The 241,807-nt window shown below is 43.6% G+C and overlaps 2 protein-coding genes and 2 long non-coding RNA genes across 8 annotated transcripts; 1 reads left to right on the plus strand and 3 right to left on the minus strand.

Annotated features, from left to right (window-relative positions):
• The first annotated feature begins 4,428 nt into the window (after positions 1-4,428).
• Positions 4,429-237,065, plus strand: MOB3B (MOB kinase activator 3B). Of its 4 annotated transcripts, none has more exons than XM_033437752.2 (4): positions 4,429-4,642; positions 81,459-82,075; positions 175,590-175,792; positions 236,957-237,065. In XM_033437752.2, exons 2-4 carry the CDS (start codon positions 81,658-81,660, stop codon positions 236,966-236,968), a joined length of 633 nt encoding a protein of 210 aa, XP_033293643.1. In that variant the 5' UTR covers positions 4,429-4,642; positions 81,459-81,657; the 3' UTR covers positions 236,969-237,065. The 4 variants fall into 4 exon arrangements, with proteins under 4 accessions (XP_033293643.1, XP_004275110.1, XP_049566990.1 ...); XM_004275062.3 differs by lacking the exon at positions 236,957-237,065 and adding an exon at positions 207,915-210,241 and having other exon boundaries at positions 4,432-4,642; XM_049711033.1 differs by lacking the exon at positions 236,957-237,065 and adding an exon at positions 207,915-210,241 and having other exon boundaries at positions 4,491-4,628.
• Positions 6,933-10,185, minus strand: IFNK (interferon kappa). Its single transcript, XM_049711035.1, has one exon. It carries the CDS (start codon positions 9,908-9,910, stop codon positions 9,287-9,289), a length of 624 nt encoding a protein of 207 aa, XP_049566992.1. The 5' UTR covers positions 9,911-10,185; the 3' UTR covers positions 6,933-9,286.
• Positions 19,830-100,055, minus strand: LOC125964692 (uncharacterized). Of its 2 annotated transcripts, none has more exons than XR_007477932.1 (2): positions 98,438-100,055; positions 19,830-19,878 (listed from the first exon to the last, which is right to left on the minus strand). It is a non-coding gene; the product is annotated as an uncharacterized LOC125964692 (long non-coding RNA). The 2 variants fall into 2 exon arrangements; XR_007477933.1 differs by lacking the exon at positions 19,830-19,878 and adding an exon at positions 62,679-62,725.
• LOC117203378 (uncharacterized) lies at positions 147,854-157,664 on the minus strand. The gene is made up of 3 exons (XR_004486113.2): positions 152,557-157,664; positions 150,627-150,818; positions 147,854-149,736 (listed from the first exon to the last, which is right to left on the minus strand). It is a non-coding gene; the product is annotated as an uncharacterized LOC117203378 (long non-coding RNA).
• Positions 237,066-241,807: the final 4,742 nt, after the last annotated feature.

The following is a 241,807-nucleotide window of genomic DNA, read 5'->3' on the forward strand; positions in this document are numbered from 1 at the left end:
TTAATAGATATTAAGTATTTGCAATGCCTACAGTGAGGTATTTTCATTAATTATTTCAATATATATTTATTGAGTGCTGTATTAGTCTGTTCAGGCTCTTGCAACAAAATACCATACCACTGAATGACTTAAAGAATAGACGTTTACTTCTCACAGTTCTGTAGGCGGAGAAGTCAAAGATTACAGTGCCAGACAATTTGATTCCTGGTGAGGAATCTCTTCTTGTCCTGCAGATGGCCCCTGCTCACTGATGTCCTCACATGGCAGAGAGACAGCAATCTCTGTCTTTTCTTTTTTCTTCATGTAAGCCACTAATCTCACTATGAGGGCTCATCTAACACTAATTATCTCCCAAAGACCACATCCTCAAATACCATCACACTGAGGATTAGGCCTTCAACATATGAATTGGGCGGTAGGTTGTGGGGGGGATGGAGATGGGCACAGAGTGGGTGACAACAATTCAGTCCATAGCAAGTATCTATACATTTTCTATACTTTTATTGAGCTGGTCTAGGGATAGAGCAATAAACCAAACAGAATAAAAACCTTTGTCTCATGGAGTTTATATTCTGCTGGAAAGAGTAAGGCAGTGTGTAGAGGGAATAATTGCTGTCATAGATGTCCACTTCCTTATCTCCCTAACCTGTGAATATGTTAAGCTACAAAGGGGAATTAGGTTGCAGGTGGAATTAACATTGCTAATCAGCTGACTTTAACATAAGAAGATAATCCTGGATTATCGGGATGGGTTCAGTGTCATTTCCCCATCAGTAGAAGAAAGGAAGCAGAAATACAAGAGTGATGCAATATGAGAAGGATTTGACCTGCCTGTGCTGGTTTTGAAGGAGAAGAGGGGCTATGAGACAAGGAATGCGGGTGGCCTCTAGAAGCTAGTAAAAACAAGGAAACTGATTTTCCCCTATAGATTTAAAAGAGGATTGCAGCCCTGCTGCCACCTTGATTTTAGTCCAATGAGACCTAAGTTTGGACTTCTAAGTTCCAGAACTGTAAGATAAATTTGTATTAGTTTAAGCCACCAAGTTTGTGGTAATTAGTTGCAGCAGCCGTAGAAAATGAAAACAGGCAGTGTATATATTGTATATCGCATGGCGATAAATTCTATGGAGAAAATTGGAGCGGGGAATGTGGAGAGGGAGTGTTGAGGGTGGCAGTTGACTGTAATTTTAAATAGAGCAGAAAGGGGGGCCCTCTGGTGACTTCTGACCAAGACCTGAAGGAAGTGAGGTAGTAAGCCTTGAAGTATCCGAGTAAAGAGTGTTCCTGGCAGAAGGCACAGCAAGTATAAAGGTAGGAGCTTACCTGGCATTGGTGGGAATCAAAGAGGGCAGTGTGGATGGAGCGGAACTTGTGATGGGGAAGGTAATGGGAGACAAAGTCAGAGATAAAGGGGCACTTCTTTGTGCTGCTTTTACTCGGAGTAAGAAAGGAAGGCCCAGGAGGATTTTGAGTAGCAGAGTGACGAAAGGCAACATACATTTTAAGGGAATTACACTGGCGGCTGTATTGAGAATAAAACAAACGCAGGGCAGGGAGGAAGCATGGGGACCAGGTAGGAAGCTATTGCAGTATTCCAGGCTGCAGGTATTTGTGGCTGGACCAGGATGGTAACTGTGGAGGTGGTGGACGGACGTCTGCTTCTGGATATCTTCTTTTTTTCTTTTTAATTATTTATTTATTTTTGGCTGTGCTGGGTCTTAGTTGCTGCACGTGGCGAGCTCAGCAACTAAGAGTAGGGGATACTCTTCGTTGCGGTGCGTGGTGCATGGGCTTCTCACTGCGGTGGCTTCTCTTGTTGCAGAGCACGGGCTCTAGGCACGTGGGCTTCAGTAGTTGTGGTGCACCGGCTTAGCTGCTCCGCGGCATGTGGGATCTTCCCGGACCAGGGCTTGAATACATGCCCCCTGCATTTGGCAGGCGGATTCTTAATCACTGCGCCACCAGGGAAGCCCCTGGATATCTTTTGAAGATAAAACCAATGAGTTTTTCTGATAGAGTAGAGGTGGAATAGAAAAGGAGAAAAGTCAAAGAAGATTCCACGGGGCCTTAAGCAACTGAAAGGTTGGACTGGCCCTTCCCTGAGTTGGGGGAAGACAGCAGTGTGAGCAAGTCTGACAGAATCCATTCAGTGTGGGTGAACTTTTGATATCTGAATCCTCTCCCTCCCCCATTCTTTTCCTTCAGAGTACTTTTCCAGACGAGCAGACACATACACATAAGGAATAATAGCCGATGGGAAACAATATCTACTTCACATCATGATGGGGCCAGTTTGCTGTACAATACAGGGCTCTGATAAAAGCCAGATTGGAGAAGAGATGTAGCCCAAGATGCTATAGATTGAATGTTTGTGTCCCCCCAAACACAATTCGTTTGTTGAATTCTAACCCCCAAGGTGATGGCATTGGGAGGTGGGGCCTTTGGGAGGTGATTAGGTCACAAGGGCAGAGCCCTTATGAATGGGATTAGTGCCCTTATAAAAGAGGCCTGGGAAAGCTTCCTTGTTCCTTTCTGCCATGTGAAGACACAGAGAAAAGATGTCTATGAGGAAACGGCCCATCATCAAACACTGAATCTGCCAGTGCCCTGATCCTGGACTTCCTAGCCTCCAGAACTGTGAGAAGTAATTTCTACTTATAAGCCACCCAGTCTATGGCATTTTGTTTTCGTAGCCTGAATAGACTAAGAAACAGGACCAAAGAAGGCTTGAATTTAAAATGCTGGCCCTTCAGAGCAGATTCTGAAGGTTGAGCCATCTTCTTCCAGCCACCAGGTCACAGGCAGGGAAGCTAGATCAAGGGTGGGTGAGAGATAGGATGTGATTCATTATATTGACCCCACTCACTGGTTAAAGTTACCGAGGAAATAACGAAGGCTTCCTCCCAACCACCAGGTTCACCATTTCTCCCCACTGAACGGGCCACTAAGGGGATGAAGTGGGATGAAAGTTCTCTTTTCCCTACAGGCAAGGCTGAAACCCAAAGAGAGAGGCAGAGACCCTTCCATTCATGCTTATTGATTAGAATCCAATTCCTTATTGGCCCTGCACATGCCCTGCTCATCTGCGCGCTGGAGCTTGAACCCTATCTTCGAGGGCAGAAGTTGGATCTCAATGTTCGACTTTAATTTCTGAGACAGGAAGCCTTATTTTTCCTCTCTTCTTGACAGAACAGAAAAGACCACGTAATGAGAATTCTGGGGCAGGCAACAGCCTCTTCCTAATTAGAGACAAGTGAGTACGAGAGGAGGACTATTAAAGGTAAACTAGAGTAATTAAGAGACACTTCTACCCTGATTGTTATGGATGATGAAGTGCTGTCTGATTGCCATGGAGCCCAGGAACAAAAGGAACTTGAAAGCAGTGAATGGGGTTTGAGACAATTTGGAAACGAGATTGCATGACTCAACAATGAACAGAAACATTGCTTAGTGGCTGGGTTTTTGTATCTGACCATTTTTTCTTCTCTTGTTTGAGTTTTATATTCACAATATTCATTATCTTTGCATTGCCAAATGACACAGAATTAAATCATTCAATCCAGGGTTGATATCATTAGACCATGACTATTTATTAAATATTTCTTATAATATCAGAATTGACTTGATATTGCAAAGGATGGGTGTGATTTTAGAGGGTCTCACTTGGTGGTTGTGGAAACAACTTTTGCGGGAGGGATGTTTTCTCTGTGTATTCTAGTTTCTACTCAATATATTTCCATACTTCTTTAAAGTGTGTAGTAAGAACTGTAAAATGCAATACTTAGTCATTTGGTACTTCTCATTCAATGTGCACTAAGATGCTATCATACGGGGAATTAAAAGATGTGGAAGACTCATTCTTTTCCTCAGGAAGCTTATATTTAATGACTCCTACTATGAACTAGGAATACTTTCTATGTTTACTTTACCCTTTACTACCACCCTGCAAGGTAGATACTACAAGGTAGAGGTCATAGACCAAGATCACACAAATAGAAAGTGGCAGGCTGTGGGTTGGGCTTCAAAGTCCATGCTCTTTCCATTACTCCCAGCTTGCTCTAGCAAATTGCTAGAATCTCAAAGTATTTTCCAACGACTAATGCTCTCCTCAGTCGGGCAGTCCACAGCATTTTTCAACAAGTCAGAAAATCCTGGAGAAGGTAAGCAATTTCCTCCTCTCTAGGTGCCTTGGATGTGGCCCTGGTGGACCCAGAACGCACCCGTTCTGATCTGATATCCGACTCCCCGCCCTGGCCACAGGGTCAATGTCTTTTCCGCAAGGCCGGGAGCCCTGCTCAGACTGTCCATTCCCCACCTCTTTCCGGAGGGAAGACGTCCCGTTCCGACGGAGCTGCCATTCCGCGGGCGACCGCCAGGGGGTCCCCGCACGCGCCTCCGCATGGTAGCCGCGCGCCGGGTGCCGGTGGGGGCTGCTTTGGAGCGGCGGCGTCTGCAGCTGGAGTCCCGCGCTCGCTCGCCCGCGCGCTCGTTGAGACCGCGCGCGCTGGCCCGGGAGCCCCTCGCTGGATTCGCGAGCGTCGCCCCTCCTGCCCGGAGCTCATCCTCTTCCTCTCGCGCCGCCTGCAGCTGCCCCGGCGCGGGGAGCCGACAGGGCCCCGGGGCAGAAGGTAAAAACCCCACGGTGAGTGAGAGCTCGCTTCAAGTGAGGGGAGGTGGCGCAGCCCGCGGCCGCTCGCGCCGGGTCGCGCTGAGGAGGGTAGAGGTGCGGGGCGCACCTGGGGGCGGGTGCAACAGGAGGGCGGAAGGCGGCGGACCCCGTTTCCCCGCCAGCCCTTCGCTGGCTTCCGGGGCTGGAATCCGCGTCAGACCCCTGCCCGCGTCTTGGCTTCTGGCCGGCTCCTCCCGCGCCCTTCCCGGGTGTGAACAAGAGTCCACCCCGGGCTCCGGGGCCTTGATTTTAAAAGATCTGTCAAAAATATCGATCTTCTTCGGGGTACAAGTCTGTCCCCGAATCCATCCCGGGTTGCAGATGACTGCAGGGTGCGTGCGGGGCAGTGGGTGGCGGGAAGACAAACTTTTGCAAAAGTGCGCCTGGGCAGGGGGACCACGTTTAGGGCGTCTTGATATTGAAGGAGGAGGCTCGGCTCGGGTCTGCGAAGGGGGACTCCGCTCCATCGGCGAGGTCGCCCCGGGGACTGTGGATGCTTCTTGGAGGGAGAGGGTGTGAAAAGGACGTACAAATCCTGCCGAACCCCTGGGCCAACAACTGTCAAATATCTGGAATCCCAGCCCCTCCCTTTCCCTGCACTGAGGAAGAAGGTGGAAACCCTTCAACTTTCCTTTAATTGCCCCTCCCTGCCTTTGGACCCCCCTGGAAGTGTAAAGGGCCGACTCCCGGCGCCTGGCAAGTAAGTACCAGAGACCCCAAACTCCTCAAGATCCCCCTTCACCCACCTTCCTGACCCCTCCCAGACGTCCTCCCCGCAGGGACCACGCGACAAAGCCGATTGAGATCGTGGCGAATTGCCTTTTGTTTCTCCGCGTTTCCCCTATTGTTTGCCTTTCTCACATCTGGCGGGGCTCGGGAGACAAGGAAGCCCCTCGGGTCCTCCTCCCCCCGCCTCCACACCAGCCACCCGGCCAGCTCGCGCCCGGGAGCCCGCCTGGGGAAGGAGAGGAGCCCGACCCCAGCGGGGCCGCCCCACCCGGGCCTTGCGGTTAGAGGGCGGAGGGAAAGTTGTTCCTTCCCCGCCTCCTCGGGTGCCTGTGGCCCTGGGCGCATTTCTCAGGTCTTATCCCCAGCGCGCCGAAGAGCGCAGGTCGGGATGGGTGCCTCTTTCGGCAGAGAGTGGAAGCGAGGTTCCGCCCCAATCTGGGTGTCCTTTGCTGGGTTCCAGTGGATTCCGATCTCCGCCTAAAGGCGTGTGGCCGGCCCGCTGCCAGGCGGCGGGACGGGATCAGGGCACTTCTGGTAGGCAGACAGCTTTAAGGCTCTGAGGTCTGCGAGTTTCCAAGGGTTGAAGGGCAGGCGAGTCGCTTTAAAGAGAATGGAGATATGCAAATAACCTAGGAAGCCTCGAGACTTTGTCTAGAAACAGGAGTGAAGTGGCTCCCTCCAGAATGAACCTGGAGTTCTGTCTTCGCACAGGGCTCCAAGTGTAAAGTCCCGGTCCCCTCTCGGCATTTAGGAAAAGCGGACCCGGAGGACCCAGTGCAGACGCTGCCAGGGCCGAGTTCACGATACCCAGGCCTTGTGAATCGGTGTCTGGAGACAGAGTTCTCCTGTGAGGGCGCCTGTGAGATTATAGTGGCCCTGTTTCTCTGCCTTTCCTATCAAGTTGTTTGCTTACACATGGTTCTTATTCTTAATGACTGTGGATTATTAAAGAACTAGGACTTACCACCTGAAACTAATATAATATTGTAAATCAACTATACCTCGGGGGCGGGGTCGGGGTGGGGGAAGAGCTAGGGCCGAAGCACAGTAGCCACTCTGAGAGGGCAGGGCCCCCAGCTGGTGCCCCTAGAGTCGGTTAGACTGTGAGAGGAGACTGTGTCTGTACACCTGTTGGAATCTATACCTGCACATAGTCTTACATATACTGGTGTTGTCAGCCTTTTCTGTCTGACTGACACCCCATCAGTCCCCTTCCAAGGAGACTCAACTACACCCTTTTTTTATCCTCCACCATTTGATCCCTGCCCCAAGACAGGGGAGGGAGGAAGCTTCCATCTGAACACTCGTGACCGATGTACCCACTCAAGCATTTTAAGTAGAAACTGCACACTGGCCTCTGCCCAGTTCCAGAAGTTTTCCCTGTACTGGACTTAGAACTTTTGAGCTTCCATTTAATAAAGAAGAACAAAAGGAGACTAAGTCAGGAGAGTGGACACATAGAGCACTTTCTCCAGTGACTTCTGAATATTACCAGTGGGACCAACAAAAGAAAGCAAGCAAAATCTTTGAAGCACCAGAAGGCACTTTACAAAGATTTCATTATGAAAGTGATCCCCAAGGAAGGATTCCTTTGAAACTAGCAGCAGCAGCAGCAGCAGGAGAAAAACAAGAAGGACCTGAGTTGCTCAAGAAGTGTCTAAGGGCGTCATTAACAAAGTGAAAGGGCAGTGTCTGTCCCAGTCTACTCCAGTAAGGAAAACAGGGTAATTGCAGTGAAAGATAAGCTTGTACAGTTTCTTTAATTTTAGAATTAAAAGAAAACCCTCCCCAGCATTGTAGAAAAAACCAGAAAATACAGAGAGGTGAAAATTAAAACAGAGGAAGGAGGGATATTATAAACAAGGCTCCATTAAACAATCTTATCCAGGTATTTCCTGGAGATAGGATAGCCAGGTCTAAGGAGTTAATGTACTTTTTAAGGATATTTAAGATGCCATATTGTCCCGTAGGAAACTTTTGCCAGTTTAACCTCTCCCCATCAATACACAGGAGTTTTTTTTCCCTATACCCTATACCCCACTGATAGTCTATATTATCACTCTTTTTTATCTCTGCCAGAATGGTGGGAGGGGAGTATCTTATTGTCTTCTTTTGAATTTATTTAATCATAAATGGGATTAAACATTTTTTCATATCGCCTGTTAGTATTTCTTTGTGATGGTGCCAGTTTGTGTCCTTACCTATTTTTCAGTGAGAGTGTTCTCCTTTTTCTGACTAATGGTGCTCGTAATTAAAGCATCCTGTCTGACTCCTGCCCCTGCCAGTACAATCAGACAATCTTTATTGACTGGAAGTGCCAATTCTCTTCCTTCTTGCATTGCAAGCATTTAGCAAGACTGCAACCATAACTTGCTGAAGTAACTGACACGGTCCCAGTGGAGTTACAAGGGAGACCATGCAAAGGCATTATTAGAGAAATTCATGGAAAATATTAAGTGTATACTTTCTGCTCAGTAGCTTGCATGCCCTAATTCCTTTGTAGCTTATAATGCTTTTTTAAAATTTAGAACTACTACTGATGAGTTGTTTTTTCTAAATGGATTATACTAACTCATTTTATTGTCTGATCCTTCCACTGATAACCAGTATCTAGTTCTTGTGCCTTTAAACATTTCTTCTAACTTTTGGACTGAATTTGCCTCAATTTTATCATAAGACTTTCTCAGTTTGACTACATTGTTGGAGCCCTGTACTTGGATGAATCTTGAATCTAAACAGTTTAGCAGCGTGCTGTTAAAGTAATAGCAGGAGAAGCCTTCCAAGAGCTGAACCGGGTACATTTCACCCTCTTTGATGCATATGGGTAGCCACAGTCTCTGTTAATTCTTGCTTGAAGGTAGATGGTTCTGAAATGGGGTAGAGGAGAGAGAGGAAGTGAAGATTCATTTCAGCTAGAAGATGAATTAATACAGATGAAGGACCACACAAGAAAATTTAAGTAAACAATCTGGGTAATCTAGGTACAAAATAACTTTCAAAAAGATAAAGTCTATTAAAGTGTCATGTATTATTAAATTGATTTAACAGATAGAAAGTGGCTTTCTAATTGGGAAAATCCAATCTGAAATTCTTCCATAGTCTGACTGTAGACATTTCATTCCAGGCAGAAAACAAACAAAAAACAATGAAAGGCAGATATTAAACTTTTCTGTAGCATTTTCCATGCCTTTAGATATAAAAATCACACTGTATGCATTAGGAATGAACAATGCTCTCTGCATTAAATCATAGGCATCTAATTCAACCATCCAATATCACCATGGATCTTCACTCTCTTAAAATAATAAAATACCAAGCCACAAACTTTGTATCATTTTAACTAAGCCAAGTTGAGAAGCAAATGGGCCAGAAATTTCAATTTTTTTTTTTTTTTGTTTTAACAGTAGGAAGACAGGAAGGGTTTTAACTCTATGGGAGCATGTATAAGCTCTTTTAACGTGCTGAACTTTCCTAGAATAAACAACCTTGGCAGCAAGAGGCTTAAGTCATTGAGGTGTTCCATTTTTCAATATTCTCTGATCCGTGTCCTCTAGCCATTGTTTTGGTGGAGTTCAAAGGTGAGAGACAGAGCAAAGCAAGTACGAAAGAGCAAAAGGAAAGAGGAACAGAGAGTAGAAGGTGGAGGGGGAATCCTCCTTTAAAACTGTCTTCAGGACTTCCTAACAAGACTCTTGGTCACCCAGGAGGTGGTTAGCATCACTTTCTTTCCGCCAAACTTCAGAAACAGTGAACATTACCTAAACCACCACCAATCCAACCGAGGGGAGCCTTGGAATAGCACGGTAATCCTTAAACAGAGGATGAAGGAGGAAGAGAAGGAAAAGGAGATTTTGGGGAGAAATGGAATTTGAATTCTAAGAATATACCTTATTTCCTCCTGAGTAGTGCTGTGAATTTATTAAAGAAGTAGAAGCATCTTCTGATTTCCACTCGGACGATCTCCCAGGCGCAGTGACTGTATTTCTTATCTTTGAGGAACCTGTCTATCCTGTTGAAATACCTCCTCAGCTCTAGGTTGCTCAGCTGGGGGACTGGAGTTCCTGACTGTGTCCGCTCATCCTCTGCCACCTCTCTCATGTCTTCGTTTTCCTCCTCTTCTTCCAAGCATTGTTCCAGGTATTGCAGCTGTTGATCAAGTCCGATTTGGACTTGTCTCAGGTGTTTCTCTTCCCAAGTGGATTTGAAGGTGTCTTGAATGAAGATGTGGAAGGCCTGTCTGGACATTTCATAGAAGGCCTCCTTAATGTCCCTCGTCAGAGGCTGGGTGTGTGAGAGGATCTCTTGGGGCAACTCAAAAGCTTTGCTTTCTCTTAGACACTCTATAGGAAATGACTTGCTCATCCTTCTCAGAAGGCTCAGATTTTTCCAGGTGACTCTCCTCAGGTGAACATTTAGCAAGTTACAGTCCAGAGAGAGGATGCCGGTGACAAACAGACCCATGAGGCACACCGGCCACATACACTTTCTAATCACATCGGGCTCGGCGCTCATTGTTTTTCCTCACCCCCTTAGCTGAAAAATCCACAAGACTCAAGGTTGACAGTGAGTGAGGTTTTAGGTCTTAAGTATTACTTCGTGTGCCTTTTATACACCTGGGTATCTTCAGTGGGGAGGAGTTTTCTCATTCGTCATTTTATGGTACTCAGGGTTTCAGCCCCTTTGCCTCTGAGGCTTTTTTGACTTTGGGTGACTACATTGACTTTGGAAATGCAATCTTTTTTTTTTTTTTTTTTTTTCAGAGAAGTGAGCAAAGCATTATCATTGTGTTATCTTAGGCGCCTGGGTGATCCATCCCAGTACTATAGAATCATCAGAACTAGCCTGATGCAGACTGTTTCAGAAAGAACTGAAAACAGGGACTCTATACACTTACTTAGCTAACACTATTACATAAGAGAGAGCAATCCTCCAAGGAAATATTTTTACCTGACCCTGTAGCCGAACATCTTCTCTCATTGAGTTAATCATAGACGTTGACAAAATAACTATGATTATTTGATTGCAAGACCACTAGAACATAACATAGGTTAGGTTGTTTCTAATCTTGATAAATTAAGCTTTTTAAAAAATAATTAATTAATTAATTTTTATTTTTGGCCACATTGGATCTTCGTTGCAGTACCTGGGCTTCTCCTTGCGGTGGCTTCTCTTGTTGCGGAGCATGGGCTCTAGACGTGCAGGCTTCAGTAGTTGCGGCACATGGGCTCAGTAGTTGTGGCTTGCAGGCTCTAGAGCGCAGGATCAGTAGTTGTGGCGCAAGGGCTTAGCTGCTTCGCGGCCTGTGGGATCTTTCCGGACCAGAGCTCGAACCCCTGTCCCCTGCATTGGCAGGCGGATTCTTATCCCCTGCGCTACCAGGGAAGTCCTTAAATTAAACTTCTATGTTTGGATATTTTCTCTTTTTATTTGACTTTTCTGGGCCTCAAAAAAGATGAAAAACAGAGTGGGTCGTTGAGCATGGCACTTATCACAGAACAGACTAGGCCAGCTTAGTTTTCTGTTGCCATTAGGAAATGTTGAAACTCTCCAACTGTCCTGTCCTTTAGTTAAACCTGAACCAGTGCTTACCACCCCCACATAGCATTTTGTATGATCTGATCTCTTTCTTAGAAGTTCTCCAGAGGGTTGTATATTGGAGAATATTTTTCTGCCTCATTAACTTCTCTCTTGTAGTATCATGCATTTTTTTTTTTAACTTTTAGATATGGTTTAGACAGTATTTTAGAACTTTAACTTAGCTGTCTTTCCTTCTTGTTTAGAGGTTCTGCATGCTGGAAAATTTTTTTTTGTTTGTTCCTGTTTGTTTTTGAGGAGGTATATGAGTAGGTGATCACCCATTTTAGCCAAGCTAATTCCCACCTGGATCAGTATTACTGTGGTAATAATGGCTGTCCACCACTTATGGTTTTCACCCTGTTTGACCAGATAACCTTCTTCTGGTTATGGCCAAAGAAAATTTCTTTCTCCAGGAATGTGAAATGGGATGTCATTAAATAAGGTTAGCTTTAATTACCACCTTAAAAAAAGAAATGCATTAATTTTCAATAAAATCATTTTAGAATGGTAAGCAACCACCGTTCCATAAATATGGCAGACTTGGACTGCAAAATTGCTTAAAATGTTTGTGTTTAAACTAGCTGGCTACACCAAAGGCTAATTGTAGACAAGTGAGACTTCTTAAAATCCTGGCTTTTTGGACTGGTTTACTATGAGAAGAAAACCTGCTACATAATGTTACTCTATGTGTTCTCTCTGTATAAATTCTGATTTCACAGAGATATTTTGTGGGATGACTAACTTAGAAAAATAATTAGGAGAATGGGCCCTTTTACACAGGAATATAAATTGACACAAACTTCCTGGATAGCAAGGTGGTGCCGTGTATCAAAAGCCTTAAAAACGTACATAATCTTTGACTCAGCAATTCTCCCTCTAGGAGTTTATCTCCAAGAAATAATGGTGGATGTCTTTTAAGGACTTAGCTGTCAGGAAGTTCATCACAGCAAAAAACTGAAAACAATTTAAATGTTCAGCAGTAGGTACTTGGTTAAGTAAACCATCTGTAGAAGACATCTGTGCAAGCATTAAAAATTATGTTGTGGGAATATATTTGGTTACTCGGATGGATACACTTCGTAGCTTAAAAACAAGTTTACGTGGTAGTATATAGTCTTATTTGTTAAATATAAACATATGCATATATGTACAGAAGAAATCTAGAAGTATATATGCTACAAATATTGAGTCATTATCTCTGACTAGAAAAATAATGGGTGATTTTTAGTTTTGTATTTTTATTTACCTAGACTTTTAAAGTTTTCTATAGGCAGCAAGTATTTCTTATTTAATAAGGCAAACTATTTTTCAAACAAAATATATTGAAAAAAAGAGATATTATACATCTGCAGTAGGATCAATACTACTTTATTTATGTAAACATTTCCGTTCTAGGGTACTTTAAAAAGGAGATGTGAATTTTCTCTGAGATTCAGTTGTAATTCAGTTGATATGAATAATATAGACTACGTGGGAGTTCAGTGTAGTATTGTTACAACTTTGCATATAAAGAATATAGGTTTATGTATATATATATAAAATACATATATTTATTATTGCACATACGTACACACACAGAGTTTATAAAATGCAAATCTCTTCTGAGGGCCAGACCTTCTTACATACCTCACTTAACTTCTTATACCTAAAGCTTTTTGAATTGTCACAGTCAGAACTGCTTGTTCCTCTTTGGGCTTCTACAGTACTTTGTCCTCCTTAATTCTGGCTTTGTAAAGTAAACAATTGTGTAAGTGTTGATCTCCCAGTTTTGTGTGCCCCCCACCTCCACCCGCCCAGGGTGCTTAGCATAGTTCGTGCTTGAGACAGTTCAAACGTACTAACCAAGCTAAGAGATTGTTCAGTTGACCTTCTGTGCTAAGGGGTTCTGCCCGTGGGTGATGGAGGTGGCTGGAGATTTGGCTGTTGTCAACTGTCTTGAAGGTCCCTGTATTTTCTGCCATGTACAGTTTTGTCATCTTATCCCCCTCACCCCATATTCCCTCCCTCTATTGTCATTCCATATTGTATCCTCATTTATTCAAAACTGTATTTTTAGCGTCTACCGCATGCCAATCCCTGGGCTAGGTCTTGAAGAAGGAGGGATAAGGTATAGTCCATGATCTCAAGGAGTCCGCGGTTGGAGAAGTAGGTATGTTCTGAGTGTCTTAGGTACAGGAGTAATTCATAGGTCCTCCCTATAGCGTGTACCTCATTCCTCATGTACCATATTCATGACGAAAAAGGAAAGATGATGGACATGCCTGTTGTCCCCTCTTCCACCATTAGAATTGCTTGATTTAGCAAACAACAATATGGAAGACCCATGCAATGTTTGGAATGCACCTTTACTAAATATCATTAATTTTTTAATCTAAAATTCCAACTTAATGGGGCGTCCTGTATTTTATCTGGCAACCCTGTCCACCATGCCGGCTCCCATTGACCTCTTAGAGCAGAACTCAGACATGAAGGCCTCTGCAGGAAGCTTTTCCTCTGCTAGCTGTCCACCTTATGCAGGGGGGCATTCGATTATGTTTCTCTGTGCTGGTTTTACTTGTGCACACATCCCTAACAACTGTGCACAGTCCGAAGAGGGTACCTGCCACACTGAGACAGAATAGCACACACACGTACTCTCTCACATAATTGTTGTGATCAGAAGCATTATTGCATGATCAGTATTGGTCACGCCTCTGTTCTGTAAAAGCCATGCCATCTGACTCTATCTCAAAATATAATTAGAAAGGTGAAAAGAATGGCAGTGTAAGGAATCGTTTTTATTCCAGAATTTGTCTGTCACAGCTGCCCAGTCTGAAACTGTGGGCTATATTTTCACATGCTAACATGGTACCTGGTCTCATTTCTCTCGATCATTTCTATGTGGTCAGACTTTCCTCAGGGGGAAAGCTGATTAGCAGGGGCTGCCCTGTTGTCAATGGAACTGTGTGAATTTGACATGTGGATGACATGGTTAACAGTAATGGGCAAGACGCAACTTGTTTGACAAAATGGAGATGAGACATTTCAGTCTAGACAAGATAGCCGTGACTCAGCTCACAGGCATTTGGCATCGTATGGTTAAGATTGATAGCTCTCCGGGAAAAGGCAAGTTTTGAACCAGGGTGAGAGTAACATGTGGGTCATCCATGTGACTAAGGGCATGAAAGTCAGTCATTCTGTTTGTGGGGTCAGAAGATGATTGAGCCCAGGAAGGAGCTCAGAGATGGGAAGCCTTGTGTCCATACCTGTCAGTGCTTTCCATATGGCGTGCAGACAGTGGTCACCACAAAGTCATGTGCAGCTCTTTTAGCCCAGACCAACCCTGAAGCTCTAATAACTGGGTGTTTCACTTATTCCCACTGCCTCCCATATTGGGGTCCCCTCTCCCCTGGTCCTCTAGTCCCTTTACTTGGTTGTTCTTCTCTTAATGACGTACCTGATATAGAAATTTATAGTGACTACACAAGTAATAGGTGGATATGTGTCCATACAGTAAAAATTTAAACATTTCAGGTAAAGTGAAAGCTTTGCTTGCCAGCTCTGCCTCCCGTCATGCCTCTCTCCTCCCCTGCGGTAACGACAGTTATCAGTTTGGTATATCCTTACTTGATATCTGTCTCCCCACTAAACACTAATTTCCGTGAGCGCATGTCCAACAACTGGCTTGTTTGCTGCTCGTTCTTGAATGCCCACAGGGCTCACAGAGATGCAGAGACATCTGGACCACTTCCATGGGTGATACGTGGCATGGGAGTAAGGGGACTTGTATGTATTTTTTAAAAATTGCCGAAACAGGATTATAAAAATTGTGATATGCTTTGAAGTTCAAGCCTGGAAGTGTATTCCTGTGACTGTATATATGATATCATTTGGATATCATTTGAAAAATCTATGTTATAAACCCTTTGTGAATGTGAAGCCCAGTATAAATGGCTCATCAGACCTGGATCATACAGATCCAGGTGACTTTCCCAACACCCTGCACATAGTAGGTGCTCAATAGTTATTTGTTGGATGATCAAGGGAAGATAATGAAGCCATGTCTCAGTGACAGGGAAGTTATTTGGTGGTTTAGTTCTTCTGGTGTAGAGATACGGGGAGGACAAATTCAGGTGCTGGGGAAACTTGAGAAGTTCACAGAATGGTAGATGGCAGCTCAAGCATTCGTTCAGTGTCCCCTCCTACTTCCATTGCTTTTGTCTTTGGGATTCCCCGAGGCTGGTTAGGTCATGAGCACCATCGTACCTCTACTCTGGTGGTATCGCGTAGTTCTAGTTGTTCTTTTAAAAATATGTATTTATTTTGACTGTGCTGGGTCTTAGTTGCGGCACGTGGCATCTTTGTTGCGGCATGTTTAGTTGCGGCATGTGGACTTCTTGGTGATCGCACGCGTGTGGAATATAGTTCGCCGACCAGGGATCGAACCTGCGCCCGCTGCAGTGGGAGCGTGGAGTCTTACCCACTGGACCTCCAGGGAAGTCCCAGGTCTGTGTTGATTGGTTAACTCATACATCCTCCCCTCCAGACAAGACGTGTGTCTTACTCAGTTTTGTATACTTGGCACCTCTTACATAAAGACATCAAATGTTTGTTGAATAAAAGAAGGCTGTGTGATTTGTTTTTTATGGTTCTCAAGTTCGGGTATTAACCTGTGCTGAAAAAACTGAGCGCTTCCAAAATCATCCCTTCCCCCGCTCCTCTGAATATTGCCCCTTCTCTGTATTAATTGCTCCCGGTAACTGTCATTTTATATCACCCTTTTGAAGGCTCAGTGGACAGACTTACCCCTGCTTCGCTTTTATAGCCCAGCTTCAGATTATGCACGTAGTAACTTCCTACACAGGAATAATTTTAGCTTTTAGAAAATGACCCCAGATAAATAGAGATTTAACGTGGTGGAATAAGTATGTAAGTGAATACATATGCACCATCAGTAAAACCTACCCTCAGTTTGGGGTTTATCAGAACGGCTTCCATCTGAATCCTATTCCACTGTTGTTTCTCTTGGTCCGTTTGAACCCTAATGGGGCTTTCACTTCTGAGATGGTGGTAAGCATTTCAGATGAGAGAGGTCACCTACCAGAATAACGCTCCCCTTTACCCACTGAGTAGATGTGGATTTCTTCCCAGACCATATCTGAGTGTGCCTGTAGTGTGGAAAAACAACAAGAGTGGAGTGAGTGATGGACAGAGATGTCCTCTTGTCTTGGATACATTTTTTTTTTTTTTTTTTTGCGGCACACGGGCCTCTCACTGTTGTGGCCTCTCCCGTTGCGGAGCACAGGCTCCGGACGCGCATGCTCAGCGGCCATGGCTCACGGGCGCAGCCGCTCCGCGGCATGTGGGATCCTCCCGGACCGGGGCACGAACCCGTGTCCCCTGCATCGGCAGGCGAACTCTCAACCACTGCGCCACCAGGGAAGCCCTTGGATAAATATTTTGAAAGGAATTGCCGTGGCAGAGATGAGGACTGTGGCTTCTTTTAGTAACTATCAGTTTTAATGTGGTCATAAGGTTTCCTGACATTTATGAAGAGCAAAGAAAGGTATTATTATGGAAAAATTTAAGTGGGCTTTTCTTTTTCTTTTTTAAATTTTTATTATTTATTTGGTTGCGCTGGGGCTTGGTTGCAGCAGGTGGGCTCCTTAGTTGCAGCATGTGGGCTCCTTAGTTGCAGCATGCACGTGGGATCTAGTTCCCTGAACAGGGATCGAACCCAGGCCCTGCATTGGGAGTGCAGAATCTTATCCACTGCGCCACCAGGGAAGTCCCGAGTGGGCTTTTCTTTGACTGACAGAAGATTCACATGCCCCAAATTTTAGGGTTTTTTTTTTTTTTGGTCTGAGCAATGCCTGGGTTTGAGGATAGTGTCTGGAATAATCTACTAGAGCTATGGGCAGTGGGGAGGGGCCTCTTTTCTTCCTGACAACACCCTTGCCCCTAGGTAGCCTGTGAAGTGCAGACTCTACATCGTAGAATGTAGGGTTGGAAGGACACTGAGAGATAGACTCTTGAGGTCAGAGGGGTAAAGTGACTTGCCCAAGGTCAGAGTGATACTTGGGGGCAAAGTCAGGCTGAGACCCAGGTCCTCTGGCCTCAAGGCCGTCACTGCAAGTCTTTCATCAGTAAGCAGAGAGCTCCCTTTGCTCTGCTTCCACTGAGAGGAGATGCCCTCCGGCAGCCATAAGAAAGGGGATTCTGGAGGCTTTCTCTGATTTGAAGTCAGACAAGGATGCTGTAACTCAAGCTCTTTCTGGTACTTCACAAGGGCTTTTTGGCTCTGTGAGGGAGGTATTAGTTAGCGAAGGAGGAAACCCTGAGTTGTCTGACACCCCTAATATTTCTACAAAGTTACTTAGAATTCTGCAAATAAAGACTGTTAGGCTTCCCAGATTCCTAGGTCAGTTCAGGACTAAAGTGGTTGCCCTAGAGAAACCTGGAATGGATTTCCTGAGAGGTTTCCCCCATGTCTGAAATTTATTTCTGGACTCATTTACTTATTTTCTTTGTTTTCCATCATATCTCCAGTGCTTACCACATAGCATATGCTTAATAAATATTTATTGAACAATTAAGTACGTGTGTCACTATTTTATCTTATGAGTATACTGTATGAGATCGGTTCAATAACTCTACCTCTTGGTAGAACTGTGTAACTTTGAGCAAGTCATTTAAACTTCCTGAACTTCGTATGTAAATAGGGATAATAAGGGTACCTACCCCAAAGGGTGGTTGTGGAGATGTAAATTGCTAATAACAGTGCCTGGTACATAGTAAGCGGTCAATATGATAGTTAGCATCATTATCATCATCATCATCATTATCTGTTGCCTAGAGTGTAAAGACAATGCTAAATTCCAGGAGTACAGGAGTAGAAAAGACATATATAGTCCCTGTCCTTGCAGAGATTCCTGGAGGCAGTGATATCTGAGCTGAGTCTTTTTTAAAACTTATTTTATTGAACTGTAGTTGATTTACAATGTTGTGTTAATTTCTACTGTACAGCAAAGTGCTTCCATTATACATATATATAGGCATTCTTTTTCATATTCTTTTCCATTATGGTTTATAATAGGATATTGAATATAGTTCCCTGTGCTGTACAGTAGGACCTTGTTGTTCTGAGCTGAGTCTTGAAGGGCAAAAGCTGGTGGGAGTTTGAATTAGCATGGTGATAGTTGGTATGGAGAGGAAGAGAATTATCTAGGAGGTAAGATCGGCAGGTCTTGGTGACTGATTTGGAGTGGGAGGGGGAGAAAGAGGAAATAGACCAGGGTGAAGCCCCGTTTTTTTAGCTAGGTATACAGTGGTACCACCAACTAAGAGGTAGCATATGGGAGAAAGAGCAGGCTTGCGGGGGAACAACTGGTGGGTTCTGTTATAGATGGGTTACTTTGAGTTGTCTATGGGATAGCCAAGTGGAGATGTCCATTCGGCAGTTGGATATATGGGACTGGATGAGGGCTGGAGACTGATCCAGATGGGAGAGAGAGATTTGAAAGTATCACTAGAAGCTGCAGGTGATAATTAAGACCATATGAATCAATGGGTCTGTCTGTCTAAAGAGAACACGTAGAGTGCAAAAAGAAGTGTGAGCCAATTTCAGAACCCTAAGCATAGCCTGCATTTAAAAGAGTGGGCAGTGGGAGGAGAAACTGAAGAGGATGGTCACAGAGGCATGAGGAGAATGAGGATGGAGTATTTTGACTCTATCTGCCTCTCTACCTAGATACTTCCTCATAATGGCTCTCTAAGACAGCCATTCTCAACTCAACTCTATTTGCCATCATTAATCTAGACCTAACCCCATCTTATAGATGAGATACTTGAAGCTCAGAGAGGGGAATTCATTCATTTAAGCCTGAAACCAAAGCCTCTCCCTCCCGCTTTCCCCCTTTGTTCTTTTCTAGCACGTGCCCCCATGGAGCTTGCCAGGTGTGTATCTGTAAGTTCTCGGCAGATGTCAACTGCACTGAAAGCTGGCTTGGTTATTTCACTTCTGCCGTCTGGGGCTACAGGAGTTGGAGAATGTGTTCGTTCCCTAGGACTGCTGTAGTAAATTTCCAGGAACAACGTGGCTGGGATGTCCCTGGCAGCCCAGTGGTTAAGACTCCACACTCCCACTGCAAGGAGCACAGGTTGGATCCCTGGTCAGGGAACTAAGATCCCACGTGCTGCGTGGCGTGGCCAAAAAAAACCCCCAAAACAAACAAACAAACAAACAAAACAACAACGTGCTTACAACACAGAAATTTATTCTCTAATAGTTCTGGAGTCTAGAAGTCCAAGATCAAAGTGTCATCAGGGCCGGGTTCCCTCCAAACATTCTAGGGACACATCTTTCCCTGCTTCTTCTAGCTTCTGGTTGTTGCTGGAAATCCTTGGTGTTCCATGTCTTGGAGAAGCATCACTCCAGTCTCTGCCTCCGTAGTCCCATGACATTCACCCATGTTTTTGTCTGTCCCTATGTCTTCCAGACGTTGCCTTTAGGTATTCTTCGGTAACAGTCTGCATAGTTATTAACAATAATAAAGGAAACTATTTATGTAGCAGTTACTAAGTACCAACTCTTTATATAAATTACCTTTAATTCTCATAGCCACTACACAATGTAGGTATTATTACCCTTATTTTAAAGAGGAGGAAATGGAAGCTTGGAAGTATTAGATGACTTGCCTGAGATCACATATCTAGAAATCCACAGAATTAGGTTTCAAACCCAGGTCTGTCTGAGGCCACACTGTATTTTTACGAGGTCTAGGGTTGTAAAAGTTTTGGTGTAAAATCCACAGTCTGTATGTATTTCATTCCCACAAGGATTTGAAGCAGCTTATAAATATATATAATACAAGAGAATAAAAATGGTTAGGGCTTCCCTGGTGGCGCAGTGGTTGAGAGTCCGCCTGCCGATGCAGGGGACGCGGGTTCGTGCCCCGGTTCGGGAAGATCCCACATGCTGCGGAGCGGCTGGGCCCGTGAGCCATGGCCGCTGAGTCTGCGTGTCCGGAGCCTGTGCTCCGCAACGGGAGAGGTCACAACAGTGAGAGGCCCGCGTACAGCAAAAGAAAAAAAAAAAAGAAAAATGGTTAAAGAAATTAGAGTTGAGAGAAAACAAGAGCAAGAAAACAAGATGAAATCAGGGGTACAGTCTGAACATAAGCATGCCTGTCTAGTGTCATTATGGCAGAGAGTTGCAAATCTGTCCCTGGACTTTCTAGAAGCAAAGGGGAAAGAAGACCTGTTAAAGTAACCACAGTATCCAAAAGATAAAACAAACTAGCAACAAAGCTAAATCCTCAGTAGAAGCAAAGCTTTTCTTGATACTGAGTCCTGGGGGGAAGTTGTCCTGCAGGCCTTCTGGAAGAGAGTGCTGTGGGACATCCTGGGCAAAGACCCCAGCAACTTCCTTACAGGAGTGACCATCACCACCATCACCACCACATGTATTGCAGGGCTGAGTCTTGTAACCTCCCTCCGTGTAGGCAGATGTCACATTGCCAGGCCACAGTTCTTGCAGGCTTTCTGCAGGGGCTTGTTGAGTTTTCTCATGTTGAGCTGCAGAAGGAGTTCATTAGTTCTGGATTGGGACAGTGTTTCTTCATCAGGGCTCAAAGGACGGAAAAGGATAGTCACACATGTTGGCATTCTCAGGGCATTCAGTGTGGAGAGACTGCCCTGACATTTCCTGCCCTGCCCAGATCCAATCCTGCATTTCCTATTATATGTACAGAGGAACTTTGGGGAAAACTATTTCCAGGCCTGACTCTCCTCCATTTAGTCAGAACTGGGAAAACAACTATTTTGTCAGATTGACCCAGTGCCATAAACAAAAGTGAAGTGTGCGCTGGGCTTCCACATGGTCGTGGGCTTGATTTGCTGCACTCCTCTAAGGGAGCTCGTCCTGGATATGGGAATCCAAGCAAGCAGCCTGTGGTTTTACTCTGCATTGAGGGGACTTTTTTCTCTCCTGAAAGAGCTTCCTCGTAAGTTGGATAGCTTAAAATTCAAAGTGAAGACAGCCTTGTGTCCCCAAATATTATAGATAATTAAATGTTAAGACATCCTCTTGGCACTATTAATTTTGCAAACTCAAGCATTTTTTAATTAAGAAAAGAACTCACATATGGGTGGTCTCAGAGCTAAAACTTTGTATTTCCAGGAGTGATGCAGTTAAGAGAGCAGAAATTGGCATTGCCCTATACCCATCCCCATTGGGAGAGTGCAGTAACGCTCATTGCCAAATGTGATAAAACAGTTTCTCGTGAATGGTCCATGGGACAAAGCATGCTGTAATCATCTATTGCCTATAATTTCATCCATCCATCCATTCATCCACCCATCCATCTATTCATCTTTGAGGATATGATGACTGAAACAAGATAGTAAAAAAGAAAAAGAGGTGAAGCGGTTCATGTCCTCATAGAGTGTCCAGATTTTCAGACAATAAAGAATAAAATTTCAGGATGTTATAAGTGTTATGAAGGAAATAAACAGGGTAAGAGGGTAATTGGGGAGGTGATGACTGAATTGAGACTTGAAGGGTGAGGAAAAATCAGCAATGTAAAGAGCTGGAGGGGAGAGCATTTCAGGCAGTGAGAACAGGAGGTTCAAAAGCTCTCATGGGAAAGAGCTTGGGATATTCAAGGAACACAGAGGAGACTGGTTGTGTTGGAGTGAAGGGAGTGGGGAGGTTGGTCCTAGGATATGTTGGGATTGGGTAGGACATGGCAGGCCATGATGGAGTTCCAATTTTATTCTAAGACTAGTGAAGACACATGAAAGAATTTTAAGCAAGAGAGTGGTGTCATATGACTTGTGCTTTAAAGAGATCACTCTGGGGCCTCCTTGTTGGGAGCAGTTTGGAGAAGGGGCAAGAATGGAAGCAGGGAACCCGGGTGGAGAGTAGATATTTTAGCAGGCTGGGTGAGAGTTGTGGTGGCCGAATAAGGGTAGAAGCAGTGGAGATGGAGAGAAAAGATGATTTGAGAGAAGCTGCTTATGAGGTATTTGGGTCCAGGCTAACATCTGTGATCACCAAAGGCCATTTTCCAGAAACGCCATTCATCTTTCCAGAGAATAAGATGATTTGAGAGAAGCTGCTTATGAGGTATTTGGGTCCAGGCTAACATCTGTGATCACCAAAGGCCATTTTCCAGAAACGCCATTCATCTTTCCAGAGAATAAGATGATTTGAGAGAAGCTGCTTATGAGGTATTTGGGTCCAGGCTAACATCTGTGATCACCAAAGGCCGTTTTCCAGAAACGCCATTATAAGGTCTTTACTGAAATAACACCAGTAGGTTTTTGATAACCAGTAAGTAATCTCATTTGGCATTACATCTTTAACTGGATGGCCTTAAACTAGGGTAAGTCCCTTATACTTCAGACAACAAAATAAATAATTTACTTAATTAGACCTGGGTTGGGATTGAAGCTTGAATTTCGCAGGTTTAGCTTGAGGCTTAAGTTTCTGAGTGTCCCTTGATACACAAAACAAATACATATCCCTGTACGTTTTAACATTTTTAGATAAAATCATGTGTTTCATGATCAATTTAAATCATGGATTACTATCTAGAGTCAAATCATAATGGAATATAATCAATATAATCATACAATTCTGAAGTTAAGAAAGAGATTCTAATCTGTTATTTACTAAATATAGATGAAAGCCTGTAGCTAACAACTCCAATTCTCTCCAATTTGGTTTTTCTAAAAAGTCTCAGAAGTGTCTAATTGTCAGAAATGCCAGTCCATACTGATGCTCTGACACAGACTATACTTCCATGAAACACAGGTGTTTGATAGGCTGGGTCAAGATGTTCTCATCACTAAAGTCAAGCAATGACAGATTTTTCTTGTGTCACAGAAACATTTTTTTTTTTTTAAGATTTATTATCTATTTATTTTTGGCTGCATCGGGTCTTAGTTGCGGCAGGCAGGGTCTTCATTGCGGCACGCGGGATCTTCGTTGCGGCATGAAGGATCTTTAGTTACGGTGCTCGGGCTTCTCTCTAGTTGTGGCGTGTGGGTTTTCTCTTCTCTAGTTGAGGCACGCAGGCTCCAGGGCACGTGGGCTCTGTAGTTTGCCACACACGGGATCTAGTTGAGGCGTGCGGGCTCCGTAGTTGTGGCGCGAGGGCTTAGTTGCCATGTGGCATGCGGGATCTTATTTCCCTGACCAGGGATCGAACCTGTGTCCCCTGCATTGTAAGGCGGATTCTTTACCACTGGACCACCAGGGAAGTCCCTTTCAAGGTTTTCAACAACATTTTTCTTAAACTTTTGGCACCTCTGATGGTTAACCTGGCGTAGAAGCTAGGCTACAGTGTTATCTTAGTTCTAGATTATTTAGTTATTTTATGAGCTAGCGCCTGATTTGGCACATAAGGATTAGATTCATTGTTTTACAAATAATTTATCAGTATTTCATAATTCTGCAAAAGATCCTAGGACTTCCAGATGCTCCAGAGACCAGCTACTGTAATAAACACATCCAAAAACATAAAATGGCTCAAACATGGTAGGAGTATTTCTCACTCATGTAAAGTTTGGAACAGAGGTACTTGAGCTGTGGTTGGCTTTTTTCCAAGCAATGATCAGGCACCAGACACCTTGCATCTTGTGGATCTGCCATCTTCCATGTGGCTTCCAAGGTTTCAGAGCTTATCTTCATCAAGCTGGAGTAAAATGGCAAGAGCTGGAGGGATATGCATGGGAGTGTTGTACGGGTTAGGCTTGGAGAGGCATACATCACTTCCAGTCACATCCCCTTGGCAGGAACTTAGTCACAGCTAAGTGAAAGGGATACTGGGAAATTCAGTCTACTCATGTGCCCAGGAAGAAGAGGGACTACTTTGATGAACAGCTACCCGTTTCTGCCATGCTGCTCATCCATTTGGAGAAAGTCTAGCATTCAGAATGTGTTGGCACTGGTATGAGTTGGCTTGGGGATTGGGCTGGCGTGATGGACACATTATAGAGACCCAGTAAAGATTTTTTTAAAATTCATTTGAAGAGAATTGGAGTGTCAGCCACAGGCAGCTTTCTAGTGAGGCTATTTATTTATTTATTTTATTATTTTTTTTTGCGGTACGCATGCCTCTCACTGTTGTGGCCTCTCCCGTTGCGGAGCACAGGCTCCGGACGCGCAGGCTCAGCGACCATGACTCATGGGCCCAGCCGCTCCGCGGCATGTGGGATCTTCCCAGACCGGGGCACGAACCCGTGTCCCCTGCATCGGCAGGCAGACTCTCAACCACTGCGCCACCAGGGAAGCCCTCTTTCTTTTTTTTAAATAGAGAAGAAAATTTGTCATAGCCTTAACGTCTTAAAGGCTTCTTTGAGAAAAGACTTTGCAAGGCTCCTGACTTGTGACAAAATAAGTCAAACACGCTCGGGTCCCTTTTCCTGCCTGTGGAGGGCAAGACCTTTTCCCTCTCCATGTGGTCAGTGTAGATTCTGGATGCTGTTTATGAGTCCCTGCAACTTGACTGGACGTGGAAGACCAGGCAAGTATGATTCTAGGGTGTGGCTGGAATGCACTTCTGGCTTCTGTGGCAGAGGGAGGGAAAAGCGCTGCTGGCCCTGTGAGAAGGGGAGAGAGCTGGGACCCAGCAGGGTCTCCGCAGAGAAGCAGACTATGACGAGTGTCCTGGGGCTGCACCAAGCAAGCTTGGCTCCTAGCTCAAGTCAGCTAGAGGGGTCCTGATGCAGAGACAGGCTCTGCGTCGGCCCAGAGCATCCTGCTGTTAGAAGACGGGCTGGAGCAATTTCAACACAGCATCTTCAGGTGCAGAAGGGACTCAAATCTGTTTTCCCAAAGTTGATTCCATGAAACACTAATTTTACAAGAAGTTCTGTGGTTCAAGAAATTTCGGAAACTTTGTATGTTCAATGTAGACTCACAGTGTACATGAGCATATTAAAAGTCTCTACAGTCTTACAGCAAGACACTGTTAAGCTTGTTTAACCCATGGTATAACAAACTTATTTGACCACGTACTTAAAAAAAATATGTCACACTTATTAATATCCTGAGGAGCCAGTGTTTAGGGGAATGTACTTTGTGATTTAAATTGGGCATAAAAAGAAGATAATACGGGCTTCCCTGGTGGCGCAGTGGTTGAGAGTCCGCCTGCCGATGCAGGGGACACGGGTTCGTGGCCCGGTTCGGGAAGATCCCACATGCTGCGGAGCGGCTGGGCCCGTGAGCCATGGCCGCTGAGCCTGCACGTCCAGAGCCTGTGCTCCGCAACGGGAGAGGCCACTACAGTGAGAGGCCCGCATACCGCAAAAAAAAAAAAAAAAAAAAAAAAAAGAAGATAATACTAGAAAATACGTAAATCTAATGCCCAAATTCCAGTGAAACATCGTATCTGTGGAGGATTATAAGATTACTCTTTTATTAGGCAACATAGACAGTGACAATGATCGCATCGTAACCCCAGTGGTTTCTTTCGTTTTAAACAGGAGTATGAAAAACTCATATCTTTTATATTGTAAAATGCTTTTTGCCCCTCTTTTTTTGTTTTCTTCTCCCTTTTCTTTTTCTATTACTACATAAACTTCTTGCTGTCCTCAAGTAAGTCACTTGAAATTTTCATGTTTATTCTTTTCACAAGATGTGTTAAAATCCCATTGAAGGGAGGATAAAGGTATTAATAAAGTACATATTGTCACTAAAAGGTGTTTCATAAATTTATTGGGCTGATAATTTTATTTGATGTTTCTTTAAATTGGGGGAACTGGAAATATATCCCCGCTTCCTTCCTTCCTTCCTGCCTGCCTGTGTGTAGCAAATATATATTGATATTAAGACTTGGCATTAGAACTACAAAACTCAATATCTCTTAGTGTGCGTGTATATGTATTTTTAATTGGATGAATAAATGTATCTTTTATGTGAATAATGAACATTAAGAAAACTGAAGGGCTTCCCTGGTGGCGCAGTGGTTGGGAATCCGCATGCCAATGCAGGGGACATGGATTCAAACCCTGGTCCAGGATGATCCCACATGTTGCAGAGCAGCTAAGCTTGTGAGCCACAACTACTGAGCCCACGTGCCGCAACTACTGAAGCCTGGGCACCAAGAGTCTGTGCTCCGCAAGAAGAGAAGCCACTGCAATGAGAAGCCCGTGCACCACAATGAAGAGTAGCCCCCGCTCACTGCAACCAGAGAAAAGCCTGCGTGCAGCAACGAAGACCCAACACAGCCAAAAATAAAATAAATAAAAAATTTAAAAAACCCCCAAAAACTAACGACATTTGTATTAGTCACTCGACAGTTTTGATTGTGTAGACTTAGATTTTTTTTTAATTTTTGAATTTTATTTATTTATTTATGGCTGTGTTGGGTCTTTGTTGCTGCGCATTGGCTTTCCCCTGTGGCGAGCGGGGGCTACTCTTCATTGCGGTGCATGGGCTTCTCACTGTGGTGGCTTCCCTTGTTGCGGAACACGGGCTCTAGGCATGTGGGCTTCAGTAGTTGCAGCACGCCAGCTCAGTAGTTGTGGCTTGCGGACTCTAGTGCACAGGCTCAGTAGTTGTGGTGCATGGGCTTAGTTGCTCCGCTTCATGTGGGATCTTCCCGGACCAGGGCTCGAACCTGTGTCCCCTGCATTGGCAGGCGGGTTCTTAACTACTGCGCCATGCTGTATGGTTTTAAGATTTATATTAGTATTATTCTTCTGCCTACAAAGAGCTATCCTGGTGGCAAATTCAATTTAAACTCAGCACAGTTTTCTGCCTGCTCATCTGAGACCCCATTTGATATCTTCTATGCATTTGTTAGGAGTATCTAATGCCTTATCTCTCTATTGTTTTCTGTATGTGTCAATAGTTTAATATATCTTTATTATTTATTTATTTTTAGAAAAATGGCCTTCAACATGAAATAATAAAAGTTTTGATTTCCTGCTCTTAATGATGCAGGCCCCCTCTATGAATTTACTCTTCTAGACGTGTCTAGGCCACATTCCCAGGGAACGTACCCCTTTAGTCTCCGCCACAGTCCTGCTAAGGCTTCTTGGTCAATCCTTACACTTGGATTCCTTAGCTTAATAGATGAAAAGGCTCAGTTTCTTTACCTGTAAAAGAGTAACCATAACTTCTACTCCTAGATGCGATAATAAAAATGTAAAGTGCTTGGCATTTCAGTGTCTGAAATACGGAGAACACTCAGTAAATAATATCAGTAAATACAGACACCCAGTAGATAGTTTGGTGCGTTTGTCTACAGAGTAGCAGTATTACATCATAGGACGGTGGTCAAGATGCAGTAGGATGACCCGGCACAGTGCGTACCATGCTGTAGGCGTGCAGTAAATGTCTCCTGTTATTATTATTGGAAAATGTGATAGATGAGAGAAGGCATCTCAGGCACATGGAGGAGGCACATAGCCTGGTCTGGGCTTGGCGAGTTACTCAGTCCTCTTGGACAGAAGATTTGTTCAGGTGAGTAATGGTTGAAAGGTAGATGCTGGTTGTAAAATACGTGACATTTAAAGGAAGAGTCTCTTAATTAGAGCTATTAAAGGAAGATTCCAGGATTCTGGGAGAAAATCAAATGGGTGATGGCCACGTTTCCTTCTGACTCTCCTTCTGTGATTCCCCCAAAAGTTCCAGTGATTCCTGAGACAGACCGCAGTGACTCAAACAGCCCAGGCAGTAGAGCTCCAGAACTACAGCCTGGAGCACACCAATAACAAGGCAATGACTACCCTTTTGTCTGCTTTGATGATAACAACCCATTTGCCAGAAGGAGAAAGTGTTGTAGTTTTCATGTGGCAATCTGCCCAAGTCTTTGATTTGACAGGTAACAGAGGGAAGCAAAGCTCATGAGTGTATTTGGTGACACGTTATTTCCTGGTCATTTTTCTTCCGTTCAGTTTTGAGAGCCAAGTCAAGGAGAGGGAAAGGAGAGGAAGGGGGAAAAGCCCCACAACAACTCAACTCTCCAGGAAATGAGTCTTCAGGCAGAACTGAGACACCTGAAGAATGTGTCCCTTCACAAACTTTGTACATGTGAGTCAGGAGACAGGTTCTGGGTTTGCCAACAGGCACCTGAGGGCTGGTGCAAGGGAAGAGCCTCTCCCTCGCAGCTGGAGGGCTTCAGCCTTAGGTTCCTAAGAGAAGCTGGAGGGATGTGCAGACTCCCTGCAGAGCTGTTTCCCTGGCATTGACCCGGGCCGGAGGACAATCTAGTGCGTCATTCCCAAAGTGTTCATGCAATGCTATGTGAAAAACAAATTGATAAAACTCATGGTTAAGCAAGTTAAATTGTTTTTTTTACTGCCGGGCTTCTCAAGACCTTTGATTATGCCAGTGTGAATTGTGGGCATCCAAGGAGGGAGAATATAAATGCAGTACTTCCCAAACTCCCTGGAAAGTGGTACCTTTTACTGAACTATAGGTATGGACAACGACATGCCTGAGTCTCAGAAACACTGCCCAGTCAAAGCAGTGAGACACAAAGAAATACATACTACATGAATCCATTTCTATGAAATTCTGGAACCGGCAAAAGCAGTCTGTATTTATAGAAAGCAGATCGGTGGTTGTCTGGGGCTTGGCATGGGATTAACAAAGGAATTTTTTTGAGTGGTGGAAATGTTCTATATCTTTTTTGTTGTTCTTCTTCTACAACTTGCTTTTTTATTCAACATTGTGCTTTCTAACCCCTTTCCATATTGATAAGAGTGGATCTAGATCTTTATTTTAACTCTGGTTTAGAATTCCATTGTATGAGATATACCATAGTTTATTTATCCATTTCTCTATCCTTGAACATTTTTGTGGTTTCTAATTTTTCTTTAATACCAACAATACTCCAGTATTCATCTATGCACCTAGAAGTAGAATTGCCCATTCATATAATTCACCGTTTTTGTGTTTTTAAAAAATTTTATTTTTTTATACTTATTTGAGGGAGTTATTTAAATTTCTTAAGACAGTCTGTTTTTTTTTAATTAATTGATATTGGAGTATAGTTGCTTTACAATGTTGTGTTAGTTTCTGCTGTACAGCAAAGTGAATCAGCTATACATATACATATATCCCCTCTTTTTTAGATTCCCTTCCCATCTACATCACCACAGAGCAATGAGTAGAGTTCCCCGTGCTATACAGTAAGTTCTCATTAGTTATCTATTTTATATGTAGTAATGTATATATGTCAATTCCAATCTCCCAATCCATCCTACCCGCCCCCCTTCTCCCCTTGGTAACCATAAGTTTGTTTTCTACATCTGTGACTATTTCTGCTTTGCAAATAAGTTCATCTGTACCATTTTTCTAGATTCCACATATAAGTGATATTATATGATATTTGTCTTTCTCTTTCTGACTTAACTTCACTCTGTATGACAGTCTCTAGGTCCATCCATGTTGCTGCAAATGGCATTATTTCATTTCTTTTTACAGCTAAGTAATATTCCACTGTATATATGTACCACATCTTCTTTATCCATTCCTCTGTCAATGGACATTTAGGTTGCTTCCATGTCCTGGCTATTGTAAATAGTGCTGCAGTGAACGTCAGGGTGCATGCATCCTTTCGAATTATGGTTTTCTCTGGATATATGCCCAGGAGTGGGATTGCTGGATCATATAGTAGCTCTGTTTTTAGTTTTTTAAGGAACCTCCATACTGTTCTCCATAGTGGCTCCACCAATTTACATTCCCACCAACAATGTAGGAGGGTTCCCTTTTCTCCACACCTTCTCTAACATTTATTATTTGTAGATTTTTTTGATAATGGCCATTCTGACCAGTGTGAGGTGATACCTCATTGTAGTTTTGATTTGTATTGCTCTAATAATTAGTGATGTTGAGCATCTTTTCATGTATTTTTTGGCCATCTGTATGTCTTCTTTGGAGTAATGTCTATTTAGATCTTCTGCCCATTTTTTGATTGGGTTGTTTGTTTTTTTGATATTGAGCTGCATGAGCTGTTTGTATATTTTGGAGATTAGCCCTTGTTGGTTGCTTCTTTTGGAAATATTTTCTCCCATTCTGAGGGTTGTCTTTTTGTTTTGTTTATGATTTTCTTTGCTGTGCAAAAGTTTAATTAGGTCCCATTTGTTTATTTTTGTTTTTATTTTCATTACTCTAGGTGGTGGATCAAAAAAGTTTTTGCTGCAATTTATATCAAAGAGTGTTCTGCCTATGTTTTCCTCAGAGAGTTTTATAGTGTCCAGCTTTACATTTAGGTCTTTAATCCATTTTGAGTTTATTTTTGTGTATGGTGTTAGGGAGTGTTCTAATTTCATTCTTTTACATGAAGCTGTCCAGTTTTACCAGCACCACTTATTGAAGAGATTATCTTTTCTCCATTGTATATTCTTGCCTCCTTTGTCATAGATTAGGTGGCCATAAGTGTGTGGGTTTATCTCTGGGCTTTCTATCCTGTTCCATTGATCTATATTTCTGTTTTTGTGCCAGTACCATACTGTCTTGATTACTGTAGCTTTGTGGTATAGTTTGAAGTCAGGGAGCCTGATTCCTCCAGCTCTATTCTTCTTTCTCAAGATTGCTTTGGCTATTTGGGGTCTTTTGTGTTTCCATACAAATTATAAAATGAAATGTTCTATATCTTGATGTGGAATGACTACATAGTGTATATAATTGTCCAAATACCCTTAACTATGCATTCTGAATGAGTATATTTTAAGTAAATTATACCTCAGGAAAAAAAAAGGGGGAACCTTTTGATGTAGAAGGTATCTAGGGACTAGTGGCTTGAGCAGGTCTTTGAGCAAAGCTGATTCAGGACCAAAATACCAGGCTAAATCATTTCTTTGTTCTTGCCCTCTCCCAGGGGGTCCAGCTCCAGACACAGATGTTTGCAGGCAGCTTTGCCTTTCCAGGAGCCAAATGGGGGTCACTGTTCATGAGAGCACCCATCATTTGGAAAAGCCTGATGGGGTGTGGTAGGCCACATAATGGTCCCCTAAGGTCTTTCACATTCTAATCCCTAGAACTGGTGAATATGTTACCTTACATGTCAGAAGGGACTTTGCACGTGTGGTTAAATTAAAGATATTGAGAAAGGCCATTATCCTGGATTTATCAGGATGGGCCCAAGGTAGTTACAGGAGGCTTTATAAGAGGGATGCAGGTGGGTGAGAGTCTGAGGAGATTCAAGGACAGAATCAGAAGTCAGGGTGATGTGGGGCAGTGAGTCAGGGAATGCAGGCAGTCTCTAGAAACTGGAAAAGACAAGGAAATGGATTCTCCCCTGGAGCCTTTGGAAGGAACACAGCCTTGCCGCCCATTTTAGATTTCTGACCTCCAAATTATAATATAATAAATTTGTGTTGTCTTAAGCAACTAGGTTTGTGGAAATTTGTTATAGCAACAATAGGACACTAATACTTGGGATTTGATATTGGGCCCACCCTTCCTGTGCTTGAAGGTGGATGGATTAACATACTGCCTTACGCTTCTCAGACCTTCAGGACACTAACACTCAAGGGAGAGGCCTGTAAGTAGCCACCCTCTGGCCAGGGGGCCCTGCTTTCTTGCTGTCCTTCCTCCACCTCCCCAACCCCCTGGGCCCAAACATCACTCCAGCTCTTGCTTGTCCTGCTTAGATGTCCAGTGACCAATCACCGACAAGCTTTGGATGAAATGATGTGATGGCTCACTGGTCATGATGTGCACCTGTTATTTACATTGTGATTTGTGGATGGAAAAACAAGCAGCCCTCTCTGTCCTTAATGCAATTACTGCTATAAGATACTGTGGTAACTGAAATCTGAACTGGGTTATTGTGGGACTGGTATTGTTTAACCAAACCGTAGTCATTGAAATGCATGCATATCAGAACTGTGCAAAAATGAGGACTGCATTTGTTGCTCTTATAGCACAAATTCTGCAGTGTAGTTGTTACAGCTGGACTGGCGGTCAGCCTGGCCGTGCCTTCATTCATCCACTGAATGTGGCTGATACAGGGTTAGGGCTGTCAGTAAACAATGTATGCATTTAAATTGCAGCAGAGGCTAGTGAGGAACTTTTTGTACCTCATTTCTGATGACCACAGGTCAGTTCTCCAGTAAACAGATTCTGAGACCTGCGATTTGCATGTAGGGGATTTATGGGGAACTGCTTATGACAACAACGCCTGGCAGAGAAGTGAGAACAGCAGAACTGGGCAGAGGGAGAGGTTGACTGAGATGCATGGGGGTTCTGGAACTGGGCTGCACGAAGGCAGGGGGCCAGGCCTTATGTCCCTCCGCCAACTAGCCACTGGATGTGCTCTGCTCAGACCCTAGCCAGCAACTCCCTCCAGCAAGGTGGCTCTAACTACCTGTAATTCCTGAAGAGGCTGAGAGCTGGCAGCCTCCAACACTCCCTGCAACTGTGGGAATAAATGCTCCTGCCCTAAAGGCATCTGGGCAGCACATTATAGGGGCCACTAAATGATTAGCCTACGATTCTGGTACCACCAGACGGCCAAACTCTAGAGGAGTCTGATCACTATTTTTAGCAATGCTCAAGTCGGAATCTGGGGCAAAGTAATCAGGAAGAAGAGCTCTCAGGCTGCTGAGCCAGGGTTGGGACTGCTGGAGGGGGCAGGCGGGGCCCCTTCTGAGCCAGGACCCCCCTTTTCCCAGAGTGAAGGGCAGCAGGCTGCTGGGCCCAGTTTGCCTCCACCTGCATGTTCATTTATGGTAACTTGCCAATTTGAGAGAAGTTGAAGTCTTGTTCTAGTCTTGCTTTGGCCTTTTAGGGCATTTGGACTCTGAATTGGAGCAGATGGAGAAAATGACAAAAACATGAAATAAAAAGTTGCTGGGTCTGACATTTTGTGGTAAGTTTTCCCTCTAGTAAAATGTAGGTACCTTGTAAAGAAAAGTGAAATTTGGTCAACTCCCTGCTCCTCCCCTGCCCTCCTTTTTCCTTTTGATTCTTAGGCCCCACACATACATCAGGTTCTCTCTCCAGTTTAGTCACCCCTAGCTCTTTATTCATAAACCATTAGATGCCTGGAGTCTGGCTCCCACTTCCCTGAATTGGGAAACAGTGGGGTCAGCACCTGTCATTCTCTGAAATAACTGATCAGCTCACACTTAGGGGCTTTGAGACGCCCCACCCCTTCCAAAAAAAAAAAAAAAAAGGTCGGCAGATCTCTGAGGGAGGCTGCTAAGAAATCAGCAGAGAGATGAACAGGATAATAGAGGACTTTGTCACAAAGGGCTGTCAGCATGTTTTATACTTGCTGATCTCAATGCTTAGGCTTAAATACTAGATTAAAAAAAGAAAAAGGGGCTTCCCTGATGGTGCAGTGGTTAAGAATCTGCCTGCCAATGCAGGGGAAACGGGTTCGATTCCTGGTCCGGGAAGATCCCACGTGCCGCGGAACAACTAAGTCCGTGAGCCACAACTACTGAGCCTGCGCTCTAGAGCCCACGTGCCTAGGGCCCATGCTCCGCCACAAGAGAAGCCATCACAATGAGAAGGCTGCACACCACAGCAAAGAGTAGCCACTGCTCACCTCAAATAGAGAAAAGCCCAAGTGCAGCAACAAAGACCCAGTGCAGCCAAAAATTAAATAAATTTTAAAAACCCAACATCACTCACTTTTAATAAAAGAAAGAGAGAAAGAAAAAGAAAAAGATCTGTGCTTACTTCCTTGTGATGTTCTCCTTAAAAGACTGAAGATGTTCCTGGCTGTAATGAGGATTTAGTTTTTGCATCCTGGTGGACTGAAGGTTTGGAGGCCACCTGACAAAGGCTTTTCATCCAGAGAACCAAGTCTGACCCATCAGGAGCAGTGACCTGGAGGTGCTGAGTTAGGGAAGATTCTGAAAGAGCCTCTGTCTGATTGGCTGATGGCTGTGCACCGGGGAAGGTGTGTGTTTGGCCATCTCTGGACTAGAGTTTCCACCAACAGCCCTCATTTGTCTGAAGGGTGGTTTTTGTTTGTTTGTTGTTTTTAGAAGATATTCAATAGTTACCTTTAATCCAGTGGGGTGTACTGAGTTATTCAGAGGTGAAATGCTGAATGTAGCATGGCAAGTTAAAGAGGTAATTGTCTGTCTAGACCCTATACTTCAGGAAGAAAATGAAGGACAGTTAAATCTCCAAACAAGCATATTCTTGAATGGGTAAGAGATGGTGGAATTAGAATGTGTAAATATTCTTTGGTTTTGATATCGTATAGGAGACACAGACCAGTGACTCCACCAAGGTAGGTCTAGGTCCTATATGGCTAGACCTGCTGATATAAAGGTTGTTTTGGGTTTGAAGTGGAGAATTCTCTCATTACCTCATTTGACCTGATGGCAGGCAGTGAAGTATGAAAGAAGAGCTTACAACAAAATGCTTAGCAAATGATTGGAAACCAGAGATCTACCGACTTGGTAGGGGAGGGATGGTGTATGTTTGGAAGAAACAAGAGAGCTGAACTGGTGGCAGACGAGTAGAAGGCAAACAGGGTTAGATTCCAGTCTTTGTCCTTTTGGTTGAGGGTGTGCATTTCCTGAAAGAGCCTTGGGGGCTAAAGGTAAAACTTGAACTGCAATTTTACAATTTCGTTTTGTCTAGCAGCATCTCTTTTTATAAAGCAAAAAATGAAAGGCTGCCCTAAAGCAATCAATTCTCTGACACTTTCCCTTGCTGGAAGTACATTACTTTGCTCAACGTGGAGTCCTCATCTCATAAATAGTGACTTTTTTTCTTTTTTAATAAATTTATTTATTTATTTATTTATGGCTGCATTGGGTCTTTGTTGCTACATGCGGGCTTTCTCTAGTTGCGGCGAGCGGGGGCTACTCTTTGTTGCAGTGTGCGGGCTTCTCATTGTGGTGGCTTCTCTTGTTGTGGAGCAGGGGCTCTAAGCACGTGGGTTTCAGTAGTTGTGGCACGTGGGCTCAGTAGCTGTGGCTCGCGGGCTCTAGAGCGCAGGCTCAGTAGCTGTGGGGCAGGGGCTTAGTTGCTCCGTGGCATGTGGGATCTTCCCGGACCAGGGCTCGAACCAGTGTCCCCTGCACTGGCAGGCGGATTCTTAACCACGGTACCACCAGGGAAGTCCCAATAGTGCCTTTTTAATAGAAAGGTCCTATTGCTGTAATTGGAGTTTTAAATGAGGACTCTTTCCATGTGTTCAGTAAGACTCCTGTTTGTGCTTTCTGTTATTTGGATTGCATAATAAGGCAGCTTTGCAAAGAACTTGGCATTCCTCGCAAGATACCTTATAGGTAAAAAGTCACAGTTTTGTTCCCAGTACAGAGAACTTGAGACACAGAAAGGCAGAAACTAAAGAAGGTGAACCAGACTCAGTTAAAGGGAATTGGCAACTCAGTGCTGGATGTCTGGTTTCTGGTATACTCCCTTTAATGGTGATTTTTCAATCATTGGAAGTTCTCCACAATCCTGAGGTCAGGTCAAGTATGCCACAGCATTTCAGAACAAGATGAAGTTAAGTTAGGTGTAAATAAACAGAAAGCTAACATGAGACTATCTTAAAAGCTTGACTTTCGATGAAAAATTCATCATCAACATTCAGTGATAGCTGTATGTTATGAATCACTTCATTATCAAACTTAAGGGCAAAATTATAATTCTGTCCAATATAAGATGGTTCTGAAAGTTGCAAACAATATTTAGAAAACAATGATGCCCCAATGTTGAGATCGTTCAGTATTAGAATACACGGTTTTCCTGTACTGACACCAACACACACACAGAAAGCCAATCGTTTCCTGCTTTGACTTGTCCCTCAGAAGGTGGGATAGTGGCCCAGTATGACTCATTTCCCTCACAGACCGGACGTCGCCTTTCTAATGAGAAATGGCATGAGTGGAAAGCAAATTTGTAAATAATAACGTGTCTGTCCTAGGAAACTGAGAATGTTTATTAAATTGGACAGTGTTTGAGTTACTCATCTTAATATGCACTTTGGATTAGATGTGATTAATATTCCAGTTATTAAAGAGATAAAAATGTCTTAACCTGACACATTTCCTTTCCATGTGTTTTAAGTAAGGACCTGAGTTTGTCTTGCCAAGACAATTTGAATAGTACTTGGTTGACATGATGACTTGCTTCATGAACCTAGAGGGTTAATAGGCTTGCTTTCTTACTCATCCCTTTAGAGAAGGTTCTTTTTTTTTTTAATTTTACCTTTTTTTAAAATTTATTTTATTTATTTATTTTTGTCTGCATTGGGTCTTCTTTGCTGTGCGCGGGCTTTCTCTAGTTGTGGCAAGCAGGGGCTACTCTTGGTTACGGTGCGCAGGCTTCTTATTGCGGTGGCTTCTCTCGTTGCGGAGCATGGGCTCTAGGCGCGCGGGCTTCAGTGGTTGTGGCATGTGGGCTCAGTAGTTGTGGCTCACGGGCTCAGTAGTTGTGGCGCATGGGCTTAGTTGCTCCACGGCATGTGGGATCTTCCTGGACTAGGGCTCGAACCCATGTCCCCTGCATTGGCAGGCGGATTCTTAACCACTGCGCCACCAGGGAAGCCCTAGAGAAGGTTCTTAATTGTTGAATTGTGAGGAGACAGAACTCCAGTCTCATCCCTTGGCTTCTATGTGATTTTCCTTTTTTCCTCCTTTTTTTTTTAAATACCCCAAAGAAATAAGTCATTAGTAGCTCTGAGGTGTAAAAATAAATGCATTTGCTCTTGTAAGTTCTCAGGTAAAATATTTAAATTGTAAAACCTTAGTACGTTACTCCTTTTTTTTTTTTTTTTTTTTGCGGTGCGCGGGCCTCTCACTGTTGTGGCCTCTCCCGTTGCGGAGCACAGGCTCCGGATGCGCAGGCTCAGCGGCCATGGCTCACGGGCCCAGCCGCTCCGCGGCATGTGGGGTCTTCCCGGACCAGGGCACGAACCCGCGTCCCCTGCATCGGCAGGCGGAGTCTCAGCCACTGCGCCACCAGGGAAACCCCATTACTCCTATTTTAATAAAAGGAGGAAAACACACACCAGAGGAATTTAGGAAGTTGATTAGGGTAAGTTGGTCAGGCAGTTTAGAATTTAAGTTCATGATTTTTTTTCATGATTTTTTTTTTTTAATTTTCTTTTTTTGGCCGCACTGCACAGCATGTGGGATCTTAGTTCTTGACCAGGGATCAAACCTGTGTCCCCTGCATTGGAAGCACAGAGTCTTAACCCCTGGACCACCAGGGAAGTTCCCTCTTGATTCTTTTCTAGTCTGTTCATCGGATGGTCATTTATACATATACAGAGAAATTTAGTCATATGCACTTTAAAAATCCTATGTTAAGATCTTGTTCTTTGGAATCAGAAATTGCAAACCGGCAGTCCACAGGCCTATTTTGATCCTCAGAGATGTTTTGTCTGTGCTTAGAAAGCATTGATTTTTCTTTTTAGTTGTCAACCTGTAAAAATACACAGATTTTCCATAAACATTTGAATTTCCAGTTACTCTTGGAAAATCAGAAGATCCAGCAATTCTAGGTCTTTATCCCCACATTAGCAACTGCTGCTGGTACTGAGTCCCTGACCACTTTTAACTGGCACATGAGCCCTGGCCCTGTTTGTCTTTTATCTGCCTGACAGCTAAAAGCATTTGAGTATGAGACCCTGCTCGTACAAATCACAGTTTTCTCTGTTGGCTTAGATGAGAAAATTCTGGCATTGAGAATAAATAATTTAAGCATCATTAAGTGGTATTTGTATTCAAAGAGATTGAGTACCAGAACAAAAACTTAGGGTACTGCTGCCTTCAACATTTTTTAGTAAGAAGCGAATTCTCCTAACTTCCTACTTTCTCTTAAGTTTGTCCAAAGGTGCGTTTGCAAATGGTTTCCCAAGACTGTGGCCTAATTCGCCCTCTCCTCCCCAACACACACATCACACAAATCACACAAATCACACACTTATTCCTACAACTCCACTAATTAATGGTCTAGCACAGCTCGTAAGATTCCCGAAGCTAATTAAACAGAGCTCACCCTTGTACCTCCCAGTAGGTTGGGGAGTAGCTTGGCAAATGCTGTGATTGATATGAAAAGTAGCAAGGTATTCTTAAGCACTTTTAGCACTGTTGTTACTCCCTGAAGCACAAGCTTTCAACACTGTGGCTTTTTATCCTCTGTGCTTTTGGAGTGTGAGAACGCCACAAAGGCTACAAGCACTGCAGCGTACTTATGGGCTGAGAATCAAGGCTGGGAGGAGACGGTGGGCAGCAGGGGAGTGACAGGCAGGGAGAGGGAGCTGGTAGCTGGCATCTGAATAGCATTTCCCTCCTCCCATTATCCTGTTGTCAGAAAGCTCCGTCCATTCATATTCATGGTTTCCACCCCTCTCCAGTTGTGCCAAGGCCAGCTTCCTTTGCACATTTTACTTCCTTGACTGTCTTGGATTTAGGAAGAATCCTTGAACTGCTTCAGAAAAAGGATGAGCTGTTAGAAATTGGAGCTAGTTGGTAGAGAATCTACAGGGAGAAATTTGTTTAAATATAAGAAGCGGTACATGACTCTTTTTGAATTATGGTTTTCTCAGGGTATATGCCCAATAGTGGGATTGCTGGGTCGTATGGTAGTTCTATTTTTAGTTTTTTAAGGAACCTCCATAATGTTCTCCATAGTGGCTGTATCAATTTACATTCCCACCAACAGTGCAAGAGGGTTCCCTTTTCTCCACACCCTCTCCAGCATTTATTGTTTGTGGATTTTTTGATGATGGCCATTCTGACTGGTGTGAGGTGATACCTCATTGCAGTTTTGATTTGCATTTCTCTAATGATTAATGATGTTGAGCATCCTTTCATGTGTGTGTTGGCAATGCAGCACTATTTACAATCGCCAGGACATGGAAGCAACCTAAGTGTCCATCAACAGATGAATGGATAAAGAAGATGTGGCACATATATACAATGGAATATTACTCAGCCATAAAAAGAAACGAAATTGAATTATTTGTAATGAGGTGGATGGACATAGAGTCTGTCGTACAGAATGAAGAAAGTCAGAAACAGAAAAACAAATACCGTATGCTAACACATATATATGGAATCTAAAAAAAAAAAAAAGGTTCTGAAGAACCTAGGGACAGGACAGGAATAAAGACAAAGAGGTAGAGAATGGACTTGAGGACACGGGAAGGGGGAAGGGTAAGCTGGGACGAAGTGAGAGAATGGCATGGACATATATACGCTACCAAATGTGAAATAGATAGCTAGTGGGAAGCAGCCACATAGCACAGGGAGATCAGCTCGGTGCTTTGTGTCCACCTAGAGGGGTGGGATAGGAAGGGTGGGAGCGAGACACAAGAGGGAGGAGATATGGAGATATATGTATATGTATAGCTGATTCACTTTGTTATAAAGCAGAAACTAACACACCATTGTAAAGCAATCATACTCCAATAAAGATGTTAAAAAAATAAAAAATAAATATAAGAAGCGAATGCCAAATCTATATAGTACATTAACTTCATTTCACTGACTTTTATTTATTCCCGTTTATTTCCTACGAATCTAGTGATTAATTTATTTCACATGTATGAAGGCTATAGTCATGCTGATAAGAGAACAAAATGAGGAAAACATTTTATATTTTAATTACAAAAGTATTATACAATAATACATATTTAGTGTAAATGTTGAACTACAAAAATTCATGAAAATACAAAGAAATTTAACATCACCCTACCTTACTGTTTAATTATTGTTAACGTTTGCATTTATTCCTTTTCAGTCATATACATATGTATATTTTTTTAGGAAATTGAGATAATTCTAGATATGCTATTTCATTATCTACTTGTTTATGTGTAATACTAAATCATACATATTTTCATATCACGTATTACATTAAAGCTTTTTAAAAGTCTTTATAGAATTACACTGTATGGATACCCTATGACTGATCTATTTTTGGAAAGATAGGTTTTTCCAAATTTGGGTGATAAACAGTGTTGTGATACAGACATTCATAAGCTGTCACATCCAAGCTCTCTGCACATCTATGATTTTTTCTGTGGAAAAATACCCAAAAGTGACTTGGGAGTCAAAGGGTATAGCTGGGCTTATGGTGACCTCCAGAAAGGTTGTAGGAATTTAATCTCCCAATGGCATTTTATGGGAGCCCTAAATAGGGAGCTTTTCTAAGGATGCCGTATGGGGAGGCTGCTCTGAATATCCTTTGACTGCTTTTACCTAGATATTTTTACCCCATGAAGAAGAATAACCACTTAGGTTTCTCGGCTTTCAGGAAAAGGAAAGGGGAATGCTGCCAACTATGAAAATGTTTGGAAAAAGTCTGGGACCTCTTAACCATCATGCTATTTAGCATTTGTTTTATATTGTGCATGGGAAACCAACTCTTCTGTAAGAAAAGATAGATGTCTGCTGGGGAGCATGTATTTGCTTTGAGAACTCTTGGGACCAAGAAAATCAAATGCTTAATAACAACAGCATAATGAGGTCACAGGGATGCTGAAAGCATTAATTAAAGAATGACTTAAAAGTTCTCCAGCTTAGGGAGAGTGTGTGCTGTAGGCTCCCCAGGAGAAAGATTCAGTTTAGAATAGGTGGATTCCTGTACTGACAAAAACTAGTACCTCTGACAACCTGGAGTGAGTTGATTACATCAGAGCTAAATTTTAAAGATGCACGTAATTACAGTTTTCCCTATTGTAAATGTAATGTACCATATTTATAGAAATCCCATTATTCTATTGAGAAGATGAGTCACAGCTTACCACACCCAATTTTTTGAACATTTTGGCTGTAGAACTAAAATTTTAAACATATCTGGAGACGTTTAGAAGTAGATATTGTACCGACTGTACACACCACACACAATGTCCCAATTTGCAACAAAAGAGCCATAAGAAGACAGGCCTGAGCTGACCAATTGAATTAGAACTTGAGGCTCTGATTTAAAAAAACACAAAAATCAGGGCTTCCCTGGTGGCCCAGTGGTTGGGAGTTCGCCTGCCGATGCACGGGACGCCGGTTTGTGCCCCGGTCCGGGAGGATCCCGCGTGCCGCGGAGCGGCTGGGCCCGTGAGCCATGGCCGCTGGGCCTGCGCGTCCGCAGCCTGTGCTCCGCAATGGGAGAGGCCACGGCAGTGAGAGGCCCACGTACCGCAAAACAAAAACAAAAACAAAAACAAAAATCAGTTATATAAATACATCAAATTTGGGCAAGTGCTTCCAAGTGTTGTCTAATGAAACTTAAATTTTTAGTGGTCCTTCTGGTTTAATGAGGTTTCTAACTCCTAGCAAGAAAACCAGATTTTGCTACAGTCGTTTCCTTGGCAAATCTAATCTCCAGTTATCTGTGCAGTAAGATAAACAATGTAAAGACTACATGACTTGATTGTACAAGCTGACACTGATGTGAAGCCCCAGTTGGAAAACTTGTTGTATTTTGTAATAAAAGCAATGCAGGGTTTTTGTTTGTTTTTAGTGATCCTTAATTACTTAGAAAACCTATAACCTAGAGTAGTAGAGGTATAAAGCTATCACATGACTTAAAAGAGAATCTAGGCTCATTATAATATAATGTGTTACCAGCATGATGGTTTTGTAAGAGATGTTGTCCCATTGAGGTACTTGGAATTGTAGTTACTGTTCCCGGAGGACAGGAGACTTCCCTTGAGAGAGGGGAGTTCTGGATTTTTCTTTTCTACCATAAAGGAAACTCTTTCAACTTTATATTTCTAGGGTGAATGCACAGGATTAACCTTTCCTGGTGGTTCTTTTGCATGACTATCAAACTAGATAAAGTACTTAATCCCAACAACATTAGTTTTAAGTGAAGTTAGCCCAGCAGTTAAGAAGTATGAAGTTCAGACTCATATAGACTTTTATATATTAACCAACAGCAATTTCCTTGAATTTCATTCATTCACCACATTCATGGATCCATTCACTTATTGATGCATAACTGGATTGAATATCTGAACTGAGTGCAGCAACACTTGAGGCCGTAAGGATGGGTGCTCTCGACCCATAGAGCAGACAGGAGAATCCCGATAGTGTGCTCAGTGCTACAGTGGAAGTGTGCTCAATGTGTACAGGCACATGGATAGAGTAGCTAATACTGCCTCAAAGTCTATCCCATCTCCCTCAGCTTAATTTATTTTATTTTAGTTTATAACTGCTTCACCCTAGAGCCTTGCTACTCCAATTGTGGTACCCAGACCAGCAGCATTCACATCACTAGCAGTTTGTTAGAAATGCAGCATCTCAGACCCCATCCAGACCTATTGAATAGTATTGGGTTGGCCAAAAATTTCATCTGGGTTTTTCCATAAGATGTTACGGAAACACATAACATCTTATGGAAATGTTCCATAACATCTTATGGAAAAACCCAAATGAACTTTTTGGCCAACCCAATATTTTGCATTTTAACAAGATCTCCAGGATCCAAATTTTGTCACATGATTTAAACTCGTATGTGAATGGGGAAGGGGAACCATTACAAATGTATATTCTTAAAAGTCTGAGCAGAGAGAGCCCACACGAGCTCAGTGAGTGATGAAATAATTTAGTAATATAGCTCCCTTTCTTTTGTGTCTGTGGCTTGCCAGTGTGACTGTTAAGTGACTTAAGTATACGATCTTACTTCTCTCTACAACCCACAAGAAAGGAATACTTATCCCTGTTTTGCACATTAGAAACAGAAGCTCATGAGGCCAAGGGATGTGTCCAAGGCCACGCAGCAAGTAGTAACGCAAACCAAGGACTGCTTGGTTCCAAAGGCTTGCTCCTTCCCTGGCAGGACCCACACAGACTCCCCAGTACTGTAGACACACCTCCCTGAAAGCTTGTGTTACACTTCGTTTTTTTAATCTGTCACTTCAGTTTCATAAGAGAAATTTGGTACACTTAACCCAAACAGTCTAAAACTGGAGTTAATACTCTTCCACTCCAAATACAATTAATAAGTACTCTAAACTTGCAGTTCTCAAATGCAGTTTGGGTCAGTGGTCGAACCCCACTGGTCTGCTTACTTACGGGGCTAGATAGTAGATGAACTATGTCTCCGAAAATCTTCTGGTAGGCTCCACCTTGGGGGTCATTTGGGTGGTATTTGGCTGGCAGATTACCTGTCAGATACCTGGGCCTTAAGAGACTGTTTGCTATGGGATACATTTTACTCAGGGAATGCTTAGTGAATCAACTTTTTAAAGACTTTTAAAAAAATCCATGGGCTCTATTTTTCTTTCCAGTTTTTTTCTATTCAATTAAAAGAAAAGTATGACATTTTATGACCATTGTAACAAGTGTGAACATTATGAGGATACAAGAAGAAAAGTTAATAATCTCTCCTCTAATTTTCTTTCCCACTTCCTTCCTCCCATTTCCTCCATGGACTGGCCCGAATTGTTCCACACCTTTCTCCTTCCTCATGCAAACATACACAAACAGATATGCGCACATGCAGTGTTTTCAGTTTTACAAAAAAATACTCTGCAATGTGCCTTTGATAGGTCATGGGCTTCCCTTCCTCCGCTCTCAAATCTCATTTGCAAAGTTCTTTTTTCTTCGCTGCAGGGATTCTCAATTTGAGTCGGGGTGGTGAGGGGCAGGGGGATGAGAAGACTATGTTCAGTTTAGGTATCTCAGACTGGAGTTTAAGGAGGTATGCCTATAAAAGTGATGATGTGAAATAAAAGGTACTTATAGGGGGTTCCCTTGGGGGCTTCCCTGGTGGCACAGTGGTTGAGAGTCAGCCTGCTGATGCAGGGGACGGGGGTTCGTGCCCCGGTCCAGGAAGATCCCACATGCCACGGAGCGGCTAGGCCCGTGAGCCATGGCCGCTGAGCCTGCGCGTCCAGAGCCTGTGCTCCGCAGCGGGAGAGGCCACAACAGTGAGAGGCCCGCGTACCGCAAAAAAACAAAACAAACAAACAAACAAAAAAAGATACTTATAAAATATAAAAATGCTTATATTGATCTTTAAGGAATTACCTTTCTAATCTGGCATATAGAAAAAGAATGGTTCATCCTGATACATATGTTTTCCCCCACTCTCCAAAAGCAGGTTGATGGGCAGTGACTATTCTTAGAAAGAAAATATGCCTTTTACTCTGGCAAAATTATAGTGGGACCTAAAGTGTCCTAAAAAGATGCTGCAGTTATTTTTCTGAGCCTGTTGCTGTGCTCTCTTGCACAACTTCATCATTTGAGAAGAAAACATTCTCTTCCTTAATAAAGAGCATAGATACACTTCTGTTTTCTGTTTTTCTAACCTTCTGGTTTACTTGGAGTTGGTGCCAAATCTCTCAGCATAAAGGCATCCGTTTTATATTTTCACAGCAGTGACAGCCTCAAATGAACAGTTACAAATAATATATCTAATATATCTTCTTTTTACATGGACCACATATTAATTTTGTTCATACTATATAATGAGCTTATTCTTGTGATGAAATAATATAGGTAAAAGAGGATTTTAAAAGTGTAAAGTACAAGGAATATTTGTTGCAATTATTATCATTATTATTATCATCTTCCTCTGCCCAGGTAATCTTAATTTTCTAAATTAAAAAAAATTGCTATATGATGTGCTATTTGGGGCTTCGATAAATAATCTTTTTGTGCTGGTTGTTGTCATTGTTGTTATAATCCTCCTCCTATTTCACTTTCTGTGCTTCCATCTGGCCTCCCCTTGAGCTTCCCATTGTGCCCACAGCATCTGATGGTATTTATTAAATATGACCGTAGTTTCAGATGGCTACATTTCATTGGCAGTAAAGGCCTCAAGGTCCAGTGAAAAGACCCCTAGAAGGAGAGTCAAGAAACCAGGTTAGGTGGGCCTTGGAGCTATTCTACTATGAAACCTTAGGGCCATAATGTAATCTCTCTAAACCTCCTCTCCCCACTCTGTACTGCCATCCGGTAAGTCCACTAGCTTCTCCCCCAGCAGATCAAGTGCTTTCACACTATGTCTTTGTCTATATGCTTTTTCTTCTGCCCTGAATGCCCTTTCTTTTCTCCTACCAAACTCCTACTCATCTTTAAATGACCAAGTTCAAATCTCATCGCCTTTGGGAAGCTTTTCTTGAGTCCTCTTAAATACTCTTAGTTGCTTCTTCCTCTTTGAGCAAACTCATAATTCTGCAAACACACAAGATAATACTTTCAATATGTCATTGTGATTGTGATTGTGCACGTGTGTGTATGTGTTTGTGTTTAAACCACCCTCACTAAACCACGCGCATCTTCAGGGCAGAGATTGTGTGTCTCATTCATCCTGTCTCCCTTGGGCCTAGAACGTCTCCTGACACATAGTAGGTCTTCTTTACCTGTTTATTCACTAAGACATGGGCCTCAGTTTCGTCACCTGCAGTAGGGGGATTGGACCAGATGGTGTCAAAGCAATGCCATGGAATTCTATGTTGGTCAGAGACCTTAAATAAGAGGACCCCGGTCTGCAGAGGCCCAGCCAGGTGATACTTTTTATGTACAGCACAGAGGGAAAGTGTGTCAGTGGCATAAGTTTGGCTGCATTCCTGTTTCATAATGGTGAGCACAAGACACACATTCCCTCTTTCGAGCTTTAGCTGTGCTGTTGGTCCTGATGTCTTGTTACATTACCGTAAAGAATTAATAGAGTAATCACTGGGAGGTTATTATTATAATAAATTTGTAAAATGTTATCTTATTCTTTGCCCCAATGTCTACCAGTTTTGAATAGCCTTTGCTTTGAATAATCCCGTGATAGCTTTTAATCTGGCCTGCGAGATTTGATGAACTAAAACGTGATCATTTTAAGAAAACAAAAAATGGTTGAAAGATTTTCACTAAGATTATTATGTTTGTCAGAAAATGAACCAATTATTGGGCCCTTTGACACTGGGTTGGAAGTGACTAGGAAAGCTAATTAGTCCCATTTCTAGATCCATTCATTCATCCAGTCACTCATGCACTCTCCCACTCACCGACAAATATTTACGGACAATTCCTGGGTGCCAGGCATTACGCCATGTGCGAGGCATACAGAGGACAGCAGAATACAGTCCCTGTTGAGGTGGAGCTCTCTCTCTAGTGGGAAAGGAGACCGCCAGGCAGTTGGCTTCCATCGTGATAAGAGTTATGATTTGGGAAGTACAGAATAAAGTTACCTAATTCAGATTTGGGGAGGCAGGGGTAGCTTCCCAGAAGTGGGTCTTATGTCAGAACCGAAGAGTGGGTGGGAGGCAGCCAAGGGCAGGGGTCAGGGAGTGCCAAAGGGGGACAGTGCTCAAGGCAGACAGAGGATGCTGCATGCTCAAACACCCAGGAATCAGACAGTGGTGCTCTGGGGGCACCTGAGAAGTATATTCTGACTGGGTGTTGAGTTCAAAGGAATGGATATGGTGGCATTGAGTTCAAGGAGGGGTGAGCAGGGTCCAGATCAGAAGAGGTCCTCTAGGCCATGGCGACATGCTTTGGAAGGCAATAGAGAGCCCTTGAGGACCCTGAGCATGGGATCCTGATCAGATCTGGGCTTGAGAAAGAGCACTCTGGGTACTCTGTGTGCAGGATGGCTCAGACCATTCCTAAATAATTTTTTTAAAAATAGATCTTTACTGGAGTATAATTGCTTCACAATACTGTGAAGCAATTATTAGTTTCTGTTGTACAACAATGTGAATCAGCCATATGCATACATATGTCCCCATATCCCCTCCCTCTTGGGCTTCCCTCCCATCCTCCCTATCCCACCCCTCTAGGTCATCACAAAGCACCGAGCTGATCTCCCTGTGCTATGCTGCTGCTTCCCACTAGCTAACTGTTTTACATTCGGTAGTGTATATAGGTGGATACTACTCTCATTTTGCCCCAGCTTCCCCCTCCCACCCCGTGTCCTCAAGTCCATTCTCTATGTCTATATCTTTACTCCTGCCCTGCAACTAGGTTCATCAGTACCATTTTTTTTTCTTTTTCTTTTTAGATTCCATATGTATGCGTTAGCATACGGTATTTGTTTTTCTCTTTCTGACTTACTTCACTCTGCATGACAGACTCTAGTTTGTTTGTTTTTATGGCTGAGTAATATTCCCTTGTATATATGAGCCACATCTTCTTTATCCACTCAGCTGTCGATGGATACTTAGGTTGCTTCCATGTCCTGGCTGTTGTAAATAGTGCTGCAGTGAACATTGTGGTACATGACTCTTTTTGAATTATGGGTTTCTCAGGGTATATGCCCAGTAGTGGGATTGCTGGATCATATGATAGTTTTATTTTTAGTTTTTTAAGGAACCTCCATAATGTTCTCCATAGTGGTTGTATCAATTTACATTCCCACCAACAGTGCAGGAGGGTTCCCTCTTCACCACACCCTTTCCAGCATTTATTTTTTGATAATGGCCATTCTGACCTGTGTGAGGTGATACCTCATTGTAATTTTGATTTGCATTTCTCTAATAATTAGTGATGTTGAGCATCTTTTCATGTGCCTATTGGCCATCTGTATGTCTTCCTTGGTGAAATGTCTATTTAGGTCTTCTGCCCATTTTTTAATTGGGTTGTTTGTTTTTTTAATATTGAGCTCCATAAAATAGACTTTAAAATAAAGCCTGTTACAAGAGATAAGGAGGGACACTACATAGTGATCAAAGGATAAATCCAAGAAGAAGATATAACAATTATAAATGTTTATGCACCCAACATAGGAGCACCTCACTACATAAGGCAAATGCAAACAGCCATGAAAGGAGAAACTGACAGTAACACAATAATAGTAGGGGACCTGAACACCCCACTTACACCAATGGACAGATCATCCAAGCAGAAAATAAATAAGGAAACACAAGCTTTAAATGACCCAATAGACCAGATAGATTTAATTGATATTTATAGGACATTCCATCCAAAAACAGCAGATTACACTTTGTTCTCAAGTGCACATGGAACATCTCCAGGATAGAACACATCTTGGGTCACAAATCAAACCTTGGTAAATTTAAGAAAATTGAAATTGTATCAAGCATCTTTTCTGACCACAGTGCTGTGAGATTGGAAATCAATTACAGGAAAAAAACTGTAAAAAACACAAATACTTGGAGGTTAAACAGTGCGCTACTAAATAACCAAGAGATCACTGAAGAAATCAAAGAAGAAGTAAAAAAAATACATAGAAACAAATGACAATGAAAACAGGACAACCCAAGACCTATGGGACACAGTTCCCAGCAAAAGCAGTTCTGAGAGGGAAGCTTATAGCAATTCAGTCTCACCTCAAGAAACAAGAAAAATCTCAAATAAACAATCTAACCCTATACTTAAAACAACTAGAGAAAGAAGAACAAAGAAAACCCAAAGTCAATAGAAGGAAAGAAATCATAAAAATCAGGGCAGAAATAAATGAAATAGAAATGAAGAAAACAATAGCAAAGATCAATAAAACTAAAAGCTGGTTCTTTGAGAAGATAAACAAAATTGGTAAACACTTAGCCAGACTCCTCAAGAAAAGATGGGAGAGGATGCAAATCAATAAAATTAGAAATGAAAAAGGAGGAATCACAACTGACACTGCAGAAACACAAAGGATTATAAGAGACTGCTACAAACAACTATATGCCAATAAAATGGACAACCACAAAGAAATGGACAAATTCTTGGAAAGGTAGAATTTTCCAAGACTGAACCAGGAAGAATTATAAAATATAAACAGACCTATCACAACTAATGAAATTGAAACTATAATTAAAAATCTACCAATAGACAGAAGTCCATGACAAGATGGCTTCACAGGCGAATTCTATCAAACATTTAGAGAAGAGTTAACACCAATCCTTCTCAGACTCTTCCAAAAATTTGCAGAGGGAGAAACACTCCCAAATTCATTCTATGAAGCCACCGTCACCCTGATACCAAAACCAAAAAAAGATATCACAAAAAAAGAAAATTATAGACCAATATCACCAATGAACATAGATGCAAAAATCCTGAACAAAATACTAGCAAACAGAATCCAACAACACATTAAAAGGATCATACACCATAATCAAGTGGGATTTATCCCAAGTATGCAAGGATTCTTCAATATATGCAAATCAATCAATGTGATACACCACATTAATAAATTAAGGAATAAAAATCATGTGATCATCTCAATAGAGGCAGAAAAAGCTTTTGACAAAATTCAACACCCATTTATGATAAAAATGCTCCATTTGTTTATTTTTGTTTTTATTTCCGTTACTCTAGGAGGTGGGTCAAAAAAGATCTTGCTGTGATTTATGTCAAAGAGTGTTTTTCTTATATTTTCCTCTAAGATTTTTATAGTATCTGGTCTTACATTTAAGTCTTTAATCCATTTGGAGTTTAGTTTTGTGTATGGTGTTAGGTAGTGTTCTAATTTCATTCTTCTACATGTAGCTGTCCAGTTTTCCCAGCACCACTATTGAAGAGGCTGTCTTTTCTCCATTGTATGTTCTTGCCTCCTTTGTCGTAAATTAGGTGCCCATATGTGCATGGGTTTATCTCTGGGCATTCTATCCTGTACCATTGATCTATATTTCTGTTTTTGTTTCAGTGCCATACTGTCTTGATTACTGTAGCTTTGTGGTATAGTTTGAAGTCAGGGAGCCTGATTCCTCCAACTTTGTTTTTCTTTCTCAAGATTGCTTTGCTATTCGGTGTCTTTTGTCTTTCCATACGAATTGTAAAATTTTTTGTTCTAATTCTGTGAAGAATGCCATTGGTAGTTTGATAGGGATTGCATTGAATCTGTGGATCCTAAATAATTTTTGAAACAGATGTGTGCCTACTTCTGTCTTTTGTTCTCTATTACATTTCAGTGAATGTGATTTCATGACTTTCTCTATCAGTCTCATCTTCCAGAACGTAACGGGAGGTGTGTAATTTGGGGAATGCCACTGTACAATCCTCGTTTCTCATGTTTTAATTATTTATGTCTTGAAATATTTCAAACAAACTGAAATATGCAGAAAATAATACGGTACACACCTAAATGCACAGAGCCTACATCTACAGACGTAAACAGTTTGCCGCAAAAGCTTAGATCTCTCTTTTTATTAAAGAAATGAACGATTACAGATACATCTAAAACTGCACCCCCATTCTTTATTACTCCTCTCCAGAGTAGCAACTCTTGCACTTGGTAAGCATCGATCCCCTGCATTTTTTTTTTTTTTTTTACTTTTACTGTATATATGAATGAGTCCATAAACAACATAAAATCAAGTTTTATATATTTTTTTTAATTTTCATGATTGTTTTGGAGATACATCTGTGTTGATAGTATAGAGAATCTAGTTTGTGTATTCTTTTACAGGTGGACATTACTCTTACGATATTGAGCCTTAATGCCTTCATGGACAAAGGGGAAATAGATTCTCATCTGGTGTGGCGTTGTTCCCTCTCCAGGGCCTGTTCCCAGCTAGGGAAATGTATGCTTTTACCTGCAGCTCTGGCACCCTGCAAAGAACCCTCCAACTCCCACCCCACCCACACATGCCCTTTGCATGTATCTGCTGATTAGGGAAATCCATGCCACCTCCAACGTAAGCAGTGTTCTGTACCAGCGGCATAGTCTTTCTCTCCTCCTGTGGTGAGAGAAATGAGCTTAGTGTTTTTGGAAAATTTCGAGGCAAGAGTGGCTTGAGTTCCAGATGAGAGAGTTAACCTCCAGCACACTTGGTTTTGACGGAAGTCCATTTTACTGCTTTTAAAAAAGAGTGAGAGCCCAGGATTAGCAGCTGCTGGGTATAGGTCTAAGGTCCAACCGAAGCCTCTGCAGGGGCACCTGTTGCTTTCAGAACTGCCTGGGAGGGAGGGAATCCCCACACACAAAAGGCTTCTGTTGGGTTTCTGTGCGTAGCTGAGAAAGCTTAAATGACAAGGGAGGAAACTCACACGTGAAAGAGGAGGACAGACCAGGAGGAGTAAAAGGGAATACTGTTGACAAAAGGCTGTGCTAGGGCAGAAAGATACATGTGAGTGTGAAACAGCAGAGAAAAACTGAAAAACACGCCCAAGATGGCTGGAAAGAAAACCTGGTGGCAGCATCTAAATTTTCCAAAATGAAGATGGGAATCAAAATTATCTGAAATCCCCACCAGACGTTTGAAACATCATGGCTCGCCCCTTTAGTCTGTGCAAGTTACCAGTCTTTCCAGAATAAGTAGGAATGATTTTGAGCCCCTGCCATAGGATGGCTACGACCCTAGGCCAGTCCTCCTCCTAACCCTGGCGCGAGTAAGCGGACACAGGCAGCCTTGAAACGTACGTTCTGTAAGCTGGGCTTCCCCCAGTGTGCCCACCACGATGTTATGCAGTTCTGCTGGGTATGCAAAAGAGCGCCCTGTGTGGTTAAGTCAGTGCCACTCAGTGGGTGTATTATGAACTCTCTGTAGATGTGACAGCAATCTTGAATCTCTGTGTAAAAAATCATGTTTGCACGGTACCCTGATAACTGCTGGGCTGAATGTTGAGCCGAGTTAGGTGGGATGGTTAGGATCCTGTAAGAACTAAATTCAGGAAGACTTTGTCTTTATTCTACCTGATGCTCTCCCTCCTCTCCTCCCATGTTTACAACATAATAGGAAACCAGTTGGTAAGGAACTTTGGGAAAGTCATTTGCAGACTTCCAGCCCCAGGGGTGATACAGAGCAAAGTAAAGGAGGGCGGTTGTGAGGCTGAAAGACAACAGATAAATAATCATCCCCTGACTCAAGGGGAGCCAGTTTGCATATTAACAGACCTATGGACTGGCCTGGCTTGAAAATCTCTGTCCCATCAGAGACAGGTTGGCGCAATAGGTTATTTTCCTCAGAAATTTGATATTGGAAATGAAGATTATCAGACAGCAGTGAAAGCTGAAAGGATGCACCTAAAAGGCCATAAGCAAACCAAATGAGAGAAGACAGAAACCGTGATTTGGCAGAAACCACGTTATAAGGCAGAGAAAAGATACACAGCATCGAAGTGAGAAAGATGTACATGGAGAACCTGTGGAAATAGTTGAGTCATCAACAGCAAACACAAGAGTGGAGATCTTCAAACTCGTGCTCCTAAGGGTCAAGAGACCAAGCAGTCCCTAAGTAGCAGGCTAGAGAGGGGAGCTACTAGAGCAGGAGCATCTAGGTAGTTTATGACTCGTGGTCCCTCAGGCAGTGTGAACTTCCTGTTCACATGAGTTCCCCTTGCCCCTCAAGTCCCATGGGGGTGATGCGGATGTGGGCCCAGGCGGGTGCTGGGCACACAGGGGCCTATTCCCCAGCTCAGCAGCACTGAACTTAGGAAACCCCCAATTTTATAGGGGGACCCACCCATCCTCCCCTCCAGAGACAGTGCCATTATCTCTATTACCCTGGAGTGTAGACAGATCTTCTCTGGGCTGGGGTTGTTCCCCGTCTTTACTCTGCTGATCAGGAAACAAATGTGCCCTCTGATCTGCAGGGGGACACTGTCTCTAGCTTCCTAGGTCGTTTGCTAAGGGGAACATTCCAGAAGAGATAGTCTGGGGATCAGACTTGCAGAAACAACATGGAGAATTGTCTCCCTACACTGAGGACTCTCAAGCTGCCTTGGCTCTCATTCCAATTCAAACAGACCAAGTGCTACGTTTTCCTTATTGCTGTTATATTCTTAAAAGCACCACTCTCCTCTTCCACTAGCCCCGTTGGCTTTCTACTCCTCGCCTTTACAACTGCAGAACCGGCACAAAGCTGGAAAACTAGGTTGTAGTCAGAATGTGGGACCTTGAAGGCCAGGTGAAAGGTATAATCAAACATGAAACCCTGATGCTTGGATGCCGCGGGACTAGCATCAATTATGCTTGATCCAGTTCTGCTTCTGTTCCTTTGGGACGTGACTGCCCATGATACAGGAAATTATTTCTCTTCATTGCTTCCAGGATGCTTAGTGGAGCATTGACTTGGAAACCAGAGTTCTAGGCCCAGCATCTAAACTAGCCCTTGCCCCACTGTACTCTCTTGTAACACTTGCTCTGTCATTCTTAGCACACAGCACAAGTTGTAATTATATATCGTGTGTGTGTGTGTGTGTGTGTGTGTGTGTGTGTGTTTAATGGCTTTTCCCTCACCAGATTATAAGCTCCATTAAGATAAGAATTATGTTTGTTTTGTTCACCCCAGCAAACCCAGCCTGACGTAGCAGGTGCTCAAGAAATACTGATTGGACAGATTAAGTGTAGGTTTTGGACCCTTTTATTGTAAAGAGGCTTGAATAACAGCTCAGGGAGTTTGTACTTTTATGGTTAACAATAGTTAATAATATAGAGTAAGTGATATATAGGAGTATTGACTATGGTCCTTATTGTTATTGGCATGTTATCAACATGTGGACTGGATGCCAACGAGACATCCCGCTGAAACTGTCCACTTGGCAATGGAAAATGCCAGTCTAGAGCTTGGATGAGTGGTCTGTCCAAAAAAACAGCAGCAAGGCTGACTTTCCAGGGTGGTTCATGTGTTGTTAAAGGCTGAGTCAGGTTTTCATGGGCTGAGGTGTATGGTCACTGTCACTGTATGTCTCAGAGTCCCAGGCTAGCCCTTCCAAGGTGGGCACCTGGACCTGGCTGTGTGGATGTATTGATAGGGGACCACCTGGCTGGTCCCCTCGTGAGCCCAATACCTGGATATGAGTGCCTGCAGACAAAGCCCCAGGATGCATGGGATCCTGAGGTCTGAGAGAGCAAGAGAAGAAATGTATGGAGGGGGCATAGGGGTTGATTTGTGCAGGTATCGAGCCCACAGGGCAGGTACAGGGCTCAGGAGGTGGGCAGGCCTGAAATGCAGCAGGAACAACCTCTGGACCAAACCAAAGGGAATCCTCCTGGGACTGCTGCAGGGGAGCCTTTAGGGTGGCCCTTTAATGTGGATGGGTTAGAGTGACTTCGAAGTTGGAGGCTAACAGCAAATAGTTTCCAAGTTCTTTATGTTTTTTATTTAAAGTAAAAATAAGCTCACAATAATGGACTTTAGTCTACTCTGTTTTCTGCTTCCCACCCATCAGCTTTGCACAGGGAGAAACATGCACTTCCTATGGTTTCCTGCCCCACCCAGGTTTTTTGTTCCACTTTGGTTTTAATATGGGTCCATTCTAACTGGAAACATGAACGCCGCCTCCTCAGCCCGCACCTGGTAGGCAGCAGGCCTCCGTGGAAGCCCTGGGAGACCTTGTTGGATCAAGAGCTTCTCTGCTGTCTAGCCCCTCCCCCTTCTCTCTTCATTAGCTTGACTCTGAAGGTGAGCCCTTATGAAGGAAGCCTGATCACTTTTATTTCCAATCTGTCTTTAGCACCAGACAATCTTGACTGGTGGCGCTTTTTCAGAAGAGCGTCCATCATGAAATGCAGGTAACATGTCTCATTGGAGCACTCCTGCCCCTCAAAGGCTTAGGGGGAACTTGGCCTGAACCCCAGTTCCTGGTACTGTGAGTTCAACATGGCCCTTCACCCCTGCTCTGGCCCCCCTTTTCCTTCTCTGCCCCCCCTCACCCCTCCTCTGCCCCCTCTTTTCCTTCTCTGCCCCCCTCACCCCTGCTCTGGCCCCCTTTTCCTTCTCTGCCCCCCTCACCCCTCCTCTGCCCCCCCTTTTCCTTCTCTGCCCCTGCTGCTGAATCATGCAGGCTCCTCTCTTTTACTCAGAATCCTACCTGGATTCTGAGCCTTACCCTTGTTCCATTTCTGCAAGAAATCCAATGGAAATCAGCATTTTCCTGGGCCTGTAGTTTTATTAATGATTTCATGAGAGGTGGGGGGCAGAGGAGGGACCCACCTCAGCCATGACCAGCCCTCTGCCATGCCCCCTGCCCTGCTTCATGTCCCATCAGGCCTCCGCGTCCCCTCCAACTGTGCACGGGACCAGGTCTTCATGGCCTTCTTTCTGAGGCCCTGAGTCCTCTTCTGCCCACACACATGCCGAACATTTCAACGTTTGCCCACAGCCCACGTTAAGTGTAGTTTCTGCTGCAAGAAATGAAAAGCGTTCTTATAATTTGGCTTTTAAAGCTGACTATAATTAACTCATTCAATTCATGATTGCTCTGATTTCTCAGGGGTTACGCATTCACGTGTTTTTAAAAAGTGAGACAATGGGGCTTCCCTGGTGGCGCAGTGGTTGAGAGTCCGCCTGCCGATGCAGGGGACACGGGTTCGTGCCCCGGTCCGGGAAGATCCCACATGCCGCGGAGTGGCTGGGCCTGTGAGCCATGGCCGCTGAGCCTGCGCGTCCGGAGCCTGTGCTCCACAACGGGAGAGGCCACAGCAGTGAGAGGCCCGCGTACCACAAAAAAAAAAAATAGCCATGCGATGTATTCCTCATACAGGGATTTCATCAGGCACCTCAAGCAACCTTTAGAGAATGCTTCACTTGGGAGTGGGTTTGGTCTGATGTGCGAACGGGGAGACTACAGGAATCCTGGCAGGGGCAGCAGCCTGGGCAGAGGTGTGGAGACAGGGGCTGCAATAAGCCAGGTCTGAAAGGCCTTGGAAGCCACGCTGGACATTTGGGCCCTTACCTCACAGGCCATGGGGAAGAACTGACATTCCAGGAACTGGTTCAAATAGTAGACTCAGAGTCACATAAGGTGAACATCCTTGATCTTCTTTTCCCTTCTCTGCTTCCTCCTCCATCCTTTCAGGTATCTTTTAACATCACTATTTTTATTAACAGATAGATGAGCCCAGGTATCCAGTAAGCCCCGGAGGAGACTTGGTGTAAGCAGAACTGATGGAATAAACATCTAGACATTATTTGGAGTTTTCAGTCACCACTGGTGCTCCGTGTACTTTATGTTTGGATTATTCAGTGTTTTTCCCATCCTTTAATGTTAGGTCTCTTCAGCCAAATGATAAGGTTGAACAGGATGGAAATTACAGGGTGTGGATCACAGTGGGTGTTTAGTAGAAGCCATCACTTCCATTTGTGCTGCAAAGGCTTCCAGAGGTGGCCCTTTTTTTCTTTTGTTTTATGTTTTTGTTTGTTCATTTTATTTATTGTGCTTTTTCTTTGCTTGGTTGCTTGTTTCATTTTATTTCCTTTTCTTCCATTCACTGAATTAATAGGATATTCTTTTTTTTTTTTCAAGGATTGCTTTGTTAAAAAAGTAATAGCCTATGTTTAAAAATCAGATTTCCCATAAAACTCAGAATTTCCAGCTTTGTTTGAAAGTTGACATACATAGCACTGGGCTATATTCCCACGTGGCAGCAATCCGGGAGAACAGCCTTCTTCAGACAGATATTCTCTCACCAGTTTACCGCAGGCCCTACTATACTCTGTTGTCTCCCCTGCCCTGAGGAGGTATCAGTTACCCTTTCATTTGAGCTGTGGCTTTCCTGTACCTGCTGTTTACTCATTTATGTGACTTCGCCTGCCCCAGGAGTTGTTCAAATTTACCATTTTTTTAACTGGAAAATGTAATGGCCTTGCATTTGTCGTCGTTACTGATATATTTTAATTCATGTCTGCCAGAGTCTTTTGTGCTTTCTGTTTGTCCCCCAAGTTCTATGTTTCTTTTCTCTTTTCCAGTCTTCTTTTGGGTTGACTGAGTTTGTTGTCTCACTCCACTTTTTTTTTTTTCTGTACCACTTTGAAAATTATACCATCTGTTTTTTATCCTTTTAGTGGTTAACCTAGTAATTATAGCTTGTATCTTTTACTTACCAAAATCTAAAGCGATCAGTACTCTGAACAACACCTTTCCCATTTCTGCCCCCTTGTATGCTAGTTGTTTTGTATATTTTGAGTCTATATATTTCTTTTCTTTTAAAAATCCCACAAGGTATTGCTTCTTTTATTCTTCTCTAGAGTCAATGCTTGTATCGATTTGCCTATATATTGACCACTTTCTGTCCTCTTAACTTCCTTATAGCTTGGGATCTTATATCTTGTATCTTCTTGTATCCGCTCAGTTCCTTCTTCTAGCTTCTTTTATATGTCTTTCATCTGTGATCAATTTCCTTGGCTTGAACTACAGTCTTTAAATTTCCTTTAATGAGGATCTGCCCATGGCAAATTCTTTCTGATTTTATGTATCTGTACACATCTCATATGAGTGTTCTTTTTTTTCCTTTTCCTCCCCACTTTTACTTTGGAAGTTATACATTACATTTCTTCTTCCCCATCCCCACTCTCATCTCCCCTAAAATTATAATATGATGCTTAGCTTTAAAAACTTTTATTCTTCAAAATTGCTATTCTTCTACCAAACACAAGGACCTTAAAATACTTTAAGGTAACCATACTTCCATATGATTGCTATCTAATATTTTAGTTCCAAGGTGTTTATAACTTCTCTCCTCCATTAATCTTTAAAAAATTTAAATAGTATGGATGTTTATAAATTTATTATTATTTTTATTATCTTCTTTGCTCATTGTTTATCTTACTTTGTTCTTAGTTTAATTTACTTTAAATTGAAATGTATTATTATTATTTAATATTTTCTTTCAGGGAGCCTCTGTGAATTGGATATTCTTTTCTTTGTATAGATATGTCTTTATTTCACCCCCATTTTTGAGCAGGAATTTAGTTATAGAATATTAGTTTGGTATTTATTTTCTTTTGCCACTTTGAGTATGTTATTCCAGTATCTTCTTGCTTCTGTGTCACTGATGAAAACTCCTGTGCTAATCTAATTGCCATTATTAGGTTGGTAACCTCTTTTTCTATCTGGCTGCTTTCATGACTTTCTCTTTGGTTCTGAGGTGTGTGTGTGTGTATGCATGTGTGTGTTTCTTTTGAATCCTACCTGGGACTTGTGATGGTTCCAATGAACATCACATGTATTACTTTTTCTATTAAATTCCCAGCCATTATCTTTTTAATATTGCCTATCCTACTTCTTCTTCCTGGAACTCCAATTAAAAGGATATTTTATTTCTCAAATAAAATGCTCTCCATGTCTTATACTCCCCATGTCTTATTACTCTCTTTCACATTTTTCTATTTCTTTTTTTTCTCTCTCTACTACATTATCAGTACTTTCCTCAGACCCATCTTCCATGATACTGGTTCTCTTTTTAGCTGTAACTAACATTCAACCTAGCACTGTATTTTTCATTTTAAAAATTCTATTTAGGGGCTTCCCTGGTGGCGCAGTGGCTGAGAGTCCGCCTACCGATGCAGGGGACGCAGGTTCGTGCCCCGGTCCGGGAAGATCCCACATGCTGCGGAGCGGCTGGGCCCGTGAGCCATGGCCGCTGAGCCTGCGTGTCTGGAGCCTGGGCTCCGCAACGGGAGGGGCCACAACAGTGAGAGGCCCGTGTACCGCAAAAAAAAAAAAAAAAAAAAATTCTATTTAGTTCTTTTTTTTCCCCAAAGCTGTCCTTTCTTTTTTCATAGAGGCTGGTTCTTTCAGTATAGTTTTTATTCCTTCTTTTACTTTAAAAATACCTTTAAACGTATTTAGTTTATAGTTCCATCAGATTATTCTATTACCATCAGTTCTTGAGGTGCTAATCATTCTGCTTGTTATGTATGTGGCCTCTCCCTCTGACTGGTTTGTTTCTTTGTCTGGTTTGTTCATCAGGACTTGTTTATTCTGAAGGAATCTTACGAGTCCTGAGTTATGAAAACATTTCTACAGGGCAATTTGAGTTTGCTCCTGCAAAGGTTTCTCTGGTCCTGGGAACATTTTTATCGTAATTTATCAGCGCAGGATTCTTGCACGATTTAAACAGTGTATATCTGGGTAGCACACTTGTACATGGCACACGCTTGATGTTTTGTTTTTTCATGAGATACGTTTTTTTCACCCTGAGACTAGGGCAGAATACACACTTACTGGCCTCTTTCCTGAGTTACTAGGGAGTGGTGGTAGTTTTTCTGGTCCTACTTTCATGTAGAGGCAGGTTTTCAAGAATTCTGACTGTATGCAGTTATGTCGGTTCCAGTCCCTTACCTTGCTCGGGCCCAGGCCACATTACCTGTCCTCACCTGAGCATTAAAATTCCAGCCCCAGGCCCCTATGCAGCTGTATCCAGATTCAGCCCCCCTGTGGGTGAGTGCAGCATTTGCTCTCATGCCTCCTGCTTTGGCTTCGGATTCTCTCTTCATTTATGGCCTGTGTTTTTAAAAAGTTATATTTTATAGGTCTGTGAAGTACATTCTCAAGATGGTCGCACTAGGTTATATTTTATATATGTTTGGAACTGAAAGAAGATCTAGGTGATTTTTATATGATTTTTAAACTATATTAATTTATCACAAACAATTTTGGCTACCTATTATGAGCCTGGCTTTGTTATAGGTGTTGGGGTACAACACTAAACAAAACAAGTCTTTGTGTGGTTTACATTCTCAAGGGGAAGACAAAACAAACAATAAATAAGAAGATGCAGTAAAATCAGAGGGAGCTATGAAGAAAAGAAAAACAGGATAATGAGAGAGAAAGAGAGACTGGGTTGGGTGGAGTGTGCTATATTTAGGACAGCAAAGGAAGCCTCTCTGAGGAGGTGACATTTGAGCAGAGGCTTACATGAAGTGGTAAAGAGTCATGCTGATATCTGGGGTGTCAGTCTGGGTCCTCCAAGAAGTAGACACTAACGCAGGATTAGCTGTGCAAGAGATTTATTAAAGCAACCCCTGTGAACAAGACCAGTGTCCAGTACAAAGTGCAAATGTGAGTCTTCTTTTTCAAAAACTAACTGATTAAGGATTTCAAGTCAGGTACAGCAAAGCATTCAGTCAAGTTCAGGGCCTTTCTGAGCGCTCTGTTCAGACTAGGAGGGAAAATGGGGAGAGCCCTGGCGAGAATCCGGGAGCGCTGTCAGATTATGATGCAAGTCTGAGACCAGGTGAAGAGGAGAGGGGAGGACAGAAGGTTGAGGGGAAGCCTCCTAGAGTTCTATGCTGTTCTGAGAGAGTTTGGCAAGGCTGGGGGAGAGCGCTTGAGCCAAAGTCCCCTATCAGGTGAATTTTTCATCTCCCAGGAATAGGCTTGCCTTGGCAATCTTGCCCTGCCCAGTCACTGACCAGGAGTAGCTTGTGGACAGTATGACTTTATCACAAATGCAGAGATGGATTTCAGAGCATGGTAGCCATGACTCCTGGTCAGTTATGCTCCTTGTAATTTGGATGGCTGTGAAGCACGTCCTCATGGCAACCACACTGAGTAAAGAGCTTTCCAGGAAAAGGGAACAGCGATTGCAAAGGCTCTTTGTTATGGGTTGAATTATATGCCCCCAAAACTCATATGTAGAAGTTCTAAGCCCCCAGCACCTCAGAATGTGTCCTACTTTGGAAATAAAGTCATTGCTGATACAGTTAGTTAAGATGAGGTCATACTGGACTAGGGTGGGCCCCTACTTCATTAAGACTGGTGTCCTCATAAAAAGAGGAAATTTGGAGACAGACACGCCCATGACAAGAACACCATGTGAAGGTGAAGGCAGAGATCGGAGTGATGGTGTCTGCAAGCCATGGACCACCAAAGATTGCCAGCAAACCATAGAAGAAAGGAGAGAGGCACAGATGAGACCCTTCCCTAGTGCCTTCAAAAGGAGCATGGCCCTGCCAAAGTCTGGATTTCAGACTTCTAGCCTCCAAACCCATGAGACAATAAATTTCTGTTATTTAAGCCATCCAGCTTGTGGTACTCTGTTATGGCAGCCCTAGCCAACTAATACAGCCCTGAAATGATAATGAACTTGGTGTGTTGTAGGAACATCAAGGATGCCAGTGGGGACCCAGCAGATAAGTGAGAGGGAGACTTGTAGAGGAAGGAGAAATATCCAGGGCCCAGATCTGTAGATCATGACTTTGTGAACCAACATAGCAACTCTGGTTTTTATTTTGACTGTGATAGGGAACTTTACGGGCTTCAGAGAGGGGAGTGGCCTAATGTCATTCATATTTTTTAAGTATCACTCTGGCTATTATCTGGAAATAGATTGCAGAAGAGCAAGGGCTATGAGTCAGGTCCATTGCAGCTGCCTGAGAAAGAGAGGATGGTGACTTGGATGGGAGAAGTCACTGCGGAGGTGGTGAGAAGTGTGGGAGGGGTGGAAATTTGAAGGTAAACTGTGTAATTTACTGATGGATTAGATGAGCAGTTAGAGGGAAAGAGAAGAGTCAAGAATGATCTCTCCTTTCTTTTTTGCTTTTGTTTGTTTGCCTATAGCGACTAGATAACTACAGTTGTTATTTTCTGAGATGGGAACACTGCATGAGGAGCTTGTCTGGAGATTCCAGGAATCAAAATCTAGATCTCTGCTATGTTTTAAAAGTTCCATGTTGTTTTGCAACTTGCTTTATCCTTTTCGTGGACTTCTTTCCATTTCAATACAGATATATTGCCTCATTACATTTTGAGGGCTGCCCAGTATTTCTTGTACGGATGTTTCATTCTTGATTGAACTAGCTCCCTCAGAATGGACTTTTGGGTTGTTTCCCTTTTTTGTGTGTGATTGTAAACGATGATGCTTAAAAGTCATATTATTTATCTCTTGCCGCGTAACGAGACACCCCATAACTTGGTGGCTTAAAAACAACTACGTATATTATCTCCCAGTATATCTGGGTCAGGAGTCGGAGCACAGCCTAGCTGAGCTCTCCAGTTCAAGATGTCTCTCAAGGCTGAAGGCAAGGTGTAGGCTGGGGCTAGTCATCTCAAGGATACACTGGGGAACGATCTGCTTCTCCGCTGACTCAGTGGTTGTGGGGAGGATTCAGTTCCTGATGGAATGTTGGCCTGAGGGCCTTCACTCCTCACTGGCTATTGACTGGAAGCCACGCTCAGTTCCTTGCCTTGTGGTCCTCTCCAAAAGAGAGCTCACAGCATGGCAGCTGGCTTCGTCAAGGTAAGCAGGCAGAAGAGAGTGGAAGAATTTGCAAGCAAGACGGAAGTCACAATCTTTTATAACCTAATCTCAGCAGCATTCCCCATCCCTTTTGCTGTATTCTATTCACTAGAAGTAAGTCAGTAGGTCCCTTACTCAGGCAAAGAGGATTATTCAAGTGCTGTCGATACCATGAGGCTTACTTAGATTGTTGGGGGCCACCTTAGAAGTCTGCCTACCGCAACAGCCCCCATATTTGTCTTTTGAAAGATTGTTAAAGGTGGGTTTGCTGAATGAAGAAGTATGCATATTTTAAAATTCCAAGTATAGGGAGTTCCCTGGTGACCTAGTGGTTAGGATTCCAGGCTTCCACTGCCGTGGCCGGGGTCGATCCCTGGTCGGGTAATGAGATTCCTGCAAGCCGCATGGCGTGGCCAAAAATAATAATAAAAATAAAATAAAATAAAATTCCAAAACACTATAAGATTTCTTTTCAAAAGTGTTACTCCAAAGTTCATTTTGATGGGACTATTTGCTATTGCCTGAGAGGGACAGGTTGTAAATCCTCAAAGAGCCTTTGCCAGATTTTGTCAGGAGTCTCTCTTCCCTTCCTGTCTTCCTTTTTCTCACCCCTCCAAAATTTCCCACAACAGGAAATAGCTGTGTGTCTTGTCACATAAATGATAGGAAGGTTCTAACCAGCAGATACATGCCATTCTCATCATCATGGCAACTAGTCTAGGGTATGCTGACCTGGGTATGCTGCCATTGAGAAACGTCATTGCCTTCACTTGTTTGCTGGCTTGAGTGAGGTTTTTTCAGCCAGTCTTGGTGAGAGAGATGAAAGAGTGATGATAGACCAGGGGAGGGTAGATGGGGCCAATGAGGACTACAGAAACTCCACTTGAATCATTTCTTCTAAATCCTCTGTCCTCAGGAGTTTCTGGTAGGCCATTGAATGATGATGTGTACATTTATTTCTTCATTAGTCCGAAAGCACCTTTACTTAAAAGGACCCTCGGGCTTCCCTGGTGGCGCAGTGGTTGAGAGTCCGCCTGCCGATGCAGGGGACGCGGGTTCGTGCCCTGGTCCGGGAGGATCCCACATGCCGCGGAGCGGCTGGACCCGTGAGCCAAGGCCGCTGAGCCTGCGCGTCCGGAGCCTGTGCTCCGCAATGGGAGAGGCCACGGCAGTGAGAGGCCCGCGTATTGCAAAAAAAAAAAAAAAAAAAAAAAGGCCCTCATGTTTACTTGGATAGGTTGGAGGGAAAGCTGATATCAGGAGAATTGCTTTATCTCCTTCCCACACAATTTTAGGTGGCTTTATAAAATTAAGTACATTCTAAATTGAGACCATTATAAAGACCAAACAAAGGTGTTCCAAGTGTGGATGGCTGCCATCAGGGCGGGTGCCCCCGTGGAAAGCTTAGGCTCTCTTGACAGCTTCCCAAATGCAGGCGCAGGTGCCTTCCTCCTGTGAGCAGGGTGGGCTCCGGTGCGGAGCTGGGGGGAGTACCAGACCTCTGATGATGTTAGGGAACATCTTGATGGGGCCGTCATTGACCTTCCCTATTTGTGGCTAGCCCCTTGGCTGGAGAAGGGACTGGAATTCCCCATGCTCCGGCCTGATTTTCCACTTTCAGGTCCCCACAAGCCACGAGGCCCTCTTTGGATGTAGAACAGTTTAGGGGCCTGGCTCTCAGGGCAGCAACTCCACCTCTGCTTGTGCTGTCCGCTTGGAAAGCTTCTCATACTGGACAAATTGAGAGCCAAGGCCCTGCCTCCTTCCTGTCTGGGCCCTCCTGCGAGCCCGGTGCTGCATGAGCAAAGCTTAACAAACTTGGAGTGATTCCTCGTGCTGGGGCAACACTGCCCTGCCCCTCTGCCCTCCCCTCAGGCGCCTGCGCGGGCTGTGATCACATTTCACAAGATCACTCCGCTAGATGAGAAAAACGTGTGGTTGATTCGGTACAGCGAGCCCAGTCCTGTGGATTGCACTCCCTGCAGAAATGAGAACCCGAGTGGAGCGGCCTTTCAAACTGCAGTAAATCAGGGCTCCTTGGCCATCCTTGCCCTGCTCTGTCAGGTTTTGTCTTTTTCTAGAAACCCTGCCGGGTTCAGGCAAATTAGGGGAGAGGAAATTCGGTCCGGCTCATTGCATAATCACTCTCAATTTCTAGGGTCTGGGACCAGCCATCTTGTGATTTAAAATATAAATACTTGCAAACGGTTTCTATCTTGATCAGTTATGTAAAAATCTGCGTTTAAGATGTGCTGAAGTGGCTATCAGATGTGTTTCCTTTTTTAATGTGACAGTCTTCTTTTTGTGGAACTCTGTTTTTCAGTCTTTGACTATATATATTTATATATATATATATTTAACATCTTTATTAGAGTATAATTGCTTTACAATGGTGTGTTACTTTCTGCTTTACAACAAAGTGAATCAGTTATACATATACATATATCCCCATATCTCTTCCCTCTTGTGTCTCCCTCCCACCCTCCCTATCCCACCCCTCTAGGTGGTCACAAAGCACCGAGCTGATCTCCCTGTGCTATGCAGCTGCTTCCCACTAGCTATCTGTTTTACATTTGGTAGTGTGTATATGTCCATGCCACTCTCTCACTTCATCCTAGCTTAACCTTCCACCTCCTCGTGTCCTCAAGTCCATTCTCTACGTCTTTGTCTGTATTCCTGTCCTGCCCCTAGGTTCATCAGAACCTTTTTTTTTTAGATTCCAGATATATGTGTTAGCATACGGTATTTATTTTTCTGTTTCTGACTTACTTCACTCTGTATGACAGACTCTATGTCCATCCACCTCACTACAAATAACTCAATTTCGTTTCTTTTTATGGCTGAGTAATATTCCATTGTCTATATGTGCCACATCTTCTTTATCCATTCATCTATGGATGGGCACTTAGGTTGCTTCCGCGTCCTGGCTATTGTAAATAGAGCTACAATGAAGATTGTGGTACGTGACTCTTTTTGAATTATGGTTTTCTCAGGGTATATGCCCAGTAGTGGGATTGCTGGGTCATATGGTAGTTCTATTTTTAGTTTTTTGAGGAACCTCCATACTGTTCTCCGTAGTGACTGTATCAATTTACATTCCTACCAACAGTGCAAGAGGGTTCCCTTTTCTCCACACCCTCTCCAGCATGTATTGTTTCTAAATTTTTTGATGATGGCCGTTCTGACCAGTGTGAGATGATATCTTATTGTCGTTTTGATTTGCATTTCTCTAATGATTAATGATGTTGAGCATTCTTTCATGTGTTTGTTGGCAATCTGTATGTCTTCTTCGGAGAAATGTCTATTTAGGTCTTCTGCCCATTTTTGGATTGAGTTTTTTGTTTTTTTGGTATTGAGCTGCTTGTAAATTTTGGAGATTAATCCTTTGTCAGTTGCTTTATTTGCAAATATTTTCTCCCATTCTGAGGGTTGTCTTTTCGTCTTGTTTTTGGTTTCCTTTGCTGTGCAAAAGCTTTGAAGTTTCATTAGGTCCCATTTGTTTATTATTATTTTTTTTATTTCCATTTCTCTAGGAGGTGGGTCAAAAAGGATCTTGCTGTGATTTATGTCATAGGGTATTCTGCCTATGTTTTCCTCTAAGAGTTTTATCGTGTCTGGCTTTATTTAGGTCTTTAATCCATTTTGAGTTTATTTTTGTGTAAGGTGTTAGGGAGTGTTCTAATTTCATTGTTTTACATGTAGCTGTCCAGTTTTCCCAGCACCACTTATTGAAGAGGATGCAAGACTTACTATATATTTTTTAATTGGTGGGAGAAATGTTTGTGGTTATGCTTATCAGGGTTTTTATAGATTGCTACATCACCTTCTTCCAAAAGGAATTTGAGTCATTTAGCTCTTATGTAAAATCAAAAACTGTTTAAACTCAGGGAGTTGCTTTCGGCTGCTTTTTCTTTTTTTTTTCCTGAAGTATAAAACGCAGTTTAAAGAAAATAAAATGCAGTCTAAGGCAATAGTATCAAACACCTGTTTTGGTCTCTTGCAGGGCGGTAGGCGGGTGCTGTTTTTCTAGGAGTGGTGGCTGTGTTTCTGTTTTTCCTCTTCTTTCTTTGAACAAATAGAGGAAATCTCTAATGGAGGGTTTCTCAACGAGACATACTGGTGAATGTAGAATCTTAAATGAAAAAGGAGTCAGTGGATGTGGCTTCTTGGCCTCTGTGCTTGGACCAGAAATAAAGCAAGTCCTCACCGCAGGCATTTGGCTGAAGGCCTTTGTTTTCCGCCGTTGGCCTGAGCAGCACACGTCTCAGAGCAAAAGTTCCCCACGCCTTTGGAGGTTTTTAAGGGCTTTTTTTTTTTTTTTTTAAATCTGCGCTTTCATTGTTTTTAAGAAGAGTGGTGTCACCCTCACTTGTCATTAAAGAATAGTGTGGGATAAATAAATAAACCTACCCAAAAAATAAAACCGGAAGAACAAAAACCACTCCCCTAAATGAATGAAAAAATTTATACCCGTCACCCTTTTGTGGGGTAAATGTTTCCATGCAAGTTGGTTTAGAAACTTCAAGAAGATTTTTTCTTTTGAGTTTTTTTTGGGTTGTCTTCTATTTTTATATTGTTGGCAAGTCTACACATTGTGGTTACATAAGAAAGTCAGAATTAAGATATTTGGTATTGAAACAGCACCCCTGGACTCAGGATGAGTTTTTCTGGTACTGCCCTGAGAGAGTTCGAATTCCTATCATAATAGGCATAAATGTCCAATCAACACAGGCTTTCTGGCCGCTTTCTCCATGTGGTCCCTGGAGAAGCCTCCTGAACAGGGCTCCTGCCCTCCTGAAAGGCTCCTGTGCCTAGTGAGTGGAAGGAGGTGTCAGAGCATCAGACCCGAGGAGGAAGTTCCTGCTGTTCCTCGCTTTCAGAACTGGTCGAGGTGGGTCAGCCTTTTCCATAGCCACTGCCATTACTGAGAGCCTACGGTGCGCTAGACCCACTGCAGACATCTTTTCACCTCCTGTCTTATTCCATTACCACCGCGATCCTTCGAGGTGTAATCTAGTAAGAGTGTGTTTATAAGAGAAGGAAGGTGGAAAGCCTATGGAGTTTGCTGTCCAGAAGTGGGGACACATGTCTATATGAATAAGGTCAAGAAAGCGTTATGTTAATGATAAGAATTAAAAGCTAGTGCTTATTACAAACTTACCTTGTTCCTGGTGCTGGGTCAAATGCTTTCTTTGGATAATGTCGTTTAGCTCTCATAGGGAACTAAAGTTTAGCAATGTTATATAATAAGTTCAAGAGCCCTGGGAGTCAAACCCAGCAGTCTGATCTCAGCCTCACTGACTTCACCACCATTCTGCACCATACGGGGGCCCACAGACACAGAACACAGGAGGTGGTGAATCTAACCAGGCTCGCCATCAGTGGTGTAGCTGGTGGACCAGTCAGGGGGAGGGCTGCACTCTCCATGCTCAGTGTGATTTCAGCTAGCCCTCCTTTCCCCTAAGGACTTTTTCTGTCGTTCTTATTGCTGGACCTTCAGTGCTTCAGGTGAACACATTTCTGTCCTACCCATTCTCCTCAATAAATGGCTGTTGACCCATGTGGACTCCATGGTAAGCCAGGCCTAGTGTGTGAAACTCTCCAGTTCAGGGAGTTCTCAAACACTGAAGTGCATCAGTCAGTATATGCAAAGTGAGGGGTGGGACCCCAGGGTCTGCATTTTAAACAAGCACCCAGGGTTATTTTGGTCTTCCTGTTTTTTTTTCCGAGGGTGCCCAGGAGGCCCAGGGAGAACTGAATAGTCAGTGGACAGATGGTTCTGGGCAAGTAGGGGTCGTATTTTCTTCTTCAGCAGTTACCCACCTCTACCAGAGTCCCCAGGGCTCAAGAGGGGAAAAATGAAAGAGAAAAAGAACAAATGGGAGGCAGTGCAGGGGAACAGTGGAGAATACAGAAAAGCCAGTCAAATCCATAAACATTTGTTGAGAATCAAGTGTTCAAAATGAGCGCAATAGAGGGGGAGGGGCAATACAGAGGGAGGGGAGTAAGAGGTACAAATTATTAGGTATAAAATAAGCTATAAGGATATATTGTACCATATGGGGAATATAGCCAATATTTTATAATAACTGTAAATGGAGTATAACCCTTAAAAATTGTGAATCCCTATATTATACATCTGTAACTTATGTAATATTGTACAGCAACTTTACTTCAATAAAAAATAAATACATAAATAAAGGGAAAAAAATTCCCACAGCAAAAGAAAAAGGATGAGCAGAAACAAAAGTCAGATCTGGGAAGGGTCAGGAGAGGCGGCAAAGGGGTGGGCTGAGCCTTCCCTGGCGTGGCAGCTTGGGTTTGAAACTTGTCTTGATGAACCTGCAGGGGCTGCCAGATGGATGGGTGGGCCCTCATGGTAGATGGGCGGGGAGGTGGGGGTGAGGTGTGAGAATAAAGAATGGTCCAGACTGTTTGGCACAGAGGAACAGTTACACATTCAAAGCTTTGGGAGCAAAGGAGTAACAACAGTCAGTTCTAACAGCATAGTCAGGAGAGGCTGCTTGGAGGGGTGACAGATGTCCGGACCTTGCAGGCTGAAGGCTGACTGCAGGTGGGCAAGCCTAGGAGAGGACTGGGGCAGAAATTTAGTCCCTGACAAGTGCGGTGGGCATTAGGGGTCAGGTGAGTCATCTGATTCATAGAGCCACACCTGAAGGTCCTTCAGTGCCTGTTGAGGGTGGGTAGACTAAGAGTGAGGGCCCTTTTCCCTGCTTCAGCTGAAGAAGAGAGAGTTTTTCTCTATTTTTATATAATTGTGTCCTGCATAAGACTTCATGTGGGGAAAAACGTCTATGTTGCTAAAGAGAACAAAAAAAGACTTAATAACTACCAGGGGAATTAAAAAAACTGTATGTATAATATATACATACACATGTATATATTATATATACACACATGTATATATACTATACATAAAAGCATATACACATGTGTGGGTATATATGTATATATAATATGTGTGTGTGTGTATATATATATATATATGTATATGGTTTGTGTTGAAGTGCTGAAAGAGATAGTTATTGTGAACTTGGGGGCAGTTTGGAAGGGCAGCTAGGTGTCAGGTCTGCATAAACATTTAAGAGATTCCTGCCTTAGTGGAAAGAACCCTGGCACCTTTCTGGGCATTAGGTGTGTTTGTTTCTGTTTTTGTGTTTAATACATTAAGAGGTTGAATTGAGTTAAGTGGTTTTCGAGACTTCTTCCCGCTATGAAACCTCCCAGCAGTGATCTCGCTCACAGGCCTCCCCAGCATATGCGTGGGGTGGGTGGCAGGGTCATGGCTTGAGGAGCGTGAGTTTAAGGTATTGTGCAGGATGATCTAAGGAGACAGTTTAGGGGCCAGGATGCCCGCTTCCACGTCCCGCTGGGAAGGGCAGCAAAGGGTGGATGCAGCAGAGGCAGAAGCTTGGGGATGGTCACCAAAGTCACAGAAGTAGAGTTGGCACTAAAGGAGGTGATGTGATACGTTTTCTTCTTATATTTAAAAAAAAAAAAATTCCCCAAGCTGCTTGTTCTCCTCTCTTCCCCATTATTTTTCCTTTGAGGTATATTTTTTAAACTTAGTTTTTAAACAAAGCACACAGGTAAAGGACTTTGCAGCACCATGCAAAGATGGTTACAGAGATCTACAATGAGTTTTGAAACATTCTTTTAAGGCTGGGCATCCTTCCAAAGGAGCTGACTTTTCAGTAGATGCTGGAAAATGAAAACGTGGGCACAGTTTAGATTGGCCTGGGGAACTGCACATCTGGTAGCTGCTATTGATCTTTGAATGAAGTATCTGTTTTCTGAAAAGGTTTCTCTTGTTGATATCCTCTCATCATGATTCTGGGAGCGTGGCCCTCTCACCTGGAGAAGGAACTGTTGTATCTGTGCACCATTCGATTAGCAATAATTTAGACACACAGTTCAACCACACAACTTACTGAGTTTCTGTTTGTGCCCCGTCCTGCGCTAGGTCCTCGTGCTGTGATGAAGTCTAGGGTGGGATCCCAGCCCTCCCAGACCGATGGAGGGGCCAGATGTGTGAGCACAGGGATACAGTGTAGTGTGAGGTTACCGTGTGAGTGGGAGAGAGAGGTGGGTACAAGATGTAGAAGTCACAGGACAGAGATGGTGAGCCATCTCTTTCTTCCTTCCTCTCTACCTCTTTCCCTTTACTATACCAGAGGTTGAAGTTAATCCAGAGAGAAGCTTGAGGCCATGAGGCTGGGCAAGGGAGAAGCCTTATCTGGGTGGAGGTGTTTAGAGTCCCCGTGGAGAAGGCTGGCCGTATACTGTTCCTGGATGGTAGCCACCTTCGACCTGGGGCTGTCACGCCCGGTACTCACTGACTGTTGTGGAATGTTTAGAAACACCTCACAGATGAGAGGTTCCTCTGTTAGCATTCTCACTGTCCATGGATGTGGCTGCACAGTATGTGGGAGAGATGATCCCTGGGATGGGTGGTCTCTCTTGTCTGAGTCAACCCTTGAGGAGACTGTGGATGCCTAGTGTGCAGACACAGACCTTCTGCAGATAAATAAGGTATGTCTTAAACAGGGCTGTCCTTGAATTGATGTCGTAGTGCAGCTCTACTAAAAACCAGCTACGTTTGCATAGGCAAGCCTGTGGGCACAACATGACATTGGGATCTCCATAAGGGCCCTCGAAACAAATAATACCAGTCTTCTCTAAATGGCTTCTGCAGAAATTGATTGAAGTGACAACAGATCAGCCTTACTGCTTATAGGACGTAGCTGTAGGTCTGTTAGTGAACTTTGTTTGCTCACATCAAAACCCTAGATTTACCTCCCTTTTCCCATGCAGCACTGGAGACAAGGGGCTTTGCGGAAGCAGCAAATAGCACACTCCCTGAGGGCAGGCATCTCTCAGGAGGGAAGGCTGAGCCAGCTGAGCATGTGGCTGGTTGATTCTTCTCAAATTCACCAGTTACATGAGTTAGTACCTCCACTTCCCCTGGGGTAACGTTAGAACAAGGACAGAGAAAGGCCAGTTGTATCCTTAGGGGAACTTCTTCCTGATAAAAACCAAGATGGGGAAATGGATCTCTCCTTCAAACTTTCCAAGATTTTGTACAGTTTTGAGGGTCACGTCTTATGGAGAAGATGTCAAAGAACAGCCCAGGTTATACTTGGGACCCCTATTGATCATGAAGCCACTTGAAATCCAATACTATGAGAAATCTGGGTTAATAAATGTAACATTTGAAATTTGTCTATCTTTACTCACACTGTCTCACTTATCCCCCAAACACACTGTGATATTGCGTTAGTACCCTCATTTAACCAAAGAAGAAATTGAAGCTCAAAGAGGGAGGGTTTAGCCCAGGAGAGTAACTCGTTAAGGGGCAGAGTCTGGACTCAAGCCCACCTCTTTCTGACTCTAAAGGTAGGGCTCTGTGCCGTCCTCCAGGTGGCCACATCGTTTACAATTACTTGTTTGATTCAGTTTTATTTCCAGCCTCTTTTTCAGCTGTGGATGTGTTCAAGAACGTAGAGAGGATAGCATCATTAATTATTTGTCTCAGTTTTATCGCAGCATTATCCTCCTGTCCATCTGTTTCCCCTCTCGAGTTGAAAAGCTCCCAGGTAGATGTTTGTCTTTTCCCTCTTGAGAGTTTCAGGGGATGCAGCCTAAATCCTCCAGCTGGATCACTGTTTGATAACAAGAGTAACGTTCTAATCAGTTGAGAAAGTTATTCTGTTACCAACACAGAGATGATAGCTGGGTTAAAACCAAATGTATTGTATTAAATGTAAAGCATTTAAAAATTTTAAATGAGAAACTTTTATATTCCATTCAAAACAAGTGTTTGAGAGATTACTGGGAGGGCATGCAGCATGTAATTTGCCCTGGTATATCAAAATTCATGAAATAATATTGCACTAAATTTTATTACATGCAGAAATACAAGAACTTCTTCACAATATTAAGCTAAGTGTGTTATAAGTATTAGGGAATCTTTTTTTAATGTTTTATTTGTTTTATTTTTGGCTGCGTCGGGTCTCCTTAGCTGTGCACGGCTTGCTTCTAGTTGCAGCGAGCGGGGGCTGCCCTTCGTTGCGGTGCACAGGCTTCTCATTGCAGTAGCTTTTCTTGTTGCAGAGCACGGGGTCTAGGTGCGCGGGCTTCAGTAGTTGTGGCTTGGGGGCTCTAGAGCGCAGGCTCAGTAGTTGTGGTGCACAACTTTATTTTTTTTAATTTATTTTATTTATTTACTTTTGGCTGCGTTGGGTCTTCGTTGCTGCGCGCCGGCTTTTTTTAGTTGCCACGAGCGGGGGCTACTCTTTGTTGCGGCTCGCGGGCTTCTCATTGCGGTGGCTTCTCTTGTTGCGGAGAACGGGTTCTAGGCGTGCGGGCTTCAGTAGGTGCAGCGTGTGGGCTCAGTAGTTGTGGCTTGAGGGCTCTAGAGCGCAGGATCCGTAGTTGTGGTGCACAGGCTTAGTTGCTCTGTGGCATGTGGGATCTTCCCAGACCAGGGCTCGAACCCATGTCCGCTGTATTGGCAGGCGGATTCTTAACCACTGCGCCACCAGGGAAGCCCTTACCTTTATTTTTAAAGAAAACAAAACTGAGGTTCCTAAAGGGTGTCTTGTCCAAAGATGTAGCCAGTCAGAGTCATTGCCAGGACCTGACTCCAGACCACAAAAGTTCAAGAAATATGTATCCTTGGGGGTGGCACATGACCGTTTACATAGGGCTAGGTCTGTGTTTCTCCCATCCTCTTCCCTAACCCCTTAGATGTGCCGTAGAAGTTCCTCTGGTCTTTTTTGTGAGCTACCTGTCTAGAGAGGCAGTCTAAATTAGGGTTGAGAGTTTTGGAGTCAGCTTGGCTACTTACTGTTTCTATGACCTGGGACAAGTTTTACTCTCACTGTATCTCAAGTTTCCCTGAGTATAAAATGGGGACAATAATACCTAACTCATAATTTTCTATTTAAATAAATTGCACAATAAATAAATGTTAGTTATTGTTACTATTACGTAATTAGGTTGAGTAGAATTTTAACCATTCTAACATTCTCATTGGCTGTTTGCTACCTCTAGAATCTGACTCTCTGTTAAAACTTGAGTCATAATATGATTCAAAGGATGATGACTATGATAGCAGCAACCACGTTACTCAGTGCCTGCTGTGTTCCAAACATTTAACCAATATGCCCTCTGGAATTCCCACAGCAACCCTGCAGATGCTATGTTCTTAGCTACTGGGCTATATTGCCTCCAAATTTTGCCTGCAGTTGGTGTTAGTTTTACCCATCCCACCAAGCTTAAAATAGTATTCTTTTGAAAATTAGAAATGGATTTTCCAATTTCCAGTCTTCTAGCGCATTTTGTGTTCTCTAACCCCCTTCAAAGATCTCTTGCAGTGGTTCCAGATGTCATACATAAATTTCCATAGTGCCAGGGATAAAAATTTTCCAGACCCTGAGACTCAAATTCACTTAGAGTGCCTAAAAGTAAATAAGTCTGTTGATAGTTACAGGAACCAACTTCCTTGAGTTTGAATGTTTTTCCTTTAAAGCAAGACTTTTCCAAGAAAGAATTGGCATATCCTGTCTCAAAGAGAAAGAAGGAAATGGTAATTGACAATGACCTTTATCCCAGTATCCAATGGAGGTTCTGAGTGACATCACACCAGCTGGTATACACCTTTGCTTTAAAAAGTAAAAATAAATTTTTTATCTGCCTTATTTTTTTACTTCAGCAATTAAATTAGCTCTATCTGTAGTTACCGCCTCATCCTCCATTTCTCTACTGCCACCTGCCTAAGTATTATGGTCTCAAATCATAAGATTTTTTTTCTAACCACAAAAGTATTCTCTAGCTAGCCGAAAGATTTGGAAATAATAGAGAGCAAGTGGTTACTAACTTGGAGAAGTTTTTTTCTTTAAAAATTATTAAAATAATTAGGATGCCTTTCATGAATATTAAATGGGTCAACTGAGCATTTATCTTGCAATAATTTTGCTTTCACTATTTATTTTTAAAACTGTGGTAAAATTGAATCAACCCTATGCAAGGTAGAACCAGAGATTTGCCATCTCCCTCATTACTGGGAATCTAAGCCAGTCTCTGCTGGGCTCAGGAAGGACTTTATTTAAGAGACCTTTATTCTCTTTAAGAAAATATATTTTTAAAAGTCTGTCTTTTCTTCAGCACAGTGTGAGTATATGGTAAATTTAACCACACCAAGTAAACCCCACCCTTTTCTTCTCTTTCTTTCTTTTTTTTTTTAAAAAACTGTGAACTAAGCAAATAGGTCTTTCTTTTTTCTTTTTTAGAAATTTATTTATTTTTGGCTGCGTTGGGTCTTAATTGCTGTGCACAGTCTTTCTCTAGCTGCAGCAAGCGGAGACTACTCTTTGTTGCAGTGCGCGGGCTTCTCATTGTGGTGGCTTCTCCTGTTGCAGCGCACGGGATCTAGGTACGCAGGCTTAAGTAGTTGTGGCGCACGGGCTTAGTTGCTCCTCAGCATGTGGGATCTTCCCAGACCAGGGCTCGAGCCCATGTCCCCTGCTTTGGCAGGTGAATTCTTAACCACTGCACCACCGGGAAATTCCCTAAATCCCACCCTTTTCTATCCTTCCACTCTTTTTACTCTTTCTTACCACCAAATGTCCTCTTCTGAATGGTGATGTTTCTGAGTCGGTGAAATGAAGAATCCTTGTGGGTCTCTGCTGTAAACACCTGTGCATTGATCAATCACTGTTGTTGCTGCCACTGCAGTATACCAGCTTGCATGCAATATTTTCATCTTTGGAATATTTACTACTATTTTTAATGCTAGACTGTCCACCCTGGTGACTAAAATATGCAAATGAAACAATGAGAATGCAACTTGAATGGATATTGAAGAGCTAGAAATTGATGGGGAGTGATGGTTATGCAACAGACTTCTGTAAGGCTGCACCTGTCTGTACTGATTTCATCTGTGTTCAGAAATAACCTGGGCATATTAAAGCTCTGAAATCATACATGCCTTTGAAGTTTAAAATGAGGCAGCGCTATCTCTCCCAACTAGTCTAAAATGCAACAGTACAGCAGCTCAAAGTTGAGGAAGTAGATTAGTTGGACCAAAAAAAAGAAAAAGGCAAGACGGCTTCTCAGGCAGGAATCTCTCCAATTTTTGGATTGTTTTGTGAGCAAAGACAGTACCTAATGACTAGGAAGGAGTAAAACACTACATAAAGGTTGATAGAGTCACTTTTTAGGCACAGTCCTTTTATTGGAGCCTGAGAAGTTTAGATGAGGTTGAATTTATTCTCTCACACACACACACTCCTCTAAAATAAAAACCTAATCTACTTTTATTCAATATTTGGAATGTGAGAGGAGGGTTCCATGGACTATTCTAGCCATAAAGAGAAAAAAATAGTGGGAAGATAATAAATCAGGTGAGTTATTCTTTAATTCTGAAGAGCTGGAATTTTAGGTAACACATGGGAAAGAACAGCCCATTTGAGAGAGAAGTTGGACAGATGTCTTGACTTTTCAGAACAGCCCAGCAGTTGGTAATATCTGACCTCAGTGCGTAGGCAGTGAACTTACAGTTTGAGGTGGAGTCCCCAAATAATGAAAGGTAGGAGGTCCAATGTGGTTTCACTTTTGTCCTTTCACTTTGATGCAAAGGGTTCTTCATTCACTGTCATTTATTCATTCATTCAGCAAACATTCAGTGAAGTCGGCTCTGTTCCAGGCACCATCCTAGCCCCTGGGACCCCAGCAATGACCGCAGCAATGAGTGCATGGACTGCCTCATGTGGGGTCCTTCTGGGGCCCCCATTTTCCTCATGGCCTTCCTGTAGTGAATTGCCCTGCCAGGAGGAGTACTTCATCCCACAGAGGAGACATTAAACCTCCTTTCCCCCACTAATATCTCTCTGGTCCCTCTACTTTCTGTCCTGCCTGCCCTTCTGTACCTCCAACGTCTCTAGAGGTGGTCACAGCTAAAGAGGACACATCTCTCAGGAGTGGATGGGAGAGCTGTTTCATTTCTTCCTTATCCTTGGTGAGGAGCCTTTGATTTTTCAACTAATAAGTCAGAAGACATCAGTAGGAAAAGAAAAATAAGAACTTTTCTTGCCAGTGTTGCTTAGTTACCTTGTCAACATTCCCTTGCAGCCCAGCTGAATGCTTTCTGCATATTTTTATAGTGCACATGTTTTATTGCTATAATTGATCTATTTAGCAGAAAATATGGAGAACACATGGAGCGCCTGTCAATTTTATGCTGTTTATTTGAATAAATGTATGCTGTTTACTTGAAATCTAAGAGAATTTTTCTCTTCACTGTCTTTTTCATTCCTAACCTGAGTAATACCGTGAAGGAATCCCATCATGATCCATGTTGGGGCATTTAATTTTGCAGCTAAAAAAGCAAAAGCCCATGAACTGACCTCAAAACTAGACAGCAAGCTGTGGACTTTTCAAAGGCAGGGCCAAGTTTTAATTAACTTTGTGTCCTTGGTGCCTGGCCCTTTAGTGAAGGTTTATTGGTTGAATGAGCAGTTAGCTTCAAACATTTCTTAAGAACCAGCATTGTAGTGGGTGTTACTCATAACATAGAATTTGCTATAGTTTTTAGCCACGGGGCAAAGCTGGTGACTTGTTCTTTTCTTTCTGGAGACTGGACAAAGACAGAGAATAACGACAGTGCCGTGGCTAGTCCCACATTTTCTTTAGCCAAAGCAGCTTTTGTGCCTGAGGCTGCCATGGCAGGAGCAGCAGCCACAGTTCACCTGGCATTTATGACAAGGTCTTCGCTGGGAAGCTCCTGGGTTCTGGGGCTGTGCTCTCCAAATCAATGCAGATCAAGAGACCTGGTCACTGTCACTATCTGTCAAGGCAATTGTATTCAAAACACTGAGTCTCTCATTGTTTTTGTCACATACACGCAGGCACACTCAGCTGATAACTAGGTTTATGAAGCAAACTGTTGACAAAACAACAAACGGAAGTTTATTTAGTCATCCCCTTTCCCAGCCAGTAGGGCAGCCCACTAACCCAGTACTCCTTAAAGCATATACTTCTGAGATTTTGTTGAAATTCAGGTTCAGATGTACTAGGTTTCGGGAGAGGCCTGAGAGTCTGCATTTCTAGCAAGCTCTCTTAGTTAGATCAGGCCTTGATACTTAAAGTGTCATCCGTGGGCCAATAGATTTGGCATCACTTGGGAACTTGTTAGGCCCGCAGACTCTTAGGCGCCACTCCAGACCTACTGGACCAGAACCTGCATTTTAACAAGATCCCATGTTCACATTTGAGAAGCACTGCTCTAACCATGTAATAAGCCTACAGTGTCAATTATGGGCAAGGGTCCTGCTGGGGCTCTGGGTTGAAAGTAAGGTTAGATGGATTTCTTTTTTTTTTTTAAACATCTTTATCGGAATATAATTGCTTTACAATGTTGTGTTAGTTTCTGTTGTATGACAAAGTGAATCAGCTATATGTATACGTATATATCCCCATATAGATGGATTTCTTGTTGCCTTTTTACTTCAAAACTCTTTTGTGTACCGGCCTCAGTAGAGCATCTGACGCTCAGATAAAGACACGGACAGATGCCTCTTTGTTCAGTCATTCAGTGGTGTGATGAATTTGTTTTTATCCATCCTGGAGTGCCATTGTCTTTAAACACAGGGGCCCACGGACCAACCTATCCCTTCTCCAGAAAACGTTATTCTAGACAGAAAAGTGTGACCGGGAGAGACGTGTCTGAGCATGTTAGAATGATGAACACATTTGGGACAGCGTTAGGAGATGGGAGTTTGTTTCCTCATCTGTAAAATGCAGATAATAATACCACCTGTTCTAGCTTCCTTTACAGGCTTGTGAGGGGCTTTGACATCTACCTGTGAAGGGGCTTTGAAAACATAAGGATGTTCATGAGATTTTAAAGCAACTTTAGTGAGAAAAAAATCGTATATATTTCAGTACTGGAGAGGTCTGGATTCAAAACTTAGCCTTACCATCTACTAATTTTGTGATTTCTGCAAAATTATTTCATATGATTGAACCTCAATTTCTTTTTGTATAAAACGGTCATAAAATCCTCCATCATGCAAAGTGGTAGTGAGGATTAAAATGTTAATAATATACGTAAAAATCCGGTGCATAGTAGAGTTTAATAAATGGTAGCCAAGAGCAGCACATTAAGGGACTTTGTTGAGAAATAATCTTACAAAGATGACTGTTCCCTCAGGTAAGCCTGTTATACAGGAGAAAAAAGGAAGAGTGACTTTAAAGCTGGTTAAAAGTTTGAATAAACACCCATCCATTTCAAGAGATTGATGTCTTGAAGTTTGTTTTCTAAGTATCTCTGGAAGAAAAATTCCCAAACCTCAAACAAGGTTTCTTTTACATTTAAATATTAGTGAGTACCAGCAGCCACTGGTGGGTTTTGGGATTAGGAGGATTTGCTATGATTATCTGTCTCATTCACACGCTCTCAACAGAGGTGCCAGAGGGACTTGGTAGTGTCCATGAGAGCCTGGCACTGGTACAGAGGAAGGTTTCCACTTTGGTGTCCGTGCACCCAGACATGCCAGGTCCCGGGGAAACAGCAGAATTAGTGATAACGAGGGTCATGTAAGGTGATGAGATTGCTCTGAGCACCGTGGGAATTGATTGATGGTACCCTCATTATCAGAATAACAGAACAGCAAGTCTTATTTACTGGAGACATGAGGGGGTGGCTGTTGGGTAATTAAACATTTGCGATACAGAGGGACTTGTCTCTTTTAAGAGAAAATAAACGTTCTCGTCCTCCTTTCCCTATCTTCCCAACCTCTAGCTTATATTTTTATTTTGGAAATGCTCTTTGAAGGCCCTCGGCTTTCTTAAGTCTCTTTTCAGGCAGGCTAAGCCTTTGGGATGGTATTCTTTTTTTTTTTTTTTTTTTTTTTTTTTTTTGCGGTACGCGGGCCTCTCACTGTTGTGGCCTCTCCCGTTGCGGAGCACAGGCTCCGGACGCGCAGGCTCAGTGGCCATGGCTCACGGGCCCAGCCGCTCCGCGGCATGTGGGATCTTCCCGGACCGGGGCACGAACCCGCATCCACTGCATCGGCAGGCGGACTCTCAACTACTGCGCCACCAGGGAAGCCCCTGGGATGGTATTCTTTTGAAGAAGAGATTGCTACAGTGTGCAGAGTTTGTGTGGTGATAACCTTCCTGGTGATCTTCTGAAGTACCATGAATGTGATTTCACAGACAGCCAAAGGCAGGGTGTCACATGACCCGCTTTTCCGATCTCTTTGAGAGGGTGTGTACACTTGAGGCCAGGTGAGGAGGGACAAGAACACCTCACTGATAATATGGCCTTGCAGTGAAAACCTAATAGGAAGAAGGGTGGGCTTAAGAGGGAGGGAGGGAGCCGACCAAGGCTGCAGGGAGTGGCCAGAAGAGGCATTCAACTGAATAATCAGCAGTTCTGAGTGAAGCGCAGAGCCTGTGAGAGGCAGTCGGAATGTCTTAGCTGGTTTTGGTTTTTGTTTTGCCGAAATAACTTAAGGTTGAATGCATCACTGAGCCGTGTCTGAGTGTGGCGTAGCAGAGGAGTGGATCAGTGGATCCTGCTTCAAGTCCGTTTTAACTGATGCCATGATGGACTCTTCTGACTCCGGCCACAGCTGTTGGCTCATTTTGCTAGGGTTTGACCCATGAATGGATCAGTGATCTCCTCTCTGTTTCCAGGCCACAGGACATCGTCTGCACTTCCAGCCAGTCGATACTTGTGGTCTTTGGGGAATACGTGGATGGAAGCTGTAGGTAAAGGGGCTTCATGAACCAGCAGGAGGGACAGGTTGAAGACCATCACTTTTTAGAACCTAAGGCTACGTGGAAAGAGCATTTGCTAGCAATTAAAAAGTGAATTTCGATCCTAGCCGTGTCCCTACTCACTATGGGACCTTGTTCAGCAAGTAATTTTATCTCTTGGAGACCCAGGGATAATGATACCTACTACAAATCTACTACACCTATTCTAAATCCGCTATAAATCACACCAGAATTTTAAAAGGGTCAAATGAGGTGATGGAGAAGAGAGCACTGAAGACTTCAAAGCTGCCCTGTCCAGTATAGTAGCCACTAGCTGCATGTGGCTTTTTGGATTATTAATTAATTAAGTCAATCAATTATTTAATTAGAATGAAATAAAATGAAAAATTCAGTTTCTCAGTCACACTAGCCACCCTTTAAGTACTCAGTAGCCACATGTGGCTAGTGGGTACCATACTGGACAAAAAAGATGCAGAACATTTGCGTTATCACAGAAAGTTTTATCAGATAGTGCCTCAAAGCACTATTTAGGATGTAAAGGATGGCATGTTGTAAGGGTGATAAGTGCTGTCATAGTTAGGGGTTCTTAGAAAGAAACAACCCACTCAAGTTAGCTGGAGTAAAATGAGATATTTGACTAATTCAAGAAAAATGTATGTGTCCCAAGGGTTGGAAACACAACTAGGCTTCAAGAGGAAATGGAACCAGTTCCTATAAGGCTATCAAGAACAAAAGAAGCTACTCTCTCCCCGCTGTCTCTCTTTCTCTTGTCTTCCTCTGCCTGTGGTCACTTGTGCCCTTGGCTCTGTTTCTCTGTCTGTGCATATGGCATCTTTCTTTCTCTCCTCTTCCTCCTTCACTTCTTCCCCCTCTTCTCCTCAACACCTCCCCCTTTCCTCCCTCCCCTCTCTGCAGACCAGCTTTCTCAACTGTACTACACATGGTCCAAATAGGGCTCAAGCAGACTCAATTTTGTAAAAAATTTGTTTAAGTATCATTGATTTACAATGTTGTATTAGTTTCTGGTGTACAGCAAAGTGATTCAGTTATACATGTATAATAGTTTGCATTTGTTAATCCCAAACTGCCAATCCCATCCCTCCTCCCCCTTGGCAACCACAAGTCTGCTGTCTATGTCTGTGAGTCTGTTTCTGTTTTGTAAATAAGTTCATTTGTGTCATATTTTAGATTCCACATATAAGTGATATCATATGGTATTTGTCTTTCTCTGTCTGACTGACTTCCGTTGGTACAATAAACTCCAGGTCCATCCATGTTGCTGCAAATGGCATTATTTCATTCTTTTTTATGGCTGAGTAATATTCCATTGTATATATGTGTATATGTATATATCACATTTTCTTTATCCATTCATCTGTCGATAGACATTTAGGTTGTTTCCGTGTCTCCATGTCTTGGCTATTGCAAATAGCATCAGGCAGACCCAATTTTCATCACTTCTCAGGGATAAAGCCTAACAAAGGCTGGATCCTGATTCGAAATTCCCGGGGAAGCCTGCTGGGTGTGATAGCCACCCCTGCTCCAATCAGCTGTATCCAGGAGGATGGGGGTAGTGTCCTTATGCTTACTCAATAGGGGCAAGTGGCAGGGTGGGGCAGATGCTCTAAAAAGGAGCATATGGGGATGTGTCATTGACTAACATGCTCATCCTTAACACCTTGGAGCAGTCCATTGAAACTATGATCACACAGGGAAGAGTTCCAGAGATTTGATCAAGGCCATGAAGAAAAAGGGTGTGATACTTTTCCTCCTTTGGCTATTTGGTCATATGATTTGATCACCAATCCGGATTCTCAGGGGTTTGGCTTCACTTCCATGTCCTTATACCTGGATGGAAGTGGGCACAGTCAGAAGTGAGATGGAAGTCAGGTCTAAGCCTTTGTCATTTCTTAAATGCAAACGGGACACTAATGAGACCCTTTTCTCTCCTGCCTTTAGGAAGAAACATGAGGTTCCCCTGGAAATCATTCAAGAGGAAGATGGAAGGGGCTGTCTAAAAAGAGATTGAAAGCTGCAGACCGCAAGACTGGGGCCAGAGGGCTGGCAGTGGAAAACCCTGTTGGGTTGTGATCTCTCATTGAAAAGTCCCAGTTGCCTTTTTGCTTCCTGCAGGGGGAAGGAAGAGAAGGAGAAGACCATGTCCATAGCCTTGAAGCAGGTGTTCAACAAGGACAAGACCTTCCGGCCGAAGAGGAAATTTGAACCTGGCACGCAGAGGTTTGAACTCCACAAACGGGCTCAGGCATCCCTCAACTCAGGCGTGGACCTGAGGGCAGCTGTGCAGCTACCCAGCGGGGAGGACCAGAACGACTGGGTGGCGGTGCACGTGGTGGACTTCTTCAATCGGATCAACCTCATCTACGGTACCATCTGTGAGTTCTGCACTGAGCGGACCTGCCCTGTGATGTCAGGGGGCCCCAAATACGAGTATCGGTGGCAGGATGACCTCAAGTACAAGAAGCCGACTGCACTGCCAGCCCCCCAGTACATGAACCTTCTCATGGATTGGATTGAAGTCCAGATCAACAATGAGGACATATTTCCAACGTGTGTGGGTAAGTCCATGACCAGCTTCCTGGTTATTTTGTCACTTCCCACCCAAGCTTGGAAGGTTTGCAGGGGCTTCTTCTGGGACTGCCTTTGAATGCCGGATAGCACCTATATCAGTGTTTCCCTAAATTCCATCACTCACATAGCAGCAATTTCCTTTTCCGGATCTAAGGACCTTATTGAAAAAAAAAAATCATTCGTAGACCACTTAGAATTATTTTGTAGACCTAAATAGTGGGAAACACTGGCTTGATGAAAAGTTGGATTTGATCTTATTGGCTTCATTAGGATTAGACTCCAAACCCACCCAGAGCTCCTGGTAAAATTTTTAATTTGGAGCTAATTAACTAGCTAGTTACATTAACTCTGGTGCAATTATTGGTACTCGTCTCTCAGGGTAAGAAATCCCAGTGTGAGAATCCGTGGATTTGTTTGGGAATCAAGCAAACAGGCAGTTAGCATTTTGGAGAAATAAGATCCTGGCATTCTTTTCTCCCCTCTCCTGATCATAGGGATTAATTTCAGTCTGTACTATTAACTCTGGACCCTTGTGTAGCTGCTAGACCAACCCGGACACCTGAAATGCAAATGCTTTTGTTTGCTTTGTGCTCTGAGCCATAAAATTCTTCAAGGGGAGAGACCCTTGAAGAATCTATCTCTTATATTTCTTTATGCTGCTGATCATTGAATCTGCAAGCCTGGCAGGTTGAATTCAGAATTCAGTTTTTAGGGCCTTAGGTTCAATAAGGGTGAGCATTCTCTTCTTTGCACTGATGTACCTGTGATACCTAGCATGGTGCCCTGGAACCTTTTAGGCACTCAGGAACTATTTGTGGAATGGTTGAAAAAATACTTATGCTGCTGGAAAATATTATTGAAAAGCTCTGAGATAGTCGGGGTATTAAAAAAAAAAAGCGTTTGAAACACATTGGTGAAATCACCTTTAGATGGGGCATGTGTGTCCCCATGTGGCATATGGAAAGTTGAAGTGGGCTGTATGGAAGTAATTATGTTTATACCAGAAAAAAAAAAGTATATAAATTGATTAGGGCAGTATGTCCATCTTGAAACATTCAGCACACAAACCAATCTGCTCAGAATCCTCGTGTTGACTTGTCCAGTTTCCTCACATACTTTCTGCTGCCCTTGTTAGGGCAGGGACTGGGGTGTATGGCAGCACAACCCCCCTTGGTTGGCTCACCAGCATATGAGGAAGAAGGAAGGTTTCAGAAACTCCCCTGGCTGTATAATTGGCGCCTTGGAGGAGTAGCAGTTTCCTAGGTTCATGTCTTTTTGCACTTTCATTGACTGTCAGAGGCTTCTTCTGGAGCTGGGAGGAATTTGTCTTTTCCAAAAGCATTACAAGCAACTGCCAATGACTCTGCAGAACATACGACAGCAGTAAAGGTAAATAAATGTGGGCAAGGATCCCTCCTTGCTGCCCTTCCCCTTCTGTTTCTCTGACGCTTTGAACTCTGGGCACTTCTGTTCTCTCTGGCAGTTGTGGTTACCACATAGAGTTGCTGACCAGAAATAACATCACAGAGCCTGGTGTGTTACTTAAGAGTGAGGAAGCTTCTGGCCATCTCCCTGGAAAATAGAACATCATAGGTGATTTTAGACTTTGCTTGGAGGAAATCACTGCATGCCGCCAGATCCCCCAGAGCGATTGACTTTGCTTTCTTTTTCTAGATGGTTTCCCTAGCCATTCAGTGTGCTTGGGGAACACTCACCTGATCAGAATCCTCTATTTCAGCTCTTCCCAATCTGTGCCGCACAGTACAAAACTGTTTTGGGAGCTCTTACTAGGTGCACTGTGATTTTCTTTTTTCTCCCATGGAAAAATAAATTTGGGAAATGCAGAGTGAAATTGATTTCTTTACTGCAGGACTTTAAATATACTAATGTGCATTATACATGTCCAAGAAAAGAATATGTTAGTAAGTAGTGTATCTTAATTTGAACCTGGTACCTTCTTCTTCTTTTTTTTTTTAATGGAACACTATTAGCATCTTTTGGGAAATGTTCATCTATATAGAGTTGTCAAACTTTTCTTTGTATCAGAATTACTTGGACCTTCTCAAAATGCAGATTCCTTGGTCCTCCCCCTCAACAACTAAATCAGAATCTCTTAGGTGAGGCCTAAGAATCTGTACTTTTGGTAAGCTGCTCCCACCCCTCTTGTTTATTGTAACCACCCAGAATGCTTTTCATCCTCCCCAGGAACAGTTTGTTTCTTACCTCTCCGGTTTTATCCATGTCATTCTCTCCTTTGGAAGCCCCTTCTAGTGAATTCTTATGCATGCTTTATACCATCTCAGACTTCCCTGGTGGTCCTGTGGTTAAGACTGCTCCGTGCTTCCAATGCAGGAGGCGCGAGTTCGATCCCTGGTTAGGGAACTAAGATCCCACATGCTGTGTGGCGTGACCAAAAATTTTTTTAAAAAAATGAACTTTATACCATCTCCTCTGTGAAGACTGTCATCTTTTAGAATATAAGCCCCTTCAAATTATAGAATATGTCTTATGCATTTGAATATCCCAGCACTAAGTCCTGTCCTGGTGCCTTATAAGTTGTTGGATGGATGGATGGATGGATGGATGGATGGATGGATGGATGGATGGATGGAAAAATAATCTTTATAAAGTGTATGGTGCTGGTGATCAAAGTGAAGTTAAACAAATGTCTCTGAATCTCTTTATCACCATTCCTGGGTATTTCCCGTACCTTGCCTTCCACAGGGTTTAATTTTGTCTGTTTAACTTTTCCAAGGTTAAAATGTTAGGGGTCAGTAAAAACCACCACCATCCACCATCACCCTGAGGGTCTGCATTCGTATCCTGCTCACCTCTGCTATTTGTCCTCAGACAGTAATACTGTTGCTGTCTTTGCAAGAACGTGCCTTTTGGGAGCCGCTTTCTCTATGAGAATTCATTTCCTCCTCTTCTTCCTCCCCCTGATTCCAGCCTACTTTCCTTCTTTTTGATCTTCGTGCTGCCATGAGTCATTATCATGGAAATGATCAAGATGTCTGTCAGGATAAAGTAAAAGAGGAATTCCCAGCCAACAGCAGACCCTGGGTGGATGAGAAATTTGGGAGTTCTGCTTCACATTACAGCGTTGAATCCTGGGCATATTTCTGTCTTCTTGCCTGGGAATTGGGAGGGTTTGAAACTTCCCCTCCTCCCCACTGTGATCCGAGGAACTAGAACCGGAAAATACAGACAGATGTGAAGGCTTCACCCTTAGTTAGGTATTAAAGGATATAAACAGCTGTTGATCTCTACCATTGAAACGTGGAGGAAAGAAAAACTTTCATCTGTTTCTGGATTCTGGTTTAACTCGGATACCCGGGCTATTTCAGAAGTCGAGCCTTCTCAGTTGGGAGAATACCAAACAGATGTGGCTCCCTCGTGAACCAGAGTCTCCTCCAGTCTCCCTTGATCCTTCCCAGCTTCCTTTGTTAAAAAGCCAACAGATGTTCCTGCAAACGCTCCCAAGACAGCAGTAACTTCAGAAGCAAGGGCCACCTCCTCTTTGATTGTATCTCTTTAGCCACTTTTAGAGGTAACGTTTGAAAAATAGAAAGCACAGCCACCCACTTTTTCAAATTCCATTGCCTGTCTAATTACAATAATTTTTATGTTCTAGCCCCCAGGTTCCCTGTTTTTCTGTTATATAATAGGACTTAAATCTCACATCTGACAGAAAAAAAGGAGTGGAAAACTTAGCGCTCCTCCAACTCATGTTTTTAAAAAGTCTTTGAGCAGGAGGAATTTAAAAAATAATGACATGATCTCACCTACCTCTATGGTTTTAGAATAAATGGGTGTCAGGGAAGGGGAGAGCAAGCAGAGGAAGCAAAGGAAGGGAGAGAAGCCAGGAGGGAACTCACATGTATTGAGTTTGCTAAGTGCCAGGCGCTATACATGCTACTGTTAATCTTTCTTAATTCTTATAATAACTGAATGAATTAAATATGCCATTTTACCAGTTAGGAAGCTGACATTTAAACAAGCAAAGCATTTCCCAAGGTTGTACAGCTAATCAGTCATTTAGAAGTCAGGGTTTGAGCTCGAGTGGCCAAAAATCTATGCCCTTGTCACCCACTACCATTTATAGCATGAATCGTTATTCTGCAAATTTCCTTCACGTGGTGAAAGGCTTCTCAATCATGGTTTTAGGAGGTTGTCTAGGGTGGGAAAAAATTCAGAAAAGCTGATTTTCGGTATAAATTTTAAAGAACTGATTCTTTTCTTTGTTTCTGTTTGTCCCTATTTTATTATTTTTCTTAAATAAGATTCTTTTTAAAAATAAATTTATTTATTTATTTTTGGCTGTGTTGGGTCTTCGTTGCTGTACGTGGGCTTTCTCTAGTTGCGGTGAGCGGGGGCTACTCTTCGTTGCGGTACGCACGCTTCTCATTGTGGTGGCTTCTCTTGTTGTGGAGCACGGGCTCTAGGGGCGTGGGCTTCAGTAGTTGCGGCACGTGGGCTTCAGTAGTTGTGGCTCGCGGGCTCTAGAGTGCAGGCTCAGTAGTTGTGGCGCACGGGCTTAGTTGCTCTGCAGCATGTAGGATCTTCCCGGACCAGGGCTTGAACCCTTGTCCCCTGCATTGGCAGGCGGATTCTTAACCACTGGGCCACCAGGGAAGCCCTGCCCCTATTTTAAATAATCACCCCTGAAATGCCTGAGGAGTGTGTCCATGAGACTACAGCTGAGTTTCATCCTCTCAAAATATTGTGGCAGGAAACATAAGGCTATAAAAATGTCCATAGGAATGAGCTTTTCAGACATGGGATGTTGGGGAACCGAGTCTATAATTAGCCTTTAAATTTTAACTTTTTTTTTTCTATTGTCTCCCTCCTGGTTTTTTATTTTTATATAAATCTATGTAACACTGGTAAGACGGCATGTATGCCACCAAAATATATTTACAGTGTGGTAGGACTAGCCCTGGGCTTGTAGACAGAGACTAGCTCTGCTATTACAAGATACTGTGTGACATTGGTAAACACGTAACCTCTGAGCTTGCGTTTCTCTGTGTAAAGATTCTGATCTCACAGGACTGTTGTAAAGATTAAATGAGGCAGTGTGAGTAAAAACACCCAGCCCAGAACCATAAGCCCCTATAAGAGGTGCTAAAAAACAAATGTGTGTCAGCTGCCTCTCTCTCTGCATACGTTTCTACTTAACTGTCAACCAAAACTCTTGGATCCCACTAGATAATTTCTGAACGGTATCCCCAGAAAAAAGCAAGACACATTGTAAGAGAATCAACATGATTTTTAAAAAATCGTTGCTGAATTGCTCTCTGATGGGGGTCATAAATACCTTCCAAGACTTTGGGAAATTTCAGTGTTTCTCTAGGAGCTAGACCAACTCCTGGTGTCAGGGATGAACACTTAACCCTTTAGACAGAAAGCTACTAGGAAGGATCGTTTTGCTTGGTTTTCAGAAGACTGAGTACTGAATGTGCCCACGTCCAGTGTCAGTCCGGCAAACCTCAGCAGAGACTGGGTGCAGGTTAGCTGGGGAAGAGGGGAGATAGCTTACTAGTCACATCTGACACAAGCCATTCATTAAAATCAGTGCTGGGTGAGCTGCCCTGGATTTGACCTCTCAAGACGATGGGGAAATAGTTCACAGTGCCCAGGAACGAAGCCTCCAAGATTGCCTTTTGAACTGGCAAGTTTTTCTAAGATTCTGGAAACATGTTTTGCCTTTGGGATCTGATAAACTGGCCCCCTAAGAATTTACTCGTTGGGAAGGCATCATAATAAAGCTACAATTTTCTGAATACATACTACCCTCCACACTTTACCTGCATCATGTCGTTTAATCTGTAAAATAACCCCGTAAGGCAGGTATTATGAGGTCCATGTCGCAGATGAAAAAGATGAAGTAACGTGCCCAGGGTCACACAAGCAGAGCTAGGGTTCAGACCCAAAGTAGCCCAGCTCTACAGGCTGTGCTCTCAGCGACTCCAACATCTTGTGTCTGTGATGTTCTTAGCTCAGAATCAACAATACCCTTGATTTACCCCTACCTGTTGCATCACATGTTAAATCCTCCTTAGGAAATGTCCTACGATCAACCCAGCATTCACAGGGAAGGATGTGAAAACAGACAGGGCGGTGCATCCGATGCAAACTGGGTCCTTACTGATGGGAACTCTTTTTTTGTTTGTTTGTTTTTTGTTTTTTGCGGTACGTGGGCCTCTCACTGTTGTGGCCTCTCCCGTTGCGGAGCACAGCCTCCGGACGCGCAGGCTCAGCGGCCATGGCTCACGGGCCCAGCCGCTCTGCGGCATGTGGGATCCTCCCGGACCGAGGCACGAACCCGTGTCCCCTGCATCGGCAGGCGGACTCCCAACCACTGCGCCACCAGGGAAGCCCTGATGGGAACTCTTAAAGTTCTGCTCGCGGTAAGAACTTGCCTTCTCTAGATGCTGATGCTACCCTAGTGTATTCAGTCGTCTATTCATGGAAACCATGCAGAAACAGCTGACTCCACTCTTCCTCACCCCCGCTGGCCGCCGGCGAATTGATGGTCTTGTGGAGGGACACAGTTCCCTACTTCCGCCTTGTTAACCCAATACTGCAGTGACTTGGTGGCTGAGTTAATAAGAACAGTGGTAAATAACCACCCCACTCAACAAATCCCAAGAGGTACCTCTGGAAAATGGTGAGGGCCACCAGTGTGCTAAGAAGCAGTAGAGAAAAGGAGTGGTGAGGGGAGCCCAGAGGGCCTAGAGACTGCCCTGTAAGTTAAGGCCAGTTACCTGCTGTCCCCACCTGCACTGAGGTCTCCATTACTCGTGCTGTGTAATTTTAATGAGCCATATCTCAAATGACAAGTCGTTACATCTCAGCATCAGCTGGGAAGGGAACTGGGCTATATGATACTCGGTGGAAAACAGAGATGAAAAATAAAGGCCGTAATGGGGGTTGGGGGGTATAGGCTGCTTTCTCTCGGTTGGTGCTTGTGGACATGGTGCCCTACCTTAGTCAACGAAGGCTGCCTTGTGGAGGTCAGTGCTGCGTGGATAGGCAAGCCAGCTCAGCACCTAAGCCTTAGGGGATGTGGAAATGCATCCGGCAATGCAGGGGGATGGAGAAAAATGAGTTAACCAGAACTCTTGCCCAGAACAGACATGGAGTTGGAAGGAACAGTTGCATAAGCCACTTGAAGTGAGGATGAGATGCCCAAGAGCACGCTGGATTATCACTGACGTGCCAGCTGACATTTAAAGAGCACAGGTTTTTGTTTATCTGAGTAGGGCGTATCAGCACGGCCCTGACACCAGAGGCCTTCTCTCTCTGCCCTCCCCACCAGTCTCTGCCTCCCCTCTAGATAGAGAAGGTACCCTTAAACAGTGTCATTTTGAAGAGAGGTTGAGTTTTTGTCCTGCCCTAGATCTCCATGTGTGGAGAGTGAATCTCAAGCTTTTCTTTTAAAAGACCTTTGTAGGTTTTAGGACATGTAGTATCTGTTAAGGCCTCTGCATATAAGAACATTTTGGTGTTTCATCTTAAAAAAACTCATGCTAAATTCATATTCTGAATGATAATTCTATCCATGTTTTCCTTCATGTAATCATGTCTTTCTCTTAAGTCTTCTGGTGAAATGGATGCTGTGGGAAGATGAGCCAGTTCGGGAAGGTGGGGTGTTGGTAAAAAGGATCAAAAGCATTAGTCTCTGTTAGACCTGAGTTTGAATCCCAGTTATCAACTTTTAGTAGAAAATTTTCACTCTCTGGGCCTGTTTGCTCATCTGTACAATGCATATAAAAGGATCTACTTCATAGGACTGTTGAGATAATTAAATAACGTGCTACATTTAAAATACTTAGCACAGTGTGGAGACAAAGACTAGGTATGCTTTCGATGTTATCCCCTCAGTATCACATGGTATCAGTGTGATGAATTAGACTCGTCAGGTGAATTAAGGTAAGAAAGGAAAGAAGGTAGGATGAAAATCCATACTTCTTTCAAGTATTTGGCCGTGGAATCGATTCACATGCCCTTCATCTTCTGCTATATCTTATGGAACCTTTAGAAGAAATAGTAAACATTCATGGGATGTTTAGCTTGGCCTTGACGGCTGGAACCAGGTGGGTCCCGGACGGAACTTGAGAAGATGTTCACATGAACAGCATATGAGGCCTGCACAAAGCCAATCCCACCTTCTTGTTTCTGCTACGGGGTGCAGCACCCAGCATAACGCTCTGCATCAAGTAGACACATGGTGAACTAATTACTACTATGTAAGTGTAAATTGATTGACTCATGCTGTATAGTTCATATTACAGAACAGAAGCTTCCTGAAAATTGTGAGGCAGTTGAATTTCTGTCATTTGGCTGATATTTTCATTTCTCAGAATTTTAAAGAAAGTTTGGCAGAGAATCCTTTTAGTGTGTGAATACCTCCTTAGTGATGTGTCTAATTGATCTTTAGAGCAGGCCTTTGGAAGTTAAAATGTTTGTCTTCATGGAGAGACGAACTGGAGTTTTTAGTTCTCTCTCAGGGAAAGGAAACATTCTTCACATTAAGCAATAGGTTTTCAGTGTTTCTATATTGTCTGGCCCGGGATCCTAGGACTGGAGAGCAATGGTGGATTAAGGGAGACTCTCCAGCCGATAGTCAAGCATTCATTCTGCCGTCACCCCCGGGATTCTGCCAGCAACAGCTGGCTCCTGCCTGGTTTCTGGGCCAGCTGAAGTGAGAGAGCCCTAATGCCTGGTGTGGCAGTACAATGGAACCTCAGCATCTTAGGACCACCAAGAATTACTTGTGGGTGACTTCCTTCAACATTTATGGGTCACCTGGCCCAGCCAGGGAATCCTACCATGACCTCCAGGAACAGAGGGAAGAAAGTTGTTGAACGTTGGGGATTTACGAGTTTCAGCCTTCAGATAAACCATTCATATTTCACCATCCCAAAGTGGGGGGTGGGGGCAAGCCTACAGCTGAGGGCATCTGTCTTTCTGTGTCTTTGAAAAGAAATGTGGGCAAATATGTTAATGATATGTACCAGAGTCCCCGTGAGCAGTAACTGTCATAACACATGGACTGTGTTATGATGGCTTTATTTTGCTTTCTAAAAATAGTATACAGGTAAGGTTTCATCATCAGCCTGGGTTCAAATCTGTTCCTCTCATGGCTTTGGGACCTTGGGAAGCCCTGACCCTCTCTGAGCCTGTCTCCTCATGTGGAAAGTAGGGGTATTAATAATTATACCCACTTTGTAATGTTGTGAGAAAGTGTCGTAATGCACACAAGGCTCTTAGTGAGTTCCTGGTAGAGAATTAAGTGCTGAATACATTTTGGCTTTATTACTTTTCATGGTGATATAAAAAGGGAAGACCACTGATTTATTGCAGTTTGTAATGCTTCATGACATAGGAGAATTTCTCCTGCAGTATTCGCTGTAAATTTCTTTTCCAACTGGAATAAAAATTGAGAAAAGCTATTGATCATGTCATAATTACAGTAGTTATCTTGGAAAAAGAATAATCTTTCACATCCATTAGAATGCCAGTTAATAATCAAGACTTGAATACCTCGCTGAGATCAATAGATTCCATATTTTATGTCAGGCAGTAATTCCGAAGTTTAAGTACAGTAATAATAATAACATTAGCTAACGTTTATTACCTATTCTGGGCCCAACAGCATGCGAGGTCCTTTATGTGTTTTTCTTTTTTTTTGGCCGCACTGTGCAGCTTGCGGGATCTTAGTTCCCCGACCAGGGACTGAACCTGGGCCCTGGAAGTGAAAGCACCGATTCCTAACCACTGGACTCTGAGGGCATTCCCTGTGTGTATGTTATTTCTAACCCCCAAAGCAGCCCCAGTCGACATTATCATTTTCCCTATTTTCAAATGAAGAAACTGAGGTAAGTTCCTTTCCCCAAAGTGTGGGGAGAGCTGAAATGTCAGAGTGGGATGGTGAGGTACCAGTGTAATCACAAGAGCTGCAAGTTCCTACTCCCTAGGATTGGACAGACCAAGTGAGAGGAGGAGATGACTAGCACCTGGGAGCTGGGGCTGCGCCGCAGGAGCTGGGAGCATGGCCTGTTCAGCAGAATTGGAACCAAGGAGAAGATGCAGCACTGCTGGAGGCCAAGGAGGACCATGGGAGAAATACCTGGGTGTCTGTGTCCCTCCTCCAGTCTCCTGCCGGGGTAAAGGGGCCTGGGAAACCTATGTAGGGAATGGATCTGAGAGCAAATAAGTGAATGACTGGCATATGGAGAAAACAGATAAATAACAAATAAACGTATGAAATAATTTTAGGTAGTGATGAGTTCTGTAAAGACAACGTTGGGAAAGGGAATTGGGATGCTGTAAGATTTAAGTAAGATAGATGTAGAATAGTGGCCTCAAATTTTTTTGGCCTTTGAACTCCTTCATACTCTTAAACATTATTGAAAATTCTAAACATCTTTTGTTTTATGTGGGTTATAGCTATCAATTGTTATCATATTAGAAATTAAAACTAGGGAAGTTTTAAAATATTTATTAATTCATTAAAAAAATAAATGCACCACATATTAACATAAATAACATTTTAATGAGAAATAACTCTTTCCCAAAACAAACAAAAAAATGAGTAAGAAGAGTGGCATTGTTTTACTTTTTGCAAATCTCTTTATTTATTTATTTATTTTTAAAATTAATTAATTTGTTTTTTTGGCTGCGTTGGGTCTTCATTGCTGCGTGTGGGCTTTCTCTAGTTGCGGTGAGCGGGGACTGCTCTTCATTGCGGTGCAAGAGCTTCTCATCATGGTGGCTTCTCTTGTTGTGGAGCACAGGCTCTAGGCACGTGGGCTTCAGTAGTTATGACATGTGGGCTCAGTGGTTGTGGCATATGGGCTTAGTTGCTCCACGGCACATGGGATCTTCCCAGACCAGGGCTCGAACCCGTGTCCCCTGCACTGGCAGGTGGATTCTTAACCACTGAGCCGCCAGGGAAGTCCCTGCAAATCTCTTTAATGTCTAAGTTCATAGAAAACAATTGGACTCTCTTATCTGCTTCTGCATTTCAATCTATGGTTCAAGTCCAGCTTTGCACAGATACGTAGTTGGGAAGGGGAGGACTTTGTGTACCTGTGAAAGGACCCCCAGGGATGCATACAATCCTTTGAGAACCACTGTTGTAGATAAAGCAATGAGGAGGCCAGTCCTTTGTACCTAGTAGGCATTTGACGATTTTGGTTGAATGAACACAAATTAAGATTGCATTGAGGGTTTCACAGTGTCCCTTGTACAGCATTGTATCATGATTGTATCATTGGTGACATTGTGATAGTATAAGACAGTTAGACAAGATGATTCTTAGGGCACATTGATCAGTAGGACACGTGTCTCTGTGGCATTTACCCAGCAGTACTGATGGCTTTTCACCTTAGTGTTCAGAGTCATGCAGGCGCCCTGTCACAGACTTCTGTAGGACCACCAAAAGAAAGATGGTAATTAGTCTCTGAAAAAAAACGCACCCTCTGATTTCCTTAACACTGTGTCCACACTAACCTAATGAGCTAGTTCAGACTAGACTAGACTTAACTGGTGGTCCTTGATGTGTACATAGGAAGTATTTTAAAATTTGAGTGGAATTGCTGTGATATAATTATTGTGCTATACAATACAAGGTGGTAGACCACCACCAGTTACCTTGCAAATTTTATGCAGTACTATTTAAGTTAAGAAGAGCTTTCTGTCTGGGTGAGAGAGGTTATGAGTTTCTTTTCACCATCACCTGATACATATTCTTATAGAATGCTGACATTAGCCAAGATCTAAGTAATAATGTAAGGTAGCTGTTACAAAAAAGAAAGCAAATGAATGATTTAGACAGTAGTTGCTCTTTTGGATTATCTGTGATTCTGCTCTTTCCATCAGTGTGAATAATTGAATTCAGCATTAACTGAGCTCCATGACAAGGGACACTGATGGAGATGACCACCTGTCAGCTTTAGATGGACATGGCCACATTGCTTCAACCCCCAATGGACAGATATAATTACCCTCCGTGGACAGACTAGTTTTTGAATGGGGTTTATACAACATCTTAGGCCAAATGAAATGTGTTTTTATTGCTGATTGTCAGAGGCAAATCTCATACCGCCTTTCTGAGCAAATTATATCGTATCCTGCTTTGATATTATGCAATTGATGTAATAATGATGTCTACCATTTACTGAGTATCTATAATATGTTAGGTGCATGACAACCACTTTAGAAAGGTGTTTTTTACCTCTTTTCCAAAGGAGGAAACTGAGTCTCAGAGAGGCCCAGGTCATATAGCTTATAAAGACCTGTAGCAAGTCTTTCTGACTCCACTGTGTTTTTTCCCTACACCAGGGACCTCTGAGATATCACATTCTAGGCATGTGCATGCATGTCTTTGCATAAACACAAAGACAGAAATATATTCAAAGACTGAGTGAGAGAGGAGAAAAACGAAAGGATAAATTGGAAGAAGGAAAACATTTGACTTCTGTATGATACCAATGCATGAGGCCTTTGCAGAAGAAATCCTGCCTGGATGAAATAAGATATTTCAGGTCATGGCTTTGTTCCTTTCTCATTGTGCCTTAAATATGTGGGTTTGACTCATGGTCTGCTGAAACTAGGGAGACTGTCACTGGGACAAACGCTCCCATTAATAAGGTGAGACAGGGACTTCCCTGGTGGCGCAGTGGTTAAGAATCCGCCTGTCAATGCAGGGGACATGGGTTTGAGCCCATGGTCCGGGAAGATCCCACATGCCCCAGAGTAACTAGGCCCATGCGCCACAACTACTGAGCCTGCGCTCTAGAGCCTGCAAACCACAGCTACGGAGCCTGCGTGCCACAACTACTGAAGCCCACGCGCCTAGAGCCTGTGCTCCGCAACAAGAGAAGCCACCACAATGAGAAGCCCATGCACTGCAACAAAGAGTAGCCCCTGCTTGCCACAATTAGAGAAAGCCCGTGCGTAGCCAAAAAAAATGAAATAAGGTGAGACAGATAAGGTGGTTCAATAATTTTCATGTGTGTAGTGAGGACTGATTGTGTGTGTGTGTGTGTGTGTGTGTGTGTGTGTGTGTGTGTGTGTGTGTGTGCCCAAGGTGAAAATCTCACTGGTTAGGAAGAAAAGAAGGAAAAAATAAAAGAATATGAGGGTATGCATGCTAGCTACCTATAATGCCCTGTGGTTCCACATTGAGAAAATGAGCAGAACAATATAATTGTCTTCAACTTCTACCTTTCAGTCCAGTGTGCAGTCCCTCTGACCCTTTTTACTGCCTTCCCTTTCCACTCCTTGGTCTGTTAACCCTATTTCTCTCCTGTAACACCACGAGACCTAGGTCATAAGGTTGCTGTGAGGACTCAATAATACATGGGGCTCGGCATGTCGAAAACGTTTGATTAATATCAGCTAACATGATTACTAACAATATTGTCAATACTGTATTTCTGCATAGTAGTTACTATGTTTTTTCTCCCATATGAGAAGCTGCACATACCAGTAAGTGATTGAGGCTCTCACAAATTAGGACCCTGGAGGCCCTGAGCCCTCGACAGGCAGGGTCAGAGGCAGGTTTCTGGACTTGCTGCAGGGGTGGACTTTTCAGCCATGGTTTCTCTGCCATCCCTCAGACAGTTGACACTTTGGGGCCCATGAAATTGTTTTAGCTGTAAAACATGTTGACTCTTAAAATAGTCATGGAATCTGGCTGCCCTTATCGGTCTGTGATGACTCACAGGGTTGACTGGGTTCAATGTTGTTTCAGGTGCCACAGGTGTACATTTCACCTCTTCCCCGCCGTGTTCCCCAGCAGCTGGCCTTTGAGGAAGGCCCATGGGGCACTCTCGGCTCGCGAGAAATACGGCCAAATGTGGGGCTCAAGTTTTTCAGATAAAACAGTGTCACCTTTTCCAGGACAGTTTGAAAAGGGGATGTTATCAAAGTGAACCTTTTTTTTTTTTTTTTTTTTTTTTTTGCGGTACGCGGGCCTCTCACTGTTGTGGCCTCTCCCGTTGCGGAGCACAGGCTCCGGACGCGCAGGCTCAGCGGCCATGGCTCACGGGCGCAGCCGCTCTGCGGCATGTGGGATCTTCCCGGATCGGGGCACGAACCCGCGTACCCTGCATCGGCAGGCGGACTCTCAACCACTGCGCCACCAGGGAAGCCCCAAAGTGAACCTTTTTAATGACCCAATAAATAGATCCATAAGGATGAGTTTCTTGAAAAAGCTGTTTCAGAACTAGGTTCGGGGTTATAATGCGATGACTACTTATTAAGCATCTGCCTATTCCAAGTACTGTAATAAGGGGTGGGATACAAAGACTGGTCTGCCTGGTCCTTGTGCCTGCCCCTTGGGGGCCCCTCCCCACCCCTCAGAGTGCTCTGCTCCCACAGCTGGAGCATTGAACCCTGTCCACAGGCTCGGACCCACCAGAGGCTCTGACCTTCTTCACAGGTTTTAGTGGCAAGATGGACTCTCTCAGTATTATTTATTGGGCCAAGCCCATACGCCGAATTCCAAGACTGGGAAGTGGATTCTTGCCTAGGGCTCTACCTGGTATCCCAATATTTGTAAACTGGTGTCCCACGTTGTCGCCCAGCTGTGCCGTATTAGAGTCTTACTTCTGGTGTCCAGACCAGGAGCAGGGTCCCCACTATTTGATCCTAGCCCCTTCCATGCAGACCATTTGCCAGCCCCTAATTCCTCTTCCAGTCCCCCTCTTGCCCCAGCACCCTGCCATCTGCCAGGGCTCCCTGGGTTACCTCCTCCGGAGTTTGCCTCAAGCACCTGCCTCGTCTCCGTGGGTCTATCAGTGCTCCTCAACCTCCTGCCACTGAAGAGGGCCTCCTCCCACCAACGCAGCAGCAGAAGTTCTGCAGCTGCAGCCTCCGGCTGGGAGGCTTTTAGCAGGGAGCAAGTGAGGGCTCCCAGACTCCAGCAGGAACAGGGCTTTGAATCCCATTCCCTTCTAGCCACTAATGCCCTGAACTTACTGCTTAGGTGTTTTCTAAGGTTAATGGCCTGCTCCTTTGCCCAAGCTGAAGCGGAGTCAAAAGGCTGAGGGGCTAAGAGTTGGTGCCTTAAAAGCACCAACTTAAAAGAATTTTCAGTGCTCTTGGCTATGTACACGGTTACTACTAACTGCTGTCTATGGATGTGGCTTCTAAAAGGTAAACTGACTTGCATCACAATGTCTTAATGGTGTTGCAACTAAATAAGAAAAGGAGAATGCATCTGGTATATCTTTCATCTTATCAAGAGGCCCCTATTCATCTGGTCCAGCAGGCCATCTCCTTAATTTAAGAAACAGCCTTGTGACTTCTGTTCTTCCATAGCTTCTAGATGTGTTTTTATTTCCAGTAGGATTTAGCAGAGTCATTATCCCACGCTTTAAGGAGGCTCCGACTAAAACTACCTCAATACATTTTTTTTTAATGACATAAGAAAACAGAAATCTTCTTTTTTCCTTGGAGAGAAGCAGTTTCAAATGTAAGCCTGGCAGATGTGTCCCTAAGGATGACTCTCACTTCTATTGCATAGATCACTGCTCATAAATAATGAGTGTGACAAATGTCAGATGCATCGGTGAATTTCAGAAGGAAGGCTTTGGTGACAATGTTACGTACTTTGTAGCCGTTGAAGGGAGATGTTTATCAGAAATGAGCCTACTGGTTTTTTTTTTCTTTTTAAGTGTCCATCAAACGGATCATATTCATCAATGATTAGTAAATAAATAGATCTCATGTTAATAGATAAACAGACTTGATAAGAGTTATGGCCCTTTAACTGGCTAATGTCCAGTAAAATGAGAGACTTGTCCCCTTGCTGGAGGTGAGGACTTGAAACTCACCAAAAAGGACTAAAGTCAACATATACCTTTTAAATTATGTAATAACCCCCAATGAAGTCAGATTTGTGAACAGCAAAACAATTTTATTTTTTCCTATAGTGGTCTTTGGTCTTCTAAGAGGTCTTAATGCCAAGAGGGCCAAAAGTATTTGGCCTATTTTTCACATAGCAGAGGGTCATTTTCTCAAAAACCATAAATTAGATCATGTTTATTGTCTGCTTTTTTTTTTTTTTTTTTTTTTTGCGGTACGCGGGCCTCTCACTGTTGTGGCCTCTGCCGTTGCGGGGCACAGGCTCTGGACACGCAGGCTCAGCAGCCATGGCTCACGGGCCCAGCCACTCCACGGCATGTGGGATCTTCCCGGACCGGGGCACGAACCCATGTCCGCTGCATCAGCAGGCGGACTCTCAACCACTGCGCCACCAGGGAAGCCCCTATTGTCTGCTTTTAAAACCCCGATATTGGGCTTCCCTGGTGGCGCAGTGGTTGAGAGTCCACCTGCCGATGCAGGGGACGCGGGTTCGTGCCCCGGTCCGGTAAGATCCCACATGCCGCGGAGCGGCTGGGCCCGTGAGCCATGGCCGCTGAGCCTGCACGTCCGGACCCTGTGCTCCGCAACGGGAGAGGCCACAACAGTGAGAGGCCCGCGTACCGCAAAACAAACAAACAAACAAACAAAAACCCCGGATATCTCCCCACTGAAACCACAAAAAAGTCCTAAATCATTGCTTTGTGAGCAGGCTTCTGACCACCTCCTCTTGCACCATTTACCCTGCCCACTGGACTCCAGCCATCCTAGCTTTTCTTAACTTTATTTTCATTCTGAAATAATTTGTCTTATTCATTTATTCATTTATGTTGGTTAACAGGAATAAGAGAACCAATAATTCCTTACTAAAAATCAAATGATACAATGAAAACCATCACGATAAATCTGAAATATTACCTTTTTCTGTGGACGTGATTGCTTGAATGAACTTGTCTAATTCAACATGTATTTGTTTACTATGTGCCCAGTAGTATCTTCAGTAAGCCAATCAGACAGTTGGCTAATGTCTACTGAATATTCACATGACAGTGTGCTAGTGTGCTAAACACTGGAACATAGCGGCCAGCAAAACAAGCATGACCTTCTCCTCGAGGAACTAAAAATCACATAGTGGAGGGAAACATTACAAAGGATGGAAGCTCCCTGAGTGCAGGAATCTCTGCCATTCTATGCTGCAACCCCAGTGCCTACAACAGTGCCTGGCACAAGCAGGGACTCTGTGTAAGTTGATGAATAAACGAGTGAAATGAATCATTACAAGTGTGAAAGTTTGGCAGAGGGAAATGCAGTGTGCCAAATATACAAAATACAAAGGCATACAAATACTCTCGAACACACATACGACATCTCTAACGGGGGAGCTGTTAGAGGGAGGGGGCATTTAAGATGGGACTGGAAGGGTGAGTGGGACTCAGCAAGGTGGAAAGGGCAGGGTAGGGAGGTGGTGTGGGCAGAAGGAGAGAGCAACACGTGCAAAGGCTCTGAGGTGAGAAAAGCCTGGTATCTCTGAAGAACTGAAAGAAGGGAAATGTGAGGGCTGCCCAGTGAGTGAGGCAGGAGTGACACGTGATGAGTTCACATAGGTAGTGGGGCCTTGGAGACCATGCAAGAAATCATGGAGGTCCCGAGAAGAACTCTGGACTTCATTTTACTGATGTAGGAAGCCTCTGAAGTCAGCTGAGTGATGTGGTAAGACTCAAAATTTCAAAGTAGTGAACGAGGGAGGGGCAGAATGGATGTAGAGAAACCGGCCAGGAGCTCATTGCAGCGGTCCAGATAAGAGATGGTGAGGGCTTAAACGCAAGTGTGAGGTTATATGGATTGGAGAGGTGTAGGAGGGAGAATGGGTGATGGAGGCAAAGCAGGGAATAGGAGCAATAGAGGGTAACTCCTAGGTTTCTGGCTTGAACAACTAAGTAGAGCCGTTTTCTGAGTGGAGAATGTTGGACGAGGAGTTTTGAGGGGCTGGGAAGTTTGGCTGAGTTGATTCTGAGGTGCCTCTGAGACATCCAAGTAGGAATATGGACCGGGCAAGTTGGATGTACAGGTCTGGAACTTAGGAAAGAGGTGAAGCAAGTAAAGGGTACTGAAGCTGTAGGTGTGGCTGAGATCACTTAGGGCGGGGAGTCTAAAGTCTAAAGAGCAAAGGTCTAGGACAGTGCCCTGAGGGACATCACACTCAGTGGTGGGGCATGTTGATAAAGGAGTCTGGGGAGAAGTCAGCGTTAAGAGGGAAATCCTGAGAGAGTGGTGTCACAGGAGCAGAGGAAAGAGAGTGCCGCAGAGAGTAGGGTGTTGAAAGGCTAGGTGAGTTGAGCACAGAAAAGACAAGCACTTCGTAGATCAACGTAGTGAGAGGCGCAGGCCACAGTCCAGGGGAGTCAGAAGCACTTGTAAGGCAGCATTGTCCTCCCACAGACATTCAGATCTACGTCTGGGCCCACGGAGCCCAGCCAGCTCCCATGATTCCTAGTTCCCAAAGCAGAGAAGGTCGGAGTCGACAAAAATTTAATCAGTCGATCTAAGAAAGAAATAGAAAATTGTATTGGAGCCCAAATGGGGATTATAACCCACAAACAGCTTCTCAGAAAGCCCCGAGAACTGTTCTGCCTGTTAGAGGTCAAAGCACAGTTAGCTACGTAGGTTTTTGAGACAGAGGGCTGTGCATTAAATGACACAGATAGTTTGCACAATCCAGGTCTATGTGTACAAAGTGAGTAGTGAGTCTTGGGTCATCGTGGCTCCTTACTAGATTATGAAAGGTTACCTTCTAAGGAGTTATGTTGGTGGTGCTATGAGAAGGTTGTTCTTTATGGCTGAGCAGGTGTTTCTGCCAGTGGGGGGGTCCGGTCAATGCATAATGCAGACACACATGGCACAGTTGAGGGGAGAGAGGAAGCCAAAGGGCAGAGAAAAATTTTTATGTTTTACATTTTCCTGGACTTGCCTTAGAATAGGAATTTTTATTTCATCATCCGTCTACAGAAGGAGAAGGAGCGAGCAGATGGGAAGCTACCATGCGTCTTCAGAGAGGGTGGATCAATCTTATGAGCCTTGGGCTTCCCTCTTGGCGTGGTGGTTAAGAATCCGCCTGCCAATGCATGGGACATGGGTTTGAGCCCTGGTCCGGGAAGATCCTACATGCCGCGGAGCAACTAAGCCCGTGCGCCACAACTACTGCGCCTGCGCTCTAGAGCCCGTGAGCCACAACTACTGAGCCCACGTGCCGCAACTACTGAAGCGTGTGCACCTAGAGCCGGTGCTCTGCAACAAGAGAAGCCACCGCAATGAGAAGCCGGCGCACCTCAACGAAGAGTAGCCCCCGCTCGCTGCAATTAGAGGAAGCCCGCGCGCAGCAACGAAGACCCAACGCAGCCAAAAGCAAATAAATAAATTTATTTACAAAAGAAAACACTATGGGCCTTGACTTGCCAGTTCCATTGCCGTTCCCTCGTGATGCTGGATGACATTTCCTGCCCTTGTTTCCTTCCATCAAACTGCCTGCATTAGTTTGTGCTCATTCAAGTGGTTTTCTTTTGTGTTCAACGAAAAGAGCCTTGGGAAGCCAAGAACTCTTTGCCTCGCAGAGAAAAGACTGCTTGACCTCTGGAGGCTCCATTAAAGGTCACCTTTGGCAGTGATTCAGTAGCGTAGTAGGCTTACTGCTGTAGTACAGCCTGCAACTCCTAAACCGTAAATTAAGAATCCCGTGCACCTTCAACATGCGCAGAACGGCTTCATTCTTCCCTGTAAATCACAGGAATTCTAAAGCCCTTGGCAATTCATAGTGCAACCTCCCTTAGTTGTTCTGCTTCCAGGAATTTTTTCAGACTTGATTAACTGGAAGGGTGGAGATGGGGCTTTGCAGGCTTTTTTTGGTATCCTTGGCTGTATGATGAAGTGAGAGGAATGATTCTCTTTTTTTTAAGGCATAAGGTTGGTTTTCCTGAGAGACTTTTCGCATCTCTGACTTCTGTGACAGTCAGTGGGCTTTGCACCCCCATTCCCACTGAACAGCTGACAGAGATTTCACCGCTATGTGTCCAGATGTGTGGCTGCCTCTCAGTTTAAAATCATCTTGCCGCTCAAGACAGGTGAGGGGCACAGCAATGGGATAGACGTGGGTGGAAAATGCATTTAGAGCTAGAAAAGAGGGGAGAGAGGGACTGGAACCATTTCTGATTTAAAATTTTGGAGAAGCCTGGTTGAAAAATCAGCAAATCTGATTTTTTTTAAATTTTATTTATCTATTTTTTTATTGAAGTGTAGTTGATTTACAATGATGTGTTAGTTTCAGGTGTACAGCAAAGTGATTCAGTTATACATATATATATATTGTTTTTCAGATTCTTTTCCCTTATAGGTTATTACAAAATATTCAGTGTAGTTCCCTGTGCTATACAGTAGGTCCTTATTGTTTATCTATTTTATATATAGTAGTGTATATATGTTAATCCCAAACCCTTTGGTAACCATCGCTTTGTTTTCTATGTCTGTAAAGCAAATGTGACTTAGAAAAAAAATTCTGAAAGGAAAGGAAAGTGTTGATTTTTCTTAAAGGAAAGATAATATTCTCAGAGAAGAGAAAAGGATGTCCCTGGTCCTGTTCCCTACCATTGTTCTCTGTCTCCCAGATGAATTGAGCATTCGTTATAATCGGGAATTTTTTTGCATTTTGGGCACAGGTTGGAAACTAGCCTCCTTTCTCCTTTTCCTCCCTCATCTCCTTGAAGCCTTAATTGGAGATACCCCCTTTTCCTGCACAAAAGAGTATAAAGTCGAGAGGGCGGAGGAAGGTTACCCTCCAGGGACAACAGTTAATGCATAGCTTAGAATTGAATCCCACCCTTATTTAAAAGTTGGGAACTCTGCATTTTTCTCAATATTGTTAGGTAGAAAGGGATGAAACTAGACGACTTCCAGGGTCCTCTCAAGTGCTGACATTCGATTATGGAAAAGGATTGCCAATGACAGTGCCTGCTCTGAGGGCATGACAAGGGTCAGGGGTGTGCAACCCTGGCTGGGATTCAGTTCATTTCAAAAGAGGCATTGAATGCCTACGATGGGCCGGGCCCGGGTGAGGCATTGCAGGGCACAGACAGAACTGCCCCAAGTGCTCCCTGCCCTTGAACTTAACCACCTCAAAGTGAAAATTAAAAATAAAAGCTGTACCAATATGACAATACTAAATAGAACTCTTCGGTGTACAGGTTATTCTAGTATATCATGAGGCAACAATCCTGTTATGCAATTATGACTCCCTCTGCATTACAGGGGAAGAAATTCAGTTCACAGAAAGAAAGAAATCTTATAGAACTGCAACAGAAGGAGGGCTCCTATCTGGCTGGTTGATCAAAATAAGTTTTACAGAAATGACTGGGAGTAAAAGCTTGGTTCCACTGCTTTCTTCTGGGACCGGTTTTTATGAATAGACTGCCTTCCACCCTTAATTAATTTCTCTCTTAGCTGTGCAAGTCCCAGCATTATTTTTCTGAAAACGGCAGCTGATTGCCTGATGTCTTTTGCTTTTGTGAAGCACATTACCTAAAGGATGTTGGACTGTTCCTAATGTTACCTTTTCTTTCCAGTCTAGGGCTCATTTATTCCAGTCCTAAAAAACTGATTTAGCTCGGTTTTAAACTGCCCTGCACTGTGATGCCCAAAGACTCATCTCTTCTGTGTGTGTGACACATAAGCCTGGTACCCTAGAGAGTTGGGGGGAATTTTGTGCATGTTTTGGGTCTCTTGGTACATGGAACTGTGTTTATCTCTCATGTTGATCGGTAGTGTACAGTTTTGAATGGGAAAAGCCTGACTTTACTGACCTTTTCCGAGCAAATAAATTGACTTCAGGCTGCTTGGTGTCATTTGGAAAAGAATGTTCTTTCTCTTCCTCTGGGGCTGCCTCAAGAGTTTTGCATTTCAAAATCACTACATTTCCAGCTTCACACCTCCCCCTGTCACCGCCACCAATGTCACCAGACTAGAAGGGGGCCCGAGAGAAGATGCGAGTGGGGAGGAGAGGCCCAGGGGCTGTGTGGCTGTCAGTCATTGGTGTTGCACTTTGGTGTGCAAGGAAGATTTACATCACTAGCCCTCATGTTCTCTCCATAGTAGTCAGCTCCTGTTGCCACTCGAGGTCAAGCTTTCCTTCCCAAGGGAAGTCTTGTCTTTCTAGAAAGTACTGTCCTCTTTACGGGGTTGGTCTCCCTCTGAATTCTGTGAAGCCTGGGGAAGGAGCGGCCAGGAGGATTCATCTGTCCCCTTCCCTGTCTCCATGTTCTTTCTGGGATCTCTCTGCAAACGTGGTGATTAAATCACTTAGATCTCTAAGGAGATCAGGAGTTCGATTTCACAACTGAAATAAAACCACAAATCTCTAGTAAAGTGAGGAAAATAATGTTGTTTGTTTAACTTTTGATTCTTTGGATGTGATTCCTGGCATTTGTTTGTTTATCTTCTCATTGTTGGGTGATCCAGCATCTCCTCCTTTGGGAATATAGAGAATGTCCTTTCCGGGGTGGAAAAATCATCTTAAAAAATGAAAATTTCTCTCTTTAAAAAAAAAAAAAAGTTGGATTTTCCCCTTATCCCAGAAGTCAGTTTTGCTAGCCATGCACAAAATCCCAGCCATTTTCAACTGGAGGAACCTATTGAAGAAATGACTGCTGAATTAGCAGGGGCCAAATTCTTGGGGCCTAAGAGTCTCAGGTGAAATCTGATCTTTGGGAAATTTTTTTTTCTGGCAGGCAGGACGGCAGCTTAACAAACTGTGGGACAGAACCCATGTGGTTACTGTTCTGAAGTGGGGAGGGGTTCCGAAAGTTAACATTATCGTGGCAGGAACCAGGAGTCATTGCGCCTACTTTCACACAAAATACTTAAGAACAGCTACCACAAAACCCCTCACTTAATAGGCAAAATCATTGGCCCAGTGAGCTTTTGTATTTAGTGATGACCTCTTGTAGACATTTTCCATCTCCTTTGAATTCCACCTTGGACCCACTTTGCTTTTGTCTTGACTTCAACCCTTTAGTTGTTGTAACTACAAAACATATGGTGTGATGTTACTGATACAGACACACCGTTTTCTTGGTTTCAAGCCTTTTTATATTTTTCAAACCAACCAACAAAAGGCCTTGAACCTTAAATAAGATGAGTAAAATTGGATCTGCGTTGGCTGCCGTGGTGGGTGAAAGGCTCAGAGTCTCACCCCCACTCCTCCAAGATGAAGTAGCTGCTTTCACTCATGAAGGGGAACCTTAAAGCTCCAAGAAACACAGTTTGAAATGCCCCGTAAACACTTGCCGCCTATAATTTCCCCTAGGGCCTGCTTTCCTTCTTGTTGTTTGGGAGTCAGGAAGGAGTCACAGACCAAGAGAGGCTGCTTGAGAAGGAAAGAAGAGGCCGGGGGTGGGGTGGGGGCTCAGATGCAGCCCTTCATGGTCTGTGGTCTCAGCACGTTCTCCAAGCCTCGCCATCTACCCTGAGAAGGTGTGCCTGGCTGCAGGTGAGGATGGTGAGGGTACCTAGTCAGGGAGTAAGTAGGGATGTTTCCCTACATCCAGAAAGGTTGATCAGGGTGGGTAGTTTAAGGAACAGCTCTGCAGAGCTCCTACAAGTCAAGTGACACTCTTGGGGCCCCGCAGGGAATTCTGTTGCAGCGAAGGGGCAACACTGGTGAGCTGGCTTAAGCTTGAATCCATGAAACAGACACCACATCCATCTGAGTGCACATTTTCCCAGAGTCCTAACCCTCCAGAGCCAGCCCTCTCCTGCCCTTAACAGACTGCCACGGCAGACTGAGAAAATGGATCGTGTTCTGGCTGCCAAGAGTATGTTTTCTGTTGATTTTCATTGTTTTAAGATATATCGTTCTCTTAACTGTTTCCCATTCTGAATTGCTCTGAGTGGGCTTAGAATATTACAGAAGAGTTCCCCCCCTTATTTGCCTCTCCAGTGACTTTAGAGACCAGGTTTCAGCAGATGTCTACAGTGACCAGAATGACTGCTGGTCATTCTGTGTATACCACCTCCTCCCATGGGGGTATTTTCAAAGATCTCACATCTCATTGAGGGCCTATGCAGTTCATTGGTGTGTTGACCTCTGTGTCGAACTGGGCTTTCCAAGTGGTTCATTTTAGAACGTTGTTCTGAAGTTGTAAACTCAACCAAGACCTGTTAGTTGAAGGGAGTGTAGCAGAGGTGTTCCTAGGGCTGGTGAGAATCACTCAGAGTGTTACTCTGGGCCTTTCCCTTTGTGCCCTGGCATCCGTAGTGTGAACCTAAAGCCAGAGTGTCTCCTAACGGCTTATGGTGTCACCTACAGATTAAACCATTTTGAATTCCTTAAACTTCTGAAGTGTGTGTGAATCACAGACTTCAGTGTGAATGGAGTATCCATGGAATGTCATGTTTATTTTCCTTAATTTAATTATATCTGAGTACAGTCCCTGTTCTACCAGGTGGTGGGAAACCTAGCCGCAGACATTCTTGAGACTTTCTGTCCTTCCTCAGAGCTTGGCAAAGCTTCCAGGATTTGACTCAGGGCCAAAGTCAGCCCAGCCAGTCCTTTATCTACCCTGCTATGCCCATTGTCGCAGCACACACGGTGCCCTTGAGTATGCTACATATGTGGCAATACTGGGGCACAGGAATCTTTGGCAGGGCTGGGAGCCCTGGAGCCTACGACCCAGTCATTTTAGACGTGCCCCGAAGCCATCACCTTTGATAGGTTGCATCTCCCCTGACAATAAGTCATATCGATAAATCATCTTGAAACACTTCCTTCTGTTCAGCCTTTAGGACTGCAGTGAATGGAAACTGGACATTTTTACTTTATCTTTTGCCTCTGCCACCCCTCATTTCCCCACACAGACCAAACCCATCTATTTCGGGCCAACTCCTATTCATCCCCTGAGTCTCAGCTGCAATATCACTGACCAAGTTAGAGGTATCCATGTGGGCACCCCCTCTGCCTGCCCATTCACTTTCCTGTTACCTTGTATTCCAAGTATGATTTGCTTTGGGGTCACGTGGGAACTCGTTAAAAATGCAGAATCTCAGGCCCCATCCCATATCAAATTGCTAGAACAGAATCTTCATTTTCACAATATCCCCAGATGGCTCCTGTGCACATCAAAGAGTGAGAGGCACAGACCTACTGGATCATGAGCTCCTTGATCACAAGGTCACTGTTTTTCCATCACGATGTCTCCTTTCACAGTGCCTACTCTATGGCCCCCTCAATAAACAGCTGCTGAATGCATAGATAGCCCTTAAGAAGGATAGAGACCAAACATTCAGTTTGCAGTGGCTGTTATTAAAGGATGGATTTTACCTAAAGTGTGACATGGAGCTACTAAACTGGAGGTGGCTTGGGGTACGACTCTGTGAGCCAGAAATGGTGGGCTGGGCTAAGGCTAGGTGGCCACGCCCACAGATGTAATAACCAACTTATTAGGCCACATGGGGCCAGGTGGGCTAGGTTGGGAAGCCCGCTGGAGAGCCTGACCCCAGGAGGGAGGGCAAAGACTGAACCAACGAAGCAGAAGAGTGGGTAGGGCAACCTCTGTGAGTGTTCCTGAAAGGCATGACGGGAAATAAGTTTGGACAGGTAGATTGAAATTCCAGTGGCATTCATTTCCCACCCATTGTTGGAACACAGATTCCCAACTAGATCAAAGACAAGGCAAAAAATATGAACAGAATCTTTATTGTTCTCTGCATTCCTTTTATGCATTTGAACTTGAGGGTAGAGGGATAAGAGCCAGCAAATGGATTAAATTCATCTCTCAAGTTAGTTAGGAAACCTGAGATTTTATTAGCGACTTTTTTTTTGGCTGCGTTGGGTCTTCGTGGCTGCACACGGCCTTTCTCTAGTTGTGGCTAGTGGGGGGCTACTCTTTGTTGTGTTGCGCAGGCTTCTCATTGCGGTGGCTTCTCGTGGTGGAGCATGGGCTCCTGCCCTGTGAAGTGCAGGCTTCAGTAGTTGCAGCACGTGGGCTCAGTAGTTGTGGCCTGCGGGCTCTAGAGCGCAGGCTCAGTAGTTGCGGCGCACGGGCTTAGTTGCTCTGCAGCATGTGGGATCTTCCCGGACCAGGGCTCAAACCCGGGTCCCCTGCATTGGCAGGCGGATTCTTAACCACTGCGCCACCAGGGAAGTCCCTATTAGTGACTTTTACACACCTAATTATGGAAGACACGACTCCTAGACTGACATTAAGGCACCATTTGAGGAGCTGGGGCAGAAAGGCAGCTGCCTGTGAAAAGGTCATGCTTGTCTGTGTAGACATCTCTCTTCAAATCAGTCCCTCTGAGGGAATGTCTGATGCTGGCCACCTAGGAATTGTCTGGCAGGTGAGGTGTTCACTCTTACTGGCGTTTTCTTTTACCTAGGAGATAACCAGGTGCTCTTTTGGGACGCTGGCACATTGGTGCCTTATCAGTTACTGAAGTTTCTTCTTTTGTGGAACATGAAGTCTGTGGATTGTACCAAAGAGGCTTAGCTTTGGATCTAGGGAAAAAAAAAAAAAAAAAAGCAGCAGCAATGTCTCAGGGCTGCATCAAGTGACCTTGACCTCCACCACTCCTTGCCCTACCCACTCTTCCAGATGGGCAAGAAGTCAAACCTTGGAGGCTTTCTGCTCTCCTTGCCCTGGAATGCTCAGATGTGCTTGTAGGGGAGCATGTAGCACTCACTCTGCCCTTGCTTGTGGCAAACTTGGATACTCCTCTGCTGAAATTGGCACCTAGGATAATCCAGTGTGTGCTTGCAGATTCTGTCTTGCCTACACAGGCATGGGATTCTGCAAGAAAAATCAAGTGTCCCTGCCCATTCCCCTCCACCTCTCTGCGCTTGTAATGAACTTGGAGAGCTTGTTTCCAAAGCACTCTTGGGGGAGGGGAGACTATTCTGATTGAAGCCAGGCCTCCCTTCTAGGTGTAGGAGGCTGCAGAAAAGGAAATAGTGCACGCTGGGAAATGAATCTTAGGGATCCTGGAGCAGCTCATTTTCCCCTTGAATTCTGAGTTGGGTGTGGAAAGTGTCATGTATTATTCTGAGATCGGAATTCAGCTGAGCCTGGATTTCTTTTGAAGAAGCAGCAGCTGTTGCCTAGACATGAACTAGAGGTCCGTGATGGGCAATGGCATTGATGTTCTCAAGTCAGCTTCACAAACCCCGCAGGAGTGGAATTATGTGCCCAAATGAGAGATTCACTTCACAGCATCCTGGTCACCTGCCTGGATCTCTGTGCACAAGTGCTGCCAGTATATGTGGTATCTCAACCAATGAGGGTTTGAAAAACTATTTCTCCATGAGATTCCTCCCCACCTATGAACACACACACACACACACACACACCCCCCTTCCTGTCCTGTTCATACCAAGCAAAAATGAAAACAAAACAACAACAAAGCATATGACTCTTCTTTCCTCCCTAAGTGATGCTTGTAACTGAGGAAACTGGATTTGAGTACCCACTCAGTATAGATGACTTTATTTACACAACATTAAACAGATGATGAGTGTGGGATCTGGTGTCCACACAGTCTAGGTTGGAATCCCAGTTCTGCCACTTACAGGCAAGTTATTTAACCTTACTAAGTCACTGTGTCCTCACAGATCACATGGGGTAATAATAACACCTACCCCCTAAAATTTACTGAACAGATGAAATGAGACTTTATATTTAAGGGCTTAACGTGGTCCTTTGCTACGGTAAGCACTGAGTAAATATCAGACTTTTAAAAGATGTTCATAAAGAAACAGATCAGCCTCTTCCTCCTGCTGGATGTACCAGTGCTCTGCTGTCTAATGGACAAGTCAGTTTCCCATCAGTCTTCCTTACTTATTCTGTGCCTTTTCTAGTCCCACATTTTGAGCTGCAGTTTGACTGATGAACAGATGGTAAGATATATGCTTGAAATCCATCAAGTTTGAGAATACCTTGGGGCGAGGATGCTGAGGAAAGGGAAATGAAGTGAGGAGAGGGCTGATGAAAAAGCCCACAGGCTTTCTGACAGACACACTGAACCCTGTCTTCCACTCCACCCTGACCACTTCCAGGTTTGTAAAGCCCACTGTATTGGACTTCGGGTTATAAATATGGGTCTACAACCCATTATCAGCCATTCTGGAATCCAGAAAAGGTCTGAAAACCACAAGTGTTTTCATCTGGCATGAGGCTACTTATATTCTTTATTTATTTAACTTAGTATGAACATTCTTATGTTTCACTGTGAAGATATTAACATGTTTGATTCCAAGATGCTGTCCCTGGCCCTGCCGGGGGTGTTATGTAACAGGCAGTATATGTACCATGTTACCATTCTAAATTCTGAAAATTTTTGACTTCTAGAACCAAATCTGTCCCCAGTGACTTTGAATAGGGATTTTTTTTTTTTTTTTTTTGTAACAAGAAACACTATCCTGAAGCAGTTTAAGCCAACAAACAGTAAGTTGGAGGTGGTGGGGGAGAAATTTATTGCAAGGCTGGTGAGCAGAACCTCAGGGCAGAAATGCAGCTGTAGTGAGAAGCGCGGCAGGAAGCAGGCCTGGGAAGCCAGGATGCCCTCTCTAGAATTCTGGTTCTCATGGGCATGAACATGGATGGCTGCCATGGATATACCAGTTATAACCCTGGAGGCCCAATCTGTGGCAAGTGGTAGGAACTTAACATGTACGTATCAATTCACAGATTGGCTTTCCAGTCTGATATATGCCTTGCTTGGTGGCCAACCCAGATTGCACGTTCTTACTAAGCCCATAATCAGAATTTGACTTTTGTAGGTTTCCATATGATGATCTTCCAAGACTCTGCTGTGCTCCCAGCCTTCTGAGCTGCAGTCCTGGGTTCCAAAGCAGTTTGTGACCAATCCCTGGTGATTCCTTCTGTGGGTTTGGCAATGGCAGAAATCACTCGGAGTTCATCTTCCTAGAGTTGTGGGGTTTGATTCACATAAGAATCTATGAGAAATGAAGCAGAATGGGAGAAAGATGGCAAAAAGCAATTTGAAAGAAGGACTCACTCAGGACTTAACATGTTCCTCAGTATTGTTTTTGGATCTTCAGTTTAAGCTCACCCCACATTAACTGTCTTTCCCTGGCCATCATGCCCTGGGACCTGGCTTTACATGGTCATGACTGTTTGGGATGAAGCTCTAAATCAGCCTACTCATTCTCCTTTCGTCTTAGCGTCTTTGATAAGCCACAAAAACCTTTCTAAATGTTCTTTTCCCATTTTCCTTCTCTTATCTAAGAGGACATTCATACATAGACATAGGGAATGTCAAGAGGCTAAATCAATGTGGGTGATGATCAGCTGTCAGGAAGCTGGAGCTTTGAGACACATACACAGACAGTGTCCACAGACATTCACCCTGTATCAGTGCAGTGATTAAAGCGTACAGATTCTGGAAGCAGCCTTCTAGATCTGTGTCCTAGTTCTACCACTTACTAGCTATAGGACATTAGGAAAGTTACTTAACCTCTCTGGGTCCTCACTTCTTCACCTGTAAAGTGGCCATCCTGCCACCTACTTCATATATTTGTTGTAAGGATTAAGTGAGTTAATATATACAGAAACACTTAGAAAGTAGGTGGCATGTAGTAAGTTCTAGATTAATGTTTGCTACTTTCCTTTTATAAGCACAGAGTCTGAGTTAGATTCTTATTCATTCGTTAAACAAGTATTTATTGTGTGTATTTTGTGTCTACCCTGTGAAGGCCCTGTGTTTGAGCTGGTGAACAATTCACGTATCTTATAGTCTCAGGGGTGAAGACAGATATTAAACAAGATATTACACATGTGATGAGTATTATGACCCAAGCATTATGCTTTCTAAAAAGAAGAACAGAAATCAGTAATAATAAATCCAACTTTATTGTCTTTTCTCTTTAAATATTGCATACTAAGTACTTCATATATTCTCCAAAGATCAGGGCATAAGTAGAGGTGAGAGTGTCTTCAAGCAATAGTCAGATCAATTGTTGCTTGCTTGGAACACGAAGTGATTTAAATCTATGATAAACTAAAACAAAAAAGAAAAGAAAAATAAAATTATTGTCCTTACTATCTTATGTGCGAGAACCAAAGATATCTATAGAACAGGTGAAATTGTTGTATTTACTTGCAATCATAATAATAACAACAACAACAGCCAGAAGACTTGTCATGCTTAGCAGTTCATTCTTCTTGATTCTCATCACTAAGATGTAGTCAGTAGAGCAGGATTTACGCCCAATTTACAGATGAGAAAACTGCCCACAGCAGTAAAATGACTGACCCCAAGTCACAGGCAGGGTCAGTGCCTGACACGTGATTAACTCCCATAATACTTGTTGGACTGAATGGCATCCAGGCATTCTGACTCCCTATGTCGTCTCTCTGGTTCTATGCAGAACACAAGCAAGACCTCAACTGTGTAGTATTTTCAGATTTCATGCTTATTTAGTAGTATTAGGATTATTTATACTACTTCTTTGCAGATGGTAATTGAACAGCACTGTTTTCTTGACCCTGTCAACACCCAGCAGCAGTTTACCTCCATCTTTTTTCTATCTAGAGATTCAAGACATAGAAAACTAATTTTCAAGGTACATCTTTTAAAATTTTATAAGTACATTTAATAATTTTTAAAAAAATCATGTACAGTGTTTCTTGTCAAATTGTTTCTGTAACTGCAATTTACAGGCAAAGTAGAATTAGTGATGTACAAAGTAGAATTAGTGAAGTCCTCGGTTGAATCCTAGGACTTCAACCAGTCCTAGGATTATCTCTTCTAGATCCAATCTTTTCAAAGCTATTAATATTCATCAGAGGCTGATCTCACAAGGATTGTCATACAAAAAGCTTAAGAAGTGCATCACTCCCCCTGAATTTTTTGGCAAAATATAAAACTACATATTGCAAAAGCGTGAAAACAAAAAGATAAAATCTGTCTTCAGCTGTCTTGATTAAATATGATGCCTTGGTTCTATTCCACCAATATCTTTAACTTCTCAGGGTGCCCAATTTTAACCTAGGTCAGACTACATCAGCAGAATTAGAGAAACGACACCGAGATAAGTGTGCAGCGTATTTCACATTCACCAAATACATCTGTTGTAAAAGTCTCTATAAGTAAGTAGTAGAGTTGGACTGAATTTAATTTATGCGTGAAATGACGGGCACTTGATTTATTTTAATGCAGAAAAGATTAAATGAATGAACTCAGGAAATGTTGGGAAATGAAAGCTAAGTGTAAATCGCTCAGCCAGCCGTCTATTTGGAGAGCAGGCTCAGGCTTAGGTTTTTGAAGCTGAATTGAATATTCAGTCCCACCATTTTCCATTTGTAACTTACTGCCCTGAGGAGAGGTAGCGTTCATTCACTGATTTATGCATTTATTCATTCAATCACTCAGCAGATATTGATTGAGCCCCTGTCAGATTCCAGGCACTTTTTTGACTTTTACTGGGGATGTTACCGACCTAGGTTCTTGGACTCTTTAATCAATAGAAATTGATAAAAGGCCAAATGAGGAATTCAGACAAGGCTTTGTTGAGACTCATGCTGCAGCAGGAGGGAGTGAAAACGTGTAACAGGTTCCCTTGCTCACTCCCGGAGCTGGGGTGAGCTGGTGCCTTAAATGGGGTTGGGGGTGGCGCGGATCAATGGGTAAGACTGGAGGGGTGGCTTAGTGGTCTGCTCACCCCCCTGGTGGTGCTATGTACAGGGATCGTGCGTGGTACCCGGCTTTTGCTCCTGGCACCTCAGAAGTGGCAGTTGGATTTTGGCCTTTTTGTATCTTGTTCATAATTTGGCCCAACTGTGCATGCGTGCAGTTATTTCTACGCCCTTACAGTTTCTTTGCATTCTGTTGCTCGAGGGGACATTTATCCAGGTGCAAGCACTGCAGTAAAGGGTCCCATGAGACTTCCCTGGTGGTCCGGTGGTTAAGACTCCGCGCTTCCCAATGCAAGAGGCCTGGGTTCGATCCCCGGTCAGAAAACTAGATCTCGCATGTGACAACGAAGATCCCTCGTGCCGTAACTAAGACCTTGGCGCAGCTAAATAAATAAATAAATATTCAGAGAATAATGAACGCTAAGTTTTCACTCTCCTTGAGCTTATAGCTGAGTGGAAGAGAGAGGCACACTGTAATCACATTTATAATATGTCAGCTGGTGATCAGTGCTGTGAAGAAAAGTAACTAGAGAGTGACAGAATGCTGCTTTATAATGGCAGAAGGGCCACTCCGAGAAAGTGATATTGGAACAACATCTGAATGGCATGAGAGACAGAGTCCTTGGACATTGGGGAAAGCACGCTCCAAGCAGGGGGAAGAGCAAGTGCCCAGGCCCTGAGGTGGGACCATGCTTGGAAAGTTTGAGGAACAGCAAGAAGGTGTGGCTACAGTGACGAGATGGGGAGAGTTGAAGGAAGTCAGATGATCTAAGGCCTCAGTAAGGTTTTCGAATTTTATTCTAAGGGCAATGGGGAGTCAGTGAAGGATTTTAAGCAGAGATGTGAAGTAATCTCCCTTGATTTTTAAAAGAACCACTCCAGCTGCTGCGTGGGGAACAAGCATGTTTTGAGAGGAGCAGTGGGTGTGAGCAAAAAGATGGGCGTGATTTCTGCAGCTCTCAACTAGCTCTTTGACTGCAATCTCAACTTCTCACCTATAAAATGGAGCTGAGAATACCTCTAGTTCCTGTGAAGGGAAAATGGGTGCAAGGTTACCCCTCATGTATGGTAAAGGCCTCCCAGAATAGATGAGATTATTATTGTCGTCAGGCTCTGGGTCAGTGATGTATGTTGTTGACCTTCCTATTTTCTCTCCCCAAAGGGTCTGTGTAAGGATCACAGGAGATCATATATGCGAAGTGCCTGGCTGGAGCTCAGTACACATGGCTCCCTTCACCATCTCTTTAATAGTAAAGAGAGTCCAAAGTACTGGCTTCTTCCTTCTCACTGGGGACTCTGAGAGGGAGTCTAGAGGCTTAGAGGGTGTTTTGTAAATTCCCAAAGAAAAGAGCTATTGGGTCCTGGAGCCTGGGGTACAAGGCTTTCAGCAGAGGAGCTGCAGTCAGATCACTCAAACCTAACTTTATCATTTCATTCCAAAGAGGGTCTCTCTCTCCCTCCCTCCCTCCCTCCAACCTCCACCCACCCCTCCTTCCCTGCTTCACTCCTTCATTTCCTGCTTTTGTGTTTCTAAAGTAATATGTCCTGGTACTAATAAGTTAACCAATAGCAGTGTCTAAAGTTCCAATAAAATTAAGTTTCTTTCTTTCTCTCCAATCCACCCCAATCCCAAACTCCAGATGTAACTGAAGATAACAATTTAGTGTATATCTTCCTTTAGTTTTCCCTTGCCTATTCAGTCAAAAACACATTTACAAATTTATGGTGGTGCTTGTCTTTTGTTTTGTTTTGCAAAAATAAAGAAACAAAATACTCCATGGGTTCCACAAACCCCTCCAAATTATATTCAAAGTGTTTAAGAATGCACTTTCTGGGTAGAATATCTATAGCTTTATCAGATTGTCAAAGAAGTCTAGTAACCTACACCAGCCCCAGATTTTCAGCATCCGTCATTTAAATTTCGTAAAATCCCCAAACATAGAGATTAGACCAAATGTTCCCTGAGGTCCCTCTGTTATTGCCATTTCACCAAATTTGCTTGTATTCAAGTCCAAGAAAAGCATTTTTCTCTGATATGCCACTTACTGTATTTCTCTTATTAACTGATTCTTAAGCATACCTGGAATAAGTCTTGAGGTCCTTCAGGGTCATGAAGGGAAATCTTAATGCTTAGTAGAAATCCTTGATTTTTTTTCTGTGAGTACAGTTTATTAAATTTATTCAGAATCCAATAATATTTGTATATGCTACATAATGGTTTTATCTATCAGTATAGTGTATTAACACAAAATACATTTTTGTCGTATAATTAGAGGATAAAAACATATTGCAAGTCCAAATATCAACCACGTTTAAATATAGATAACTCAGTGGTGACAGCATATGAAAAGTAAATCTGATCCTATATTTGCATCACGAGTTAGCTAAATAAATAAGTGCATGAAACGGAAGATTAAAATCTTTATGAGTGATAGAATCCACTCGTCTTGCGATTTAGAACCAGATGTGATGAAATTGTATTTTTCTCAGCAAGGCAGCACTTCAGCAAAGCAGACACACATCTGTTTGGTTTTCCCCAGAGGATGCAGTGGTTTTCAGATCTAAAGCCAAATCCATTTGAATCAGCCAGGACCTTTTCCATCTGAAAGTGAAAAATGAGGCTTTTTCTTACACAGTTAGCTGATGATGCTCTGCTGGCATGTTGGGTCAATTATTGCAAACTTTAGACTGACGTAAAATGTATGTGCCCACCTCATTTATTTTTTCATGATCCTGTCCAAACACGGTCATATATAAATATATATTTACCGATGGGTTAGAACACTTTTCGAGTAAGAAGTCATAGTTGGGAAAATTCAGAGACTACAGAACCAAGTTCTAATTTTTAAAATTTTATTTTCTAATTTGAAATTACTTCAGACTTACAGATAAGTTGCAAAAGTAGGACATAGAGTTTCCATATACCATTCACCCAGCTTCTCCTAATGTTGACATATTCATAACCTTAGAGCAATTTTCAAACCAAGGAAGTTGACATTAGTGAAGTCATAATTTTTAATAATTTTTCTGAAAGCAAATGGTAAAATTTCACTTTTTGCCTAGGTTTGAGAAAAAACTGGTATTTTGTCTTTACAGATTGTGCGTACACATCAAGCAGTCTTATAAAAATTCCTTCATTCTAAAGGACTTAAAAACCATACTTAGAGGACTGTTCAGCCTTGGCAGTCAGACTGGTTCAGTCTCTCGCAGGTTTTTGTTGTTGTTGTTGTTGTTTTTCCTCATTTTCGTTAAGAATTTTGGAGATCTGAACAGCAGTTCCTACAAACAGCTGCTTGGAAGGCCTACATGCATTTGACTTATTGAGGAGGAAGAAAACTTGTGACTAGGTCATCTCATGTTTATGTTGCTGATTTAAGTAGTGAGGCAGCACTTTGAAAATCACACCATGTGTAACTGGTTCTTTATCGCCAAATCCAAGGCCGTAGGGAGTATAACCTCAGTAGAGGAGCCAAGAAAAACTGCCCTTCGTTCAAGAATGATGTTTTAAACCTAATCCCCATGTTAGCTTTGCTGAGGCTGGAGGTGGGTCTTGCCTCATGTGGGGAATCTTCAGGGTCATCCCACTGCCCAGTGCTAGATGAATGGAGGCCATGAGTGTCGGACTGGGCTCTCAGCAGCTGCAAGCATCTGTAACGATGTGGTGTTAAGATGAATGAGCCCCACGGGTTCCCAGCTGCTTGCCTCCACCGAGACCTTGTAGCTTTAGACAGTTGTTTCTGCCCTGAACACTGGGAAATGAATGTACAGTTTCTCTGCCTGTTGCCAGGGATGATGGTTATTCTCAGTCATGCTCTGAGGTCCTCTGAAGCCATTAAATGGTACCTGTAGATGTTGGCCTCTGTCGACAAGCGTAAGCCAACATTTGATGCTTTGAAAAGCAAGGCCTTCCCTTGGGAAGCAGCAGTGAGAGAGATCATATGTATTTCTCCATCAGAACCCAGCCCAGATTTATAGAGCAAAGCAGGGTGCAGAGATGTCACAGCATACTTTGTGGCTCCCAAGCTAAATGAAAGCTTGACTCTAGCCAACACATATGTCAGTTTTAAAAATGCATCTCAGGTTCCAGCGTTGGCCTTCTGTTCATTGAGACACCTCAAAGAAACCAGAGCTCTTTGGAAGACTGTTCTAAACTAGCCTCAGCAACTTGCTAAAGTTTGGATTTATTAGGGGGCCCTCCTCGCCTTCCTTTGCCAAACCTGCTTCTCCTGCAGGGTTCTCCAGCTCACAGTTCGGCCAAGATCTTCTCCCCAGTTGCTCAGAAACCTAGACAAATCCTTGATGCCTCCCTCTCCCTTGCCCCCACTTTGAATCTATCCTCCAGTCCTACTGCTTGTACCTTCCGATGTGTGTCGGGTTTCTTTCTCTCTCCTTATTGCCATTTCTGTAATCATCTCTCAACCAGAATACTACAGTGCCCTCCAATTTTAAGTCTCCCAACTCCACTCTTGCCCCCTCTCCAATCCATTCTCTTCAAAATAGCCAAGAGTAAGTTTTTTAAAACAAACCAAAGCCATGTACATAACTGGTTCTCTAGTGGGTATAACTCATGCTGTAACCCAAATGTGACTTTATTCTTTTTCACCCTTGAAAAAAATATATTCGGTATGGTGGTCCTCCCATTGTTCCTGGATAAAATTCTTACAGGCCGTGGCTTTTCTAGTCTCTCTCAGGTGATAAGAATCTTACATCAGTTTAGATCACACACAAAAAAGTCCCAATTCTGTAATGAGAATGAGTCCAATCCAAGGTAATCATAACATGCAAAGATAAGACTCCTGCCCCTAGCTTTGCCCCCACCTCTCTGCCATGCTAAGATAGTTACAATTGAGCTGTTTGCCTCAGGGGAGTGGATCAATAGAAATAAAGCAGGATTCCACTCCTGTTCCGGCATTTACTTCTTCTCCCACTACTGACTGCCATTTGGGACCCTGCCAGGGTCAAAGCACAGGGAGGGAACAGGAGACAGAAGATAGGAATGTTATCACTTAGTTAGAAGGCCAATAGGCTCTTGCTATTTGGCCCTACAAATGGATAAAGCTAACTCTTCAGAGTGGCCCTTTCAAAGGAGGAACCATGAATGGATGGTCCATCTTGGTCCACTCATGGTTGTCAACCGAAAGGAAAACACACAGTATAAGAGTTGTGAGTTTCAGTTTTATTCAGAGTCCTTGCTGAGGACAATAGCCCAGGAAACAGCCTTTCAGTAGCTTCTGAGAGAATTGCTCCAAAGAGGTAGGATGAGAAGCTAGTATATATACAATTTTTGGCCACAGAATACTTGCAGTCAAGCACGCATTTCAATAAAAGATTATTGCTAGTCACAAGGAACAGATATCTCAATTAATGATTTTAGTCCTTTTCTATGTATGGGAAGATGTAAGGATCTGGGTTCATTAAAATTCTTCCTGGGACTTCCCTGGTGGCACAGTGGTTAAGAATCTGCCTGCCCGAAAATCTCCCAGAGATCTCCATCTCAACTCCAAGACACAGCTCCACTCAATGACCAGCAAGCTACTGTGCTGGACACCCTACGCCAAACAACTAGCAAGACAGGAACAAAACCCCACCCATTAGCAGAGAGGCTGCCTAAAATCATAATAAGGTCACAGACACCCCAAAACACACCATCAGACGCGGACCTGCCCACCGGAAAGGCAAGATCCAGCCTCATCCACCAGAACACAGGCACTAGTCCCCTCCACCAGGAAGCCTTCACAATCCACTGAATCAACCTTAGCCACTGAGGGCAGACGCCAAAAACAACAGGAGCTACGAACCTCCAGCATGCGAAAAGGAGACCCCAAACACAGTAAGTTAAGCAAACTGAGAAGACAGAGAAACACACAGCAGATGAAAGAGCAAGGTAAAAACCCACCAGACCTAACAAATGAAGAGTAAATAGGCAGTCGACCTGAAAAAGAATTCAGAGTAATGATAGTAGAGATGATCCAAAATCTTGGAAATAGAAAGAAGAAAATACAAGAAACATTTAACAAGGACCTACAAGAACTAAAGATCAAACAAACAATGATGAACAACACAATAAATGAAATTTAAAATTCTCTAGAAGGGATCAGTAGCAGAATAACTGAGGCGGAAGAACGGATAAGTGACCTGGAAGATAAAATAGTGGAAATAACTATTGCAGAGCAGAATAAAGAAAAAAGAATGAAAAGAATTGAGGAAAGTGTCAGAGACCTCTGGGACAACATTAAATGCACCAACACTCAAATTATAGGGGTCCCAGAAGAAGAAGAGAAAAAGAAAGGAACTGAGAAAATACTTGAAGAGATAATAGTTGAAAACTTCCGTAATATAGGAAAGGAAATAGATAATCAAGTCCAGGAAGCACAGAGTCCCATACAGGATAAATCCAAGGAGAAACACTCCAAGACACATATTAATCAAACTATCAAAAATTAAATACAAAGAAAAAATATTAACAGCAGCAAGGGAAAAACAACAAATAACATACAAGGGAACCCCATAAGGTTAACAGCTGATCTTTCAGCAGAAACTCTGCAAGCCAGAAGAGAGTGGCAAGACATATTTAAAGTGATGAAAGGGAAAAACCTACAACCAAGATTTCTCTACACAGCAAGGATCTCATTCACCTTTGATGGAGAAATTAAAACCTTTACAGTCAAGCAAAAGCTAAGAGAATTCAGCACCACCAAACCAGCTTTACAACAAATGCTAAAGGAACTTCTCTAGGCAGGAAACACAAGAGAAGGAAAAGACCTACAATAACAAACCCAAAACAATTAAGAAAATGGTAATAGGAATATACATATGGATAATTACCTTAAATGTAAATGGATTAAATGCTCCCACCAAAAGACATAGACTGGCTGAATGGATACAAAAACAAGACCCATATATATGCTGTCTACAAGAGACCCACTTCAGACCTAGGGACACATACAGACTGAAAGTGAGTGGATGGAAAAAGATATTCCATGCAAATGGAAATCAAAAGAAACCTGGAGTAGCAATTCTCATATCAGACAAAATAGACTTTAAAACAAAGACTATTACAAGAGACAAAGAAGGACACTACAGAATGATCAAGGGATCAATCCAAGAAGATATCACAATTGGAAATATTTATACACCCAACATAGGAGCATCTCAGTACATAAGGCAAATACTAACAGCCATAAAAGGGGAAATCGACAGTAACACAACCATAGTAGGGGACTTTAACACCCCACTTTCACCAATGGACAGATCATCCAAAATGAAAATAAATAAGGAAACACAAGCTTTAAATGATACATTAAACAAGAGGGACTTAATTGATATTTATAGGATATTCCATCCAAAAATAACAGAATCCACTTTCTTCTCAAGTGCTCATGGAACATTCTCCAGGATAGATCATATCTTGGGTCACAAATCAAGTCTTGGTAAATTGAAGAAAATTGAAATCGTATCAAGTATATTTTCTGACCACAACGCTATGAGACTAGATATTAGTTACAGGAAAAAGTCTGTAAAAAATACAAACACATGGAGGCTAAACAATACACTACTTAATAACCAAGAGATCACTGAAGAAATCAAAGAGGAAATCAAAAAATACCTAGAAACAAATGACAATGAAAACACGACAACCCAAAACCTATGGGATGCAGCAAAAACAGTTCTAAGAGGGAAGTTTATAGCAATACAATCCTACCTTAAGAAATAAGAAACATCTCAAATAACCTAACCTTACACCTAAAGCAATTAGAGAAAGAAGAACAAAGAAACCCCAAAGTTAGCAGAAGGAAAGAAATCATAAAGATCAGATCAGAAATAAATGAAAAAGAAATGAAGGAAACGAGAGCAAAGATCAATAATACTAAAAGCTGGTTCTTTGAGAATATAAACAAAATTGATAAATCATTTGCCAGACTCATCAAGAAAAAAAGGGAGAAAACTCAAATCAATAAAATTAGAAATTTAAAAGAAGTAACCACTAACACTGCAGAAATACAAAGGATCGTGAGAGATTACTACAAGCAACTATATGCCAATAAAATGGACAACCTTGAAGAAATGGACAAATTCTTAGAAATGCACAACCTTCCGAGACTGAACCAGGAAGAAATAGAAAATATAAACAGACCGATCACAAGCACTGAAATTGAAACTGTGATTAAAAGTCTTCTAAGAAACAAAAGCCCAGGACCAGATGGCTTCACAGGCGAATTCTATCAAACATTTAGAGAAGAGCTAACACCTATCCTTCTCAAACTCTTCCAAAACGCAGCAGAGGGAGGAACACTCCCAAACTCATTCTACGAGGCCACCATCACCCTGATACCAAAATCAGACAAGGATGTCACAAAGAAAGAAAACTACAGGCCAATATCACTGATGAACATAGACGCAAAACTCCTCAACAAAATACTAGCAGACAGAATCCAAAAGCACATTAAAAGGATCATACACCATGATCAAGTGGGGTTTATCCCAGGAATGCAAGGATTCTTCAATATACGCAAATCAATCAATGTGATACACCATATTAACAAACTGAAGGAGAAAAACCATATGATCATCTCAATAGATGCAGAGAAAGCTTTTGACAAAATTGAACACCCATTTATGATAAAAGCCCTCCAGAAAGTAGGCATAGAGGGAACTTTCCTCAAGATAATAAAGGCCATATATGACAAACCCACAGCCAATATCATCCTCAATGGTGAAAACCTGAAACCATTTCCACTAAGATCAGGAACAAGACAAGGTTGTCCACTCTCACCACTCTTATTCAACATAATTTTGGAAGTTTTAGCCACAGCAATCAGGGAAGAAAAAGAATTAAAAGGAATCCAAATAGGAAAAGAAGAAGTAAAGCTGTCACTGTTTGCAGATGATATGATCCTATACATAGAGAATCCTAAAGATGCTCCCAGAAAACTACGAGAGCTAATCAATGAATTTGGTAAAGTAGCAGGATACAAAATTAATGCACAGAAATCTCTTGCATTCCTATACACTAATGATGAAAAATCTGAAAGGGAAATTAAGGAAGCACTTCCATTTACCATTGCAACAGAAAGAATAAAATAACTAGGAATAAACCTACTTAAGAAGACAAAAGACCTGTATGCAGAAAATAAAAAGACACTGATGAAAGAAATTGAAGATGATACAAACAGATGGAGAGATATACGATGTTCTTTCATTGGAAGAATCAACATTGTGAAAATGACTATACTACCCAAAGCAATCTACAAATTCAGTGCAATCCCTATCAAACTACTACTGGCATTTTTCACAGATCTAGAACAAAAAATTGTGCAATGTGTATGGAAACACAAAAGACCCCGAATAGCCAAAGGAATCTTGAGAAAGAAAAACAGAGCTGGAGGAATCAGGCTCCCTGACTTCACACTATACTACAAAGCTACAGTAATCAAGACAGTATGGTCCTGGCACAAAAACAGAAATATAGATCAGTGGAACAGTATAGAAAGCCCAAGATAAACCCACGCACATGTGGTCAACTTATCTTTGATAAAGGAGGCAAGAATATACAATGGAGAAAAGTTAGCCTCTTCAATAAGTGGTGCTGGGAAAACTGGACAGCTACATGTAAAAAAATGAAATTAGAACACTCCCTAACACCATACACAAAAATAAACTCAAAATGGATTAAAGACCTAAATGTAAGGCCAGACACTATCAAACTCTTAGAGGAAAACATAAGCAGAACCCTGTAAGACATAAATCACAGCAAGATCCTTTTTGACCCACCTCCTAGAGAAATGGAAATAAAAACAAAAATAAACAAATGGGCCCTAATGAAACTTAAAAGCTTTTGCACAGCAAAGGAAACCATAAACAAGACGAAAAGACAACCCTCAGAATGGGAGAAAATATTTGCAAATGAACCAACTGACAAAGGATTAATCTCCAAAATTTACAAACGGCTCATGCAGCTCAATATCAAAAAAAAACAAACAACCCAATCCAAAAATGGGCAGAAGACCTAAACAGACATTTCTCCAAAGAAGATATACAGACTGCCAACAAACACACGAAAGGTTGCTCAACATCACTAATCATTAGAGAAATGCAAATCAAAACTACAATGAGATATCATCTCACACTGGTCAGAATGGCCATCATCAAAAAATCTACAAACAATAAATGCTGAAGAGGGTGTGGAGGAAAGGGAACCCTCTTGCACTGTTGGTGGGAATGTAAATTGATGCAGCCACTATGGAGAACGGTATGGAGGTTTTCTAAAAAAACTAAAAATAGAACTACCATACGACCCAGCAATCCCACTACTAGGCATATGCCCCGAGAAAACCATAATTCAAAAAGAGTCATGTACCCAATGTTCATTGCAGCTCTATTTACAATAGCCAGGACATGGAAGCAACCTAAGTGTCCATCATCAGATGAATGGATAAAGAAGATGTGGCACCTATATACAATGGAATATTACTGAGCCATAAAAAGAAACGAAATTTAGCTACTTTTAGTGAGGTGGATGGACCTAGAGTCTATCATACAGAGCAAAGTAAGTCAGAAAGAGAAAAGCAAATACCATATGCTAACACATATATGTGGAATCTAAAAAAAAGAAAAAAGGTCATAAAGAACCTAGGGGCAAGATGGGAATAAAGACACAGACCTACTAGAGAATGAACTTGAGGACACTGGGAAGGGGAAGGGTAAGCTGGGACAAAGTGAGAGAGTGGCATGGACATATATACACTACCAAATGTAAAATAGATAGCTAGTGGGAAGCAGCCATATAGCACAGGGAGATCCACTCGGTGCTTTGTGACCACCTAGAGGTGTGGGATAGGGAGGGTGGGAGGGAGACACAAGAGGGAAGAGATATGGGGATATATGTATATGTATAACTGATTCACTTTGTTATAAAGCAGAAACTAACACACCATTGTAAAGCAATTATACTCCAATAAAGATGTTAAATAGAAATAAAAATAAATAATAAAAAAGAATCTGCCTGCCCATGCAGGGAACACGGGTTCGAGCCCTGGTCCGGGAAGATCCCACATGCCGCGGAACAACTAAGCTGGTGCACCGCAACTACTGAGCCTGCGCTCTAGAGCCCTCGAGCCACAATTGCTGAAGCCCGTGCCCCGCAATGAGAGAAGCCACTGCAGTGAGAAGCCTGCATACCACAACGAAGAGTAGCCCCCGCTTGCCGCAACTAGAGAAAGCCCGCACACAGCAACGAAGACCCAACACAGCCAACAATAAATAAATAAAACAAATTTATTTAAAAAAATTTCTTCCTTAGATATACATACACCTGTCTGAGGGGTCTATTTTTCCAAAGCACAGAGTACCTCATCCTGTTTTTCATCCTGAATTCCTTTTCGGGTGCACTGTCGGTTAGTGACTGCAGTGGCTAATGACTTAATGAACTAGGTTGTGAGCAACATTCTTTGCTGTACGTGGTTCAATCAGCTGTAGCCACAGAGGGGTGATTTCCCAAAAAGTAGGGCTGCCATAGAGTATATATACCAATGGGCTGTGTATGTGCGTCCTCAGAATCTAACTAAGGAATAGACAGCTGCAGGCTAATGACTTAGTGTCTGGCTGTAATAAGCTAAGGTAACCTGCCAGGGTTACTGTTTCTGTTTAAAGCAGGATGGCTGTAACCCTCACTTTTATCCTGAGGTGATGCTGCATTAGCCCTCAGGACTGATCGTCCTCATTCTCTTCCTGTGACAGAAATAAAAACTTTGCCTTCCTTTTTGATTAATGGCTGTAAGTCCATAAGACTTGCTCTGGGGAAAGTGGAAGTTGGTACTTTAACTTAGAGGAAAGGAAAGAAGGAAAGGAGAGGAAACAGAGGAAAGGTAAAGAAAGAAGCCCTAAAAGCTGTAGAAACAGAAAGAAAATTGACTCGTGGTGCTGAACGTTTCCTCATGGCACTGAAGTATATAAAAAGAATACATGTCAAGAAGGGGTTGTTGTGTGGTGATAATGCTTTTAAATCTGGGAAGATGGGGGCTTCATCAGGAAGCCGTCCCCTCACTTATTAGACATTAACTAGGAGTTTTTACTTTTTTTTTTTTTTTCTTGCGGTACGTGGGCCTCTCACTGTTGTGGCCTCTCCCCTTGCGGAGCACAGGCTCCGGACGCGCAGGCTCAGCGGCCATGGCTCACGGGCCCAGCCGATCCGCGGCATGTGGGATCTTCCTGGACCGGGGCACGAACCCGTGTTCCTTGCATCGGCAGGCGGACTCTCAACCACTGTGCCACCAGGGAAGCCCAACTAGGAGTTTTTAAGACGTTGCTTTGGAAAAAGTGAGGAAAGGAACCTGGCCAAGCAGCCTGTCTCTGCTCCCTGGGATTCTGAGTTACTAGACATGGATAAGGGTTCTGCTCCTTCTTGGTTTTATTTGATTGTTTTTATTTATTTTTAATCAAAAAGGCAGATTTCAAGGCAAAGCTGACTTTTTTTCATAACCTTTACTCCATGGTATCCTGTCACATACTATCTGAATTGTTTCATATTACTTTGTTAGATTGCATAAAACACCATGAATAGTAAATTACTTGGGGCTAATAGGCAGCCTTTTCCCCCCTTAATTAATAACACTTTTTTTTAGAGTAGTTTTAGGCTCACAGAAAATTAAGCAGATAATACGGGGCGTTCTGGTCTGACCCTTTCCCCGCCTCACAATTTATCCCATTGTTAATATCCGGATTCGTGTGCTACATTTGTTACAATTGATGAACTAAAATTGATTTGTTATTGTTAATTAAAGTCCATAGTTTACATTGGGGTTCACTATGTTATAGTTCTATGGTTTTTGATAAATGCATAGTGCGTGTATCTACCGTTACAGTAGCAAACAGAATGGTTTCACTGCCCTGAAACTCCCCTGTACTCTGCCTTTTCATCCTTCTCCTTAACTTACTTACTGATTTATATTTGTCACACCTCAAGTGTGAGCAAGGCCCCTCCTGTGGGTTCATTTAATACAACTGGCATGGTTTCAAACTTTCAAAAGACTCTGCCAAATCCTGAGGGCGATCAGCGAGGAAGTATACACAGACATTTTAAAAGTCTAAAAATAAGGACTTCCCTGGTGGCGCAGTGGTTTAGAACCTGCCTGCCAATTCAGGGGACATGGGTTCAATCCCTGGTCCGGGAAGATCCCACATGCCACGGAGCAACAAAGCCCATGTGCCACAACTACTGAGCCTGTGCTCTAGAGCCCACAAGCCACAACTGCTGAGCCCACGTGCCACAACTACTGAAGCCCATGCACCTAGAGCCCGTGCTCCGCAACAAGAGAAGCCACCGCAATGAGAAGCCTGTGCACCACAATGAAGAGTAGCCCCCGCTCACCACAGATAGAGAAAGCCCGTGCGCAGCAACAAAGACCCAACACAGCCAAAATTAATAAATAAATAAATTTTTTTTAAAGTCTAAAAATAGGTACGGTGTGTACTCTGATGATGACTGTCCTGCGCCTCCAGCCTCCCTTGCCCATTCAAGGCCTCACACTGGCTTCTGATCTCCACACTTTAATCCCAAAAGTTTAGTTCAAATCTGCAAGCGCTTTGCTAGAAAAATTAGAGGGCACTGATTTCACCACTTAAATGCTCCTTTCTAGAAATTTTGAACCTTCTTTGGGACCAAGATAGAGCTGGATTTCTCCACTGCAGTAGTATCCCTTCCTCCAAGCCAGTAGGCTTTCTTTTAAAATGAAGCTATTATGTTTCTTTCCTGGTTACAAATTAGTGATGTTCACCTTAGAAAATGTAGAAGATTTGGAAACATCTGTGTGTTATTTCTAGATGTGCCTGGCCCAGAGACCAACCAGGCAACAATGGAGGTGCAAAGCTGGGGTCAGAGTGTTAACCCCTGAGTAGTCAGCTTGCCTGTACTTATTTCCAGAAAGATGCAAAATATGCATTTATCACAAGAACAAATGTGCTCTTAAAAAAGAAAGAATTTCCAGAAATTCAAAAATCCTCTTTTCTAAGCAGTTGCCTAGCCAGGTGCCTCTAAAAACTCTCTTGAACTGGATGACTCGAATTTGCCAGTTTCCAGTATTCCTTTGCTATCATCTTCGTCAAACTGTATTTATTACATTTGCCCTATACTGCCTGTACGTTTAGGGATAAATGGCCCCCACTGGATAAAGGATGAGGTGAGTGAGGCCTTGCGGGAAGCTGGCATCTTTTCTTTCCTACGTGTCTTGGGGTAGAAATGTTTGTTGACTTTGAAATCAAATGACGAAATGAATAGGCATGTGCTCCAGACCCTGAGAACCCCCGATAATTGGCGGATGTCTTCTCGTTCTTAGGCTGATTTCTTTCATGATCAAAATTTTTTAAAAAATCTATTGATATTTCTTTTACTGTGGTAAAATACACATAACATAAAAATTACCATTTTCACTATTTTTACTTGTACAAATCAGTGCGTTCACTGTGTTGTGCATTCACAGTGTGGTTCAACCGTCACCACTATCCACTTCCAGAACTTTTTATCACCCCAAACATAAACTCTGTACCCATTATACATTAACTCCCCATTCCTCCCGCCCCTCAACCCCTGGTAACTTCTACTCTACTTTCTGTCTCTATGAATTGGCCAATTCTAGGTACCTCATATAAGTGGAATTATCTAATATTTGTTCCTTTGCATCTGGTATATTTCACTTAGCCTAATGTTTTCAGGCTTCTTCCATGTTGTTGTAGCATGTATCAGAATTTCATTCCTTTTTTAGGCTGAATAATATTCCATTGCATGTAAATACCACGTTTTGTTTATCTATTCATCTGTTGCTGGACATTTGGGTTATTTCCACCTTTGGGTTACTGCAAATAATGCTACTATGAACATTTGTGTACAGGTATCTGATGTGCAGGTATCTGTCCAAGTACCTGCTTTCAATTCTTTGAGGTACATACCTAGAAGTGGAATTGCTGGACCATGTGATAATTCTGTCTAACTTTTTGAGGGACTGCTAAACTCTTTTCCACAGTGGCTGCACCATCTTACATTTCCACCAACAGTGCACAAGGGTTCCAATTTCCCTACATCCTTGCCAACACTTGTTATTTTCCATTTTTTGGGTAATAGCCATCCTAATGGGTGTGAAGTGTTATCTCATTGTGGTTATGATCAAACCTTTTAAAGCAACTCTTTCTGTGTGGTTGTGACCACCTCTGAACTAGTGTCGTGTAATTTAACCCTAGCTTGACCCCAGCTCTGGGATCAAACAGCTTTGAGCTTAAACCCCAGCAGGAAATCAGTTCCATGAGGACCGGAATTTTAGGCTGTTTTGTTCAATAATATATCCCTGGTCCCTACAACGGTGACTGGCACATAATAAGAGCTTAATGTTATCTGATGAATGGACGAATTCTACCTCCATCACTTACTAGCTATGTGACCTGACTGAAGTTAATAACCTAGATCTCTGTTTCCTCAGCCATAATATGGGAAGAAAGATAGTGCCCTCTGCCAGGGTTATGTGAGGATTAAATGCAGCAATGCCTAGAGAGCACTTGCACACTGCCTAGCACATAGTAGGCACTCTGTAAATGGTAGTAAGATGCTTGTTATGGCTAAGCAGGGGGCTTCATACATAGGCCAGTGCTGAGCACTGCCTGCAGCATGGTGATGAGTTTCAAGAGGCAGGTAGGGTGCCATGTCCTCAGGGATCTGGGCAGCTTTGGTGCTAAGCCAAAGCTTTGTAGCAGGAAGGAAGGGGAAGTGCTGCAAAAATCCATTAAGCCCAGAGCTCCCCAGAGCAAATGCGCACCCCGGCAACGATGCTGGGGGGCCAGACAGAGGGAGAAGAACCGGGAGGCATCCTCTCGATGCCTCCCATCCAGCAGGACCTTAAGCCAGAACAGGCACAGAGAGTTTACAGCAGGAGGAACACTCAGTGGAGATTAATGACCCATGACTGACGGTGGGTCTTGCAGCTAGAGCTCCCACATGCTTTCACGACGCATAATAACACATTGGGAAAATGCAGCTTCATGTAACCAGATGCTAACGGAACCCTAACATCCCAGGTCCAGGAGTAAGTAGACTGAAGGAGGGGAAAGCTGGGCATTTCCCCTTTTGCTCAGGTGTTGATAGAAAATGCATCTCCATCTGGGGGCAGAAATGTAGATTCCTGGGAATTGAGGCAGGCTGAAGTCTACATCCTGTTTGTTCTGTTACGTGTCTAGTGAATGGATGCTGGCTAGTGTCAAGCAGGTTTCTCTTAGGAGGAGGAGAACTTTTGCTTTCCCCCCGGCGTGGTTTGTCTTATCGACTTGGAGCCTGCTGGGATGTTTCAGAAGTGATGCATGCATTATTCCAGCGGCCGAGTCACCTCTGTATTGATCTGTACAGCTGTCGTGGGGTAGAAGGTTAACAAGTCCTACTCTGTGCTTACCACACTCTTTCAGATGCTCAGACTCAAGCCTGCTGTGTAAACCCTGACCAGAGATCACCTGGACGCCCTGGGGCACTGGTCAGCTGTCGGCCTTCCAGGCACCATGCTCAATGCCCAGAAACAGCCTCTAGAGATGGGGAAGCCTGTGAGCACTCAGCGAGGGTACCAGCTACGGCTGGCAGCAGCAGGGCTTGGGGCCCTGGAGCCAGAAGTAGGTATGACAGGTTGTCAAAGAATATAGAGCTCACGTTTCAGGATCAGAGCCAAGAATGGGAGAAAAGACGAGGAAAGAAGTTGAGAGGAAGCAATATTGGAAGCAAGTAAGCATCCCCAGGGTCCCAGTGTCTTGCCAGAGATAGTCCCTGGGGCCCTTCCCCACATTCCCCTTGCCCAGTCAGTCCCCATTCTGTGCATCTGAGCACTTCCGGTTTCATGCTCTGCAGGAGAGGGGAAAGTGACCAGTGCTTCTGGAGCTGAAGGAAGTCTGCCAGGGTGGGAGAGCAGCCAGGGGAGCACAAGACGTCCTTGCCTTCCCCACCCCCAGCGCTTCTCCAAGAAGAGGGAGAGGCAGGGTCCAACACTGGCCCTCCTGCCCTCCAGGAGCTCAAAGCTCTCCAGGCCTCCAGGGCCCCGCTTTGGCCTGCATCCATGGACCACTGGAATTCCAGCAAGACGGGAGCGTGAGTCACTCCACACCTCTCAGGGAGTTGTTTCCTCTTCTTCTGATGGACGACTCAGACCCTCTTTATAACCAAACAAAACCCATCATTATAATCCTATGGTAACGCTTCTGTTAACAGTAGCTTGAGCTGAAAAGACCAGCTCCCGAATCCTGAGAAACAGCAACAATCCTTAACCTCATCTGGGCAGGGTTCCCTGATGTTCTGCTCTAGACTTTCTTCTAATCTCAGATGTGAAATGCCGGGCACTTCTGTCTTCCCCAGACCTGCCAGATGACACAAAGTGCGGGCCAGGCAGTAAGCGTGTCGGAAAACCTTCGAGATAATGTTGGTGTATTTGTCTTTGTGGACCTTGGCTATTCTTTGCTTCTTGCCTTCTCCCCACGCTTGTGTATTTGTGGTTTCCTGAAGTTTAAATAATGGAAAGTGACTGATTTTCTTCCAAGTGTAACTACATTCTACCTTTCATAGGTTGTTCCTCCTTTATTTGTTGTCAAAACCAGGAAGAACATTCCTCTCTTCTAAAAGTGACTTCATTCTAAAATCCAGAGATATAACTTGACATTTTAAAGGTGGATGTATGGCTGCGTGAAGTCTTCTGTTTTCACTCTAACTAGTTTTCTTTTTTCTTTTCTTCCCTCTTCTTTTCCTTTTCCTTTCCTCCCCTTTTTTTCCTTTCCTTTCTTTTCTTTTCTTTTCCTTTCCTTTTCCTCCTTCCCTTCCTTCCTTCCTTTCTTCTCAATCAATCCAGGCTCTTTCTTGCTCTCCTGGTTGTCACTAGGGCCACACACCAGTTCTTTTCTTTTGTTTTTCTTCCCGGACTATTCTCCCTTCTAATCTGTTTTCCTCTAGAGAAGATTAAATGTTGGATGAGGGGTACAGGGAGTCAACTAAGCATGTTCTTCGGACAAAAAACTGCCTTAAGTAGCGTGAGCCACACAGAGTGCCTGGGTGGAGGGGCTGGGGGTCTTTCCTCTGTCTACAAAGGCTTATCGCACAACTGCGAGCTGTTGGCTGTCTCTGGGCAAACTGAAGCCAGCAGGCTTCTGGAAGCTGCACACGATGGTCCTAAACTTTCCTGCTTGTCAGGCTGCAGCTCAGCACTTTGCCTCTCTCACTGCCTGGAGGCCCAGGGGGCCAAGTGAATGCTGACGGTGTCTCCACAGCACCAAACAGCCTGCTGGAAAGGTGGAAAGGAAGGCAAGGCACTTGGTATTTTGTGACGGCCATGACCCTGCTTCGTAGCAGTTTTACTTGATTGATAGTCTCTTTGGACTTTCTGTATTTAGGCTTGAAATTCATTTGCTTGTTCGCCCATTCATTCCTTTAATGAACATTTATTGTGTCCCTACTGTTTGCCAGGCAATGGAATAAAGAACTATATTGTCCCAGATAGAGGCAGTCTTAACAATCGTCACCAATATTCATTCATTAAAAAAATAGAGATGAAACACCTACTGTCTGGCAAGTGCTTATGTGGGAAGTGAGATGGGCAGAGTCTGTGCTCTCAAAGAGCTCGTAGTTTAACGTTGGAAACATACCATTACACAATAATTATGAAAAAAGTCCTCTGAGAGAGGAAGCATATAATATCAGTTTGATCTACCAAAATGTCAACTTCATGTGATTCACCATAATACTGTTTATTGATTGTTCCCTATATACCAAGCATAGGAAGATGTACTTTGTAAGTATCAACATTAATATTCAAAGGAACCTTGCAAAGTAGGTTTTATTATATCCATTGTATAGATTGGGATACTGACATAAAGAGGTTAGGTGATTTTCTCTTGGTCACAGAGAAGTGGCAGAATTCAGTCTGTCTGACTCTAGTTTTCGTGCTGTATTCTCTATGGTATAGAAATACTGTCTATTGTGTGCCAGGCCATTGGAGGGGGGCGGTAGAGCATGATGCCCACCTGTTACGTGGAGGAGAGATGGAATAAAGTTTAGCCCCCAGCATCATTGTGGTTGCCATGTTTCAAAATCTGCTATCAGATAAGAGATAGATCGCTAAATTCAACATGCGTTTTTAACTTTCGGCTTACCAGTATGTTTTTCTTTTGCTTTCCTTGCTTTGATGTTCTTTCATGGTTTTAATTCCTCATTATTGTACTAAGAGGGTTTAACTTTTGGCACCTAACTGTGCTCTGTCTGGCACTATGGATGCTAGTAGACCGCAGGTATCGAGGATGAAGGATGAGACAGAAAGGTGTAGGGCAAGAGGGGGCCTGGGGATATATACCTTTGGAGACGGCTATAATGCCTGTGACCCTTCTCAGATCATGCATCCCTGCTCACAGCCCCAGATGAGAGGGCATCTGCCCATGTGACTCCCATCCCTCCTTGACACAGATGATTGGACCAGGATGGACACCTGACCTGAGCCAGGCCCACCAATAGGTTGGCCTGTGCTGTGTGCCTCATTTACTTAAGTAGCTTGAATAGGTTTCTCTTCCTTGTAATGGACAGATCAAAACACAGGTTTTCACGGCAGGTAATTTGTATCACAGCTAAAGGGAACAGAGGAACCCCATGAAGTCCTACTTCTAGGCCTCAGATACATCTGCCCTCCCCACAGAAGGCTAAGCTAGATATTTCATGTCATTCTATCCTTAAAGAAACGCTGAAAGAGGGAATAGAAAGCGTACAAGAAGAGCTGCCCCCGTTAAGTAATTGTCTTTCTACAGTTAATGTACCACCAGAAGAACCATCATTATGCTCAAGCCACGGGCCATCCCTTTCACCCAGCATTACATGGACCTTCTCAAACTCGGGCACCGTGCCAGGTCCTGGGTATATGAAGATGAGCAGCACAGCACCTGTTCCTGGGGTGTTCACTGTACCGTGCAGAGAACAGCAAACCAATGCATCACCATAAGATGTGGGAGTTACTATAGCAGAGACATGAAAGTGTTCCTCTGAAAAGGGAATGACTAATTTCACCTGAGGATTTTGGAGAAGGTTTCACCTCGGAGGTGATTTTTGAGCTGAGTCTTGAAAGATGAGTAACTATTTGCCTGGCATTTCAGGAAGAAAGTGGGGAGGGAGGCAGGCATTCCAGGCTGAGGGAACAGAATGTGCAAATCATGGCATTGAAAACTGGTCTGTTGAGTTCATGGAACTAGAAGTCGGTACAGTTGGGGAAGTGAATGTCTTGGGTGAGCAGCAGTAATAAGATTAGGTTGGGGCCAGATTTTGAATATCTGTGTCTACAATTAACAGTGTAATTGATAATTATTATAAGTATTATTCATTATTCTCTACCAGAGACAAAGTCAGTCATCTATATGTATTATTCTCATTTAATTAAAAGCCAAGGAAACAGGAATTCCCTGGAGGTCCAGCGGTTAGGACTCTGCGTTTCCACTGCAGGGGGCATGGGTTCGACCCCTGGAACTAAGATCCCATGTGCCGTGTGGAGTGGCCAAAAAAAAAAAAAAAAAAGCCAAGGAAACGTGTTGTGGACAACGTGCAACCAATGTAAAGTTTTTAAGGCTCATTTTTGGGGACGAGGACTCGAGTCAGTTTGGAGCAGAGGCTGGTGTGAGGGGAGATGAAGAGGGTAGGCGGGAGGCAGCCGCAGTTGTCCAGGTGAGCCGTAAGTACCTGATGCAGGGTGGTGGCTCTGGGAGCCAGAGAAGCGTCTGAGCCGAAGCCACGCTTGGGAGCAAAATTATTTAAATGTGTGCAGAGAATGAAAAAGAACCTGGAGCTCGATTTGAAATTTTTCCTCTGTAGAGGTGGAGCCAGTAGTGATAGCACTGATCAAGATAGATGATACAGGGGCAGGAATGGTCAGGAGGGCATGATTTCACCTAGGGACAAAATCAGTTTCAGATCCTGATACGAGATCAAGGTGAAGATCTGCGGGCAGTCAGGTAAGGGAGTGAGGCTTGGACTAGGATGGAATATACAGGTTTGCATTTCTATCACTCTGTCCTCCTGACTGGTGGAAGAGTTCAGAGAGGTGTGCAAGACCGTTCTCAAGGTTTGTATTACTGGAAGGGTCTCCAGACCACATCAGTCATGGTACCGTCGGCATATGCAGTACTCTCGAACAACCATCCGGTGACTTGCCTCCTTCAGCCAACTCCCTGGAGCTCTAATCCTACTTTCCAGCACTTTCTGCTCCTTCGTGGGCATCCAGGTAGGGGTGAGCTGGAGGATGGGATACTCACTAATCCCAAACCCATAATGGTCTGAACTGCATTTCTGCCTGCCGTCGTGTGCCGTGTGACCCCTTCCCTGTCCTGCCCTAGGAGGGCATACATATGCCATCTCTTTTGTGTCACAGCCTAGTATTAGTTTCAGGTGAGTTCTCCCTTCTTCTTCTGATGAATTCAGAGCCTTGCTGGGATTTGGGATCAAGCACCTGCCTCTTTTATTGGAGGGTCTTTTGAAAGCTCTGTAAATTAGCCTCTTGGGTTTATGAAAGAAAGACGAAGAATAGAATGTTCACCCGTAATAATAGTACACCTCACGCGGGCTTGGCGTCTTCGGAATTTTCCAAACGTAACCAAGAATGAGTTCTTTGAGCTCCACTTGAGAACCTAACATTTTAGGTATTTGAAGCAGTCTGTTCCCCCGCTCCAAAAATTTAGACTCATCCCTAAGAAAGTGCCATTTGGCAGATAAAAAATAGTCGAATATCAGCAATTTCCATGCGGTTCAACCTACTGGCATCAGGGATGGGGATGGCGAGGTGAAAATAAGAGAAATTTTTTTTTCTTTCTTTTTTTCTTTTTTTTTTTCTTTTTTTTGTGGTACGCGGGCCTCTCGCTGTTGTGGCCTCTCCCGTTGCGGAGCACAGGCTCCAGATGCGCAGGCTCAGCGGCCACGGCTCACGGGCCCAGCCGCTCAGCGGCATGTGGGATCTTCCCGGACCAGGGCACGAACCCGTGTCCCCTGCATCGGCAGGCGGACTCTCAACCACTGCGCCACCAGGGAAGCCCAATAAGAGAAATTTTATGTGAGGTGTCTCTTTTCCTTAATTCAGATTGTACATGACTTTAAAAAGTCCTCGGAGCATTTAGTGACATGCAATTATTTATTTGTAGAAAGACTTGGCACTGTTACACAGTGAGTATTTCTGCTTCAAAGATGTCTTCTGCCTCTCAGACATGTTGAGCCTCCCCAGTTCATCCAAATCCGTGGAGGGGGGCACATGTGCCCTTGCACCCAGCTCTTCTGGTCTCCATCGTGGCTTCCAGATGGGACCATGTGGTGGCCTTGGTTTGAGATTCCTCATGAATAGGGAATGAGAGACCTAGCTTTTGTCATGCACACCTGTATACCAGATTCTGTGCTAAATGCTTTATGTGCACTATTTTCTTCAATTCTGAGTAACAGCTTCGAGAACCAGGAATTACTATCTTCGTTTTTATGAACAGGAAAACTGAGGCTCTCAGAGCTGAGATAACTTGCCCCAAATTACCTAGGACTTGATTGCTGTTGTTAGTTCCTGCTCTGAACTATTAAATCCTCCAGCGCACATTTGGCCTCCCCCAGGAAAGAAGGCAGTAGATGAGGTGATGATCCCTCTGCCCATATTGGGAGGGAGGATGGGAAGGGAATACATTTCAGGAGATACCTCATGTCCCTGTCTCACTGTATGACTTTGGACTCTGTTCCTCAACAATGAATTGAAGATAACACACAAACTCCTGCCAGGGATGCTGTGTGATTGAATGTAAAATTGCTTTGCTTTGTACTCAGATAATCCAGGAGGGTAATCTTTTGAATAGGGAGGAGGTATGCCATAACATTTATCTTTGGATCATCTATCAAAAAATGGGGGAGGTTAGTAAGCAATAGATGAATACCCTAAAGCAGGAGTTCTCAACTGGGAGAGATTCTGCACCCCAGGGGACAGTTAGCAATGTCTAGAGACAGTTTTTGGTTGTCACATCTGGGAGGCTGCTCTGTCATTTAGTAAGTAGATTCTGCTAAATGGTCCACACAGTGCACAGGACAGCCTCTCGCGACAGTTATCCAGCCCCACGTGTGAATGGTGCCGAGTCTGAGAAACTCTGGTATAAAGTACACTTGCTGGGAGGACATTTAAACTGCTCTAAAAGAACAAGTTAATTTCATGAAATATCAAGTCTTTCGGAAGCCCTTACCTGCACATAAAGAATCACTATAAATTATAAAATATCTGGTCATAAAAAGCAATTCTCAGCAGGAGGCTTCTATTATTATTATTTTCTTCTGAGGGTTCTATAAACTTTTTAAAAAGTGTATTTTAACAAGAAAAAGGATGTAGTCAAATTTTACACACTTATACTCATCAGAGCAAGGAGAGGAGGTAATCACTCAGAATTAGTGAAAATTCAAAATATTGAAGCGTTATTGGTTTATTCCCTTGTAATGTATTGCTTTACCTAATAATCAGTGGAGACCCTATTGATTTTCATTTATTTGGTTATTGCTTTCTAATGCATATATTAGCTCCAAATGTGCTGTGGTTCAATGCAAGAAAAGCCTTGAATTAAATGAGATTGTTAAGATATCAATCTTTACCTTTTGGGGTGGAGGAGGCTGAATAATCCTATAAGACTCATAATCATAGTGTCTCATCCTAGACCAGCCATGCGGGTTTTATTTCGGGGAGGATATGAAATTGGAGAGGTCAGGGGCTATGTCTTGAACAGAGGAAAAGAAATCCATTTCTGAGCTGGAAAATGTAAAAAAAGATAACTCTCTCTTACTTGATGATATTTTTACTCCAGTTGTAGAGGTGGGGTTGGGTGAGATGTTATGGAAAGTGCTAGGGTAGATAATTGAAGTGTTTGGGGAGCCTCAGAGCCCAGCTGTGTACTCTTGAGAATCAGAGGAAATGAATGGCCCAGGCATTCTGCACATTTTTAGAGCCATTTGTAACTGATGCATGTGGTTCTTCATTATAAATTTAGTAAGTTCATAATTAATGAACTTACTAAATAACAGAACTATGGAAATTCCAGCTACTGAATAAGCAGGCATGAGTACCAGCGTAGTTTAATAGAGAAATGGTAAGTAGGATTCTTTGTGTTTCCCTGTTGGCTATGACTGTTTGTTCTACTGTGTTGAGAAGATTCTGGGACTCTGGCTTAAGTGGAAATGAGCACTGCGGTCAGTTGGTGATGTCTGCTTTGGAAGTGTGGTGGGAGCCTGGTGACATGCAAGCCATGTCTTTGACAGCCAGCCTGGTTTATGTGTTTAACAGTTAACCACATCTCTCAAAGCCCTGAATTTAGAAGTTCTCTGAGTTAGATCCTATAACAAAAAAATTCAGAGCGCTCTATCTGCCCTACCTTTTGTCAATTACAACTGTCTTGTACAGACATTTAATTTTGTGGTTGAAGTCAAGTGTACAGATCTAATTTCATTCATTTTTAGGCTAATTAATACACTAGATGCTATGATGACCAACACTTCTGTCTAGAAAATATTTGCAACAGAACAGATTTTTAGATCATAGAAATTTAAAGACACATATCATTTCCATGTGCCTTCAGTAGTCACACTTGGGGATAATGACATTTCTGTAGTGTTATCAACAAACAATTTGGGGAACTATGCATGTGTTATGCACAGCATTTCTAAAGCCTGTGTATATCCCTTCCCACTTCCTTCACTTGATCATTCAGGGAGTTTTCAGAGACTATGATTTTTTGTTCCTTGGGGATAAAAGAAAATTAAATACTTTTCATATATGAATTTAAAATAAAGAACTCTTTGATTGGTTCATTGCTCTGGGTCAATTATCCAATGCTTACTTTTGTGTGTGCAGAGAACCCTCAAATTTAAAACAGCTCACTGCACATAAAAGTTCACTATGTGTTGGCTGGCAGACAACTTGGAGTGATTCCGTTTTGGAGGATCCTGCATCTCCCTGTAGAAGAAATAGTATCAGGCGTTTTTCCTTAACACCCCTCTCCCTTCTTCCTGCATTCCTTTCTTCCCTAACTGCCGTTTCTTTTGAACCATTCTTAGATGTCTTTATTATGAGACTGGTTTGTAGATGTTATTGTCCTGTGACAAAGGCCTTTTCTACTTCACAAAGAACATTTATTTGGATTGGGTCCAAAATAGTATTTCCTTATAGGTTGCCCAATAAGATGACGACAGCACCTTACCAAGTATCGGGAGACTGCATTCTAATCTGTCCTCTCTCTGGCAGTTTGGCCTTGGACAAAAGGCTCTCCTCCTTTTCTGCCACTATAAAATGAATAGAGCAGCTGACGGCTACTTCTCCTTGTGCATTACCATGTTAAGTTGATAATAGTTACATCTTAGGGTGCATAGGATGCCAACATTAACATCTTGTGCAGCAAAAACTCAGGTTTGCTTGAGGGTAACTGAATTTCATGGAGCCACTGTGCTAGTTAAGAGGAAGGCTGAACTTATTAGAAGAGGGGTGATGTCACCCTTATCACAGTATGGATTAAATGCTGCCATGTTCGGCACGGAAGGAGATTAAGTTTGTTGGTAGATGGTCAAGGAGACATATGGGAAACCATCCATGAAGTAGAAAGGAAACCTGAGTAGAAAGGAAGGAACAAGATAGCTATCAGTTAGGGCCCTTTAGTTACAAGCCACAGAAACTGACTCTGATGAACCAGAGTAGGAAAAAGGATTTATTAGGAAACAGGTAACCTTAGTGCCAAATGATGATCCTGCGTATATGACAATTGGGGTGGGTAGGCATGGGGTTGGGGGGTCAGAGATTGACAGACTCACCAGAACCCCAGTAACTGAGGGGAGAGCAGTTCTCCCCGGGAGGAAAGCTATGAAAAGAGGAAGAGAGAAAGGAATGCTGCTTCTCAAAAATAATATAAGAAACATAAATACTTCTAGAACAAGTAAAAAAATAAAAGAATTGGACAGCCTCAACCAGCTGTCAACAATACAGCTGCTTGAATCAAGGGAAAACGTGATTTACTATTTTGGAAAAGAAAAAATAGGGAGACTCTACCAGGAAATGAAAGTGAACTAAATCAAACCGAATTCACTCCTGCTTGAGCCTAAGTCCCCCACCTCCCATGCCCGCCTTGGGTGCCCGTCACCTGGTGCTCAGGAACTGAAATAAGAGACATGACCCCTGTGCTCCAAGAGCTCCCATTTCAGCCACGCAATGTGGTGAACCCCTCATTTACTGAATGCTCACTGGGTGCCAGGCTGCTTGCTGAGAGCTTTAAAAGCGTATCTCCTTTAACTGTCCAAGTGCACTTTGAGGCCAGTCCTATTATTACCTCCACTGTGTAGGTGCCACTAAGAGAAGCAGGAGAACCAGCCTGAAGTTAGGAAGCAGGTAGGGCAGAGCAGGAGTCGGCTCTGCTCAATTTGGCTGCAGGGCCTGGAGTCCTGTTACTGGTCTATGTTACCTGTCTTAGCAAATAAGAGAGAAGAAAGAAAACAGAGTAAGACAAATGGGAAGGATCAGCTCAGCCCTTTGGTGTCTCCGGTTATTGACTAGTTCCCTGAGCTGTCGTAATGTTTAGGAAATTGACTCCCGTTCACTCCCTATTGAAACCTGTCATAAAATATTAAGGACAGCCACCTACAGTCTGTGCACGAGAGCAGGCTGGCTGCCACTCCAAAGCAGGACAGAACCTGCCCCTCACTCTGGGGCGACTAGCAAATCGACGGTCTTCTTGTGCTAAGCTTCTACAAGATGACATCCTGACTTACTGACTCCACGGATGACCTTTTCCCCCCAAACCAAGTTCAGATTTCAAGTCTAAAATTTCCTAAGCCAGGATAAAAATATTATTGTCTCTTCTGGGCCTGGCCCTGTTCATCAGCAGTAAATGGAATGCTTGACGATGGTTAATATTTCTAGACTAGGAGAACCACTGACTCTTGGTCATCCCAAATATCAAAGCATGGCTCCCAAAACATAAAATGTGAAGCTTTTAACATGACACGATTATTGCTCCTTTTTAATTTTTTTTAGTATTTTCATTTAAAAGTATGTTTACTTTTATAATAGAAAAAAGCATTTATTAAGAAAAATGCCTGATATGCTAGGGTTAATCTAAAATTCATCACTTTTCTGTCACTTACACCATTACTTATAAAGGAGTCTATTGTAGGTGCTGGAAATGTAAGTAAATCTGGCTGTTAGATGCCCCACGCATTGAATCTAAATAACGAAGGAAAGGAAAGTCCCCTCTTGTGAGATCAAGCCTGGGATGTCCTGCTTTCCTTCCTTGTCGTTATCCCCACCACCCTTTGCTGGCTTTGAACCTTTTCATCGAGACACCTTCTGGGCAGAGTTTATTCAGTGGCCGATGTAGCGTGGAGATGTCGGCCTTTACGGTCCATTTGGGGCCGCTTCTTTTGGTAGTTCTGTCTTTTGGAACTCTACGCCTCTGCCTCTGTTTTCTTTTCCTTTCAAAAGTCATTGAAGTCCAGAGTGTCGGCAGTGACCTTTGGAAATGTTTTTACAGCTTACAGAGACTTCCTGACATGTTTTATTAGCTCTTGGTGGTAGCTCATAAAGTGAGTCTTAGCAAAGCTGCATACGGTGACAGATTAGAGCCACTTCCACAAGGACCACGCACCAGTGTTGCCCTGGAGGACGCTTGACGACAGGATATTTGGCTACTGCCCTCTGTCCGGTTCAGCAGGGCAGGAGTGATTACTTCTTGAAGAAAGAGAGGTCATCCCTTTAGGAAATACAATGACTAACTTATTCTGAGAGAGCCTCAAGTACGAAAGGCCCCTGCACGGAAAACAGAGACATCATTGCTCTGGGGATTGAGGAACGAGCTATTCCAAAAAGCCTTTGTTAGAGTGATAATACCAGACGTAGACAAGAGCACAGAAAAATGGGTGCACTGTTGTCGGAAATATAAATTGGTACACTCTGCTATAATTATAGCTGACATGTGTTAAATGCTCACTAATTACCTAAAAAAAAAACAACCAAAAAGCTTTCGTTTTTCTGTGTTCATGGAGGTAAACCATAAGCCAAAGCTGACCAACTGCTTTTTATTTACTTACTTACTTATTTATTTATTTATTTTTGGCTACGTTGGGTCTTTGTTGCTGTGCACGGGCTTTCTCTAGATGCGGTGAGCAGGGGCTACTCTTCATTGTGGTGTGCGGGCTTCTCTTGTTGCGGAGCATGGGCTCTAGGCACATGGGCTTCATTAGTTGTGGCATGTGGGCTCAGTAGTTGTGGCTCGTGGGCTCTAGAGCGAAGGCTCAGTAGTTGTGGCGCACGGGCTTAGTTGCTCCGCGGCATGTGGGATCTTTCCGGCCCAGGGCTCGAACCCGTGTCCCCCGCATTGGCAGGTGGATTCTTAACCACTGCGCCACCAGGGAAGCCCTGGCCAACTGCTTTTTAACAGGAAGGAAAGAAGAGGAAACAACCCTCCTTTCAGATTTACAAGTTTTGAACAAGATCTCCGTTCTCTGTTTTCTCCTGCTTGGAGGGGTGGTTTAGCAAACTGGTATGGAGTTTAAGCTCTGGATTTCCAGACATGGACTCCATTTCTTCCTCTGCCATTGACCAGCTAACTGGGTGATCGTAGGCAGGAGACCACTTAAGACTTGGTCTCCTCACAGAGAAAGTGGGGATCATAATCACAGGGTTATCGTGAGGGATAAAATGTGATAGTGCAGGTCAAGTGTTTAGCACAATGCTTGGTACGAAAGCACTCAAAAAGTGTTAGCTATGGAACTATTTTACTAAATCCTTTGGAGGGCTGTGTTTGAGCTGTTGGTGGAATAATATTTATCTGTGTGTGTCCCCCTGCCTGGGTCCATCATTTTGTACAACGTCTTGGGACATGATTGACAATGGGACATCATTTATATAGGATACAGGGTGACTGGGGTCCTGGAGTCATGCAGCACATCAGCCCTCCTTCTCACCCTCCACTTCTCTCTCTGTCTCTCTCTGTCTCTCTCTCTCGCTCTCGCTGTCTCTCAGCACACACACCTCTGCACACTTTATAGATAGACACATAGACTGTATTTGCTTTGCAGAAATAATTTACTCATAAATAGGCATAACAAAAAAAAAAAAAAAGGAAAAAGACACTTCAAAGATGTTTGGCAGGGATTTACTTGCACCCCTTGCATTTTGTGACAAACCAAGCAGAGAACTGCAGTTTCAGATTGTTGGTAACAGTCAAGTAACAGAGCATCTGTCTAATGTGAAATTCCGTCATAATCGAAAGCAAGAGAAGCTAAAAAAGAAAAAAGGGACATAAAAGCTGGGAACAATTAATGAAGCAGCCCTTTTTCCTCCTTTTTATCTCAAGCAAGTCTTTATCTCAAGTCTTTTTATCTCACATCCAACAGGCTTCTTGGTAGATTGCAAAGCCATAGGAAGAGAAATCCAAGGAAGGAGGGCTGCTTTGAGTCCCTTCCATCCTTTCCATGTGGCAGCTGATTAATCCATGTTAGGTCAGCAGTGGTCACAATGATGTTCATCCTTGTTTTATAGATGAACAAACAAAGACAAAAGACAAATTGGTCATGCACGTGTTGCCCAAATCACAGTTAGCAAGGGGCAGAGCTTAGCACTGGTATTTGTCTTTATGAAACCCTGGTCTCTCCACTACCTGAGAGCTTCCCAAATGTCAATGCCAGAGTCAGTGTTCTCTGTGACAAAATGAGAATGAAGAAAATAAGGACATCGTATCAAATGCCTCATGCTTACTCCTAAATTTATTCTAGGTAAAGGACTGTCCTTTATTCTGAGATTACGTCTTTCCTGCTTATTTCTTTTTTGGTGTTAAAAACGCCTTTTCTTTTATGAAATTATAGAGTTGGTGGGGCTTTTCAAATTGCTCTTGTTGACAAAATAAAGGAGACAATTTATGTTGATTTCCCCTTGCCCAATTTTGCTGGATTTTGACACCCAGAAGTTTAGCTACACCATTTTGCTTCCCTTAAAGTAAAACATGCAAATATTTTAAATGCCCCTGTTTGCACCCTGTTATACTCCTCATAGGCTATGGGCCATTAGGCCGTATGTGATTATGGCCTTTATTTCTCATCAGGCTGTAATGATGCTCCCATGACGTGCTCCCAGATATGATAAAGGAATATTTCCTGTTTCTTTGTTCAGATTCCACCAGAAATGGTTTCTATTAAGAATTCTTTGGGAAACATTAAAATTGCAGATTCCAGAGCCCTGCCCCGAAAGATTGACTCAGTAGTGCTGGATAGGACCCAAATTTGAGTTTTTAACAGCCTTTGAGGGGACGCTGATTCTACTCATCTGGGAATAATACTTTCAGGAACTCTCATATAAAGGCACTGGATCATATGAAATTATCTCTTCTCCGCACTGAGAATTCTTTGTTCTTTCCATAGAGACATGGCATCCTGTCAAGCTCAATTTTGTGAATTATATGAGATTTCTACATCCATTTCTGATTACAGTGTTGGAAAAGAACCATCTGATTTGCTTCAAGCACTTCCTTCCAAAATCAATTTAAGTAAAATTAATCTTAAAAAAAAAAGACTCATTTCCTAAATTTGAAATCACTTTTATGCTTAACTAAACATATGATACGTCCAAAGCTGAATCCTGGGCCCATCGGGGAAGTCTCCATCCTGTATGTGACATCAGTCAGTTACCATGGAACTAAAAGGTTGTGCTATAAATTCTACTTCTATGCAGGTTTCCCTTCAGTGCAAATCAGCTGAGAAACTCTCTCTCTCTCTCTTTTTTTTTTTTTTTGGATCACACTCAGAGAGGATATTTAGTATAAACTTACTTTTCTCAAAATACTTTAATAATTTATGGTTTCCAAACGTTTTCTTGCCATCCCATTTTTCATAGGAACTCAGACTTCTTAACAGTAACCAGCTCATTACATGAAGGGATTACTGACCCAGGAGAGATGAATCAGATTAGCTGGGGCTCGAATGTAGCTAAAAAAGCCCTGCCTCCTTCCCCAGGAGAATTTATAAGCACTGCCCACCACACTCCAGTATGCATGTGTACAAATAAACTTTCCAGAGAGCACGTATCCTGTCAATAGTCAAAACAGATTATTGTTGAAGAACTGGCCGAGATGAGAGAGGATAGCAGCAGCAGCTCTGAATAGAACATGCTCAGCTGAACGTCTTCCTGTGATCTGAGCACATTTCACTGGAGTCCTTCTCTTCCCAGCTCAGACTTCTTCTAGAAAAGGAGTAAGTGAGTACAGGGTGAGTCTTTGCTTCCCTGCTTCTTTGTTTTCCACACCTTTGACTCACTCATGCCTCAGAAGTCCCCCTGGACCCCCTTTGACCCCTTTACCTTAACCTGGCTGCAGTGCTTGCCCTCAGTCCTGTATGGTATATCGTGCCCTGTACCATCTGTTACGCTCACCGTAGGGAAAGGATTCAGCAATGAGTTCAGGTGTCACAATCAGACCGTCCTGTGTTTAAAGCCTCTCTTTACCACTTACTGTGGGAACTTGGGCACATGACATTATCTTACAACTCAATTTTCTCGTCTGTAAGTGGGAATAATAATTATTCTACATAGTGTTCATGTGACTTAAGATAGTGCTTGTGAAATGTTAGTGCAGTGTCTGGTATATAACTAATACTAGTAATTAAATTATTTGAAGTATTGTTTAGAGATTTGATATACTTGTCTCTTCCACTTCAATTGAAAGTAACAACTTTGATTTTTTTTTTCTTAGTGGATGCTTAGAGTAAGGTATCATAAAAAATTCTGAGGCCATGTCCAGGTGTAAGAGGGAAAAACTCTGGAGACCACATAGCCATGTCTGCCTCATTCAGATGGTGGAGTGAGGACAGATGCCACATATTTTCTTTTCCTGTACTCTGCTGGAAAGACCTTAAGGGTGGTAACGTGTGAATTCAAGCCTCTAACGTATCGATCATCTACTATGTACCAAGCGCTATAGTATCCACTGTGTATACATTAACAAACAAAACAGACGTGCCCTGTCCTCGTGGAGGTTACAACTAGTGGAGGAGCCAAATAAAAACAAGTGAACCAGGGCACTTCCCCAGCGGTCCAGTGCTTAGGACTCCACGCTTCCACTGCAGGGGACACAGGTTCGATCCCTGGTTGGGGAACTAAGATCCCACAGGCCATGGGGTGCAGCCAAAAACAAAAAACAACCAAAAAACAAAAACAAGTAAACCAGAAAATAAAAATAGGAAACTAGTGATAGGGAGTACTGGGAAGAAAACCATTAGGTCTGAGCCACAGAGAATTAAAGGTGGAAACAGAAATCTGCATTAGAAAGAGTGGTCAGAGGAAGTACCTGAGTAGGAGATATGAAAAGAGGGATGGGAAATGTGTTCCAGGCAGCAAGAGCAGGCTATGTAAGGACCTGAAGGAGAAAAGACCTTGGCACAGTCAAGGAATTGACAAGATGCCCATTTGACAGAGTGTAATCAGGAAGGAGGAAAGTGAACGAGATGAGGTGGGAGACGTAGGCAGGAGCCAGATCACATAGAGCAGTGATTCTCAAACTCCAGCATGCATCCCTGTCCCCCAGAGAGCTTGTTAAAACCCTGATCGCTGGGCCCCACCCCCAGAGTTTCTGATCCAGTAGGTCTGGGGTGGCACCTGGGAGTGTGCATTTCCAAACAAGTTCCAGGTGCCGATCCTGCTGGTCTGGGGACCACTCTTTGAGAACCCCTCCTATAAGGCTTTTTCAGGCCATGGTCAGGGGTTTGAATTTTATTTGAAGCATTAGTGGTAAGCTATCAAAGGATGTCAAGAGTCATAGCCCTTAATTATAATTTTTTAAGTGATTACTCAGGCCATTGTATGGAGGATTAATTAGAAATTGTCAAGGACGAAAATGGGGAGGCCATGTAGGGAGTCATTCACAGTGGTCAGGCAAGGGCAGTGGCAGTCAAGAGGCGAGGAAGCGTTCAAGGTCTGTATCGAGGTGGCAGCAGTGGGATCTGCCTGAAGATTGAATGGATGGGCGAGGGAAAAAGAAGTGAAGGATGTTGTTGGAGTTTCTCTTTTGAGAGGCAGGGAAGGTGGTCAAGGCATTTACGAAAATGGGGAGGATTGGGGCAGGAGCATGTTTGGGAGGGAGAGAAAAGGAATTAGTTGGACATGCTTTAGACGTGTTAAAGTTGAAGAACCATCTCTGAAGGCTCAGGACTTACTACGTGCAGACGCTTCAGTGCTTGAACTAAAATGACGGAAGGCCACAGCCTCCTGGTCGGTGCTGAAATGAAAACCCTCTGGGTGCTCGGGAACGCAGCCCACTCCTCAGTCTTCTCTCTCCGGGAACCCGGAGTGCCTGGTAATAAATTACTCCTGCACTATAGGAGCAGCATCCCCTGTAAACCATTTTAAAGTAGGTCAGGTGCCTTTGGAAACTAGACTACCTCTTGGGTAGCTGGAGGTTCACAGTATATCCAACCAAGATGGAAGCTTCTGGGCGGCCAAGGTGCTTTTCGATCCAAGATCTACCAAAGTTCAGGGTTTCTCAACTTTGGCACTATTGACATTCGGGTCGGATAACTTTTTGCTGGGGCTACGGGGCTGTCCTGAGCACTGTAGAGAGTTAGGCAGCATCTCTGGCCTCCCAATGGTGACAACCAAAAATACCTCCAGACATTGCCAGATGTCCCCCCGGGTGTAAAATCATCCCCAGTTGAGAAGCGCTCCCCTAAGAAGACCCTCCTTCAACATATTAACCACTTTGTGGTTCCTCTTGCCACAGGACGAACTGTATTCCTAATTGAATAGGACTTTTTCTATCCCAGCCTCTCAGAACTCCCTGTCTTTCCAGGTGACTTTCAATCAATCTGAAATGTTAATACAGGTCATTGGTTAAGGAGCTGCTGTAATGATCTTCTGGAGAGGACACCTCTGGCCTGAAAATGTTCCTGTAAATGTTGCTGACGTAGGGAACTTTAGGGCAGCCTGTAGGAGGAAGGATGGGAGAATCTGATGGAAATTATGATAATGATAAATATAATGGTAATAGCAGCTAACTTATATATAGCAATGTGCCATACACACAGATCTATAGATTTTAAAAATATTAACTCACTTAATCCTCACAGCAACACTATGACTTTGGCAGTATTATTATCATCCCCATTTTATAGATGAGGAAACTGAGGTGTAAAGATTTAGCCAAGATCACACAGATAGTTAAGTAACAGCTGGGTTCAGACCCAGGAACTCTAACCCCCACCCAAGTCCATCCTCATAACTTGACTGTTTTTGCAAAGGAATGGGGATGGGGGATCTGATGGGAGAGAACATGGGGTCAGGTGGGTGTAAAATGATCTGCCTGCTAAGATGCATCATCTTTAATATTTATTATTAATTATACTTTTAAATTTACAAAGTCTCTTTGGTAGAAAATTCCCATAGTTTCAAGTATTTGAGAAATTATAATTTCCACCAATGATAAATACCGCAAGTAAACAGTCATTCATTTATTCATCCATTTACCCCCTTTGGTTCTGTTTAAAGAAGGCATCTAACTTCAATTTTCTTAGCAAACACACTTTTAAGCCACAGATTTCATTAAGTCACAGGGATTCATTTTCACAGGCTTGTAACTTTATTTTTGGTACCCAGAAGTAACTCCTCCACTTTTTGCTGCTATTTCCAAACTGCGTGGAGAGGCCAACACAAACATTTCCGTCACTGTTGAAACTGCAGGCAGCTGTGAAATTACAGGTGTGCTGAGTTTTCGTGATGTAGTAGGGATGAATGCTCACACTTTCCCAAAACTCCTCCGGGAGCACGTCAATAGCAGAGGGAAATACACTTAGATGAAGGATGTAACACGAGTCATGAGCTGATTCTTTCACTGCTGCCTTGGTCCCTGGAAAGATAAGCTCATGACATTTCCCTTCAAAACATGTTCTGAAATGCAATTCCTGTAGCTAATAAAACATCAGTGAAACTCGGGCTGACTGGGCCTTCGGGGCCATCAAGAATGTGATGACAGTTTGTGATGACAGTTGATACAGGGTTAACACCTGACCCCGTTTGTGCTACATTGATAGATTCTGAAATTCCTTGGGAAAGAATTCCATCTGGTGAATTTCTCTAAGGAGAGGAGTTTCTTGCATTTATGCATCTTAGGATCAGAAAAAAAAAAAAATCTTCATGCTGTTCTTGAGAAGACAGAGAATTCCCATCAACACAGCAGTTGCTTCAATCTGCTTTCGTTTTCATTTTGACAAGCCTTGCTTGCGGATCCTGTCCATCAAATGGGCTATGGCTGTGAAGGGACATTTCCTTGGGCGTTGTTGAGCTGTTCCTCTCAGATGTGTCAATAATAATGATAATAATACTAAAAATGTCCAAGATGTATCGGGTACTTAGCTACTATGTTATCACTTTACATGGATAATCTAACACCTAGATCCCGTGAGATGGGAACAATCACTGCCCCCTGATTTACGGTTGAGAAAATACAGGCTTAAAGAGAGAAGTCACCTGCCCCAGGTCACAAGTGAGGCACTAGCGGGGCCAGGACTTGAATTTCCCACACTTTGCTGGGCCCCTAACGCCCGCTACGTGCTGTCTTCCGCCCGTGGCCATCACGTTGCCTAAGGAAACGCAGCGGCAGGATGGACTGTCCGTGTACTTCTTGCGCTTGTCTGTACAGCAGTTAGGTGTCTGGAGCTTGCAAGGTTGAAAACCTTACTAGGCCCGAGACACCCTTCATTAAATGGTTGACACCAGAAGCACCCAAACCTCACGGTGCCCTGGGGCTTATCCCAACAGCTGCCACAGCAGACTGTCTAGGGAAGCAATTAGGTGCTTAAGGCCGTGCCAGGCCTGGCCAGCCAGCACTTGAGCTTGCTCCTAGCTCCCAGCAAACCCTGAACCATAAGTATGTCTCCTCTGCCAGAAACCCCTTAGGGCAATCAACATTGGCATCTGTCTTTGCATGCTTAATAAGAGTCTGGTCCCGGACTGGTCCTGCAGGAAGGGCCTTCACATATTCCCAAGGGCTTCTAAACATCAGGAAATGAGGTCTCCCAACAGCTCTCCCTGCAAAGAAACGTAGAGAACAGATCAAAGTAGAGCTACCTAATTTGGTGGGGAGAGGATGAATGAGGCCAGAGGGCGGGTGAGCCCGAGAGGACCCTGCTTCTCAGCATCTTACCACCCCACACCCCATTGCGGCCCCTCAGGCACCTTTGTAACACTTGCAGAATACAGTTTCAAAACCATGTCAGTCCTGGCCTACCTTCTTCATCTTATTGTCACTGTCTCACAGTCCTTAACGCAGAGCCTGACACTCTGGAAGTGGTGAGTACATTTTTTATTGAGTTAACATTAACTGGGAAAAAAATAATCACTGTCCTTTTGTATGTCCTACTTTGCTTTAAAAAAAATGTTATGTGAGGGACTTCCCTGGCGGTCCAGTGGTTAATCCAGGGGCATGGGTTCGTTCCCTGGTCAGGGAACTAAGATCCCACGTGCCAAGTGTCAGGGCGAAAAAATTTTTTTAAAAAAGTAAAAAATGTAATGTGAACGTAAGAATTCAGAGGAGTGTGGTAAACCCCATGGACGAAACTCTGCTAGAAAACACCTTCAGGGAAACATATTCTAAAGACTCTCCCTTTTCTCCCTTCTCCTCCCCTTCACGTCCTGCTTCCTGCCCTGTGGCAGGTCTGTGCAGCAGAAATTAAACGGTCTTGGCTTGATGGTAATTTCTAGGGCAAGATGCCTGTCTCCACCCCTTAGCGGTCCACAGATGCTCATCCCGCTTGCTCTTAACAGGGGCTGCCTGATTAACCTTCGTATCTTGTGACACATCATCTGGCAGAGGGGCTGGAGGCTGGGGGCTGCTAGCTGAGGGCCAGGGTCAGCTTCCCTCCTTCACCAAAGCTCCCCTTCCCGGGCACAGGCTGTGCAGTATGGCCCGAAGGACTCACCTCTGTTTCAGATGCTACTTCTGGGCAGAATTCTGGGGTGGGACTCTGCTAGGAGGAACTTGGCAGGCCTGGGGGAGGCTTCTGTCCCATGCTCAGCTGTGCCAGGGAAATGCTGGAGGGAGGTGTTGATGGAGAGAGCGTTGCTGTGGGTGAGTTCCAGTGCTAAAGCACGTTGGCTTCCACTGTTTTTTCCTATGGAAGAAGGCAGAACAATCGTTTTAATGAGGATGATTTTATTACCCAATGACCAGATTTTTTTTCATCAGTCCAGTGTGAGCAGCTGATTGCCAAGAAGAATGGACTGATATCATCTGTGCTGTTGAACTCTGAAAGGACAGGATCTCCCAGTTCCATTCCTGGAACTAACCCTGAATGCCAGCATGTCAGCTGCTGGTCCATGTCTTAGCTCAGGCAGGGGTGCACTCAAACCATTCATGGCAACTGATGGTAGCTTGTTTCTATGTTTAGAGATTTTTAAGAAGTTAGCAAATGTAGGCGTAGTCCCTTTTCCACTCCTAAGCAGCTCTGTGGTTTTGGCCAAGTCACTTATTTCTAACATTAAGTTTTACCTATAGACTTAAAAAATGAAAAGCAAAAGACATGATGTCTGGGATGGTGACTTTTCCAGTGTGGTGTTTTGGAAATGTGAGTGTTCTCATTTTAGAGGCAAAGACTTGGGCTTGTGTCAGTGGCTCTGCCAGCCACTGGATGAGTTTCTGTTTCCTTACCTGGAAAGTGAGAATAATTATCCCCTGCTTGCAGGAAAGTCAAAATTCAGTTGAGCAATTTCAGTATTCCCCAAATCTTCTATTATCTAGGAAAGGGTTCTGTGGCCAAGTAGGTTTAGGAAACCCTGCATTAAAAAGAGCAGGTTTCTTTAGTGTTGAATTTCTCAGAGCCTTTATGGTGCTTATGTACACTGGAAATTTTCCTGGAAAGGGATAGAATACACAGCATTTCCTTTAACTTTGGTGTCCTGTAAATCAGCGGTCCCCCACCTTTGTGGCACCAGGGACCGCTTTCGTGGAAGGCAATTTTTCCATGGAGCGGCAGGGGTGACGGTGGGGGGAATGGTTCACGCAGTAATGTGATGGGCAGCAATGGGGAGCGGCTGTAAATACAGATGAAACTTTGCTCGCTCGCCTGCCACTCACCTCCTGCTGTGCGTCCCCGGGTCCTAACAGGCCGCGGACAGGTACCGGTCCTTGGCCCGGGGGTTGGGGACCCCTGCTTTACATTATTGTTTTAAGGAGCATCTAACCACATGAGGACAAACTTTAAGGAATGCTGGGCAGTACATGTAAATTTAAGCTCAGGCCAGCATAAGGTAACAAATATGGGTAATCATAACAATTTACTGGATGCCCACTATGTTTTGGGTAGAGTACAGTATAAATATTGGGTTGGCCGAAAAGTTCCATTACAGAAAAACCCGAACGAACTTTTCGGCCAACCCAATAGCAAATCAAGAATGCAGCCCGCCAGCACCTGAGCAAGAGAGGTACCTAGGTACCTATTTCCCAGATACTCTTTAAAGGTACCAGCTTACTAGCTTTACAGAGGTGCTCTGTCCTGATTAAAAAGGAGAATAATCTGCTTCCACGGCTAGGTGTCCTTCTACACCCACGCCCACATGTAAATGACCTGCTTGCCTTTCTGGACCTGACTCTGGAGACTCCGCGGCCCATTGTGTCCACCCCTTTGACAGGCTGTCTCACTCCTGTCACAAAACCCTCATCAATCACTGTTGTTTGTCTAAGGGACTTGGAATCATTGGAGCCCGAGTTTGAATTCGCAAACCTCCACTTACTGCCCCGTGACCCTAGATACATTATTTGTGTTCCAGTTTCTCCAGCTGTAAAATTTGGACCCCGCCTGACTCATGAAGATCAAAATGAGATGGAGAGATGAAACAAGAAAGCTTACCCACCAGGCTCTGTAGTGAGAGCGCCAGCATATATGAATTTGTTTCATCCTCATGAAGTCCTGTGGGAGAGGTTCTTTTATTACCTCCGAAGCACCGAGAGGTCACATAACTCGTCCAAGTGACCATGTGCTGGGATGTGAATGTGGGCAGGCTGGGTCCCAGATCCACACTCTTACTGCTTCACCTTCCCGCCTTTCCTGTAAAGCAGGGGTCCCCAACCCCCAGGCCGCGGACAGGTAGCGGTCTGTGGCCTGTTAGGAACTGGGCCACACAGCAGGAGGTGAACGAGCGCCCGCAGGCAAAGCTTCATCTGTATTTACAGCCGTTCCCCATCACTCGCATTACCGCCTGAGCTCCGCCTCCTGTCAGATCAGCGGCGGCATTAGGTTCTCATAGGAGCTCGAACCCTACTGTGTACCGTGCATGCGAGGGATCTAGGTTGCGCGCTCCTTATGAGAATCTAATGCCTGATGATCTGAGGTAGAGCTGAGGGGTGATGCTAGCGCTGGGGAGCGGCTGCAAATACAGATTATCATCAGCAGAGAGGTTTGACTGCACAGACACCATAATAAATCAGTTGCTCGCAGACTCATATCACAGCCCTATCAGTGAGTGGCAAGTGAAAACAAGCTCAGGGTTCCCACTGATTCTGCATTATGGTGAGTTGTATAGTTATTTTCTTATATATTACAATGTAATAATAATAGACATAAAGTGCACCATAAACGTGATGCCCACGAATCTTCCCGAAACCAACCCTCCCCTCGCCCAACCACCCCCCTTCCGTGGAAAAATTGTCTTCCACGAAACCGGTCCCTGGTGCCAAAAAGGTTGAGGATCGCTGCTGTAAAGGACCTGAATGGTTCCGGGCACATGGTAGGTGAAATTGATGGACGTTTTCTTCTCCCTCCACATCTGTTCCATCTGCTCCACTGTTCTCTTATTGTCTTATTCATCAATGTATTCTCCCCTCCCCCAGTACCTTCCTTACTAAAGTTTTACTCGTTTAATTGTATGTTTAACGCATAAAGACCACACAGCACGAAGCCCTAGAAGTCTATGATATTGTTTGGGGGCTTTGAGTAGGATTGGGGGGTGATAGGGTCACTGGTCATGTCACATCCCCGGGGAACGTCAGGAAGCACCCTTCTTTCTGCCAGTTCTGCTCTGTAGTGAGTAACATTATAAGTGGTCCCTCCATCTCTCATGGCACACTGGAGAACCACAGATCACGGCAAGTTCTCACGTGTCAGGTTTTTATCACGTCCTGGGAGGGCAAGGTCCAGGGAATTCTCAGTCTTGTCTTTTCTCTGCCCAGGTAGGAGCCAAGGAGCTATGTGCGTGAATCAGCTTGAAGGAGCTCATAACGGGCCTTGATTTATTAGGCGGTTGTCTCGCCCTGAGTCACAGGAGTGAGGGTGGGGGACTTGGGGGATGGTTAGCCTTGATCTTCTGAACAATACACACGCTTTCCAGTTTCTGGGTGCAAAGAGTGAATCAGGCCCCTGGGAATAGCTAGAAACATTTGAATCTGTGTCACGTGTTATGGGGAGCCTGGGACTTTAGGCAGAGAAGCCCACGTAGAAAGAGAATTGATCTGATACCTTAAGCAATGGGTATCCATCCACACAGCTGGGTAACTTTGAGCCCCTTAATTTTTTGGCTTATTTTATTAGTCATCACATTTTAAGGCAGCCCAGGCATTGACCTGGTAAGAACATTTACAGTGCCAGACACTGTGCCAAACTGTCTCATTGTCCATTGGACCTATGAAAAAGCTGAGGTTCAGAAAGATGAAATCATGTGCTCAAGGCCACAGAGCTGGAATGAGGGGCATCAGAATTATGAACTCAGAGCTTTCTGACTCCAAGGCTTCAGACTAGAGAACATCCACTCTTATCAGGTTATGCCCAACCCTCACCAATTTCACATGACCTTCTCATGGGCTTGGAACATTCTGGGGCCATAGCTGAAATTTTGGAAAACGTCTTTAATTCCATCACAAATCAGCCAGTGCCCTGAGGCGCCCAGCCTGGGGTATGCTGCTTGAAGTGGCTTTTCCACCCAGACCCCAGCTGTCTGCATCTGGCTTGGTTTTCATAGGCACTTGGCAGAATTCCAGGGACTTTGAGGGTCCCGTGTGATGCCAGGATGTGCAGAAAATGAAGCATCTTCCTAGTCACTTGGCAGGGACAGACTTATACCCCCAGGACTCCAGGGAAGAGGTGTCCACCCTTTAGCAGTCCTCAGATCAGCATGGGCTGGGGAGACAGCTGTCTATTTCAGTGGGAAATAGAGTCTCAGAATGATAGAATGTTAGGTCTGGAAGGGACCTTGAAAGTCACCCAATTTTGTCCAGTGAAATCCTACATAGAATTTGAACATCGACAGGGATGGATAGGTGGGAGAAGAGATCTCTTATTCCTTCCGCTAGCTCGGCAGCACCTCAGTGCCCGCAGTGAAGAGTTTGAGACACACTGATCTCAGCCACACCTCGTGGATGTCAGCTGAGGAGCCTCTCCAAAGGTCACCCCGATTGAGCAGGAGCCTGGTGAGAGGTTGTGACTTGGTTTCCCAGGTGATTTCTGGGTCTGAAAAGGTGACCTCGGCTCTGCCTCTTCCCAGCCCCAGGATAAATTGAGCTTCCTTAGGCAGAGGGGAAAGTCCCAGACGTCTCCGACTGGTTGACTCCATTCAAGCTGTTACAACTCTTTCCAGTGAGTTTTAACCTTTCTCACAAAGCGCTAGGAACTTTGAGAGAGAGGATCATTAAAAAGCAAGAATAGGGGCTTCCCTGGTGGCGCAGTGGTTGAAAATCCGCCTGCCGATGCAGGGGACGCGGGTTCGTGCCCCGGTCCGGGAAGATCCCACATGCCTCGGAGCGGCTGGGCCCGTGAGCCATGGCCGCTGAGCCTGCGCGTCCGGAACCTGTGCTCTGCAACGGGAGAGGCCACAACAGTGAGAGGCCCGCGTACCACAAAGAAAAATAAAAAAAAAAAAAGCAAGAATAGCTTAAGGACCTTAGGCTGGAAGCAAGAACAAGGGTAATTAGCCATGCTGCGGGGAGAGGAGCTTGGCAGTAAGAAGACCTCCTCTGTTCCTCCCAAAGTTTTCCCCAGAGTCAACTTTAATGAGAGGGTTAGTTTAATAGGGCATGTAACCTGGAAAGTCCCCTGTGAGTTCAGCACTCAGAGTATAGACATCACATCTCCTTTTTTTGCCCTTGACTCTCCTAAGACTGAGATGACCCTGAGGGAGGAAATAGAACATATTTGGTTGAGAAAGTCCCTGCACTAAAGTCGCACTCCTGGTGCTAAAGCTGGCCTCCAGGCCACGTGGTGGGTGAGGATTTGGCCAAGGTACAGCAGGTGACCCAGCTTTTCCCAGAAAGGCTTGGGCAGGCTCTGTTGAATTAGCACATCAGGAGTTTCACTAGGGTTAATGTTTTAACCGTGTCAATATACTTAATGTCATTTTGTTTGAACATTCCAGGACCCAATAAAACCATTTTTAAGGAGCACGTTTTGTTTTTGAGTGAAGGAATAGCAGTAGGAATTACTGGGGTGCACTCGTGCTGTGTTGAAAAGTTTAAATGTTAAAAGTCGAATACAACACCAAAGACCAAAGAAATGCCTATAATTTATACGTTGAGAGTTTTGCAACACTTTTAGCTGTTATAGTCATTTCATAGTCTGAGAGTCTATTTCACTCTCTTGGTCATTTCTGTGCTGTGGAATTTTTGTGATTTGGGAGATTAGCTGCTGGTGGGTTTTATTCAGAACCTGCGGACTGGATGGAACCTGTGGACTGGATGGCTTTGGATCAGGTCACATTTTGTGACTTCTCCTCTGATTAAGAGGAGAAGATCTAGAGCCAGCCTGCCTGAACTCACAGCCCAGCTCCTCCACCCACTTGTGGTGTGGCCTTGGGCGGGAAACTTAATCTTCCTGATCTGTGAAATGGGCATGAAGGTAGTGCCTGCCTCGTGGGGTACTTAATGAAGTAATGCACCAGCCCTGGACCAGAGTAAACACTCAACGCTTAGCTAGTATAGTTGTCGCCGTTAACACCAGCACTGACACCCCACAGCTGGCCCTCTCTTAGACCACGGTCACTATGGTCATAGTATCTCAGAGTTGAAGGAGACCCCAACGATTCCCAAAAGCTGCATTGGAGTCCCCAAAGGTGCTTTGAAAAATTAGCTATAACTGAGCTGCACCTGAGACCCAGGGGACTAGACGGGGGACTGGGAATCTGGCCTATGAACAAACACAGGTGATTGTCATATGCAACCAGTAGTGGAAACCACCTTCTCTTAACCTGGATCCCCTCTAACAACACGAGCAAGTGGCCTCTACTTGAACATCTCCCTGAGTGGGGAACTCACCACCACCCCAGGCAATGAATCCCCCTTTTGGACACCTCTGGCAGTACAACAGTGTGTCTTCCTGTTGATCTTAAGAAGGAAGGGAAGAAGAAAGGGACTGCCTTCAGCCATAAAAAGAGAATAGAGTAGTGGAAAGAGAACAGACTTTGAAGTCGGAAAGAAATGGGCTTGAATTCCTCTCCCGCACTTGTTAGCTTTGTGGCCCTGGGTGAGTGGCTTGCTGTTTTCTTCTCCCATTCATTTTCCAAATGACAGGCTTTCAGTGTTTGAACCTGATCTTTCCAGTTTTCTCCTGGCCTCCCGATATGATAAGACCTCAGTTTCCCTTATCACTTTATGACCAGGCTCCGTCCCTACCCAATCATATAATCCCCAAAGACGCACGTGGTTCCCCAGGTGTGGTTCTGGGTCAGAGAGTGAATCAGGACTGGCAGCGGCTGGAGGAATGGACCAGAAAACCAGGGAGTGAGCCAGCAGGGTGAGAGGGGAAGAGACTCTGGCACACCAGATCCCCAGCCCTCATCCCCCTAGTCATTCACCTAAGCTGACCCGTGGTTCTGATGCTCCTGGAACTAAACCCTGGCAGTGTCCCTTTGGAGGTGGCACTGGGGATGGATGTTATCATCCTAGCCACATCCTTGAGGGTAGTGTGTGAGGAACTGGATGGGGTCAAGGCCACCTCTCCCTCCTGTTCAGTTTTCCAGAGGCTGCGACCAGAGCTTGCTGGAGGGCAGGTGAGCAGGAATCTAGGCTGTGCACCCTTTACCCACTTCCTGATGCTAAGTCCATTCCCATGACCTCAGCCCCACTCCAGCTCAGATCCAACAATGCCTGGTTCGTTCCCAACCATGCACGTGGTTTTCAGCCTACAAGCAAGGACTCTTCTACCCATTGTGTGGGTCAGAAAGAGAAAAGCAAAGGTTTTTAGATCTGAGTTCTGAAAATCTTTAGTACTGTTTGTGTTCAGAACATTTAACCTCTCTCTCTTTTTTTTAAAGTTTATTTATTTTATTTATTTTTGGCTGCATTGGGTCTTCGTCGCTGCGCGTAAGCTTTCTCTAGTTGCAGCGAGCGGGGGCTACTCTTTGTTGCAGTGCTCAGGCTTCTCATTGTGTTGGCTTCTCTTGTTGTGGAGCACGGGCTCTAGGTGCTCAGGCTTCAGTAGTTGCAGCATGCGGGCTCAGTAGTTGTGGCTTGTGGGCTCTAGAACACAGGTTCGGTAGTTGTGGCTCACGGGCTTAGTTGCTCCGCAACATGTGGAATCTTCCTGGACCAGGGCTCGAATTTGTGTCCCCTGCATTGGCAGGTGGATTCTTAACCACTGCGCCACCAGGGAAGTCCAACATTTAACTTCTCTTGAGCTTCAGTTCCTCATCTGTAAAACTGAGATACAAGTAATACCTACTGCGCGGGATTGGAGAAAGGACTAGATGACATGTGCATACAAGCACTTAGTATATACTAAGTGATTAATATGTGTCGGCTTCTTGGGAGGAGGAGGTACAACTGAATGATTGATTTTTCACCCTCCCACTGCCTGTGAGAGTGGACCAAAGGCTGAGGCTGCCCGTGCATCCACCTCTCCAATCCCCTGCGAAGGACCTAGCGTTCAAATGAAAACGTGGCCATCAGCATGTCTGTAAAGTTGGCCAAGGCAAATCTAAATAGTACATCAGGGGAGTTTAAATTTTACAGAGGAAATGTGAAAGTCTTGGAGAACATTTCTTCCTTTCTTAAACTTTTATAGGGCAGAGTTCAGTGTTGCCTTTCACTTCCATTAGGTTTCAATTTAGCTGTGAACGTGTGGTCCGACCAGCTGCATGACCATCACCGGGAAACTTATTAGAAGCACGAAACCTCGGACTCCACTCCAAACACGCTGAAACTCTGGGGTGCAGCCCAGCAATGTGTGTTTTAACAAGCCCTTCAGATGCTTTTATGGCTGCCATTTGAAAACATTGCTTAGGTGGTGGCGGGGTCCCCTTCCTGTGCCCCTCCTCCCACCCCTGGCAGTTTTCAGGTCCACAAGCCCACGTCTCTAGCCATATATCTTCAGCACTTCCACAGTTTGAAGACATCTCCTGGGAGAATGATTTATTGTCTCATCTTGGGAGACTCATCTGTTCACACCAACAGCTGGTGTGATCTAAATCCAAGTCTGTACTAGAGAAAAGTCGGGGAATAAACATCTGTTTTGGATGGTCAACCTCCAGATCATTTGGCTTCCTCTACCTCCAAAGCTGCCTTCCTGACCTCCTGAAAACTATCATGGTATTTCTGATGGGTAATGATCATAGCAAATATTTATCAAGCTGTACCTATGTTGGAAAACACCTTTCTTTTCTTTTTTTTTTCCCCCTGATTTAATCCTCACAACAACCTAATGAGGTGAGACTGAGCCTCAGAGAGGCTAATTCCCTTGCCCAAAATCACGTAGCCAGCAAGTGGCAGGCAAGAGACTTAGACTCCGGTCTGAAACCAGGTTCTGTGAATCTTCAGCGAGACTCCCTGTTTGGTTAAGCAGGCTGTGTATCCTTGAGCAAGGAATATGCACAAAGGAATATTCTAGGCTAGTGTTCTTTAAACATCGGCACAGATCAGGATTATCTGGGTGGCATCTTAAAACACAGATGGCTGGGCCCTAGTCCCAAAGATTCAGATTTAGTGTCTCTAACTTGGGGTCTGGGAATGTGCATTTCTAACAAGTTCCCAGTGACTGCTGGTGCTGCTGGTCCAGGGACCACAATTATTTTTTTGCGGTACGCGGGCCTCTCGCTGCTGTGGCCTCTCCCGTTGCGGAGCACAGCCTCCGGATGCGCAGGCTCAGCGGCCATGGCTCACGGGCCCAGCCGCTCTGCGGCATGTGGGATCTTCCCAGACCGGGGCACGAACCCGCGTCCCCTGCATTGGCAAGCGGACTCTCAACCACTGTGCCACCAGGGAAGCCCTAATCTTACTTTTTAAAAACTATATATTATATATATGCAAAGAGACAAGAATGGAAGGTTACATACCAAATATTACCAGTGGTTATTTCTTGGTGGGATTATGGGTTGTAATGGTATCTTTACTTGACAGCATTTTCTAAATTTTCTTAAACATTACTCATATGATTAGAGCAAAAGAAATGAGGCAGTCACCTACTTTTATAAATTTATGTTCCCAAATACCTGTCTGAAACACAAACCATAGGTTTATAAGTTAGGAGATTTTTTCAGAGAACTCGAAAACATATGAGAATTGCTAATTACAGTCCCAAAGAGTGCTAATGCCTTTGGGGCCAGGACATGTGAGAACCTTCCTAGGAATGGGGAGAGGTGCTGTTGGACAAGGGGACACTTGCTCTGCAAGGTTGTCATGGGGATGGGCAGCGGTGGTCGGGCGGGGGGCTTCTAGGATCCTCTCAGGATGCATGGGGTGGGGCTTTTGTTCTCTCCTCCAGTGACAGCTGGCTGACAGTGTTTCTGTGTGACATCACCAAGGTACCACAGTAGGTAGTAAATGTAGAATAGACCAAATGCGCCATGCCAAGGGAGTTTAGCGGTGTCCATGTATTGTGTAAATATGCAGGCAGTAAGAAAGTCAAGCCTGCATAATTTGAGGACCACCTAGGAAGGGTACCAAAGAAAAGATGTAGGGTTGCAAAACACAAACCCATTTGCTTCCATCACCCCCAGGAGTCTGTCTATCAATGTGCCCAGTGGTGTTGCCTTCAGAAAAAAAGCAAATGATACCTTCTGCACGTTTGTGTCAAATGGAGCACTTTAGAAAGAGGACGGTCCCACTGCAGGGCTCAGAGGGGCCTGGAAGGAAGATGGAATCTGAAAGTATTACGTACTCAGGGACGTATTACGTACCCTAGGACGGTGTACGTAAGTATTATGTACCCTAGGATGGTGTTCCTAGGGTAATGGTTTTCTAGTATAGCCAATAGATATTTTCTATGCAACCAAGCCTCACCTGGCCTCACAAAACAAAACAAAGTGTATTAACTACCTGCTTCCACATAGAGAAACACAATGTTTTCTTTAAAGGGTCTAGGCTGGCAAAGTAAATGAATGAAATGAATGGAGCTGCCCAGGGAAGTACAGCATCTCCAGTTTACAGGGAGCAGACATCACTTAGTTATTGCCGTGTGAGAATTTCAGTCCACTAGTGCCAGGTCTTTCGAGTTTTTCCAAGAGAAGCCAGACTTCTTAATATTTGTATCGTAGTTCCCAATTTCTAAATGTTGGCAGCATTTCAAAAATACTATGTAGTCCAAAGAAAACATGCCTTCTGGCTAAGGTTGGCCTGCAGCCGACAGTTTCTCACCTCTGCTTCAGAATCTCAAGTCCGAGAGAGGCAATTGCTTTAGTCACCTGCATCCTCTTCCTGTCCACCTCCACCAAATTCCAAAAGACAAATGTCCTGAACTCTCAGACTTTTCTTCTCAAAAGTCATGTTTCATTAAGGACCTTAAAATTGGCTAATGGCCTTACAATAATTTATTTCAGTTGAGGATTTGTAAAACTATTCAGAGGTACGTTCTTGAAGGTGAGGTTAATTTTTTAAATAATTTTAAAGGAATTATGAAGGTAGAGGGTGTATTAGTTGTATTATTTGAGGGTGTGTTATATGCTTTGCAGTGGGACGGATCTAGGTTGAGATTCCAGCTCCATCACCTAGTACCTGTGTCACTTGGGCACAGGTGATTCCCATTTTCTCATCTGCAAAGTGGGGGAAACAACTCCTGAGTTTGTTGGCTTGTTTGATTGGTAATGAATGATTTTAACATATGTTAATATCTGGTGCCCTTAGGTGCTCAGGAAATTAAGTTTCTCTCAGGAGCCAACGTAATGGAAACTTTTAATTGCAAATGTTATAAAATAACCTCATGAAGCTTTTCCACATTTTTATAATTTTAAAAATGCACTTTCTTCAGAAGTCCCATTATAGTAAATAGTGTTGCAGTTGAAACAGGAGAAATTAGAGAGAGTGAGGGGAAGAACCTCAAGAGTGTCCGATCAGTGCCAGGGTTCACTTACATTATAAGGGGACCTTATAATTTATCAGTCTAATTTAGCTCCTCTGATTATTGCTAACTTTCTAATATCTAGCACATCCCCAAATATATGTGTTTGTTAATTTTTAAAATCAGTTAATGGACAAATAGAGTACGTGCTGGGAGTTTTATCTGGCAAGGATAACTGCTAACTGGATAGCTCTGTTCGGGCTATGCTGTGTATCAGAAATGGTTGGCTCCCCAGACATGGAACCTGTATGGTCACACAGGACCTGCCCTCAGAAGAGCCCCATGCTTGGTTTAATATTTGCTGTCGCCATCTTGAAATTCTTTATAATTTTTGAAAAAGGGCCTCCGCAAATTGTGTAGCCAGTTCTGATCGGAGAGTGTTATCAGGAAACGTAGAATTGTCAGTGCATAACCCAAAGGGCACAAGCTCATGGCCCCTGGAGCCTATTGAATATTTTTTGGCCCACAGAGTGGTTATCTTTTTTTAATATAAATAAACTTTGTATTTAGAAGAGTTTTATATTTGCAGAAAAGTTGCAAAGATAAGACAGAGTCCCACATATAACTCATCCAGTTTCCCTTGTCAGCAACATCTTACGTTACATGTATGAGACATTTGTCACAAATGAGGAACTAACGTCAGTGCATTTTCATTAACTAAACTCCACACAGTATTCAGATTTTAGAAGTTTTTCCCTAATGCCCTTTTCCTCTTCCTGGATTCCATCTAGGATACCACATTACATTTCGTTGTCAGGTCTCCTTACACCCTTCTGAGCTGACGTTTTCTCAAACTTTACTTGTTTTTGATGACTTCAACAATTTAAAGGAGTGCTGGTAAATGTTTTGTAGAACATCCCTGAATTTAGGTTTGTCTAATATTTTTCTCATGGTTCCATTGGGGTTATGGGTTTTGGGTCAGAAGTCCACAGAGCCGAAGTGACATTTTCCTCACATCATATCAAAGGTATATGCCAAGAAACTAATCAGTGATGGCATTGACCTTAGTTACCTGGCCAACGTTGTGTCTGCCAGGTTTCTCCATTTTAAAGTTACCCTTCCCACCTCCCTTTCCAAACTGCACTCTTTGGAAGCAAGTCACCTGGCATACCCCACAGTCAAGGCTACGGAACGGAGTTCCACCTTCTTCAGGGGAAAGTAACTACGTAAATTTTTCGGAATTCTGCTGCAATTTGTCTGTTCCCCACTTATTTATTCAATCATGTATTTCTATCAGTCTGGACTCGTGGGTATTTATTTTATACTTTCGGTTATAATCTAATACTACTCCATTTATTTTCTTGCTCAAATTCCAGCTTCGGCCTTGCAGGAGCTCTTTCAGGTTGCCTCCAGGGTCCCTTGGACACACCTCCATTGTTGTGTTTTTATCGAGGACTCCCTTTCTTTCTGGCGCTACAAAGTGTTCTGTTACATTTCCTGCCCCAGCCCTAGAATCAGCTGTTTCTCCAAGGGGCCCTGATTCCCCTTTTTGAAGAATGGTATTAGACACTAAGATCTGGAGGTTGCAGGTGCACATTCCTACCAAGACATTTTTTAATTTTAAAAATTAAAAAAAATTTAATGTAAATTAAAAATGTAATGTAAAATTAAAAAATTTTTAAACGTAAAATTTAAAAATTAAGCTGTCATAGAAAGTCAACTTTTCCAGGCTGAGTTAACTATGTAAAAATAAATTACACTAAAAATAAAATGTTTTTTAAAAATTTTTCATGTTTTTAAACTACCAACATTTAACTATGAAGAGATTTCACATTAGAATCTAGACTTCCGATTCTCTTGAAAGACCAGAAGTTCTGGCAACCCTGGACCCATATTCCTGCTCAACACGGTTAGCTGAGGCTGAGACACTTTTTCTTTCCTGCATAAAGCACTGTCCAGGTTGTCACAGTCTGTGCCATTCCCTATTGTATTACAGCCAGCCTACTTGACGCTTTTATGTCCCTTTCTGACCCTTGAAGGCATTTGAATAAGTGATTTCTGGTTAAGACCATATTCAAGTAAGTACTTTACAGATATACAGTTCAGACCATGAACTTAGCTCTACTTTGACCCAGTGATCAGATTTAAAAGCTACGTTTCTGGTTTCATCCCTAACCCACTAACGTACCTTCATTGGGTCTTACATGCAAATGCGAAGACTCACCAATTTTTCTCAGTCCCTGCCAGAACCCTTCCAGCTCAGATGCAAAGAGTCATCTGCATCCACTTTCATCCCCTTCAGCCTCATGCAGGGCGGGTCTTTGCATTCAGAGTCTGCTCTGAACTTCTTTGGCAAGTTTTCCTTTCTTACACCTTTTCTGTCTGGAGAAGATCCCCCAACAATTACATCCCTGCCTCAGATCAATTTCTTCCTGTTCCCTTTTGGCTCTGCAAAGCACCCCTCAAGTTGGGATCCAATCATTGTTCTTTCTGGATCCGGCGTTTCTCAAAAGGATGGATTACTTTTGCTATCTTTTTCCTCTCCCCTGCCTTCCCCAATCATGTATCCCAGGATTGTTTGTTTCTCAGTCAATCCTGGCTTATTTCAAACTTTAATAACTCTGGAAAATGACCTACCTGATAGTTTTCTATTTATATGAAAATAGGTGCTTCAATATAAACATAAAATACAAGTTGAGGAGGTGTTCTTTCCCAGTATGGGTGAAAAGTTAATAGAAAGATGCATCTGAGATCTGCTAGGTGTGAAGAGTTAAATGGGTATTAATTTTCACTGCAGCCTTATGGCCTTGGACTTGACAAGGTTAAACGTGGGCCAATAGCAGTTTCCTGGGGGATCTTTCCATAGCACAGTGGTTTTCAGACTGTGACTCAAAGGCCACTGCCTGGGGACAGGAGAAGAAATCCAAGAGTAAAGAAAGGAAGCTCCACTAAGGGGGAGCCACAGCCAACCAGGCAGGAGGTGATGGTGGCTTGAGCTAGGGAAGCGGCAGTGGGGCTGGAGAGAAGTTTATAGATTAGAAACTATTTGGACAAGACTTGGTATTCTGTGTATGTGTGTGTGTGTGTATTTTTTGTGTGTATTTTTCTGTATTTAAAAAAAATTAACTAGAGTTGATTTACAATATTGTGTTAGTTTCAGGTGTACAGCTTCAGATTCTTTTCCATTATAGGTTATTAGAAGATACTGAATATAGTTCCCTGTGCTATATTCAATATAAATAAATAAATCCTTGTTGTAAATCCTTGTTGTCTATTATACATATAGTGGTGTGTATCTGTTAATCCCATACTCCTAATTTATCCCTCCCCTGCTTTCCCCTTTAGTAACCATAAGTTTATTTCCTATGTCTGAGTCTATTTCTGTTTTGTAAGTAAGTTGATTTGTATTATTTTTTAGATTCCACATATAAGTGATGTCATATGATATTTGTCTTTGTCTGACTTACTTAGGATGATAATCTCTAGGTCCATCCATGTTGCTGCAAATGGCATTATTTCATTCTTTTTTATGGCTGAGTAATATTCCATTGTGTATACGTATGTGTATATACACGTACATATATACATATACACCACATCTCAGACAAGACTGGGTTTTCATTGCCCTGCACATAATGGAAGAAAGATTCTGCTGGTGAATAAAGAAAAGTTTTATTTGTGAAAATACTCACAACAGATCATCCACGACCAGGAGGCTGAGTCATTTGCAAGCTCTGACTGGGGCTCATGATCAAAGTGCTGGTGCTTCTGTCTGACTTTCCAGTTCTAATGAGGTTCGTTAACACCATGTTCTCAGCTCACTCTATCTCATTTGGGCCATTTGATTTTCAGCAAACGCGGCAGGTCTGAACTAGCTAGAGTTCATCTTTAATGGCTTTTATTGCCAATCCATAGTGAATGAATGCCTTTCTCAGGTCTTCTTGGGTCTCTCTTGATGTACTTCCACCTCCACGCCAGGACAGAGCGAGGGGAGGCAGCCAGCCAACCTGGAGATGGGGATGCGAATAAGAAGGAGCTTCCAGGGCTTCCCTGGTGGCGCAGTGGTTGCAGTTCGCCTGCCGATGCAGGGGACACGGGTTCGTGCCCCGGTCCGGGAGGATCCCACATGCCGCGGAGCGGCTGGGCCCGTGAGCCATGGCCGCTGAGCCTGCGCGTCCGGAGCCTGTGCTCCGCAACGGGAGAGGCCACAACAGTGAGAGGCCCGCGTACCGCAAAAAAAAAAAATGAAGGAGCTTCCAGCAGCAGAGAAGTGGCACTGGGGACAAGAAGGGGCAGGTGACAGGCAGGCTCCTTTGGCTGGCTGAAACAGCACTTCCTCCGCCTCGCAAATGGCACGTCTGAGAGAATTAACAGTCTGTTTAGAACGTATCATCACTTGCTCTTCTGTTTTCCCTCCTTTTGGTCCAGCCAGTGTGATAATGGGTCCGAGGGTAACTCGGGGTTGGGGCGAGGGGCAGCTGGGACTGGGCAGACGGAGCTGGGGAAGAGAGTAGTAGCCAGTTTATTTCTAACCATTTGCAGCTGTCAGCTTGTTTGGGGACTTTTTTTTTTTTTTTTTCAGGCAGAGGAACAAAGTCTTGCTACACAGGATTGTTTTCCTTGGCATGGTGTACAGACACTTTCTTGAGGAATGCACTGAGATAACACAAAACATCTGCTTAGAAGGATCGGTCCTCCAAAGCTGAATTTTCATCAGCAAGAGTACGAGGCTTCTTTAGATAAATATATATATATACGTTTTGCAGGAGGCAGGAGACTGTGGATGGAATGGTCAAGAGAATAAACTATTAGCAGAGGATTTTAAAGAAATAGGTCTATGTTGTTAAGGTTTCTTTTCTTTCTTTCTTTTTCTTTCTTCATTGTGATCCAATTGTGTTTTGTTTTGCAAGTATTTTGGAAATGGTATGTTCTCAGCCACGCTGCCGGAGGAGGCCTGTTTTCTTTTCCCACGTGTGTGGGATGTTGTTTTTATCCATGAGCTATTGAGAATGAGTGGTTTTTATGACTTGTAGAGGGGTTTTCACATGCACACTCCTGGTACTGGCGTCCAAAGACCAAAAGGACAGCACACATGCTCTCAGACAGGAGTGACAGTGTGAAGGAGCTCAAGATAGGCACTTCTGGTTGTTGTTACTGACATGCCATTGAGGTCCCCAAGGGATTAGATTAGCCAAGGCATTAGGCTTCATCCCGTGTCACGTGGAAGCTCCTCGGACAGTTCACACGTTGTTTCCATATATCACCTTGGGTCCAAATCTGCTTTCCAGGAAGAGTTTGTCCTTTAGAGAAAAGGCAGCTCCATCTGTGCCGTTTCATTAGCCCTCCCCCACCCTGGACTCTAATGAGGAAGAGTCTCACCTTTTAAAGCAGTAATAACATCAGCGGCCTTTTGCCGAATGCCTCTGAAAGCCTGCTGGCCCTGGGCTCCGTGTTTAATCCTCCCAGTCTCACCAAATACCAGGTATAATTATCCTCATTCCTCAGATAAGGAAACCGAGCCTTTTAGAAGTTAGCAAACTCACTCCCGGGCAAGTATCAGGGGAGTTCCACAGCTGGAATCTGAAACCAGTGATTGACACCAGAGCCAGACGCTTAACCAGTGTCCACGAATGACACATGCCTTTGGGGAAGTAAGAGCCAATATGCCCTTTTCCACCTTCGTCTTTTAACAGATTTGTCTTCTCCAGTTCTGCCGATTGGATTGGCAAGAGATGAAACGAGGCGTAAGAATCCCATCCAGTTTCCTGGCAGAGTGGAAAGAGCATAGGCTCTAGAATCAGACAGACTTGAATTCAGACCCCTTTTCACCACAGACTAGCTCTAAACCCCGGGCCAGTCAGTCCCCGCACCTTTCTGAGCTTTGATTTTGGTGTACCTCCGCTCTGGGCACTAAGCCTCCTTCTGGGAGGAGCGTGGATGCACTCCCTGCCCTCAGGGAGCATACAGTCTGGAGGGGGTGGCAGACCTGAGCCGGTACCCACACACATCAGTGTGCAGTTGCCGTCAGGAGAGTTACAGGAGCAGATGGTACATGCCAGGCAACCTGAGTCTGGGGACGATGGGAGGCTTTCAGCTGAGCTGTACAGAAGGAAGAGGCGTTAGCTAGGTGAACGACAGGCGGGAATGTCTGCCAGCTGGAACCTGGGATGTTCTGGGGCCGGTCCTCTGGTGTCCCTGTAGACAGGCTTTGAGGCCGTGCTCTCCATAGCTCCACAGCCCAGGTTCAACCCGGTGTCGTCAGAGACCAGGTGCTCAGCCCTAAGCATCTGGCTTTCTCTCCAGAAGAAAACGGAGAAAAACCATGAAAACAAGAATGGGCAGCAGCTAGCTTGGAAACTGCCGCCTGGGTCTTGTTTGACTTTGGGACCTCCATCTCCCAACTGTGGCCCTGTCATAGCATCTCTGCATTCTCTGAGGGACTCTCTCCTTTTGCAGCTTCCATAACAGGATAAAAGAAAAAAACACAAGCCATTTAGACAACTTCTTGTTTTGTTTTTTTTTCCAGAGGTGCCTGAAAAGGAAGGATTGAATGGGGCATTTGGGGGCTAAGTGAAAGGGAGGGGAGGGGAGGGGATGAGGAAGAAAGAAAATAGATTGAAGCTCAGAAATTACTGGAATTTTTATTCAGTTCTGTTTGGGAGAAAGGATAGTTACCGAGTCAGAGATGAAAGGCAAATCCGCATGGGGCCCCAGAGAAATGATTATATTCCATGCTCAATTTAGCTCTCGCACTCAATGTGGCTTGGAGATGAGAAAGTTTGTGGTTAGACACATTCATAAACTCAGCAGGGCTCTGTCAGATGCTGGTTCCCGGCTGAGTACCAGGTCCTCCCCAGCAGCAGAAACGGAGCCGTGAAGCTGCCTGGTCGGGCCTTCAAGAGGGGCTCCAAGCCCCACAGGCTCACTGCACCCTCCGCCTTCACCCCAACTCTCTGGCTGGCCTCCTCCTTGGCCCGATAACTTAGCAAACTCTAGTCTTGCTTTGAGTCTAATTGTTGAGCAAATTCCTGCTGGAACATGTGAGTGATTGGTTTGGGATTCTGACCTCTGCCCAGGCACCTTGCCTGGGCTCATTCTGGAATCTGAGTTCAGCCTGGTCCCGTTTTCAGCTCACTGATCCCATTTGCAGAGACCAAGCCACACAGCCTGCCCCGAACCATCCAGATCTATCCTTGAGCACCCAGATGTCTATCACCTCTTTGTGAAGCTCATCTGAACACGTCTTCTCATCTCGAGCCAGCTTGTTGGAGTCTGAAATTTCCCAGCTTGAATCTGAGAGTCAGGGGCTGTGGCTCAGGGTAGGGTAGAGGAAGGGGAGGCTCTGAGATCAATCGTGCTTGCAAATCATGTCGAGACCTTCTGTTCAAAGGTTGTTTTCTATAGGGATTTCCCTGGCGGTCCAGTGGTTAAGACTCCACGCTTCCATGGAGGGGGCACGGGTTCGATCCCTAGTCTGGCAAGTTCCGTATGCTGCATGGCATGGCCAAAAAAAAAAAAAAAAAGCCTCTAACCTATTCTAAAGGTTGTTTTCTATATGATCAATACATATCTGTCTGAGATTATTGTCGGAAGGTTTGTCTGGGTTATTATAAGACTAGTCAAAGTTTAACTCCAAACCCTTCAGATATGCCATCTATTTCAGTTATGACTCTGGTTAATATTGTCTGGCATTAACTTTCCAATTGAGTACAGTGACTGAAAATTAACTCTCAACGCCCCCCCCGAAAAACTATATTGAAAGGTAAAAAAGGGAGGTTTCAATGATAAAAAAAAGGAGTTTCAGATTCTTTCTTCCCACCCCCTAGGCTAGATGGAAATGTTCTTCATCCCAGAGCTCTCCTCCATAGAAGAGCATTGTGTAGCCTTGCAAGCCAGGACCATATCAAGACTCTGGCAAAAGCTATCATTTCTGCTGTAGGCTTTTTTCCTCCCCCAAATAGGCGATGATGGATTCACATCTTGACTAAATAAGATCACTGCTCTCTTATGATTCAACTTTGAATGATGAGTGTTCCCTACCTAGCCCTGTGCCAGGTGCTTTTAAAGATAGAATCAAAGTATAAAACAGTCCCTTTGTTCAGGGAACTTACAGTAATACAAGACATAAATATGAGAAATTTGTAGAAAATAATGCAAAGCCAAATATCATCCAGGGCTTAATTGAGTACCTACCACTCTAAATTCATTGCACGTTCAGGACTGATGGATTAATACCAAGACTGCCCTCCTGAAAATAAATATGCAGGAGGAATTTAATCCCAAAGTATGTTACAAAGAACATTTGGTCAATGAGATACTAAAACTAACAGTGCGCCGGAGTGCTTCCTATCTGCAAAGTATTAGCAAAGCCTTTTACGTGTGTGTAGTTAATCCTAACAACCCCCTGAGCTACAGATAACATAAATATCCCTGTTTCTTTCCGGTTGCGGAAACTGCAGCTTAGAGATACTAAGCCGTTTGCATATGGTTACCTTGTTAATAGGTAGTAGAGCCAGAAATGAAACCTGGGAAGTCTGATTACAGACTCTTTTAAACCAATAGCTATTACAGGAAAAAGGAGCTTCCAGAGTTAAATAGGACTTTCGGCTACAGGAATTCTCAGATCCTTTACTATGCTTAGGTATATTGCAAACATTTATAAAAGCAGCATTTTGACAAGTATACCTGACCTCACGATCCTCTTTTTCTTAGCTAAGGACCTCCCAGAATTAGTCACTTTTAACACAGACCTTGGGAAGTACAAAAGTGGAGGGTCCCCAGTGTCTTATGTATTCTAAGAAACAGAAGGGACAAAAGGACGGGGTTGGATGCAGTCCTGAGCTGGGTCATTGGTGCCCCTTGGAACACATAGGCTGCCCTCTGCCCAGAGCCTTGCATATTCTCCTCAGGTTCAGGCTGCCATGATAACAAGTCCAGTGTCCGTTTGAGATGGTTCATTAGCCTATTGTTCTTCCTACTGTTAGCCTGGATTTATCAAAAACAAGCAAACATTTTTTTGAGCTTCTTCTGCAAGCCAGGTACTGAGCTCAGTGGAGGTCAAAAAATGGTCATCTTAACAGTGAGGTTTGCTGTGCCATGGAGCTGTAACTGCAGGACGCCAAAGAAAGGGCCTGAGTTGTCGGAGCCAAACCTCTACTCTACGTCCTTTTATCTGTGGGGACGGGCAAACACTTTAGCTGAACTAAGCCACAGTTACATTAAAAAATAAATAAATAAAATAATAATATCACTGCTCAGGATTTCACCGGGAATAAATGACATCACACATACACATATCTGGCCTCTCTCAGGGTTCATTTTTCTGTGGCTATTTAATGGAGATTAGACACTTCTTACCGGCACCATGAAGACAAGAAACCCTCAGATAAATTAATTTTCATGAACTGGTCCCTCTGGAGCCTGTCAGGGAAAGGAGTAGATCAGCACTGAGTCTTACCCTGTCTTGCTTCCCTGAGGCCAGTTACACAGGATGAGAGTTCCAGGGTCCACCAAAGTGGTGGACATCCAGAGGGGTGATCTCTTCCACTTCCCATCTTCTGATGGTTTATTTAAAGTTTTCACACACACTCACAAATCTGAACACTTGGAAGGCAGGAGAGAAAGGGAGAAAAGGGCTAAGATAGTATACAAACTGTAGAATTGGACCCTGAACCATCAATAATATTGAATGAATTTCCCAAATGCCACATAGCTGTCTTATTCTTAACCCCACACTCTGTGAGCTGCGATTTTATCTCTGGCTTAGCAGAGAACCCACCAGGGTTCTCAGGCTCCCTACAAATCCAGCCTAGGACCTCTCAGCTTCCCAAGTTGGCCTGGGGGTGACTGTGGTGCATGCTGAGCATGTCCTTACTTGAACCATTTGCAATGTTCACTTTTTTTTTTTTTTGCGGTACACGGGCCTCTCACGGTTGTGGCCTCTCCCGTTGCGGAGCACAGGCTCTGGACACGCAGGCTCAGCAGCCATGGCTCACGGGCCCAGCCGCTCCGCGGCATGTGGGATCTTCCCGGACCGGGGCATGAACCCGTGTCCCCTGCATCGGCAGGCGGACTCCCAACCACTGCGCCACCAGGGAAGCCCTGCAATGTTCACTTTTGAAGAATGAATTACATGTAAGGAAGGGGATGGTGGAAGAGTCAGGGCCAACTTAGCAGCCAGAGACAAGAGATCTGAGGCTGGGGTCCTACCTACCCAAGGAGTTCAAGTGGGAAATAACAAAAGTAGGACTTCATCTCAAAGTTCCCCCCACGTGCCAGACACATTACAGATGCTATTATAAGAACCCTACAGAGTAAATGTTTTTCTCCATTTTGTAATGAAATAGAGTGATCAAGTCACTTGCCTACACAGCTAGTAAGTTACAGGGCTAGGATTTTAATCTAGGTCTTCCAGACGCTAAAACCAGCTCTTCTCTATACCGTGAAGATCATTCCCAGCCAGAGCCCAAATGCGAGGGGCAAGAGCAAACCAAGTTCAAGGTCAAAGGCAAGGCCAGAGACCAGGTGTGGAATGGAGGGCAGAGCCAAGAGCTCAAAGCTGATCAGACGTAGGGACTTGAGGGGTGTGGGGGGATGCAGACTGGGGACACTCTAGAGGGACCCAACAAGTGCCATGAACATCCTCGGTGTGTCCAAGATCTTGCCTTACCTTCAGTCAGCGTGTGTGGGGTGTGGACACCGGCTTTAAAGGTCAAGCAGACGAAATGGCACAGCTGAAACCCCCCACCCCGGTGTCCCCTAGCAGCTGGTCACGTGAAAGGTGAACGCCCCTGGGGGGATTCAGGCCACCCAGGAAGGAAGGGCTTGGGAGCTGGAAGTGTGTGCAGAGTCCCAGAGCAACATCTCCAGATTTCAGAGTAGCCGGTACTCATGGGCTTTGGAGTTAGACAATCCTGGGTCCAAACCCCTCCACCATTTGCCAGCTGCGTGACCCGGGTAAGCTACTTAATTTTCTGAGTCTGTTTCCTCATTTATGAGATGGAAACAATAATAGTACCTAGACTTGTTACGTGCTCAGTAAATGTTGGCTTTTACTCTCAGTCCCAGGTCCATGGTCTAAGGCACCAGCAGAGAAAACACATCTCTCCTTGGGGGCCTCAGAGTATTAGCTGACCGCTTAGTACCTCAGATCTGTGGCTCCCAAGGGTTTGGACTTTTCTCACCCTTCTCTCCTCACCCCTTTCCTTTTTTAAAATTATATTTCTGTGCCACCAAAGAGTAATCTTTAGATGCCTTGTTGCATTTAGCAATTAAGCTGTGCTTTTATCCTTGGCAGAGAGAGTCACACTCCAAACATAACCAGATCTGTTAGATTTTAGAATCAGGCTGACTTGGTCCAAATCCCAGCCCTGCCACTGTTTACCTAAGTGGCCTGGAGCGAGTTAATCTGTGCTTGGTGTTAATTCATCTGTGATACAGGACTAGTAAATAACTACATCACAGACAGGTTGCGAAAGTAACACGTCAACCTCTGCTGTTGTGTCCGTGTGGTTCCAGGACTCCCCTTCTGATGGGAACATAATCAACACTTAAATATGGATAATGGGGGATTCCATCACCTCTGGATCTCAGGCTTCTTTGAAGCCTCTAGACGGTCTCCCAGGCTGGCAGCAGTGGTTTTCACTGGCCCCTCCTTCAGCAGAGAAAACACCTATCCGCTCTGGGGGGAGCTGCCCTCCACCTTTGGCCAGCTTTACATCACCCCACCCCCAACCCCCAGCATCTGTTGCCCAGACAGCCAGCTGCCAAGCTGTGCCCAAGTCTCTCCCTGGGTTCATTTGATACGTTGCCACTTTGTTTTGGAAGAAAAGCCAATATCAGTGCCGGACCCTGGGGAGGCAGATTCCTGCCTCTGCCAGCTGCCAGCTGTGTTCCGTCGCTCATCCTGTCCTCGGTGTCCCAGGTGATCCCGTTACAGAGTGTCTCTCACCAGACAGCTGCCACTGGGACCCTGTGGAGGCACGGACAGCAAAACTCCAGGCTTGCTGGGGACCAGGGACATGCCCTGAGCGCAGCTCTGCAATTCTGCCAAGAGGCTGGTGGTCATGTCTGCCTTTTCCTGATAAGGGTAATTACTTGCCTTATAACAACGGCTAGATGTTCCAGATCTACAAAGCAGAGAGCGGGGGCGGGGAGGTGTCCTTCCCTTTAGCAAGCGCTTACTCTGTCCTGGGCGCTGTAGGAGGGTTTTAGTCATGCTGACACTCCTGGCCATGCAAAAAAGGCCTTGACTCCTCCTTAACTGACAAAAAAACAAAAGTCACAGGGGTGTCACTTCTAATCCTCAGGACAATTGGCAATTTTACCTGCATCCTACATATGGAGAAACTGAAGCTCAGAGAGGGTAAATAACTTGTCTGTGGTCCTACGGCTGGAAAAGGAGTGGAATAGGAATTCAAAGCCTATTTAACTTTGGAATCCATGACGTCACTACTTAAGAACAGTGTAAAGACCAAGAGTTTAAGCCGTGTCTGAGGGGCAGAAGGGAAGTGGGCTTGGGATTCTCCTATTTGTTGCTCTGACCAAGCTGGGAGTAGTGGTCATCAGACAGGAAATCTGGGTGATTCCTCTGCCCCCTCACCCGGTCTGTGTTATGAAAAACAACCTCCAACTCTTACCTTCCCTCAAGGAGATGAGGGGACAATAAGTATAATGCGAAGTTTCCATGAAGTTTTGTTGCATTTGCCCACCTCAGAAACAGTGTATCTCAGAAAACGTTTGGATCCGAATTTGCAAACTGGTAGTCTGCAGGCCGAGTTATCCTAGGAAGATGTTTTGTTTTGACCTGCTGTATTTTTTCTTTTTTAAATGTCAGGTTAATTGCTATCATTTTAAAAATAGAACTCCAGGGCTTCCCTGGTGGCGCAGTGATTGAGAGTCCGCCTGCTGATGCAGGGGACACGGGTTTGTGCCCCGGTCCAGGTAGATCCCACGTGCCGCGGAGCGGCTGGGCCTGTGAGCCATAGCCGCTGAGCCTGTGCGTCCGGAGCCTGTGCTCCGCAACGGGAGAGGCCACAACAGTGAGAGGCCCGCCTACCGCAAAAAAAAAAAAATAAATGAAACTCCAGATAGTTCATATAGAACCCCAGATTTCTGCATCATCTTGCAAAACCAGATCTCGCAGCCCCGGACCTCTGTCGCCATCTGGCCACCACTGACTGAGTTGTGCAGCGGCTGCTTCCTTTGATGAGAAACGGCTTTCTAATTTGCTGCAGTCCTCACCACTCCCTATTACTCTGTGTCAAGGAGTGCCAGTCTCCCTGGATCATCGCCCTCCTTCTACCAGTTTCCTTACATTAGAAATAAGAGGAAAAGGAACTTTCTTGGGCTCTAAAAAGTGGGAAAAGTAAAAAAGCAAGAGGGGAGAGTGTCTTTTTCTATCTAAAAATAAATATTTCTGTGCGTTTATCTGCACCAAAAAAGATATAACCAAAGAAACAAACCTGGCCCTCTTTGTTCATTTTTTTGGTCTTTTCGTGGTTGTTGGTGTTTGAATTTAACACCATTTTAGCCACTTTTTCAGACAATGTCCAATGCAGCTGCCCACACAGAGCCAGGCATTTGCAGGCTGGCCCAGAAGCCCGGGTCCAGGACTGTTCTCCAGCCTCACACGTGTGCTCGGGGCCTGCCAGAGCTTCCCCATCATGGTTTTGTTCCCTTTTTCCCTTTCTCTAGGTGTTCCCTTCCCAAAGAACTTCCTGCAGATCTGCAAGAAGATCCTGTGTCGCCTCTTCCGGGTCTTCGTACACGTCTACATCCACCACTTCGACCGGGTCATTGTGATGGGTGCGGAGGCCCACGTCAACACCTGCTACAAACACTTCTATTACTTCGTCACTGAGATGAACCTCATAGACCGCAAGGAGCTGGAGCCCTTGGTAAGTGTCACTGTGCAGTGGTGGCACCCAGGTCACCCCAGGAGCTCAGCCACTTGTCACAGAACACTGCCTCGCCCGTGCAAACTGATGGCCAGCTCCTAACCAGAGGATTGCAGAATTGGACAGGAGTTAGAGGCCAGCTAAAGGGCAGGAGATGCCAAGATGTGCGCGGCCATCAAACAGAGGTCTTACATTTCTCCCTGGGGTGGTCATGGTTTGGGCCAGAGGAAGTAGCTTTAATTCTCAGCTCCAAAACCAGTCACCTATTCACTTAACCCCTTAAATGGGCATCTTTGAGCTCTATGTCATCTCTTACACTGTTTTCCAAAGAAGGTAAGAAACGTTTCTTCAGTCAGTGAATAAATATTCAGCACCTACCGGGAGGCACCTGCTAGATACACAAAGTCAAGTTAAACTGTTTTTGAGTAGCTTTTACTCCAGAGATATAGAGAGAGGTGAGCCCGAGATGAGAATACAGTATCATGGGGACTTTGCTTTTCATACTGAATCTCCTGCAATGCAGTTTTAATGGAATATATGAGAATCTAGAACACTTGGTTAAAAAAACTTTACTGTTATTGTTTAAGTGAGTGGGGAGTCCTTTCTTTTTCTTTATAGACTATCTTTACAGTAGGACTCAAACTGTGCTTTGGAAGTCAAGGGCCCCTAGAAACCCTACATCTTTTGTGACATATATCATACTATGGTACCCTCATCACAGCTATCCCTAGCAACTCTATCTAGGACCGTCTTATCCAGTATAATCAGTGCTTTATCGTAAAATCATGCTTTTTTCCTGAAACAGTTAAAAGTGGCAGTTTTGCTAAATATAACTGACAGAACAACTAAATTTCATCCAACTCCATTTGAACAATGGCCTGAGCACAGGGGCCAGACCGGTCTTTTGCTAGCCTGTCTTCCTTTCTCTTGAAGTACATGTTTTTAAAATATAGGTTTTCTAAATTGTTTATGTATGGTGAGGCCAACAGATCAAGAGATGACTGCCAAAGCAGCTCTACTCAATAAAAACTAATTAAAAAAAAAAAGACATGACTGCCATTGAAAAGATAGTTTGTGTTACTCACAGATCCCAAGAGAAGGGGGTATACCACGGTATGAGGACCACATGGGGAAGGACGCAGACTAGTCAGGGACAACACGGGCAGGAGCCTTTCTTGTGGTTTCCCTGGGAAGGAATGGGCGAGGCAGGGTAAGAAGGCTAAACATGGACTAATTTGAGTAATTTCAGCAGGTTCAGGGGCAGGGGGGCTGCCCCTAGCTGATCACCTGGTGCTATGGTGATTAGGCCAAAGGGATTTTAGCCCTAAGAGGCCATAGCAGAGGTGGTTGGGAAAGTGGGTTCTGGATTGGTTGGTTTGTGTTGATTGGTGAGTAAACAGCTCAAGGATGAGTTGTCTACTATCTCTAGAAATTGGTTAGCCCTGGAAGGGGCATTCAAGAATCAAAACGCAAAAACCAAAAGACATGTTTAATACAGTAGAGTGCCTGTATCTGGCAAAGAAGATGTTGGGGAATTTTATATATCACCTTTAGAGTTTCTCAACTTGAAATCTATAAGTACACTTTGCGAATACATGGCAAAAAAACCATTTTTTCTGCGTGTCACTCAAGAGTTGTGGAACAAAGCAAGACTCGCTGGGTACAAGTGAGATATATCATTGGCTAAAGCATTTATTTTCTTCATTTTCTTTCACAACCACTTTCTAGAAAGCTCTTGGCAAGAGCTAAGTTGTCTCTGAATTCAGTTGGACGAGTAGTGTGGAAAGAAACTAGAACATAATCATGGTGAGGTTTTGCTCATTTGTCTTGTATAAAGGCTGTTGTGGGTAAACAGAAAAGGTTGTGCAAACAGCAAAAGGGAGTTAAAGGCCTGAAAGGAGTTGATAAAGCTAATTTCAGAAAATGTTAAGGACAGAGTGGATAGGGGCAGGTGAATGAAGAGGGTGGAGCCAACACTCTGATCTCCAGGAGAACATGGGTCTCCTTCTGGGGAGTTTGGTTCAGTTGCTTTCAGTTGACATGTTCGGGTGGAGGGGGAACACCTTCCCTAAAGGTCCACTGGAAGGAAGAGGCTCTCCTCAGCACTCAAGTTTGGGTTTCTCTGAGTTAAAGGAGCAGAAACATCTGATGGAGAGAGCTGAATGTTAATTTCTTATCTACGTACGGAAGCATGAAGGCCATTGGAGGACAAAGCCGAGTGTAAGTTAACAAGTAGATAAAGCCTTCCTTTGCCATCAGAGCACTCTCAGTTACAGCGGCCCCTTGAACAACATGGGTTTGAACTGCACAGGTCCACTTATACGCTGTATACTGCATCCAAGGTTGGTTGAATCTGGATGCAGACCCATAGATACAGAGGAAACTCAGTCATGGAGGGCCCAACTATAAATTATACTCAGATTGTCAATGGCATGGAGGGTCGGGGCCCCTTACCCCCACGTTGTTCAAGGGTCAACTGTATTCTCTACAACTGAAGAAGGGCCCCAGGGATTCTAACACCTGGCAGTGCCGGGAACTGACTTGAAGTCTGAGTCACAGAAAGGGCTGGAACAACCCATTTATTCTATCCAGAGATAAGAGCCTATTTTGGGGGATGGGGAACAAACTATGATTGGATTAACCAGGAATTATTAACAGTAGGTGTGAGCAAGAAGGGATATCAATTTTATTCCCAGAAGCTTATAGTTCTTTAAATTTTGCTTGAAACAGCCTACCTTTATGTTTTGTTCATTTTAATTACAGGGAGATTAATTTCAATGCTTGTACATATTAATAACAAGTGCTTTTAATGCTTAACTGTATTATGTATTCATTTTACACAAATCAAATTATGTATTCATTTTACACATATCAAACTATGTATTCATTTTACACAAATCAAAACCTATAAAGCAACAGAAAAAGATATTGAGAATGTTTCCGAAGACAGTCATTATCTTACCACAGTTCAATGTCCACTAAGAATATTGCACTTGTAGATTGTTACTACTGAAACAAGCACTTTCAATATTGAAAGTGCTGGAATACCTAACTTCCAAGTCTACTATTGCAATCTGTAGTATTAAAATCAGTCCTGTTATATCAAATCAATACATATGTATTTGATTTGCATATATCAAGTAACCTATATATGCAAGGCAAGTTGCTCAGATGTTCTAATTGTATAAGAAGGATAAGCTTTTGAGAATTGACAAATGCAGTCTAAAAAAATATAAAATAATGACTGTCACTCATTTTTGGTCCTTGAAGGATGATGAAAGTCAGGCATTTGGCTTCATGTTCTAGTACCTTCTTTAGAATCTAATGCAGCTAGGGGTCAGAAGGGCAGCACTTGTCAGGCCAGTTTCCTCAGCAGCTCCAGAGTCGCCACACCTCCAGTGGGACATTCCCGATGTCATGCCTCGGGATTCCGCAGCGTAGAATGCAGAAGCCCCCCCTCATGTTTCCCTCCGCCATGTTCCCGCCACGCACAGCCATGCTCCTCAGCCGGCCCTGTTACTTTTGTCTGATGTTGGCTGAGTGCCCAACGCACTGGTTGTGTTGAGGGTACAGCACCCCACAGGGGTGGGAGATTCAGTCTCAGACAGTGCTTACCACAAGGCTCAGACTCTCTGGGTTCAAACCCTGGACCCTCCATTCACTAACTCGCAATTTCGAGCACGGTTTTTCAAACCCTCATTTTACTCATTTGTAGAATAGGTATACTAATAGAATTGTAAAAACTAAATGGGTTAGTCACACGATAGGTGCTTAAGAAACGTTGGCTGTTAAATGAGATAACGAATGTACAGTGGCTGTCATATAGTAAGCAGAGGTACCCTAATTCTCCCTTCCCCAGCTCCCATGGCCTTTTGCCATCTTGGGGATCCCCTTGGTAGCCTTGTAGCAGATATAGTTCATTGTATTTGTATTAGTGTCTCCCACAGGATTGTCAACTCTTTGAGGGCTGGGAGTAAACGGGACGTATGCTTGTATTGCCTGTGTTGCCAAGCACCTAATAAATGCTTAGTGTGTTTTTGAATCCGGAAGAGTACTTTGAGGATGATCCCCATTCAAAGGGATTACACACTAGTCATTCCTTCTTTGGTGCCACCCTCATCTCAGAACATGCCTGCAGACCTCCACGTATCCACAGTTGGAAATAAAGCTTTATGCTATCGGATTAGCAGTAGAGATTAAAAACAAAATAAGGTGCAGAGCAGTAAAGGGGTGCAGCCTCCGCCTCAGGCCTGACAGAGAAAGCTGGGACCCCAGCTCCGTCAGTTCCCTGATCCAGATTCCAACTATATCACCTAGGAGGATGTTGAATGCTCTCACACTGTGTCCTGGTGGACCAGGTGTACAGTGACCAAGCCTCCCAGATTTAGCACAAAAGAATCCCATGTCTTGGGAAAACTCTGTCCCTGGCAAACGGGGACAGTTGGTCACCCTATCAGGCCTCTGAGGGGAAATACAGCTTGGAATCCAGAAGCTGGGAAGAGGTCACCCTGGCAGCCCAGTGAGGAAGGCCAGCACGTCCATCTGTCCACAGGGTTTGCCTCATGGCTCCCGTTGGGACCTGCTGGTCAGCAGCAGCCTGGGAACCCAGAGAAATACATGATTTCATTTGGTCTCCAACAGCGAGGGGGAGGCTGGAGCATTGACAGGCATAGACGTGACAAATGATCTATTTTTCATGTAAATGCAACAGCTGAAGATGACTTGAACTCGAGCACGTTCACAGTTGGAGAAAACGAGCCCAAATGATAATTAGCAAATGGGCCAGGCCCTGATTGAATAAGCAGGCTGCTGTTGGCCCTGGGCAGCCTGGGAGTCAGCTGACAGAATGGAGCTAATCAGGATTATCATTAGCAAGCACAGAGAGCAGCAGTATTTTGTTAGCCTTTCACTGAAAACAAAAGCAGATTCAGAGGGCTGTTAGCGACACAGAAGCTGGCAAATAAAGAGCAGATGAGGGAGGAGGAAGACGAGAGAGCCTGGCGAGGCAGGGGAGGAAAGACAGGAGAGTCCTTGTTCACCCTAAGGCACCTGCTGACCCCTGGGTGACCTTGGTCCAGCAGTTTCACCTTCTCTCTCCAGGGATCCATTTCCTTATTTCTAACAATGAAAGTGATTATACCATCACCTAGCTTGTAGAGGTGCTGCAGCACAGGGCTGTTCGGTTACCCTATAGCAGGGCACTTGGGCCATAGGAGCTTTTTAATTAAGTCAGTGTTTCTCATTAGGGGTCCACACACCAAGCTGCATCAGAATGTCCTGGAAGTGGTATTTTAAAATGTGCGTACCCGGGCCTCACCCTGGATACCCCAAATCAGAATTATTGAGATTAGTGCCCAGTACCAAGCACCCTCAGTCTGCATCGCAAACTTCAGTGTGCGTATGAATCACCTCGGCATCTCGCCAAACTGCAGATTCTGATTTGGTACCCCTGACTGCAGTGCAATTCATTTTGCTCCCAGGTGATGTCAATGTTGCTGGTTCCCAGACCACTCTCTGAGGGGCGCGACTCTAGATGACAATTACTCTCAAATTTGAAAATTACTATTGTGAGCACATCATCCCTTCTTAGTCTCTAGGATGGGGGGTGGGGTCAGCTCAGTGAGGTGGGAAAGTAAAGCAAAGAAGAAAGATCTAAGGACCAGCACTGGCCAAGAGTATTCCTCAAAATGTCAGTCCCAAGTAATAATCAGTGAAAACAAGTTTTTCTTTTCCTGATCAAATGAGTTTTCGAAATGCTACATCATCTCCACCCCTGAAGACTCACGACGGACAATCGTAGATCAAAGGCCTTGCGAAGTCATCCAGTGAAGAAACTGGTTCGGTTTTGTGTAGCGCCCCCTGCCCCCCATTTAGCTGCTGAAATCTTTTTTTCTTTTGTCATCACTCATTGACATCTTATGGAGACTGTGATCTGTGGAACAAAGCGGGGACAACACTGTTCAGCTCTGTGATGTGTTTCTGGATTTTGAGTTTTCCCTCCGTGCCTCCACCCTGGCCCCAGCCGTACACTCCCCACTGCTGCATGGGGTAAGGAAGAAAGAAGCCTTGGAGAGGGAGATGGGAAGGAAGTGAGACTCCTCATACGGGAGGGCTTCACGGAAAGAAAAGTAACTCAGCCTCATTCATCTTCACTCCTCAGCCCTCCCACTTCCCTGTATGACACCCCATCACTGAGTTTTTACCATGTGCCTGTGGAAATAAACGATAGCTCCATTTCTTGAGTTCCAGGTGTTCCCTTACATTCTCCACGTAAATTGTTTCCTCTGTTCCCCACACTTATTACCTTTACTTCAAACAGGTGTGGTGGGCAGTTTCTCAACCTCCCTCGTTATTCTCGTTACTGCCATGTTGTCACGCCCAAGCTTCCCCCCACCCCCAGTTTGTAGGCAGTGCCTGCTGGCTAATGACTGAGGTTCACACACCAAATGATCTTAGGCTTCAGCACCAAAACCACTGCTTCAAAAATGGGTACTTCAGGGCCAGATGGATGAACAACAGTTTGCAGACCAAAGACTTGGAAAGCCTTGTCTCATAAAGACCCAGCACAGCCCACCTAAGCCCAGGCATGTGATGACCTTGCGTTCCCGTATGAGGTGGCCAGGTCGTGCCCACGCTTCCCTTGGAGCTGCTTGGGTGACTGCAGTAGCCAGGATTGGCCAGATCAGGTCAGGACGGTGAAAAGAAGCAGAGCCTGTCACATGAGCCAGAGCTGCTCCCCCAAATAGCCAGCAATGAAGAGCCATTGTGGGGCTTTTGAAAGGATCTTTTCTTTTGAAACACCATCTGTGCAAAGGCCTCTGGGCTGCTTCTTGTCAGGCGGGTTCTTTCACTTTCAGCCAGATGGTTCCAACATGGACCCAGGCATTGAAGAAGAAAGAGCTTCAGCCTGGGAGTCTGAAGCCTGGCAGTTTGACCTTTGCAAGGATGCTTCCACTATTATGTTACCACATGCGTTGTCTGATGCTGAGCAAGGCACTTAATATCTCTGGACCTCAGTCTTCCACGAGATCCACGAGATCGTATCAAGAGTCCCCCCCGGCTTGACTTACTGAGACTATGATCTTTGACACGGGATGTCAACAGCCTTATTGTCTTTGGTCCAAGGTGACTTTCCTTTTTGCTTAGTGAAGTTTCATGAATGAAAGCCCACCACGCCAGCAGAGTGGGTATACCTGGCACAGAGGGTCGCTGGACTTGAGTTTGCATTCGTGGGACTTTGTCAAATGAGGTGGTGTGTGTGTGTGTATCTGTCTGTCTGTCTCCAGCATGGCATCAGCTGGGGGTGGTTGTTCAGGGCAACCGAAACGCCCAGAGCTGAATGGGAGAGCCTGCCAGAGACCATTTTAGGAGCTTTGGCAGACATATTTTAAAGTGTCAGTTTGAAAAATAGCAAAGGAATGTGGGATTATTTTCAATGAACTGCATTGTGCTGCCTTAGCGGGAATGGAGCAAAGTCAGCTGCATGTCTTTGTGAGTTCTACTTATTCATCTTTTGCTGATGTCCAGTGAGCTTTCGCTTCTGGTTTGTACGATGGGAGATGATTGGTTTTTGGGTTTTGGTTTTTGGTTTGGTTTTGTTTTTTAACTGGGTCAGGGGTGAGATGTGGTCTGCTTTATTTCAGGGCCTAAAATATAATCAATTAGAGTTGAGTACGATGCCCATGGGAAAATCACAACACATAATATTAAGTAATAAAAACAAGATTCAAAACCGTATTGGAGGGGCTTCCCTGGTGGCGCAGTGGTTGGGAGTCCGCCTGCCGATGCAGGGGATACGGGTTCGTGCCCCGGTCCGGGAGGATCCCACGTGCCGCGGAGCGGCTGGGCCCGTGAGCCGTGGCCGCTGAGCCTGCGCGTCCGGAGCCTGTGCTCCGCAACGGGAGATGCCATAACAGTGAGAGGCCCGCGTACCGCAAAAAAAAAAAAAAAAAAAAAAAAAACCGTATTGGAAAATCACTCTAATCATATGTCTGTCTATTAGTATGTCTACTAGAATCATCTAATCATAGAGAAAGGAAATATGGCAAAAAGAGTCAAGAGTACTCTCTAGGGTGATACTTTTGTATATGTGTCTGCTTGGACTTTTCAAGTTTTCTGTAACAAACATGCATCACTTTTATAATAATCAGAAAAATCAAACCTCACGCTTTAAAAGGCCTTACCAACAAAGACCAAAGCTAAACATGACAAGTGGCCTGTGTGCCCAGGACAAGGGTTTTGAGTGAGCTCCTTCCCGTCTCTGGCCGTGCCCTCTCCTCCCCCTTCTCAGAGCTGTGGTGACAGAGATGCTTAAAGGAACAAGGTGGTCCACAGGTGACAGAGATGCTCAGAGGAGCAAGGCGGTCCGCAGGTGACAGAGATGCTCAGAGGAACAGGCTAGCGTTGGTGCATCCCTTCTGTGAATGTAGTTGGAGGTGGATGTGCACAATCACATGGGCTAAACAATTAAGCTTTCCCTGGATGTGGGGTGATCGCTCCTGGAGTGGGGAGTTCAGCATCTTTGTAAACACTGAGGTGACGTTATCTTTATAATAGGTACACTTTTTTCATTTTGAAGCCTCTGTTTTAAGTGGGCAGATCTAAAGCACATGACGAAGTCTGTGGATCACACACATGGAACGCATCCAGCCCTGCAGGGACAGGCTTTGTCTGGGCACCTCACTGCAGAGGGTACCATGATCTTGACTGACGGTTTTGGTTGGAGTTTCTCCCATCTAGATTCCTTTACCTAACTAGATCTGAAGAGATTCTTGTTTTTTTCTAACTTCAAGTTTCAAAAGAGAATAGGAAGGATTTATTGAAAAGAGATTAACCCATACCATAAGAATGGTCTATATACAGTGTTTTTTTTTAAAAAAAAATTATTATTTATTTATTTATTTTTGGCTGCGTTGGGTCTTCGTTGCTGCGCTCAGTCTTTCTCTAGTTGCAGCGTGCAGGGGCTACTCTTAGTTGCAGTGCACGAAATTCTCATTGTGGTGGCTTCTCTTGTTGCGGAGCATGGGCGCTAGGCACGCAGGCTTCAGTAGTTGCAGCACGTGGGCTCAGTAGTTGTGGCTCACAGGCTGTAGAGCTCAGGGTCAGTAGTTGTGGCACACGGTCTTACTTGCTCCGCGGCATGTGGGATCTTCCGGACCAGGGCTCGAACCCGTGTCCCCTGCATTGGCAGGCGGATTCTTAACCACTGCGCCACCAGGGAAGCCCTATATATAATTTATTAAACTTAAGCGTAAGTGTATGTACAATAACTACAAATAATTTTTAGCTGAAACTATGGTGTGGGTCTAGAGTTAATTCCAATCCCTTCTTACTAAGGCACTAGCAAAACTAAAGACCAGAAGTGACTAAGGAAAATGTTTCTGTCCTGGTCTCAGTCAGGTTCTTGTTTTATCATTGTTCTTCTCAGAGAGGACCATTCTCTTCTCCTATCCCCAGGGACCCATGCTTCATCCTCGTTTACACCACCTGTATCTCTGGATTGGTCATTCCTTTCTATGGGGGTTGATATTCTAAATCACAGCAAATTCTCAGTGTTTAGCTGCTTGGTTTAAATTTTTAAAGTACAGGATCTTAAAATATTAGTATATTTCAATAACTCTTATTACCTCTGTTCCAACTTGCTATTACATACCCCTAATTCATACATGTCAGATTATCTTCTGGTTCGGCTGGTACCCAGTACGGCAGCCTGAGAATACCTAGGTTTGCCAGCCACACTCTGCCTTCTTTCTTTACCTTTGCTGAGTGGGAATGGTTTGTAGACTGCTTCTGATTTTGATTGGAAGTGAGACATTTCTAGACCGTTCAATAAATATTTATTATCTGCTGACCATGTGCTAGAAATCGGGGTCCCTACTTTTCAAGGAATTCACTGGAAGTCTTCCTCTTACCCTGTCATTATTTCAGCATCCTCCAAAGTATTTTTCCCGGAATCTACTAGTTCTAGGGGATGTCAAAGGTATTATGTGAAAACGGGGTTTCATGGTCAAATGACTAGGGGAAACAGTAAGTTAATAAAGCTATTCCAGTTTCTTTTTTTTTTTCGGTACGCGGGCCTCTCACTGTTGTGACCTCTCCCGTTGCGGAGTGCAGGCTCAGCGGCCATGGCTCATGGGCCCAGCCGCTCCGCGGCATGTGGGATCTTCCCGGACCAGGGCACAAACCCGTGTCCTCTGCATTGGCAGGTGGAGTCTCAACTACTGCACCACCAGGGAAGCCCTCCAGTTTCTTTAGTACCCTGTCATGTATCCTAATCCCCCAAGCAAGATATAGAACATACAGATACATTTGATCACGGAGTTCTTTCTTTCCAGAGCATTTTGTGGGTCTAAGGCTTTGAAATACCCTTTGGGAAATACTAACTAAACAGTCTTAAACAATCTACGTTCCGTATTATAAAGGCAGCCCTCTTCTAGCTACTGAGGGTCTGTTAATAGGCATTTATTGAAAACCTACTATATGTCAGACATGTGCTGAGCACCAGTGTAAGATACATCTCCATTCTTCAAGAAGCTCCTGGTTTTAAAGAATCCATGAAACCACATTCATTAGAGCTGCACTGTCCAATACAGTAGTCACTGGTCACCTGTGGCTATTTACATTTAAATTAATTAAAATTAAATAAAAACTAAAATTAGTTTCTTAATCTTACTAGTCACTTTTCAAGAGCTCGAAAGCCACGTATGTCTAGTGGGTATTGTATTGGATAGTGAGCCTCTCCATCATCATGGAATGTTCTGTCAGACACCACTGACTAAGAGGTTCCAGCCTCAAGTGTTACCTCCTACAATACTCTGTTAATACCCTGTCCCACCAGTGGCTGCCAGATGTGTTCAGAATTGTCCCCCTGCTGCCTCAATGAGGCATTGCCATTTAGCTCTTTAAGCGTTGATTATGGTCTGCTTCTCTTTGCTAGACCACTTCTCTCCCAGTTTACAGATGAAAAACAGATAAAACTCAAAACGGTATGCTCAATGTTTCTCACTAGGTCTCATGTCGGAGTCTCCATCTCGGGCTGCTCAGCGCCTCAGGAACGCTCGTAAATTACAAATCAATTACAAATCGTAATTACACTTCACTGTGTCTGCATTTTTGGAAATTGCTGCAGAATGTCAGTCACAGCAGGAATTAATTTATCTTCGTGAGCATTTGAATAAACGTGTGAACAGTCAGTATGGCTTGATGCCCATATATAAATAAGCCTGCCAAATTTTGTCTGCTATGTGTGGTCTAGACTAGTTCAAATTTCCCGGCAGACAAGAGTAGATTCTTTGTCAAATGAGTATTAGCTTGGGATTTGAATTCAGGAAGGTTTTACTTACTGAAATATAACAATATATCTTCTCCTACCACAATAAAAGCATGAGGATAAGGTTATAAGCAGTCCTTATCCTAAGGACTTCTGTAGTCACTGTGTGGTCTTCAGGACATCTCTTACCATGAGATAATTTTGTGCATAAAGGTTAGCTATCCAAGCCACCAACAAGGCCAGTTAGGCCATAATGTCAAACTAGAACACGGTACTAATCAGTATGAGTTTCATGAGGTTAGTGCTAGTAGATTCCTACTGTGTTGTGAATCTGAGTGTAACTGGACCAGTAATTTAGAATAAATGCATACAGGTAGATCTGGATGAAGAGAGAGACACAGATGGCTTCAAAAGGGAGCTTCCTAGAGGTCCCTGAAAGAGCCATGTCCCTTCACCTCCAGGTTATAAGTACATGCCAGTCTCTCGGCCTCCACATCTCCTAAGTCCTGCTCGTCCTGCAAGCCTCCTCTCCTTGAGAGATGATGTCCCTTCACTATTCACCACGTTAGGTCCCTGCCAGTTGCTCCCAGAGCTCCCTGACCCCAAAGAGGGCAACCACGATGGAAGCTACAGTATCTCTAAGGCTTAGTGTCAAAAGTGACAAACCACCCTTCCACCACTTGCCATTCATCAGAAGTGAGTCACTAAGTCCAGCCCACACTGAAAGGGGAAGAAAATTAAGTTTTCTCTCTCTTGAAAAGAGGAATATCTAAGAATTTATGGGACTTCCCTGGTGACGCAGTGGTTAAGAATCTGCCTGCCAATGCAGGGAACACAGGTTCCAGGCCTGGTCGGGGAAGATACCACATGCCACGGAGCAACTAAGCCTGTGCGCCACAACTACTGAGCCTGCACTCTAGAGCCTGCGAGCCACAACTACTGAGCCTGCATACCTAGAGCGCATGCTCTGCAACACAAGAAGCCACCGCAATGAGAAGCCCGCGCACCGCAACAAAGAGTATCCCCTGCTCACCACAACTAGAGAAAGCTTGCGTGCAGCAACGAAGACCCAACGCAGCCAATAAATTTATTTATTTATTTATTTATTTATTTATTTTAAAAAGAAAAGAATTTGTGGGCATACTACTATGTATAAAATAGATAACCAATGAGAACCTACTGTATAGCACAGGGAACTCTACTCAATGCTCTATGGTGACCTAAATGGGTAGGAAATCTAAAAAACAGGGAATATATATATACATATAGCTGATTCACTTTTCTGTGCAGCAGAAACTAACACAACAGTGTAAAGCAACTATACTCCAATAAAAAATTTTTTAAAAATGGACATATTTTTAAACCACCACAGAGACCAACATTTTTTTTAACTGGTGATGTTTGTCTTTGACACTTGAGTTTATTTCCCTTTCTTCTCTCATTTCCCACATCCTGCAGCTCAGGACTGCCACCTCCCCCACATGCTCCTTCCTCCAGACATCACCTGCCCAGGTGAAAACTCCCCTTACTTCAGTGTGGTCATTTCCTCCTCGCCTTCCTGGCCAAGCTCCTTGAAGAAGGCGATCTAGCCAATGGTCTTTACTTTCATTTATCTTTGGCTGCATTGGGTCTTCTTTGCTGCACACGGGCTTCCTCTAGTTGCGGTGAGCGGGGGCTACTCTTCGTTGCGGTGCGCGGGCTTCTCATTGTGGTGGCTTCTCTTGTTGCGGAGCACGGGCTGTAGGTGCGCAGGCTTCAGTAGTTGCGGCTCTCGGGCTTTAGAGCACAGGCTCAGTAGTTGTGGCGCACAGGCTTAGTTGCTCCGCGGCATGTGGGATCTTCCCGGACCAGGGGTCAAACCCGTGTCCCCTGCATTGGCAGGTGGATTCTTAACCACTGTGCCACCAGGGAAGCCCATGGTCTTTACTTTCTCACTTCCCTTTCAATTTGTTCCGGAAACCTGCTCTTTCTCTGGAAGTAGTACCCAGAAGCCCTATGCACTTATTTTTAAAACAGAGAAGAAACAATGAACAATATAATTCACTAATAATTCATGTTATGGATGAATCTTAAAAACATTGTGCTGAGCAAAAGAAACCCAGCATAAAGTACATACTGTTTGATGCCATTTATATCAAATTCTAGAACAGTCTAAACTAATCCAGTGTTAGAAAGCATATCATTGGTTGCCTGGGCCAAGGATGGGGTTGGGAGATTGATCGCAAAGGAGTAAAGAGGGAATTTTCTCGGAGGTGGTAGAAATATTACATATCTTAATTGAGGTGGTACCTGGAAGCATATATCCATCAAAACTCATCAAACTGTGCATTTAAATAAAGCATTTTATTAAAAACAAAATATACCTTGATAAACTTTAAAGTATGCTTGGTAAATGCATCCCCAGCATATTTTAAAAGCAACTTCAGTGTTTGTGAGAGCAATGTTTTGACAGGTCTTTGCTGAAAACTTTTGTCTTCCTGCTGCCTGAGTGGTTAAAGAGACAAACCGAAGGGAAAAGTAGCAACTTATCTCTAAGGGCCAATTAGAATATCGGCAATTTTCAGTTGGTTGTAATAACGGCAGTGATTCATGTCACGGAGACAGGAGGCTCTCCCTCCCCTCTGGCAATCAGTTGTGAATGATTATAAACCACTCTGCCCTACAACCCAGGGGCGGGGTGGGGGGAAGGTGGATTTCAGAAAGCACCTCAATTCTCAGGCCCCACCTCAGACCTATTAAATCAGAATCTCCAAGGGTAGGGCCCAAGCAGAGTAGAGCTATCCCGATGGCTCTCGGTGACACCGTGGCTGAGCCCCAGTGAGATGGAGTATGGTGCTTCTCAAACATTTTTTTTTTTGCACAAGAACATCTGGGAAGCTCGTGGAGGATGTAAATGCATGGATTCTACTACTGGAAATTCTGATGGAGTAATTCTTCTTGGGGGTCATGAATTTGCATTTTTAATAAGCTTCCAGGCAGTTCTGATGCAAGTGGTCCAGGCATCACACTTTGAAACTAACATTATCTGTTCCCAGATTTCTGGGCAGAATTGGAGTTCAACAAGATGCTTGGCTGAAACGTGGCTCCTTCATCTTGGGTTTTTTAGATGGCATCTAGCCCTACTACTTCTGTTTACTTAAGTCAGGCTTACTTATCCCCACCCCATTCCTTCCCCCAGAATCAACCCCACACCCAGTACCCTGTCTAGACCACAATGGCATTTTTGTCACCCCGTACTGGCAGCAATCATCACCGTACCCTAGAAGCCTATTCCTCCAGACTTCACCTTTTCAGCCTGGCCCCTCACCTGTGTTAGAGCCCCCATCACGCAAGCCTTAGTGCTACTAGGGTCCTGTGCTCCAGGCACATGGCTAGGTGCTGGGGATACAGTCACAGGCCAGTCTTGGTCTCAGAGCTGCCACACTGCTCTCATTGATGGCTTCGGTGTAAGACTGCATTTGAAGAAATGGTTTCTGCTGCTAAAAATAGTTGTTAATCCACTGGTTTAGGGAAGACTTAGCTTTCCTTCCAGTTCTGGCACATTGTGGATCCAGAATGACATAGATTGTCACTGCCCTTCCCTTTACTTCATTTATTTCTCATAGTATAATTATTTTAAAACAGAGATTTACGGTAGTGATTTATGTCTATGTCTTATGAAAGTATTTCAGCATAGAAGAATGCTGTAACGGTCTGTAATAACTATATACTTTTAAAATTTGGTATGTTCAGCTTCTGAAGGTATAATAATAGGGAAATATTTTGGGTAAAGCTATGACCCAGGTGCTGTAGGAGATATGTATATATTACCTCGTTTAATCTGCACACAGTCCTATGAGATAAATACTGTTTTTATCTCCACTCGAGAGAAGGAACGACAGGCAAGGAGGTGAAGCAACTTGTCCAATGTCACACAGGTCTGGGGAGGCAGGGGTTGAACGTATGCAGTCTGACTTCCAATCCCAGACACAGCCTCTGCTGAAGAAATCCATTCGAGGTGGATTTTTGCTTAAGGAGGTCTCACTGACTCAAATGGGTTCTGATGATCTGCAGCAGCGGGATGATTCCCAAGCTTCTGTCCATCTTTCAACAGCATCCGGCTGTGAGACCAATGTCATGAGACCTCAGCTCTCTGAGCCCGAGGAACGTGCTTTGCTGAATGACTCAAATGAGATGACAGTGCATGAAGAGCTGGTGCGGAGTGTTGGCGCAGCTCAAAAGACACCACCCTTGCCTCAGGAAGTTTCATATCTCTAGATGACCCAAACCCAAAGCCTTCAGAGGCCAGGCAGGTAGCAAGGGTGAGTTAACAAGCAGGTAGTGAGAAAAAGCAAGTTGTGGGAGGAGCCACCACGCAACGCCAGCTAATGGTATCCCTGGAGAGTACGGGGTATGTGGAGGGTAAAAAGCCGGTGTTTCCAAATCAAAAGAACCTAGTGAACTCGTCAGGATTTTTTAAATTTATTTATTTATTTATTTATTTATTTATTTATTTATTTATTTATTTATGGCTGTGTTGGGTCTTGTTGCTGCACATGGGCTTTCTCTAGTTGCGGCGAGTGGGGGCTACTCTTCATTGAGGCGCGCAGGCTTCTCATTGCGGTGGCTTCTCTTGTTGCGGAGCATGGGCTCTAAGCATCTGGGCTTCAGTAGTTGTGGCTCACGAGCTCAGTAGTTGTGGCTCGTGGGCTCTAGAACGCAAGCTCAGTAGTTGGCGGCACGTGGGCTTAGTTGCTCCATGGCATGTGGGATCTTCCCGGACCAGGGCTCGAACCCGTGTCCCCTGCATTGGCAGGCGGATTCTTAACCACTGCACCATGAGGGAAGTCCCTCACCAGGATTTTAAACGGTGGCAACTGATTCAAACAGTTCTTGTATTTTATTTTATTTATTTATTTTGCGGTACGCGGGCCTCTCACTGTTGTGGCCTCTCCCGTTGTGCAGCAACAGTCTCCGGACGCGCAGCCTCAGCGACCATGGCTCACGGGCCCAGCCGCTCCGCGGCGTGTGGGATCCCCCTGGGCCGGGGCACGAACCCATGTCCCCTGAATCGGCAGGCGGACTCTCAACCACTGCGCCACCAGGGAAGCCCCTATTTTATTTATTTTTATATCTACAGACCTAACAAGCTCTTTCTAGGAGTGCCATTTGCCTAGACGCCATCTTTTTGCCTTCCTGCCTTATATAGATTCTGCAGTGGGCAGGAGGGGTCTGGCCCATTACAACCTGGCCACGCACACATCGGCAGTATCTGCACTTACAGAGTTATTTTTAGAGTTTTCCCTTATCTTGAAAGCCCAGCACTTCCAACCATAGGACGTGAAGCATCAGTGCGTGCGTGCGTGTGCATGCGTGTGTGTGTGCATGTTGTGTGTGTGTGTTGGGGGGTGTACAGGGTTTGTCTGAAGCAGACGAGACAGTGGGCATTTGACTGAGTTGGTGTCAGCATCACACCATGCTGCTCTGAGCTCCATCACCATGGCTGGTTTGCAGCAACTGCACTGCAGCAGGCAGCAAGGACACAGAGCACATCTGTCCCTTTGTCGCTGGCTTCACTTGACGTGACCAGTGTCATCTCCAGTTGGCATTTAGCTCATTGACTCTGTCGCTGCCAGGCCCGGGCCGTAAGCAGCTATTGTCATTGTATGTGCTTACTCCAAACAGTAGAGCCTTCAGAAAGTCCGCCATGCACCACCTCAGCTTGGGGAACTGGCAGAAAGTCCCACAGTACTCACAGCACACGCTCAAAGGGTTTTATCTTATTAATCTTTGAAAAACATTGGCAAATGCACAGGAGTCAAATACGAAGTTTGCCCACATCTAACATAGGCTGGTTTTAGTTTTACGACCTAATGATTGAAGAGGAAGACTTTTTTATTAAGGTTGGCACTCCTACTCAGATCTCGATTCCATTTTTAGGATAAGGTTTCTGTTGTGGTTTGCTGTTTTTCTGGAGCTCACTCTCTCCCTGGCGGGTACAACAGCCTTTGTACATACACGACAGGAGAATCTTAATAGGTGTTCACTGGGTGTGGTTTCTTTCCTTTGGTGTCACTGGTGAAAGATGTTAGCGCTCTAAGAGGTTCCCAGACATAGTTACTCCTTATTCTGATTTCTGTTTCTGGTGCAAGGGTGCTTGGTATTTTGCATTAATAGATTGAGATTATTCTGCATAGAAGGACTCTTGAAAACATTTTGATTTCCAATATTGATAGCAATAACAGAGGGAATATAATTAATTGGACATAAACGTTTTCTTTTTTTTAGTTTATTTTTTATTGAAGTATAGTTGATTTTCAATGTTGTGTTAGTTCCTGGTGTACAGCAAAGTGATTCAGTTATATATATATATAATATATGTATATTATATATATATTGATATATTCTTTTCCATTATGGTTTATTGCAGGATATTAAATATAGTTCCCTGTGCTATACATTAGGACCTTGTTGTTTATCTATTTTATATATAGTGATTTGTATCTGCTAATCCCAAACTCCTAATTTATACCCCTCCCCCCCTTCCCCTTGGGTAACCATAGGTTCGTTTTCTATATCTGTGTGTCTGTTTCTGTTTCGTAAATAAGTTCATTTGTGGCATATTTTAGATTCCACATATAAGTGATATCATATGGTATTTTTCTTTCTCTGTCTGGCTTACTTCACTTAGTATGATAATCTCTAGGTCCATCCATGTTGCTGCAAATGGCATTATTTCATTCTTTTTTTATGGCTGAGTAGTATTCCATTGTGTGTGTGTGTGTGTGTGTGTGTGTGTGTGTATACCACATCTTCTTTATTCAGTGATCTGTTGATGAACACTTAGGTTGCTTCCACATCTTGGCTATTGTAAGTAGTACTGCTATTAACACTGGGGTGCATGTATCCTTTCAAATTATACTTTTCTCCACATGTATGCCCAAGAGTTGGGTTGCTGGATATGAAAACTCTATTTTTAGTTTTTTGAGGAACCGTCAGACTGTTTTCCATAGTGGCTGCACCAATTTACGTTCCCACCAACAGTGCAAGAGGGTTCCCTTTTCTCCACAGCCTCTCCAGCATTTATTGTGTGTAGATTTCTTGATGATGGCCATTCTGACTGGTGTGAAGTGGTACCTCACTGTAGTTTTGCTCTGCATTTCTCTAATAACTAATGATGTTGAGCATCTTTTGACATGAATGTTTTCTTGAAAGCACACACACACAAGCATAAGTGTGCAATCACACACAACACACACTAATGCTCATTTTTTCCTGAAAAAGCTTCAAATCTTTCAAAACCCCTTCCCTGGGGATTTTTAATTTTCCATTTTCTTAATGGAATTGTCTATAAAAATCTTCCTTGAAGCTTTTGAAATTGTTTTTTTCTAAAACTGATATCTGTGGGGTCCTTTTTGTGTTGTTTGGTTGGTTTTACTTTAAATTATGGTAAAATACACATAATATAAAGTTTACCATCGTAACTGTCTTCGAGCGTATAGTTCATGGGCATTAAGTAACCCACTTTGTTGTGCGACCCTCACCACCGTCCATCTCCAGAAATCTTCATCTTGATAGGTATGGTTTTTCATTTTTGTTTTATTTTATTTTGTTTTCACATATAAGCCAGGTCTTTAGTATGTGCAATAGAGGCCAGAAAGGGGAACAAAAAGTATGCAAAGGAAGAAGATATCTGCTTTCATTTCTCCTCAGCTGAAGCAGTGGTACTACCTACCACCTTTCAATACATTGGGCAACTTCCTCTTATACTGAGAGCAAAACACATTGGGAGAACAGTAGCACATCCTGACCTCTGTTGCTAACATGTCTAAAATTGCAGCTTCATAATCAAATATCAAGACCAAGTGAGGAAGGAGGCCTAAGAAGTAAAAATTACTTTATTCCTATAAAGCACATTCCCTTTATGTAAAATTCATGTTGTTTTCATGGTTCATTAATTGGGAATCTGAGAAGAAGAAAAAAAGCCCTTTTCCTCCTCTCATACGCTGAAAGCCATCAAAGTTTAGTTATCAGGGAGTCAGGCACGTGCAGAGTTTACTCCATTCTTATCTCACGTGCGTTTTCTTTTTTTTTTAATTTTTATTGGAGTATAGTTGATTTACAATGTTGTGTTACTTTCTACTGTACAGCAAAGTGAATCAGTTATGCATATACATATATACACTCTTGTTTAGATTCTTTTCCCATATAGGTCATTATGGAGTATTGAGAAGAGTTCCCTGTGTTATACTTATTAGTTATCTATTTTATATATAGTCTTACTGATATAGCATCACTGCTGTCCCAGGATAGGAGAGATATTTATGACCAGGTCCATTTTGGAAAGGCAGCTGGGGAACCATTTATAACCACATGGGCTTTAAAACAATCGAGTCCCACTGCTCGAGGTACCCATGGGGTGCAGACCAGTGCTAGCAAACTTTTTCTGAAAAGATCCAGGTATCGAGTGTTTTGGCCTGTGGGCCACATCTACTCAGCTCCGCCATTGACATGGGAAAGCAGCCCCGGACAACACATAAACAGAGGGTGTCGCTGGGTTCCAACTTCACCTTTATTGATGAGGATTGAAATTTAAATGTCATGTAATGTTCATGCATCAGGAAGTATTACTCTTCTTTTGATTTTTTTTCAACTGTTTAAAAGTGTAAAAGTCATTCTTAGCTTATGGACCATACATCACAGGTGTGGATTGGATTGGGGCCAAGGACTGCAATTTCCAGGTCCCTGAAGTAGAGGAAAAACAGGATTCCAAGGCCCATGGACAAGATGTCAATGACAGATACTGGTTTAAGTTCCCGCTCTGCCAGGTATTAACCATGTAACCTCGGGCACGTCACTAACCTCTGCAAGTTTCAGTTTCTCCATAGGGGAAGCACAATGACCACCCCATAGAGACGAAAGTTACAAAGTGGGGCACAAAATGGTGATCAGGCCCTAAAGCTCTGGTGAGGCTACATTTCTCTCTTTGGGAGCTTGAGAACATGTTCCAGTTGGTGGTAGTCAAACTCCTAGCAATAGGTCTTATTCTATTAAAATGAAAATTAAGTTTGTTTCATGTCTATTTACCCCATCCACATAATACTTTGTTTCTACCAAAAGTATGAGATTGCTAAGAAACTACAAATTTCCTAAATTACAGGCTGACTGAGGAAGAAAAATCTCCGTATGTTTTCATCAGACACACAGTAGAGGTCTTATTAAGTGATGGCAAGCTCTGTCCTGTGGTGAATTCAGCCAGGCTGACCCTCTTCTATGGAATCCTTTGTTTTCCCCAGGGGCGGTAAATTCTTCCTCCTGGGACTCATGCCCTTGAACTTCAGGTTACACCCGAAATGACAAATGATGCTTCGTCAGGGTGTTTTGAATGTCATCCAGAGCTGGACGCATTTAGCTTCTCTCAGGATAACTAAAGTCTGTGCCTGCAGCCTAACCTAGACTGGGAATGCTTTCCCATCCTGTGTTCTTCCCTCCCCACCCCTGCCTCCCATGAAAAGGCCAAGTGACAGAAGCAAATCGGGGGGAGTTCCTTACCTGCCTTCCCACAAACAGTCCTCAAAGAACCGGGCAACCCGAGAGGTGGGCACTGGGCCACGTTGAAATCTGTCCCATCCCTCCAAGGGCGTGCGTGCATTGAGTTACCCGTGGCTCATTCCAAAACAAGGGGCTTAAGTAGCATCTACCAGAAACCAGTCCAGCTGTGCTGACAGATGCAGGGTATGGGAGGCAGGGAGGCAGACCCCTTATGGCTGTGTGGACCCCAAGCCAGGCTGTGGAGGAGGTGGGCAGGCAGAGATGGAAAGGAGGAGGGAGAAGCAACAGACCACCAGAGAGGGCCAATACTGTGCCTTGTTGGGTTATAGTAGCATCGCTTTGAGCAGAAATCAGGCTGGATCCATGCACTGCCATGGTCAAGTGTTAACTAACACTGCACCAGCGAGAGGGATGGGATGGGACGGGATGGGATGGGGGAAGACGTGGTTGGTAGATCTGCAGAGAAATCAGGATGTTAAAAAGCACGGAGTGGCAGATCGGGGGCTGGCAGCAGTCTGCTGAGTTGATCTCGAGAAATGCAGTGATGACGAAACGTTTTCGATTCATTCTCTTGCTTTCATGATACGCCATGAGGCAGCCCGCCGTGCGTCCGTATCCCATCTCCTGTGGTTAAAGGAGAGAGCTTCAAAAATGTGCAGCTCTGCCCTTGTAAGAACAAGTGTAAATCAAGAGACTGAATGTGTTTACATAATGTGACTTATTTTTAATGTTTGCAGGATTTGGGGAAAGAAGAGCAGTTTGATTCTTGCATGAGTATGAATAAATATTCTCTGTGGGTGGCAGGTCTTTGTGTTTATCCATCCATACATGTGTATACATGTATGTGGGGGCGTGCATACGTGTGCACACACACACCCGCGTGGGGTCCGCCCTCTGTGGCAGTGATGTGGGCTGCTGTTTAGGAACAGAATTAGTCAAATAAATATTTTTCTTTCCTGTGTAGGGTGGCCTGGCCTGCCATGTTTCTATTTTTATTTCTTTTGGCTTGCGTGCCACCCACATTCCTAACAGAATGCAGAAAGAACATTTTTAATTTCTGTGTGATGGTTGGATCACGTGTATACTTGAATCGGGGAGAATTTTTTTAAACGTTTGCAGTCTGGCTGCCCTGCCTGCCTTAAAGGACTTCAGACCTGGGGATGCTAGCAAGGGAAGTCCGCAGCCCTGGCCGCCGGTCATGGCCCTGGCCCGTCCACACTGCCCTCCCCCACCCCGGCGGCAGGGGCTGGTTTTAGAAGGCTGCCAACCCGAAGACTCAGCTGAAAGCACACGCAGATACGAGTGAAGATCCCTTCGGGGCGATGCCTTGGGTTATAGCAGACTGGTTAGGAAGACAGGTTTGCAAGTTTCAACCTTGGCTACCCTAATGAATGATGTGACTTCGACCAAGGTACTTAACCCCAGTTCTGTCGTCTGTAAAATGAGGATAGTACCCCTCACCCCATGAGACTGCTGTAAGGACTGAATGAAGTCATGAGTATAAAGCGTTGAGCACAGTTTGGCACATAGAAAGAAGGGCCGGAAGTGTAGCTACTGCTCTGTGAGCTGCACAATACACTTTCGTTGATTCATTACGGCTGGGATACTACTGCCCCATCTTACTCACTGCATCTTTGGTGACCTGGCACTACTTCATTTATTCATTCATCAAGTTATTAATATGTATAAAGCCTTGTTCCAAAAATCGTTTAAGGTGGCTGGTGTCAGTCTCCCCCTGGAATTCTTTCTCCGTCTAACAGACACAACGACGTTAAGAAAAAAAGTTTTTAAAAATGTTCAGGCCGGGTGCGCAACTCTCGCCCGAGGCACCTGGTCTTTGCTCCGTGGTCTGTCTGTTCTTAGGAACAGAAGCTTCCGGGCCCAGAAGCCTGGCCCACAGGATCACAGGGGAGAGCAGCACGCTCAGGGCTTCAAGGCCCTGAGGGCAGAAGGAAGTGCTCTGCACCCAGGGGGTGGGACCACGGAGACTCCTGGGCAGCTCCCAAGTGAAGACCCTCAGCGATCTCGATCTCTGGAACCAGCTCTGAGTGGTCCAGTTCACCCAAGGAGATTGCACTGGGCTCGCGTTTCTGGGGAGCATGTTGGGTGGCCCTGCTGTAGGCAAAGGCTTAATCATCCTCACTGGCTCTGCCCTGCAGTGTGGGCGGAACCGAGGGCTCCTTACAGAGTCCTGCCCTGGGAGGCCCCACCCATGGAATTACCTGCTCTTCACCGCCCCCCCCCCCCCCAGCAATTGTCAAGGCGCTTGGGAAAAGGTCAATGTCATAGGTGCAGCTTTGTGGATTCTAGAAAGCGAGAGGAGAAACACTGCAGCAGGGGAGAGCTGGCCTCCTCTGGGTGGGTGAGATGCATGGCCGCCCTGTGCCCGAGGGTGGCAGGAGCTGCCCCCCTGTTTCTACCTTCTGAAGACTAGCTGTCCCACAGGGATTGGGCAGGAGAGTGGCTGGGGATGTTTTGTACCTGCTTGTTTGCTTTTCTTTTCCCCTCCTCTCTCTTGTTCCAGGGATTTCCCTGCAGCAAACAGCCTGGTGTTTTACTGGGCTCCCCCTTGAAGTGAAATACTGCCCTTCAGAGCTAAGGGAGACGCTGTCTGAGGGAGAGCTAACTACCAGGCCACATTCTTAGCACCCAGCCCTGGGGCCCTCCAGGATCGTCTTCTCTCTTTCCTTTTCCCCTGAGGCCTGTTCCCTTTCCCTGAGTTCTCTGTCTCCCATCCGGAGACACTTACACAGGGCGTGAAAGGATGAACAGGTGTGTTCTGGGCAGGCTAAGGAAACGGGGCTCTCGTGCAAAAACAAACAGAAGCAAGGTGTGTGCAAGGCTGGAGGGGGGCAGGTCCCAGAGTCCTGCAGTCACTTAATTTGCTGAGACTTTTTCTGGTAGGAGATGGAGGGAAGTGGAAACAAGTTTTGTGCGTTTCTGGATCTTCAGCAGCAACTTTCCAGCCTGCGCTGCTGATGATACCAGCAGAGATTAGAGAGTGTAGGCCTTTGGCCTTGTCTGCACGTTGGAATCACAAGGCAGCATGGTATCATGGGAAATTCTGAGTCCTCCAAACTGGATGATTCGAAGACAACAACTGATTTTGATCCCCGTCATCAAGTACCTTGCACAGCATCACTTCCTCCCTAAAGCCACCCGTGCCGGTTCCTCGGGTCCTTCTGACACTGGTGTGGCCCTGCTTCTCACAGCGTCATGATGCTAGAAGAGTCCTCGTTGAACCCTTGTCCCTGCCTGCACTCAGGAATCACCCCACGTTGCCCCATGCGGCTCAGCTGACCATCATAGCGTCCTTGCTGATGCCAGCTCGCTTTTCTTTTGGTTCTCATCCTCCCTGCTCCTCCAGGAAAACTGCCGTTTCCAAAGGGACTTGCTTTGCTACCTGTGGGTTAGATCCCGAGATAAGGAAATAGCAAAATATCTGCTTGACCTCTGGTGTAGAAAGATGGCCAGAGGGAAATGGGTATGGTCAGGAGCTGAGGACCCCAGGGGGCGGGTGGGTTAGGGGTAGTTCTGGTGAAATCCTAGCATGGGCATCAGCAGCTCTTTGTTTGGAATGGGGTGGTGGGGAGAGCAGACCCTTGAGAAATGGAATTTTCGAGATGGTCAACATTTTCCATCCACACACTTGTTAGGGGAGGGGAAAAGAGCCAATAGCAAAAGAAACAAATGGATAATATGGATACAGCTTGGAGGTTTTAAAGTCTTTAAGAAGTGGAATCTGTAGGATGCAAGGCTGCGCAGAAAGTCATTTTGCTGACCTGGCTGCCAACCCCCCCGGGGGCCTAACCAAGTTGTCGGGAATGAAGACGTCTTCTCAGTTACAGGGTTTACTCATATCCCATCCCCCCAGCCCAGCCAGAAATGTGGTCCCTGTAATTCACGCCGCAGTTCAAACCCACTTTCCCAAATCTATCTTCATCTGAGAGGAGGCTGAGGAGAGGTGAGGGGTGGCCGTGCTCCAGCTTAGGGGGCTGCCGGGAACTGGGGGGCCCTGAGGCTGTGCTGCTGGTTGGTCACAAGGAAGCACATTAGAAAAGGAGCACCCCTCCCCCCGGCCCCCCTCTCCCTGCCCCGCACCTTGGCCCTTTTTGGTGGACTCACCATTTTCCTTTGTCTTTTTGGCAACTATCACCTTAACATAGTGCCTTTAAAATGTGTTGGTGGAGCTCCATTACTGGAGAAGGAAAGTGTGTGTGTGTGTGTGTGTGTGTGTGTGTGTGTGTGTACCTATGTTCTGTTAGATGAGAGGCTGTTGATTGAATACTTTCCTCTTTCTGCCAGATCTAACGATATGCTGTGTGTTTCAAGCTACCCTGTTTTCGTGGTGGCTGGTGGTGGGAAGGACCCGCTTACACAAAGGTCATTTTCACGAAGCGCTGGGCCCAGTGTTCTCATTCTTATCACACTGCGGCGCCTTCTATACCCACCTTCTTTTCGTCCCTTTGTGTCCTGTTCTTCCTAAATCATTGCTTTATTTCCAATATTCCTTCCTCCCCTTTCTCCTTCTTGTTTCTCAGAATTAGCAGAAAGTTGGTGAATTAAAAACAAGAAATTGGCTTTAAAATGCTGTTGCTGTAGCACTTCTGTGCCCAATATATGTTAAAACACTAGAAAAACAAAGAACCTCAGTCCTTTTCTTTATTTCTCCTCCCAGTGGAGTAATAGAAACAGGATGTATTTAGTCTGCTTACTTGTTTTTGTTTTTGAAGCAACCAAATCTGACCCTTATCCTTCCACTTGGCTAGCTGCGTGAACTTGGACACGTTACTTCAGTTCTTTGAGCCTGTTTCCTCATCTGTAAGTTAGAAGGAGCAATGCCTACTTCACAGAGTTTTGAGCAAGAAGTACACACAATAAATATAGGTGCCTCCGCCGTAGTAGGTATTCAGTTTGTATTTTCCTCTACCTCTCGTTTTACTGGGTCTTTAAGACCTAATAATTGTTCATCTTCATTGGATTTTTGTCTAATTAGCAAATATTTTTACAGCCCCTTGTATGGCAAGCCTTGTGCACCAGGGTCCAAATAGAAACAAGTTATGGTTCATCTCTTCCAGAGCAATCTCTTGCTGGAACCAGGAATTAATGAAGTGTCATAGAACAATGTGAGAGGTACTGTGGGCACAAAGGGAAAGCAGAAGAGGACTACCTGAGACTTCTTGGGGACGGGGTGGGGAGGGTAGGAGATGGTGTTCCTGAGGGGGAAAAATGGTCAAGGGTCTCGAAGGATGCTGGAGTTGGGAGAAAGGTGTTTTGAGAAGAGAGGAGCAAAGGAAAGTGTATATAGGGGCATTGCTGTGGGCTCAACGGTAGAGAAGGAGAGTTGGGGAGTGACGGCCGAGTGGTTGAGTAGTCTACACCAAGGCTAGATGCTAGAGTTGGGACTTAGTTTGAAAGCTGTGGAGAGCCATTTGGGTTTTAGGTCTACGTGGAGGAGAGCCAGTAATGCAAGAGGGATTTTCCTGAAGCACACTGAGGTGACTCTTAAGAAATCCTTGTGTACACAAGTTGCCTCTCTGAAATCAACGTGGAGTGCAGGGTCCACAGGTCGGGAGTCCCGGCGCCGCCATTTATCAGTGGTCCCACCCTCGGCAAGTCACTTCCTCCCTCACAGCCGGGTCTTCACATCTCTGGAATGAAGGTGTTGGACTAGATCACATCCAGGTGTCCTCCCAACTTGAACAGTATAGTCCGTGATCCTGTGATTTTGTCACTCCTTTTTGGAGCTCATTTTATCATTCCTAATGTTAACTTATTCATATGGTTATGCTAGCATGATGACTGACACCTAGCAGACATCACATTTCTTTCTTCCATGTGAAAATTCGATTACTGGGATGTGTGATGGTATGGTGTAGTAAGCTAAGTCAGTTGGTTTCTTTGTAGTCTTGGTCGGGTCAGAAATTATTTGCGTGACACGGAATAAATCATTTTACTTCTCTGGACAGTTTATTCCCTCCATGGCCAGTTCTCAAAATGGCTCCACTGAGAGATAAGAGGAAGATTTGACTCGTAGAATTCACACAAGTTTGTTCCATGTATATTAAAACAAACAAACAAACAAATAAAACTTTCAAATGCTAGCAAAGATCTCTATTTTAATTTTAAATGTTTTAGATCAGAAGTGGCTGAGTATCTTATGCAGAAGATATGCTGATTTCATCCACCACCACCGTTCCCCACAAAGACTAGGCAAAATCATTTTAACTTCATTTCCAAAACTATGATTTCAATGTGGAGATTTGGTCTACTTCTCTCTTTTTTTTTTTTTTTTTTGCGGTACGCGGGCCTCCCACTGTTGTGGCCTCTCCCGTTGCGGAGCAACAGGCTCTGGACGCGCAGGCTCAGCGGCCATGGCTCAGGGGCGCAGCCGCTCCGCGGCATGTGGGATCTTCCCGGACCGGGGCACGAACCCGTGTCCCCTGCATCGGCAGGCGGACTCTCAACCACTGCGCCACCAGGGAAGCCCCTACTTCTCTCTTTTTTTTAAATGACTGAAGCTTATTTTTTAGGAAAAATTACATGTATATTAAAAATATCTAAAAAGCTAGAGAATATGTAAAAGGCAAATGTCAGAAATAGAAAACGTATATTATTCCATTCACCCAGAGGTAAACTTATCATGCTGGACTCATACTTTATATTTTTTCCTAATATAATTGGATCAAACCATACATAGTGTTATGTGACTTGACCAACATATCCCTCATCGTATATTACTATATAACAAAGTTTTAAGGGTCTGTTCAGATTCAGGCAAGATGAAATGGTGAGTTCCTGTGCTGGTAGAAAGCAGTGTGATGCAGGTGTGTGCAAAGTGATGGAGGAACTCGGGAAGGGAGCTAATTAACCCTTTCTGACCTTGAAGGATATCAAAGTTTGCCAGGCATAGAAGGGCAGAAAACATTTGCCAGATGGAAGAAACAGCCGATGAGAAGCTACTAGAAACGTTACAGACCGGAGCTGTTGGAGAACGGGGAGGAGTCTAGTTTGCCTGATGGGTGTGGTGAGTGGGCCGGGCTTCAACAGGAGGTGAGCAGGGTGGGTGGATCCAGTTAAGAACAGCTTTGTTTGCCAGGCTGCAGAGTGTGGACTTTGTTCTGCTGAGAGTCGGGAATCAGGGACTTTGCAGAATCGAGTTCTGCCGCAATGGTACCGACTGAGCACAACCAAAACCTGACCTTACTCTTTCCTTAAGAATGGATTTTTAAAAATCTGGGTGCTTGAAAAGTCTTCACGTACAAGCCAAATACAGCCTTTAGGAACATTTCTCAGAAAATTCACACTACCTCTGCAGAAACCTCTTAAGCGCCTGCTGGAGTTCTTTAGTGGACTTAATACATGGTGGGTTCAGATAACTCCTGCAATGGCAAATTCATCCCTACAGAGCAAACTGCATAAGAGTTGTTTAAGCCACTCTCCCCGATAGGGGGGAACGTGTGTTGGCACTGCTGGATGCCTGCAGGAGGGCTGTGATGAAGAGGAAAGCCATGGAACCCAATATTGTCTGGTTTTTGTGTTTTATTACGGTACGCGGGCCTCTCACTGTTGCGGCTTCTCCCGTTGTGGAGCGCAGGCTCAGCGGCCATGGCTCACGGGCCCAGCCGCTCCGCGGCATGTGGGATCTTCCGGGACCGGGGCACGAACCCGTGTCCCCTGCATCAGCAGGCGGACTCCCAACCACTGCGCCACCAGGGAAGTCTTGTCTGGTTGTTTTTTTTTGTTTGTTTTGGGTTTTTTTCCTCAGAACCAGTTGGTTTTTAGCCAGCCCATTGGCGCCACCCAGTGGGAAATCGCTAGAATACAGCTGTGAAGGCTTGTGGGCTTTTGCAGGGCGGATCCAACTGAGCCGTCCTTCCTCAAGTTTCAGACCTATTTCAACCATTCATTCCCTGTAAGAATGTTAAGAGGCCTCATAGTAAACAGTTTTTCTCCTGCATTTGAGGCTGCACGGTGTGGTGAGGAAAGCACTGGTCCTGGCTTTTCACAGACTAACTCAGTGGCTTTGCTTAAGTCCCATATCCTCTCTCAATCTTTTCCCTCTTCTGCTTTCCTTAAAAAAAAAAAAAAAAAAAGCCTTCCATATTTCTTGTGTCTATAGTCTTTTAGTGGCATAATTGTTTTAGTATTTACCGATTGCACTTGTAACTCAAAGTGGCATCAGTCTGGATAAAGAAAAACTATCTCTTTGGCATTTTGAAAATTCAGGAACGATTGCAATTAATTGTTAATTAATATAAGTCAATATCACTCAGATGCATATTCATAAGAATGTCTCAGAGGCTTAAACCATGGTCATGTGGTGTAGTGGAAAGAGCTGGCCTTTGCATCCAGCTAGATCTGAATTTAAATCTCTACTTCTGCCACTTTCTGTGTGACTTTGATAAGTTATTCTCTGTCTCTGTGCCTGTTTCCTCATCAGACCAATGGGGATGGCAAAGCTTACTTCACGGGATCAGGTAAGGGTTACATGAAGTGATATCTGTAGAGCCATGAGGGACACCGAGACTAAACAACAGCAAACCTTTGTTTGATGGAAGCGACTGTTACCATTTAAGCTCGGCAGCTCACTGTCCACCATACCTGTTCACCCTGAGCACATCACTTCTGCTCTGAGGCCTGAATTCCTCTTCTGTCAAAGTTTTACAGAGGCAATGATAGTAATATAACCACCTGAAGCACCTGCAACTCATAGGGGCTTAACAAATGCTAGTTCCTTTCTTTCTGTAATCCTGACCCATTGCAAATAATGATGAGAATTAGTTATAAAGGCAAAGTTGTCTTCATCCCATGATCTCTCCTTCACTCTCTTGCTCTCACTCTTTCAAACACACACACACACACACACACACACACACACACACACACACACACACACTTTGTATTCCCACCTAATTCCCACCTAATTTTTCCCATCTCTGTCACAAAAATTAACCAAAAACACAAGAACCTTTGGAAGCTTAACAGAGGAACAGCAAATGCCTTTTCAGGTTGTTATCATCTATTTCCATCCCCCCACACCAGGTGCGTGGGTCCTTATTCAAATAGTTGTGCGCTTACCTGTCTCCCCACCCCTGCGTCCCCATCCTGCCCTGGCCCCCCTGCTCCAGCCACAGCAGCATCAGATCCCTGGCGGGCTCCACCTCGACTGTGCTTCCCTCCAGCCACAGCCCCTGTTCTCCAGTCCCCCTTCTCCCACCCTCACCTGTCAGACTCTTCCTCCTCTAGGTTGTGGAGTCCATCTCAGTGGGTACGTCATCAGAGAAGTCTTCTCAAGGCTCTGCCTTCCCAGCACACAGTGGCTGCTGCCATGTTTGTGCTTCTGGAGAGATCAGGAAAGGGAATGAATGCAGACTCTGTCCATGAATACTTTTTAACCTTCCCACTCACCTCAAGTAGGCATCACTGGCCTGCTTCACAGATGAGGACACTGGGAGCCCATTCGTTGCTGGATTGCACAAACATTTTATCCATCATCACTTGCCAGGCACTGAGGACACAGCACAGACCACAGACACAGCCCTTTTCTCCGTGGGTCTTACAGGCTCTTACAAGGGATGAATCCAGGAGGCAGGAGTGAAACAGAAAGACTATCCTGGTTGTGGAGAAGGGTGCTATGGAAGAGCAGAAGAGGAGGTGATGCCCTATCCTGGAGGTTCGGAAGGGTATCCCTAGAAAGGGGCCACTTCAGCTAAGACCCAAAGGCTCAGGGAGGTCACACAGGGTGGTAGTGAGGGCAGAGTGGGATGGGTGGATTGGGTTCTACCATGCCTCATCTCCTCCTCTAAATATTAACATTTATGTCATTGTATTTTATATCGTTTTCTCTCTGATAGACTGTAGTTCCTTGAGAACAGTGACCTCATCTCCCAGGCACCTGGTCCATAGCACAAGTACGGAGCATAAGTAAATGGTCACTTAATTTTTCAATATACGTATCTCTACATAATTGCCTTGCTTAATATTATAAGGGTGCAAAAGTACCTAGATTCTGTTCTGTACATTTGGTTATTTTTTTAACCAGCACATTGGTATCGTTTTCTAATCGAGTCTCTGAGCAGCTGGCACGCCTATTCGCAAGCTCCTGTTACTCAGATGTTTCCTATTTGATAGGGGGCGCTGGAGGGTGAGCTGGGGTCAGCGTGCAAGAGAGGTAGCAGCTGGCGTCAGCTCTGCAGCAGGTGGACCTCAGAAGCGGCTCATTCATCTAACTAAAATATATGAAACGTGTCCTCCTAAATGCCACAAAGCACAAGTCTCCTTCCCAGCCTGCGATCCAGGACATTCTTAAGGATGAAAGAGGAGCTGCTGCCCTGTGCCAGGCACTGTGCTAGTGAGGGTTTCTTCTTCCTGACACCTTGGAGCTCACAAGTAGAGCTAACCCACATGCCCGTCGCCCATGTGTGTGCACGCGCGCGCGCGCGCACACACACACACACACACACACGTGTACAAACTGGCTTCTTGCACGCAGGCCTCCAGGTGGGCACAGGTGGGGGGCGTGGCTGATGCACGGTGGGCGGGGCGGGAGTGCCTGAAGGCCTCCCAGGCAGATCAGAGTCATCTTGCTGGAGTTGGGAAAATGAATGGCAATTAGCCAAGAGAGCAGGGCGTGATAGGAGCAGGCCACGGGCAAGGGTCTCGCCTGTGCAGAGCCCCAGAGAAGGAGAACAGATGGCACATTTGGGATCTATAAATGCCCACAAGAGCATTTATAGAAAGGCCAGCTGGTTGTGGTTGACTGTCAGACACATTGGGATAGTCTTCATTTCTATTAAGAAATGTCCTTCCTCCCACTTTTCTCGACTTGTACCTATCCTTCATTTTTTCATCTTTGACTGAAACTTACGTAAAGAGAAATTGTGCTCTACTGTAAGAAAAACAGCCGTCTAAATCCAATGATCATATCAACCAGTAAGTGATACTTCACTCCTGATGGGGAGACTGCTGGGAGTGGTGGAGACTAGGGCAAACTGGAGAGTGTATTCTGCATCTGAAGAGGACAGCAATTCTCAACTCAGCTGCCCAGTGGCTCCAGATCTTGCAATTTTTCCAAAACACAGAGCAACCTGGAATTTTGGCAAGTTAGCTGAGGTTTTTAAACATTGCTTTGATTTAAAAAAAAAAAAAAAAGCCTGCAGCCAGTGGAACACATCTGTGTGCAGAGCCTTATTCCTGGGCCATGCTTGCAACCTCTGGTTTAAAGGCTCCAGAGGTTGCCAGGGTATTTTCAGAATCCTTCAACAAGTCATTGCTCTGCTTATAGTTACTCCTAACCATCCTTCTCCCCCTGCTTTCCAGAAAGAGATGACGAGCAGGATGTGTCACTAACGCCCCATCTTACCCTACGGAAGAAAGAGGAAAAGCTGTTTCCTCCTGGAGTCCCGGGCCGGCAGGAGGGAGACCTCCCTGGCTGAAAAGGCGCACCTACTTCCGGGAGCAGGCATGCTGGAGACCCGCGGTGACTCCTGAGAGATGTTCCCCGCTCACCTCGTGTGCTCTTAACCGTCTGAGCGCTGCTAGCCGTGACCTGTGGACCTGGCCAGGAGAGAAGGACGGCCCCTCACCCATCCTGGAGGAAGGAAGCCTCTGCACTTACATGCGTGTCGCAGTTCTGCCTGTGACCTGCCACCTAAGCTTTACTGGAATTCAGGTTTTGAGACTGAGATACTTACCTGTACTTTTCCACTTACCTGTCTCGTCAGCCGGCTGCCTTTTCTGTAACGTGTTTTCTGAGTACCCAGTGAATTTTGGAGCTCTGGACGCACAGCCAGTTTTTCTCTAACAAGCCTTCCTGTGCGGTCCCTGCAGGCTCTGGCCCTGATGCCGTGGTCTTGGCTGGGAGGTCCGTCCCACAGCATCAGTGCAGTTTCCCCCATAAGCAGTTTGACCAGGGACCACTCCACGGGATGGCTTGTCTTGCCCCAGATAGGGTCTGCACACTTTCATTGCAGGGAGGAGACTGGTCTCTAGCCTAAGGCTAACTAGTTACCAGTTCACCCTCAACAGACTGTGCTTTTTATAACCACACCATTCCTTGTCTCTTCCGTTCAAGATATTTTTTTTTCCCTGATTTCCCCGAAGAGAGAAATAAAAGGAAGTTATAAATGACCAAGAATGATCAGCAGACGCCCTGAGCCAAATTAGTGCAGTGTTTGTTCATTATTAAAGGGTGTGGTGGCTATCTTCAAACAATACTGAAATTTCAGTGGAAAAAAAAAACCCAACAAAAGTACAATGGGTCATTTGGTGCCTGTAGCTCAAATGCCCCGCCCACTGATTCTTAATCGCCCCAGACGGCCCTCTGAGCTTCTAGATCCAGCCGATGTTTTCTTCCTCTTCCTCTGCACTCTCCCTTCCTCTGCCTTATGATATTATGGCACAAAGTTAATTTCTGCCCGGAGGATGCTGGGGCCACAGTTGCCAAGGTAACGGTGGAGCTGGAGCCAACTTCCTTCTCCCATCCTTCCCAGTGTTTCTATCCCAGTAGACAGAATCATTCTGTGCTACATCCTGCCTTTTGAAAGCTAAGTGACTTTTAGCTGAAGCAATGTTGCCTTCTCTGATTCATTCGCAAAACCATGGTGGTCCTGAGAGCCTATGACTAGGGGGTGATGATACTTCCAGTGAGCATTTGAATTCGACAAAATAGCAGTTGGTGGAGGGATGTAGATAAGAATGTATTAGGGCATTTCAATGTAATACTGATTAAAGAATAACTCAACAGCTCTGATTTTGTTTCATTGCATGTAATGTGTTAAAACCATCTGGAGCTGCTGCGAGAGCCTAGAAAGGCATGAAGTCTTTCTTGGTCCAGACAGAAAGGGTGAACTGTCTGGGCACCGTGGCATTCTGTGTTGACCTAACCCGGCAAACCGACCCTTGCTTTGTATCTCGTCAAAGTTGTCTCATGGAATCCAAGTGCTGCTACCTCTCTCCATATTGTTGCGCTCTGATCAACAACAAACGTACCTTTTTTGCTTTTTGGTTTTTTGCTTCCTAAGTAACTTCGAGAGGACAAGATAGGCGAAGATTTTTCTCAGCATCATTTTTGGCTGAAAGGATATCTGACTGTCCTAAGCATCCGGAGATCAGACAAATGAGCCCGTCTTCCCGACCTATGCACGATGCAGTTAGTGCCACGTGGGAGTGTTGAGCAGTGAGACAGAGAAGTGACAGCATGGAGCCCAGGCCCTGGGAGGAACTCTGAAGCGCTGCACAATGGAAAACACAGGAGTTTTGCATTAAAAAGTTGACTAAGTTGGGCTTCCCTAGTGGCGCAGTGGTTGAGAGTCCGCCTGCCGATGCAGGGGACGCGGGCTCGTGCCCCGGCCCGGGAAGATCCCACATGCCGCGGAGCGGCTGGGCCCGTGAGCCATGGCCGCTGAGCCTGCGTGTCCGGAGCCTGTGCTCCGCAATGGGAGAGGCCACAACAGAGAGAGGCCCGCGTACCGCAAAAAAAAAAAAAAAAAGTGGACTAAGTTCCGGTATTTCAATAATGCCTGATCACGTAGGATGCTGGACTCTGAAGACTTCTGTTATGAAGTCTTTTGAAGGTTATTTTCTGTTAACTGTTTGTGCATATGCAATTTCCACTCAATTAAAAAGAAATCCAGAGTTTTTTAAAACTTCTTGGAACAATTTCCCCCTGGTTGTATTGCTCGCTGCGCTAATCGGCACTGCTAGGGTAAGTGCTGGCAAACCACTCTTACGTTTTAATTACAGACTGTTCCTATTCCCGTAGAACTTTGTTTGGCAAATTCTGAAGAAAATCATTACAGACGATCTTTTATCTCTTTGGCCTGACTACATCCTAAGTACCTCTCCTGGCAAATGGAGATCTGAGCTCCTGGCATCTCTTCAGGCATCTCCTACTCTCTGGGTCTGAGATTGACATCTTGCTTCTTCCTCCTAACCTGGCTCGCTCTCCCTCATTTCCCACTATTTTTTTTTTTAGTTGAGTAATACATGTATCGATGATTTTCTTTTTTTTTTTTTTTTGAGGAATGTCAAAGTGGAAATTTCAAAAAGGAAAGATTACAATGACATCCATATACCCGTAGTTGTCATTCTCTTTCGTTAATGGATTAGAGTCCTTCTTTTATGTATGTGTGAGGTGTGTGTGTACGTGTGTGTGTGTGTGTGCGTGCGCGTATGTGGGTCTTTCATGACACTGACATTAGTAAAGAGTTCTGGCTGGTTTGTTTGTAGAATGTTCCCCAATCTGGCATTTTTTTCTGATTGTTTCCTCATTATTAGATTCAGGTTAAACATTTTTTAGCAAGAATACTATGTAAGTGATGTGTTTCTTTCCTTTTGCATCGTATCAGGAAGCATATAATGTCTAGTTGTCTCTTTTTATGATAAATATTAAGCTTGATCAGTGAGTTGAGGTGTTGTCTGCCTGATCTATTCATTATAAGGTCCCATAATTCATTATAAAGATCTGAAGTTCCGTGTGCATACATTTTATAGAGTGTGAGACTGTACGTATGTGCTTTCCTTTCCTAACATTCACAAAGAGGTCCAGGATCTCCAAAAGATTACAGCCATTGCAGTTAGATGATATAGCAGTGACAGAGAATTCATCTTTTCCCATTTAACAGAAGAGGACACAAAAAGTTTCCCTCTGCAGGTAATGCATGAGTATGCTGACTAATGAGAATTTGTGCGGTCCCTGAAGCCAGAGTTAAGACATATATAACTTTTTTTTCTCCCATCCTCAGTGACCTCCCATTCAGACCGATGGTTTATTTTAGAGAGCGTGCATTTTCATTGATGGTGATTGCCCAAGGGTGCAACAATTGATTTGGGTGGGGAGGAAATCTTATATATTACACTGGGTCATGGCCTGACCGTAGTACATATACAGATGTGAAGTATATATGTAGTATTAAATTTCCGTAGGGATAGGGAGATGATTAGGAATAAAATGTCTAAAAAGGCTCTTTAGAGGATGATAATTTTAAAAAATTGAGAAAGACCCATCTGGAGTCAGTTTCTACTTCTGAGGTTTCTCATTTTCTCTTCCTGGGGTGTTTGCTCATTTCTGAGTGCCAGGATGAATGGAAGCAACTTCGAGAGATTTCTTAAGCTATTCCTTCTACCCTCCCAAACCGCATCAATAATATTCCAGGTGAAAAACCAATTCTCCTCTCAACGATCTTCAGGCACAGAAATTCTGCAGCATCCTCTGGTATAACCCACAGACCAGATTCCATCTGAAATCCTTCCATTCAACTTGAGTTAAACTATTATCTATGCATTTCAGCTCACCTTTTCTAGTATCCCACATTAAGATCCAAAGACTGTATAAGTAAAAACATACTAAATGAGAGCTTTATTTGCATGGCCACTAAATATTTGAAGACTGTTACCAGTTGTCTTTCAGCCTTCCTCCATTTATCATCTCCCAATGGTGGAATTCTCTTGGAAGTCTCGTTGCCCCACTGCTAACATTGCTGTACTTGAGCCTGAAACCTTCCCAAAGCTCTCCATGTCACTGTGCATTATGGATGTAACTAGCAGTGAACATTAAGAAATTACTTCATGCTGTCTCCAAACTATGTTGTGTCTTTGCTAACTCTTGACTTGATTTTATACACTTATAAATGTTCTTTTCTATTGTATTTGCCCGCACTAAATCCTTATCTATATTCTGTTCCGCCATTTTGCTTTTCTTCTTTAGCTTCCTTCCTTCCTACCTTTAGCGTTCCCTGTAAGATCAGACTGAGTTATTTTGTTTTAATCTCCTCTTTAATTGGCAAAGCATTAGGGGACGTGGATAGAATTTCTCTTATCTTTTTGTGGTGATTATGTCTTCTGGTCATTAATGGAAGCACATCACTTCCTATGGTCTCTAACCTTACACCGCTTCCACACCCTATGGGTATCACACTGTGAGAACAAGAAATATCATAGGAAAAGTACAGCCACCAAGGAATGTGTACAAAGGCAAAATCACTAAAAGGAATCTGATGTGTCACTTGGTTAATACTGTTGTCCTTTGTGCTTTGATCATTTTCGTTCTTAGTGAAATAGGTGATTCTCTCCTAGAATTAGCGAAACAAAGCGTGTTTTGGAACTAATGGGGTTTTTTTCCCTGCTTTTAAAAATATATCAACAAAAAAACTTATAACACGTTGTTCCCTCTGGGCAGTTATTAATTCTGGGTAAGCAGTTTTCAATGAATAAATAAGGATTTTTGTAACTTTTAGAGGGAAGAGTCCATTTCTAATCTGACAGTTAAGCTGTTTTACTAGCTTTTAATGTTCTAATTTCAAAGTTTTTCAGTATCTTTTCTAATTGCATCAGAAAAAAGATTTAGCATATTTTTAGTTCCATTTGTGATTAAATTAAGGGTTTGGTTCTAAGAACAGACTAACAATGAAAAACAATTAAAATGCAAGATAAAACTAAAGGATATTTATGAAATCAGTTTTATGTGAGCTTAGGAATTCAAATGTTACAAATAAAAGACACATAACCATCTTCTATTTTGTCTTTTTTATGTGTTTGTTTTATTTCTTTAACAAGCATGTTCTTCATCCTGCAATGATCCTGGAACAAATAAATGAAAAGAAAGGTTAACTCTACACAAAACTAATTCAAAATTTATTTTAGAACACATGCCCATATTCGTATTTTAGCAGAAGTTCCTTTATTCTATTACAAATTTTCCCGGGAGGGTGTCATGCCTATTGTGTAGCTTCTCAACAGATTAATGTTGTACATCTTTTTTCTTGCAGTAGGATTCAGTATTAAGTTTGGTAACAGCCTGACATATAAAGGTAATAAGTCTAGATGACAGAAAAAACTCATCAACCAGAGTAAACAGACCTGAGGTTTAATCTCAGGTTTGCCACGACCTTATTTGTATGACCTTGGGTAGTATATTGAATTGTTATGAACTGCAACTGGGGTCCTAGATTTGTTCCTACGTAGCTTATAATTATTTTTGGACACTGATGTAAGATTAAAATATTAACATATTTGGAAAAGCAGAAACACGTAAATTCTATATACTTATATATTATTGATATTAGTACATTTACAGTCACTGTGTAATCATTGTAAGTGACTCCAAAAGTAGCCCCTGTTCCTAATAGCAACAATAGAATACTATGTCTGACGAAAGCTGTTTGTGACGAGGTGATTTCTAGACACAGGGCAGTGAGGAACGAGATTTCTGGAACTCAATCACACACGTAAGGGTTTCTCTGTTTCTCAGTTCCACTGTCTGAAATGTATCCCAAGAAGTGACAGAGAGGCGGGCTATGGACGGAATTTGTCCTGCAGGCGTGTTTTGTTGGACCTACGAAGATTGTAGTTGTTGTTGTTGTTTAACTAGTACCGACGTTTAAAAATCGGAAAATTTGGGCTTCCCTGGTGGCGCAGTGGTTGAGAGTCCGCCTGCCGATGCAGGCGATACGGGTTCGTGCCCCGGTCTGGGAAGATCCCACATGCCGCGGAGTGGCTGGGCCCGTGAGCCATGGCTGCTGAGCCTGCGTGTACGGAGCCTGTGCTCCGCAAAGGGAGAGGCCCTTTGTATAGAACATAGAGGCACAAAAGTATCAACAGTGAGAGGCCCGCGTACCACAAAAAAAAAAAAAAAAAAAAAAAAAAAAAAATCGGAAAATTTGACACATGAAAATTTCTGGCTTCTCTCACAAAATCAGAAAATCTGGCCACACAAGGCTTTTGTTTTCAGGAATCGGCTGCGAAGTGGCGGACCCATTTTGATGGAGTTTCTCTCTAATGTACCACTGTCCTCTTACACTGGGATGCTTCACTCATGTACATTTCTTGCCACTCCCCTAAGGCATGTCAGGTCACAGCCCCTGCTTTACCATGTCTAGAGAGGCCCCTGAGGAAACCACTATTTTAATTTTCAAATGTGTCCCCATACACATTGAATACCTGGTGTATTATCATATTCTCCCTAGTAACCTACATTGTATTAATGATAATAAATGGAAAACTGTCTTAGAAGACAATAAATTCAAACCAGATGCCTTCAGTCCTTCCACCCAACAACAGCAAAATTGATACTCCCATAAGAAGTTTGCTTCCCGTGGACGCTAAGCTGATCATTAAATCTATGCAATCTTTCAATATCCTAAATTCTTAAATTTCAACTTTGCTTCCAAGCAGACTTCATTGCTACAGTGACCAAAATGATAAAGAACTGTCATTGGGAAGCAATCGTAGTGTCATTTATAATAACTACATATTTTATCTGATTTTTCTATTTCGTTGTGAAGTAGATTTTAACAGAACACGTTATTTTAACGGAAACGTCTTATTTTAATGCAGCATTCATCATCTAACTGAGTTTTAATGAAGACAAAAAAAAAATCCCAGTACTTAATAAACTAAAACCCAAATGAGGACATCCAATTCAATCTAATTAAACTTTGATTGAGCTTATAAATATTACTGCATACTAGATTAAGTTGAATAACTGCTCCAGAGGAAATTGTATCGTATCACTGAGATGTGACCTCACCTATAACCAAATCAGCAAAGGATAAGAGTGTAAGCATTTTCAAGAAATGTATAGAACATAGAGGCACAAAAGTATCAACAGAATCCTGTTTATTAACCCAGAAACAATATTTTGGATAACTGTTTCTCCATAACTGTGCATATAATGTCTCTACAATGATATATTTAGTATTGCTAAAAACTACATGCGGACATCCATCCATAAGAGGCAGCAGCGTTTAGAAAAATCGTACATTGTGGCTTGTTTATTTATCTAAAGGCTAATTATTTCACTTAGGGCAAAGATGCTGAGGTCTTTTAGACAGGATGAAGTTTGGTGGGAGAGGTTAACATTGGCTGGACATGAGGAACTGGGCCGCCCACCCCTGCCCGGTCTGTGGATGAGAATATAGTCCCTTCTTTGCTCAAAACCTTGGATTAAAAGCCTTCAGTTCCTCTCTCTCCCTCCACTCCTTGCTGGTGTCACACATGCTGGTCACATTCACACTTCTGGCCTCTGCGCTGGCTGTTCCCCTGCCTAGATGCTCTGCCCCCAAATACCCTCATGTCTAATTCCTTCTCCCCTCAAGTCTGCTTGAATGTCACCTTCTCACTGGGGCCTCTGCTGGTCACACCTGCCCACCAAGACTCACGGTCCCCCTTTCTCTGGGCAAATTTTCTTTTTCCCATAGCATCTGTGTTGTGTAATTTATTTACTAGGTTTATTGTGTATTGTCTGTCTCCCCCAACTAGAGTATAAATTCCATGTCATCAGGGATCTCTGTTTTGTTGGTTGATGTATACCTAGCACCTAGAAGAGAGTGTCTGGCACATAGTAGATGCTCAATAGACCTTTGATGAATGAATGAATGAATGAATGAATTCACATGGAAGACAAGTGCCTAATCAAGATCTGCTATCAGAGAGAGATTAATTAACAGCAATGTATAATAATGATAATATTAGATGCTACTAACACCAAAAGTATACATTTGAGTGCATACTCTTAGCACACGCTAAGCGTTTTACTTGGATTATCTCATTTAATGGTCATGATGAGGTGGGTTATGATGAGATAAGCCACCATGAGGTGGGTTATCTATGTGTGTCCCCATTTTAAAGTCAGAGTTACCTAAGTAATTTGCCTAAGGTCACAAGCAAGAAAGTGATGTCACACAGGGCTGCTCCAGAGCCCACACTCTGCACTAAAGGAGTCACCCCCCCCCCCCACCGTGAGGCATCATGGTCTTCCTCTCTATAGATACCGCGGCCACGTCATATAGCACTTCAGCCTTCAGTTTCTTTCCTGGCCATTTGTTAATGTGATTGTAGCAGTGCTTCTGTGACCAGTCCAGCTGTGGTCAGAAAGCATTTCTATTCACAAGATGTTCATCCACACATACAGAGTGGACCCTTAGTCAGAGATCAGGTGGGACAACAGATCTAACGGGGACACCAAGAAGATCAGAATAACTGGTCCACAGAGTGTTGAGTGGTGTGAGGCCAAGACCAGAGGCCACGATGAGGTCCCTGAGTGGGCAGGGGACACAAGTCCAGGAGGAATCACCCAGGTTGGGAGCAGGGTGTTCCTATGATCAATTGAAATGGTACATAAGAAACTTCTAGGTCTTGCTCCCTGCTGTGAAATGGGAAGAATAAAAGCATGCATTTCACTCATCCTTAGAGGAAAACAAAAAGACTTTTAAGAATTAATAAACAGGACTTCCCTGGTGGCTCAGTGGTTGGGAATCCGCCTGCCAGTGCAGGGGATGCCGGTTTGAACCCTGGTCCGGGAAGATCCCACGTGCCACAGGGCAACTGGGCCGGTGCGCCACAACTACTGAAGTCCGCGCGCCTAGAGCCCGTGCTCCGCAACAAGAGAAGCCACCGCAGTGAGAAGCCCGCGCACTGCAACGAAGAGTAGCCCCCGCTCGCCGCAACTAGAGAAAGCCTGCGTGCAGCAACAAAGACCCAACACAGCCAAAAATAAATAAATTTTAAAAAAGAGTTAATAAACAGAAACACCCAACGCAGAAGATTAGCTTTGACAATAAGAAATTTGAGAAACTATCACAGTTAATTTTTGCTTTTTCTTCTCTATGAAAAAAATTAATGCATTAATTCTCCAGCCATAATGTAAAATATATGGTTACAGGAACTATTAGAAATATACAGCCGAGAGGCTAGAGCAAAGAGCGGCTGAGGGATTTATTTATGCATGTATTCCATGGGCTAATTTAGAAATGAATAGGAAACACACTGAATTTGAAAAGCAGCCTCCATTCCATCCACCTGACTTATGCAGCTTCCTCTGAGGTCACCAGGAGTCGTGCAGAGCATAAATGTTTACAAGTTCCTGGTTCCACCGGGAGATCTTTAATATGTCAGGACATAGTGCTGGCCTATGTTTTAAGGCTGGATGAAATTAGTATGCTGCGATGAGATGAATGACGTTTACCTTGCCGTTCCTAGGGCTCCGTGGATATTATCCGTGAAATGATTCAACCTCCAAACATAGCAGCATTTGTCAAAAGAGTGAGTAGTGGGAGTATTTTTTTTTAATAGTAAATCATTAGATTCAGCAATAATTGAACCAAGGAAGTTAAAGAAAATTCATTCAAAAGGTGAACCCCATTTCACACTCCTAGGAAGAATTTTTAACACATTTCCAACCCTAGCATGGGCTTCCTGAGTTTGTGCAGAAAACACCGGGTGTAGCTTTGGTATTAAGTACTAACAGGGCATTATCTAGACATTGAATTCAGTAAAACCCTGTGAGCATATGGATTTGAAATAAAAGAAATAAACAATTGCAAGTCCAGAAAGTTCCTAAGAGCTGTAAGCTGTAAGTTATTGCCACGTTAACATTCAGGAAAAAAGATTGTGCTGCCCTTGGGCTCGTGGCATTGCATTGAAATTTGCGTTCTCTCTCCTTAGTGACTGAAAAAGGACTTCGGAGCGACTCAGATAGAGACACGTGAAGGGAAGGTACCCAAGCCCCTCACCCACTGCCGAGAGGAAGAGAAAATAAACAAGGGAATTTTTACATGAACATTCTCTGGTGCTCATAGATTCCTATTACGTGTGGGAAAGGACTAGAAACAAATGGGTGTGCTGAGTGCTTTCAAGGGAGTTAGGAGGACATTTTGGGGGGAAGAAGGGCTAGGAATTAATTTACTGAGAATCTACTTTGTGCCAAGCACTGTGTTTGGTACTTGACATATCTCCTCCCATCCCCTTCTCACAACTGTTCCCTGAGGGAACTATTGGTGACAACAGCTATCCGTAATCTGTTGCAGATGTGGTGACCGAGCGCAGTGGCTGGGGAGCTGGGATGAGGCCTTGCTCTCATCCAGTGCTAGGCATCGTGCCAAGCATTTTACTCTGATTATCTGAATTAATCCTCACTCCAGTCCTTGGGGTAGATACTATTGTTATTATTCCCATTTTACAGATGAGGAAACTGAGGTTGAGGGGCAAGAATCTTTTTCAAGGTCATGCAGCTAGTTAGTGGTGGAGTTGGGATTTGAAACCAGGCAGTCTGTCTCCAGACCCCCGGCTCTTCATCACTAGGTTACATCGCTCCAACACACACACTTCAGCTATTAAAAAGTTATTCCTCCTTTTCCCTTGTTCACTTGCTACCCTGGTGACAAAGCTTCTTTCACCATGAGGGTCAAAACATGAGTCACCCCTGAAAAGCCCAGAGGAATCTGGGGAAGCAGCGATGAGGAAGTTACACAGGTGAGATGAATGCCTGCTGCACAGAACAGAAAGGGTGAATCTGATGAAAATGCCCCTGAAAGTTAAGATCGTCAAACCGATGGGTCAAAGGGAGGAAACAAGTGGGCTTAATGCCCAAGCGGCTGCCGATGCGCAGCCAGCTGCTGCCTGGGGAAGAAAACCTGGCTTCGGAAGCCCAGCCTCTGCCAGCTTCAGAAGAGCAGCCAGGGGTACAATCGCCCCTCTGATTCAGAGGGGTTCACACCTTCCAGTTGTCCCCCAAACAGTTTCCTTTCTGATCAGACTTAGTCTTGCAGGGATGACTAGTACATACCAAGGAACAGGCAAGACTGGAAAATAGGGAAATTCAGCCCAAGTCATCAGGCGAGCACCTCCCTGCTAGTGCTGAGCGCTCTCAAGGGCCCTTCGTCAACCTAGTAACGGACTCACAGATGCTGTCATTTTGCAGATTTCACTGGGGCAGGAGAACGGAAGCCTCAGCTCCTTTGCTTTGGGCTGGGTGCCCTCATCTGTCTTTGCTTTTTCCCATCCCTGGGTTCAGAAGCCCTTAGAGAAGAAATAATTTTCCCCATTTATGTGCACTTCTTCAGCATCCATCCTTGTACCAATCGTGTCTGATAACTACTAAGATGTGATTTGCCTTAAGGCCAGCTGGGAGAGATCTATGGACACGAAGGAGACATCTGATAACTGCTAGAGTTCAAATACAGCCGATCCGTGAATACGGAGTGGAGAAAGCAGCTAGTTCCAATGGAAAGCTTGCCAAAACAGACTATGTAGTCTGGCTAGCAGAAAAGGAAAGTGTTTATTCAGAAAAATTGGAAAACAAACTGTGCCCTTTTCTCTACCACGCTTAGATTGTCCTGAAGGGGAGATTTATTTCAATGAGATTATGGAAAGACAAAATAGCAGATAAGATTCAGCAACTTAGGGGAAAGATTTGACCAAACTCTTATTAGAAAATTAGGGACTTCCCTGGCTGTCCAGTGGTTGAGAATCCGTGCTTCCACTGCAGGGGGCGCGGGTTTGATCGTTGGTCAGGGAACTAAGATCCCGCATGCAGCTCAGCACAGCCTAAATTAATTAATTAATCAATTAGTTAAAAAAAGAAAATTAGCCTCAGAGTCACAGAGGCCCCTCTTCCTCCACTGGCACGGCCTCTGCCTGTCCCTAGGCTCCCCTTCCTCGTGCCCCAAACACTACAAAAGCCAGGAGACACTCTCCTTGCCTCCAAATCCCCTCTCCCCTCCCACTCTTCACAAACTGAAGCCAGGCTGCTCTTTCTAAATCCCAGACCTGTGCCCCTTCCCCCCACCCCTCAGTGCTCTTCCCTGGCAGCCCACCACCACCAGCCGGAACCAGACTCTTTAGCGAGGCCCCGAGGCAGTCTTCTCACAAGTTAGAAAGAATGGCCAACAACCCTTGCACTCATCCTCCGTTTTTTGGATTTTGTAGCCTAGAAAGTTTAATATGAAACAACAGAGTGATTTAGGGATGCTCTCCTCACCATCTCTCCTCACCCTTATTTCATAGAAGAAAGGACATTTCAACACCCAAAGAGGAAAAAGAGTAGATCTGGGAATAAAAGCCCATCCTTCAGGTTTCCCTAGCGTAGTGAAAGCGTCTACACCTGCAGCGGCATGCTGGCTGATGCGCTGGGGTTGTAACGCACGTGTTTGAAATAGCCACGTGCTGTTTTTGTGAGTTTGTTTGGTGCTGATGGTGGCAGGTTTTCCTGGCGAGACCTGAATGCCTAGAGGCACTTGATTGCTTGGGTAGCACAACCTTTCAATGCCTGGCCACTCCACCTGTGATCCTGCCGGCCTGACCATCTGTAAGAAGAAGTACAGGGAGCCTGCCTTCCAGGACAGCCTGGGGACGAGCACACAGCCCGCCCTACCTGCTACCACTGCTTCCACGTGACCTGAAGGACAGAACTGCTGTGGCCGCCCCCAGAGGTGGGAAATGGCTCCCTTTACCTGAGGCCCTCAAGATTACTGAGATTGCCTCACCCTCCCTTCCCTGCCACTAGCCCACCCCTGCCTAGAGGACCAAGAACTGGAATCAAGCCTCCTCTATGGCTAAGGAGCCTCCGTATGCCCCACCCACACCCCTAGGTGATCTCAGGTAGGAGACAGGCAGCAATAAAGGTAGTTTGGGGGCTTCCCTGGTGGCGCAGTGGTTAAGAATCTGCCTGCCAATGCAGGGGATACAGGTTCGAGCCCTGCTCCGGGAAGATCTCACATGCCGCAGAGCAACTAAGCCCGTGCGCCACAACTACTGAGCCTGCGCACTAGAGCCCGCAAGCCACAACTACTGAGCCCATGTGTCACAACTACTGAAGCCCGCCCGCCTAGAGCCCGTGCTCTGCAACAAGAGAAGCCACCATTATGGGAAGCCGGCGCACCGCAACGAAGAGCAGCCCCCGCTCGCCGCAACTAGAGAAAGCCTGTGCGCAGCAACGAAGACCCAACGCAGTCAAAAATAAATAAATAAATAAGTTTATTTTAAAAAAGGATAGTTTGCATGCTAGCCAGAGTCTGGGTCTGGGTTTCTCTCTAAATGTTTCCAGAGGAACTATTATTGGCTCCATCCCTGGAACTGAATCCTTGATCAGAATAAAACTCATAGGATCTAAGCTGGATATTGAAGAAGTTGGGAGGGTAGAGGGCTGCCAGATACAGAGGAAGCAGAGAGGACAGGAAATGAGAGAGTCCCATCGGGTGGAAGAACAAGGAGGGCGGGAGCATTTGAATTAGAGCATGGCCGGGAGAAAAGGTTGTGCTCAGAGAGTGATCTCTTTGAATTTAAGGTTCCAATTTTATTTATTGGAATATTTAGTTACTGAATAACTAAATACACCAACACAGTGATGTAAAAGCAACACCTCTCTTATCCTGTCTCATGATTTTGTGGGTCATGGACTCAGGCAGGGCCCAGCTGGGCAATTCTGCTCCACTGATGGCAGTCACTTGATGAGGTTCAGCTGGTGGCTGGGCTGATGGGTAGAGCCAAGGTGGTGTCACTCAGGTGCCTGATGCTTTGCAGGGACGGCCAGAAGACTGGGCTCAGCCGGGCCCCTCTCCTTCCGCATGTAGTCTCAGGTCCTCACCGTGGGTTGTCTCCAGTAAGGTACCCCTTACGTGGCAGCTCCGGGCTTCAGAGCTAATATTCCAAGAGACAGGAGTGAAACTGCCAGCCCCTTAAGGCCTGGGTCAAATTTTCTTCTTAGTTCTAATACTGAGTAGACTCTTAAATTTTCTGAGTAAACCATCTTGCCATCTGTGAATAATGACAGTTTTGTTTCTTCCTTTCCAATCCTTACGTTTTCTATTTTGTTTTCTTGCCTTATTGCACTAAACAGCACCTCTGGTACAGGTTTAGTAAAAGCACCTACATATTTACTGTTTGGTCTTTACAGAATATTTACCAATCTATGCTTTAGACCATAGGTTTAAGTGTGAAAAAAAGAATCGTGAAAGAACTAGGACAAAAAGGTTTATTTTTAAAATAACCTCAGAGTGGGGAGGGATAAACTAATTTAAATAAGAAATGGCATGGTACTTCTTACAAAAAAATAAATAGGTATGAATTGAGGGGAGGGAGGGAAGTGGAAGGGGAAATAAACTAAAGAGTGGAGGAAGGCTGATTGGATGCAGCTTGTGGGATGATAAAGAAGAGAGTTATTTTAGGAAACACTAAAGGAGTGTTGGGGAGAAATTTGGATAAAGAATATTTTAAGGAAGTTTTACACTGTATCGTATTATGTAGTATTTTGTATTCCCTTTTCGTGGTCTCTTTATGAGACCTCTCTCAAGGCACATCTTACTTTACAAACTTCTAATAAGACATTAGACTTTACAACTAAGCTTTGTTTACTGTGTGCCAGTCACTGTGCCAAGGGATTTACATGCCACATCTCATTCAATGATTATAACAACTCCATGGGGTGAGTGCCATCATTTCCCCCACTTTACTGATGAAAAAACTGAGTCTCAAAGAGATGAAATATTTTGCTCAAGGTCCAACTGATAGTAAGTAAAGGAGCAGAGATGTGAACCCAGATCACCAGACTCAATGCCAGGACTCTTAACCACTATATATTTCTCCTGGTATTGGCCTTTTCATGGTATCAGAGAAAGGATATGGCAGCTTGTGAGTAGATAGGTGCTCATTCTGAGCTCCTGGAATGGAACCAGGACAAGGTAAGTGTTGGCCAGGCTTTCCTGGAGGCAGCTGGCACACTATTCTGCAGTATTCATCTGGAGGAAGGGAATGCATTAATGTTAGTAGGAGTAATAAAGTCAATTAATTCAGAGGCATGAGTGTTTGTCATCAGGACACAGGAGAAAAGAACAGGAAACTGCAGAATATTGACCTCCTTGCAACCACACAAGTGAGGTGAGCCAAGAGCAAGCAGGAATCTAAGTCACAGTAGAGCCTGAACTGAGCAAGTGCTCCCCTTGGTTGCCCTGACAATGGGACCTCCTTCCATTAAAATGTTATTATGATGTGGAAAGACACATGCATACAAAGTAAACAGTAATTCGGTGCAGAGCAAAAGTGTCAGGGAGGAGTTTGGGAGGAGTTTGTGTAACAGATAGAGGATCAGACCTTAAGGGAAAGAATTTCACTTATGTATTAAAAAGTTGATGTTTCTCAGGATGGCTTGGGTTCTGCAGACCTATTGTGCAGGATACTGTCCACGTAAACAATAAGCTATACACCTGCAGTTTTGTGCTGCCTCACCTCTCCTGCCTGATGCCCTCACTGTACGGAAGGACAACCCTAGGAAGCAGAGTGGGCAGGTCTGTAAGAACCATGCACCAGGGTCCATTTCCAGGCTCTCTTTGTTCCATTGGACAAAGGACAGGGCAGCACAATCCTACCGGGCCTGTAGCACGTTCTCCATGAGTTTTTATTAGGATGGCCTTTTGCCAATATCCCCAACTTAGTCTCCAAATCACTCAGTCCTTCAGCTTATAAAATGGTTTGTTATAAGAAACAGTCCTATGAAATTCATTAATGAGCCTCACAGAAGTTTTTTTTCAGCATTTATTTTAGCACCTACTATGTGCAAGGGTCTGCAGATACAGCAGTAAATAAGATACACTGGGTCTCACAGAGCTTATATTCTAGCAAGGGGAGATTATCAGGAAACATTATTTGCATGCAAATAACTCCTTATCATCAGGATGAATCCTCCAAGGGTAAGCTCAAGGCATTATATAAGAACAGGAGAACCTGGATTTGGCTCAAGATGGTGGAGTAGAAGAACGTGTGCTCACTCCCTCTTGCGAGAGAACTGGAATCACAACTAACTGCTGAATAATCATGACAGGAAGACACTGGAACTCACCAAAAAAGATGCCCCACATCCAAAGACAAAGGAGAAGCCACAATGAGACAGTAGGAGGGATGCAATCACAATAAAATCAAATCCCATAACTGCTGGGTGGGTGACTCACGAACTGGAGAACAATTATACCACAGAAGTCCACCCACTGGAGTGAAGGTTCTGAGCCCCATGTCAGGGTTCCCAAACTGGGGTCCAGCAATGGGAAGAGGAATCCCCAGAGAATCAGACGTTGAAGGCAAGTGGGATTTGATTGCAGGACTTTGACAGGACTGGGGGAAACAGAGACTCCACTCTTGGAGGGCACACACAAAGTAGTGTGCACATTAGGACCGAGGGGGAAGGAGCAGTGACCCCATAGAGACTGAACCAGACCTACCTGCTAGTGTTGGAGGGTCTCCTGCAGAGGCAGGGGATGGCTGTGGCTCACCATGGAGACAAGGAAACTGGCAGCAGAAGTTCTGGGAAGTACTCCTTGGCATGAGCCCTCCTGGAGTCCACCATTAGCCCCACCAAAGAGCCTCTAGCCTCCAGTGCTGAGTCACCTCAGGCCAAACAACCAACAGGGAGGGAACTCAGCCCCCCCCATCAGCAGACAAGTGGATTAAAGTTTTACTGAGCTCTGCCCACGAGAGCAACACCCAGCTCTACCCACCACCAGTTCCTCCTATCAGGAAGCATGCACAAGCCTCTTAGATAGCCTCATCCACCAGAGGGCAGACAGCAGAAGCAAGAAGAACTACAGTCCTGCAGACTGTGGAATTAAAACCACATTCACAGAAAGATAGACAAAATGAAAAGGCAGAGGACTGTGTACCAGATGAAGGGACAATATAAAACCCCAGAAAAAAAAACTAAATGAAGTGGAGATAGGCAACCTTCCAGAAAAAGAATTCAGAATAAAGATAGTGAAGATGATCCAGAGCCTTGGAAAAAGAATGGAGGCAAAGATTGAAAAGATGGAAGAAATGTTTCACAAAGACCTAGAAGAAATAAAGAACAAAGAGAGATGAACAATACAATAACTGAAATGAAAAATACACTAGAAGGAATCAATAGCAGAATAACTGAGGCAGAAGAATGAATAAGTGACCTGGAAGACAGAATGGTGGGAGTCACTGCCATGGAACAGAATAAAGAAAAAAGAATGAAAAGAAATGAAGACAGCCTAAGAGACATCTGGGACAACATTAAATGCACCAACATTTGCATTGTAGGGGTCCCAGAAGGAGAAGATAGAGAGAAAGGACCTGAAAAATATTTGAAGAGATTATAGTCAAAAACTTTCCTAACGTGAGAAAGGAAATAGCCACCCAAGTCCAGGAAGCACAGAAAGTCTCAAACAGGATAAACCCAAGGAGAAACATACCAAGACACATAGTAATCAAATTGACAAAAATTAAAGACAAAGAAAAATTATTAAAACCAACAAGGGAAAACCAACAAATAACATAAAGAGGAATTCCCATAAGGTTAACAGCTGATTTCTCAGCAGAAACTCTACAAGCCAGAAGGGAGTGGCATGATATATTTAAAGTGATGAAAGGGAAGAAACTACAACCAAGATTACTCTACCCAGCAAGGGTCTCATTCAGATTTGATGGAAAAATATAAAGCTTTACAAATAAGCAAAAGCTAAGAGAATTCAGCACCACCAAACCAGCTCTACAACAAATGCTAAAGGAACTTCTCTAAGTGGGAAACACAAGAGAAGAAAAGGACCCACCAAAACCCAAAGCAATTAAGAAAATGGTAATAGGAACATACATATTGATAATTACCTTAAATGTGAATGGATTAAATACTCCAACCAAAAGACACAGGCTCGCTGAATGGATACAAAAACAAGACCCATATATTTGCTGTCTACAAGAGACCCACTTCAGACCTAGGGACACATACAGACTGAAAGTGAGGAGATGGAAAAAGATATTCTATGCAAATGGAAATCAAAAGAAAGTTGGAGTAGCAATACTCATAGCAGATAAAATAGATTTTAAAATAAAGAATGTTACAAGAGACAAGGAAGGACACTCTATAATGATCAAAGAATCAATCCAAGAAGAAGATATAACAACTATAAATATATATGCACCCAACATAGGAGCACCTCAATACATAAGGCAAGTGCTAACAGCTATAAAAGCGGAAATCAACAGTAACACAATAATAGTGTGGGACTTTAACACCTCACTTACACCAATGGGCAGATCATCCAGACAGAAAATAAGGAAACACAAGCTTTAAATGACACAAGAGACCAGATAGATTTAATTGATATTTATAGGACATTCCATCTGAAAACAGCAGATTACACTTTCTTCTCAAGTGCACATGGAACATTCTCCAGGATAGGTCACATCTTGGGTCACAAATCAAACCTCTGTAAATTTAAGAAAATTGAAGTTGTATCAAACATCTTTTCTGACCCCAATGCTATGAGACTGGAAATCAATTACAGGAAAAAAAATGTAAAAAACACAAATACATGGAGACTAAACAGTGCACTACTAAATAACCAAGAGATCACTGAAGAAATCAAAGAAGTAAAAAAAAAAAAAAATAGAAACAAATGACAATGAAAGCATGATGACCCAAAACCTATGGGATGCAGCAAAAGCAGTTCTAAGAGGGAAGTTTATAGCAATACAATCCTACCTCAAGAAACAAGAAAAATCTCAAATAAACAACCTAACCTTAAATCCAAAGAAACTAAAGAAAGAAGAAGAACAACAACAAAAACCCAAAGTTAGTAGAAGGAAAGAAATCATAAAGATCAGAGCAGAAATAAATGAAATAGAAACAAAGAAAGCAATAGCAAAGATCAGTAAAACTAAAAGCTGGTTCTTTGAGAAGATAAACATAATTGGTAAACCTTTAGCCAGATTCATCAAGAAAAAGAGGGAGAGGACTCAAATCAATAAAATTAGAAATGAAAAACGAGAAGTTACAACGGACACCGCAGAAATACAAAGCATCATAAGAGACTACTACAAGCAATTCTATGCCAATAAAATGGACAACCTGGAAGAAATGGACAAATTCTTAGAAAGCTGTAACCTTCCGAGACTGAACCAGGAAGAAATAGAAAATATGAGCAGACCAGTCACAAGGGATGAAATTGAAACTGTGATTAAAAATCTTCCAACAAACAAAAGCCCAGGACCAGATGGCTTCACAGGTGAATTCTATCAAACATTTAGAGAAGAGTTAACACCCATCCTTTTCAAACTCTTCCAAAAAATTGCAGAGGAAGGAACACTCACAAGCTCATTCTACAAGGCCACCATCACCCTGATACCCAAACCAGGCAAAGATACTACAAAAAAAGAAAGTTACAGAACAATATCACTGATGAATATAGATGCAAAAATCCTCAGCAAAATACTAGCAAACAGAATCCAACAACACATTAAAAGGATCATGCACCATGATCAAGTGGGATTTATCCCAGAGATGCAAGGATCCTTCAATATATGCAAATCAATCAATGTGATACACTATATTAACAAATTGAAGAATAAAACCCATATGATCCCAATAGATGCAGAAAAAGCTTTTGACAAAATTCAACACCCATTTATGATAAAAACTCTCCAGAAAGTGGGCATAGAGGGAACCTACCTCAACATAATAAAGGCCATATATGACAAGCCCACAGCAAACATCATTCTCAATGCTGAAAAACTGAAAGCATTTCCTCTAAGATCAGGAACAATACAAGGATGTCCACTCTCACTACTATTTTTCAACATAGTTCTGGAAGTCATAGCCATGGACATCAGAGAAGAAAAAGAAATAAAAGGAATACAAATTGGAAAAGAAGAAGTAAAACTGTCACTGTTTGCAGATGACATGATACTATACATAGAGAATCCTAAATATGCCACCATAAAACTACTAGAGCTAATCAGTGAATTTGATAAAGTTACAGGATACAAAATTAATGCACAGAAATCTATTGCATTCCTATACACTAACAATGAAAGATCAGAAAGAGAAATTAAGGAAACAATCTCATTCACCACTGCAACAAAAAGAATAAAAAACCTAGGAATATACCTACCTATGGATGTAAAAGACCTGTACTCAGAAAACTATAAGACACTGATGAAAGAAATCAAAGATGACACAAACAGATGGAGAGATATACCATGTTCTTGGATTGGAAGAATCAATATTGTCAAAATGACTATACTACCCAAAGCAATCTACAGATTCAATGCAATCTTGATCAAATTACCAATGGCATTTTTTACAGAACTAGAACAAAAAATCTTAAAATTTGTATGGAGACACAAAAGACCCCGAATAGCCAAAACAATCTTGAGAAAGAAAAACAAAGTTGGAGGAATCAGGCTCCCTGACTTCAGACTATACTACAAAGCTACAGTAATCAAGATAGTATGGTACTGGCACAAAAACAGAAATTAGATCAATGGAACAGGATAGAAACCCCAGAAATAAACCCACGTACACATGGTCACCTTATCTTTGATAAAGGAGGCAAGGATATACAATGGAGAAAAGACAGTCTCTTCAATAAGTGGTGCTGGGAAAACTGGACAGCTACATGTAAAAGAATAAAATTAGAACACTCCTTAACATGATACACAAAAATAAACTCAAAATGGATTAAAGACCTTAATGTAAGACCAGACACTACAAAACTCTTAGAGGAAAATATAGGCAGAACACTCTTTGACATAAATCACAGTAAGATCTTTTTTGACCCACCTCCTTGAGTAATGGAAATAAAAACAAAAATAAGAAAATGGGACCTAATGAAACTTAAAAGCTTTTGACAGCAAAGGAAACTATAAACAGGGCAAAAAGACAACCCTCAGAATGGGAGAAATTATTTTCAAACAAATCAACCGACAAAGGCTTATCTGGAGCCAGCCAAGCAAATAGAAGGAAAAGAGCCCTCCAAGCAAAAGGGCCCGGTGGAAAAAGACCCTCGGGCAGGAACAGGTTCTTTGAAGCACTGAAGGAACACTAGGGTGCCTGGGGCCCCGGGAGGGAGGTGGTGGGTGGCACAGACACAGCCAGAGAAGTAAACAGGGGCCAGATCACACAGAAAATGAGCCTGTCTGATTCCAACACCAAGAATAGGGGTCCACTCTCTGAGAAATAGTTTCTTATTTCTCTCAACACCATGGGTCATATAATTGACAAGATTCTCTTTTTTGCATTATCTCTTTCTATGAAGGATAGACCCAATTCTATGCCAACCTTGAACATGGTCATGGGACTTTACAGTTGCCTTTTAAAGCTGATTCCTGCGTAACTGAATCCCTGAACTTGCTTTTCTATCTCCCCCACCCCATATTTTATTATTTTTATGTTATGCCGTTATTTTCTGTACCTCTTATAAACTTTCTAAAATCCTTTCTGGGATAAGATGCGCTGAAGTTCACATAAAATAAGTGTAAATATCATGGTAACTTGTTCATTGAGTCAGGCTTGGTCACTGCTCAAATTCCCGTTGCATTTGAAGGTGAACTTCACATTCTCACTTTTGTGGAGGGCAGATCATTTAACTTCAGTGTATGTTTAGAGGCCCCCAAGTTTTCATTCATTCTGGTGTCTTTATTTATTTATTTTTGGCTGTGTTGGGTCTTTGTTGCGGTGCGCAGGCTTCTCATTGCGGTGGTTTCTCTTGTTGCAGAGTACAAGCTCTAGACGCACGGCTTCCATAGTTGTGGCTCATGGGCTTCAGTAGTTGTGGTTCGTGCGCTCTGGAGCGCAGGCTCAGTAGTTGTGGCACATGGTCTTAGTTGCTCCGTGGCATGTGGGATCTTCCTGAACAAGGGCTCGAACCCGTGTTCCCTGCATTGGCAGGCGGGTTCTCAACCACTGCACCACCAGGAAAACCCTATTCTGGTGTCTTTAATCTTTTTACTGTGTAAATTTCCCTTTTGAAGATGTGAACATGGATCATCACTTCAAGTTGAATGAGAAGATATAAGATCAGAGAGAAAGGAATTAGAGCAGGATTTGGGGCAAGGGTGACCATTGAGAAGAAAGAAAAAACAACAGTGTTCAGTAGTTCTGAATGTTTCTGAGTCAACTAAATTTGAAAGTAGGTACATTGTCACTTCCCCCTTCACCTTCCTGAAAATTACTATCCCAAAGCCTTAGGTAGGGTCACTCACAGTAGGATATGTGCCAGGGTAGGGTGGAGGGAGCCATGTGGCCCAGAATGGGGTGTCAGAGCTCAAGCAGGATGAGAAGGGCATCTGAGTAGGAGGAGGGATGCTCGGTATGGAATACTGGAACCGAATCAGGATCGGGAGGGAATCCATGCAGGGGTGAGGTGGGAGGTAGCCTGGCATGGTGTATTAGAGCCCAGGTGAAATGAGGCAGGCATGTATGTAGGAGGGCTGCCTACCATGAGGTGGCAGAGGCCAGTGGGGTGAGGAGGTCATCTATCTGGGAGAGCAGCCTGGCAGAGGGTGTCAGAGCCTGTGTGGGTTGTGAAGGGCATCTAGGCAGCGGGAGGGAGGTAGCAGCAATGGAAGGTTGATTCTCTACCACAGGGAGGAGGGAGAAGTTAAACAAGTAAATATACTCCATTAAGTATAATGGAAGCCAGGTTTCTCACCATCAAAGAAGGGGGTTATAAATATGTAAACAGGTGTTGGTCTGAAATTAAAGTAACTGTTTGAACCCATGTTTTTGCTATAGATAGATATAGAAATAAATATAGATGTAAGTATATGTATGTATATATATGCGTATATTACATACACATATACACTTGTACATACACTGTATTCCTGTCTCTGTCCACTGAGAGGACCTGACCACAGTGGTGTTCTGATTCAATGAACACATCTAGTGTCCAGATCTTGGCATGTGGATACTATTGTCCCCTGAAAGGAACCAGGAATTCTTAGAGATGACGTTTTGGTTCCACGGCTGGGGCTGGGAAAATCCAAGATGAGTGTGGAACAGTGAGTATCAAGAGCCTGGAAATGTTCATATGCTTTAAGGTAGAAATTCCTCATTTAGGAAACAATCTAAATGAAATCATTATAAATGCCGAAAAAAATTTAGCTATAAATATGCTCATTACTTTACTGTGTGTAATAAGGAAAACTGGAAACAACCTAACCAACGATAAGGTAAATGACCCAAAAAAGTAATAAATATTCACTGAATTGGATGTTATACAGATATTAAAATTAAGTGTGTCAGAATGCTTATATTATAATGTTAAATTATAAATACAACATCTAGATTCAGTATGAGTACAACTTCTCACCGAGATCTGGTTCTTCCCTGCAGCCTTCTAGAACCCCTTCTCCTATATCTCATGTACCCCAGTGTATATCAGTGCCTTGAGGTGTGGTTGGCATTCTTGCTCTTCAATATCTTGACTTTTGTGCTCTCAAAACCACCTATCCTCCCAGGTTTATGCCATTTAACAATACCACTCTCTACCACCCTACCCACCACCATCATCTCTTGTCATTCTCTACACCAGTCTCATTCACGAAAGACCAAGGTACCACTTTCCCACAGTTCCTCTCATTTCCAAGTCTTACACGTCCTAGGGAGCTTCATTGGCCCCAGACAACACATCATGGTCTCTCATTTTACTTAATTTACATCCCAATGCCAATGTTCTTCTTCCCCTCTAATCTAATTTAGCAATCTGAAGCCAGGCCCTTTGGACTTCGTTATTACACAGCACTGTTGAGCTTTGAAGTGTTAAACTTCCAGACCTCACTGTAAATCAGTTTTTCCACTCTTTGCTTAGCAGCCTCAATGTTCTTGTCCCTCTGTCCTAATGCATCCACCCTGTTATCCTGAATCTTTGGATAGCTATTAATTAGCAACCTCCTTAAGACTTAGGTTAAGTGGCAGTTTTTAAATAGCAACCTAATTAAACAACTTCAGCCTGGCCAGATTCCATGCACTCTTCCATTGCCTCTTCTATTAAGTTGTGAATGAAGGATCTGGTTTTAAACCCAACGTTTTAATATCAGCAGATATTTCTCTTTTACTACATGAGTCACCATGTTAGTAAAATACCATTACTTCAATATTTCTATTTATCTAGAAGCTAAAAAAAAGCTTTACATAAATAAAAATAATAATATAAATAAAAAGGATCTGGACCTGGGGAAAAGAAGCTCAGATACTCAAAATGATACACAAAAGTACACATTGATAATCAGGGTTCTCACTTAACCCAGAGGGCACTATAAATTCTTGACAGTCCCACAAAGAGAGAAAAGAGATTACATTCTGTTCAAAAGAACTTTCTTATATTTTATTGAAAGATTCTAGTTCTTTGAAAATTAGCAATCCTGAATGAAATGGTAACTTCTGTTTAGTTTGAGAGTCTGTTAAAAAGAACCTCAGTTCCCTAACCATTCTGATGAAGCAGAGTTCATTGTTCTTGGTTTTACAAAATTACAATGATATAACCAATCATTTATTTTATTTTATGTTGTGTGTAAACTTACTATTTAGATTTAAGGAAAGTAATATTCAAATTAATATTTTAAGCAAGGTTGGAGGCTTATGTTCATGGATTGCAACAACTAATATACGTTTTGTGGAACTACCTGCGTTTAATGGAGTCTCTCGAAGATTAGGGTGACTCAACTGACAGTCTTTAAAATACGTTTGGGGTCATTTTACAACATGGTCTCATTTCTTAATGTTTGTGTGTCTTCTATTACATCACTTTTTCTACTTGTATTTACTTTCCTAGTAGGGTACTGGTGTGTCATGCCTCTTAAAAAGCTGTGTATATGAAAATCTCACCAGCGCTAATCCTTTTAGGCATGAAAAACAATTATCTGTATAGAAAGTAAATAAATTCTTTATGAAGTAAATAAATTCAGGAAATAAATTCAACCCAGTAAATGCCTCAAATATCTACTTGGTATGATATCTAATTTACTTATTTTCCAGATGAGGAAATTCAGGGTTAGAGAGATGATTTGCTCATGATCACATAGGTAGTAAGTGATGGAGCTAAGACCCAAATATATTCCTTCTTGCTCCTGGCCCAGTGCTCTTGTTGGAGAAGACACCGAAATGGAAGGGGCTTATGATCCAGACATGGTCAAGAAACAGGAAATAAAATAAAATCATAGATTAGAAAGTATATCTAATGACATCCTTAGTATTAGCAATGGATCCTTCTTAGGGCATTCTTCAAAGGCATAAAATATAGTTTAATATATAGAAAGTAAACATACACTTTTTTTAAAGATAAGTTTTTACTCTATTGAGTAATAGAATATTTACATTCATGGAAATGATAACTACAGCCTAAACTGATGATATACAGTGAGGAGACATTCAATTTTAGTTTCCATAATCTCTTCCCAAGAACCCAAAGAGTTTATCTAGTGTTTGTTTGCTAGGGCTGCCATAAAGAAGTACCACAAACTGAGTGGCTTAAACAACAGAAATTTGCTGACTCACAGTTCTGGAGTCTAGACATCTGAGACCAAGGTGTTAGTAGGGTTGGTTCCTTCTGAGGGCTGTAAGGGAAAATCTGTCCTGTGACTCTCTTCTAGCTTTTGGTAGTTTCTTGGCAGTCTTCAGTGTTCCTCGATTTTTGCTGCATCATCCCCATCTCTGCTTCATCTTCACATGGCATCCTCCCTGTGTGTGTGTGTGTGTGTCTGTGTGTCTGTCTGTCTGTCTGACTGTCTGTCTGTGTTCAACTTTCCCCCTTTTATAAGAATAGCAGTCATGTTGTATTAGGGGCCCACCCTACTTTAGTATGACTTCATCTTAACTAATTACATCTGCAGTGACCCCATCTCACACAGGGTCATGTTCTGAGGTACTGGAGGGTTAGGACTTCAACATATGAACTTGGGGGTGGGGAGCCACAGTTCAACCCATAACACTAGTGATATACTCTAGAAAGAGTACTGGTCATGGGACAAAGGAAAATTAGAATCAATTTTTCAACAAACTTAGTTTCATAAAATCGAATGTTTAAAAAAAAATCTACCAATTCACTCTACCAGTTCCATTACACGTAGAGAGGGTTTGTCCCATCTGAAAATAAGCATAACTATTCTAGGAATATAAGAGGATTCTGCAGAGAGAACAACTGGTAATTCCACTGGATGCCACCTCCTCCCCAACCCTGGAACTTCTGACTTTTGCTGAGTTTCATCATGGCTGAGCTCCATCAGCCAAAGCTGTGCAGTGGTTCAGGGCAACCAGGGGCATGCTTGCTCCAAGTACCTCCCCTTTTCTATGTTGCACCCTGTTAGGGAGATGCCAAAGTAACGGACTCCAGAAGCCTGCTAGCTCTTTACTCACATCTCTTCTCCACTTCCCAGCACCCACGGAAGAATGGGCAGGAGGACCTAAAAGAAAAACAGTACTACACACAGGAACACCTCCCTTTGGTTGACTGAGGACTGAGGCTGTGATCCTAACCATCTTTTCCTTTAGGACAAGTCCACTCTGCTTCCTCTCACCCTCTTAAGCAATTAGACTCCTGCCGAGTTTCCTCTTTAGTACCTCAGGTATGCCCAGTCAGTGCCACACTGGCTGGACTTCATTTGTGAGCCTTCATTACACTGAAAAAACATTCAAGTCTTTTTAAACTTGTGCGCTTTTTCTCCTGATGCTTGTGTCATTTTAATTATGAATATTGTCTAGAGCTGAGAGACTCCATCAATAATAATTACAATTGAGGAAGGGGATGTTAGGTGATCCTTTAATATGAAGAGCAATATTGGTGGTATTGTCCATTTGATTTCTTGCCTTTATTGCTTATTATATGAGTTATTATATGAAAAATGTATGGATAATATTATCCAGGCCTAAGTCCTCTTCTGACTGTTAGATAATTTTCTCAATCTGTATGATGTGAGGTAAAAGATGGGTTTCACTGATAAAATGTTTTTAGCAAAACAAATATTTTATATTCTATAAAGAATATAGGTCTTAAACCCCCCCAAAAGGATGTTTCAAAAAACTTTCCCCTAAAGAATTACAGTTAAGGGCTTCCCTGGTGGCGCAGTGGTTGAGAGTCCGCCTGCCGATGCAGGGGACACGGGTTCGCGCCCTGGTCCGGGAGGATCCCACATGCTGCGGAGCGGCTGGGCCCGTGAGCCATGGCCGCTGAGCCTGCGCGTCCGGAGCCTGTGCTCCGCAATGGGAGAGGCCACAACAGTGAGAGGCCCGCGTACCGCAAAAAAAAAAAAAAAAGAATTACAGTTAAGATAGACCATGAACCAGAATTTGCAGGGCATTTGGATTGCATTTTGGTATGTGATTAGTTTTTTAGGAGATACTTTGTGGTTATCCAAAAGAGCATACGGTATTGTAAATGCTTTGAAAACCAAAAAGGTCTGTTCTCATCTTTCTATCAGCAATATTAATTGTTCTTTAAAATCCAGGAACCAAAAATTTACATTACCTCATGAAAACATAACTCTTAATTTTCAAAGAAAATCTTATAGTGGTTTATTAAAAAAAAAAAAAAAACACCTAAAAACTATTGTAGGACCAAAGATAAAGACATCAGACTGAATCACAAAGCTTTTGGAAATTCCTCCCCAGCATTCTGATCTCCATTTGGCAGTGACATCATAATGTCCCTGCTAGTTAAAGGACCTGCTGGGCAACAGAAAGGAAACTCTGAGACACAGTAGATCACTGGATAAATCACGTCATTTTCCCAATGAATTTTATATTGTTTATTATTTTATGCGGGGCTTTTCACCCAGAGATTAGTGGTACGGATCCCACCGATGAAGGTGAGCATATAAAACTTTCATCAAAATAGCAGATAAGAAACATGATCCATTATCCTAGAAAATTAGTCCGTAGCAATTTTTTTTTTAAATTTATTGAAGTATAGTTGATTTACAATGTGGTGTTAATTTCTGCTGTACAGCAAAGTGACTCAGTTATACACATATATATTCTTTTTCATATTCTTTTCCATTATGGTTTATCATAGGATATTAAATATAGTTCCCTGTGCTATACAGTAGGACCTTGTTGTTTATCCATCCTATATACACTAGTTTGCATCTGCTAATCCCAAACTCCCAATCCTTTCCTCTCCACCCGCTTGGCAACCACAGTCTGTTCTCTATGTCTGTGAGTCTGTTTCTATTTCATAGATATGTTAATTTGTGGCATATTTTAGATTCCACATGTCAGTGATATCATCTGGTACTTGTCTTTCTCTGTCTGACTTACTTCACTTAGTATGATAATCTCTAGGTCCATCCATGTTGCTGCAAATGGCATTATTTCATGCTTTTTTATGGCTGAGTAATATTCTATTGTATACATATATACCACATCTTCTTTATCCATTCATATGTCAGTGGACATTTAGGTTGTTTACATGTCTTGGCTATTGTAAATAGTGCTGCTGTGAACATAGGGGTGCATTCATCTTTTTGAATTATAGTTTTCTCTGGGTATATGCCCAGGAGTGGGATTGCTGGATCATATGGCAACTCTATTTTTAGTTTTTTGAGGAACCTCCATACTGTTCTCCATAGCAGTTTCACCAATTTACATTCCCACCAACAGTGTAGGAGGGTTCCCTCTTCTCCACACCCTCTCCAACAATCCGTGGCAATTTCCTATAGGATAATATAAAGTTGATTGTTGGAAATATGGTATAACTTAGATTTTAAATCTCTGACTCAAATCCTTTGTGAAAAAATGCAGTTAGAAAAAGAAAGTGGTCAAAGAAATCAACATATTTCTGATCTCTGGTCATACTTTTTTTCAGGGCCTGAGATGACGCCCTTACCTGAGCAGCCTGTGGCTGAACAACCACATAAAGTGGAAGAAGAAAATAAGGAGAATGTTCCTGCTAATGAGAAAACTGACAATTATTATAAAGGAATAAAACAATGTAAGCTTTTCAAGTTAATAGCAATACATATACAAAAGCTGATTGGACTGGTTTGATTTATTTTTGATTAGATTGGTTGGATTTATTTTAACTCTAAAACTCCTATAATCATTTTATTTCCTACTTAAATTTTAACTTACCGTATAGACGTTTCAGCGTATGAGATGAAATCCTTATCTCCTACAACTTTTTCCATGAGGTGTTATGAAGTTTAATAAGATTCTCTTGGTAATTGTCTATAATTAACATAGGGTTTATCATTAGCAGTATGGTTATTTGTTCACATTAGTAACAATTGACCTAATTTTATGGTGAGTTAACCAAAATTTATTTGGAGGTGTGTGTCAGCTTTCTAGCGCTTCTTGAAACAAAATACCACAAACTGGGGCTCAAAGCAAAAGAAATTTGTTCTCTCACAGTTCTCACAGAAGCCAGAAATGCAAAATCAAAGGTTTGGCCATGCCAGCCTCTCTCCAAAGCCTCTAGGAGACTATCTTCCCTTGCATCTTCCAGCTTCTGGTAGCCCCAGGAGTTCCTTGGCTTGTAGCAGCAGAACTCCAATCGCTGCATCTGTCTTCACAAGTTCTTTCTGTGTTTCCATGTCCAAATTTCCCTCTTCTCAATAATGACACTGTTTTGGACGGTGGTAGTAGGAGCCCACCTACTCGCATGTGACTTTGTCTTAACTAATTAAATCTTCAATGACTTAAATTCCAAATTGGGTCACATTCTGAGGTACTGAAAGTTAAGACTTCAACATAGCTTTTTGGGGCAAACAAAATTCAACCCATAACAAGATGACTTTGAGATGTTTGGAAGGTCCACTGAACTTCAATTTATTCACCGTTCATCGTATGGGGCTTTCTTTCCATGTCCTTACAAGGTCCACCATTGTAAAATGTGAAAAATTCATAAGAAACTCTTGTTAAAAATTAAATATAATTGAGATTAAATCTAATTATCCTGGAATCTTTAATAATATTAATCAAAGAAAAAAATAGAAATACAATTAAGATATACACATACACTCAAGTACTTTGAAAATTATAATATGTAAGTTGTATTTCTGTATGTTCTTTGGTGAACCACTGTCCTCTTTTGTAGGTTAAAAAAATCCCTGATGCTCAGAGAGGTCAATTGCCAGGTTTCATAGCTACGAAGAAGCAGAGTCAGGAGTGGTATCCAGTCTGTTCACCACAGGCTGCCTCTACTGTATGCAAAATGATGCAGTTATTTCCTTTTCAGGATGTACCTCTATTTTGAATTACCAGAGGGTAAATAAATCAAGAGCCTGATGATTATTTTGATTAAAGAAAAAAATCTTTCTTACACACACACACATATATTTACACTAAAGGATTATATTATGACTTGCTTTTTTCATTTAACAACTCCAGAGCTCTTTTCACATCTACCTCATTATTTTTAATGGATATATACTATTCCATAAAATATGTTCCATAATTTATCCACTATCTTATTAAAGAATTAGATTATGTGCAGTTTTTTCCCTCGTACATTCTTCTCATGTACACTTGGATGTATCTCTCTTTGGATAGATACCTAATACTGGAATTTTTGAATCAAGGATAAATCTTTTAAAATATTGATAGATACCACAAATTGTACTCCAAAACTTATCTACCAATTTACATCCCCCAAGAATGCGCCACAATATCACATCACATACAATGAATATTGTTAATCGTATTTTGTGAATAAGTGAGAATTTTTCATTACTGTTTTAATTTGCACTCTGATTACTTTTGAACCTGAGAAGTTTTCTCTGTATTTATTGGGCATTTTTATTTCTACTTCTGTGATTTACCTGTTCATATCCTTGGCCCATTTTTCTATTAGATTGTATTTTCATTTGTTTGTAGGGGCTCTTTTTATATTTAGTATATTAATCTTTTCTCTATGGTAAAAGTAACAAGTATTTTCTCCCAAGCTGTTGCTTATCTTTAAACTTATTTAGGTATCTTAATCACAGAGAAAATTTTATGAGATCAATTCTTGATTAATTTCTTCTTCATTTTGTATCTTATTTAGGTAGGCCTTATCCAATCCAAGATATTAAATTATTTCCCAATTTTTGGATAATTTTATATTTTGGTTAAAACTCTTAGGTCTTTTTTTTTTTTTTGAGGTACGCGGGCCTCTCACTGTTGTGGCCTCTCCCGTTGCGGAGCACAGGGTCCGGACGTGCAGGCTCAGCAGCCATGGCTCATGGGCCCAGCCGCTCTGCGGCATGTGGGATCTTCCCGGACCAGGGCATGAACCCATGTACCCTGCATCGGCAGGCGGACTCTCAACTACTGCGCCACCAGGGAAGCCCAACTCTTAGGTCTTAAATCCAATTATTTTTGTATATGGCATAAAATATGCATAAAATTTTACATTTTTCAAGGAGGATTGCCAGTTGTCTAACACTAGTTCCCTACTGATATGAAACTCACATTTAATATAATCTAAATTCCATTTGAAATTGGTCAGTTGCTACCTTTTTATTGTTTCTTTGATCTGTCTTTCCCTACAAAAATACCATAGTGTTTTAATTTTTATACTTTCGTAACTCATAACATGAATATTGAGCTGTGATTTCCTTTTATTTCTCCATAGATCTAGCCCAGAAATTCTTCAAAATTAATGGCAGTGTGTGTGTGTGTGTGTGTGTGTGTGTGTGTGTGTGTGTGTGTGTGTTGGGGAAATGAATATATTTATTTATATACTAAACACACATATACATTCATGTGTGTAAAATTTTCTGTCATTTCACGAGATTTTAGAAAGGGGAGACATGCATATGAATGTTCAGTCTGGCATCTTGATCCAATTTACTTTGACTCTGGTTGGGTGGGTATGTCCATTATTTTTGAATTACAACCAGCCTCACTGACACCTCTTAAGAGCAGGATTCTTTATGTGCATATGTAAATGTGAATGTATTGGGGAGATCTTGATTGTTATTGAAGTATGTGCTTTTTAAGCTGAACTATTACAGTCTAACAGAAGGTTCAAGGGCAAGTGAATGCTTCTTACTTGGCTAAAATTTGACAATGTTAATACAAACAGTGATAATATTACACATCTACAAATCCTTTGGGACCTATTATACATCTATATATGTTTTTTTGTAATTTCCTTAATAATTTCTTTTCAGAAAGAGTCAGTTAGCATAAGGATACTAGTTTGGCTTTTTTCCCCATGAATTTTATTTTTGACCCTTGCCCCACTTGTTATTTTGTAGCTGAAGAATGTCTCAAATACTTTATTATTCTTTTCTTGGAATTAGTTAGTGCATACGTTTTAAGAAAAAAAAAATCTGGTGAGGAAAAATGTAAAAGGAACAAGAAGTGACTTAGCAAGCTGCTGATAATTTTTGATCGTATGTTTTTAGATGTGTTTACAACACAAAATCCAAATGACACACGGTCTGAAATATCTGTGAGAGCAGCAACTGACCTGAATTTCTCTCTAAGAAACTGTATGTACTGAAAGGTACCATTGCAAATATGAAGAACCCTTAAAGCAAGATTTCAAAATAGCACTACAGAGTATTGGGTAGGAAAAAGATCTTAGTGGAGCTAATGTCGTCAGGGAGTCTTAGTTCCTAAAATAGGGAGACTCCACCATAGCCATTGCATTGATAAATTCAGAAGGCAAGGATGTTCTTATATTTCTTAGCCTCATATTTTTGGTTTGTGTGGAAAGAAAAATGAAATAACTAAATTTAGGACTCTAGAAAATTGTTTTTTCTTAAACCCACATTTTTACTTCTTTCTGCTTTGCACTTTCAGCTTCAAATGTTATTTCTTTTTTGCATCTTTCCACCAAGTGTAACTATTGATCGATAAAACTGTTGCCAGCATGTGACTCTGGAGGCCATTAAAAGTCTCTAAAGTACCTATACCACATCTTTCACCTTGAAGTGTCAATAGCTCATATCTATGAAAGACAAGAAGACAAGGAAAAGGGGATGAAAATAAATAAGGCAAGAGAGCATATTTCTGGCTATGACAATATTCAATATTGGGAAAAGCCAGACTCAGCAATGCCTAATTATTAATAAAGCTACTTGACAATAACGAAATATTTTGAGCAATTCCAAAATTTGGGGCATAAATGGATAGGGACATTTCAAGGGCATACATTAATTAGACAAACCTCTCATGGGAATTTTGCTTGCACACAGCAGACAACATCTTGAGCCATTTGGGATAAGACATACAGAGCCAATTCTTAAACAGACCAGGTACCTCAAATTCCCTTAGGAAATGGATTATTGAAGACCACAGGACCCATGGAAAAGATTCCAAAACCCTAACTTGTCTTCCTATAATTCAGGTCCCCAAAGGATTGTCAAAGTTGTACTGGGATAAGAAATTTTGGCCATTTTAAAAGGGGCCCTAACAGAGGGAGACATGTTGACATGGCGGGGACATTCTGGAGGAGCAAGCTCCCCAAGGAGATGGAAATCTCCAGAAAAATTTTGACTAACAATTCTTTTAGTCCCTAAAACGATGAGAGCAAGGCAGTAGTGAGACAATCCAGACATTTTTCTCCAAAATCAAGTCTGAAGGTTGCATAGCAGAGTTAAAGGATTACTTACCAATTGTTCCAGCCCTGCCTGAATCTGTGTCAACTCTGGTAACGGATTCTTTTTTCCATCCTTCCTTGCCAACAAGATACCTGTGCTGTTTGTAGGCTCAGTAGAAATCTTCC

The sequence above is a fragment of the Orcinus orca genome, chromosome 6 (genome assembly GCF_937001465.1).
Source record: "Orcinus orca chromosome 6, mOrcOrc1.1, whole genome shotgun sequence".
NCBI lineage: Eukaryota > Metazoa > Chordata > Mammalia > Artiodactyla > Delphinidae > Orcinus > Orcinus orca.

Excerpts from the sequence above, each read along its gene's own strand:
- IFNK (XM_049711035.1), bottom strand. The coding sequence starts at position 9,910 with ATGAGCGCCGAGCCCGATGTGATTAGAAAGTGTATGTGGCCGGTGTGC.
- MOB3B (XM_004275062.3), top strand. The coding sequence starts at position 81,658 with ATGTCCATAGCCTTGAAGCAGGTGTTCAACAAGGACAAGACCTTCCGG. Across the intron at positions 82,076-175,589 it reads CATATTTCCAACGTGTGTGG|GTGTTCCCTTCCCAAAGAAC; the intron begins GTAAGTCCATGA and ends CCCTTTCTCTAG. Across the intron at positions 175,793-207,914 it reads GCAAGGAGCTGGAGCCCTTG|AAAGAGATGACGAGCAGGAT; the intron begins GTAAGTGTCACT and ends CCTGCTTTCCAG.